The following is a 280,752-nucleotide window of genomic DNA, read 5'->3' as shown; positions in this document are numbered from 1 at the left end:
TCTTCCGCTTTTAACTGCCGCTGCAAGCTACACGCTCATGACATGACATGCCAACTCCCCGGGTTTTCTACGGGCAGAGCATTTTAAACGTCAATATTGCGTCAATCATGTTTATTTAATCCTGACTGGGATTAATATTTGATTAATTGTGCAGCCCTAGCCCTCTGGGCACCTCAGTGTTATCTGTCACTAACATAGCCATGAAAATAATATCACATTAATTTGAAGTAAGAGTTTTTTCCCTTCTGTAGATGCAGCGTCTCCTCTCAGTCAGAGGTCTGCAGGTTTTCCAGCAGAGGCTGTGGATTAGCTCGCTTTAAATACCTCTCAGACACGATGAGCCGTGCGATGCTGGACCTGTTACTGGCCTCTCTCCTCCTGTAGTTAAAAGGAAAAAATGCAGCTATATGTTTTAATAGGCTCAACGCGGCCTCAGGGAAATTGATGCGGCTTGTCAATTATAAAGATATATTATAGAGCGTGATCTGAGCGCTTCTCTTAACACCTCCTCTCCCTCTGCAGCAGCATGAGGAAGAGCATTAACTGCACGGTGATGTGGGCCCCGATTCCATGACACAGATTTGGACTCTCTGTCCGAGAGCTGAGCGCGGTGTGAGAGCAGGACGGGGTCCAGTGAGTGACAGACTGGAAAATGTGAAGAACGGCTCAGTGAGTGTTGGTGAGGAGCCAGGAGAGCCGGAGCAGAGCGAGGGGGAAAGCTGGCGTCAGCAGCCAGAAGAGAGGAGCGAGAGGAGGAGGAGATGTGCTCAGGGAAAGGAGTTGTAGCAACGTTCACATACAGGCAACCCCCCCTCCTCCCTCCTCCTCCATCCTCTCTCCACTACTCCCAGCCCCAGGGACAGTTTTCGTGACAACAAAACCTTTCCCCAGTGTTTCTGTGACAACAAAGCCTGAATCTCATGCATTTTGTAACAGCTGCTCAGGTATTACCTTTGGTAGCACATCAGGTGCACGTCACGGACTGTATTTTCCACTTAAAGTGTTTTCATGTCACTTTCCCCGTGTGACCACAGAGGTGTTAGTGTGAGGGAGCACACACATCAATAAACTCAGTGACACATTTGAAATAACCTCTCACTTTGTGGAAAGAAGCAGTTCTCGCTGTAGCTAGAAAAGGTGTATCCATATCCCTCAAACTCAAAGCCAAAATTTCACTCCTTTTTTATTGGTTGTTTTATTATTTAAATGCTGCTACAAGCACAGAGAAACACGTGAGGGTAACAACAATGTAAAAGAAACAACAACATTATTTTTGCCTTATAAAAGGCGTCTTGAAGTTCAATTCTACCTTGAAGCCACGCTGTTGATCTTCAAGAAATACACAATATATTGTAAGTTTAAAATGCCTTAGGCTGGGCTCAGACTACAGGAGTTTTGATAATATATACCTGATTGGTGAGAAATCTGGTTTTAGGCACTTGGTCGATACCCATGTTCAGCCCAGATTATCTGGTCGTGTGAGGGTTTTACAGATCTGATCTTTAACCTCAAAACAGTTCGCAGGCTCACTTTGGCTGTCTGGATAATGTCAAACATTTTTGATATTTTTGATTTAAAGATATAATCTTGAAGATCTCGGTTAAGTTCTATTTGGCGGCACCTTATTGCGATAAACTACAATTGCAGGATCACACCTCCCAGATATCCGACAGTGTTGCATGTGTGATGTCCACAGTTAGCTCCGGTTGTAACTCTTGATTTTCCTCGCTGACGGTCGCTTTCCTTTTCAGACTGTTTGCCTTCATCTGAGCGTCCAATTTGTTTCTTTTTCTTTGGATTATTTTTGAAGTTGTATCTGTAGTCATCCATCTTTTCTTTGTTTGTTTAGCCATAGTAGATTACTGTTTACTCGCAACGCTTGCAGAGACTGGAAAAGCAGCCGCTTAGCTCCGCCTACCCTCTCTGGCAGACCAACCACTGCTGGCTGATGGAAAACGCGTCACTAACTGGGCGCCTCTTTTTTCCACAAAAGTCGACAAAGACACCCAGTCTGTAATACTGCAAATGCAAAGGCTTTCATCAGTGGGCCATAGGCTCAATCACCATTGTGTTAACTAATTCGGCGATGGATCGTGACTTAACAGACATTTATTTAAATGAAAATCTTCGACATTACTTCTTTAAATCTGGATGATAATATGCGTACTTTCCAATGTGACCACAAGAGCTAATGTGAATTCAATCTACCAGGAGATATTGTAGTACAAAGCAGTGGTAGATATTCTAGCCCTGTGGCTAATGTAAGCAAGCATGCTACTGTTAACAGAGAACTAACAGGTACAATTCACCTTGAGTTCTTGCTGAAGAAAAGAGAACCTGCGTTGACAGAACCCTCCTTAAAACATTTCCTCATCCTGACGTGTTAAGCTGCCTGCTTTTGTTTTGATGTCATTGCAGTAAGTTATAGTCAAGGGCTGCACAGTGCCACAGTGATTAGCGCTGTCGCCTCACAGCTAGAAGGTTCCTAGTTCGAATCTCCGTTCGGACGATGTGATTTCTGTGTGGAGTTTGCATGTTCTCCCCGTGCATGTATGGGTTCCTTCCAGGTACTCCGGCTTCCTCCCACAGACCAAAGACATGCTCATTAGGTTCACTGATGACTCTAAATTGCCCGTAGGTGTGAATGTGAGTGTGTCTCTATGTGTCAGCCCTGTGATTGACTGGTGATCAGTCCAGGTGTAGCCCCACCGCTCATCAGCCTCCCGCGACCCTGAACAGGATAAGCGGTGCATATATAAAGGATGAATGGATGGATGGTTTTAGTCAGCTCTGTTTTGTTTACATCCGCTTCCTTGTGAGATCACACAAGATTTCGCGAGTTTGCTCTTCTAGCACACATATTGATATCTTACCAATACCAACCTTGAAGTGTTTGCATGTTTGATATTAGAGAAAAGAACATCTGAGAAATGTCTTCCTACGTGCGTGATGCTGCTTCTTTTTAAATCACTCAGGATTATAAAACTCCTGTACTCTCAGCTGGCCTTGGTTGACACATCTGATAAAATATCCACCAAAATGAGCTACAAAGCACCAGTTTCTCCCGGCAGCAGGCCTCTGAGGGCAGTTAAGGATGATATAATTTAATGTTTCATGTCCTTCTATTTAAAAAAGTGATTCAGACAGGCCTCACTTTACTTCAGAACCAAAGCCATCAGGATGGAGACCGGCATGGCCTCATATAGTGAACACGCTGCTGGAAGTTTCACCCCCAGCTGAGCTGTGAAGAGGCAGCCAGGCTCACCCTGAACCCACCTGGCCCTGCGTGACAGTGGGGTAAGAGTCACACTGCGAGGCCTGACGTGGCAATACATCACTCAGCTACAGCTCACCCGAGGGGACCACACTGGTGTCGGGCAAGGACATCTGGAGGACGTCGTGGGAGGGAGGACAGGGGAAGTGAGGGGAGAGCAGGAAAGATGGCTGCTGGAGGGCACAGAGGGTCAAACAGGAAGTGGCCACTTTTGCTTAGTTTCCTGTCAGGAAGAACATGAAGGGTCATAGTGAGAACATCAGCCTGGGTTTTTGGCTGAGGCAGGTATATATTTATATATATAGCAGTAAATTACAGCAGTGTGGGAGGCTGTGAGCAGAGCGTTAGGCTGAGTGCTTTGAATGAAACTTACCAAATTAGGTCCCAGGAGTCTTGTGTCGTTATGGCCTCTTCGCTTTCCTCTCAAAGTCCCTGATGAGCAACCTGCTGAAGATTGCAAATATTAGTTATTCCTGTTTATTTTTATAGTTGTTACCATCATTTCAACTTTTACTTTTACTTTTAAGGTTAACTGAAGAGGTGGGAATGCAGCAACATTTGAAATGAGCAAAAACAAGCTGTCAAATAATCGTGTAGGTTTTCCAACACCCAGGTTGATCAAACTGGTTTAGAAGAGACAACAAATAATATTAAAATTGGGTTTTTGTTTTGGAATAAGAGGCTGTCGGAAATAATGGCACGGCACCATTGTGACAATGTTGTTGTGTTGCTGTATTTCTGTAAGATTCTGTCAGATAAATTAGATCTATTTCTTTTTAGTACTCATTTTTCAGCAACTCTTTTTATATGTACTATAAACCTTTATTTTCTCAATCATCTTCCCCCTATTTCCTTATCAGGTCTTAGACACAGTGCAATGTTCATCTCAAATTTAGAACAGTTTTGGAAATTTTCCATGCCGTTTCTTGTTGTCTTGTACCAATGTCTGTCTAACGTTTAAAGCAAGCTAGCAGATATACTATCTAGCTCTCTTTTAAAGGGAAACTTTTCATAAAAAATAACTTATGTGGGAGTTAACTAGCTCTGTATGCTAGACTGAAAAGATGTTAGCTATAAAGGTCTTTGAGGGGAAACTCTGCATTAAAGATAACTGACATCCAAGACACTGACATCCACTGTTTACTAACCCTGTTTCGGGCGCTGTCACGACGTCAGACAGCGATGCAGCAGAAAAGAGACCGACGGGAAAAGAGACAATCAGCATCTAGAAGTAGGTCTTCCCAGGTCTGAAAAACCCACGTCAACGCACTCCTTTCGGTGGGTAAGGGTATAAGTTAGCTAGCTAAGATGTGAGCAGTAAACTAGTTAAGGTGGAAACACTTCATAAAGATGAGTAGCGTGGCGCTGATTTAGCTCAGCGGTTACATCAGCGACCATATGCAGAGGCTACAGTCCTTGATGCTGCGGCCCTGGGTTCAACTCCCGCCCTCACCGCTTTGCCGCGTGTCATCCTCCACTCTCTCTTTCTCTGTTTCCGACGCCATCCACTGTCCTCTCTCTCTAAATAGAGGCATAAAAGGCACAAAACAATTTCTATATATATATATAAAAATTTTTTAAAAAAGCCAACATGTATGCTAGCTAGCTAAGAGGTGAGCTGTAAAGTAGCTCTTTAAGGGGGGAAACTCTTCATGAAAAGTATGAGGATGATTTTTAATCATTTGCTTTGACTGCTGTTAATCATGAGCATTTAATCTTTACAGGGCTATCATTTTCAAATGTATTTATTGATTGGAAACTTGGATGCTTAGCTTTGACTGGATGGGAGACCCAAACTTTGGCTAGGTCTATGAATGCTAAGCAATTTTCAGTCCCCGCCTCACTTTAGCTGCACCGTAGAAATCTGATTGCCAAACACACATCTCTCCGAGCCCTCTGGACTGTTTATATGAAGTCTTTCAGCTGAGCACATTTCATCCATCAGACTCCATCAGAGCTCTCATCTCGTGAACAATTACCCGTACAAATGGGCTTTCAAAGAGACACACTGTTTATCTCTCCTCACCAAAGTTGAGACGTTTAAATTGATGCTTGGGAATAAAACATCTCCACATGTTCAAATATTTATGAAAGTTGTCTTAAACCAACCACTGAGCAAGTCTGCGCAGAGCTGTGTCACTATTGATCGTGGCCGAAAACAAGCAGCCGCGCTGAAAGTGTCGAAGCTAATGCGTCCCACATGAGCCGCAGTGAAAAAGGGTCCAGACCTGTGGCTCACCATCGCACAGCTTTCCTCTGCTACACTTAACGCGAGAAGAAAATGTCTTTCAGGAAATTAGTGAGTGTTTTATTTTGAAATCTGAAATATAAGAAATCACGCAAGCATGCTGTGAGCAGGCACGGATGCAACTGGCAAAGGAAGTTGTGCACGGCTGACTGACTGAAGACGTGAGAGACACAGGCAGCTGGCTCACTGAGCAGTCATCTGTGCGTGTGTGTGTGTGTGTGTGGTTCTCAGCCGCTCCAAATGAAATTAGCCATCAAGCCGAGTCCTTTAGCAGCAGTCTGCAGCAGAGGCTCAAGGTCGGACTCGCTGATTCTGCTGATGCATTTGATTCTCCGGAGCCAGCACCAGGCTGCAGGATGAGCGGAGACCGCTGCCCACCATCCCTGTACTCATTCCCAAACTCATTCATCCTCTACACACACTCCCATCCCTCCATTATCACCCCGGTCCTCCCTGGCAGGGGGATGTGCATTTACCCGTTAAATTAGGTGGGGGATGGAGGGGTTGGCGGTCTCTGCTGGCCGGAGAGCCTGGATACCCTCGCTGATGTGCAGCAGGGAGATGGATAGGCTAAGGTGTCCTGATTTCCCATGTGACTACAGTAATTGTGTTATAATGGAGGTGGGAGCGGAGTAGCCATCAGCAGAGGGGCAGAGGTGCAAAACTACCTTCCTGTCTCCACACAGAACAATAGATTGATATAGCAGGAGATTGTAGGTATGATATCTGTGATCCTGCAAGACGACACATGCAGCTGAAGGCACAGCCTGAGCTTCTTAAGCGATTTTATCAGCGTGTGCACCACAGCTTGTTACAATTTATGTTAGTATCACTCTTTAGCCCCTGACGCTACAGTTTGCAACCATGTTCCCTCAGGCAGGAAGTGAAGTGTTAGACCTCATCTCCTGCTGCTGGTCAGGTTGCTGTCTCAACACTCCTCAGCTGACTTGATGAGCTTGTAACTAAAGTAACATTAAAACTGCATCCTGCCTCAGGCTAATGTCACATGTGATTCTTCTATTGCACTTTACAAAATCATTCATTTACAAAGACAAACTTTTTCTATCACAGGTTAATAGATTAAAAGAAATGAAATGAAAGCCTTTGTGAAGCCGTACCGACAAAATCTTTACTCATTTAATAAGAATCCTCTCATTCAAAACAGCTTTTAAAATGAGAATGATTTTCTGTGGACAAATCGATCCACGGACTTGAATCTGCAGAGGTGTCAAAGCTGCAGAACGTGGACAATCTGACCTTCAAAGAACAATGCAAACATTCATTTTCTGTCTATTCCTTTGCACAGAAGGTTTTGTTCTCTGTCTTATGCCTGTCTGTCCGGCATATTGCACAGGATTTTGTTATAGAAATGCTTTAGCAGAGTGTTTGTCCTCATGTTCCTTCTCCTCTCTGTCCTTCCAGGGACCATGAGACCGGTGCAGAGGAACTTCTACGAGCCGTCGTCCGCCCCTGGGAAAGGCGTGGTCTGGGAATGGGAGAACGACAACGGCTCGTGGACGCCGTACGACATGGAGATCTGCGTCACCATCCAGAACGCCTACGAGAAGCAGCACCCCTGGCTGGATCTGACCTCTCTGGGCTTCTGCTACCTCATCGACTTCAACAGCATGTCTCAGACCAACCGGCAGAGTCAGCGCAAGCGGCGCCTGCGGAGACGCATGGACCTGGCCTACCCGCTCATCATGGGATCCATCCCCAAGTCGCAGTCCTGGCCGGTGGGAGCGAGCTCGGGTCAGCCCTGCTCCTGCCAGCAGTGCATCCTGGTCAACAGCACGAGAGCAGCCTCTAACGCTATCCTGGCCTCTCAGAGGCGTAAAGTCTATGGAGGGACAGCGGGCAACCCGGGCGGTCCAGGAACCCTCAGTGTGGTGCGGCAGAGCAACACCTTCGCTGGAACCTCCCTCTGGTCGCCGACATCCGCCTCCTCCGGCCCCAACAACAACAACATAAGTGCAGGAGGTGGGCACGCCAAAGCTGAACAGGTGCAGTTACCGCTCTCCTCTGCCAACTTCCCCTGTTCCCCCGTGATGCCGTCTCTCTCATCCGCCCATGGCCACCACGCTCTCACCATCAACGGACAGAACAACCTGAACCGGCCGGGCACGCAGCGCATTTCCATGGGCACGGCCAGAGGAGCCATCCCACCTGGGTAATGATGTTTGCAATCATGCATTCCCCTTATTTTGTAGTTCTGGAGCCTGCAGCAGCCATTTTTTTAATGCTCAGATTTAGCTAAATTTACAGTTCAGCTGCGGCACTGAAAGGATATAAAAAGCAAGGAGACAATCTCTGTTGCTGCTTGTCTGCTCCACAAAGCTTCATCCTGCATGTGTCTGCTGTATTGTGTCATCTTCTCTCCTCTCCCTCTGCTGATTTATGACTCCTCTTGTTAATGTGCTGATCAATGGATGTGCAGGAAAAAGCCTTGGGTCCTTCTGATACTTCTTTGCCCGAACCCCCGTCCTTTTTATATGTGTGTTTGCTATGGTTACTTCCCTGTAATAAGCTTATGTTGGCCCCAATAGGCGTGAAATACTGCAGCTCCTCTGATCATTCTGTTGCCTCTGCTTTGACCTCATTTGTTACAATCAGTACGATGTGGCCGTTGTGTCATGGGATGTGAAAAAATCTGACGTTGTGCGTGGAATATCCGGATCGCTGCGCGTGTGTGTGTGTCTTTGTTTTATGTGTATGGTGCGGCATGTGAAGCGGGCTCTGGTGTAGCTGTGGAAACCTATTTGCCACGGAGGCAGAGCTCCACTGGGGAAGAATGAATAATGGATCAAGGAAAAATGGGAGCTTCAGCAGAGCGCTGTGACCTCAGAGCGATTCAGCGAAAGGAGCCGAGGAAAAAGAAGTGTGCCTCGCGTTGTAACCGATACTTCAGCCCCCCTATCCTGCTTTCTTTTACTAAAATAAACCCTCTCCTGATCTAATTTGATTCCATTTTATTCTCTCTGCTCATGGGGAGAGACACACTTACTGCATTTTTGATTATTACCGTCCTTCACCCCGGCACTTTCACTTTCTGTGGCCTAATTCTGTGTCACTGACAGGAAACATGTCGGGCATGGAAGGCCGTGACCTTGTTTCAGATGTGTTTCTGTATAGAGAAATTCAGCGTAGGACGATGTTTCTTTAGTATTTTAAGAATTCAGTGAAAGCTCAGCTGCGCGTGGAGCTGTGGATGAACTGTAACTCTTTCACCTCGCAGCGCAAAAGGGTTTTTGCGGAGACAGAGAGAGCGAGAGCGAGAGAGAGGAAGAGACAGGGGGGTGAGGCGGAATGCGTCGGTTCCCAGGCGAGTGGCTTGACACACAGGATGAGTGTGGTTAACGTACACGCAGCAGGACATGAGAGCTCACAAACACAAACACACGCGCCCCAAACTGAAATGTGAACTCCCTCGTAAATTCCCACAAGCGTGCTGCAGACAGATAACAGAGGAACCCACACAGAAAGTCAAACATCAGATCTGTTTTTCACACACCCACACCCTAATATAACCGGTGCTGGGTGCACGGAAGGTATTTGGCACAGTGAGGCTTGTTTACATGAGTTTATGTTGCTGCTTTACGTTCACAAACACCCTCTCTAAGTTTATATTCATTCTGGTTTGATTCTTAAATACTTTTGATTTAAAAAAAATACACGAGCATATGATTGATTTCATCTTTGTGTGAGCTCTATATGTGTTTTTATGACCCGTGTATCACTGAAGATGAAGCCTGCAGTTTAAATATTGATCTTTTTGTCTGAAGAAACCGCATGTTGTCGGCTATAAATGGTGGTGGGGGGCTTGTGTTGCTTCACGTCTGTCTTATGTGCACATATATTAGAAGTGGCACCATCTGCTGGTTTGGTAAACACATCAGTTTATCTTATTACCGGATGACACGGCTCACTATATCACAACCTGCTGACATGTGACCTGCTGACATGTGACCAGCTGAAGACCTGCGGTTTGTCATGCAGGCTGCTGTAGATTTGTTTTTGAATATCGAGCTCACACATTATTCACACTGTTGCATGTGCCTGTGACAGGGAAACACTGTACTGTGTGTCGCCTGTTCTTTACCTTACTATTTGTTAGATAAGTAACAATTTGGCTGCAGCTTTGGATCATTTACATTAGCGATTTATCTGCAGGTTATTTTCTTGATCAGTTGGACAAAAAGTTTGGACTACAAAGTTCAGTTTACACAGATAAAATAGAGAAAGAAGGAAAACCTATAATTGTAGAAGCTAGAGCCACAGAGTGACTTTTCTGTTTAGAAAGGAAGCGTTAAAGTGATATTATACATTATAATAGCATTATCTAACACTTTACATCACCTCCCCTGCTAAATAGCATTTCTAAGCACGATATAAACATTTAGGTGGCATTCCAACCTATGAAATATCTCGATTAAAGCTCCTGTGAGGAGTTTTTATCTGGTTATGAAACAGACTGAAATTACATCTGTTGTCTCTATATGACCTACAAAAGCAAACCAGACCATCAGAGACAAGATTGATTATTTCTATATAGTTATTTTTAATGCCTGAAACTGCTGGCGGGGGGGTAGGTGTCAGAGGAAGCAGTTAACTGCACGCTGCTTTACATTTACCATTGTTAAAAAACACCACTTAAGCATGTCCAGGATAAAATCAGCAAAGAAATAAGAGGTACGGCTTTGTCCACAGGGGGCGCCAAAATCAACACAAACTGAAAGTTCCTCACAGCAGCTTTAACATTAAATGAAATGTGGGGCGCTGGTTTAGCTCGGTTGGTAGATCATATACGGAGGCGTCAGTCCTCAACGCACTGATTGCAGGTTCGACTCCCAGCCTGCCCATCATTTGGTGCGTGTCATCCCCGACTTTCTCCTCCCAACATTTCCTGTGTCTTTTCAGCTGTCCTATAAATAAAGGCAAAACATTTAAGTGGGCTGGTGCAGTGGTTAACACTGTTGCCTAGTTCAAGAAGGTTCCTAGTTCAAACCCCGGTTCGGACATAGTGAAGTTTGCATGTTTTCCCTGTGCATGCGTGGGTTCCCTCCGGGTACTGCGGCTTCCTCTTACAGTCCAAAGACATTCCGTTAGGTTCACTGGTGACTCTAAGTTGCCCGTAAGTGTGAGTGTGAGCCTGAAAGGTTGTGTGTCTCTCTGTGTCAATCCTGTGACTGACTGGTGATCAGTCCAGGGTGTACCCCGCCTCTTGCTCAATGACAGCTGGTATTGGCTCCGGCCCCCTTCGACCCTGAACAGGATAAGATATATATGGATATACATAATGGATGGATGGATAAACCAGAGTCTCTGGATGTAACATTTCTTGGGTTACATGGAGAAATAAGAATTAAATTATTCATCTGCTTAGAAGATAAAGAGATTTATGTGTAGAATTATTAGAGCAATAATCTTGTCTGTCCGTCAGACCGCTTCTTTTAGTGCCCTTTTTTTGATGCACATTTGTATTGAATTAAGTTAAGATCTGCTCTGCGTGTTTTCAGTCAGGATTATTTTACATGCATGGAGACAGTTTGAACATTAGAGGCAGAAAGAAGCCTGTGCGTGTTTTTGCGCACGCTGTCATTGGCTGTGTTTACGAGCTCCTTGTGTCTCAAACCGCTCGCCTCGGTTGTGACTGCAGGGCTCTGGAGTGTCGGGTGCAGAGATCATTATCCCTCAGTAGGCTGCTGCTCCGCTCCGCTCTGCCACTCGCCACCAGAGAAAAAATTAATATTGAAATTAATGAATAAATCATGACAGCTCATCTGGACCGAACTGATGCAGCTTGGAAATTCCTGATGTCGTTACTGCTTCTCCGGAAGGGCATTTCAGGTGCAGTTGTAACTCTCCCATCAGAGTAACAAGAGGTAGGATTTGCCTCTGCTTCCTGCTACACGCATCAATATGCAATTAAGCACTCCTGGAGTTCCTTCCCTGCAACCCCCCTCTCTCTGTCTTTATTGTGCATAATAAACAGATGAGGAGATATTAGACCTCCGTCAGCACTTTCCTAACTAGGCCTAATGTGGTCTCTCTGTGTGGGGAATCACATCGTTCTGAGTCTGATTAAGGCCTCGGGACAGGCTGGAGATCCTCTCAGGATGATAGTGAGCAGGAGACGGAGGAGGGAGAGTGACCCTCGTACCCTGATCTGACAGGGGGCCGTAATTAATGTGGTGTTAATGGGTCAGGTATGTAGGGGGCTGGATTTATCACTTAATTGCATTGGTTTGAGGTCACAAATGACAGCTTTAGGTGAAAGATGCCACCACAGGAAAATCCTCAGCAGTATTTTTTAACACACTTCTGTCCTCTAGTGAAGGTTTTTTCATGCAAAGACGGACAGAAGGGACAAAAGGAGTAAACACAGGACAGAAGGAAGAGAAAAATGACGCCCTGGAGCTGCAGTGTTGCGGTGGGAAGGCAAATGCTCGTGTTAACACTGATGCTGATTGTTCGGACGGTCTGAGCACGAGCCAACGCAGCCGAGGGATCATTGGATGCTCTCCGCATAGATTTTAACAGAAAACTGAGGTAATGACGATTGGAAAAGTGGTGTTTTTGGACAAAATGGATCAGAGAGAGGGGAAGAAATGAGGACGAAAAGTGAAGAGTTTAAGCCGGAGTTAAACCCCTAAAGTCATGTAGCATTAAGGATTGTCAGCAGAGTGTGAGGAGGTGTCTTAAACCTTGGGCGCTCGAGGCGCAGCCAGGACGGACAGGGTCAGTGCCTGCAGAGGTGCACATTTCTAGAATGACAAGGAAAGAGAAAAAGTTTAGCGTGCAGGATGGAGCAGCACACACACGCGCTGCAGGTTGACTGGCTGTTTAAGGGCCCAGTTATGTGCATGAACATTTTGCAGTGCACAGACAAGAAATGTCAAACCTTACTGAAATAATGAGGTACAGCTCAACGGAAAATTTCTTGCAAGATGTGGATCTATCTGTGTCTGTAGAAATCAACCGTAAACAGTTTAGATAAGTGTATTAGCTTGTTATGTAAAGTCGAGCAGATAATGATCAGTAGCTGCGGTTGGTTGTTCGGTGCTGATGGAGGAATCGCACAGCTGGTTCATGAACGTTGCATATTGAGCATGCTTTAAGCTCTTTGTCTGATAGAGAGATCTTTGCTAGAATTGTAAAGCAATAAAGATGAAAGCCGTTCAGAATGAATGGTATGTTATGGATCCTCGACAGATCCTCTGCACTGTGTGCTTAAAGGACTGTGTCGTTTGTGCAGAGCGTGCAGGCTGCGCACAATGAGATGGTGCTAAGGGCTCTTGTGTTGTTTCTCCTCCTAATGAAAATGATTTGTTTGATCACAGCGCTCTCTGTGAACAACCTAAATTACACATGCACTCATAAACCGAGGCATCTTGTTCATAGAGAGTTTTGATTAGATTTAGGCCTGAGTGCTTGTTTGAATTAAGGAGGAGCCCTTCCTCTGAGCAGCATCTTGTTTGTTTATATCGAGTATCAGATTCTGATTCACCAGATCACATTTGGCTTTTTTATTTTGTGTGAGTCATTTTTTTTGCCTTCATCGTTTTCCTTTCCTCTCTTAGTATAAAAATGAAGCCAAAATACCCCCAGAAGCGGGCGCTGCCATCTTGCACATTTGGAGCTAGAGTCTGCACAGTAGACTAACTAGACAGTAGACTTGAACTAACCAAAACACACATGTAACTTACTGAAAAAAACTGCAAAGATCCCTCATGTCGGCGTGTTTAACAGCAGAACAGCTTCTTGTGTTGGTCTTAGGTTAATGTTCACAGGTATGTAAACTTCAATGACTGTAGTGATTGTTTTAGGTACGTCTCCTCTTGCCGTTCCTCCTCTAATCTGCTAATCAGGAACTGATCGGCTGCAGGAGCTGTATTTGTCAACAGAGCTGTCAATCATCCTTTTTACAGCATCATTTAAAACTAAACAAAAAAATGAACACTTGGACGTAAATCAGCATGATAAGAACTAACTATACTGACAGAAACCATGTTTGATAAAAATGTATTTAGATTTTATAGTTTGACTCGTATCCAATCTGTTAACATGGAGGAGGCGGGCTTTATGACCTATACTGCAGCCAGTCAGCAGGGGGCGATAGAGATGTTAAGGCTTCACTTTTAGGTAGCTGTCATGTCGTCCATCTTTAAACAGTCTATGGTTGAACCAATGAGACGGATTCACCTGCAGCTCTCTGACTCAAACTGATGCTTTCACTGAGTGATGGTCAGCTGTGTGCTGTGAAGTATCCACTGGTTAGTCTTACTTACAGGCGCTGACTGCAGCAGATGAGTTCACCCCTGAATCCCCCGCTCGCTGTGGTTGAAGGTGTGAAAGCAGTCGCTGTAGTCTTTGATTGACAGTAGAAATTCTGCTGCATAAATTGCCTGTTGTGGTTTTACACCCCTGATTTCAACATCCTGACATAAGATGTTGATCACACCTGCAAGTTGCTGTACTTTATTTATTCTGACTTACATCAGTGTTACACACAGCATGGGTCTCGTGATGCTGGTTTCTGGTGTGCTATAGTGAGACAGAGTGTGTCTGAAGTCCCTCCCACTAATGCAGTAGGACACATCAGGCTGAGCCAGGCCGCGTGTCCCTTTTTGTTATTGCACTCAGCTTATTGAAGGGCTTCCCCTGGCACAGGATCAGAGGCTCTCGCTAATATCAAAGCAGGCTCTTGATGCGGATCTGTGAAACGCCTGCGAGCTGCAGGGCCGAAGAGTTGCACATCATTAAGGAGCAGAGAGATACAGAAGTACATATGCAGTTCTGTGTGTGTGTGTGGATTATGAACTGAGAGAACTAACCATTAGGTCCAGGGTAAAGCTGATGAACATGACTTGAGTGTCTTTCATACTTTGAACGTTTCTGCAGTGGTATCGCTGTATACAAACAGGTGCCTCTACCTTCATATAAAATGTGGTCAACGTGTCTACGACCAATCTCCCTAAGAGGTTTCATCCATTATATATTACAAGGATGCCCACACTTTACACAAGCAGCCAGTGAGTGACATTCAACCCAACTTCAAAGTCTAATCAAATCTAATCAAATTTTAAAATCAAATTTTATTTATAAAGTTATCTCACACTTTACAAAAAGAGCAGGTCTAAACTGTACTCTTTTTTTATATTATTTAGAGAGACCCAACATGACTCCACCATGAGCAGTACTTAGCAACATTTGGCAGCATTGGTAAGAAAAACTTCCTTTTAACAGGCAGAAACCTCGAGCAGAACCAGACTCATACTGAACAGCCATCTGCCTTGAGTCAGAGTTAAAGTCTGATCTAAGTTCTTCTGAAAATATTTACAGTTTGAATATGCTGGCAAATAACTTTTGGGCCTTTGGCCTTTTTTCGATAAGACAGTGAAGAGTGACAGGAAATATAGGAAAGAGAGAGTGTTACGCCCGTCTTCTTTGTAAAAAGCACAGAGGTGGAATGGTGGGGCGAAGTCGCTCCGCCTCTGAGCCGACATCGGAGGTAGTACCAGAGGTGAAACAGAGTCAGTGTAAACAGCGGAGCCGGCAGGGTTTCACTTCCGCAACGCCGAACTGCAATATAAAGTATAAACCCACACTGAAGCAGCTTTATACGCCAGCATCGCTCGCTCAATTTAAAATGGCAAAGGCGGCATGATGGTGGAGCTTTGTTACAGCGCTGAGGCGGAGCTGCAGTGTAAAAAGGGCTTGTAGATGGGCCGTGCCCTTTAGCTAAACCTGTGCCTCCATATGTTATGTTTTTAAATCATTCTTACTTAGGCCTTGAAACATCTCATCAGGCTGGTGCTAATGATATACTAGACTGAAGCAATGTAGGTTTCAAGATTCAAGATTCAAGATGTTTATTGTGAAATACTTAACCTGGGACGCTCTGATGAGAAAGGGTGAACATTAAAAATAGAGACATAATTAAAAAAATAATAAATAATACTATTAAGGAAGCAGTAACGAAACCGTAACAAAATAAAAGTAATAATAATAAGGACATTTTAGAAATATTTACAAGTATATATCGTACAAGTATGTCAGAGGACTATACATTCAAGAGAGAAGTATTGCACATTCTCGTGAGGGTATTGCACAGGTAGTTGACTGGTTGAAAAGGCTGATGGCCTGGTGGAAGAAGCTGTCCGTCAGTCTGCTGGTGTGTGCCTTCTGGGACCTGTCCCTCCCACCTGAGGGCAGCAGGGAGAGCAGGCTGTTGTGAGGGTGTGTTGTGTCCTTGATGACCCTCAGGGACTTCCTGGTTTCAAAACATTGAAGCTATTATCACCTTGTTAAGTTCAAGTGGCAGACATGTTAGCAATCAGTTGCTTATTTACATATCCAGCGGAAGTAATATACAATTTGATGTTTCCTGAGGTGCAGTATTCTCCTCCTTTAAGCTCTGTTTTGGTCTCCACCAGCTCTTAAGATGCTAATTGCTCTGCTTTGTTTTGACTCTGCTTTGTTTTTTGTTTTTTTTAGACTCAAAAATACTTTGTTACTTTGTTATTATTGATTGCTCTGGTAGTGTAAATAAACCAGACTTCTTCATCAAATGACTCAGTTAGGTTGATTATAGTTTCTTAAGTTTGCTGAGCCTTACTTTGATCCTAAAGAGAGGAAATAGTTTCCTTTGTGTGTGAAGCTTGTTGTATTAAGGCTCTGTCTCTCTGAAAGCAGACTCACAGGCTTTATGCTCATATTAAAGCCCGGAGCGCTTCTTTCCGCTCTGCTCCACAGATCTTGAAGAGTTCGCAAGTCAACTGTCTCTGTCGTCTGTGTTTGCCACGAACTCCAGCCTCTCCAAATGTCACCCTGAATCAGGCTCTGCTGCAGTGCTTTGTTCATGAGTCAAACTGTCTCATCCCATCGCATTTGTCTCCCTCTCCGCGGTGGAGCACATGTGACATTTTAACTTGAGTGTTTTTTATGGCATACAGAGCGGGACGAGCTGCTGCTTTGTGACCTAACAGGCAGGGAGGAACAATCGGGGACAATTTGCTAGAGGTCACAGGGTCGTTTAATTATTTGAAAAGCATAGATGTGGCTTTTTAAAAACAAAATAATTGACTGGCACGACATGAAGCACCTTAGCCACACAGAGGAGATGAGTGGTTCTAAATATCTGTTGCCTGTCGACCTCTCTGTCTCCTGATGGCCACTCGAGGTGGTAGTATGACCTTGAATGAATGTATGATTTTTATCTTTTAAGGGTTCCTGCTCTCCCCGTAAAGAACCTGACTGGATCTGGACCAGTGCACCCAGCACTAGCAGGTTAGACCACATTCAGTGTGTACAATCTGCTCTTATTGATCTTGAAAGACACAATCAGTTCTTATTTTCCACTCTTCTGTTTGTGTCTATGTCTGTGTGTGTTGTTCATTTGCATCAGGTATGACAGGTATCCTGATGTGCGCTGCAGGTCTGCCGGTGTGCCTGACCAGAGCCCCTAAACCCATCCTGCACCCACCCCCCATCAACAAGAGCGACATGAAGCCTGTGCCGGGGATCAACGGCATGCGCCGCAAAACCAAGAAGAAGCACCTGAGGAGAGGTAAAATAGAAGGAAGAAAGGAGGAGGAAATACTACCACTGTGTTTTTATAGTGTGTGAGTGAGTACTTCTGAATGCTCTGAGAAGAGGAACAGACAGGCCGCTGATAGTCAGCAGACTTTCTCTGTCCTGCCAAGCTTTCCAGGATGTTTCCCCATCAGCTGTCTGTAAATCTGTTGTTTAGCAGGCAAACAAAACCAAAGCTGTTTTATTCTGTTGTGTTCAAAGGGGCTGTAATTGTTTTTTAAATACCCCCCATTAAAGCTCCATAGGTATTACAATAAATCTAACCTCACCCATGGTAGCTGGTAATTAGTTAGGAAAGCATTCCTGTACCTGCTATAAAATGTAACGATGACTGCTGGTTCAGATTTATGAGCGAATGCAGCCGTGTTTCTGTAACATTATCGTATATGCTACATGCAGATTGACAGAGGCAGTTGAAAAGGAAGTAATTAACAAAGGGACTGTTGTGTGACCAGTGTGGGAGGGGATCAGCTGTTCAGTTGGACGGCGTTGGGTTTGAGCAAGCGTTGGTCGATGGAAGCCGCAGAAACTGTCGACCTCCCGAGGGAGTCTTTGTTGTAATTGATCAGTGAGGCTGCTGCGTTTCCATCACTGCACAGCGATTGTCCATTTCAACCCTTCAGAGCACTTTATGTTTCCTGTCTGTTGGTGCTATAATTCACCGGGAAGCGAGATGGGAAGATTTACTGCCAAGGATTGTAGTATGTAATAGGCATTAATAATACAGGAAGTGAAAATGTATTCAATTTGTAGGCTACACTAGCCATCCTAAGTGATTTCTACTGAAACCTAGAGCGTCTATGGGATCAGTCAAGAAGAATAAAAAACGAATAATGAATATATATTTAGGTTGTTTCAATGTAGCAGTTGTTTCATGGAAGTTATTCTGTTATTTCAACAACCTTAAAGGTATAATAAGTTGGATTTTTCCTTTAATTTTGTCAATGACACATTCAAACTGGACCTCTCCCGGACTCTTCGTCACCAGAAGCTCACTCTCACTCTCCCGTGCGAGAACACGCCCACCCTACCGAGCTAACACCGACAGCATCACGGTTTCCTTTGTGCTAGCTTACTAACCGCCAGTTACCATTGCGCTAGAACGCTAACTGCCGGTTATCTTTTGCGCTAGCATGCTAACTGTCGGTTAGCTTGTCCTACCCGGTTTGAGGCACCTACCTGTCCAAAAAAAAGAAGGCCAACTCTGCATCGCTCTTTTTCCAAAAAAGAAATCCTTATAAGTGATCGACCTTCTCGACTGTGTTCGCAGTGAAACTATGGATTCAGGAATAAGCAGTAGCCAAATGTGCCACCTGTGTGTGCTGTCTGCAGACGAAGCGTATATTCAGAGATACTGAAGAGCTGTGAGGGGAATGGAAATGTGTTTTTCTCTTGCAGGGAGATTTAGACTTGTCCTGCTCTGTTTCCTGTACGGAAAAAGGTCAGAGAGCCTTTTCATCCTGCTAATGAAGCCATCAACCAGCAGAGTCTCTATTTCTCCTCCTTTCTTTGTGTCCTCTCCTCCCTCCCTCGCTTCATAGCTCCACTGTCTTTCCTTACCTCTTCCGACCCTAACATTTTTATTTTTGCTCAGTCTGTCTCTTGTCACTGCTCACCCTCCTCTGTTCTCTGGCTGTCCCTCAAATGAACAAACAAAGGCTCGGGGGGAAAAAGAGGTTGCCTTTAAGCGTATTAGGGGTGTAAGCTGCGGGTGTGCTCTCAGCCATACTAGCCTGGTTGCACACGGGGATTATCAGAGAAAGCAGGGATGGCTGGTTATGTGTCAGTTTGAAGGTGACCTCCTCTTCAACATCAGAAACATAGATATACTCTTACATACTCGTTTACACGCAAACTCACTCTTTTAACAGGACGCCCAGGCCTGAGTGGTCACGAATCTGATGAAAGGTTGTCATCCATCAAGATCTAGCTGTTATTATCTGGTGTTCAATGACAAGCAAGAGATTTAAATAGTACCCCACTGATGTCAGTGTGATACAAGATATACCTGTATATATTCTTATCAGGTGTATAATACTGTTTATAAACACGGCTGTGTTAAATACTTGATTCTGATTGGTTAATTACGGCATTCCAAGGTCTGTTATTTCTCGATAACAGACCGTTGTTATGAAGAACAGACAGTTGCTAGGGATTCGGCTCTAATCACACAATCTGGAGTACAAACTGTTATCAGATCAATTCGCTGAAAGAATTTGACGTCCGTCTGTTTACAGGAGAAAAGAAGAGACGAGACAGCAGAGAGAGAGCAAGAAAGGTTAAAGGACGCAAAAACTGAAGGCTAGGACAGAGAGATCTACAAAACTGAAGATGCCTCATGAAGTAAACATTAATGATAACACAGGGTTACGCCCATTTTTTATGGCCTGGCTCTTTTCACTGAGGGAATCCTAACCTAGAAGCTAGCTGAGCACCTGGAAACAAGCTAGGCTAACATTAGCTCAGCATGCAGCCCTCCTGACATCCTGTGTCCGCCAAAAAGTTTCTTAAAAGCCCTGACTTTTAAAGTGAAAGTGCCTTATTTTCTTTTTTTTAACCTGTTTATTGTGTTAAATAAAAAAAATAAAAAACAGCTTTAAAATATGTGACGGGAAAACAAACGGTTTAACACTTGGTAGCTTAGCCTAACGCTACACTCTTTGCTAGCATCTCACATCTCTTTTTTTTCACATGATGATTAACCAGAAATCAGTTCCTGTTTTCCTCTCTGCAACAGTAGTTGCTAGTGGCAGCCATAATATATATTATTATTGATTAGGCTTGTTGGGGTGCTATTCATTTAATGCACTGGATTGCGCAACTGGTGTACTCGCTAATACATGATCCCTGTTTTTAGGTCGCATTGGAGACATTTCCAATACTCTGAATCGTAACAGCTCTACTTGCATGTGATATGTGGGTGTGAGGAAGTGGTAAGTTTTGTTTGATGGTCATTTAATCTCTTCTCTGCTCCTCTCTTATGAATCATCCCATGAAAAGGGAAAAACCCAGAGGACGTAGTGAGAAGATACACAGAGAAGATTAAAGTGGCGCCAGATGAGGTACGAAAATGACACAAAAGTTTCCTGCCCAAAAAATGCACTCGTTCTCCTAACCAAGTGTGAAAGTCTCATAGATACACATATAGAATGGCAGCTGAGGTATTTTTGTCGGCTATTCCAGGACTGTACCATCTGCATGGAGAGGCTGGTCATGTCATCCGGCTACGAAGGCGTCCTGCAGCACAAAGGCATCAAGCCAGAGCTGGTGGGCAAACTTGGCAAGTGTGGGCACATGTACCATCTGTTGTGCCTGGTGGCCATGTACAACAATGGCAATAAGGTGGGTAAAAGCTTGTGAGCCAGGCGCTGTTATGATGTCACTCAAGCTCAAATTATAAACTCACAACGTTTCACAGCTTGACTGTATTGCACGGCACTGGCAGATGATCAGGCTTTAATATTGTTGGACACAGATGGGATCTCATATAGTTTTATTAGATCAGTCAGATCTGTCCCGAGCACAATACTTGTTATAGATTCTGCTCAGTTCAGTTTACCTGCAGGAAATACAAATGTCCTGCTTGCTAATGCAGAAGATTCACATTGAAAGCAACATGTCGGATGAGAGGTGAAACATCTTCAAAAACCTTGGGATTAAGCTTTGAATTGGCAGCAATAGTTGGACTTATTGTGTCAAATCAATTTATCATTTCCTTTTAAAGGCTAGATCACATGAATATCAACGCTAGTAGTTTCAAGTCATATAGATAGTTGTGGTTTCACTAGTTAATGTTTTGAAACTTCTGCTTTCACCCCCTGTTGTGTGCATCAAAACATTAAAGACAACATTTGAAGGCATATATCAGCAGGTTTCCGAGAACAATATCTGTATTTCTCTAGATAATCATCAAACCACGCTGTAAACAGTTCTTTGGGATTCTTGTTTTTAGTGCAACATTCTGTAGAAAGGGACGAGGACACTTTGTTCAAACATGAAAAAAGAACATGTTGAGTTGATGTCTTTTACCTTAATTGTATTAAAACATTCAGTAGATAAAGAGCGACATTAGAAATAGTTATTGATTTGAGCGACCGGATGAATCTCCTCTTAATGCTCTGGTTTGGTCTCCACCAGCTCACAAGGAATTAGCCGCTAAATTTTACACTTGGTTAACTCAATAGTTTTTTGCTGGGTAATTAGCCTGCATTGGTTTATATTGATTTATTTCTTCAGAAAACAGCTGCATGAAATGAGGTTGATGAACCCAAGCATTGAATGTGTTAAAGCTCCTGTGAGGAACTTTCGTTTGTGTTGATTTTGGCGCCCCCTGTGGACAAAGCCGTACCTCTTATCTGTTTGCTGATTTGCCTGCATGCTGGTGGTGGTTTCTAACAAAAAATCTCATCCTGCTTTTAACAGTCATGTATCACTCACTTGCCCTGGAAAATGTGAACAAAGGCAGCGTGCAGTTAATCGCTTCATCTGACACCTACCCCCCTGCCAGCAGTTTCAGGCATTAAAAATAACTATATAGAAATAATCAATCTTGTCGCTGATGGTCTGGTTTGCTTTTGTAGGTCATACAGAGACATCAGAACTCATTTCAGCCTGTTTCATCACCAGCAATAAACTCCTCACAGGAGCTTTAGGAAAAGCAAAACAACTAAAAGTAGGAAAAACATTCTGTATATCTGCAGGGAGCTGCAGAACTAAAGAGATAGGTTACAATAATCTTTTGGTTCATCACATAGACTGTATATAAGTCGATCACTACCTGAGCAGACCCCTCATTGTTAACTACTGTATTATATATGGATTTGTGCTGCTTTGTTTACACGTTTGCTGGTAAATGCAGAATTTAGAGACAAATATCTGAAAATACTTTAAAAACTCAAAAAAAGTTGAAGTTGAAACAAGGCATTAGTAAAATGGGTGAACTAACCCTTTAAAGCAAAACAACATCAGGCAGTAAATGTGATCTCATGTGGTCTTATTGTTTCATTGATGTCAGATTATATTTATTAACTCTCAAACCAGGATGGCAGTCTTCAGTGTCCAACATGCAAAACCATCTATGGGGAGAAAACCGGCACGCAGCCTCCTGGGAAGATGGAGTACCACGTCATCCCCCACTGCCTGCCCGGCTACCCCGACTCCAAAACCATCCGCATTGTCTACGACATTCCTGCTGGGATCCAGGTCAGAGCCATAAACCTTCACTAAATCCACCATGCTGCTTTTGTGCCCTGATCCACTGTCTCTCCTCTGTAAATCCGTGCCCTTTCTACACCTGCTGCTTATCGGCTTATGTCTGACGGTTGGCTGTTTGTGCAGGACGGAGAGGTGTTGTAGCTGTGGAAGTCAAACAGGAAACACCTTTTTAAGGGATCACACTGTAGTTATATACGGAAAATGACAAATTATCATCTGTTAATTTGCTGTAATTAATCCGTGATCTAAAGTATACTATATCAAATAAAGTAATAGGTTTTAAACATTACAATAACTGGGCTTAATCCCTTGAATGTCAATGTACATTTCACATCTGCAGTGGAGAGGAGAGCTTGTTTTGTAGCCTGGCTTTGTGTCCGTGAGATGAGAAGGTCGCATATTTCATCCTGACTGCTGAGAGGAGCTTTAATAGAGTCAATAAACTGACCTTTTCCCACCAGAGGAGCCGGCTTAGAGTCCCGGGGGGACAGAGAACCGCGGGGGTCACCTGACCACTCAGGTCTGCACAGCAGCACGATTTCCAGGAACCATTTCTGTTGGTCCCCTGCTCTCTCTCTTTCTCCTCAGGCTGCTCAGTAATGGACTTATTAGACAAAGGAAAGAGGTAGTATATTAGTTACAGTCACCAAATGGGTGAGAATTAACTTGCCTGAGAGCATAACCGACAAAATTCAATATAAATTCACTATTTTTTCCTCTGCTTTGCACTGCTGTGTCGGTGGTCTATGTACATCCCAATGAAGAAAGAAGGAAAGACAGTCAATGAATAAAAATGTGACCTAATAGATGCAGGAAAGGCACTAAAGGGATTGTGCATAACGTGTCATGTCAAGGCAACTGTAACTACGTATATGTATTAATGAAAAAAGATAGGGGGTAATCTGACAAGGGTGCAGGAAAAGTTACAAGGTTGCAGATTAGGATTAAATCAGTCATGCACCAAAAGCAATTTTCTAAATATGACATTTCAAGAGATAGTTGGATATTTACAGGATCATATCTCTCAGATTATTCACACCAAGGGCCATTGTAAGCATCATAAACACTAAAGCTCGTCCTGCGGGTGCCGTTGACATTTGCTGCACAATTAAGTCGTAATTGGAAGAGAAGGAGTTGTAATGTTTGTTTTTGTTTTGACATTTTATCCAGACCAATGAACACCCGAACCCCGGGAAGAAGTTCAGTGCGAGAGGGTTTCCTCGACACTGCTACCTCCCCGACAACGAGAAAGGCAGGAAGGTAAATACAAAAGCTTTACAGGCAAAAGAAACTGTATGTATTCCAGAGGTTCTTTCCTCAGTGGGGACATTGTTTCTGCTCTTTCTTCTGTCTGTGCTTCTATTTTTTTACAACTTTATGGACATAACTAGTCCTGCAGGTGGTCTGTAAGTCTTTCTTCTTGCTATAGAGGAGTAATAATAACTTCCTTCTCCGACCTCTTCTGTCTCTCGAGGTCCTGAAGCTGCTCATCATGGCCTGGGACCGTCGCCTCATCTTCACCATCGGCACGTCCAGCACCACGGGCGAGTCGGACACAGTGGTGTGGAACGAGATTCACCACAAGACAGAATTCGGCTCCAACCTGACCGGCCACGGCTACCCCGACCCCAACTACCTGGACAACGTCATGACGGAGCTGTCGGCGCAGGGAGTCGGCGAGGACAACCTGAAGGACTGATGTCGTCCTGGTACACAGGAACCATAACTCATCATCCCTCGCTGTCTCACAGAGAAATGGGACTCTGCATGGCAGGCTCCAACATGCAGCTGACAACTCTTTACTCCCCACAAAGAATACACCCTGCAGAAGTGGCGGCATAAGAGGAAAGGAAGCAAAATAAACGACACGGTTATAATCAATTCTTTGATTTGTATGACCTAAGATCTCCCCCCTGCTGTCTCTTGATTCATACCTTGAGCATGTTGTGTTCATGCCAAATTTTCTCACAGGGAAAATTACGTCACAAGGTGAGAATTTGATCTTGATGTCGATAGCTTCAAACAGAAGCTGTTCCTCTGCACTTGGAGAAAAATATCGAGGGGCCCAAAACTATACAAAGGCATATTTATAAATGCTGAACTCCAGAATGCATGGCCCAGACTAACGCTGCATATTCAATGTTGGGCAAATTTCTGCGATAGGGTGAGGTGTCAATAGATCAGTTGTTGCTTGATATTGTGAAGAGAAATTTATGAGAATTTCAGCATTCTGGATGAATCCTAAATATTTCTTTCCCCCCTTTTTTCTCTTGAAATTAATACTTGTCCTGTATTAAGTGGTGAAACTTGTTTTTTGTGATTTCAAAGTGAGGATTTTGGGCCCTTTGGCGATGAGAATTAAATTGAATCAATGACAATTCCACCCCCGATACCTTAGGTCAGTCATTCCGTCAAAAGGAAGTGTGTTCTGTGGTGCATGAAGCAGATTTGAAGGAGCTATAAGGCTGCTGAAATATGTAGTGTTGGGTAATAAACGTATGTTGTACGGTTAACCTTGCAGACAGTCAAAGAGAGGAGGCGTGAAATAGATGAAACAGGCATCTTACCAGTCAGTTTGAGGCTTGTTACCAGTTGTTGTGACTTGAAAGGCTGAGGTTTGCCACGCTCCAAGGTTAAACTCATTTGTTTTGTTGACACACTGATGACGCTGACCTCTGTGAATATAAACCCTGCATTCATTTCCTCCCTGTTGGAGCGAACCCCCGGCATTGGCACGATCCATCATGCTGGCCATACATGAGCAGCGAGTGTGCGATCGCGTGCTCTGAGGCATTAATTTGCTGGCTCTTCTTGAGGAGAAAAGCTGAACACGGTCCTCACAGATGGACGTCCCTCCTTCAAACACCAACAGTTTGTCTCTGGAGACGCGTCTCGGGCAGCGCTCCTGCTCGCCTGCGATCTACAAGTCTCTTGTGAGCTTGTTTGCTGTAAGCAGAGCACAGAGCTCGGCTGCATGTATAGCGAGCAGTGAAGCATCTTATTCCCTGAGCTCAGAGTTGTAAGGGCCGATCCTGATGTATGGCCTCGCCCCTTCTTAACTTCTTAACATTCATCGGGCACTTAATTTAAGAATTTAATGAGTCCTATGCTGTTAGCTGGGAACCACTTTTTCGAACACTGTCCGGCTTTTCCCTCCTCAGATTTTATGCCTGTGAGCTGGAGATTTTCAAGGTCCTTGGTGAAGATCTTCGAGTTTCTTTACTCTGAGATAAAAGATTAACCCAGTGCTGCATAATTCTCTATAAATATATCTGATCAATTTTAATGAGGGGGGTGTGGATGTAACGTTTATGGTGTGGGCACCCAGCTGGGAGATTAATTTTGAAGAGAATCATAGTCTTCCATTGCACGCTGGTGCAACAGTTTTGTTTAATCGGTCGTTTTATTTCTAGAAAAATGTCTTAAATTGCAACTAAATCTGTCTTTTTTTAGTTGGTGTTTATAAACTGGCTTGCAGTGCTTTGAAAAATATAAATAATATACATTTGCAGACATGATATACCTTTAAATTCAAGCTCAATTTGAGTCGATGGTGTAAGTTTAATTTATTTTTATACTCTTCTATATAGAAAATATAAAAATATACAGACTGGCCCACATATCTATACACAGGCACATGTTAACATGAATACATAAAATCTGGCAAAGGTGAATTTGTCAGTATGTCAGGGACTGTTGAAATATGTACGACATGTTATGGACGTCTTATATTACAAGTAGTCTTAGCGTATGCTGCTGTCGTTACCTTAATGTAGAATCTGTGTAGTTGATCCCAGTGGGACTCCAATAAATACAGTAAATGTGTCTTTATTATCGGTGGGGGAGCTTTAACAGCATGAAGATGGCCGTCCCCCTCCACAAATGGGCAATTTCTCTTTTTCTACTTGACCAGAACATGGAAATGGATGCAGTCAGCAATTTTTGTTCAGTCTAAAGGTGAAAACAGTGCACGCCTGGGTTAATCACAAGCTACAAATGGTTCTTAGTGTTTGTTTTAGCCGACCGGAGCAACGGATTGAACACTTAAATACACTGAATACAATTTTTAAAAGCCCTTTAAACCTATTTTCTCAATCGTCCACTAATTATTTTCTTCTTGTTCTAGGTTTTACATGAACACACATTTCCTCCAAAAGTGAGCAGTAGAGCAGTTTTGGTTGTTTAATTGAGGTTTTTTTGTATTTTTGTTACCAATGCCTGTCAAACATCTAAGATAGTTAGCAATGTATAGAACTTGACTTAGACATTAGCTGTAAATGAGCTCAAGCTAGTAAAGATCTTTAAGAGGGAAACAATTAAGCCAGCTATCTATGTATGCTAGTTGGCTCAGAAGTTAGCTGTAAACTAGCTATTTGTAGGGTAAACTCTTCATAAGACATTAGCTGTGAACTAAAGGGTTAAACTCTTCATAACTATCGTTTAAGCTAGCTAGCAATTGTCTTTAATTGGTTTAGACGATAGCTGTGAACTAGCTTTTAAAGGGTTAAACTCCTCAGAAAAATTAACTAACGTTTAAGCTAGCAAGCAATGCTGGCTAGTTGGTTAAGACATAAGCTGTGAACTAGCTATTCAATTCTTCATATTAAACATTTCATAATTCTTCATAAGAATTATCTAGCTTCATGTTTAAGCTAGCTGGCCATGTATGCTAGTTGGCTCAGATGTTAGCTGAACTTTCAAGGGTTACACCAAATTAGAATGAACTATTAGCATCAATCATCCTCGTTGATTGCTGTTCGACTTTGAACCACTTTTATGAGTATTCGGTGTACTTTAACTTTCTGGCACCTGCACAGGCTAAAGCAAACAGCTAAAAGTATTTGTTAGCTCGGTTTTCACCCAGGTGTTAATAACAGTCTTTGTTTGGCTAGTTCCATCTCAAGCTTTCTCCTTCACAACCTTTTTGAGTCCCTTTATAATCCAGGACAGCAAGAGAGGATGCTTTCAATCTTTCAGGGAACTTTTTCCATGTTGAGTGAAGTTTCATTAACTAAAGAAATCCAAATGTTTGCTTCTTTGACTTTTCCTTTCCATGTGTCGGCCTTGTTGTATGAACGATGCAGGCCCTTTAGACTTTTCAGGTGTGTACAGACTTATATGGGAATGATTAATAAAACATGGTGTGGTATTTGTCTGATGAAGAAAGAGAGAGGTGGTGTTTATGCAATTTACTATTTTTAAGATATTATACATGAGTTATGTGTAGCAAGAAGGCTAACCTTTTTGTTTTGTTTTTTGGTTTATGACAATGGATGTTTTCTTTATGGGGTGCCTACCTCCAGGTTTCTAAACAAAGGGGTTGCAATCCGAGGATGTCCACATGCTATGTATTAGAAAACATATATTTTTGATGTCTTTTTTTGAATAATGATTGTCTATAAAAAATATTACATTGCTGTATTACTCTTATTATGATTCATTCCATAACATTTTCCATTTAACGAGAAGTGGGATAAAGAATGAAATCACTTTTCCTAACATATGAGGTATTTACAGTTGTACTCTCACATAGCGTCAGCTGCAAACTGTACTTCTCTCTCTCGAAATGATACCTTAACATTTTGTGTGGATATACTGTATGTTTGTATCTGTTTGTCAGTGCGCGTGTGGGTGAACGTGTGCTGAGTGTGCGTCACGTAAACAAATCTTAGGTTCATGTCCTTTAAAGATACAGTAATGTTCTCCTAGAGGTGCATGTTAACCAAACTGTGAGCAGGTTTATTGACAATGAATTGCTTTTTGCGTCTGAAAACATCATAGCTTCTTTAGAGATATCGCCCAGGTGTTCTGGTGATTTAGCACTGTGGTTTTGCATCTTTCTCCAGTTAGTTAGAAAGGTTTTTTCCTCTTTCAGGTTTGATTTACGGAGATGAGGAAAGAGGCAGCGTTTGGCTGCTCGCCTCACTCTTTTGACATGTAAAACATCTGAATGTTTTGCATTTTAAGTGCCCATTTTAATTGACATTTTCAAATCATGATTTCTGTGGTTTGATTTTAAGCAGTGTCTACATATTGCTATTTAAAATGGTTCACACAGAGAACATGAGATAAACTAAAAGCAAGACATAGAGACATTGATTAAACTATAAAGGGCTTCTTAATCTATCGGTCTTTATTGAATTGTGATGACCTTGTTGCATGTTTGTGTGTTTCTTGTGGAAAAATAAATGTGCCCTGGACAGGGGTAGTTTGTTTGACCTTTTGTCACCTTGGCTCTTCCTCATTTTTTCCCCCCACTCCCTGACATGTCCTCCTTCATTTAGCTGGACCATTTCCCTCTCCCCGGGCAGCTCTCTGCTCTCCAGCCTTGTTTGTGGATATAAATGAGCTTTTCTGGTGCTGTGGAGTGCAGCAGAAACAGTTCTCACCGGCAGTAAATTTACTTTATAGTCATTTTCTGTCACTGGCTTCGGTATGTCGGTGCTGTGGTAAAGAGATGTGGTCGGTGAATACTAAAGCAGGCTGTTCACCGAGGCCTGCGGGAGATCAGCTTCCCCTTCACCACACACTCCTCTTCCTCCCAGCTCTGACCCAGCAGCTCAGGGGTCAGCTTCCTCCCGGTTCTGGTGCCCAAACCCTCCTGCCCGGCCTCCTCTCATGTCTAATGAGAGATCCTGCAGGGAGACTCTTCTGCATCACTGCTCTCATTAGCATTTAAATAAGGCCGGAGGAGGAATGGTCGCAAACATTGTTTGTGTGAAATGATTTAACATTAGATTGTGACTCCTGTTGGATTGTAAAGTGTGTGGTTACGGTGGCTTGATTAAATATTCATTTGAACAAAGGGCCGGTGTGATAACCATGATACTGCGAGGCTGCTCTTGGATCTGACAGACACATAATGACATTTCCTGTTATACCATGAATGAATGATGTTATCGGCTCGCTGAGTCAAGCTTTAAAACTAACCAGCAGAAGAATGAACATGAGATTAAAATTAGGTCGTTAGTATTCAGAAATTCTCCTCACAATTTTAACCAAGTAAAGAAGAAGAGAACACAAATATGACAAAGGACTTATGAGCTGAAATAAGAGTTTACTTAATTATACAGTTGTGTTTAGTTCACAGTAACAATCCACCTGGAACAAACCTTCATGGTCTATTTGCAAAATAAAGTACAGGCAGAGTTTTTCTTTTTTTTTCTTCAAAATAAAAGCCCTCATTTAGGGAATATCAACTTGACAAGCGACATCTGATGTTTGTGTGATAAAGTGGCAAATAACTGAAACACATTTTGGAGCGCAGCAAACACCAAAACACTATAATTTAGCCCAATGATTGTCCTGTCTGCATTAGTGTCATAGTGTTACATCTACGGCAGGAGGAATGTTTACTCCACACATATAAATATCTTTATAGACAGTAGCTGTGCCAGATGAAACTCTAAACAGCTCCCGAGGCGGGCTGGCCTGCAGAGGCTATCACAGATCTGATCTCCATTACACTTCCCCATCGTCTCTGTTTAAGGGAAAGACAGAGAGCGTAACTCGATCTAGGGGAAATGGCTTTGCGACTGTTATTTGTACAGTCGCATATGAAATTGATCATGTGATTTGTGGTTTTCAAAATAAGAGTTTTAGGCATTTTTAGGAACGGTTTTGGCATCTTAAATATCCTGACACATGCAAGCCAAATGTAGTGGCACCAAATTTTAAGAAAATGTAAACTCAAAACATGTTTCTTCCTTCTCTTGTCTCATCTACAATAAAGATTTATTCATTATGCGTAATTTTAACAGATAAATATTACCCTTATGACTTTGGGAATGGCTACATCAAGTGTAAGAACATTTTAAACATGTGAAATACATCCAATCCGAACATTAAAGTTGACTGGCCATAGCACCAAACAAAAGCACATTGTTTTGTACTGAATAAAGGGACCAAAGCAACAGTTAAATAATACTCATTTTGCTCACTGTACAGGCAGCGTTACACTGTGGCATGTGCACCAGCTTGTCATAAACTCATGGTGGAATGAACTATAATGTTAATGTCACTGCTACATTGTGATAAATTGCTCAATAAAATACAAAACATTAATAAAAGCAATATCAAAACAACTTACGTTCAGGTACTGTACATTACACTACAACAAGCTTTTTGCATAAAAATGACCCGAGGTCCTGTACAGTATTTCAAAATATAAAAGCTTCTTTTCACATTTCACAACAAGTGGGTGCAGGCCATGCAGGGGATTGCTTGTTATCTAGATATAAAATATCAAGTCGGATCATGCTTCAGAAGTCCCTCGGCCCCCGTTATCGTCAAGTATCATAATCTCTCCCTGGCGCTGCTGAAGTCGGTGGCACTCAGCGAATACAAAAAGATTCAAAGTGGCAGAACTCCCTCTGCTCGTTACAGCGGGGAAATGTACTAAAAGGCTGGAGGAGGCTTCACCCTGTGGCCACTTCTTCCTCCCTGACAATCAAAAGAGTGAACGTCTTTTCTCACAGGATGCTGGGCGTTAGAGGATCCCAGTCTCTGTCTCCCGGTCGGGTCTAAGGATTCAGGATGACACTGGTGGTGTCCTCCTTTTCTCTGCGCTGGAAGGTGGTGTGAACCTGCTCCAGATCCGCGATCACCGCCAGCACCCGAGCAGCCGCGCTCTGCCCGGGCTTTATGAGCTGAACCTTGCACTCTGCGCCATCTATGAGACAGGAAATACACATTCATTTTAAACAAAAAATAGAAGTCATGGTGGTATTATGCACGTAAAAACAAATCTTCTCCCCTGGAAATTAGTTAGATAAAAATAGAATCAAAATACAGTAAATCAATTGCAAATCTAGAGTCCACATTCCTTAATTTTCTTTAATGAATCTAACACTTAGCTTCTTCTACATGTTCTTTTAAGTGAATTTTCTCTGTTGGTATCAGGATGTCGTTATGTTTTACCTGCTTGTAAAAGATCGAATTGAAAGTTCATCTCCTCTGCAATTAGATTGCTGAATGTACCTTAGGTTTTTAGGCCTATCTTAGAGAGTGTTTATCCTTTTATCAAGACTGATTTTTTAATCAGTTTATCAGTCTACCCAATATCAGTATTTATTTTAGATCTTATTTCACAATTTAACACTCATGCATCATTTATTGTTGTCTGTACGCCGCTGTTCTTATGTCTTTTATGTACAAGCTGCTCCAAACCAATTGCCCCTAGAGGAATTAATAAAGTCGTTTTAATTGAATTGAATAACACAAAGTAATACATATACAGAGGACAGTTAAAAGAAATTATGCTTCAATAGGAATCCACAGCCCTTAGGCCCCTCAACTGATTCATCCAGTCCTGGAAAAAAGAGAATATTTCATTGATTTATTTAGGCTTTTATGTCTTTGTGTAAAAAAAAAAAAAAAAAAATACAAAATGAGTTTGTAAAAAACCCATGAAATGTTTTAACAGTTGAATGTAAATGGCCTCTATTTCTTTGGAGGTGTGGATGTGACCCTGGGCTCCTCAACTGCATCAAACATTGGCACAATTTCTGGTCTTAATCTTAGAAGAGGCTCCAGAGGTTAGCTAGGCTACTAGCAACAACAATTCAATGAAAGGTAATTACATTTTATAACCCTGTAAAATTAAATAATAATAGTGTTTAGATGCTGTAGGGGGGCTGCACTGTGGTGCAGTGGTTAGCGCTGTTGCCTCACAGCTAGAAGGTTCCTGGTTTGGACGCAGTGGGCCTTTCTGTGTGGAGATTGCATGCTCTCCCCATGTATGTGTGGGTTTCCTCCAGGTACTCCAGCTCACACAGTCAGAAGACATGCTCATTAGGTGACTCTAAATTGCCTGTAGGTGTGAGTGTGAGTGTACCCTGCCTCTCGCCCAATGACAGCTGGGATAGACTCCAACCACCCGCTACCCTGAACAGGATAAGCTGTATAGATAATAGATGAATGGATGGATGGATGGATGGATGGATGGATGGATGCAGTAGGTGCTGCCTCACCTGGGCGAATGTCTGAGTTGATCTTTTCTTTATTGCTGGACGTCTGATCATCGTCTGGCAACTCCAGGTATTTTTTCCTGCAGAATAAGTCAGACATGTTAATCATATCATCACTGAGTATTCTCTATAGCTGCATTTTATTTTCTTCAGTGACAGTTAAATATCTGTTGGTGATGTCAAGCAGCAGCTGTAGAGTAGAGCATTCCTGTGTTGCAACAGAGACCTCTAGTGTCCAGTTAATGAACTGCATGCAGCCTGAGGCTGTTCACAGGCTGTTTCCTCCACTGACCTGAGTTTGTCCCTTCCCTGGAGAAGCTGCTTGTATATGGTCTGCGTCTCTACGTCGGGATCCAGCGGGTCACTCCAGTCACCCAGAGTCACAGCTGAGTGGGTCCTACTGCAGCCTGTAACTGAAAACCAGACTTTTATTGAACAGTGGTGCTCTACATATGGACCCCACACAGGTAACATCAGTCCATACATTTTTATGTAGGGTTTAACCTACATATAAAAACGACTATCACTAGAAATAAAATCAAGCGGTTACACAGACTCTAAATGTAATTGTTCAAAGAAAATCACATTATGATTCTCAGAGCTCGTTCTCCACTGGAGCAACAAAAACATGGCAGCTACAAATTGAGGGTTTAGTCATTAAATATGGATCGCCAGGAGCTCGCTCGCTCTTTGAAGCCAGCTACAAGTTAGTGGACCGGGATAATGTGAAGAAAATGCGAGACTGCAGGCTGATGGACAAAACTGCTTATGCTCTGAGATGCCGTTCATTCCTGACGATCCTTCAGGGGCGTTGTGTGTAAAAATTAACATATTTATTATTGTAAAACTGAGTTAATTTGTACATATAAACTAACAAACAGCCCTTAAGATAAGTTACACTCCATCCAAAGATTTATAAGCTGATGCAGCATCAGATAGTAAACGCAGGATTACCAGCTCGGTCGGCCTGCAGGCAGCAGGTCCACTTGCCGCTTCGATGAGCTCCTGGGTGGAAAGAGGGCAGCATGCGATCGTTGTAGATGCTGACTTTCCTGATCGCAGACAGCCACTGATTCAGCTCATTCACATTCTGATGAGACAAAAAAACACCACAAACCTCTAGTTATTGGTTGCTTAAAGTCATATAAAATTAAAGCAGGGTAAATTTTCTATCCAAAAGTAACCAACATAACCTTTTTACTGATAAAAGTCAAGTTTAAATCAACTCTCTGCCTGAAGTCAAAAGACTCTAAAGGAGGAAGATATATCAATTAAATGAAAAATAATATAATTCTATTACTTTTTTAATCATATTTAATATTTTAGTTGATCTTAACTCTTATATAAGAACATAGCAAAGTGTCAACAAAATAAGGAATCAAGGAAATAACGTGGTGGTGACTGGCAGGTGTCAGTACCAATGCACCTTGCACTGGATGTACATGGTGAGCAGCTGGCCGTCGTTGTCCTGGGTGATGACCTGCATTACGTTCTGCTGCTGGAAGGCATTTTCATCCACCCTCTCCACGGCACACACACGCTGAATGGGGATTGAGGAGCGCACCTGCAACGATTCAGCCACAATCCACATCTCCAATTAACACAAGTATGCACAGGCGGGTAGTGATGGATCATGTTTTCACCTCAGGCGGTTCCCGCTGAGGCTTAAGTAAAATAAAAGTGACACTGGATCACAGAGCAAATTAGCAGAGCAGCGTCTAATCCTGAAATATTTTGCACGCATTAGGCGAGGAGGAACTGCGTGAGGCAAGGAGGAAATGAAGATGAGATCAGCATGGCAGCAAAGGCCACTTTAAAGTGTAAATCAGCCACTTCCAGTGGGACCTCGCTTCCCTGAGACTGGAGTGCTCCGACATGGAGGAAAGGGGCCAGGACATTGTCTGCAATCTGATTTGCAATGTTAGCATGAATATCCACAGCCTTCAATTAGCCCTCGCCTTTATTCCACTCACACAAAGCCCAGACCGTCTCAAAGAGGGAGCTTTTAACCGGGCTGGGGAGAGAGCCGGCTCCCCTCTCGGCCTCCCTCTCTCTCTCGCTCAGTCTGCGGCTGGTGAATGAGAGGAGATCATTATCATGAGGTTAGGCACCGCATGGTAATAACACTAATGATGTTCTCACAAGGAGATCAACACAAATACAATAAAGCGAGCTGGGGATGACTAGAAGGTTTCCTCTTTTTATGAGGCGGGCTCATGAACGCCCTTCAAAGGGAACACACAGTGGCTAATTCATCATCAGCCGGCACGTCAGCTTCTAATAATGGATGAGTCACTTTCACATGACTTTGAAGCAAAGTTTACTCATCTATTTTAGGCTTGTAAGAGAATAAATACACATACGCATGGTGAACGTGACTTATTATTTTGATGCAGATGTCACAACAGAACGCAGTTTATACCCTGCATTTGCATGTTGTCTGAATGAAACCCCGACAGGGTGAGCAGAGGTTCCTCCGTGATAACAACCTGCTCACTTTACATTATCCCGCTTATTACACAGCTTTTAAGGTACAAAATCAAATATTTGCCACAAAATATTGATTTGGAAATTATTTTATTCATTTAAATTTTTATTATATTATTGTTTTCTGTTTAAAAACAGTCTGTTACACTCAAAGTGAGAGCTGCGTCCATAGCAATGGTTAACTCGAACCTTCCTAAAATGAGCTAAGCTAGCATTTTTTACTACCGGGAGTCGAGCCTGCGATCAGTGCGACGAGGACCGTAGCCTCTGTACACGGGGCGCCTGCTCTACCAACTGAGCTAAACAGCACCCCTATTGTGTTCTGTTTAATGTTAACTTCATGTCTCGTCTTCAGTTTTGTAGATCTCTCTGTTATAGCCTTCAGATTTTGCATCGTTTAACCTTTATTGTTTTCTCTTTGCTGTTTTGTCTCTTTTCTTTTTCCCTCTGTAAACAGACCAACGTCAAATTTACCGGACTTCTTTCAGCTCATTGATGTGATTACAGTTTGTCCTCTGGATTGTGTGATTAGAGCCGCATCCCTAGCAACAGTCTGTTCTTCATAGCAACGGTCTGTTATCGAGAAATAACAGACCTCGGAATCCCATAATTAACCAATTAGAATCAAGTATTTAACACAGCCGTGTAATAACTTCAACTCACCTGGCTTTGTTCTTTAAGTTAAAAGTTATATATATTTTTTATAACGTCCATGTTGAATCCGAGAATTAGTAAGAACAATACCTACAGTAGCTAAATAGCCAAATGCTAATGCAAATGCTAAATCTCGAATAGGTTGCTGGTTAGGAAAAAGGCTTTGTAAAGTATAAATAAAATAATATTTAACAGTGGAATATGAAGCTGTAGCCCACCTGTTCAGTACCAACCTGCCAGTCAGGGGTCTTGGCATAGGACAGGGTCTCACTGGTCAACCAGAAGTAGCGTTTCTTAAAGGCAAAGCGGGACAGCAGTTGTGGTCCCTCTGTTTTGTGTTTGTGGAGGAACCCCTCTTTAACTGTGACTGAGGGCATGAACACGGCCCGCTGTGGCACCTCAGACGCTGCAGGAGGAAGATGAGAGAGTTTTAGACAGAAAATGAAGAGAGACACTTTGTAAAGCACAAGTAAAGGCATATTCATCTGTCCAGACACAAGGTGGTGCTGTGACAATAAACAAAGTAGGGTTTTAATGTTAAAATACAGAGCAAGTCTTCATTTTTGGAACTTGCAGACATGCAGGATGCCTTCAAAGAGGCCTGACAAACGTCCAAGTCTGTCCAACAAACTGACGAGCATTAAATGTCAAACTGGCCTTTAAGAGAAAAGAGTGGGCGTGATGCAGAGGGAGGCTGAAACATGAGACATCAGAGGGGGAAGATGTTTCACAACAACAGCCTCACTCACACATGACGGCAAGAAAGCAGCCAAGACATGTTGGGTAACCACTTGTGGCAGGCGGTTTCTCACTCCAGCTCCCCGCCAGCTCATTAACCGTGTCATCGCGCTATTAATTTTTTAACCATCGCGCTGCACTATTGTTTTTTTTAATCCTGATATCAGCTGGGGCCTGCAGCGCTAGCAGCTGGCCTGTGGGTGATCAGCTCACAAGCGTGACCTCCTTTTCATTCCTTGATTACAAGTTTAGTGTTGTGTTCACTATAGTTGGCCTTACCGATGTCATGATCAATGTCGATCAGCTTGTCGAGGAAGTCTTTGACGGAGGCCACACTGCGGAGGATGATGGGATGAAGAGGCGCCATCCACTGCTCCTTCCCGTGACCCAGCTGAAGGCCCAAGTTCCCTACACTTTGTAACGCCTGGGGACCATAAAGACACAACATCAACTCACATCAAATCTCCACAAACCGACAGAACTCAGTGTGAGTGACTGCAAATCTCAAAGTCGGAGATCAAAAGGGTCCCTGAGGCCAAGCATGCTGGGAGGCCCTTTGTCCAGCCCACACCTGGCCCGGGGCGCGGAGGAAGTCCCTCGCACACCCCTCTCTGAAGCTTGGCTTTGAACCGCAGTCTGCTCGCAAAACACACACACATACACACACAGGTAAAAATAGCTTGTTCTCTTTCTCTGTAGAGGACCCATGGCAACAGCACTTCAGCACCATGGACAGCAACTACAGAAGCCACACGTGGGAGAGCGACGAGGTCTCACTTTTCTTCTGATATTTGACCATGAAGCCCCAGTTTTATATCATACCCATTTGAATTTGGATTATTCCCACTTGACGCAGGATGTTTAAGGCATTATGTGAGAACATATTGTTCAAAGCAAACAAACGCTCGTAATAATACACACTGTGGGGCGCTAGTTTAGCTCATCCGATAAAGCGTGCAACCCATGCGCAGAGGCAAAGTCCTTGACGCAGCAACCCTGGGCTCAACTTCCCTTAGCCCTTTGCTTGTATGTCATCCCCCACTCGCTCTTCCCATATTTCTGACTCTATCTGCTGTCCTGTCAATAAAGTCAAAGCCCAAAAAATAATCTTTACAAAACGTGTGTTTGATCTTGATTTGACACAAATTTCTCCTTTTTCTAATTCCAGGCTGTGGGACACTAACAGCTTTTTGAAGTGGATATAAATGGTGGATTATTAATGGAAAATGCTACATTTTTTTATAGCTTACCAGTTAAATTTCCAGGAAGCAGAGCCATCTCGGGGGGGAGCGAGGCCCTGTGTGAACTTGACGTGCAAGGCCCTGCTCACTGACATGCATACCCGCTAGCTTCACACACCTGACAAATGTATCCATCGTACCTCGCAGTGACTTATTAAATTCTTCCTTTTTAAAATTATTTTCCTTTTCTCAGCACCTGTCCCAACTCGTGTTTAAGAAATCTGTCATGCTCTCGTGCGGCCGACATTGTTTCCTCTTCTCCTTCTTCCTTGCTGTGAGCATCGAGATGGAGCACGCACTATGGAACAACGCAATATTGAAAATGAAAAATAAAAGAATAATTTGTGAGGTTAAATACTAGATATAGTAAAAAAAAATACAGGATGTAAAGCCAGGGTTGCCAGGGTTGCCAGGGTTGCCAGGTCTGCGGTCTTCCCGCAGAATTGGGCTACTTTTGTGTTGCTGCGGACCCTGTGCGAGGCCCTTTAGAGGCGTGAGGCCCCGTGGGGTTGCACACTTTGCACAGCTCATGCAACGGTTCTGCCAGGAAGTACACTAACTTATGACTTTTGTGTGGATATTGATGAATTTAGAGGATTGAGCCATTACCTAACAAGACGAAAAACGAAGGCTCAGTCTACAGTTATTGACCGTCACTGCATACAAAAGCATACAGTGCAAAAATTGTTGAATTCCTGCTTAATATTTATTAGTTTCACACTTGCAGATTAAAATCCCTCACTGTTCGTCGTCAGCATGCGGCCTTGCATCCAGTCCGTCCGCTTATAGACTGTTTGTTTTTATAGCCTCTGAGTGTGATGTCTGGACATGAATAAATTATGCACAGCGCTGTCTGTCTGTGTGTACGTCCGTGTTGTGTATCGTACCTTGGCTAATAGTAGCAGCGTTCTGCTTGTACGCGTGTCAGCGTGCTGATCCCTCAGCTGGAACAGTTTGGGTGTGAGGATTGCAGGAGCGAAAAAACGCAGGAAGAAGAATCCACTGATGGCCAGATACTTCACATCCTGTAGAAATGGAGTCAATGTGACAGCAGGGCAGTTATTTCTCTCGGGATAAAGAACGTAAGACAATATATAGCATATAAACAGTTTAATCTCAAATAAAGAGGCTCTGCAGATACATTAGAAAGGCGTTTCTTCATTGTGTTTTTTCCTCACACTGACCTCATTCTCAGGCTCTGCAAACTGCTCCTCCACTCTCTTGTGTAGCTGTTTGAAGGCCACTCTCATAACAGGAGGACACTGATCAACTGAGCCCACGATTGATTCAATGATGCTGGTTAAATAGCTGTGCAGCATCTCCACACTGCTGTCCCGCACCTCCGCCTCGGACACGGCACCCTTAAATGAAATCCGTCTTCAGAGGGAGAGAAAGACACAAATGAGTGAATCCCTGTTTCAGGAACATAAAGACGAAGCACCAGACTTCTTGTTTATAGATGTGGTGGAATAATGTTCCCACTTAATTTTCACAATTAAAATGGCTCTTATAAAAGCAGTAATGACCTCTCTGTCGTTGATAATGTGTAAGCGTGCTATCTCTGAGATTGGACGGATGAACACAGATATTGAGTGCTGATTTAACCTTGTCTGCAGAGATTTATAGACAAGCAGAGGAGGAAACAAATAAGGTGATGTCAGGCAGATCTACAGCAGACAAAGAGCGCGTTAGATCCCCGTCTCTCCTCCATGTCAGAGATAGACATCTCAGGGGGCTCATAGCAGTTTCCAGGCAACAGCCTCCCCCCCTTTTTACAGCCTTTTTTTCATTTTCTCACATTGATGTCTTCCTCTCTAGGGTGAAGTGTAGAGGAAGTCTCCTGTGGCAGCTTTTCCATTTGATCATTTTACCACATAGATTGCGAAGCACACACATGAAGCAACACCCCAAAATCCCCAGCGGCCATTGTTAGTCTATAACAACCGCCTGTTAAGCGGAATTGGACTATTTTTAGGGCAGAATATGATGACGGGTTTGTTTTACCTTGTGCGGTTCAGGTCGATCTTACACGGATCCAGCTCTATGTACTTCTTCTCATCAAATATGCGGTTGATGATCGGCTTCAGCACCTCATGCAGATACAGCATACCAACAGCCTGGCAGCAAACAAGACCATATGTTGAAGACATCTCATTTACATCTACGCTACAGGGTTTATTTCATGTATGCGTAAATGTGCAAGGAGTAAACACGGTGTGCTGTAGGAGGATGTTACTGACGCAGTGTACATCTAATAGAAACCGGGACTGTTCAGGAAAACAACCATAAAGTTGCACCAAAAGGGAAGAAATAATTAACCAAGATGAAGTGCTTTTTACTCAGAGAGGAGACAGAAAATCAATATCTAACAATGCTTGATGGTTATATATAAATAATATTACGTCAACGCACCTTCATGAACTGCTCCATGGCCTTGGAGGAGAGCGAGTTGGAGCGAAATAAAGTGTTTGGATCAGCTATGAGAGCAGAACGGAGACAGAGATAGATTAGGTTTTTAGTTAATAACTTAGCTCAACATATAATGCAATGTATTAAGTTAAAACAAGATTTTAGAGAAACATGCATATGATAAGTTTAATGAACAGAAAGAGAAGTGTCTAATGTTTGTGGAACTTTATCAATCCAGAAGGAAATCCTAGCGCCACATTGCGCCAAAATTACACTACAAAACAAATGTAATACAAAATAACCGCTCAAATATAAGAGAAATATGAAATATAAAATGTAGAATATAACATTTTAATTGTATGTACATGTATTAATTCTCCACCTCCTTTTCTTTCCATGTTGTTAAAACACAAGTCTCCACCAAACCTGCAGCACCACACCTGACCAAGCCACACCTCATCATTATAAAACAGAACCAGAATGTGAGTTGTTAATGGAGAGTTCATTCTTGTTTGTTGATATACCGTGTATTATTTTCAATATAACGGTTTTATATTTACTTTGCCAGAATAATCTCTTTGTATTAACCTTTGAAGAGAGTGAAATAACACAAGCGGAAGCATTAATTATGAATTTAAGAAACCTAATTTAGAAGGTGCCTTAACATTATTATCATTTAATCATCCTCATCCAAGAACTAACCTTCCACCTGTTAAAGAGGCGGTATTATGCTGTTTCACATTATAAGACATATATATAATGTTACAATGTTGGATGTCCAAACTAAACCTGGGTGAAGTTTCAGATCTGTAGGTCAAAGTATGTCGGAGTAATCCCCAGGCTTCTCAGCTCAGGCTGCAGGCTGCTGTGAACGCCAGGTTTCACACAGTTCTTTCTACACGCTGCACTTTGTGATGTCACAAAGGCTGTGTTCGAAATGGCATACTATACGAGCAGTACATACTGATTTGGTAGAAATGTAGTGTGTAATATGCAAACAAAAGCAACATTTACAGTACGCCAAAAATACCCGGATGTTGTACTGATTCGGAAAAAATCTTCAGAATGTATCGGATCTATCTACCTCATCTATTGTATCCCACAATGCAAAGCGCTGGAACGTCACATTGGCAGTTGAAACAGCAGCAGCTTCGAGCAGAGGGGCGCCCCCTGTAGCTAAAGCTAAAGACGGGGTGGTTTGCTTTTGGTGGGGTATTGTTTACTTCCACTTTCCAAAACCAGAAACTGAATGTGCACACAACATTAGTTGTTCGCTAAAAACGGCAGCAACAACATCATAGCCATTTATGCACTGTTACATGTATAATCGAGGCAAATTATTTAAAAAAGAAATGCCTAAATATAAACAAAAAAAAGATTAAACTTGTATTAAAAGCTCCCAATGAATGTAATGAAGCAACATTAAGTTCTCCCAGTGACCCTCATCAGGCTCGTAATCATGCTTGATTAAAGCTTTAAGATTGGATCATTGCTCCATTAAATGAATTGACATCTATTAATACAGAGGGGATCTTCAGTCTGTTTCTGCCTTTTGGTCTGGCTCCAGATTTTTTTTGGCCGTGCATGTTTTCTATTCTGTTTGATCTACTTTTATCCTGCAGGAATTGATCTGCTTTACAGACACGGAGCTCAGTGTCACAGCTAAAGACAGACTGACGTGGTTGCAACATCCCTTAAATCCTTCATGGTGCTGTTGCCTAAATATGGTGACAGAACTGGGTCAACAGGTAAAATGTTTTGCTTTAAAAATCAGGACGGTCGGGGGGAAATGCGGTGTTTTTTGCAGCTCAGTGGGTGCACTGTTACATTTTCCTTTTCTGTACCCCTGTGCCAAACTTTAATGTGTGTCTGTAAAGCAACCATCCACTCCTGATCAAGCAGTTACCGTTCAGATCATGTGGAGTTGCTATGGAAACGAAGGCACGATGCTTATTATCTCAAACTGCACCAACGGACCCCAAAGACCGGAGCACAACTCTGTGTGAATGAGCAATGTGGAGGCAAAAACATGACTAACACAGGCCACAGAGGAGCCAGAAAAAGACCGTTGGTGAGTAAATAATTGGCGTCGGGTTGGTAAATATAGAGCTGGATGATTTAAACTGCCCACACACCGAGCGTGAACGCTGCTCAGAGACCTTAATGTCAATTTAGTGTTAAATAGAAGCAGCGCTCAGAAGGTCTCTGGAGAGGGAGAAAAAAAAGCAAACTGGCAGGTCCCAAACTCTGACTAACAGAGACAAATTTAGGTCTTACGCACACTGTGTGTTACATATCCACAGATGTTGCATTACATTGTATTAATTGTGCAAACATTTTAATATTCTTCTCGATTTGACAAGAAAACATCATAAAAGAACACAGCAGTCATCAAACGGCTATTGAAACTCTAATTTCTGCTTTTTTGACATCACACGTGGTCATGGCTCTGACTCACTCACTCATGTGATATTTTGTATGATGTATGATGTCGTTCTTTTAATCTTACTGGTGTGGTTGACCTCCCGGGTGTTAAGGTAATCCAGGAACGGCACCACCAGGCCCTGTCCCAGGTAGATCTTCACCAGAGTCATTGCCACGTCCTGCCGGCTCTCCACAGTGGTCACCTCCTCCAGCATGGTCAGAGCACTGCTGTCCTCCACCTGAGGAGGAGAAGGAGAAGGTTGTCGCATGCCTCTGACACGGGGCAAAGAGTTTTACTGTTAATTTAAGGCTTATCTCTACGGGGACATGGATTTTAGGGATGGTAAGTGTTCTGGGTTCCGTTTGTAGTACACTTGTAGTCCGAGTAATATTAACCAATCAAGTATCAGCAGGCTGCGGCGTGTGCAGGAAAAACAGTCCATGTAGACAGCAAAAGCAGGCAGGCTTATCTGATGGTGATTTAGCTTCTTATTAATCTCTATTAACCGACATCTGCATGCTAACAGCTAACAATCCATTTTAGATCTAAAATTCAACTTGAGATAAATTCCCTCGACGCTGTGTCAGTAAAGCCGTTCAGCGTTCAGATTTCCCGACGTCCTCGAATGCATCAGAAATAATCGAGCCGACCTCCGTTCAACAAACGAGCGTTTTAAAAGTAGTTTTCTTCTCTTGAAGACAGACCTGACAAAGCTTCATTTTGACTTTTTGCAAATCTGCATCATGATGTTGAAATGTCGGCAAAGGTAAGACGTAAGTAAATCACAAGAAAAACGGTTTCAAGTGTTGACTGGAAGTTGTTCATCGCTAACCGCTTGCTACACGGCCAACATGTTCATAGGTGTCCCCAGAAGCTATATCGTCCTCAGACTGTAGCCGATGGGATCCGAGATTGACTTAAAGCTAACAACGAATAAATGAACCAGGTTGAGGCAGGATAACTGTGGATTTTGAGCAGAGAAAGACGGTCATTCCTTTACATGCAGAAGAATGAATTGTGACGTTGACCTCTGTAGGGGAGATGACCGACTCCACCAGAAGGTGAATGAGGGGCTGATAGTACACAGAGGGCAGGATACGATCCTCCACCAAGCGCACCTTCAGACGCAGAGCTCCCAGTTTCCCACTGACAACAGAGAAAAACACCACCGATTGTAAAAAAGAGATGTTCTGCACAACATGAGGTTAGAGAGATTAGTTTGTTTTGTATGTGAGAGTCTGTATGGCTTTGTTTACGAGTTATAATATCGTGTGTGCTGTTTTTGTGCGTTAGTTTGTTCGCAGGAAGTGTGTGAAATCCACAGGAAGTTTGATTTCACTATTTAGTACGATTGTATTTCATTTCTTTTGCAAATGATGTTTCACATTTTCTACATTCGTACAAAGTGAAATACATACTTACAATAACATCAAACCAATGGTAAAGAGTATGTAGATAATCTTTTGCAAGACAGTGGTGAAAATATGTTTCTAATAAGCGTGTTACTCTAACTCAGCAGTCTGCCCTCGTACAATAAAACCCTTTAAACTGTGAGTCATGTCCCACTGCACCTCTGAGAATCTCTTTACATTAACACCATCCTTCAGCGGTTCACCGCTCCCTCTTTGTTACTAAAATTATCTCCAGGAACAGATGCTGTCAGAGACCCGACACTACACCTGCACATGTTCATTTAAATGCATGACACAAACTACAGAGGGGAACAAATGCTTTCCTTGACTGCGTGTTAGAAGACAAGGTGCTGCAAGTTTGAGCTTTGATCAAATTTCAGGAGCAAAAATTTCTCAGTTTTACAAACACACAAACAAGCACACCCATAATCCTCACCCAGCATCAACCTCGTTGTTTCCCAAAGGCAGCAGACGAAACCAGCCCTCCAACTGAGGTGTTTTGTGCAGACAAGCAAAAGGGATTTCCACCTGAGGAAGGAAATAACAAATAAGGATACAATATCAGACAGGAAAAATGATTTTTGGGGTGGAAAATACAGTGATCAGAACATGAAATCAATGAAATATGCTTCCTCACCTTCCCCAAAAAGTCGTTCTTGCCCACCATGTCCCAGTCCCACACCTCCACGGTGACACTCCCCTCCGCACCCAGCTCCTCTGGATCCAGCTCCAGCTCCAGGGTCTCCCCCCAGTGAGGGAAACGGGTCTTCTTTATGATCTAAAACCCAGCAGGTTGGGGAGTTAGACCTTTTAAAGTAGATCTTTCTTCACTTAACACCTCGCCCTCTCAGCTCTTTCATATTTACAGTAACATAAAATAAAATTAGAGAAAATTGGACAATCAATAAATTAGGGTGGAAGAACGAGTAAATCTGGTTCCATTGAGGCCAAAACATACTGTGCATGCACGCACATCGAGCTCACCGAGGTCTCTGCACTGTGGTTGTTGAAAATAACTCTCGCAAATGGATCCGAGGTTCCAGAAATGTCTCTCGGAGCCAAATCTCTGCAGGAATCAGCAAATAAAAACACAACAGATCAATACACTCAAATGCTCAACAGGCTCCTTTAACCTCAGCAAATTAAACTAGTTGGTGAGAGGTGCAAGAGAAGACCGCAACACAACTGCTCTTGACTTGACCTTATTCTTTCAGGCTTAATTCACATGTATTGCAGCTTGTCTGACTAACACGGTGTCAGGACCTGATTGACATGCTCATTAGTGCCCTGGCAGAGAGGGAGAGAGAGGGAGTGAGGCTGCAGCCTGGGACGCACAGATGGGGCAGTGAGCGGTGTGATGGAGGCAGAATGAGTCAGGAGGGGAGCGTGGATGCCTGCGGGGTGATGGTGATAACATTTCAGCACAGGAACACTGAGAGCACTGCCAGGTCTCAGATACAGGAACTTAACTTCTGCCTGCTGACAAGGTTAATCTGCTTTCAACTACACAGAAGATACAGGATAGTTTCAGATTTTAGGCCATCTTTGTCCTCTGAAGGAGCTCTTTCTCCTCACATTTTGACACTTAATTCATGTTACCTGGCTTCAATGACTTGACACCTCAGGCTGATCTTCTCTGCGTCTTTCAGCAGCAGCAGACTCAGGTGGATCTCTCCCTGGACTTCTTCGTCAGGGTCGACCCTCGTCAGGTTCACCCAGCTATCCAGTCCTGAGCAAACCACACAGAGAGATACTTCTCATTAAAATAAGGATGCAAACAATATAAGTTTCTATTATTTGTTGGCTGTCGATCCTAGAATTGATAATAAATAGATCATTTCAGGCCCTATAGTAGCTCCACTATTGAAGCAAGTTGGATTTAAATAAATAGAGATACAGTCTGTCATAAATTAATTAAGGAAGAAAGTTTTAATCGCTCAATCAGTTTGTTAATTTTCAGGATTGGAAGTGTTTTCTTGACGTCCCCTTTTGGAAATGTTGGTACGTTTTGCTACTTTCTGGCATTGGTCTTATAAATTGATTATCTTGATGCACTGGAGCACATACAGCTCTGGAAAAATTTAGAGACCACTCCAAATACTCTCAAATCCGCATCTCTCTTCATGTCATGGCCGCCCCAATCCAGAGCTGAACCCCACTGAAAACCTCCTGAATGTGATCAAGAGGAAGATGGACGGTCACAAGACATCAAACAAAGCCGAGCTGCTTGAATTTTTGCTCCAAGAGTGGCCTGACGTCACCCCACAATAATGTGAAAGTCTTCCACGATGCATGAAAGCTGTAGTTAAAAACCAGGTTAGACCAAATATTGATTTGTGAACTGTTCTTAAGTTCAAACATTAGAAATCTGCAAATTTTCTTTGCATCATTCGAGATCTGAAAAACATCTTTATTGCATCTTTTGGTTTTCTTAACCAGTCGTCATTTTCTGCAAATAAAAACCTAAGTGAGAATATCTGATTTGCAAGTAGAGAGAAATGTTGTTTACAATAAAACAAAAGTTCAATTGACACAAACACAAACCTTTAAATAGTAGAACCAGAGAAAATATTCTTGTAGTGTACGTGAAAATAGCAGGTTTTGTTCTTAAAAGTCCATCATGCTGTTTAGTGTAACTCAAGCTAAAGAGTAAAACATAAACTACAGTGAAGTCCTTGAAAGTCTGATTGGATATTGTTCAGATTTGTGTCATGTCAAAGGTTTTCTTTTATCTTCTGAAACTTCAGACAGAAGCAGGGGTTCGATGTCAAAGCCCGACTGAGAGGAGACTCCCACGAGGGAGAAACTGACTCCACCGTGTAGCCATGAATCACACGAGGTCGTGATGCCAGGTGGCTCTCAGGAGAGAAGCATCAGTATGCAGCAAACTCACCCTGTAAACACTTTGAGCAATTGGACGAATCTACAAACATCATCACGACATACACTGTTTCAAATTCAGTGTGTCTGGCCAAGACGGTGAGGAAAGAGCCAAAGTTCAGGCTGAGACAAACACGACTAAATTCTTGAGCGTAAAAGCTTCTGTTGGACATTTAACGGTTTCCTTTAAAAAGATGGTGCGAATGCAAAATAGGAAAGCCATCATAGAACAACTGTATCAGGTGATTTCATTTACTTTAAGATATAATCTCAAAGATTTTCATTTAAATAAATGTCTGTTAAGTTTCTATCTATCGACGGATGAAGTAACACAATGGTGATTGAGCCTATGGCCCACTGATGAAAGCTTTTGCATTTGCAGTATATAGTGTTATTACAGACTGGGTGTCTGTGGCGACATTCATGGAAAAAATCACAAGCAGCGCCCAGTTAGTGACGCATTTTCCATCACCCAGCAGTGGTTGGTCTGCCAGAGAGGGTAGGCAGAGCTAAGCGGCTGATTTTCCAGTCTCTGCAAGTGCTGCGACTAAACAGTAATCTACTTCGGCTGAACAAACAAAGAAAAGATGGATGACTACAGATACAACTTCAAAAATAAGTGAAATTCCAAAGAAAAAGAAACAAATTCGACGCTCAGATGAAGGCAAACAGTCTAAAAAGGAAAGCGACCGTCAGCAAGGAAAATCAAGAGTTACAACCGGAGCCAACCGTGGACGTCTGGCCATCTGGGAAGTATCCGCAATTGCCTTTTATCGCCATTAGGTGCCCTCAAACAGAACGAAACTGAGAACTTTGGGATTATGTCTTTAAATACAAGCAAATCAAATCCAATTAGATCTTTAATTTTTTTCAGATTTTAGGATTTATTTTAAGACAACAGTCGAACCCGGTACTTATGAGGTTACCTGTTGTGTTGATTCATGGTCAATAATAAAGTGGACATAAACCGATCAGCTTTAACATTATGACCACTGACAGTGCTGGGTGTAGGGATGTGAGTGACTTTGATAAGGGCCAAAGTGTGATGGCTAGACGACTGGGTCAGACCATCTCCAAACCTGCCGCTCTTGTGGGGTGTTCCCGAGGAGGGAAGCTGGCCCGTCTGGTCTGAACCAACAGAAGAGCTACTGTAGCTCAGATTGATGAAAAAGTTGATGCTGCTTCTGATAGAAAGGTGTCAGAACACACAGTGGCTCACAGTTTGTTGGGTATGTGGGATGTGCTGGACAAACAAGCCTGATCCATGGAGGCTCCACCTCGCAATTTACAGGACTTAAAGGATCTGCTGCTGACATCTTGGTGCCAGATACCTCAGCACACCTTCAGAGGTCTAGAGGAGTCCATGCCTCGAGGGGTCAGGGCTTTTTTTGTGGCATAAAGGGGTCTTACACTATATTAGGCAGGTGGTCATAATGTTATGGCTGATGTATATTTTATGTAATTCTTGAAAAATATGTAATTTATTGGGAAAAAAAGTTATTGGCATTTTATTTAACTTGTTTTGAAGTAAAGAATATAAAAATATTACCTCATGGTTTTATAATTCCTGCAAGAAAGGGTTAAATGTGAGAGACAACACTAACAAAAATCTCTCAGTCTCCTCATTCAGACCTTTGACTGGGTCATGGGAAGCCCTGTGTGTTTAACCTCTGACCTTTGGTCCCAACCCTGTCCTGTTACAGTTGTTGAGTTTGTTCAGTCGTACCTTTGCCTTGAGATCCGATGGCATCTTTGCTCAGAGTTATCTTTCCAATAACATCATCGTGGCTGTAAGAGAGGTAAAAGATTATCAGATAGAAGCTATTGAAAATACGATCAAAGTGGTTTAAAGGAGGTGAAGATGAAGACAGACTGATGAGAGAGCTGTGGTCATGAGAAGAGAAAAACAACCTTTAATCACTCAATCTGTGCGACCATCTGTCCGGTGATGTTTGTTTATTCAAGCTCGGAGTTTTGATTCCCAAAACATTAAAACTGCACACGATGTTTTTCACACAAATACATCAATACAACTGTCACGTTAAGCAAACATTCATGGCTTAGAAGACTTTAAATCAACTGCCAAGCTCTGCCAGTTATGGCTGAATATGGAAACGTATTGAGACTGATTTGTTACCCGATCGTGTCCTCGTCCATGACATGAAAGGAGAGTGAATGAAACCCCATCGGGAGGTGCAGCGTGTACTCTTCGCCCCAGAAAGGATTAAGGTTCTTCCACACTGTGGCGGTCCTGAAAAGAGAGATTTAAGCAGAATTCAGACTGAAACATGCATGCAACATTTAAAACCAGTTTAGTGATGCAGGAGGCAGAAATCATGGTGAAGGTGGCAGCGGTAAAAGCCCTTATGTGAGGGAAGAGAGATCATGAGTCACATGCAAAAATGAGTAGGGTTTGGAAGCACTCCAAGGGATCCAAATCATGATTGACATTACAGAAAATTACATCAGCTGCTACAGAAAATAGGTTATTCTTTTTTCACTTTTATCTTTTCTTTAGTTTTTTGTGACATACAGGATAGTTTTACTTGTTGGGAAGGTTATAAGTATTCATTTAAAACAATCAGAGAATTCCCTCTGTCTCACAGCTTTGTGTCATATTCAATGTACTTAACAGACATTGCATCAACTCAAGGAATCATGTGGTAAAAAGATTAGAAACCACTGCTTTATATAAGGTTAAAATGTGTAGCTGAAATGCTCCAGATATTATTCAGTTAGCTTGCTGGGTTTATCACAGCTGTTACAACCAATAGAGTCCTATTATGAGGATGAGGAGGGCAGTCCATTGGACCTCAATACTTTTGATATCGATTGAAATTTGTCGAGAAATGTCACCGTGTAAAGATAGCACTGAATGCCTGGTCAGATTCATGTTCTGTATACTTATTCTTTAAACAGTAGCTTCTAATTTAAATCTATATTTGGCCAATTTTTGACCGTTTTATTTAGGTGTGTTCATGTGAGGCTGGTATGTTTAAAAAGATCTTTAAAAAGGAGGGGGGGGGGGGTCTATATAAGATTTTTAAAGAAATTCAAAGAGAGGTCTAGAAAAATGAAATGGTTTGGTATCAATATTAATCTTTAAACACTTTCGCAATAGGACCAAAACACCTCAAAGACCACCCTACACTAAGGACCGTTTTATAGCCCTGTACTGTTATTTCTAAGAGCGCACTGTACTCATGATTTACCACCATCTAGCAGCCACATCATCCATGAACATCACACTCGAGGAGTCAGTTGGCCAGCAACACTACAAGATAATTAGTGTGAGTGTGTGCAGTGAATCATTGTGCCGTTTTCCCTCATCACGCCAGATGGAACAATAGCCTCTGAATTTAACCCATGTTGTTTTTGTTAAAGACAGCAACAAAACTTTTTCTAAAAAAGTCTGGCCTCTTTTCAACTAGCACGACTTGGATCGATAGACTGCAGCTAATGAAAATAACTGTCTTTAATTGCAAACTTAAGTGGATGAAATCATATTTACTTTTGCGCTCTAACACCTCTGAACTGGTGTCCTCTGTTCCCTGCTTACACCAGGAGCTCCCTGCAATTATTGATGCAGCCTCTCCATGGTTACCTGTGGCTGTTTTAAAGGCCAGACCAGTATCAGGTTCTCTGTGTTGGAGGGGCCACGCTGTGGGCACCACCACAGTCATCATACACACTCCACCCTGGTTACATATGTGCAGAGCAGCAGTGTGCAAATATCTCAACTTTGATAAAGGATATTGAATAGGTCTGAAGCTGTAGCTCTTAACAAAAGCAGATCATTTTCATGCACGAATAAAAATGTAGCTCTTACATAATCAGAGAGAGAACTCACCTGGCCACAACTTCATTGTCAACTTTTACAATGCAGTATGGATCACTGGTTCCGGAGCTGAAGATGACAACAAAAAGATGACAGCATGAAACATAACAGAATAGTCTATTTGCCTGGTAATAGGTTAGATTAAGTGCCCGTTGTATTTTCATAAACTGATTCAGTAAATAGACCAAACTGCCTCACGTCCATTCAACTAATTTACAGGCGACAACGTACCAGAAATTGGCGTTTAAAATATACGTTAAACTTTGTCCTTACATCTTAAACCTAATAAGATGCTAATCAACAATGTTGAGGCTGCAGGCTATAGTCTGAGAGCTCCGGCTTGAGCACAGACGCACATGCCATTCAGGTATTACTTACACGTCTTTGGCCGGGAGGTTCCTGCCCTCGACAATTCTGAAATAAAGAGACGTGTTTCTGGCCATTTTCAGTCGAGTGAGCTATTAATCCACTTCTTCCTATGTTCCCATACGCGCTCTTATAAATAGTGCTCTTCCCCTCAGCAAGTGAGTTTTCTTCATTTCGTGGCACCTTCAGCGCGTGACGGCGTACAGCCCACCAGTAGCGCGCGACACAGGCGCGCATCCAGCCCAGTCAGTCCAGCAGGTTACACACTCTGAGCCACAGTGTGGGCAGCTGAGCTGTTGTTTGACGTTGTAAGTCTTAAATAGACTGTCTTTTTAACGAAATAAATGTATCATAGCAAATGTCCATTTCGAAATATACATGATATAATAAGCTGCATTTATATCCGAGTTTAATATCATTGGTTGTCTTTCGCAGACAATCTGTTTTGACTGGACGTTGATTCATTTTTTTGTGTGTTAGGCAGACATGCTAACCTTTGATTCCAGTAAATGTATGGTCATAACTGCTAAGTAAGTGGTCCTCATTAGCGTCTCTTCTTTGATACAATGCCTCACCTGGCGGACATATTGAAGTACTGCATGCATCATTGCAGACACATGAAGCACGCCATATTACAAAGGGAATCTGCTAGGAAAACATAATGTAGCGTAAGGTTCGCAGTCTTCTAGTCAAGTACTTAAGAGAAATCGGTATTATAGACATAATTTAATTGTTTGTTTTTATTATTTTATTTATTATTTATTTGTTCATTTGTTTATTTGGTTGGGTGGCTATTTATTTTATAGTTTCTTTCCTGCCAATCTACTCCTCTCCACTCCAGTCCAATAGGTGACGGTAATGCACCTTTCAGGTGGTTTGGAATAAGTATTCCCTGGCTCGAGTTCCATCAGAGCAGACGGCTGACAGATGGTGTTGTAGTCTTTACAACTGAGCTTGTCGCCCTCTTATGGGCGCTTTGGTGGTAGGACCAGTTGATGCAATTCTGTGTTCAGCCTCAGCTGCTGCCCTGGTTGGACTAAGGTGGGGAAGATCTAGGGCTAGGCCAGATCTGGTAGGGGAAATCATGATACAGATATAGGCTGGAGAAGCAGGGATGCAAGGTGGGATCCCTATGGGTCCCGGTCAATGACTGTATATATAAGGTTATATAGGTTATATAGGGTCTTTTTATACAGTCTATGGTACCGGCACTTGTAGGGATAGAGGGGAATGAGACAGCAGATAGAATGGCCAAAGCTGCTTTAATGCGGAAATATAATTAGAGAAGGAATTAAACAGTGGGAGGGGGAGGTAAAGGGTAGGCAGTTTTCCCCCATATTACCAAGGGTAAACAGACATAGTGTATAGTTAAATAGGGAAGATTATATCAAGGTGACTAGACGAAGACTGGGGCACGGTGGGCTTGTGAGTGAATTTAAAGAATGTGTTGGAGACTGATCAACATGTGCTTCAGTGCCAATTGTGTTAAAATCTCTGTTTGGGTAGAGCATGAATAAAAGCAAAATTGCGAGAGAAGTCATCCTTCATAGAACAGGCCTGTACTCAAGGATTTGGCCGTCGGGTGATGATAAAGAAGTAGTGTCTATTCCAACCAGACTGAGGCAGCAATGCGCTAAACGCGCCTAGTCTGCCATAAAATCACATAAAGGAGAAGGCGAAGAAGAAGATCATTACAGACAGGCATCACGGCGGGCAGCAACCTTGGGTCCTGGTGGAGTGAATGGAAGCTAATAAACAACAGAACAAACTCCGAGCGTATTAAACACTTTCTCTCTGTCAAATTGGTTTTGAAGCTTTAAAATCCGTTTTAGTAACTCGTCGAACATCCCTAGGTGCAAGATATTCTCCAATAAATAACATCATTATCTTGTTTTGGATAATTTAACCATAAAACAGTTAAATTAGCTAGCCCGCACTTAATGCTAACCTAGCTAAATGTGTTGACCAACGTCCTGTTGCATCTTTCCAGCTGAGGAGATGGATGGTTACCCCGGAGTCTTAGGCGGTGATTCAACAAAACAACAAGAAAGACATTACTACCTTTTATCTGAGCTGCAAACTTTAGTCAAAGATTTACCAAGGTAAAGAAACCTTCGTCACATAGCTCAGCGAACTGGTTATACCTACAAATATCTCAGTCATAGCTGTTTATGCTATTTATGACTGAATCTTTATCTATGTTTGTTTTGGGTTTAGTTCCTTCCAGCAGCGCCTGTCCTACAATACGCTGAGTGACCTGGCGCTAGCACTCATAGATGGGACGGTCTATGAGATTGTGCAGGGGCTCCTGGATATCCAGCATCTGACAGAGAAAAACCTTTACAACCAGAGGCAAAAGCTGCACTCTGAACACCAAGGTTGGTGCTATGCTTAGCAAGCATACGTGAAACGGGAGAAGCAAACTAATGCAGTATGTTACAAGAAGCAAGCACATATCTGTTATATTAATAATTGTTGAAATTAAAAAAAGAAGCTATACCAAATAGCAAAGCTGCTTCTTGAAACAGGCCTTCTGAGTGAGGTTGTAACTGCAATTGTCAGTGTGATACCTAAGTAATTATTTCTTTTGTGTGTAGCACTCAAACAAGATCTTCTACGGAAGCATAAAGAGGCTCTGCAGTCATGCAAGTCTCACAACCTCGCCATTCTAAAATCAAACCAACAAGCAGAGCTCGAGGTAAGGTACTGGATTTGATTACTATACTTGTACATGATTTGGTTGTTTCCTTACCCTTTTTGGTTTCTAATAGTTGTTTTGTTGTCAGGCTCTTGAAATCCGTGTGCGAGAGGAACAAAAAATGATGGATAAGAAGATTGTAGCAGAAATGGATCAGAAAGTGGTAGACCAGCAGAACACCCTGGAGAAGGCGGGAGTCCCTGGGTTTTACATCACCACTAATCCTCAGGTTAATGTCTGCACATACCTGTTCACTGTTGTTTAAATGCACACGGGTTGGGTAGCAAAGAAATGATGCATGTGATTCAGACTATTGTCCAGCAGATGGCGATGAATGTCCCAAATAATTACTCTTCAATCCTTGTGTGTCATTCCAGGAGCTGACAGTGCAGATGAACCTACTTGAATTGATCCTCAAGCTTCAACAGAAAGACTCACAATCTGGAATTGTGTGATGACGAGAAAATTGGGGAATGACAACAGATGACAGATGCTCACACTAGTTATTGTGAGATCCAACACGTGTTGGTCAGGGCTGTTCAGGAAAGGTTGATTACTTGTCGATATGAGTGGAATATTTACTATCTAAACCTGAAGGAGCTGGCTTGTCATTAGGTGTACCAGTAAAATGGTTCCTGTCCTGGAGGAGGGCAGAGGCAGGTTGTGGCGACAATGTTGTAACTCGCATAATTGCCATGGCACACCTTGTGTTCCTACAACACATATCAATATTTAGAGAGTATTGAGAGATCCGGCTCTTCTAGAAATTTAATATTTTTATGTAAGTGTGTTGCGTGAAGACACAGAGATGGCTGAAGCTGGATTTCATGTTGCCTCCTTCCTACTGTGAGATGTGCTCTTAATAAGAGCCGTTTGGTGCCTTTCAGAAGTCGGCACCAGTTTTTAGGGATCTGCTGATTTCAAACTTGTGAAATGGAAACGAGGTGTGAATGTGTCAGTTCCAGTGTTCTGACTCAGTTTTGGAGAAACTTGATTTTTTTATTAATTTATTTGAACAGTATTTAGATACATTTCTTACACCATGTTTTTGCTATTATTTTGTTTTTTTACTATAGCTACTTGATCTGTTCAGTTGCTTTGGTCGTGTTGGTACGGCAGACTTTTGAGCCAATCCCTCAACATTGGAATTGATATTTATAAAACGTCAGTGTTGGTCAATGCTTAATGTTCCATATAAATAAGCGACAACAAACATTTGAATAAATTATATGATATACAGTATGAACACAACCAGTATGGCGGCATTATTGAACAATAGTATGTCCTCATATGAATAGCTCATTAGAAAACAAATGTTTTGAAGTCACACAGAATTTTTGTCTTTGTGAACAATTAAAAAGATTTAAGTTCTGTTAACACTGAAGTAAATGTTAAGTTTTCTGTGTTTTTCACATTATTTCAATGTGAAGCTGCCACTGCTCAACACTCCCTGTAGAGCCAAATAAGACTCCCACCTGTAGCTTGATTGGACTACAAAGACTAAATCTGAACCGGAGAAGAATCTATGGGTAATGTGTGGTTTTATTTTCATAATTTGTGCGGCATCACCATATGAATGTATCTGTTCTTTTACCTGCCATTAAGCTTTGATCATTACCTCAAATGTTTTATATAGCCCCCCTTCTCCTTGTCAAACCAAGGCCTGGATGAATATTGTCATGCATGTGTTTTTCAGTCCTCTTGGACAATTTGTCTTTCCATCCTAGTTGTGCCATTAGAGGTCCAGAAAGCTGTTGCAGAGCCTCTGACAAGGTTCTACAATAAGTCCCATATCAAATCAATCTTCCTTACCATTGTTACTGACCAGTCTTTATGATCACTGATAAAGGCACCATGGTCAGTAATCTCTATTTACAGATTCCCCTGACAGTGTTTTATTAAGGTCCCCTGGTATAGAAACTGAAGGTGATCGAGCCTGTTGCCTTTTGATTGTTGACATGTTCTGTTTGTACTGTAAGTTCTTTTTATGACATGCGTTTGTCATTGTACTTAGGTCCAATTTAAAGATCTGTTAACTTTACTTGGGTACATACAGTATGTGCTACTTATAGACCTACTTCTACCTCACAGCATTTCAGAGGGAAATATTGCACTTTTCACTTTATTGCATTGATTGAACTACTATAGTCACTAGTTTCTTTGAATTTACAACCACAACAAAGAAACAGCTGATTAAATATGATGCCTTATATCCCACTATACACCACATTATACCCATTAGACACCACATACTCAGGTTTTTTCAGTTACAATGCAGTTTACATTGCTCTGGTTGAATTTGTGGACAGCAATGCTGGGATTTACATGGGGTCAGTTAAGTACCATTAAGAATGATATGTAAGCTGGCCCACAAAGGAACCAACAGGAGAGCCCCTTAAGGAAGACACAGTTGTTTGATATTAGTTGTTAGATATTTGGTTGATAATCTTAGGGGGACAATGACTTTAATAGATACTAAATGATACAAATACCGTTGGCTATTCTATGACAAATTTAAAGGCTTGTTATATTTCAATCCTGAAAACCCCCTCCTACTTGGATCCGAATAATCCCAATTTATCCATCTATCCCGATCATAAGAGTTTTGAACAACACATCCATTTATCCACATCAAAGTCAAAAATGTATAACGTGATCCAATTTAATAAGATTTCAATTTTAATTTTTTCTTTTGAACAATGCATGTTAAAGGTTTGATCCAGTCCGATCAGATTATTTCTGAAAAACTAATCCCTATTCTGCAGTAATAAGGGTGGGGTGCAGCGGGGAAGCCCTTTTATCAGGCGTAAAGAGCGTACTGTCTCTTTAAGAAACAGTCCAGGCAGTGCATGTCGGTTTTATTCCTCGGCGCACCTTCTGCTCCATCATCAGACGATGCGCCCCAGCAACTTCTAACACACCGGACCAGATGAGGCACTCTGAACAACAACGGTAAAACGATAATTTTGTTATTATTTTTTTCTACTATGACTTCTGATTTTCTTTCTGAGGTTGCAAAGGAAGCCCCGTAAGCACACCTGCCTCACATAATAAGAGTGCGATGTCGCGCTGCATATCCAGCTCATCCAGGAGAGAGACCTATAATAGCTTACTAACGATCCTCTTATGCGTCCGTTTCCATTTTGTCATAAATGATTAATTTGGCATTCAAACGACGATTAAGTTGGCAGCCTTTTCCATTCTCGGTCTGGTTTGTGGCCATGATTCTGAAGATAAATTAATTGTAAATGTGTCGTGCAGTTTACGGCAGTAGTTTTATTATTTCTAGAGGGATAAAGCGTTACGTAATTATAACGGGGGGAGGCATCCTGTTGTCGCCATATGCCGATCGAGGCCAGGAATAAGGACGTTGCACCGCCCGGACCAGGAAACACCACTGATGAAAAGCCTGGACGGAGCGTTGGCAGTGAAACACATTAAATACAAGCCTACAGCATCTACATCTTGTATCATTACTGTACTCAAAGCTTTTATTTTACACACGAGCGCACCGGATGATGACGTGGACTGGGGCTGTAGTGGGATAAGATTGCACAGTGCCACACATCAAGGTCTCGTTACGAAATATACACAATATAAAGACACTTAAACAGCCGAATGACTACATTTTAAAAAGCTGTTTATAGAATTAATTTGGGATAATTTTGATACGATTTAATGCAACATTTACTGCAAAAATGTCACTACTTTAGCCTGTAGCTTTTAATCAGATAGCAACAATTGGGTCTACTGTATAAGATAATTCAGGACATAAAAAACAGTTAATTATTATTTCCATTACATTGAGTATCATCAAAGCTTTGCAATATGCACTTTTATTTCTTCATGCTAAGCAAATTAAAGATAATTATAGATAAATGTTTGTGTAATTGTTGTGTAAACATTGTTTTTCCTACAAGACATCATCCTATGATTATAGAGGGAAATATTGGAAAACAATTAGGTGTCCATAATGGTTTAGTATTGATTGGTTAGTTGACATGTAGACTACCTATGTGTCTACAGCAAACACCATTCACTCAGGTACACCTTTGTCTTGCAGGTCAGCTTCATAGACAGCTAATGGATCCAGTGTGACCGTGACACCACCCTCCTGCCCAGCTGGCCCGTCATACTCTGTAACTATGGCAGCCTGTCCGAGAGGCTGCACCCCAGCGGTGCGCCTTTGTCAAAAACTGAATCGACTGAAGACTCTTGATGACGACATGATGGCCACGTCGCTGAAACGTTGCCTCTCCACCCTGGACCTGACTCTTTTGGGGGTTGGTGGCATGGTGGGCTCTGGGCTTTACGTCCTGACGGGAACAGTGGCTAAAGACATGGTCGGGCCTGCTGTCATCTTATCCTTCCTTTTCGCAGGGTTCGCTTCACTCCTGGCCGCCTTTTGTTATGCAGAGTTTGGAGCACGCATTCCCAAAACAGGATCTGCCTACATGTTTACCTACGTCTCTGTGGGAGAGATCTGGGCCTTTCTGATTGGTTGGAATGTGATTCTGGAGAACATGATTGGTGGAGCTGCTGTGGCACGTGCATGGAGCGGCTACCTGGACTCCATTTTTAACCACGCCATCCAGAACTTCACGGAGACTCACATTATGCAGTGGAACGTACCCTTCCTCGCCCATTACCCCGACGTCCTCGCAGCAGGGATCCTGATAGTCGCCTCCTTCTTCATTTCTTTTGGAGTTCAAGTGTCCTCTTACCTAAACCACATCTTCTCCACCATCAGCTTGGGTGTCATTGTTTTCATCCTGATCTTTGGCTTCATGCTGGCTGAACCGGTCAACTGGAGCCAGAAAGAAGGAGGTTTCGCACCTTTTGGTTTGTCAGGAATACTGGCAGGCTCGGCTACATGCTTCTACGCCTTTGTGGGCTTTGATGTGATCGCGTCCTCAAGTGAGGAGGCGAAAAACCCACAGAAAGCTGTTCCCATGGCCACCGCGATTTCACTCGGACTGGCAGCGACAGCCTACATCCTGGTGTCCACGGTGCTCACGCTGATGGTACCCTGGCACACATTGGACCCCAACTCAGCTCTGGCAGATGCTTTCTTCAGACGTGGTTACAGCTGGGCAGGGATTATTGTGGCAGTTGGATCCATCTGTGGTGAGTGTCAACCTTATATTAAGGCAGATGGGTGTTCAGCAATGAGTCTGGTTCTGCTCGAGGTTTCTGCCTGTTTATATGAAGTTTGTCCCTGCCTGTGTTGCCAAGTGGTGTTCATGGTGGATTAATGTTGGGTCGCTTTGAAAAAAATAACGGTGATTTTGTTGTGTGTGTCTCTCTTCCCTTTTCTAGCCATGAACACAGTGCTGCTCTGCAATCTCTTCTCCCTCCCTCGCATCGTGTACGCCATGGCTGAAGACGGGTTGTTCTTCACCATTTTTTCACGTGTCAACCCCATCACCAAAGTCCCTGTCATTGCTATCTTAGTATTTGGGTTCCTCATGGCCACCATGGCTCTCATCTTTGACCTGGAGGCCTTGGTCCAGTTCCTGTCCATTGGCACCCTCCTGGCGTACACCTTTGTGGCAGCGAGCGTCATCGTGCTGCGCTTCCAGCCTGACAAAACCAGCAGCAAGGGAACAGCTTCAACGTCTCCCAACCCTAATGCCGGGCCGTCCCCTGCACCGTCGGAGTCTCAGACCATAGCTGACGACAGCGGGGAGCTAAAGCAGTACGAGTCCTTCTCTGACAAACTCCAGCTGGTGGAGAGGCAGAACACCGGAGAGCAGCGTGGACCGGGACAGCTGAAGGCGTTCTGGGACCCGTACCTGGGCAAGCTGCTGGGGGACTGTGAGCCGGGCGAGGTGGTGGCCTTCTGCGTGCTGACTCTGATCGTCAGCTCCGTCTCGTTCTGTGCTGTGCTGGAGTTTGGACAAAAACAGCTGCAGCTGCCGCTCTGGAGTTTCACAATGCTGCTGGTGATTTTTAGCTTAGCTTATGTTGTTAGCATGGTGCTCATATGGATCCACGAACCACAGAGTGACAGCAAAACATTCCAGGTGAGCACCTTTATGCTTTTTACAACTATTGCATGTAGTTTGTGAAGAATGAAATGCTATTTAAATTGATACTTTTACTTAAAGCCACATATTAGTTTCATGAAAACACCTAAACTGTGACTGGTGTATGACTGAAGTTTTGCTCTTGTACAGGTACCTTTGGTTCCATTGACTCCAGGTGCCAGTATCCTCATCAATGTGTTCCTCATGATGAAGCTCAGCCCTCTGACCTGGGTTAGATTCACAGTCTGGATCGCTGTAGGTGAGAACAAACCAGAATTTGGAGGCTGAAAAAAGAAAACCCTGCAAAACAGTAATACTTTTTTCAAAGCCGAACCTGAACGAACAGATTTACTGTGAGCTCTTATGTTGCTTAGTTCATTTTATTTATTAAAGACTCCACAGCACACATGCTTTTAGATGTATTTAATCTCAAAGAGTGTGACATCATCACATTACACAAACATTTTCTGTTCCCTTACGAAAACGAGAAAGTCTTTCTATTTATCGGCAACCCTCTGAGGATGTAGGCAAGTAAATGCCATGTCAGTCAGTAAGGAAGGATTATTAGGGAAACATGATTAGCTTCGTTAGCTTAGGGCGTATCTTGACCGGTAAACCATTTAAACATGACTGTCAGGCTGCAACAAGTTAAGAAGATGCACACACACAGAGTATTACACTTGACAGGGCCTTAGGCAGCGCGCTCTCTCTCACAGAAAACCTTTCCCGAGAAAAAGTATTGGACCTTACCCTCCATAAAAAGTTCAAGTTAAATCCAAGCAATTACTACAGTATAACAACAGAGAGCTGTAGAGATGTAAAAAAAGTGCTGTATTTCATTGACTCTAGCAAATGAAAAGCATTCGACATATTGAAGCTTTCTGAAATACTGCATTGCTATAGGGAAGGCAGTATTGGCCTGACAGTTCATTGTTTAATGGGGCACCATTTTGCTGCAGAACTGTACAACAACAACAACAAAAACAATTTAATTTATAGCCAGGAACAGTTGTGTTAACTGCTAATTATCAAATGTTAATATGCTAGCAGGGTAACTATGGCTGTGAACATAATAACATGATATCCACTTAGCTTTAGCATGCTCAGGTTTCATTTGGCACCATGGACAATATAAAAAGAACAGAGATTAGAAATTAAAGCACATAGATTATTTATCTTTTATTTCCTGAGATTACCTGATAAATAATTAGATTATTGGATATATAAGACAAGCACAAACCTATTGAATGAAATTCTTCACACACAGGGTAGAATATATTGGCAGGAGCAGACATCGGTTGTTGTTATGTTATCCCGGGATGTGCTTCATCTCTCTGAGGCCTCTGTAATGGACAATATAAAAAGATGGTTGACATGACAGCTCCCTAAAAGTGAAGCCATATCATCTCTATCGCCCCCTGCTGACTGGCTGCAGTATAGGTCATAAAGCCCGCCTCCTCCATGTCAAACTATAAAATCAAAATACAGGCCAAATAAAATTTTCTCAAACATGGTTTCTGTCATTATAGTTAGTTCTTATCATGCTGATTTATGTCCAAGTGTTCATTTTTCTGACAAGTTTACTTTTAATTAGTTATCTGATAATGTAAAAAGGATGATTGACAGCTCTGTTGACAAATACGGCTCCTGCAGCCGATCTGTTCCGGATTAGCAGAGTGGAGGAGGATTGGCGAGAGAAGATGTAACTAAAACAATCACTACAGTCATTGAAGTTTCCGTATCTGTGAACGTCTGCTTCAGACCAACACAAGAAGCTGTTCTGCTGTTACATACGCCGACGTGCGGGATCTTTGCTGGTTAAGATGGCAGTGCCCGCCTCAGAGGTATTTTGGCTTCAAATAAGAACAATGAGAGTCGATGGAGACGCGTTGTCCATCACAAGCACTGTTTGGGATCACTGTCGTCCCTTAGTATTGTTGTCAACATGCCAAAAGATAAGTTCATTGTCCAGAGAAGTACCTAAAAAATGTACTATTAAAATAGTCTGTTTAGGGGTTTTATAACACAAATAGGCTGATGTTTATTTTGCCAATGGACAATAAAATGTTGAGCTATCAACATTTCACACAAACCAGATATTTGTACCCCACATTGAGGTACTTTTCTCACTTCTCACCTGTGTCCAGTGTACCCTGATTTCACATTTGAGTCCTTACAGTTTCAGGTGTTTCCTTCTGTCCCTTTCCCAGGTCTCATTGTGTATTTTGGCTACGGGATCTGGCACAGTAAGGAGGGCATGCGGGAGTTGCAGCCCAAAGACATGGCCGCCCGGTATGTGGTGCTGCCCAGCGGCAGCCTGGTAGAGACAGTGCAGTCGGTCCAGCCCGACGGACAGGTGGACTCCTCGGCCCACCACACCACGCCCCCCTCTGCCCCCCCTGCTGAGGAGTACGCAGGGAACAGATGATGTGTGACCAAACATAGTCATTACTACTGCCTGTAATCATCTGTTATCTCACAATCATACGCTGCCCGTTACTCTCTGTTTCTCACTCCCTTTACTCTGTGACCGGCCTGCCACAGTCTGTACTCATTTCTCTGCAGATGTTAGCACACCACAGGATGGGCTGCACGCTCTCTGTCTCGTTGTGAAGCATATTTGTATATCTTGTAATACTCGAATGTACAGTAGAGAGCTTTATTACTGTCCTGTAAACTCCCAGCATCAAAGTTGTGTTAACATCCTTTAAGACCAGCTCTTTTTCTCTGCAACACTGCAAGCTTGTCAGAGCCCATGTGGTTAGAGGTTATATTCGGTGCTTTCTTTGGGAAGTTTTTTTAAATATTCACACAGATCTGGAGCTGGAAAACCAACATTCATTACGACAAAGAAAAAGACAACCCAGTGCATCGTTTGACCACAGTCAGCATGTGTTTTTAGAGACTTTTGTGAGTTTACATTTTTGCCTTTTTCTCATATTTTTCTTCCTAGTATTAACAGTTTCTGTCAAATTATTTAAACCCATCTTCTAAGATGTTTATTTATTTTTCTATTAATACTATTTTGCTTTTGTACAGATCTCATTAGCATCTTTTCTCTTGCTACCACTGTTGTTTTTGTGTGTCATGGTGTCTGAGTTTTATATTTTATCCTCTATTAGTCTCCGTCAATAATTTGTGTTCACTTTCTTTTAAGTGGCTGAGCATCACTGCAGCGCTTCACTTAATCTTCTTAATCTCATCGCATGACCCCTTTCTTTTCTGAGTCACTGATTTTGCAGTATTTTCTCACGCCTGTTAAGTCCTGCGCTTTTACCCCTGTTGGTATGAGATTAGAAATTAAAGCACATAGATTATTTATCTTTTATTTCCTGAGATTACCTGACAAATAATTAGATTATTGGATATATTAGACAAGCACAGACCTATTGAATGAAATTCTTCACACACAGGGTAGAATATATTGGCAGGCTTGCAGACATCGGTTGTTGTTATGTTATCCCGGGATGTGCTTCATCTCTCTGAGGCCTCTGTAATCCCAGCAGATTTGCAGCAGACCCTGCCGCCAGTCTGCGGCCTGACCTAGATTAGAGAACAGCACACATGAGACCATTCCTACACTCATAAACAACAGCTTCAATAATCTGACAAGATGCTTTATTTTTATCACAAAGGTAAATGTACTTGAAAAGATCCCAATGAATTCTTTGTTTTTATTCATCTGAGTTTGTGTTTGCATGTTACATAAGAAACCAATGGCCTTAAACGTGTTGTTATAGATGCAGACTGAATTCCAAAGTTAAAGTTATCCTAGTTATTTATTTATCTGTCTGTTCGATGCAAACTCTTACACAGGACTTCATGCTTTCTATATATTGAACCAAAACACAGACGTGGAAGAGAACACATAGTAGGAGGCATTTTAACATATTTTAAAAGGAGTCAAGTCAAAAGAGGATTTTCTACAACTTTGCACACTGAAAACTACGTCTGGTAAATTTGTGTCACAGTTATGCTTTTGATGTCAGGGCAGGTGAACGATATGGATACTGTGGTGCTTTTTTTAAGCTGATTGTTTGCTCACCTCTCTCTTCTGTCTCGACGTGCCAGGAAGCACACTTTTCTTACTTCTGAATATTACTCTACTCTGTACTTGCACATTAAGTTATCAAATCATTCTGTTATATTGTACGTCTGTATAAAATGCAAAAGATGTGTTACATATAAAATAAATGTTTTGAAGCAGCATTTACAAAAATCTCAAATGTGGTGTTATCTGTACCCGTTACACCGATCACATCCTGCAAAATTCTGGTTACATTAGTCATGAAAATAGTTTGTGAACTGTTTCAGGACGTCTCATCCTTAACGTAGATTTAATTTGGAGAGTTGAAAAGGCGCTAGTCTGTGTTTAGTGAAGATGGTAGCGTAGCCACTACAATTAAGCCAGCTTTGGTTTTCTATTTATCCATCCATCCATTATCTATACCGCTTATCCTGTTCAGGGTCGCAGGGAGCTGGAGCCTATCCCAGCTGTCATTGGGCGAAGGTACTGGTTGCCAGTCAATCACAGGGCTGACACATAGAGACAGACAACATTTTGCACTCACACCCACACCTATGGGCAATTTAGAGACACCAATTAACCTTACAAGCATGTCTTTTGACTGTGGGAGGAAGCCGGAGACCAGGCCCAGAAAGGGCCCACCTTGCCCAAACCGGGCAAGCTGTGAGGCAACAGCGCTAACCACTGCACCACCGTGTTATTATTTATAATAACTATAACTATAACTATAATCATAATACATTTTATTTATATAGCGCTTTAAAAGGTACTCAAAGGCACCTTACATGAAATAAAGAACAGAAGCAACAATAGCAAAGACATTAAGAACATATCCAATGAAAAAAAACAAAGTACAGGACTAACAGTTAAATAAAATATGTATATAAAGGTAAGAGAAAGTTAAGAAGAAATAATAAGAGATCATTGATTAAAAGCAGATTTAAATAGGTGGGTTTTGAGTGCGGTTTTAAAGGACGGGAGTGAGGGAGAGTTTCTGAGGTGTTGGGGAGAGTGAGGTGTTAGGTTGCATTCACACACTTATCCTATTTATATTCCCTTTGATTGAACAGATTTTATACCTGTTTTTAAAACTGTAATAGATTCATTGTGACTGCGTAGTGTCACAGTCACTCCTCCGTGACATCTGTGTGCCTAAGTGTGCTTTTTTGTTTACAGAGATCGTAGTGTGAGTGAGGAGTGCTTGGTGTTTTTTTGGTTTTCCCTTCCCACTTGCCCTCTGTCTCTTTCACCCTCAGCACACCTGCTTTGGATCTCCTATCAGCACACCTGCCAGCCATCAAGCAATCACCACCTCCTAAAAGCACCCCGCACCGACAGGCAGTCCCTGCCGAATCATTGCGCAATACACATTTGTTTGCTTAGCTGCAGCTTTACCTGCAGCCTTACCTACACCTGTACTCCCTGTCTCCAGGACCCCCATCTTGCCAGCCTGCTCAGCCAACCACCTCCCGGATCAATCCATCTCGCCCAGGACCCCCACCAGCTACACCTTCATTATCCCCTGCAGGTGTTTCTAAATAAAACACCTTTTTGAAACCTCACCTGTGGTCAGTCTGCATCTGGGTTCAGCCTTAACTCGTCTATAGTCACTCATTTGCATTGATAGTATACAATATATATAACCCATATGAAACTTTCCTCAATGGGTTACAAAGACAATGCCATTAGAAATGACATGACATGCTCTTGACTGAACACATTACTTACATTAATTTCTTGCAACCAACATTAAGAAATATTTTAGTGTATAAACTTTTCATTTCGTCCAGGTAGGTTACAAAGATTTAAAGTTCTTTTTAATGGCACAGTACAATACTTTCACTCACTTTATCACACAACTTTAGAATAAAGAATTGACATGACTCATCTCATATTCAAAATCTGTTATTGTAAAATCAAGGCCGTATATTAATTTCTCTTGACTAACATTACTAAGAACTACCATTAAGCCCAGTGCAGATTTTAATCTTCACTGGCATCTGTGGCACTGGCTGAAAACGAGCTAACTTGATGAGACCACTGCATAGTTAACCCAATTTGGAGATTAACCCTCAGGTCAGGAGATGAAGTGACAGATCAGGTGTTCATTCAGGTCGTGTTGGTGAGAGATCAGGGTGTAATTGTCGAGTAATATCAATCAAGTGTTTGCAGAATGTTACTAGTTGAAGAACACAGATGAAACAAATGTGTTTGACTTAAACAGCTCTGATACAACAGAAGTCTCGTCCCCTCCTTATTGACTCAGATTACACAACCCAGCTCTTAGCATCTCAAATTACCTCTTAAAAACAACCCCATGATGTGTGTCAGATGACAAATGCCAAAACCCCCAATGATCTACAGCATGTGTGGTCCACATCTTGGTTGCACTATAGAGGATCCACGGACAGATTTTCCTGCAGGGTGTGAAACAAAAGGTCTCTAGTGATTCAGCAGAGCACGAATCCTGCTGCAAGCACTTGAGCTCCATGGAAACTCCCACTCCCCTCCCCTGTCAGATCGCACTTCGGCATCAACAAATCGGCATCTGTGTCATTGTTTGTGTGACATTCAAGGCTGTGAATGCCGCCCATTTACTCTGAACCAGGTGACTCATCTGCTGCAAAGGCTACCCATTCAGAAACATACAGGTATCTTATATCTGGAAACCTAATATGTCTTAAACATCAACGCCCTATTTCAATAGCTATAAAATAACAGTCTATATTTGTGCAGTAAGTTTATTTAATCAACTACACATCATGAAAGATGCAGTGCTAACATGGCTAATAGGCTACTAGCATAAGTGTACAAAATGTAAACATATAATTAGATTAACATTAGTCTTAGTCTGGTCTCCTTAGTCTCCTTTTCTGAGCAGCATTATTATGTAACTGTCTTTGTTTCAGTGCATTCACGGCTTCATTTTCTCCTCTGATTCGCGCTCCTGGAGTGAGCGAGGAGAAAGCTGCTGCGTGTTTTTGTGTGGCTTCTCGCAGCAGCAGTGGAGCCCGCGTTGAGGTGGAGGGTTTGAAGGTGGAGTTGCAGGGACGAGGGGGAGGCAGCAGCAGACGACAGATCCCTTGATGGAGCCGAGTCCAGACCACTTTCCCCGCATCTCCCCTCCCTCCCTCTGTTAGTGCATCCCAGCTGTGCTGCACTGTTGCTCTGTCTGTGGTACAAAAGAAAAATAAGGCATACTTGAAACAATGTGTGGTGATTAATTTTCTTATAGACTTATTTTAAAATTTAACTCACATTAAACTCATGTGCATTTCATGATTTTGATGATTTTCTGCTGGTGTCCATGCATGCCGGGGTGAGGCCTCCTGTTATTAAAAACAAACGTTTGAATACAGTTTCATTTAATCACAATAACAACCACAAAACAAACATGTAGCAGCTGAATTTACAAGTTTATTTTTACATTTTTCAACATTAGAAATATCCATGTCTTACCTTTGTGCCATTATTTTGCACCCTTTCGCTCAGTTTCATCAAGCTGGTGTGCAGGGTCGTGTTTTCCTTCTCCAGAACTTTTAAACGAATGTTATTTGCCTGTAATTGTTGCTCCATATCCAAAAGCACGTTTCCTGTACCTTAAAAACATGAAATGAACAACATTTACAGACATAATACACAACTATAGCACTCAAAAAGTAAAGAAAACAAACGCTTTATCCTTCCAAGTGATGCGTTTTGTTCTGTGTTTACTCTCTTGAAACTATAGCTGGTGCTCTATAGAGGAGTGCAAACATCACAGAGCCATACATTCAAGTTATTTCAGTTAGTGGTAGATCCAAGACAAACATATCTTATAGAAAAATATGAAATAATCTCCTACTCTGGGGTTGGCTCTGAGCCAGAGGGCTGAGCTCAGGGAAAGCCACCAACAGTCTCTCTCTCTCCTTTAAAGCTTGTACAAATTCCTCCAGCTCAGTCACACTCTTCTTCAGCTCGCCTACGTATCTTTCCAGTGTCTTCTTCTCATTCTGGAGCTCTAAACACAGGGTCTGTTCAGAAAAAAGCATCACAGCACGAGTTTAAAAGTGTTTATTATAGTATGCTAGATATTAAGATAGGGGTATATTGGTGTCAATACCTGCTGTTGAGCGAGCTGAGCCTGCACCTGTTCCATCTCCTCTGACATCTGTTGGAGCTGGTTGTGTAGGCCGATCTGTCTCTCCTCACTCTCTCCCAACTGCCTCTGTAGCTCCTCACACTCTTCGTCCAGAGCGTCAACTCTCTTTAGCAAGGATGTTTGCTTCACTTGCATTGACTGCAACACAACAACAAGAGCACCTGACTGAATCTGTCTGAACAACTGTTTCCTGACCGATTCAAAGGGGACACTGAAAACAACAAATGATCCAGTGTTTGTCATGACACTGACCTCTTGCTGACGACACGCACTCTGGTACTTGACGTTGTCTTTGTCGAGATGAAGTTGAGTCTCAGATATTTGCCTCTCTAACTGCTGGACCTTTTGCTGAAGTTTACAGCAGGCCTCTTCCTTTATGTGCAAGGTCCTCACTTGCTCCTGCAGCGCAATCTTTTCACACTCTACCACAAAATTAAAACATCTATCATGCAGGATATCCTATTACTTTAAGTGTGTAACTAAGACAAGTGCATTTTATTCTATTCTTCAAAATGTAAGTATCATAAGAAGAGTGGCATGTCCTTACCAAGTTCTTGCAGTGTCTCTTGCTGTTCTGCTACTTCCTCTTTCAGTCTGGAATTAGTCTCCTCCAAGCAAAGAGTTTCTGTTACAATAATATTAAACATAATAGTAAATGTGATCTCAATAAGTGTCAGACATATTTATTTGTTAATTTTCTGCACCTCTCTTGAGTTGTTGTTGCTCCTCTTGTAGCCTTTGCTCTGTTTCTTTCATAGATCTCTGTGCTTTCCGCAGTGAAAACTCCAGCTGGACTATATTTGCTTGGTGTTTTTCAATTTCTTGCATGAACTCTTTTTTATTTTTTTCCAACTGAGACCTGAATCTGTCCCGCTCTGTTTCTGCTTTGGACAGTCTATCAGTAAGAGGCTGCACTGTACCCCTCACATCCTGGAGATGTTTCGCCAGCCGGCGCATGTCCCTGAGCTGCTCATTGGCCCACTGAGCGACGTCTGCTGCTGTCATCTGCCCCGGCTCCAGGGTGTCCTCCACGGCTGCCAAGAGAGGCTGCAGAGACGAAGGCAGGCCCTCACTCTGAAACATTTCTACAAATGCATGTCCTGCTCGTCTCAAATTGGATTGCACTTGATGACATGCATCGCAGGGAACGAGGGACGATTCAACTGTCTGGCAGCTTACATTTTGGCTGTCGGCTTTAGGATAAAGTGGGGTGTTGTGGGTCGGACTGGAGGATACATGGTTAAAGGAGCTTGGTGAAGACCCAGCGGAAAGGCAATGTCTGCAAAAGTCACTCTTTGAGCTTGTTTGGTGGGAAACAGAAGATAGTGTCTCTTTCTCATCACGGTCGAATGTCGTTGCATTTGTCTGTTTTGTGATATCTTTGTAGGTACCCTAAGAGAAGAAAGAGAGCATAAAAAATAAATTAGATGTAGATGTCTCTGTTCATATTTTGGCACATTTTTATCTTCTTTTTGATCTCAACTTAAATAAAACAATATCCTACCTTAAGTTTGGCAAACTCAAGTAAATTACTCCAATAGTTTCTAACTACAAGACCAACTGACTGGCATCCTTTGTTTTGTTCTCTCCTGTGGCCACACCTTATTTGCTCAACGTAAGCATTGAAGCTTTGCAGAAGAAGCAGCAGTCTTGTTCAAGGAGAAGAGAGAGAATAAGTCCTTTTAGAGTCTTAACCAATTATTTTAAAAGTGATATAACGTTAGGCTTATATTACCTGTCAATCACCAGCTCCAATAACACAATGTGTGAGTGCTGGCTGAATGCATCATCCCCATCCGCAAAGTCGTACTGCTCCAGCAGAGCTACCATGTCCAGGTTACAGGAGAGTTTATCGGGGAACTTCCAAGAGGAAAAGCGGACCGGTCCGGTTCTGGAGAAGACGTCCAGAGTCGCCCCTTGAAGGTCGACGAGGTCTCTGCGGAGGCTCTCGATACAGTCCTGACGACCCAAGAACTGACTCATGTCTGACTAGTTAGCTTATATGTTTTTTCTCTCTGATAAAACAACGAGAGGGAAAAGATGAAGCTTGTTGGCCAAGCATCTCCTAGGCAACTTCCACATAGTACTACGAGTTCCACAATGCTTTGCGATGTATTTCCGGAAGTAATAAGCCTCCATTGGGTCAACGAGAGCGCGACGCAGTGAGTGTTCAACTTAAGTCAATTTAGCATTTTAGCTATTATATTGCTTTCATAACATATTGCGTGATGTATTAGGCTTATTTATAAAACTTAAACCTTTCGTGTTTATTGGGTATTTGCAGGTAACTTCCACGTTCACAGAGAAGACACAGCCATGCCGCCTGGGCCTGTTCAGATTGTTCAGCCGGAGCCCAACAACAAGGTGACGATACCGCTGCAAGTTAGCTTATGTTAGCATTAGCAGTTTTACGTTAGCTAACATACTGCCTCTTTGAATTGTCTCTGATGAAGAGTTTACATTTAAACTTACCTCGAAATTTCTCCATTATTGAGAACGTCTATTTTGTATATTTAAAATGGAGTCTGTCTAATAGGCTAATTGTTAGCTTTGAAGGTCCATTTATCCAAATAAGCAAACTCTACTACTTGATGATTTGAGATAGCTGCTGAGAGTTTTGTGACTATCTGGTCTAAGCTATGTGTTTGCTAATTGAATGGAACACCTTTCAGATCACAAAGGAGATATAGAAGTGGATATCACAATTTTTTTTTACCTTTGTATTTGTATTTATATATTTATTTGACATGGCCATTGCATATTAATAACACTTCTGAAAATATGCCATAGTTAGCCAGAAGGCTAATTTTCATCTGTAGTCCCCAGGCGCAAACATTTAAAAGCAATGAAAATATGCAGATACGAGCAATGCCTGCACTACAAAAGGTCAAGAAAGACAGCTATAAAGATACAACTAAGCAAAATAATGACAAAAAAGACATAAAACATCACCAGAACACCTCACTGTTCTAGCGTTCTGATTACTTATAAAACATGCTTTTAGTTTAGCGGAGAAGGAATGGTAGTTAACACAGTTTCTTATGTGTTGTGGCAAATTGTTCCAATCCTGAGAGGCTCTGACAGATAAAGATTGGCCAAAACTACTTTTAATCCATGAACCAGACCCCCAGATTTTGGCCGTCGTGCCACTTTGGAGCAATCATGTCTCATAGTGATTTTTGATAAAGGTCTATGTCCCTAGTGTTGGAAAATCAGTGTCTTTCGTGTGGTTTTATTGACGTGTCACCAACTTGTCAGACTGCACCTTTAGTAGGCCATAGCTCCCTGTGGGGATGGTTTCAGTCAAATCTGTGCATCGTTCACTGTAACCAGGACATTTATTTACAGAAAGGTATATTATTAATGGGATGGTGACAGGAAAAATTACAATCTGGAGCATATTACATCTTCAAAATAAAAGTAAACCCTTACACATGGCATAATATATTGAAGGTAGGAAGGGTTGTTTTGTTATTTTGGTGAACTGACATTTTAGTTACAGCTAAAGTGTTAGCAGTGTAAGCATATTTTGCAAATCTGTTTAAATATTGCATACAAACTAACAAACCTAAATTTGTCTACAGAACGATGGGCCAGTTGAAGAAACCCCAGCCACTAAACCCATCGTGGGTATCATATATCCACCTCCTGAGGTCCGAAACATAGTTGACAAAACAGCCAGCTTTGTTGCCAGGTAAGTTACTCCACATGTGTCAATTGTCATATTTTATTATACAGCTGTCATCTTTAGTGAATTTTTTGACAGTTGTTTTTTTGTGTAATTTCCCAGGAATGGGCCTGAGTTTGAAGCAAGAATCCGTCAGAATGAGATTAACAATCCAAAGTTTAATTTCCTCAACCCCAATGACCCCTACCATGCCTACTACCGTCACAAGGTCAATGAATTTAAGGAGGGCAAAGCACAGGAACCTTCTGCAGCAGTGCCGAAGGTTATGCAGCAGGCCATGCAGTCCCAACAGCTTCCTCAAAAAGTAAGACATTGCATTTCAGTGTGCTTTTACTTTTTCATTGCTTATATAAAGTGTATCTGTTCACAACAACTAATATTTTCTGTTTGTCAATAGGTGCAAGTGATTCAAGAGACAGTCGTCCCCAAAGAACCTCCTCCTGAGTTTGAGTTCATTGCAGATCCTCCATCCATCTCAGCGTTTGATCTGGATGTTGTCAAGCTCACTGCCCAGTTTGTGGCTCGCAATGGCCGCCAGTTTCTCACTCAGCTCATGCAAAAAGAACAGAGGAACTACCAGTTTGACTTTCTTCGGCCACAGCACAGCCTCTTCAACTACTTCACCAAACTGGTTGAGCAGTATACTAAGGTGACCTGACAAATTATGCCTCTGATATCATTGTAACTCTCTGAGTGGCTGGTGAAGCTAAACTGTATTTTGACCCTCTTTCTCAAACTGTAGATTCTGATCCCACCGAAAGGCCTGCTGAACAAACTGAAGAGAGAGGCGGAGAATCCAAGAGAGGTTATGGACCAGGTAATCCCTTTGAACTGTGACTGTTACTCAGAGTAAGCATTTAATAGCATGTTGCCCATTTTAATCAGCTGTTTTGCTTCACAACCATCAGGTTAGGTACCGTGTTGAGTGGGCAAAGTTTCAGGAGCGTGAGCGTAAGAAGGAGGAGGAGGAAAGAGAGAAAGAACGGGTGGCCTATGCCCAAATTGACTGGCATGACTTTGTAGTGGTAGAGACGGTGGATTTCCAGCCCAACGAACAAGGTAATAAAAGAACAATGTTTCAAATCTTTAAATCTTTAAATTCCAAAACGTATTTATCTTTATTGGCGTCTTTGTCTTTATAGGCCACTTCCCCCCACCCACCACACCAGAAGAGCTTGGAGCTCGAATCCTGATCCAGGAGCGCTATGAGAAGTATGGAGAGAGTGAAGAGGTGGAAATGGAGGTGGAGAGTGAGGATGATGATGATGACCGGGAGGATCGCAATGTAGGCCAGCCTTCACAACCTGATCAAGACACACAACTGCAGGACATGGATGAGGTAGGAGCTGAAGACGTAATCTTTTCGCCTCATAAACTGCTCCTTGACAAATTTTTTGATGTCTTATTTCCTTATTTAATCTAATTAAGTGCACAACCTTTGTATGATGAGCCTCTGCTTGAAAACAACTACAATAGTATGTGCTGGTAACATATCAATCTTCCCCTCCTACTTCAGGGATCTGATGATGATGATGATGGCATGAAGGCTCCACTGCCTCCAGATAACCCTATGCCACCCCCTCTGCCCCCAACTCCAGACCAAGTCATTATTCGCAAAGACTACGACCCCAAAGGTAACATATGGCTCTTTTAGATAAGGGAATAACAAATTCATAACTAGCCATTACAGTGTTTGTTAACTTCATGCTTTTTTTTCCTCACAGCCTCCAAGCCTCAGCCCTCCATCTCAGTTCCGGATGAGTACCTCATCTCACCAATTACTGGTGAGAAGATCCAAGCCAGTAAGATGCAGGAGCACATGCGTATCGGTCTGCTGGATCCGCGCTGGCTGGAGCAAAGAGACCGCAGCATCAGGGAGAGGCAGACTGAAGATGAGGTCTACGCCCCTGGTTTGGATATCGAGAGCAGCTTGAAGCAGCTGGCTGAGAGACGTACTGATATCTTTGGTGTGGAAGAGACAGCCATCGGTAAGAAGATCGGTGAAGAAGAAATCCAGAAGCCAGAGGAGAAGGTGAGTACAGTTATGGGTTCATATCACACAGATTTGGGGTTGAAAGAATTACCCGATTTGGGTGAAAAAGAGTCCTTACAGTTTTGGTCTTTATGTTACCAGGTTACTTGGGATGGCCATTCAGGAAGCATGGCTCGTACACAGCAGGCAGCACAGGCCAACATCACCCTGCAGGAGCAGATCGAAGCCATTCACAAGGCCAAAGGACTGGTGGGAGAGGACGATACAAAGGAGAAAATTGGCCCAAGCAAGCCCAGTGACATCCATCACCCACCTCCCATGCCCTCGTCTGCGTCCATTTTACCCAAACCCAATCCTCCAGTCTCAGTGCCTCGACCACCCTCCTCTGTGAGTTATTTAAACACTATTTTCTCTGCTTAAAGAATTAAATTGTGAATTTTTAGCAAATAACCCACTTATGTGTTCTTTGTATATAGCTGGTGCCTCCAGTGCGCACCACTCTCCTGTCTGCTGTACCTGTACTTCCAAGACCACCTGTGTCTCCTGTGGTGCGCCTTGGACCAGGACAAGTCATCACACAGATGCCTCCAATGATTCCTGCTCCCCGCATCAATGTGGTCCAAATGCCGCCAACAGCACCTCACATTATGGCTCCCAGACCACCTCCTATGGTTGTTCCAGCAGGTAAGATCAAAGTTTCTAAACACCTATCGCTGACTTTCAAAATAAATGTGCATTATCGAGGAAATAATACTTTTTGTATTGTGCTAATTTGGTAACTGACCCTTCCTCACACAGGCTTTCTTACAAATCATTTTTAACTCAAATAACTGCTTTTTCTTCCAGCATTTGTCCCCGCTCCTCCAGTCCCACAACCCCCGAGCTCTGCTCCTGCACCACCAGCCCACCCACCCCCACCTCATGATGATGAGCCAGTCAGCAAGAAGATGAAGACGGAGGACAACCTTATGCCAGAGGAGGAGTTCCTTCGTAGAAATAAGGTTTGTTTTTTCCTGATAGTTAATGACACAGTCTATGATCTGCATGAAGACAAAATCCAAAATACAGGAAAAATACAGAAAATCTTTAGCTGTAATAAATATTGCCAAATTCAACACCCTGGTTCATCCTACTGTGTTGGTATAAGCTGCTCCATCTTCACTTAAAAAATGTTTTGTTTTTTTTCCTCTCCAGGGTCCTGTGGCCGTTAAAGTACAGGTCCCCAACATGCAGGACAAGACTGAATGGAAGCTGAATGGCCAAGTGCTGAATTTTACTGTCCCACTCACAGATCAGGTATGCACACATTGGCTTATTGTGCTCTTCGTTTCAGTAAGTGCATGCCAGACCAAGTTCTAATGGATGGGAAAATGCAATGTCTCCATAGGTGTCTGTTATTAAAGTCAAAATCCATGAAGCTACGGGCATGCCAGCCGGAAAACAGAAGTTGCAGTATGAGGTAAGGTCCACATCTCAGGTTTCACTTAACCTTTCAGTCTGACTGATTACCTACTAATGTGTATTATTTGTTTGTTACAGGGTATTTTCATCAAGGATTCCAACTCCCTGGCGTATTACAACATGAATAATGGGTCCATCATTCACTTGGCGCTGAAGGAGAGAGGTGGAAGAAAGAAGTGAGCCATGCAGCAAGAAGGAAAAGATTTTGCCTATGGATGTTTCGTCACTCAATTCTGTCATGTTGTTTTAGTTAAATGACATTTTTTCAGAACTATATTCTGCTTATCGTACATTTTTGTAATTGACATGTTTTTTTCTTCAATGCTACTTTAAATGCTAAATGAATTATACAGTACATTGGATGGCAGGCATGACACACTACTGCTTCAGCTCTTAATTTGTTGATGATGATATAGAGTATTTGGTAAGCTGTAAGAAAAATGTAGAGCCCCATAATGATCATCCATTTAAATAAAGGAATAAAAAATATACCTGCTTTTGTTACTTCAAGGTAATGTGTAAGATTAAGGTCACAATGTATTAATCACACAACTCTATAATCCCACAAGGGGCCATTGGAATGGAGCAGCTTGCACATACAGACAACACATAAATTATAGATAACAGCTAAAATATTAATACTTATAAATATAAGTCTGACAAATCATCCTACAGAGCATTTAGTTCTCTGTTTGCAGAGTGGATGAATGATTTTGAATAGCGGTTAGTTTTACAATCCAGTATAAAATAACAATGCCCTGATGGCAACAAAAAATTCACTTTCAAGAAAAGGTCCAGAAGGAAGCCAAAATATTTGCAGCTTTCTGGAGGATTTGCTGGTTGCAAAAATAATCTCTTTTTACTCATGTGAGGCTGTGAAACCAGCAGATATAAGAAAAGCACAGGATATTCTCATAAAAGAAACTGGAATAATAATGTAATAATCACTGCATAAATTAATGCAGGCTTTATGCTCAGATGCACTCTCTACCGTATTTAGAAACCTGAGGATTAGGGTTTTAGACTAAACAACACAGTACATAGTTTGTCTCGTCTAAATTAGGGGTTTACTTGGATATCTGCCCTGTATTATACGATTTAGATTGATTGCAGTGCAGTAGAGACAAAGTGCAAGGAGTGCATATTTTCCAGACATAAGATGTACTTCCTAAGGCAGCCACTAGGGGTAACATTAAGACGGTAAATCCAGCCCAGGACCGCAGGCTGGGGCTGCTGGACGAGGCGAAATCTCAGCAGACTTGGGATGACAGGACAGCAAACCAGGACGCCGTTAGCTAAAAACATGACAAACTAGTCTGTTAACCAGCTCACATAGTTAGTGTATGGCTAACTATGAAAAACTAGCTGATAATGTAGCGTTGGTTGTTTGAGGTAGTGTGAATTTAGAAATAGTTTTGGGTAGTGTTGGCACGAGCAGGCTAACTTTACGATAGCAACCAGCCGTTAGCTAGCTAATGTTAAATCTGAATAAGCAGTCAAGTTAACCCAGTTAGCGTAACCAAGTTTGACGCTTCCTGACGCTCGTAACGTAACGTTTGTTAACATTTAAAGATATAGCCGTAGTTGGAAAGTTTAACTCACTTATAGAAATCATGGCGTCGATGCTATTTGATTCGACAACATATGAAGAGGAGCACTTTTGACTTTGGGCTGTCAACAAGCTCGCTGACGTTAGCTATCCTGGCTAGCCAGCTAGCTCTCTTGCTAAAATGGCCAGAATAGAAAACGGCCGTCAATCAGCGGACACAAGGAGCATCAGGACTGTTAGCAGCAGTCATATGGACGATGAAAGCTCATTGGGATCAGACTCTGAGATCAACGGCTTCACCAGCGAAAGACAAACCGATAAATATGGATTTATTGGAGGGGCGCAGCAGTGCTCGGAGGGACAGTAAGTTTGTTTCAACTCTACAGTGATTCATTGCCATTGACTGGAAGTCTGTGATGTCCCGACACTTCAACCTAAATCTATGGGCTGTACATTTTTAATTGCACTTCAGCTTAAGTTGAGAGCAGGGCTGGATAAGTTCAGCAGTTATTGTCGTTATGGTGACATATCACAAGTTTTGTTGGTGTTGTTGTCTTGGTGCTTCTGCAAAATAGAGCTCACAACCAGCTGCGTGGCACACTGAGTTTTTTATATGAACTGTTTGCCTCCCAAAATATTGAAAATAAAGAAACTACAGGCAAGCGGATGAAGAAGGAGAAGGATTCCTATCTTGTTGCATAATTCATTTATTTCTTAATGTAAATCGTTTTGTTACATATTCCTTGAGTTCTTCTGTGGAACTGGACGAATACTACACACTGTCTTGTTTGTATGTTTTCGTGTGAATTAATTTATTCATAGCCTTTGAGACAAGATACAGGGTTTTTTTTTCCCTAAGAAGGCTTTTCTGTCCTCTCTTTTGTAACTGGAGGCCTGGAGCCTTAATCACAGCTCTGAAAGTGGAAGGAGTGAGTGAAAGTTGTGCCAAGCACAGGCTGGCTGGGAGCTTCCTGTTTTCGGGAGTTTGGCAGACATTGAGCCAAAGATCTGGTGCCCCGTTACTACAGGGCCTCTTTTGGCCCCAAGTTTTATAGGTGGTCCCACACCCAGGGTTTAACTTGCACTGTTTGGCAGTGATTGAAAGGAACTCATCTCTAGAAGCTCAAGCTGGAGTAAAACATATTGTTGTACTGATCTCAAACGTATACCCGACAGCTTTTTATAAACTTAAAGAGGGTTGTCCCAATCTAAAAAAAACTCTTTGAAGAAGTTTGAGCCCTACAATTACAGGCTTGTGCTGATGAGAAAATTACATAGCTTTGTGAAGCACCATACCTCATTCGTAATGTAGGTTAGACGTACGTTTTCTTTTTACTTCTGGAGAATATTATTTGCAGTCCCTAATTTATCTTCCCTGTAAACGTTTTGAATTTGAATTACATCACAAGTCAGTCAAATCTCCACTGCAGCTCTTTGAGGTCCAACAGTCTTTACCATCAAAGGGCTGGATCAGTTTGTTTTATAGTCTCCTCAGAACAAAGTTAGTACTTGTTATTTTTGACTCTTTGCACAGTTTACTGACTGCATATAAGCAACACACGCAGATCTGATGGCTCACGTAAAAAGATTAACAGACTTTCTGAGGGTGTTTTTAATATACTACAGCCTGCTGCTATCAACTCCCTTTTTTATTCAATAATGAGATTTGTTTTGGACCAACCTTCAGGTATGGAGTCTTATATTTATTTACTCGCGTTGGCTCCAGCCCCTAACTTTGGTGGGAAAAGCACATTGTTGGTGGGCCAAATGTAACAGGCCAGCATGGGATATTTGGTGGCCACAGAGTTATTTATTGACATTAATTGCTTTTATATTGATTTAATGCAAATTATTAAATGTATCTTTCCCATCTCTTTTCTCTCCAGAACTCGTGATGTCCCCCCAGAGGTGCTCAGGCAGAGGGAGGTGAAGTGGCTGGACATGCTTGGCCACTGGGACAAGTGGATGATCAAGAGATTTGATAAGGTCAGAGTCAAGTACAAACTCAGCAACACAACAACTGGCTTGTTTGTTTGGTGCGAGTCATGGTGATAGCCCAGATGTGACACGGTTCAGTATTTTTCTGAAGCTGTTATCTCAGCATTACCACAGTTGTCTCCAGGCAGCAGTTTTTCAGTCCAGAGTAGTTTTGTACACGATCAGACAAGGCAAATGGCATTTCCCAAGTATTTGATTGCACAAGGAAAAGGCACATTGTTTGCAGCGCCACTTGTCTGACTGGTTCTGTGAACCGCTCTCAGCAATTCAGCAGAGAGCCGCAACTTCACCTCATTTCCATGAGTCAGCAGCAGGGCAGGACACGACCCATCCCTCTATCGGCCCATGCACCATGTGACAAATTGACAGTCTCAGATTCAGGGTGGGGCTGTATTTACTTCCTTTGAGAAAACCATGTAATAAAGGTGCTGCGGGTTAAAACTATAGCCGCTCTCAAATGCTAGACAGTCGTTATGGAGAAACAGTTGAGCTGCAAGCACTTTTCATTTTCCTGTTAAGAAGGCTCAAAGGTTTCTGATCCCTTGTTTTGCTTCTTTTTTTCACAATAACTGTTGCAGACATCATAATCTCACTGAGGAAGTCGGCCAGCTCTTTTTTAGAAAAACAAACAAAACAATCCAGAAATGTTAATGAAAATCAAACCAAACCATGCTAATGCAAATCAAACATAATCAGTGTCAGGGGCATATTGAAACGCTTGGATATCATTTGTATTTCGTTCAACCAAGTATTGTCAATAGTGGCTTTTCACATTGTACGAAAGATAATAGCCATGCCGCTTCTTTTACACTGTGCCTTGCTTATTACATACAAGATGTAGTTGTTCACAACTGTACAGTATGATACAGTTTGGGCCCATTAACGGCACCATTCCTCTAATATTCAGTGTCATTGCCGAGCCAAAAAAGGGTATTTTCTTGATTAACTGTCTCTGTAGAATTATATTGAATATATGAAATATATATCGTTATTTTTTTATTTTAGTGTGTAATTGAATATTGCTGTCAGTGTCCAAGTGTCTTTTTAAACTTCTGCAGTATGAAGGCGTACCTATCTTGGCTGTGAGGTCCCGACAGGGTAAAGATCTTATTGAGGACAAAAAAAGGATGTTGTTAAACCAAGTGTGTTATATTTGCTGATCTTAATAGTTTTTTGGCCAATGCTTTACATTGAAATTAGACTGTGCTGCACCACAGTTTAAATCATGACAAGTAAGTAAGGTTATGTAAAACTGAGGACTGAAGAAAACTATCACAAATAAGAATGTTGTTATGTGGTATGATGTAATCTTGGCTTGACACAGATGTTACAGGTCCCTTATTAAACAGTGTGCACTATGGGCAAACAATTAAAACATCTTAAGTTAGACTTGGTTTTACACAGCCAACAGATTAACTTGATATAGTGTTTAAAGCACAGGTGTTAGTAATAATGTTAATGACTTTTCTATTTAGGTGCCTCAGCCCTATCGTGATGTAATTATTAACACCTGTCATTTATCTACTTTGGCGTGTCAAGAAGCAACTAATCCTGTTAACTGAAGATCAGTGGTTCATTGAATTAAGTGTGTACATGTGGATGTTGTTATTTATTTTATCATATTATCTATTTAATTATATTTTATTCCTTAACTTGCACATTTGTTTAGACAATCTGAAAGAACTTTGTAGTAATTGTTGCCTACTGTGATATGACATAATGTCTTCTGTGGAAAAGGTCTGTGGCAGTGAGCTGCTCCTTTGTGGTCTGAGAAAAAGGAACAGATACCAAGTGGCCGGTCGAGTGTTTTCACCACTGACTGTACTGTACCAGCTTTGATAATGCCTTTCTTGGCTTGTGGCAAGCCTTTGACCTCTTGTTCCTTTTTATGTCCTGTTTTATTTGGTGATCTCTTTATCCTCTGTGGTTCAGGTGAGGCTGAGGTGCCAGAAGGGAATCCCTCCTGCCCTCAGAGGCCGCGCATGGCTCTACCTGTCAGGGGGGAAGATGAAGAAAGAGCAGAACCAGGGAAAGTTTCAGGCAAGGAGAATCTGCCTCTTTCACTTCCTCGTAAACTTTTTTTTTGCTCTGTTTTGCTCTCATTTCATTTTTGAGTTTCATCTGAAATTGTTACTGAAACTGTTGCCATGCCAACAGTGGTACTTTTTTGGTTGAAGACACAGATGTGGTTTTTACACAACACTGAAGACAGTTAAGGTTTAGATCACTATATTTAGAATGAAAAATCAAGTGACGTGTAAGAGCTAAAAATACAGCTTTATTTCCTATCTGGGATCTTAAAATTTGCCAGAAGTGTTTGTGTTAAGTGAATTTTTAAAATATTCACTGTCTTAATTACGATTTAATGCTTTAGTTTGGCTCTAAGGAATCTTACAGTCCTCTGTGTATTTTCTCAGGAGCTGGACAGCCAGCCCGGAGACCCTAAATGGATAGATGTGATTGAGAAAGACCTCCATCGACAGTTTCCTTTCCATGAGATGTTTGTGTCACGGGGAGGACACGGGTAAGCTGTCTGCCACGATCTGACATTAAACAGTGGAACTGATAACAAAGATAACTTGACCTTGTGACATTTGCATGTGTTTGTGTTTGATCGTCCACAGGCAGCAGGACCTGTTCCGCGTCCTTAAGGCCTACACTCTGTACAGACCAGAGGAGGGATACTGCCAGGCTCAGGCTCCCATTGCTGCTGTGTTGCTTATGCACATGCCTGCTGAGGTACGCCTTCCTCTCAACCACAAACACCAAATAAACTGCCTTGTTTGGTGTGAGTGTACTGTCACCATATGTTTGCAATACTGTGCTGGCTTTGTGGTTATAGTTTCTGGGCCAGTGCTAAAAGACAAAGCTCTGAAGCCTTGTTCTTATTTTCGCCTTTTAAGAGTAAAACCCACGTAAAAATAGAAATCAGACGGGCTCCTTTATTATATTTCCCAGCTCTGTGTTATTTTCTGACCTTGGACAAGTCTATTTATAAGCTGCACGGCACAGAAGCAGACTGTACTGATGATGTCATGTGGAGATAAATCCTTGAGCTGCTTCAGAAACGGAATAATAGATAAACTTTAAGAACATTATAGCAGCAGTAATGGTGACTGTATTAGGATATATATATAGATGCAGGTTTTCTTATTCATACCTGTGAGCTTTTAGTCAATGAAACTGATGTCTCTAGCCCTTTTTCTACACTGCCAGTTTAAGGTGGGTTTATGCCCCGTCTTCTATGTAAAACGCACAGAGGGGTAATGGTGGGGCAAAGTCTTTCTGCCTCTGAGTCTCCATCGGAGTAGTAACAGAGGCAAAACGGCAGTGTGAATGGCAGTTCAGGCCAGGTGGAACAGTGTCATGTATGTGAAGCTATTTGTGTACACTGTTCTGCTTTCGTGTGGTTCAATGAAAACGGGCCAGGCAGCATAATGGCGGAGCTTCGTTAACAGAAATCTATGAACTCTTCTATGAAAAGTTTATTGTGTTTTATTATTATTTCCAATAAGTTTAATCAGATGCTTTCTTTATTACAAGTCTTTATGCTCATTTCATCATAGCCTTTCTAGTTTGTTTGGTTTTTTTAATTGTCTACTAATCTGGGATCGATTTAAACTATGCTAAATGATATTTTAAGGAGAGGGTCCTCTGAAATATGGTTAATCATGCAATCAAACTGCATAATTTATAAATAAGAGCCATCATGAGGTAAAATAAACCAACTAGCATGTGATGCAAATTAGCATCTAAAGAGATTTAGCTGCTGCAAGCCTGTTTGTGTCCTGATGCGACCCATCTTACTGGTAGTGTTTACTTATTCGTTGTTACTTAGACAAAATAATGTTAAACACAAATAGACAAAAACAACACAAGAGACGAAAGTTTTTCTTTATTACCAAAGTCAACATTTCCGTTATTAACCTGCCCTCTTTGTGAACACACAGAAACGTCCTGTAAAATGAGCGCCTTCCTGACATCATCTGTGTGTGTTTCCACAGGATGCCTTCTGGGGGCTGGTCCAAATTTGTGAGAAGTATCTTCCTGGCTACTACAGCCCCGGGCTGGTGAGACTCAAAACACGTGCAAGCATGCATGATGACATCATCAGGTGTTGGAAATGAGAAAATTACTGCGTGCGACTCTGCTGTTCCAAGAACCACAATCCAGATGAACTAACTGGACTCAGATTGTTATTACAGTTAAACTGGAATGCATTGTTGTTGCTGCAGAGAGCACAGTGTGGCAAACTCAGTGATGAAACCAAGAGGGTGTTGACAGTCCTGTCAGATCATAATTAAACTTGGATTATTTACTCGCTTTGGATTACAACATGATTCATTTGAAACGGTCTATTTTTAATGACGAACATCGACTTGTGTATCAGGTTTCATCTCCTACAATACAGAGCACAATGGCTTTTGTTTCCTCTGTCAATGCTTCCTACCTGTGTGTCTTTCAGGAAGCCATACAGTTGGATGGAGAGATCCTGTTCGCTCTGCTGCGACGTGTCTCCCCGCTAGCCTTCCGCCATCTGGAGAAACACAAGATCGACCCCATCCTCTACATGACCGAATGGTTCATGTGTGCCTTCTCCAGGACGCTGCCTTGGGCCTCTGTGCTGCGTGTGTGGGACATGTTCCTCTGTGATGGTAACAATGTCTCGTAGCACTGTGGTACAGATATTGTAGATGAGCAGTATATTAGTTCTTTACACGGATACTTAACCACATGGCTCTCTCTCTCTCTCTCTCTCTCTCTCTCTCTCTCTCTCTCTCTCTCTCTCTCTCTCTCTCTCTCTCTCTCTCTCTCTCTCTCTCTAGGAGTGAAGATAATTTTCCGAGTGGGTCTGGTGCTGCTGAAGTGCATGCTGGGAACCCGGGAGAAGCTGAAGGCTTGCCAGGGCCAGTATGAGACCATGGAGATACTCAGGGCCATAGAGCCTCGATACATGCAGGAGGGCTACCTCGTACGAGAGGTATGTGCTCAGGGGACAGTCCTTTAACCAGAATGTGTGTTGAAAGTCACTCGTCGGCACGTATTAACCCTGCTTAAATCAACATGCATGATACTCTCGATCTTTACCAGCTTCAGAAGTTTTGTGAGTTTAATATACCCATGAAACCCATTACACATTGTGTTACTGTAGGCCTGTGTCATATAAGACAGGGCATGCTTTTATAGTTAAACCTAGTTTATCTTCATGATAGGTTTCCCTTTTTACAGCTCATAAAAACTACAACCCACATTTCATTGCAGGTTTTGCGATCGCTGATATTACTGTGCATTGGCTGTATGTGTTTAGTAGGTTTCAGTGCAATTTACACAAATAAAAGAAATCCTAAATGTACATTAAAGAGGTAATACTGATCATGCATTTTCTTGTTGTTGAATTGCAGGGAAATTCAACATAAAAACAAAACATTACTATCTCTTAAAGTAATCATTATTGGTGTCTGAGATATTATACAGTTGGAGTATATTCTTCTATATTTTGCCTTTTATATTCACCCATCTTTGTTCATATCTCCCTGGTGGTCATTTTAAGTGGTTGTAAGGACTCCATATACACAGACTGATAATAGGGTTCCCTTAAGACACAAACATTGTTTGTATATGACATGATATCACATTGGCTTAATCCTAATGTAGTGGAGTGTTATGTCACTCCTGCACAGTGGGTGTTGAGAAATGCAGCCGAGGAAACAGAAGAGACTTTGAGAATTAAATTGACATAGAGACCAATTGAGCCGAGAGCTGGCTGGTCAGTGTCTGCTGTCTGTGCCAAGCTTTGTGTGAGTCTCTGTCCAGACTAACAATACGGCCTCTCATATGAAGGGTTGTCCTGACACCAGCCCTGAGGCTCTTTGGCATTTACTGACAAAGATCACGATTTACACAATGGTAAAGCATGGAAGGAACATACTGTATTTTCCAAGGGCTGGTTTCTCTTTCCTCCACATTTCCTTTGAAAATGACCTACATGTTAATGACTCAGCTGTGACCTGTGATGTGTCTCTTCCTGTTGCAGATCTTAGAAGTACCAGTGACGGCACGAGATGTGGAAAGAGAGAATCACACCCAGCTGAAGCGTTGGAAGAAGAACCGCGGAGAGCTGAACTTCAAGTCACCCCCGAGGATGCACGGCGCTCGACTCATCATGCAGGCCGAGCCGCCCCGGCGCCAGGACCTGCAGCAGAACCCCACCATTGTGCTCGAGGTGCCGCAGCCTGAACCAAAGCTGAAGAAGGGCAAAGAGGAGAAGAAAAGCAAGAAGAAGATGAGCCTTAAGAAGTCCCAGACCATTGAGGAGATCCCTAATCCTTACTCTCTTCCCAATGACCCTCCGCCTCCACCCTCAGATCCACCAGCTCCGCCTCCAGTCAGCAGTGAGACCCCCGAGCTTGTGCCACAGACTGAAACAGAGCCCCTTCACCAGCAGCAAGTCCCTCCTATAGACCTTACCCCTGCCAAAGAATCTCCTCTCCAGCGCTCCACACACAGCCTTAGCAGCACAGACCAGGACACATACCTGTAGCTCTACACCACTGTGTTTGTGTGTGTGTGTGTTTGGATGAAGCACCAGCACTCTACAGCCAACGACCAACCAGCCTTGCCAAGGCCTCTGATTGGCCAGCTTCACTATTATTCTTTTGTTGGACTGTTTTGTATCCATTTATTCATTTTAGACACCATTTTGCCTAAGATATTATAAGTGTACACTGAAGCCTCATTGCTGAGTGTAAAACTACTCTGATGCTTACGCCATCATCTATCCTCTTGGTGCTTGATGCTCTTATTCCTACCATAAGTCTTATTATTCCGTTTGCACAGGAGACATGTTACTGAGTCATTGGGAGTAAAGTCACTTCTTCTGAGCGGCGTGGTTACATGTTTAAAATGGGAGGTTCCACAGCTTCGACTGTTTTCTGTATATTTCCACTCATTTTCAACACTATTGAGTTCCTCGTAAGTTATACTATGCAGCAGTGGGTGTAAACTCTCTGCTGGTTGATGTTTCATTCAGGGTTTAGTCCATTAGAGGGCAGCCTTGCAGAGTTACAGTCCCTGTTAGTAATTTTCATCACAGCAGGGAGGGGATTCCTTTAAGGATTTACTACGTTTGGGAGGTATTATAATTCTGAGATTGAGCTTTTACAGCTGGGAAACTTTTGCATTTCATGTTTTGTATCTTTAATCATCATCCTGAATCGATGGAATTAAGTCACACCGCATTATCATTTTTCTACAAGCACTATTTATTTAAAGATTTAATGATATGTTTGTGCACGTCCCGCTCGTGCACAAATGGTCGCATTTTTTCAGTGTACGTTGAATTGATGTGGTTTAACTCTGTATACTCAAATCTTCACTGTGCCAGCCACTTCCAGCCACTTTAAAGCAGAATTATTTCATGTTATTTTGGCAGCAGAGAGGAGAAAACTGGATGTCCCTCACTGAACGACACACATTGCCTTGTTAAAAGCTCATCAGTGGAAAAGCTGTCTCTTGCCAAATGCAAATCTGTGTCATATTTGTGATTCGTGTTTCCTGTGGACTCTGAGCGATTTACAAATCACCTAATGGTGCTGACCTCTGTCCTGTGATTGGTCAAATATCCAGTTGAAGCCAAGGAGATCCTGTAGTGTTTTCTTAAATATTTCGCTAGAATTTCCAAAGCAGATCAAGACAGTGGTGTTTTGTGATTACCTATGACCGCTACCTGTGATCAGGCTTATTCTGTTAGTAAAGCCAGCAGGGATCATGTGATTTCAAGGCCTTTTGGGATATTTGTAGCATTTCTCTCTTGAAAAAATGGCTAGTTTCTTTGGGAGATACGGAAACATGCAGGGGATGGTCGGCTTTTTCTATTGGACAATCTTCTCTGTTACAGTCCATGTCTGTTTTCTACCTTTCATCACAGTGACAAAAGGTAAAGGGAGTTCTGACAAGCATAAGCACACGTGTGTATATAATTAAATAAAAAACAGTCCCAGCTAAATAAACAAAGCATGTGTTGGTCAGTTATAAAAAGCGAAGGGGTTTAAACGAAACACATTTTCAAGCTGTCACTTACCTGTATGCAATAGTTTCCTAATCGCTTATACTACAAACTTCACATTTCGCTAATGTTATTTTTTAATTTAATGCGCATTGTGTAGATATGACATGTAAAATAACAATTTGTTTTGTAATGAAATCTATTTTTCAAACTATAATGCTATATTTTATTGAGCAGTTACAGAAACAGATCTCTAAATCAAGTGCCAGAATATTTTAGATCAACATTTGTAACACTAGAAAGAAAAAGTTAAAAGTAAAAATTAGGCAAATGAAATGTTTTGTTTCTCTAAAGACAGACTTGTATTATTGTACCGTTCACATTGGGGTTATAAAAGAGATTTTACAAGCATGGGGCAGATTGCATCATCATGAGTTTGAATTCTGCAAATAAATTTGTGTTTAAAGACTAAAACCTTTTTGTATGGCATTATTCATTGGTAACCACAATGTAGGTGAATGTTTTCGGACACATGGAGCTTTATATGCATTTACCCTGTTGTGTGCAGTGTCTTGTTTTCACCACCAGATGGAGATGCAGAGTCATCACTTTGAAGTGAAGCAGTGGTTTCTAAAGTGGGCACTTGTTTGGATCTGAAGCACTCTGGGGCATCTTAAAGGACCAAAGAGATCCCAAGCCTTTTTGTTTTTTTCATTTCTAAATATGTTAAAAATGTTAGGGTGGGTCAACAGTTACATTTGATTAAATGATTACTTACAAGACGTATTTATTTTCATACCAGGATTAAAAAAGGTCAAAAGTGGTGGGAAAATACCAACCCTGACCAACGGGAGCAGCAGGGTCTGTGTCTTGCCCAAGGACGCACTTGTGGACAAGATGGCATGCCAAACGTTTTACATCAATGTGATGATGTTAAAGTCACACATGGTCTTAGACACGTGTGTGCCACAAGAAAATCATTATTAAGGAGGGTCATGATTTAAAGGAATAGCTTTTCTTGCCATGAGTTAGATGAGAAGATTGACACAACTGTGTGCTTGTTTATATGTTACATACAAAGCTACAGCCAGCCCAGCAGCTGGTTAGCTTATCACAAGTAAAGACAAGTAAAACAAAAAAAATCACACCCTACATTTTAGTTTTCAATCAATATAAAATACAGGCATATGTTCTTGGCTATGTCTTCTGCCTTCTAGTCCACTTTTTAAGCTAGCTGTTACCCTCTGTTTCAAGTCTTTATGTTTAGCTAGCTAACTAGCTGCAGGTGTACAGCTACATATTTAGCCTACAGGTATGAGTATGGTATTAATCTTCTCCTATAATGCTCAGAAAAAAAGCTATTTAGGTCAATATCCAAATGTGTATTTTTTTCCTTGAAAAAGTTTGGGAACCCAAGGATTAGGTTGTGGGACAGCAGCGGTTTCCAAAGTGAGGTTGGATCAACAAAATGCAGTTGTTGGTTAAATTTCACAATCACTCATTGATGCTCCAAAGTAATTAATTTGTTTCCTCCACTGTGTAATTCTGCGCTGTTGAATCATTCACCTCACACAGAACTACATGGTACAAAATCTTATCAAATGGGAGTCCATGCTCTGGTGTGTATCTGCGTGGGTGTTCTGCAAATGAAGCTAAGAGTGTGAAGCCCCCGCAGGAGTGAATCCACTCCTGACACAAACATTTGACCTTTCTCCTCTCAGGCTTTCTCTTCAGTTTGAACAGCTCCCCCAAAAGAGGTCATTTCTGGTGTCCTTCTCGTTTAGACTAATAACAGGTTGTCATTCTTTTCTTAATTCACTGTTTGAACTGTCAAATGCCTCTTCTCTACACCTCGAGGTGTGGGATATGGGAAGTTTGTGCCTCTGGCCTGAAAGAGTTCAGTGCAAATTGCTACCTTGATGACCTCAATGAGACGGGCTAACTTATTTCTAATCGTCCAGCAAGGCGTGAGTAGCAGCTGTTGACCTCTGACCTTCAGAGGATCAGAGAGGTGCTTAAAAGATTCACGTTTTTACAGATGCTTTTTTTTTGTTCCATTTTTTTCCTATCAGACTAACCACAGATAGGCTACAAGTGTGTTTGATATGCTCCTACCATAGAAAGACTAATTCTACGTATATAGCTATCAATCATACTTAGCCACTGTGTCACTCTACAGAGGCCATTATGAACCATTATGGGATCTGTTGATGTTTGCCCACATGAGGCACAGCAACAGTTAACGGTCTAGGTCCCTGAGGAATGCATGCACCGTCACGCTTTCCCTCTTTGCATCGGACACCTGGCCCTCTTTCAGTGCCACCGTGCCATTTACATCTCAAAGGGGGACGACCAAGAAGGCTCTCTCTGTGCTCCCTTCCTTACTCCAGAAATGATCTGATTTATCTCTTCATCAACGGAAATATCTGCCTTTAGATGGCCAATCCCGCCTCTCTCATCCCCAGCTAAGAGAGCTAGGAGAGGCAGCAGTAAAAAGAGAGACTTGTGATCCTCCGTGTGATCCCAGACCCAACGGACCCGTGTCACAGTGCTTGATTCATGTGATGCGGGTGACTTTCGCTCTGCTCCCAGGCTCACTGTGTTAAGGCACTGGGGGGTATGAGCAGGGAGGGGATGGCGTAACGCAAAGCAAAGGCGCCTGTGTTCCTGAGGTATCCGATTCCCACGTTTGATGGAGCATGACAGGTTGGCTCAGGTCAAATTAAAAGGCTGCAGTAACAAATATGAGGGCAGACATTGTGATCGTCTGTGCAGGTGAACTTTCCGTGGCAGTGGGAATAAAAAGTTATTTATTGCGCCGAGGGAGAACATTAGTCTTGGTGGCATTAAGAGGGGGATCCCTGCGAGGGCCAGGGTGGATAATTGAATCATCCTTGTGTTGTTTCTGCAGCGCAGACCTCTTATGTTCATCTGCCAAAGGAAAAGCCTTTACTTATATCTATGTGTCTGTGGTCTGTCTTCTTCACATCAGACCTTTAAAGCTAATTATTTCTAAACTACCTTTTATTCTGCAGCAGTTATTTCCTGAATACTACTCTTTTCCTGCAGGTTACTGAAAACATGACAGCCCTCTTTCCAGACATATAAATATTCTCCATCCTGGCTCCTTCCGGCTATATCTGACCACCCCTAACAAAAACTTCTGAGTAACTGAAAGACAAACGAAAGGGACAATTTGTCATATTACATGGCAACACAACTTATTTTATAACCTATTACCTACAGTAAGAGAGCTAACATTAGCATTCAACCACTTCCTTGCCTGCATTTCCATTTGATAGTGCTACACTAAACAATAGGAGGAGTGTAAATTCCTAGTCAACACTAAAGTTAGCAACAAATTTACTCCTTCCCTATATTGTAGCTTCTTGGCAAGCTTTATTTTAAGCCTAGCCTACTTAGTAAGTAAGCTAATGTGCAACCATGAAGTAGCTAAAGGTAATGTTAGCTAAGAATTTACACCTTTCCTGTCTTACCATTGAACATAATCAGTATGTAATATTAGCCACTTCCGAGCTAATGTAAATGTTAGCATTGTGGATGACTGTGGTTTATCAGACTTTTAAAACTAATAAGTTCTAATTACCTTTTATTTCTGCAGCATGAGTAACTTGTATAGTCGTTCTTTATTGTCTTGCAGGTCCCCTGGCTCCTTCCGGTTTGTGTCTGACCACCCTAAACTCAGACTTCTAACTAAAAATTAGCATTCAACCACTTGCTTGCATTTCCTTTGATAGTGTTACACTGTACAATAGGAAAGGTGTAGGCCTAAATTCCTCTTATTGTCCTATTGTTGTTAGCAACAGATTCACTCCTATACTCTAGCTTCATGGCAAGCTTTATTTTTAGCTTAGCGTACTCAATAAGTAAGCTAATGTGCAACCATGAAGTAAGAAGTCATGTACCACAATCAGTAATATTAGCTTTTCAACACTTCCTAACTCATGTTAACGGTAGCATTATGGATGGCTGTGGTCTGTCTTCTTCACATCAGACATCAGATCAAACTAATCATTTCTAACAACCATTTATTTCTGCAGCATGTATGTGCTGATTATCTTGTCTATTTTCCTGCAAATGTTTCCAGTGGAATCATGACAGCTCTCTTTCCAGACATAGCTTTATATATATTCTCCATCCCCCGGCTCCTGTTGGTTATGTCTGACCACCCCAAACAAATACTTCTAATACTTCTAAAACTAAAAGAAATCGGGGAATATCTGGAGGGACAGCTGGCTATATCACAAGGTAACACATTTTATAACCCATTAGCTACAGTAAGACAACAGCTAACATTAGCATTCAACCACTGCCTTGCCTACATTTCCTTTTGATAGTGTTACACTGTACAATAGGAAAGGTGTAAATTCTTGCTTACGTTTGCAACGAATTCAACCTTTGTATATTAGCTGATTATTTTCTGCAGGTGAACAGAAACAAGGCAGCTCTCTTTCCAGACATAGCTTTATAAATATTCTCCATCCCCTGGCCCCTTCCAGCTATGTCTGACCACCCTAAACTAAGACTTCTGTTAAATAATGTTATAAATGCCTGCCAATGTTTTAAGTCTGGATCAGTGCCTGCAGGCTCAGCTTGTCCAACATGTGATATACAAGGCTCTGTGTACCTTGGAAATGTAGTTTTGGCACCTGTGCTGTTTCCACTGTATAATTTTTCTTCCATTTATGGTCTACTAATGGTTGTATAAACGGTTAATACGTAGTGGGTAAATTCAACATAGAAAAACAACCAAAAATTCTCATGGGTGCATTTAGAAAGGTACTTCAAATGTCAACACTGTTCTTATTCCAGCTTCTCCCAGTGGACACACCGCCCAACATTAGGGACCGTAGGAAAATTATTTGGGGGAAGGGGGTTGAGCCTTAGGACCTCAAATACCAAGAAAAGGAAATACCCTCTCTTTATCGACTCAAACCTGATTTAATGTTGAATATATTCATGTTGAAATTACTTTGCAGAGTTGGTTTTAAGAACAGTGTCACTTGAATGTCAAAATGATGGCAAAAATAACAAATAGTGCCTCCTGTTTTCTGCCCTCGCTTTCTATAGTTGAACCAAATGCTACTAAATGAACTGTTATTACCACTCTCGCTGAATAGCAGGGCACAGGCTGAGGGGCTTCAGCACTTTTCACTTCGAACAAAAGTTAGGTTGTGTTGAACATGCATGATATTATAGTTTAAATCTACAGGATATATTTAATTTGACCACAGTTCAGTTGTTATGCTAAATAAACTGATGGAAACTGTTTGCTAGTAAAAAGCGGCACAAGGAAGCGGATCCACATCTATAGCTGAAATTAAATATGGTCCTACAAGCTAAAATAGCGCCCTGATGGTATGATTGTTGTGAACATGGTGAACACAAAGGTATTTGATGCAACTCTTTTTTACAGTTTCTACTCTTTTTTTTCAGTCTATATCTCAATGAAATGATGAAATAAAGCACAAATGACAGGACATGTAAAATGTTTAATGGCTTCCTTTTAATTTTCATACAGTCCCTAAACAGACATTTTTAAATCATTTAGTGGTTTTAGGGTGTTCAAATCACTCAAAGCAACAAGGCTGTGTCTGTCAGCGAGGTTCAAACATGCGGGTGAACGGTTAAAAGGTAAGTGAGGCGTAGTAATTGTGTCTGTTAATCACCTGCCTGCTGCTACGCCCACAGGATATTTTAGCTCCAAAACGATGGGTGTGTGGGGGTTATGTGGGGGTAAGTGCTGCACACCTGCGTGGCCGTCATACTCCTTGAGGAGTTTTAGGCATTTCATTTAATCTCCATCAATTGTCCCCCCCCTGCACCCACACCCCTGACCTCTTAACCCCTCCACATCCCCTGGCTCAGGAGTGCCAGAGGCATGCACAATTACTGCTGTGAAGTCTTGTCAGGTAAATGAAGCATAAGGAGACGCTACATTTTTCCTGACACTCGTGAAGTCTGTTGTCCTGACTCAGTCTTCAGTCCCTGCTGGGTAATTAAACATGTCACAATCATTTTTTCATACCCTTGTGTTCTGAGTTGTTTTTGTCCAACACAAATTATCTCCATAATTAGGACAAGTGACCTTTTTAACATAGTGACCATTTTCCTCTGACGTCATGCTAAGGATGGGAAGCTGAAACGTTGATATTAAAAGGATAATTTGGTATTTCGTATCAACTTAGGAAATCTGACAAATCATTATCATTGTACTGCTTCTTTATTAATCACCAACTACACAACAAAAGATAGTAAAATCTGGAGGGACATCAGGCCATATTTCAAGGTAAAAAATTTTTTTTAAATAATTCATAGCCACTATTAGACAGCTAACAATACAATTTGCACTTAATTGCTTATATTTTGTTTGATAGTGCTACACTATATATAATATATATAATATATATATATATATATTTATATATATATAATAGTAAACGTGTCAATTCCTAGCCAATGGTAATGTTAGCTATTAATTCACCTCTTTCCTGTATTGTAGCTTATTGGCAAGCTTTATATTTAGCTTAGCCTAATAGTTTTTAAGCTAACGTGAAACCCTGCAGTTGCTAACAGTAATGTTAGCTAGGAAGGTCCTTTGTGGAACGGCAATATTAGCTTTTAGCCACTTCCTAGCTAGTGTTAATGCTAGCTAGTAAGTGGCTAAAACTTTAGCTAATGAGTCAAATATGATGATTAACATTAAAATATGACCCAATGATCCTTCCAATTTTCTCCATCCAAGTTGCTGATCAATCTAAAAGTAGTTTAAATAACAATTTGTCCATTTTCTCCACGTTTATAACTTTTGAGCTTCCTACCCCTGAGCATGATGTCAGAGGAAAATGGCCGCCGTGTGAATATGATAAATGAACCAAACTGAAGTTACTGGGCCCTGCTCACAGCTGGCTTATTATCACCTCTCTCCTCCGGCTCCTGTGCTCTGCTTTTTGGGTGGCACTGATAATCAGTAATTAACTGAGCCAGGTAGAGTATTAGCTGTTAAATAGCTCTCTCTGGGTGTTTGTTTACTTGTGTGCTGGCCTGCGGAGGCTCCTGGCCAGTGGGTGATGAGTTACAGACACAGATGGTGGGCATCAGCAGGCCGGCTGGGGGCAGATTAGCAGCCTCCCATGTCTGAGCAGCCCCGTCCCAGCCCGCTCCCACTCCCACTGAGCCCCAGAGGAGTGCCTGTCTGTAACTCTACTCGCTTTGGCAAGCCTCATGTGTTGATGGAGGCCGACCATGGGCTTATCTCGTCTCATTCCACCACCAGCGGGCCGAGCAGGCTCGGGGCTCCCAGAGAGAAGGGGCGGGGGTGTGTGTGGAGGGGTGTCTGGTGGGGATTTTCTGTGTGAAAACAGACTTGTTTTGAAAAGGTAATGCTGTTGCCTTTGTGGCACAGATTCAGTAATTAGAAGTAACTTTACACCACTAAATGGAGCCTTATCTAAATGCATACTCATTTGCACTTTTAAAGCATTGCAGCAAGGTGTTAAACCCCCTTTTTCTTAATTAACTGCTAAGCCTGTGTGACTTTTTATGATTAATAATCAAAGGCTCAGGCAGCTCTGTGTGCTCTCATGTGGGATGGCAGCTGCCACATGTGCCACCTCCATTGGGATGTATTGGTAATCCCCCCTTCCGCCGCATGAAAAATGCTTACAGTGCAGATTTTGCCATGATGCCATATGCATGTTGCACTGGACAGGAAGCACAGTTCAAACAGTCCAGGTCAAAGGTCAGCCAGATGCGATGTTGAGGGAGCAGGAGGGGGAAACTGGGCAGCCTGTAGGTTAGCGTTCGGGGGCCTGTTTATTTTATAAACACTGGGAGCAGATTAGTACTGGAGCCAGGCTCCCTCAGCCATATGGGGAGGATGTCCTCTGTGTTAGGAGGCTCTCAACAAACCATTGTGTTTATAGATGGAGACACACAGTCACTGGCATCATATCTGTTAATCACTAATAAGACATTATGTTGTTGCCAATGCACATGTGTAGACCAAGGATGCATGGTCTGCTCCACTTCCACTCTGGGCATAATGGAGTATTGAATGATTGTGTTTGTAGCGTCTCACAAGTTTTGAGTCATTAGTGGTGTTGGCACACGCGGGCCATCGTCACCGCTTAACTGGGAGGTAAAAACAGGAAATGGATGGACCCCCCCTGCCCCAACCTCAGAGCCAGTCTAATGAATCCTGCTTGAAGATGTTTTTTTGTGTGGCTCATCTCCTGAAGACTCACGGCCACTTCCTGCCATTGTTTGGGGTTTTTGTGAGATGCAGTAGCAGTAAAGTCTCTTTGATGACTCCAACTGTCATCGCTCTGCTGGACTGACGGGTCTCTCTCGACACTTGGGGATTTACGCAAACAGACTGCTTGAAGGCTTAAATGCTCTCATCCAAAACACCTTACTGTACGATGAACACGTGCGTTTAAGGAGTGAAGACCCAGAATCTGTTCAGATTTGATTAATGCAAACCCTCTGACCCACACATGACTTACAGTTAAATCCAAATAAAGACAACACATGGAAATGCTAAATTAAACATACCATTAAGAAGGTTTATCAACCTTCGGGCTGAGAAATGTTTTCCTGGCTGGCTGCTGAGAAATGCTCCCGACAGTGCTGCTGTCAGTCAGATTAACTATTTAACCGTGCCAGGACACTGCAGAGCTGCTGACAAGCCTGCTGCAGGGAGCCGTAAGTGTTCGTGTGGACATACTATACTGTAAAAGCAGCATCATTAAAACTTACATGTATTGTCTGTTGAGCCCCCACAGTTTTTTGATACAATAGATTTGGCAATGTTCACATTGCTTTGGTTGAGTTTGCAAAATACCAATTGGAACAGCAGAAGTTAGACTGCTCAACAATTTAGCCATTAGCCGACATTTAGCTAACAATTTCCACTATTCACTTAAAGCTAACGATTTAACGATTTAAACTGTCCGTTTGTTACTATTTTGACTTTGTATTAATTACATTTTGCTCCAACTAACTATTTATCTTTTATCATGACTTTAAGCTAACTGTTTCAACCATTTATCCACAACTTGAAGCTAAGTATTTCAACTTCTATCTTACTATTTCAACAGCTTTTAAGCACCCTGTATGAAATCTTAGCCAGCTTCTGATTACTGTTATTTTTAACTGTTTCGCCTTTTTATGCATCACACTAAGCTAACCATTGCATGCATTTATCTAACTTTAACTGTTTAGCTATGACTTTAAGCCAACTATTTCAAGTTTTTCCAATAAATTAAGCTACATCTCAACTTAATTTCTAGCTATCGAGTCCTAAACACAATGTCTGATGTCTATCTGTTACTGACTCATACCTACACTAAGGTATGTACTGTAAGTGTTGAAGTTGATAGCTCACTGGTTTTTATCTAAATAGTATTATCATACCAATTCATATTTGTTGTTTGTAATATCCTTCATACAAATATGTGAAATAAGAGCTTCCCGTATACCCCCCTTGCAAGATGGGATGGAGCCAATGTTTGATTTTAATGGTCAGTGTGATCATCTGAATCAGCTTTATTGGCAAAGTATGCAAACACATCTACATTGACTACAGTTTCATGTTCATGATAACAGACATTTCTGCAGATGATGGTAAATGGACTGTGCTTTTCTAGTCTTGCGACCACTCAAAGCACTTTTACACTACATGTCACCCATTCACACCTATTAACTCACTGATGGCAGAGACTGCTACGTAAACCCAGCTGTCAATCAGTGATCATTTACACGCCGATGGCACTGGGAGCACTTTAGGGTTTAATGTCTTGACCAAGGACACTTCGACATGTAGACTGAGGGAGCTGGGGATCGAACCACCAACTTTCTGATAATTGAGCCACAGCCGCCACACAGATGATTGTAAAGGTGATTTGATGCTCTGAAATTAACTGCGTTCTCTTCTCCACATATTTCCAAAAAATAAGTCATAGGTCAGAAAGGTCAGCAACTCCTGGAGTTGGTTATTGTCTTATTGCTTCTCCACAAAAACAATAATAAATATGTCACTTTTAAACACTCAAAATGCTCCTCTCAGGGGATTTTAATGTGAAGAGTATGCAGGGACTGATGCTGCATATAAGTCATGGAGCCACTCTTTTAAATTGAACCGTATATATTCCCAATCTACAGTTACAGTTTGTGTTATGGAGACCATATGAGGAGAAACCTGAGCGTTACACAGCAGGAACCACAAACCTGTGGCCAACAATTTTGATGTTCGGCTATATAAATGGGGCCCCTCTAAAGATCTGACCCTGGAGTCCAGCACTGGGAGGAAGACGGCACTTATGCTTTGGAGATACATGCACTAAAGAGTAGGTTTGTTTCCCATGGAAAGAGCTCGAGTTTGGCTTTTCTGTTATTTACAATGAGCTGTGGGGATGAAACAGCAGCTCACGTATCAGCACAGAGGGTGTTGTGTCTTCAGAGCTGCACGGACAAAGCCCCTTCATCTGCAGGCCGGGGTCTGATCAAGGAGGATCAGGGCACAGCGGTGGGACTTGTTAACACTGCTGTTACGGACCGCCGTCCGCAGGTCTCACTCGTAGCCAAAGGGCTGGATCTGCACGCAAAATATTGTTGGTTTATGTTGGATTAGGACTCACAGGGTTTGATTGTTGATTAATTCCGTTATGCCAGCTCGCTCTCTATGTGCATAAAGGCTGTAGGAGAGGGTTCAGCTGCAGGACAATACCCGACTCTTTAACCTCCTAATCCTAAATATGTGCAAAGGTCTTATAGATGCACGCTAAACGCAACACAGGCGTCTTTATGAAGCACAAAAAGGGTCAGTTAGAAGCTTTGTTAGAGAAGAATGAGGCTGAAAAGCAATGATTACAGGCTTTTACATTCAGTTAACCCTTGCATATATTCACTAAGTAGTTCTGTCTCCGATGTTGCGTTACAGCATTTATTTCCAATCAGTGAAACTTTTTGATGTTCCAATGTTTGATCCCTTTTTGATACAGTAATTTCTGACTTGATGGCATAGTTTACAGAAGTTTAATTTAAATTTAAATCACTTCATCAGTGACTTTTGAACTCTACTGTAATGAAAATAAACAGCCGCTACACAGGACCAAATATCTCGACTGTAACTGGAGTCAGTGAAGCCACATAAGAGCACATCTGGACCTTGAGCGTCTGCTGAGGTTCTGTTCATGCATTAATATGAACTCATTATGCCATATCATAAATCTTGCTGCGGCCATGATTGCATATGTGTGCTGTTGTCACCTAAAGTCAACCCCGGACCTACATCTGCTCCGGGCCTCAGATCATGATAGATGTAAGGGCATGATTGCTGCAGATGAGAGGAAAGCACTAATTCTTAATCAGAGAAACACGAGTGAGTCAGAGATGCTTTACTGAGTTTGCCCTTTTCATTTAACTGCAGTTTTAAAGAGCGCCATCGAGTGGATGCAGTGCATTGCTTTTATTAATTGGACTTGGGGTCAAATGTGATTGCCCTTCATCAAGATATAGAGTCCGTCATTTCTGCTATCTGATCCGTGCTTTTGAATGAACTACAAGGTTACGTGAGGAGACCAGCATTGAAAGAAGAAGGTGGACACATGAGGGATGGGGCCCTGAGAGAGAGAGGGTCAGGATGGCGTGCGGGCCTCGCCGGCCATGGAGATTAGAAGAGGAGAGAGCGAGCAGGCGCTGCCAGCGATAACAGAAGGAAAGATAATACAGAGGAAGGTGTTTCCTGTGAGTGTTCCCTCAGGAAAAGTCCTCCTCCATCCACTTCTATTGGGTTATTGTGGACGAGACGCAGGCTGAAGGCTCGGTCGCCATCTTGAACCGATTTGCTGTCGGCTTGTAAATCAAATAAAACTTTAATGACCTTGCTGTCAACATATGGGAGGGTGGTGCAGGCCATGTAAAGTACATACTGTACATACATTTGGACATGCAGGCATACACACACACGTACACACTTAAGCTCTCAGGATCCTATTGTGATCGCTATCCTGCACTTCAATCAAGACAAACAATGGTTTTGGCTCGTGCTGGCGACCTCACTGACTCAGATGGTTGCTGTCCCTCTCGTGATGCTATCAGCTATTGTCCTGATGTCCTGCTCCTCTCGATCTGAAGATAAACGCGCGTGTGATTCAACTCCGGCCTCTCCAGATGCCACAGGTGCTCTCAATTCCATCTTAAATTAGATGCTCAATCACGATACTTCCAGCGCCTGTGAACCCCCATCAGAGGGGGACGTCACCACCAATACTGTTTAAAGTTTCGTGCTGAAGAAAGCTTTGTTTGGCTCGGCCGTGTTTCCAAGCTGTTGGTTCCAGTTGAAAGAGCTGAGAGGAACCGTACATGCCCCAGCTGACTTTTAATCACACTCACCCAGGCACTGGCTCAGTCACAGAGAGTAGCAGGCCTGTAATTAGATGACAATGGGCCCCTCTCTGGTGCACATATTGATGGCTGACGGGTGGCCGCAGAGTTATTGATCAAAGACATAAGCACAGGAAGAGTATAGAGGGGGAACAGGGGTGGTATAGATGTTTGGCTGTGTGAACAACAGGTGACAGACATCTTACAGGCCTGAATGTTGCTCTGGACTGCTGCGAATAATTATATATTAGAGATAATTTACCACCCAAGGGAATATGCTGGAAGAATGAAGCCTATGGGAAAAGGTGCTTTGAGACAGCCGTTATTTACTAGCTTTAATGGAAGTGATTTCAAAGAGATAACCCTAACCAAAGTAGGCGGTAATACTGGATAGTGTGCCCTGAATTTATGATCATTTGAGCCCCATCTCATTTCATTTTGTTATTGACTGTCCTTTACTTTATGGCACATATTCTTGTTTGGCAGAGGGAGACAAAAGCAGGACTGTTGTCTGCTGTAATGTCATCAAATGATGTTAGCTGCATATAAGCAGTAGCTACTGTAGATGCTAACTTCTTAAAGTTTCAATCCAAGTTTAAAGAAATAATCTTGAAGATTTTCATGTAAATAAATGTCTGTTAAGTCAGTATCTATCGCCAAATGAGGTAACACAATGGTGATTGAGCCGATGGCCCACTGATGAAAGCCTTTGCATTTGCAGTATATAGTATTGTTATGTACTGGGTGTCTGTGGTGACATTCACAGAAAAAATCACAAGCGGCGCCCAGTTAGTGATGCGTTTTCCATCAGCCAGCAGTGGTTGGTCTGCCAGAGAGGGTAGGCGGAGCTAAGCGGCTGCTTTTCCGGTCTCTGCAAGTGTTGCGAGTAGACAGTAATCTGCTATGGCTGAACAAGCAAAGAAAAGATCGATGACTACAGATACAACTTCAACAATAAGTGAAAATCCAAAGAAAAAGAAACAAATTCGACGCTCAGATGAAGGCAAACAGTCTGAAAAGGAAAACGACCGTCAGCGAGGAAAATCAAGAGTTACAACCGTAACAAAGGGAGACAACCATGGTTGTCTGCATATGAGGGAAGCGTACCCCTATACTTACTGCTTATTGCTGTAAGCTGCCACTAGAGAGAACTGATATCTTTGAGGTTATACCTTTAAATAAGAGAACTTTCTTAAGATGCTGCATACATTTATTGGATACACGATAAAATGCTAACAAGGAATGGTTTTCGTTAGCTAGTCATAAGTATGCTTAGTAAACATGTGAGACTACGCTATATGTTTCCTAACATAGTTGTTTTGCTCGCATACCACAAGACAGAGGTGAGATTTATGCTCTGTTGGTTGTATTTTAGCTTTTTACCATTTGGGTAAATGACGAAAAGCCTTCAGAAAGAGGGCTAATGAGTTAGCTAACACAATGCTAAACAGTTTGGCAAGTTTTGCTAAGTGGTGTAAATGTCCCCAAATCTAATAAAGAGCTAGACCGAGCTGTTACGCTACCCCTCACTCTCTGGACTGGCTTCCACACAAATATGCAACTAGTAACTTCATGAAATAGTTACGGTTACTTACGGTTGCTTAGCTACAATTGGAAAATCACTTGTTTAGCAAACGGCCAAAGACCACTCAGTTTTCAGAGATGTATAAGCCGTGGTCACTATTAATAACTTGACTTCCTTCTTGCAAAAGATTAACTGCAGGGAGAAAAAAGTAATATTATTTAGCTCTATGTTATCTGATACTTGAATGGATTTACTAAATTGGCCACAGTTAAGTGTCCTTTAACGATTATAAATCCCACTTAGAGTTACATCAACATGAACTCTGGCCTGTCGAGCAGAATCTCATCAGTTACCGCTTGTCCCACAGTCATACATGGGCCAGAGCGTGTACGATACAGTAGCTCATTCAAGTATGAATAATCCCATGTTGGCTGCATGGATCCAGGGGCGACTGAAGCGCGCGTGTGTCAGAGATCCGTAACGAGACCTGGGACCCTGGTGGGATGGAAGCGGTCCAGCTGGGGCTCCACCTCGGTGCTCTGCATGCTTCAGATATCACTGTGATGTCATGGGAGAGGCTGCAAACCAGGAGGCCCTCCTCACCTCTGAGAGGAGGTGAAAATGTCACAGGTTGCAGATAGTTTGTGGGGGAGAAAAAGAAATATGCACTAAGGCTTTCTCTCTCTCCTGAACTGAAAGGATCCAGATAATTAAACTAATCTTTTTTGTATATTTCTGTGCTTTATGTCACATTCCTTGAGGATTTCCCGAGACAGCTGTGTGTAAATGATATCTCCACCTGTATTGCATCATATGACAGCTGATGCTGTGTTCCTTGGGTGTGTTTTTAGATACGTTGGAGAGCTCTCACGGTTAATAGTGTTATAATGAGTGCTTGTGTACAGCCTTATCCTGAAGACCAAGGGGCCCCTCAGGAAGTCATAAGAACCGGGAATCCGCTCGGTGTGACGACAGGAGCGGCCTTTTCCAGCCGCTCAAACTGCACTCTGCTGATTTCGTCTATGTTTGGAGCCTCACAGTGCAGAAGTGGCTTTTTCTCAAGGTCCAGGAAGAAGCTCCTCTGATTCACTTCATGACTAATCCGGTGTTTTTTTGGAGGAGTTTTTCCTGAGAGACAGACAACACAGAGATGCAGGTTCTCATGTGAAAGGCTTTGAAAATGTCCTTCCCTTTTGCCTAACTAATTTTGGGACATTAAAAAGCCCTCCCTTCCATTCACGTACTTCAACATGCAGAGCTTTCCATGTTGACACAATTATCCCCGGGTAATTCCCTTGCTTTGAAAAATACGTGTTGTTTTAGTTGCTGCTCTCTGTCTGCACGCTTCGTGCCTGTGGATAAAAGCCAGTGGTTTCTTTATATTTGCTGCTTTTATGTGGGAAAACCATTTTCTTAGATCGTCCAACCTTCAGCTCGGGTGTACTGGGACCATTACTCAGCCTTAATGTTATGTGTTTAGCTCATGAGTTGTATGACCCTATTAATGCACACTCATACACAAGTGGTCTCCTGCTTCCTCTTGTCCTTAAGGTATTTATACATCTAAAAGAACCATCAGCATCTAAATCTCTTACTTCTCTGTTGACACTTGGTATAGTAACGTTGTTCATTTTTTTCTGAATTTACTGGCATAACATTTTTTAAATCCTCTGGATATTTGGCCTGAAATAGTAAAATATATGACACCAAAGTTTTTAGTCTAAATTAAAGAAAGCTCATTTTGCAGTTATGACTATTTGTCAAGACTCTGACGGCGTGGCAGGTCAAGTTTTGATTGACATCTCCCCGACTCGGAACACAGCATTGGCGCATGTGATAATCTGCATGGTGCTTGTTTGCGTCATCTGAGTCAGAAATATTTCTGGGGTCACTAAATGATGAGTTACAAAGTGCTTTGCTATCAAGATTTGCTAGTTAGCACATGCAACCTTAGCTAAGAATCCAATGCTAAATGATGGCTGTGTAGCATTAGCTTGTTCCACTCTATTATGGAACTTAACTCCCCCTGTAGCTGCTCAACGCCAACTGCCAAAAATAGACCATCAGCAGCCCAAAATGAACTTGAGAAAAGGAAAGCTGAGGGCGACTCTTAACACCTGTAGCCGTCAATAAACACACATTAGGTCTTTTTACATCGCGGTTCTGCCTCAGCACCGTAACGAAGCTCTGCCGTCATGCAGCCTTTGCCATTTTACATTGGAACAAGCAATGCCGTCGTAAAGTCGCCCCAGTGTGTGTTTTTGCACAGCGTTCCGGCGTTGCTTGTAAACAAACAGCGCGTGCTTCAGATACACAAGGTGCAGTTGTGCCCTGCCGGCTCTGCTGTTTACACAGACACTGTTTCGCCTCTGTTACTACCTCCGATGCCGGCTCAGAGGCGGAACATTTTTCCCCACCTTTCCGCCTCCATGCGTTTTACATAGAAGACAAAACGTAACAGAGGAGTAATAACCCATAAAGCCTTGAACTGGCAGTGTAAACGGGGCTCTTGACATTGGCTCGAGGATGATGCTAACACTTTGACCTTAGGGAGAGTGGTAGTCTCCCTAAGGTCTCTAGGGTTAGTTGTACTCTGCACCTGAATGTCTCATACCAGCTTAAGTCTAGGTATCCCAGGTAAAATTCGCTATTATAATTATTATTGTTGTTCAATCTTCCTTAGACAATTTAGATTAAAGTGAAGAATGATATATGGTCGAACAAAAGAATGATTGATTCTTAAAAAAATACCTTCATGATCCATTATTTGAACAGTTGCAGATCGTTTTTTTGTCCATCTAATAATTGTGTCAACTTTAGTTGAAAGAGACATAATGCACCTCTCAGGTTTCTGTCCCGGCTGTTGAGTAATGAGACCCTCACCCTGCTGTGTCTCTCCTCTCTTCCTCTCTGTTGCTGCTCCCATTTTCTCCTTAGTAAAACAGGAAGAGGGTGTGTTTGGAGACTAGAGCCTGAGGAGTCGAGCCGTTCTCCTCTGACTGACCGTCGTCTTTGTGTGTGTGTGTGTGTGTGTGTGTATGCATGCCAGGATAATTGCTTTCAGGGAGCCCCTGAATGCCTTACCCTTGTTTCTTCAACTCTTCAGAGATCTGCAGTGTTTGCTTTGGGCATTGTGCCCCAAAGGCCCCAAAGGCAACATCTTAAGCCCTGTGTATGTGACATGCTTTATAAAACATGCCGCTGCATGTGGGCCCTGCACACATGACCGTCTTACTGCCTCACATGCAAAGTATGAGCAAATATCGGCTCTCAAACAGACATTTTTTTTGCTTGTTAGACATAATTTACCACGCTATAGTTTCATTCTTTGTGTGACGCTCAGCAGGGGCTCTTCCTCCGGTGTAACAGGGGTTTCTGGGATATGCAGGAATGTGAGCAGCATTGCAGGCAGGGCACCAGCCTGGTGAAGCCAGATCTGCTGGGGATTAGAAGTGAGCCGTGCCTCGCCCCGTTCCCCTCCCAGCAGGAGCTGTCATGTCAGCCGTGGCGTCCTGCCGCTGAGCCTCACTCCCATTGGGTGGAGGTCATGGGGCCAGCGTCAGGTCACACCGCTGGCTTCTGCTGCTCTCACTGAGCGTGCCTTCCTCTTACAGAGAGTTGGACAGCCAGCGTACATGCGATCTGACAACCCACGCCTGAGCAACAAAAGAGGAGAGGAAGGTTGAGGCTGAGTTCACAACACGTACAGTACTGCTCAATTGCATCAGTCTGGACCTTTAATTAAAGCCTGGAAAAGGTCGCTACATTTTGTGTTGTGATGCTGAGCTATTTAACTGGAACATTTAGTATTGGGAGTTGCTGCAAATTCCCACGGAGCAAGAATGTGCATCAGTGGTTTCATCACAGAAAATTAGCTTTAAATGACCTAGCTCGGTAGCTAATTACATGCTGGTGGTATTTTGTCTGATAAGATGTTCCTCTGCGAAAAGACCTCCCTCCTTTTCTGCCCCCGGGGTCCTGTTAGCTGAGGAATTTCGGTGGGTCTGTTGGGGAACAATCCAGGTCAGATAGACGATGAGATGGAATGAGAAATATATGGAAACTTATTTATACGCGGGAAGGAAGGAGAGGAATCAGTGTGCGAGATGAAGACATAACTGAGGTCTGCTGCACAGTGTTTTCTTGTAATATCAAACTGTTTTTGATTCTGCTCGCTCCACCCAAAGCAAATAAATCATTAACACATTTTTTGGCCCTTGTGTGTAATGTAATGCTTCATATCCAGCTGTACGGGGGCTGTGGTGAGAATAAATTGAGTTGATCTGCAGGGGCAGCTGTCTGAAACTTCAGAGGGTCTTAGTCATGACAGACAGCAGCTGGATGGCACAAAGGAAATCTCAGCGTCTGCCTCGGAGACTCTGTGTATCTGATCTAAAGAGGAGACTGCCCGGCGTAGCATCTCCTGAACAATAACAGCAGTGGTGGCCAGGCTATAAACGGAACGGTTCCCGTCCGGGCCAAGTGCTGCCTGCTCCTCCTCTAATATATCCACACTTACAATGTAATGCTGTAATCCTTCCTGTGAAATGCATCATGGAGACTATAAATCTTTCCAAGCCTGCCTCTTGTTTCCCCCTTTAGCAGTGCAGCTGGGAAGACCCCAGTTCCTCTTTCCCTTCTTCTTCTGCCAAAGCAGCAAAATGTGTTGTCCCTTTCTGCTGAGTCCAAGAAGCTAAGTCGCTCCAAAATACTGGGTCACTCTTTTGACCCATATTCCAACTGTTTCCCTCCCAGAAGGTAAACTCCAATCAAGAGGCTTGTTTATGCGCTGATAATCATGCAGATGGCAATTTACCAAAGATCAAAGCCCGATAAAATATATCCTTCCTACTTGGAGGATCAGAACTTTTAACCTTGCTAGCAGCACGGCTCTGGATATGGCCAAGCGGGTCGCTCACTCCTCTTCTGTTTTGTACAGACGTTCATGACCCAGAGAGGATGAAGGCCAACAACTTCAGTGGTCCTCTGACTTCTTCTGTAGTGCCACAAGCAGGTCACGGTTCTCACTTACCCTTCTTTGGTCCAGATTAAAATTTAAAACAACAATGTCATTGATTGCCAGGAAATTTGTAGTGACACTCATGGACTCCAGAGGATGAATGCCTGTGACTTAACTGATAACTTGACTTTACTTGAAGTGCTTGAAGTTATCCTGTGAAATATCTCCACATCTATGAATGAGTCCTGAGTTTGGAGTTATCCTGACTTTCCTTTATAAGGTCACTTCTTCTTCTTTGGTTTATGACGAAATACCTGAAAAACTTTTCCCATCAGTCTCAGTTGTACAGCTTCTGACTCCCTAACCCCCCACCTGCAAACATCAGCGTGTCAATATTGTCATTGTGAACATTGCCTTGTTAGCATTCTGATGTTCACGTCTCGATAAAAATGCAGCCTCACACCAATGCTAGAATGGCTACAGACCCTTAGGCCTTGATTCCACTGTATGGTACGACTCTACTCAACTTGACTCGACTCATCGTGATAGAGATTTGTGCAGAATGTAAAGAAGTGATGTTCCTGTCCTACCCGCTAGTGGTAAGAGGTACTATCTACAACTCAGGAGAGTTAAGCCGGAGATATACTTGCTTTTAACTACGCGTTTGCGTGTGCATGATGGCTGCCACATGTTCCCTGCATCTGTTTGGAGCGTCGACTGCGCAAATCCTCAAACGCTACATGTACGTGAGATGCAGTATGCACATGACCGGGAGGGGCAGTGTAGCAGCAGAGGGGATGTGACAAGGTCGACACAGCAGCAGGGACAACAATGGCAGAAGGTTCTTCAGACAAGCTGATAGACCAAGTCAGCTGATGTGTCATTGCCATTGCACAGCCACAAACATGCCAGTCAAAGTCCATTACGGGACCGTTCCGTCCGTGCACAGAGGAACATGTTGGAGAAACGGAGTCGGGGCAGTGCCGTCGATGTGGTCTGTCCACCGAACACACAGAAGCTGTCGCTTTTTCTGCTTTGACCTCAGAATTAACGTAATAGTAACGTCCTCGAGTGTCGACATGTCTGTTGTTTACATCCCGCACATACGGGATGTTGCATACAGCCTGAGCTCTCTGGTGTCCCCTCTAAATGTGTCCTCCAGTAACACGGGTAGTGCAAAGGCAAGTATGTGAACAATTACGTTCATGACGCAGCCGGTTGTGTACGCGAACGCAAGGTTAAAAAGCAAGTACATCTCCGGCCTTAAGCAGTACAACACAGCAGATAATAGGAATGAATCCTGTTTTTTTTAACATCTTCCCCTCACAAATTTTCCCTTGATTGATGTTTTGACACTGTTTCCTCCTTTTTTTATTGATCTTATTTTGACACTCCCTATAGGGTCAAAGGTCAAACCTGGGTAATGGAATCTATTGCCTGTAGTGATTGCAGCGCAGACCTGTTGACCTGGGCATTGTCTGCGTCAGCCTCAGGTTCAATAGCCTGACAGGTTGAGGTGACTCCGGTCAGTGGTGCTCTGTCACTTACTGCTCTCTGAGGAATGTTACATCCGTACCAATGCATGCCTGGAAGGGGCCCTTAAAAGCAACCGAGTCTTAAGTCAAAGTGTGGCATAAATTTAACTAAATTCCTTCTTCTGACGTGGTCCATTATGTTTTTGTAGCTGTTGTACAAAGGAATTTGTGTTGCAGCAAGTTTAATGGCACAGTCAGGTTGGAGCTTTGCTGCAGATAACCTCTGTCTGTATTATAAACTGTAATATCTGCTGATTTAGACAGTGTTGAAAGAATAAGCATGAAGGAAATGAATAAGGAAAACACTGCACTTTCTTTTGCAGACAAGCACAATTTATCACCTCCGGGAGTGAGGTTTCTTCAGTCCTGAGACGGCAGCGCTGATAATCGCCTGACCAGCTGACACGTTAACTGCTCCTTTGCTCACTTCCAAAGTGAAATCTTTCCTGTTTGTGTTTCGATGCTCCGAACTGATCTACCTTTGGGGTTTCTCCCTTTTTTTTTATCAATGGAACCTCCAGTGCCAACACAGGAGTAAAACGTTTCACTTTGATGCGAGGTCACGCTGCTTTTGACATACATCCACAAACAACATCCAACACAATGAACCGTAGCCTCAACACGGCTGCTCAGACTCCACAGTTCACATTTCTGCCTTCTACTTGACCATCTGACCACAGGAGAGTTCAACCTCCAGACCCTGTGTGGTTTCCTCTGCCGGGCCAGGGAGGATACTTCACTACCTCCTGTTTACTCTGTACTCTGGAGGCCAAAGAAAGTGATGGGGACTGAGGAGGAGCAGCAGGGGGCACACACAGCAGCCTGTTTTTAGACCGGAGTCATCCTGCTATTGTGGGTGCTTTACCCAAGAGTGGCATGAAGGTCCACAGAGGAAGAAACCAAGTGCACTGCAGCACAGAGCAATCAGCGCCTGCAGAACGGAGCCGATGAAGGATCTAGTCTGCAAAGGAGAAACAAAAGCCTCTCTGACCTCTGAGAGACTCGAGGCAGCCGCGCTATTTTGAAACATTCCCAGAAAGACGTTGTAGTGTAGTTAGCGAGTTCAGTGTTAAAATTAGAGTGTTGAAAATGCAGAAAAGAAGTTTAGATTAGAGTCACTTTGAGATAAATCAAATGACACATTTAAGAGAAATCTTGGCGGAGGTTTCTTCATTGTTTATTGTGTGCACTTACATCGGCTAAATTTGATTCAATAAGCACCAACTGATCGGTTTATCAGGCCGTGTTGTCTGTGGTGAAAGGCAGGGCGTGGTCCCCTCGTAGCCCTGTTTCTTCTGTATTAAAGACTGGTCTGGAGTGGGAGACAGATCGTACCAGTGCCCTCCTTTCAGCTCCGAGGAGGTCCGGCTGATGGATGGACTCTAATCAGCAGCAGACAGACCTGCCACAGGAAACATCTCCCCATCACGTTTACGGAAACCAGCCCCTTCTCCAGAGACCCACTGATAGCCACGGAGGGAGAGGGGGGAGGGAGACGAGAAACAATTGGATTCTCCCTTATTTTTCTGCAAAGGAAAATAAGGATACTGTCTTTCACTGAGCAGAACATGATTTACAGGCCTGCTGCCAACTGGCATCAGTGAACAAAACAGCAGCACAGAGCTTGATTACCTTTGACACAATTGCCAGGAACTTATTTTGGGAATACGTGACTTGTTTGTTTCCCACTGCACCCTGCGTAGGATTCATACAATGCAGAAAGTTTTACATTTTGAGAAATATCTGATGTGCTGTCATGCCAAGAATGAGGCAAGATTGATACCACTCTCATGCATGTTTTCTTAATGTGAAGCTTTGGCTAGCAGCCAGTTAGCTTAGCTTAGCACAAAGATTGGAAACAGGGGGCCTGGAGATACTCAAGTATCTCAAGTAAGCCCTTTTCCCACTGGTCAAAAAACCCACTAACACCCGCTAACACCCGGCTCTTTTGCTTAGTGGGAAAGGATACAATCGGCATTCAGACCCAGGTCAAATGACTCTGCAGTAGACCTGGGTAATTATCGCCTCGGCTCCAATTGGCATTGATGGGAACACAAAACCCAGGTCGACATGCTAATCTGCGCCCCCTTTCCAGTGCGATGCTATGCTCCGTCGGTAACCTCTGCGACTCCTTGTCATCTCAGCTACAAATTCCACCTGTCTCTGTCCGAGCAGTGCTCGAACATTGCTCCAAATTTGTCGCTGCCGAGTTTGATAAACAGACTGAATGAGCAATAGATACAATAAAGACCTAACCAAAGTAACATCTTCATTGTTTACTAACCCTGTTTCCGGCGTGTTTGTGACGTCAGGCAGTGATGCATCAGAAAAGAGACTGACAGGAGTATACTTCACTGGCAATGGGAAAAGAGACAATCGGCATCTATAAGCAGGTCTTCCCGGGTCTGAAAATCCCACAACAATGCACTTATTTCAGTGGGAAAGAGGTAGTGATCATTAGAGGTGCTGGGAAATGAGGGCTCACTGTAGACAGTAAGGCTAACTTTTTCTCCTATTTCTGTTATTTGTGCTAAGTTAAGCTAACTGCCTGCTAGCTATAATAACATATTGAGAGCTCATATATGAAAGTAGCTTCAGTTTTTTCTTCTAACTCTCAGCAAGTAAGCAAATAAAGTGTTTCCTGGACTAGTAAAGTTATCCTTTAAACCTGACAAAGGTAATGCGAGTATTAGCCCACACAAAGGTCCATCATGGATGCTCTTTTGAATTTAGCAGGCTAACAGGTTCTTATGCATTATGCAGAGAGGATGTTAAAGCTAAGATAAGGATCATAAAGAGGCTTTAATATGTTAAAGGAAGTTCCTCCACTATACATACACATGCAAAGTAATGCACAAGTCTTAGTTGTTAGAGATTTCCTGCCTTAATTTAAAACATGTTAGCTTGCTAGTGTCTCAAAATTATTACCTGAAAAACAGCTGAATGTGTAGCATGAGCTATTCTGTGCTCCCTAGGTAGAGTGAAGTGTATTTTTACTCTAAGCCCCCCCTCTTCATGTGTGTCTAAAGGAAGCATCTGTCAGATTGTGTGATGCACTTTGTGTCCTTGCCAAAGGGCTTTTCTACCTCTGACAGGTGAGGCTTCTCTCCTGCGAGACAAATCCCCCCAAAATCCCCCTCTGCATGTCGGGATGAGCAGGGCGATGAGTGGCCATTCGCTCTGCGTATGAATAGACCGATCAGTCTGCCATGTAGGAATGCTGAGAGCTGTTTGCCTTTTGGGCCCGTGAAAGCTTGTGGCTCCTTATTGTGGAAGCAGAGATTATCCCTGAAAAGAGCCTGGGTGTCCTGCGCTCTCTTCCCACCTCTCAAACTCTCTGACCTTGATCTTGCTGTCATGCAGCGTCCTGCCCTCTGCATGGACCCGTGCAGTCACACTTACACAGATGTGAGGGGGAGTCTCTTCCCTTTAATTATGTAGCTATCAGTGTGACCACATTTAAAGGTCTCCACTTTGTTGAGTCATCGTGACTCAATTTTGTAATTAGGTGGTTTGTTAAATCAGATACGACCTGTATTTTTTATATTTATCATTCAACACGTCATGTTTTGAGTCCATGGCTGTACAGGCTCGTCAATAGAAGGTAAGAGAGCAGGCTGAGGCTTGCCCTCTCAGCCTTAATCCTACAGGCCCTCAGGGTCGTACCCACCTCAACCATCTATTAAAAAACACTCAGTTTCCATGATACTCATAAACTGGTACATAAGTTCCTCCAGGTTCTACTCAATTTACAAATAAAAGACATCAAACTCCCCTTAAATGCAACATAATGTGTGATCTTTCTTGAAGAACCTGAAGTGCAAGGGTCATGCACAAGGACACTTGGTTGATGAAGTCGTACCACCCTAAACAAAGACCAACAAAGGCAGGAAGGGCAGGGTCGTTGAAGCCTTCACTGTAGCAACGATGGTGTGCATACACTGTCAGCGCATATGATGGGTAGCGCAGACTGTTTTTCCTGTTTGAGCGCTCCCTCTCAGAGGATTCGCCCTCACAGAGCAAAGACTCACTCGGGGCCTGCGGTTCAGTGTAAACACTCTCGAATCGTGCCTCTGATGTGGATATTAAGACTTCACAAATATAAACCTGTATATACACAGTAGTGGGAGGTAACTTAGTGGGTGGAGGCCAGTATCATTGTTCTTGGTAGCAAAAGAAGGAAGACACTGGTTTAAAACACAAAAGAGGGTCCTGGTTTTTAGCCATGCTGGCGGCAAGGATCTAAGCATGGAAATGAGTTAGTTTGTTGGTATGTTAATCACTTTGGTCCAGACTAAAATTTGTCAACAACTCTTGGATGGATTGATTGAAAATTTTGCAAAGACAATCATGGTCCCCTGAGGATACACCCTTAGGAGTTTGATGATCTATAGATGATTTTTTTTATCCAGCAAAACACTGGGGTTGACATCTTTGTTTCTTCGTAAAATATCTCAAGAACCACTGCATCCATTTTTATTAAATTGTTGCAATTTAGGTCGAACTTTCTCTGACCTCCTGGCGCAACGATAAACGTCACATTTTTATTCCCAACTCTTACAAACCTAAATAACCTCCAGCTATACTTTGTGTTTAGTGCTTATTAGCAAATGTTAGCATGCTTAAACACTAAACTCGGGCAGTGAATATGGTAAAGGTCACCTGCTTAACATTCCTATGCTAAAAATGTTATTGGGGCTATGTTAGCATGCTAGTGCATTTTACTCAAAGCACCACTGTGCCTTAAGGCAAGGGTATGCCCTTAAAAAACTTCAGCTTTACTCTCTGTTCAATGCTAACATTAATGTAGCAAATGTTAGCTAACACACTAAACTAAGGTGGTAAAAATGCTTATTCCCTTCTAAACATTAGCACGTATTGTTAGTATGTTAGCATGCTAATGTTTTGCATTTTATCTCGTCAATGTGCCTTTAGACAAATGTTAGCTTATACTGCACAACATGTTTTCTACTAAGTCAGATGGTAAGAAGTGTGAATACCTTTTAAATCAAGAGGGACAAGATGGATAGCGCTCCACTTACAAAAAGTAAAGGAAGTATGAGGAATGAAAAAGAGAACTCCTCACAGACGCTGTCATGCTAACTGCATTACCTCCCAACACCCGGATCAGTTTCTTCATGAAGTGGAAGATTTTCAGCTTCGGAAAGTGAAGTCTGTCATTTCAGGTGTTCAGTGATCCCAAAAGTGCTCAAGTTGAGTAAGTACAGTCTTACAGAGCTGCTAACGTGATTGTGACTCCTTCTATTGAGTGACAAGCAGCAGTTTTTGACACAAATAAAGTAAGAATGATCTTCTCCAGACAACAGTAAAACAAACTCAACAGCATCACTTCACTACTTTGTGACTGATCCTGGCTGTCACAGCTGGACAGAGATGATCGTATTTCGAGATGATTCTTCCAGATTGTTCAACAGTATTAAACCATATGGCAGCCATGCGTGCAACAAGTAGCTGCAAAGATTTGTGGGGAGGCATGAGATCAAAACATATTTCATATCCAGGTTAGCATTAGCCACAGCTATTACGCCTGTTCCTTACACTGCACTACTGATTCATGTGCAGTATCTGTGTTCGCACTTCATATCTGGAAGGTTGTCACGTGTGAGAGATGTTAAACTAAATGCTGAGTGTTTTTGTGGTGGTTAGCAGCAGATTAAAGCAGGGTGGAGGGTGTTGGGGAGTGGGGGATGTGGTCTGCAGCTGTCCGTCTCAGCCAAATCATAGCTGGATGAGTGTGGGGTACAAACATTTGGCTTCATAAGAGACTGTGCTGGAGGCCAACACATGCCGGCGTCATGGCCACCCTAACAGGAGCCCTTTGATGAACCGTGTTATGAGCCTTGTAGCTCAAAGGATTTGGCTGCATTAGGAGCGTGGATCCAAATTATGAACTTAAACAGCAATATCTTTCCTGCTTCTCCTACCTGTTTCTGCTAAAGTCAGAATAAGATGTTATACAAGGTTGTCTCTTCAGTGCATTAATAATGCAACAGGTCTTAATAAATCCCTCAGCTGTGTTTCCAAGCCTTCAATCCTTGAGTGAGATGAAGTGCAACAACATGTGCTGAGTGCAGACTATGTGGATCAACCCATTTTGGAGGCTGAAATAGTGCCGGGCTCTGTGCAAATATTTTCTTAGAGTCCCAGCTTCTTTCGGAGGCACTTAGCCGTCCTACGCGCGGCTCAGAAGAGGAGCGACACATGGCTTTGACATTGACTTTAGGCCTGTTTTGGGATCGTTAAAGACCAATTTGTCAGCATTCAACCCAAAGCAGACAGTGAGATGTGTTTTAAGGGGCCTCACATCTGGGCCTTTTGTGTTTTAACAGTGTCCCGCTTCCTCTTTTAGAAACCTGAAGTACGTGTATAATGGGAAGGCCACGTTCCACAGCCAGTTGGTCTCGTTTCATTAGCACGCCCTGGCTGCAGACTCCTAATCCTACCCTGAACACACGCCTTTCTTCTTCCTCCAGCCACATTTTATGATAATAATCATCAGTGGTAATGAGTTAATGTAATCATCAGCTGTCTGCAGAAGGGAAAAGCACATTATTATTGAGGGGAAGGCCTTGAGTTTAACATGCGCTGCACAGTAAGCAGAGATTGAGAGACAGGCGGGACGAGGCCAAGGTCTGCTCTGGCAATCAGTCACAGGGAGGGCAGCTTGATTAAAGGAAATGGACCGAGTGGAAACTTTGAATGTGTGTTTTCAGTTGTGTTTTCAGCCTGTCTGGGTGATAGCAACGACAAAACAGATGCTGAAACAATTAGGGCAAGTCAGAGGATGTTTTTACTCCAACTCTAACCCCCCCTGTGCCTCCTCTCGCCTTGTGATTGCACATCAAAGTTGTCGACAGAGTGTTAAAGTGGATTTTATTGTTTGACTCCTTAAAGCAGTTGTCAGTTTTTAAAGGAGCCAAGGCTTCTGGCTGCAGACAAACAGAGAGCACAGACAGCTTCAAAATAGAGCTGCGATGGCACGATGTCAGGTGGTGGGATTTACTGTGCTCGCAGTTTTAGATCCTTGAATTCTGGTGTGATTGTCAGATTCTCCTTCCTCATTTTAGTTTATGTACAAAAAACAACTTTCAGTTTTATGTTACTTTTGCTGATGAGCAGTGGGACCTAATGTACAAGGTTATTAGAGGATGATACAGTGAATTTCGCAACAATCTCTTAAACAGGTTGTTTTTAAGACAATTTTATCATCCGGTTTCTGCCGAAATGTTACAAAAATGTAACCGAATTTACAGAAAGAAGAAGAAAGAAATATAAATGAGATTTAACTCTCATTTTCATCAATGCAAATGTCAGTAGTGTCACTGCGATAAACTTGATGGTCAGTCTGGTGCACTTTAACCGTTACAGAAGAAGAGCAAGATCATGTCAAACAAACTATACTATGTATAAAATGTGACAGAAATACGGCAATTATGTTTGTTTTGTTTATTAATTGAGGAAAATGATCATCTCTTTATCACTTCAAACCTCTCGTCTTTGACTTTTCCTTCAAATTATATGTGAAAATTGAAAATGCACTAAAAAACAGCTTGATGGAAAGGCACCGTATAGTTGATTTAAAGTCACCAAACTAACCTCAGTTGCTCTTTATTTATTTTCAAACGTAGGCACGGATACAGACATGCACAAACAGGACTCTATGTACATGCATCAATGTAGAGACGTCAAAGTGAGGGGGCTGCACGTGGACATACAGTTGGGGGATTCGGTGCCTTGCTCAAGGACACCTCGACACTGACACCTCTCCAGCTACCAGCCCCACTTCCATGTTTTTGGTCAATACCGGGACTTGAACTGGTCACCCTCCAGTCCCCAAGCCAAGTCCCTACAGACTGAGCTACCGTCTAGCCGAGGCTACTGTCTACAGATTTGTGGTTTCGCCTCAGCGTCGTAACGAAGCTCCACCGTGATGCCACCTTTGCTTTTTTACATTGGACCAAGGGTTAGGGTTAACACCAGCATAAAGCCGCCCCAGTGTGTATTTTTACATTGGGTTCCGGGGTTACAGAAGAACATGTGCGAGAGGTATGAACAAACAGCACACACTTCTGTGTTTTACATAGAAGACGAAACCTAACCAGAGTGCATCACATTTTCAAAGACTGAATTTTATTTGTTATGAATTAAAAATTTCATTGATAAGAAGGATTTTGTTGTTGTTTGTTTTGTTTCATTTTAAAAGGTTGCTTTGTCTTACTTTATCCTGAAATATGCCTCCACCTGACCCTGTTGATAGCGCTGTGGTGTCAGCACCTCATGATAAGAGTAAAGGAAGCCGGGGAAGCACTGTCAGGGTGAATACACACACACACACACACTCACACACGCTCCCTATGGTGTGTTTGCTGTGCGTGGGGAGAGGCCCGCCCCCGTCTCAGAGGTGACTGATTTACAGTATGTTGCTGTCTGTCAAACAGCTGACAGATGGAGAAAACAGCGCAGCCTCCGCCACTCTGTCGCCTCTGCGAGATGCTCTGAAGTTTCAGCGGTGGCAGGAATGCTGAGCTGCTCTTTAAGTTTGATGGGAAGGTTAACAGCCACCATAAACGCGTAACAGTAGAGCATGTACATGTTATTGTTTTGTACCTGTGATGACCATTGAACCTGTTAAATATCCTTTAGCGAGCCTGAACCTGCATTTAGCAGCAGTTGGTTCTAAATCCAAACTGTAGCTACATGGTCAATAAACACAGCTGCTCAAATGTGACAGCACTTTTTAAAACTCTTAGAAAAACATGTCTGCTTCTGTGTGATGAAGTCGCAGTACTGGACATCATTGAGGCTGTAAATCTGAGATATAAATAGTCCAGATACTCCTGACGTGCTTGTGGTGTGGGGCACAAATTGCTTCTTATTTCAGCTGTTTTTATACAACAGTCTTTTAGACTTTCTTTGGCAAGGCTCCAGCTTTGGGCTGAACTTTCAGCACTTGTTTGACTGCACTAAACATCGAGCACATTTTTAGGCCTTAGAGTCATGTTGAGGGGAATTTGGGTGGAAAAAGTTAACAATTTAAGCCTAGTGATTATCCCCAATTTGAGTTTATGGTTTTGCTCACTAAGCATTTTCTTCGTCTGAGTCTCCCTCCTGGTTTCTCTCAGCGTCAGTGACAGCTCTTTCATTCCTGTGCTGAAGGAAATGAGAATATTACGCTCAAACGTTTATGAAACTGTGGATGAAAAGTCTGCAAAGCACCTGGTTTTCACATGGTGCTGCTGTTTGGGGTTTCACTTTGACTTCTCATAACAGGGACGGGCTTTAAGTTTCTGTGTCTCCAGTTAAAAGGAAAACAGGCGGGAGTCATACTGTCACACAGACTTATTGATTATGAGATCCAGACTTTTCCTTTCACTTCACTTCAGAATACGTTTCTTGGTTTAACAATTAAAAATAAGATTTCAGATTTAAAGAAACATCCAGAGAATCTCAAAAGCAGTTCAGCTAATTGATTTTGAATATCATATTTGCCCTTTTGTTGCAGTGAAGCAGTAAAACTCTTCTCTTATCAGAGTGTATAAAATGTGAGAGAGAGAGACTAATTTCCTCCTAATTGAGCCGCAGGGTTTTTGTTTTGTCAGGAGATTTCAGGCCAAATGGAGTCAGATTCCCGCAGATCTCCTGGGATGTCGGGAGGGCCGGGCTGGAGTCTAGCAGAGCCAGGAGATCCCAGCAGCCCCCCCTGACTCCCTAATCCCTGTCATTAACTCCTCTACACAGGGAGAACCGGCCGGCCCGCAAAACCCCTACCCTCTCATCAGCCCTGTCCTTTGTCCCCTTATTTCTTCCTCTCTTTCATTAGACTCATCTCCCGCTTCTTTATTTTCTCCCATGGTATTGTTTCCCACTTTTTCTGCTCCGTTTCCTTCCTGGTCTTCCCTGGGAGCGCAGGTGAAACGCTCACTTCAAATAACATGACAAGATACAAGAAATTATCATATCTTTTCTTATGAGCATCAGTATGACCTATTTTTTTTATAAAAACAATGGTGACAAAAATATTTATGTTATCATTCAATCAGGCCGTCTCTTAAATAAATATCTGACCTCAGGCTGCTATAAAACAAAAACGTGAGAGGTCTCAGTAGGAGAGGATAAACCGTCCCATTATAGCACATCCTGTGGTGCTCGCTGTTTTGTCCATTGACACACACACACACAGAGACACACACACAGTGTAGCGGGGAGAGAGGATGGATGCGGGGGTGGTCCAGGGTCCTGAGATAGTAGAGGGGAAACACCTTGTGACCCGGTTGTTCCTGAGCGAGCTACTGGAGTAGCGGAGACAACACGGATGGACGAAAAGACAGCTGTCTGCATCTGGGTCAATGAGTGCTGTTAGCTTGTTAGCTTACATTTAGCATCCTGATGACCTGCTTACATCCTTTTCTTCTTAAGAACATCTGCAAGAAAAAGGGTCTAAATAGACGAAGTTAAACTAAGAAAAGGCTCGTGTCACAATAAAAATCCTGTCCCTGTGTGTGTGTGTTTGTTATCTCTTGGCAGACGTGCAATAAGGAAGGTGGATAAGTTGTAAATAAACAGTTAGGAATTTGTTTCTCGTGGCATCAACAGTAATCAACATGCACACCCGGCTGTAGTTTGGCTCCGGCTCGGCCGTGTTTGGGTTTTGATACGGATGACAGGACAAACTGTTTCCCGGCACAGACGGCAGACAGGACAACGTTTTTTGCTCCATCTGAGACATCCAAGGAAAACTTTTGATGTACGCACATGTGCAGTTCAGTGACACTTAATACATGTTGAAACAAGTAAATCTGGATTGGTTTACCTTCTTACACAGCAGCATCAAACAGCTAACAATTTCCACAATGCAACTCAACTGCTGACAATTTGGTCAGAGGTTTTGGTGTGTCGCGCTTGACCCAAATGATGCTGACTCAAATGACATCACTTGAGGCAATTTATCACATTTTGCGCAACTGCCTCTGGAGCCACAGGGGGGCTTTGTAGAGCACTGCAAAAATACGTTCTTCTCTGGTTCTGTTTATAGGTTTGTGTTTGTGTAAAATGAGCTTGTGTATTTCTCCAAACTTCCAAATAAAATATTCTCATTTAGGTCTTTTATTTGCAGAAAATGACGACTGCTTAAGAGAACAAAAAGATGCAGAAAAGATCTCAGACCTCAAATAATGCAAAGAAAACAAATTCATGTTCATGTTTAAACAACAGAATGGTAATGTTTTAACTCAGGAAGAGTTCACAAATCAATATTTGGTGTTATAACTTGGATTAAAATACAGTGTTCATGCATGTAGACATTCACATTGCTGTTGGGTGACGTCAGGCCGCTCTTGGGGCAGAAATTGAAGCAGCTCGTCTTCGTTTGATGGCTTGTGACCATCCATCTTCCTCTTGATCACATTCAGGAGGTTTTCAATTTGGAGTGGTCTCTTATTTCTTTCTGGAGCTGTAATTATTTTTATTTTATGTATGTAGTCGTACTACACAGGATCTGTGTACAATCTCTAATGTGTAAAAATGATGGTGTTTGACTTTGTGTGAAAAGTTTGTGTCCAGAGTAGCTTTGAGACTGTTCAAAGAATAGTATAGTTTAACCCTAAGGGTTAGGGCAACAAAGCCTTTTCTAGGGACAGGTTAAGATGCATTTGACATGCATCAAAGTCATAACTTTAGCCGTTAGTGGCTGCTTGAAATATATTGCTTCTTTAATTATTGCATTATTTTAAAATGTACTTATAATGTAGTCGAAGTGAAAAATATTAATTCTAAGGAGGGCATCGATTTTCGAAGTAAAACATTTGGTTTAGCCCCTCTGCCCACCCCAGCTCTTTGTAAACGGTCCGTTAACCCAAGTAACTGCTCACATTTAAACCTGATCTGGGAAACATGATGAAATATAACTCTTACAACAGGTGCATTGCTCATTAAGAGAAAAGTGCTGAGATCGACAAAAATCAAACAATAGAGCGACCTTATCAGGGAAACGTTTCTTATGATCGGGCGGAGTCTCTGCTCAGTTCAACGCTGAGGTCAGGAGGCAGATGTGAGGGGAAGATAGCTGTTTGTGCTGCGGCTGAAATCCGGCTCGAGGGTTTAATTAGGCAAATACAGAACAACACAATGACCTCCGAAAGTTATATATGGGAGTTGTAATTTGCACTGTGAGAATGTATTTCATTTTTGTGTTTTATTGTGATGTTTTTAGTTTTTTATTGAACTAACTATGAAAGCACACAGAGGCAGAAGTAGGAGATACACAGCAGCCAGAGATCCTCAGATAACCTGCACTTTGACAAGATGCCCGGCCAATTAACAAACCCCTCAGCAGGAGCAGTGCCCTCGCACATCTGAGGGTGTGGCCCTGACACAGGAGTGCGACATCGTCTGACACAGCAGAGTCGGCACTTAGCAGGCCGACGCGAAAGATCCACGGCTGTGCTAACAGTTAGCTTTAAGATTTAACAAGCTGGAAACACAAATCAGAGTCCAGCATGAACTATTATGATCATCATCCCACTTAAATTGTGTTCAGCGGGGACAGTGTGCACCCAGGGATCTATCCTCTCCGTCAGATGACACCACAGTGTGACCCTTAACCCCCCTGTGGCCCTGGTCCCCGGGTGCCTCAGCAGGCATGATTTGTGGGGCCGGGGGTCTGCTGTATCAACCACAAATCAAAGAAAGAGGAGGGGGGATCTGTGTGCTGCCATCAATTTTTACACTTCAAACAAACCTCGGGTCACAGATTACACCTTCAGACACTTATCTTCGCTCTGAGCAGACTGGAGCTGACACACGTCCATTACAGATGTCGCCCAATGTCGCCCTTCAGTGGCTCTCTTAAAGAAAAAGACATATGTAAAAAAAAATATAATTGTTTTTAAGTGAAATGAAGCTACTGGTCAGAGTGAGACAGAAGCAGTTATATCACAGCAGAGGGGTCATTACAGCAGCAGATCAAAAGCAGTCACAGCTGCTGCAGGGACACATGTGTGGTCCAGGCCTGAGACAGAAAACTGACACAATGGAGCAAGGCCGCTTTGGTGATACGTCATATAAAGGATGCATAAAACAAAACAGAAGCATGCAAAAACGTAAGGTAAAATATCTATACTTTATGAAGACAGAAATAAAGAAAAGTAAGCCCTCACTCCCAGCTGATAATCATCCTCCCACCCCCGTTCACTGAGCTCAGGATCAGCAGCAGGACTTTATCTTGGCACCATTAAAGTCTGCGATTAACAAGTGAGGAGCTCCTCTGAAGATATCCAAGACGATGGTCTAATCTGACCATCTGTTTCTTATCTGCTCGCCTTTATTTTTTAAATTTACTAATTTATTTGTATAAGGGATAGCGGGCCTGCAAGCAGCAGGCGGCCAATCCTCTCCCTGGGGAATGAGGTGTAGGTGGGACCCACCTGGTGTCTGTGTGTGTTTGCTCTTCCAAAGTAGAGGATGAGGAATAAGCAGAATAATTTTACTATAACCCATTTGACTTTTTTTCTTTGAACTATTTTGACCTACATGTGCTAAGTTTTACTCAACTGTTGGGCTTTCATCAGGTAAGAAACCGGGCTCCAACTTTACATTAGACTCCCCTCACACTGGCTCCATGTGCAGTACAATCTGCAGGCACTCACTGCAGGCTGATACGCTGCGATCCAGAGAGTCCCTCCTTTCACCAAAGACATTTTTCAGAGCATAATCCACTGTGAAGCTTAATGCAATAACTCTCCGTTATCACCACTAGGAGGCCTGACTTGGACAGATTATTAAATCTAAACTAAATATGCTATAAATAATGTTTAGTCCTGTCTTTTGTTTCACTTCTTTCTCTGTGATGGACTGAATCTCATTGCAGGAGCTACATATCTGATGAGCCGAATTAATAATATGTCAAACGTTTCTTCTGCAGGTGGTTAAAATGTCCCTAATAACAATCTTTATCCTCATATTTGGTGTTTAAAATCCATAAAAAGCCCTTTCTAAACGTTTTGTTGTGTGTTTTATTGTTGGACAATCACTGTATGATTAGTAAGTAATAACTGCCAATTTATTTCCATGAGCTGTAATTTAAATAAAGAACGAAAATGACCCATACAACACTTTTAAACTTTAAAATAGCTAACATGGATCACCTTTCAGACATTTGACATCAAAATGTGTTATAATAATATAATATTTTGCACGTCTTGCCCTGTAAACTGCATGTCTACTCCTAAATGATGAAAACAGCAGGTTAATGAACATGTATTACTTCAGGTTCAATGAAAAGGATTTAGAAATACACACTGTTAGCTCTGCGATGGTGTCAATGTGAGGTTTCCTTTTGTTTTTGTAGCAAACCAGTGTGTTTGCTCGTCCTTTTCTGATGGAAATGAATCCGCAGACTTGAGAATTGAATTCACACATGCGCGGAGCTGCCCGCTGACTTTTAATCTAATCTTCAAACAGTTTGCAATTCACTGTCGATCTAATTACGTTTTCAGTTCAAGGAGACTCATTACACTCGTAGACTCATATTTCTGACGTGTTAAGCCTGCGACAGTGACTTTCTTTAATCGTCCATACGCGCTAAAGCGTGACTCGGACAGTTTGCACATTTAACGGCCGTTAAATCGTTAGTTTAATGTGACACACATGAGGAGTTGAAATGTGTCCAGACCTGTTCCGCGCATGAGCAGAAATCCACTTTGACTAACAAGGTCGCGTGTAAACTAATACGACAATAAAAAAGTTTTGTGTCGATTAAAGGATGATAATTTCACAGGAGAAGAGGAGAGTGAGACAGGGTGGTCCAACCAGACAGACAGGTCTGCTTCTGTTTATATGATGCCATTTATTCACCAGTAATGGACAAAAAGTGATTCAATCAACTGTAAGATTTTTATCTGTTTATTGCTATGTCTGTTGCTGTTTATTTGAGTTGTTATTGTTTGTATTAGTAGAAGTAGCAGCAGCAGTAACAGTAGTATTAGGCTAGCAGTAGCATTAAATGCAATAGAAGAAGTAAAGCAGGAGTAGCTACTAGAACTTGCTAATTTTTTCAGAATAAAATGAAATTACAAATGTGTTAAATTGCCTGATTGCCATTTTATAATAAGAAGAACTATACTTGCTTTAAAGCACTTTTTAAAAGTGCTTTTTGTAAAACAACAACAATAAAATAAACAAAACAAATAAAAAAATATGTCACATGAGGTGTGCAGGTGCAGCTAAACAGACACAAAAAACACTTGTGTGCTAAAGTAGTAGTAGTAAAAATATGATTTAGCCTACATAAATGGGTATTTTCAGATTTTATCGATGAAACTGATTTTGCTCGTTTTCTTTCTTCCAGCAGGCTGGTCCAGAGTTTTTGTTTTATTGATGCATGATTTTCCATACATTTCTAAAAGTTGGTCATTACTGTTTCAAAGTTTTAAAAAGCAAAACATTGGTAAGGAGGGTTTCACCTATGTAAAGGGGCTCCTCTTCCTACAGGCAGAGGGATGGGCTCCAGAAGAGGTGAGAGAGAGGAGGGGGTAGGAGGGAAGGGGGAGGAGGAGAGATGTTTTACTGAAAGGAGGAGGGAGAGGGGGGTCGTCCTGGGAGGGAACCAGGGGGGTGTGGAGGGCCGAGTTTAAAAAGGCAGACAGCGCCAACAGTCAGTCACTCTCACACAATCAGCCCTCTCCTCAGATTCCAAGCAGCAGTGAACTCAACCTGCAGCTCCTCTGACTTCTACTGAGAGTGACCTCAGGAGCTTTGGACCTGTACAGGACTCTAATTTTTGCTTCCTGAAAACAAAGGATTTTTAAAGATCTTTTCCTCTGCAGCATGGAGACCAACACTGGGGAATATCCTGATATGTACGACTATTATGACGACAATGAGACTGCCTGTGACTTCTCAGAGTGGGAGCCCTCTTACTCCCTCATCCCGGTCCTCTACATGCTCATCTTCATCCTGGGTCTGTCGGGTAATGGCGTGGTCATCTTCACCGTCTGGAGGTCCAAAGCCAAACGCCGGGCTGCAGACGTCTACATAGGTAACCTGGCCCTCGCTGACCTCACCTTCGTGATCACCCTTCCTCTGTGGGCGGTGTACACGGCGCTGGGCTACCACTGGCCCTTTGGTGTGGCTCTGTGTAAGATCAGCAGCTACGTGGTTCTGGTCAACATGTACGCCAGCGTGTTCTGCCTCACCTGCCTCAGCTTTGACCGCTACCTGGCCATCGTGCACTCTCTGTCCAGCACCAGGCTCCGCTCTCGGGGCACCATGCTGGCCTCCTTGGGTGCTATCTGGTTCCTGTCCGGCCTTCTGGCAATCCCCACTCTGCTCTTCCGTACCACCATGAACGACATAAACAACAGGACCACCTGCGCTATGGACTTCAGCTTGGTCACCATTAACCAGCGGCACGAGTCCCTCTGGATCGCCGGGCTCAGCCTCTCCTCCTCCGCCTTGGGTTTCCTCCTGCCTTTCTTGGCCATGACCATCTTCTACTGCTTCATCGGCTGCACCGTCACCCGCCATTTCAACAACCTGCGCAAGGAGGACCAGAAGAAGAAGCGTCTGCTGAAGATCATCACCACGCTGGTGGTTGTGTTTGCAATCTGCTGGACTCCCTTCCACGTCCTGAAGAGCATGGACGCCCTCTCCTACCTGAACCTGGGCCCGAGCTCCTGCGGCTTTGTGCGCTTCCTGCTGCTGGCTCACCCCTACGCCACCTGCCTGGCCTACATCAACAGCTGCCTCAACCCGTTCCTGTACGCCTTCTTTGACCTGCGCTTCCGCTCCCAGTGCCTGTGCCTGCTCAACCTGAAGAAGGCCATGCACGGCCAGATGAGCTCCATGTCGTCCACGCTCAGCGCCCAGACTCAGAAGTCGGAGATTCAGTCTCTGGCCACAAAGGTGTAGAGAGGCAAAGTTTGGGTGGAGTGAGGCTGCGGGCCGGTCTTAGCTCCAGCCACTGGAACACTTGTAAAAAAAGACTTCATGTGTCCGTTCTTCAAAGCTGGTAAGAAGACATGATGAACTTTGAATTGTCACTGCTCACAGTCACGAAATCCATCAAGAGGTGGACTCTGTAAAGTTTTCTGGACTTGAAGCTGGAGCCAGCCGGCTGAGCTCCATAGCTCCTTCGTTCCTCAAATTCTCAGAGAATAAACTTTATTTTTGTTTGTCCTGCTCTGCAAAAAAACTCTCATTTCTACCACACTGATGTCGGGAACTGTGACTCAATCTACACGCAACTCTGTTTACACTGGATGAAACATAAAGCTGTACAGTATTTTCATACCATAGCATTTTTTTTTCTTGTTCAGATGTATTGCTGTTTTGTTTTAGAAGCACTTGTTAAATAAAAATGTGTGAGCAAGGGAAATCCGACAGAGCAGAAGCAGCGTCCTCCTAAAAGCTTGTTGTTTGTGAAGGTGGAGGTCTGGGCTGCAGGAGGGAGGAGGAGGGGGGACGTAAGAGGAGAAAAGGTGTTGCAGCTTAATTATATAGTTTGCGGGGAGGAGACGGGGGGCAGACAGGCAGATGGCAGTTGACAAATGTTGTTGGGGAACAGGAACGGGGCGGGCGGGGTGGAGGGGTTTCATGGTGTAGTCACGGCACTAAAGGGGACAAAGAAACTGTAAATAAATGTTCTGATTTGATGCATATATGTTTTATTTTTTGACATCACTGTAACTAACTACTGTATTAAAGATGTGATCTATGAGTTACTGAGTGTGTGTGCAAGTTTTTAACAGCTCATTCAGACGGTGAAAAAGAGATAACATATTTACTCCAAAGGGGGTCTTTTGAAACCTCACCTGTAGTTTCACATCAGTTTCATTACACCATCCTGTTATCTCAGCGCTAAGTATCTCCTGAGGGTGGAAGCTTTGTTATGAATGCCTCGCATTTGGTTTACACCTTCAGACTAATAGATCTCTAATCTCTATTGATTCACGGCCAGTATCCAGACTGTAACCGGATTATGCAAAGCGACCGTCATCCTGAAAGTGTGTATTCGATACTCAGCTGTGAGTTCCATCAGACGTGGTACTTTAACTATTTGATGACACAGTCCTGTGGGATACAAACAAAGATTTTGCCCATTTGAAGGACTGTATTTATTGATCTTTTTTTGGGCCCAGCAGGTCACCGTAGATGGCTGTCACCAAAAGAGTTTGGCTCTGTTGGAGGTATCTGCCTGTTAGAGGAAGTTGATCGTGTGGCCAAATGCGTCTTAAATTGTTCGGTCAAGTCAGGTCTCTGGAACTAATATTACAAAGAGTACAGTATAGACCAAATAATAATAAAAAAAATCAATTAAAAGTCTTCTTGAAGTGTCTTCAGTTCACGTTAAACAATGTTATTTAGCGTCACAAAGCATCCATCAGAGGACTATCTATCTGCAGGAGGTAAAACCAACCAAAGCCCACAGGTTCCCTGAATAATAGGGTCATTACCAACAAGTGACTCTTCTGAGGGATCCTTTGATTTGACAGTAATGAGCTCTGTTGGACATAATCACCGTTTAGAGATGGCGGCGGCGGTGGAAGCAGGGAGGAGGGGGAAGTGGGGCTCTAATCCTGGCAGAAGTGAGGCCACCGAACAAGTCAATATTTGTCCCCGCTGACAAGAGATCGCAGTTAGAGCGGTTGGAGGGGTGCAGGGCGGGGCGGAGAGACAGAGAGAGGGAGGAGAGGGGAGGTGGGGGTCTGACTGCAGATGCTCCAACACACTGGGCAGAGGAGAAATAAGAGTAACTGCGGATGAGGTGAGGGAGGGAGAATCGCACATGCTGGAGTTCGCTTTGCATCATGTTTTAAAGTAACAACATGTGTGCGGCGGTAAGAATGTGACGCCACGTGATTCATCTTGTCTTCCTGTGTGAGAGATCATGTGTTACTTATTGTCCATACTGGTAAAAGTGGAGCCAACTTTGACAGAGGTGGAGCTGGAAATGGATCACAAGACGCTTCACGGTGATGTATGTGAAGGCCTGGAAATCAGAGTTGCCTAATCACACAGTTACTCTTCATATGGTTAAGTACAACGCCAAGTGGAAGGAGGCCATTCAAGTGCCATTAGTTCCTATATAAAGCACACATAACAAAGCTTTTACAGCATCATTAAACAATATAAGAGCTGTAACAAAAGCCCCCAGCGTCCATGTAAAGACAGTACATATGAGTCTGACAATAAGACAGTGGATTCAGGGTGGAGTCGATCATGCGTGCCGCACTGCTCACACTTGTTGTTGTTATTGAGATGAGCCGGCCTGACAGCTTGTCTGATGCTGTTAGCCGGCGAGTCCACGTCGCGCTAACTCACCCAGAATACCAGCTGAGCGAAGCACCGGGGGAACACGGGGGACACCGCCGACACACAAACAACAACTGTGTGTCCGAATGATCATAAATGTTGTTGTGTGTTCGTGTGTGGCCCGTGTGTGTGTGTGTGTGTGTGTGTGTGGACGGGATGTTTGGGTGTTGGCTTTACAGTGCTCGCAGAGTATTCTTAGAGGGAGTTCAACCATGTTAACCCACTCTGCTCTCATAGTTTCTACCCCATCAGGAGAGTAATAGAGCATGAATGTTTTTGGTTGTTATGACCAACAGCTGCCACCTCTTGTTAAAACCCTGCAGCTGTTTGCATGATTTACTTCACAAATACGACACACAACTACACAATAAATGAGGTACGGTGACCCTTTGGTTCTTCCTGATTTAAACTACACACATTAGATCTTTCTTGAATTATCATTTCTTGAGCTATGTGTCTGTTTTATTGCCCTTTATTTTGTGGACTATGTGTCAAATCTAAAGATCAAATAAGAATTAAAACAACCTTTTGAAAAAGATAATTAATTTTCCTTAAAGCTCCTGTGAGGAACTTTCATTTTAAGTTGAACCTGGTGACCCCTGTGGACCAAGCTGTACGTCTTATCTCTGTGCCTGTACATGTGAATAATGTTTTTAGTCGAAACGTTTCCCTCACTGTGAATCTTTTGACATGGAAAATGTAAACAAAAGCTGTGTCCCAATCCATGGGCTGCAGCCTTCGAAGGAGTCGGTCCACAGAGGATGCTCCATTCATGGCCTGCGTAGACCAAGAAAGCCAAACTGAAATGAGACGGTCTGGTCTACCCTTGCGTCACCAAAGGTCGCTTCTGTCGCCTAGCAACAGGTAGCTAACGGGCTAACTAGCTAGCTTAATTAATGTCACATAAGTTATTATTTTAAAGATAATTTGTTTCAAGGGCCCTTTCGTTTTCTTAAACATGTGTAACACTTGCGATTCGATTGAGTTGAAACCAAAAACTTTCACATTTTAAAGTGTATTTCTCAGCCGTTAAAAAAGTCGTTTGAACTGCCGCACAAAGCGGCCCTGGAAACGGAGGACGCATTTGTCAGCCACATCTGAAGGAGCCTTCGAAATGGGACAGACTTCGACACACTTCTGTGACGCAATCGGCCTTCAGATACGTCCTTCGAAGGCTGCAGCACCTGGATTGGGACACAGCTAAAGGCTGTTATGCTTGTTTGCTGTTAATCACTTCGTCTGACATTAAGAATAACTAAGTCAATCTAATTCCTGATGGCCTGGTTTGCTTTTGTAGCTCATATAGAGGCATCCATATTAATTTCAGTCTGTTTCATAACCAGATAAAAACTCCTCACAGTAGCTTTAAGTGTTCAAACCATTAAATACTAAAACAGAACAAACAATATGACTTTCTTTCCTGTCTCTTTTTGTTGCTACTGAAGATGTGAATCTGGTCACAGCTGCATCTTTAAAATAGACTTGATAATTTGCTTAAACAGCCGGGGACTGTAGTTTTAAGATAAGATTTCTCAATTTGGAATATAAAGTGGGGCTATTTTCACCTGCGTATGAATACATATATGGTGTTCTTGTATTAACAACAGCATGATGGTATGAATGGGTCTCACTAAAACATTTTCTGTTATAGTTGCGGTCAAAAATGGCAGATTTCACGTAAGTTTATTAAAAAAGTTGCACTGTGTTTTTTTGTGTGTAACACATAACACGTCTACTGTGAGTACAGCAAAAAAAAAGTAGGTTTTGTCAAAGCATGCAGTCTCTAGCGTGCGGCATTCGAAAGATATTAGAGATACAGTAAAAGATTCCCTCTGATGTTTATATAACATTGCACTCTTCAGGGGATCGATATTTGAATATCAAAGAAGACTTTAATGACTTTACACGTGCAGGGAAATAGGATGATTGGTCAAATTTGCAGAAAAGTAGATGCTGGTTGAATTTGTGTGAATTCACTGGAGCTCAACATTGCAACTTCCTGGAGCGACTGAAAAATAAAGTGCACTGTGTGTGTGTTTGTAACCGGGGAACCTCCATGTTAATTTGACTCCCACTTCAGCTCCTCTCCCACAAAATAAACACACAAAATGTATGTTAGCTTAATTTGCTAAGAATTGCTAACCATCTCTCCCATAGGGGAATTGTACAACAGGGCAGAAGGGAGGGGGCAGAGGGAATTAATAGAAAGTCCCAAAGAAGAAGAAATGAAAGCGGAGGGGCTCTGAACTACAACACATCTGGAGTTTGGAGGTTCCCCTTGTCAAATGTAAACTGGAACCAGTTAACAAATTGATAATAACAAAAATACAAAATTTCACTTCACTTTTCCTTTAATCTTTCTGGTAGCAGCGTCACTCTGCATCTTCAGACCAAACTCTGGTGAAACACATGAAAGCAGCAGACACAGGTGCCGCTCTGCCGTCAGCGCGAGCTGCCACACCCAAATGGTGCATCTGAACCAAAACACAACTGCTCGCCTCTCCTCAGATCTCCCTGCTGTTCATCCCACCCAGGCTGCAACAAATGCACCCTGTAATGTGTGTGTGTGTGTGTGTGTGTGTTCATACACACATGTAAACAGAGATCTGACACATTCCACAGGCTGTCAGCGCTACTTTCTCTGTTGCATTCATCCACCTGTTGCCAGACTATAACACACACGCACCACACACACACACACACACACACACACACACACAGACAGCATCAGCTTGGGGAAACGTATCACAAAGGATGCAGTTAGGGGAATATCTCTCCATACACTCCATCCATTAGTTGTTCTAATGCAGAGCAGGAGTAGCAAAAGGACCTTTAGGTGTCCCTTTCTCTGCCTGTTAGTCGTATCTGTAAATCTGGAGCTCAAACGGTCGACTGGAGCCCCAAAAAATCAGGAAAGAGGACTCGGTGGAGGGGGTGAGGGTGAGGTGTGGGCATTTGTTCCTATGTCTGAGTGTGTCTGAGTGTGTGTGTGGGCGGTTTGGTAGGTGGGCAAGAGCGTGTGTGGTACATTCAGTGTGTGTTCTTTACCTCTCCCCGTGTCTTGAATGATCTGTTATTTCTTTAAAGGCCCTGACAGCATATTTCTTTCTATTAGCAGTAATGTGGGTTGGACATGAAAACAATGTTTTTTGATAAAGTTTGGCTGTTTTGTTTTTTTCAATGGAGAGATTTTCATGTTTTTATGGGTTTTTTTTATGTGCCCCACTTGTTCCCCACTTGTTTGGAGGAGGCGTGGCCAAATTAGGAAATTGTGATGTCACATCATTGCGTTTGAATCAAAATGTAGTGACAGTTGTGGCCTTGCATGTGTATGTGACTGGCACTGTCACTCAGTTCTGGTGAAATCACACACACATACATTCATCAACAGTCATCGGTTAGCAGAATTTTTAAATGCTGCACTACAATTTTTGAGGTTTTTTCTGTGTTGAATTTATAACTCACTGAATATTCCTATAAAAAATACTTAATACAAGTTTTAATGGGCTTTAAAACGCAATTTGCACATGATGAAATCCGTCATGTGGGGACTCAAGAGACGCAGATAAGAACGGCAATACTACTCTCAAGTCTTTCTGTTCATTATCAAGATTTAGCAAGCACAGATTAGCTTAGCTTAGCTTAGCTAGACTGGTGCCTTCACATGTTATTGCCATGAAGTTTCTCAAGATTGTCAATGAGTGTCTATGGCTCCAGTATTTATTCACCGTATAATTTGCCGGGGAGTGTTTGCACTTTCTTTTGGGTTGATAAAATGATCTTAATGTAGACTGGGTAGGCTACATGTTCCTTTAACAAATCCCTTTTTTCTTTGGAAAGATAACCATACGTTAGCAAACAGGTGGGACTTTGTATGAAGGACGGTCTTTAAGCTCCAGATTGACAGCTTTGTGATGAGAAACTGTCCAGAGGATTAAGGTCTGCACTGTACAGATAATAACATAAAGTGTCTGAGTCTGGGGTCTGAGTTTGAGCCCAGGATCAGTCTAGACAGCCGAGACTCTGATCCACCAAAACAAGTCGGTCCCAATGTTTTGCACCTTAAAGCACTTCTTCTTTCTTGTTATTTTTTGTCTCGGTGATGTCGCCCCGCCTCTTAACGCCTTTACATTAGCTTTAATGTAATGAACTGTTAGCTTAAAGAGGAGCTAACATGCTACATTTGATCTTGATTGTTCATTACTCAGAAGTGATGGAGAAGCCTGATAACACTAAAAGATGCAGATGAAAGATTAATATATTAGCTGATAAGTTTACAAAGAGTTATTGATGACGTGATTAAGTAATTTTTAAGTAAAAAAAACAAAAATTATCTTGTTTGAGCCTCTTAAACGTAAATATTTTTCTGGTTTTCTTTGTCGTCTACTTCATGATAGTGAGCTGTCGGTCACACGAAGGATGTTATATTGGACTATAGGAAGCTGTGGTTGGGGGCGGCTGTGGCTCAGTGGTAGAGTAGGTCGTCTTTCAAAGTTGCCGGTTTGATTCCCACCTGCTGCAGCCTACATGTTGAAGCGTGCTTGGGCAAGACACTGAACCCCAAATTGCTCTCGAAGGCATAGCTATCAGTGTGTGACTGTGCGCTAATAGTTAGACCCTGATTAAAGACTGGCAGGCACTGCCATCAGTGTGTGAATGTGTGTGTGAAAGGGTGAATGTGACATGTAGTGTAAAAGAGCTTTGAGTGGTCTGAAGACTAGAAAAGTGCTTTATAAGAACAGAATATTTCACATTTTGTGCAGTAAATGATTCATGTAGAAAATAATCTGCAGATTATTTAATGGTGAAAATATTTGAGCTGTTATTGTATAAACAGTTTTTCCAGCATTCATGGGAACTTCTATCCTCGTATAATTTCCCCTGTACTTGAATCTGTGCTGATTTTAATCAATGAAATTTCCCACAGACTTTGGACTCCGAGCCAGATCCCCATGAATCTTATCAATAAGAAATAATGGGCCGTAACATGTCTAATCATGCCTCACAAAAGTGGCCACTCGAGCTCCTAATACACACCGTCACCTCCGTCTCTCTCCTGTGACGGCCCTTTACTGCTCAGGAATCACAATTGAGATCAGCCTGTCTCAGCGATCTGTCTGACCTGGAAGTGGCCTCTCTGTGATCGTTCGGGGCTCGGGAACAACGACAGCATTTACATGAGATCAGTGTGTTCATGGTAATGCTGTTATCTTCTGGGACATTTCAAGAGGTGATTAGGAAATCAAATGGATCTGTCCTCTAAACACCGCCCTCGCTGTCATTGTTATTCAGGGTCACGTCCGCTCCACCCATTACAGGTCCAACTACAGCTGATTGGGAGGATTTTAGTCTAAGTCTTAGCTTAGTAAATATAAGAGGATTTATAGTACACTGTAAAACAAGAGTTAAACTTCAAACATATGTGGCACGTATGCAAATAGAAGATGTATGTACACATTTAAGTTGGCAGTGACATCACATGGTACATGCCCCCTAAAGAAAAAATAATCTAATAATATAAACAAACTTTTATTTTTGTGTTGTGACTCTTTAATATCTATTGCTAAAGATAAGAATGATTTTCTCTTTTCAGCATGACTTTAAAATTCAACACCTATAAAATATTCAGTTCTATCGTCACCAATGACGACGCGTCTCCATCTACTTTCATTGTACAAAACTGAAGCCAATATACCTCTCGCCTTTCCTCCTCTACTCTGCTAATCTGGAACAGATCGGCTGCAGGAGCTGGATTTATGAGCTATACTGTAGCCAGTCAGCAGGGGGCGCTGGAGATATATTGGCTTCACTTTTAGGGAGCTGTCATGTCAGTTTTAAAAAAGATCTTCCAGGAATCCTTCTAAAAATAGTTCCCAGGCTCGCCCACAGAAATGTCTGGGCCCCTGAAAAGGTCAAGCGAAGGGCCCTAAAATAATTTATATTATTATACAAATGTATTTATATCAGTTTAAATCAATAAATGCGTGTACTATCTCGACATGCTCTCCCCGATATAAACACATGCTTACAAACTGATGTTGAGACGCTTCATCTTCCTGCTCAGAGGAAGACGTGGTAGTGGTGGTGCCTTCACTGGCGCTAACTACCTCCTGGTCAGTCATGCTCACTGTACGTTAGCCTCCTGGCTGAAGTTCGTCTCTTAAGCCTGGCTCGGAGCAGCCTTCTGGGCTGATCGAAGAAAGTCCTTGCTCCCTCTTTTTCCTCTCCTTTCCTTTTCTAGCATCTTCATTTTTGTGCAGATACTGGCATGGCAAGGATTCGAAAGACAGAACCTCTATCCATCTATCTATCTAGCTATTTATCTATCTATCTATCTATCTATCTATCTATCTATCTATCTATCTATCTATCTATCTGTGCTGCATGGTGCATATCAATGAGGCCTGTTGCTGCTGCTGTTGGTGGACATCGTTAGGCGAGAGATGCTGCTTCCGAGGACGCCGTGGTTTGGCCAGACCTGAATGTGCTGGGCTCTCGTCCCCTCCGGATGTGGTCGTTCGGGGCTCATCGTCCTCGACACACAAAGCTCCTCTTCACATCCTTCTCTATCCCGTCCATTGTGAAGGGCCCGCCTCGAGGCACACGGCTCCTGAGCCTGCTTCAGGGCTAAATGCATCTCCTGTCACTGGCTGCTCCCCGTGCCAGATCAGCTGCTGGACGCTCTCAGGTGCTCAGGTCTCCACGAAGGAAATACGAGAGGTAAATGACAAGGTTTGGATCACCTGAGGCCTCGAGAACAGGAAGTAAGAACGCTTTGGAAATTAATTCAGCCGGATGTAAGTTTTAAAATGTTGTTGATTTTTTTTTTACCCTTTGAGCATTTTGATTCGCACACTTTGCACGCAGCCTTCTTTGCCGAGTTACACATCTTCTCTCTCTGGAGCTGTTCAGCGTATCAGGAGTCCTCTGCTGTTTGGCCACTAGGGGGCAGCAGATTGCAGCGCTCAGTCAGACAGCTGGTTTCTAACTTCAAATTGGTGATATGTTGGATGAGACACTCGATACTGACCCATCACAAATGTGATATTTTACAATTTGCTCTACGTCAAGAGAAACATACATCCTCTTTTTAAATAAGCTCTACACAGGAGCAACATCTTGAATGAATGTAGTAAAGATAGTTTAGCCGTAGTTCATGTTGCAGCTACAACAGTTGTCAGTTATAAAACTGCTTCATTATGTCCACAAAGAAAGTGACACTGAACTATTATACATCCAGATGTGATTCTTGTGAGCAGATATGAATGAACTGCTGCCATCTGCTGGTCAGATTGCACACTTACCAAAGTCTTTTTCTCAGAGGTAAAGTGTATGGTGATTACTCCTGAGGTAAGGTTTTGAACTGGCCACATTTAAGCAGCAACTTTCAGTCCTTTTGTGCTATAATCCAAGTTGAGCTACAGAATCTTGTATCATCTACAATGTTACGGCTGTTTGCACTTCCTGTTCTGTGTGTCCCTTTTCCCCGTCTGTAGCTCTGCAGGTGATACTGATTGTTGACGATGTGCACCTGGCCTTGGAACAGTATTTAAAGTCATAATCTCAAAGAATTTCATTTAAATAAATGTCTGTTAAGTCTCTGTCTATCGCCGAATGAGGTAACACAATGGTGATTGAGCCGATGGCCCACTGATGAAAGCCTTTGCATTTGCAGTATATAGTATTATTACAGACCGGGTGTCTGTGGCGACTTTCATGGAAAAACTCACAAGCAACGCCCAGTTAGTGATGCGTTTTCCATCAGCCAGCAGTGGTTGGTCTGGCAGAGAGGGTAGGCGGAGCTAAGCAGCTGCTTTTTGGGTCTCGACAAGTGTTGTGAGTAAACAGTAATCTACTATGGCTGCACAAACAAAGAAAAGATGGATGACTACAGATACAACTTCAAAAATAAGTGAAAATCCAAAGAAAAAGAAGCAAATTCGATGCTCAGATGAAGCAAACAGTCTGAAAAGGAAAGCGACCGTCAGCGAGGAAAATGAAGAGTTACAACCGGAGCCAACCGTGGACATCACACATGCAACACAACACTGTCTGGATATCTGGGAAGTATGCTCCCACAATTACCGTTTAAGGTTGAGGTTTTTAGAGTGGGTACGGCTGCCTTGTTGCCTCTGTTAGTCTTTATTTAATGATTTGGTTCTTTATGTGTCATTAATACATCACATGGATTTTGAGTGTTCAAAGGTGTTTTATGTGTTTTTGTTGGGTTAGAATGTCTCATGTTGCCTTCTATATTACCCTCTGGTCACCAACAGGCCATTTTACAGCAGACTTTTTGACTTGTCATAGCAGGGACAGCACAGGTGTATGGAGTCAAATAAAGGTCAAAAAGATTTAGAGCTAGAGAGAGAAAGGGTCAGAATGTGTGCTTGTAACTTGAGGTTCACACATGCACATAGAAAATGTGTGTGTCTGTAACTCAGACTTTGTTGAAAATATTCAAAGTCCAAACACAAATAGTTTCTATAGTTACAAAAACTGTTTACACATTTGCAAATCTTTTCTGTGTGCACAAAATAATTCTACATCTGCAAAACGTATACAGTCACAAACAATGTTTTTTATGCTTTCACAAATTTAGATACTTGCATGCAAAAAAATTTCACATGCAAAACATGAAATACAATTTCAGGCTGTGAAATTACTTGTGAACATTATTTTGCAGTTTCAAAATCTTTTTGACCCTTATTTGACTCCATACAGGTGTTACTAATAACATTAACGAGGCTCTGTTTGATTCAAGCATCCTAGTCATGACAGTGTGAACGTGAGGCAGCATGCACAGAGACTGCAGGTACGTTTCCTTCCTGTCTTTACCTGCAACCAGTTTATGAAAAAATTATAGTAAATGGGAAATCTCTTACAAGATACTTTATTTTATTACCTTTATAGTTGCAACGTTTAATTTCTACAATAAGCTCGTAGCGTAGCTCAAATTGAAGCAACAATTATTAAAATCATCCAACTTTTCTTCATCTCACAGGTCAAATCAGTTTCCTGTCTTGGTTTTTGCCTGCAGAGTCTTCTTGCGCTGGTGCAGAGGGGGGCAGGTCGGGGGCAGCGGCCTGCGGCTCTGACCCGGCTTGTTTCCGGCTCTGGTGAGCACGGGATCTCTCAGCAGCAGTCGAGAACACTCGCCCTTCGAGGTGCTCAGAGTCTCTGATTTGGCTCGCGGGCAGATGATGACGGGGGCGCAGGTCTTGGGGATGATGGTGGTCATGGTGCGAGTGAGGACTCTTCCTCTCCTGGAGGACAGAGATGGAGCTGCTGATGGTTTCTGTTTCCTGTCTGGACCTCGGCTCTCGTGTTGCTCTTGGGGATGTGTCTGCTGTGGATTGTGAGGTTTAAGGCTCTGCATCTTACTCTCCAAGTCCTTCAGAGCCTGGTCAGTGTAGGCCTGCATCTCTTTACGCACCTGAGAAATCTGCACTGCAAACTCTTCTCTTAAGGCCTTTTCACTGACCTCAAGCTTCTCTTTAAATAGTGCACACAGCTCCTCCTCCTTTACACTCATCTCATGTTTACTCTCATCCTTCAAAGTCTCTGCTTGTTTCTTCTCCTCACTGCTGACGTCTCTGACCTCAGCTTCGCCGTTCACCTGTGCAATCTCCGTCTCCCTGTCCCTGACTCTCTGCACCAGCTCCAGTATGCTGCTCTTCGGGGCCTTCATGCCCACCTGAGATCTGATCCGCTCACGTACCTGTTGGAAAACAGTTTGCATTTTCGCCTGCTTCTCCTTCTCTGCAGCGACGCTGTCCTCCAAACACTCATTGTCCAGACTGACAGAGGAGACCTGCTCTTCTGCTGCAGCAGCGTCTTCTTTCTGCTGCTCCTGGTGTTCCCCGTTCACCAGGATTTGTGGATTTGTTTCAGAAGGAAAGTCGCTCATTTTCTCTGCTTGTCTTGACAGCTGGCTTGCTCCCTTCAACTGAGCTACTACGATTATGTGAGGATGGGTGTTGTGGGCGTTTGTCCTTAGAGGGGCTGAGTACCAGGGGATTTAATGCAGCGTGATGTGATAACGTAAAAAAAAACATTGTGTTGAGACACCAGACATGCAAGCTAAACCATTTTAAATATCAAATCTAGCAATATCTAATGTTTTCAGAGAGATTAGAGAACCTAGAATAGAGTCTGGAAACAACAGTCTGAGTGCATGACACTCTAACAGCACTTAAAATACATCCAACCTCCCATATCCCACTATTAAATTACCCAATAGTCTATATATGTAAAGCAGCTGATATTATATAATCCAGCACATTGTGTTCCTCAGTCTGTATGGGTGTAGTTGTCTCTCTTGACAACATCAAACCTCCAGGTGACAGTGTGAAAAACAAAGGTCTTCAGGGACGGTCGCAGAGGGAGCTCAGAGGGGCGGGCGTCAGATTCTCATTAGTGATCTGTTCCTGGAACGCAGAGCCGTAACACACACCTAACTGACCTGTGCACCTCGACAAGGCCGCTCATCAACATGTTTTCTTTGGAGGGTTTCAATAAATATGCAACAAAAATAGTGGTAACTGTAAGACGGCGCACAGAGTTGTGAGTAGCTGCTGAGGAATAAGTAATGAATGAGTTCCTGTACAGTAAAGGACATTATGGTAGCCTTGATAATGGTGATTAATAGTAGGTGATTATTCTCTTAGTAAACATATTAGACATAATAACTGTTTTCTGCATCATTAGTCATTCCTGATCCCAACAATAACAAGGGGTAACGACTCATTAATTACTCACTCAAAGTGCACTTCAGGGTAAAGTGATGAATCAGTCCCTCAGTGTGTCGAGTTAATCTGACCACTACTTATGAATGTTTGTTTTTTTTTGCAGTTTCTCTGCGAGTCTCAATTCATTTTGTTGTTTTCAGGACATTAAGATGTTTCGTAACAACGATTTGTGGGAATTTTGGTGATTAGAAGGTATTTTTGATTCATATTTTTTTTATCTAACTCTTGTTTCATTGATATTTTTTCTATTTCTGCCTTTGTTTATGCCTCCTCCTTATTTGTTCTACAGTTGCTGCATCACTAACCCTCTAGATTAATAAATGTTTTAAGATGTTATCTTAAAGATGTAAAGGCAGTTTGTGTTAGCAGTTACTTCCTTTCCACACAGCTCTGTGCTCAGTTATTAAACTTAACATACACTAACATTGTACCTACTTACACTGACATGAATGTAAATACCTTTATACACGTGGTTTGAATATCATGACTGAAAGATTCTCTCTGGTTTGTTATTAAGAAGCTAACGGGTGAGAAATCATTACCTTTAATGATAAAGTAGCACCTAGTCTGCTATCTTACTCATCATCTATCATCCACTATGTTTCCCTCAGTTCATCAGGAAGTACTAATTAATGTTTCATTGGGTCCTCGCTCATTGTTTCTCTATCATTCCTTAGTTACTACACAGAATTATGTGTGTTTGATTGTATCAAGATACAAGAGTAGCTCTGCATTAGATGGAGCTATTGAGGTCATCAGTCATCACTGCCCCCTAAGTAAAACCTAGTAAGGGATCACTCATCTGGTAAGGCAATTCTGATATTGAAGATAAGATAAGCTGTTATTGATCCCCCACAGGGGAAATGTACTCGTTACAGCAGCTCAAGAGACAGGCAAATTAAATAAAGTACTCAATGATAAAATTAGACAATAAGTACAGGTGGCAATAAAAGGATTGAAAAAAATCTGACGATATAAATAATAACAGTAACAAAAATAATAGTAATAAAATAAAATATACACACTGTAGAGTCTGACAGCAGTGGGTATGAAGGACCTGCGGTGGGTGTCTCAGTCTGCTGCTAAAGGAGCTGCTTAAGGTCTGAGAGGGGTTGTCCATCATAGATGTCAGCTCGGCTAACATCCTCCTCTCGCCCGCCTCCTCTATGGAGTCCAACAAAATTATTCCAAACATGACAATAATGATCCTTATGATTTGAGGCAAATAAAGCTGTGCTGTCTGTTCTCCTGCTGTGATTGTGTTTGGTGCTGCAGTGATGACTGTAAGAGCTGAGCCGCGTGTCATTCTGATCTTCAGACTGAAGCATACTCCAAGGACTTTTACAATCATTATTATGGTTTATTATAGAAGAATAAAAGAAGAGGAAGCGGTAGTTAACAGTAGGTAGATAGTAACTGCATGTGGTTTTCAGGCTGTAATACTGCAGCTGGAGTTGCACATGTATTTAATGACCTCTTAAGTGCAACTTCTGTGTCAATGTTTGGTTTGTTTTTTATATTTATTTAATATTTTATTCCAGTTATCATTTGCTATCCTAAAATATCTAACAAAATAAAATGTTTCAGTTTCATTCTGTTCATCTTTCACTGTTTTTCTGTCCTGCAAAACGTTTGTGCACAGAGTAAACCCTCTCAGCTGCACACTGGCACCAGCTGAAGCCCATTATTTTAACCTGCATTGTCCCAAAAACAGAGCATCAACACAGTTTCAGATGTACCCTCTTTACAGAGGTATCATTCAATGGTTTGGCACCCTTTCCCTCTAATTTAATTAGAATAATCGAAATGATTGGAATAATATCTGTGGATGAGGAGTGGGGCATTTTAAGGTTCACTCAGCTCAACCCCCGTGAGCCAATGAGAGTCCTGCATGAGTGAGCCTCCTCTCGACACTAAACACTAACATCTGGACCCTTTCTTCTTCTTTTTGTAGAAACGTGCAGCTGTAACTCTAAACCTGTGTGGACAAACACTTTCTCTGCAATCCTGCAGAAAATTTCTACTACATTTTTAATCAGAACTAAATCTAGTCATGTTGTATTATGAAGCACGAGCCCACGAAAAATAACTCACGTAGATTTTTTTATCTGCAAATTAAATTCAGCCTGCGTTTTAAGCAATTAAAATTCAGTGCAAATTTTTGACCAGCATCAAAATGACTTAAGGATGACGAGGTCAAATCTGACCTGTTGACATGTTTTCCTGAGTAATCATTGTATAACAGCAATACATCAATACTCCCCTCCCTCCTCCCCCTCCTCAGAAGTCTCCCCCTCTACGGTGGGAGTGGATTTAGTGAACGTCATTCTCAGCTTTTAAATTCAGAGTTTCTTCGTACGTTTCATTCTGACAGTCAGGCCAGGTCACCGGGAGCAAGATGGTGAGTTACCTTCTTCTTTTCATTTTTAAGGCTTCTATGAAATGAAATATTTTGTGTAAATTGCATTAAAATGTGTCATTGTTCTTTATGATTTACCTTTTTTGATTACAGACAACATACACAGACAAAGGTGAAAAGGTAGGTCACCTCCTCCTGTGTGTTGCACTAATGATTGTAGATTATTAAGTATAGTTTTAAAGCATTACACTAATACCAGGCTTTAAATCCTGCATCTGTTTTTGTGCATATTACAACAGCGTGATATCTTCCATCAGTGACTCTGTTATGAAGCTGTTATTCCCTCTTATCTTCAGCATGAGCAGGGCCGGTTCCTCTGCTTCGATCACTTAACCTTCTGGGTCGGAAATGCAAAACAGGTGAGTTAACTTTCTGTGTTTTTGGTGTTTTTGATATTTATCACTTTGTCATGTTTTCTCACAGATGGAGGGGTAGACTATTCACTCAGCAAGGCTATTGGTTCTCCTGAGGGGTGGAGGGGACACAGAGTGTGGAACCAACATAGACCACTAATGTGTGAATTTCACACAGCACAAACTGAGTCAGTTCTCACTGATCGCCAGGAGATGGCGCCATGAGAAAGTTTAAGGCACAGCCTTTTGCAATCAACAATAGACTTCTCCATTATTTTGTGCTGAGTAAGTTTTCTTTGTCTTCCTTAGGCGGCTTCGTATTACTGTAACAACCTGGGATTTGAGCCTTTGGCCTACCAGGGTCTGGAGACAGGAAGTCGAGATGTTGTGTCACATGCAGTCAAACAAGGCAAGGTAAAGAATCCTCCGTACCTGGAAGCACAACACGAATCAGAATGTGAGAAAAGATTTCCCTACAACAAAACAGAAATGACAAACACTGTTTAATGCAGGTTTGAATTTAGTTACATTTATTGACACGCTTTTTCTCATAATGTGCCGTTTTCTTATTAAGATTGTGCTTAAAATATGACCTGTTACGGACTCTAAATGTAGCTTTATATAGAGTGAATGTAATTATGTGTTTTTCACTTTGTATTTCACAGATCATCTACGTGTTCTCCTCCGCCCTCAATCCTGGAAACAAAGGTACAACACTGATCAGGAACACCACAATGAGAACTCATTGTGGTGAAACCTGAAGTATTTATGTTTTGTTTTAATTTACCCATCACAATTATACAAATTAGATAAGTGTGATCTTTTCAAGGTCTACCCAGACTGTTTGGAAAATCAATCTGTTAAACACTAGTTTGAGAGAATAAAAGAGGAGTTATAACCATGCAGGCCCCTCTGTCTTAAACGTTGTATTTGTATTATTTGTACTCACATATGATTATTTTATTCAGCAAAAAATTGTCACTTTGAACTTTACTTATTTTAATAACTTAAAAAGCTTGAGTTATTTTACCCGTATAACCAATAAAACAACAACAAAAAATAAAGAATAATGCAAAACATTCCTGATGAATCCTGCTGTGCTTTCTTCAAATCAACTCATAATGATCCCTTCTAGCGTGCAGAAGACTAAAGTACAGTTAAAAAATGATTTTTTTTTTAAAACTAAGCAGTTATTGGTATAGATTTGGCAACAGTCAAGTAGTATAATGACTTAGTGAGGCTAAAAACTTTTCTCGTCTTTTCTCAGAAATGGGAAATCATTTAGTCAAGCACGGGGACGGAGTGAAGGACGTTGCATTCACAGTGCAGGACTGTGACTTCCTTGTGCAGGTAAAATTATGATTTTAAGTAACATTTATGCAACTGGATTCATATTTCCACACACATAATGCATTTATCCTCCTTCACAGAAAGCCAGAGAGCGAGGGGCAGTGATCATAAAGGAGCCTCACACCGTGGAGGACAAGCATGGCAAAGTCAGGCTGGCTGTGCTTCAGACGGTAAGAGACGTCACTCAATCCTGTGAATATACAATGAAAAATTATAGACTGAATTTAATTGAGCAAATTCTGAAATATGCTAAAATTGTAACTTCCTTTTGTCTGGTGCAGTACGGAGACACCACACACACGTTTGTAGAGAGGACAGGATACAGCGGCTTGTTTCTGCCAGGCTTCCAGCCCCCTCTGTTCAAGAACCCGTTATTGTCTAAACTGTGAGTGTGCATGTTTAGAAGATCATTAAAAAAGGTGCAGATTACTACACGTGCATGCTTCATTCAGAATGAAGGCTTATGAATATTTGTACACGTCCATTCTTCTGTGCAGACCAAGTGGAAAACTGGACTTCATTGATCACGTTGTGGGAAACCAGCCGGATGACGAGATGGTTCCAGTGGTTGAATGGTACCTGCTCTTCACACCTTCTTTTTGTTTTGTGATGTGATGTGATGTGATGTCAAGAGACAGGAGGGATTAATGCGTGTCAAATTCTTACATAACTCTTTATTGGCATGAGTCTGGGATCACAATGACTTTGCGTTTTCTTAAGTGGGTCTCCACATCTGGATCTGGTTTTTAGGCCGTCACATAGGCATGAAGAGGCGGGGGGAGGGCAGCTCTCTAAATGAGCAAGCTCATTGGTTAATCCGGGAAGAGGGGTGTAACGCAGGCTTGAGGTTTGAGGATGTTTTAAGACCTCATGGAGCCGGCTCAAAACTCAAAACATAAATCATTTATGTTCAGCAGGCACCAGTTAAATTTGCTATTTACTTTAAGGATGCATTAACACCACAATGCTGTTCAAACTTACGTCTCTTTGTCTCTGCTTCATGATCCAAAAGGTATCAGAAAAACCTCCTGTTCCACCGCTTCTGGTCGGTGGATGACAAGCAGCTTCAGACAGACTTCAGTGCCCTGCGCTCCATCGTTGTTGCAAACTACGAGGAGACGGTGAAGATGCCCATCAACGAGCCTGCCATGGGGAAGAGAAAGTCTCAGATCCAGGCATGTTGTTTACACTTTAACAAGAGCAACTGACTTTTAGAAAAATGGTTAAATAACAGCTTTGCTTTACCCACATTCTCCCCTCACAGGAGTATGTGGAGTACTATGGAGGTCCAGGAGTGCAGCATATCGCCATGAACACATCAGATATCATCACTGCGGTATGTACATAAAACACTCTTAGCTTTGTGTGTGGATGCATCCTAAAAACAGCCACCATGACGCTCTAATGAATCTCTAATGTGCAGATTCGTAACCTGAAGGAGCGTGGGATGGAGTTCATGTGCGTGCCCGACACCTACTACGAGCAGCTGAGGGAGAACCTGAAGAACTCAAAGGTCAAAGTCTCCGAGGACCTGGACGTCCTGCAGGTCAGAGCTAAGATCATGTTTAGGATTTCTGCTCATAGCAGTTATATATATTTAACCAGATGCTTTATTATTTCTGGTCTAAAGACCAAGTTGTTCACATAAACTGCTGTAACAAGCCAACAAAACGACAGCCCTGCTTCTTGCTTCCAACTACCTAACAGAGAAAATAGGTTACACTATAATATGGTACACATAAGTAATGAACTAGTGAGCATTTAGCTAGTATAAAGGCATTTTGTTAGTCATTAAAAAGAAGTTATTAATGAATTATTCTGCCTGGCTTATTGATAGTAAGTAACGAAGCTGTAAATCAATTATCTTAACATGCTTTGCCAAGTATTGTGGAACTATCACCTTATCAGGCCCGTACAGAGCAAAGCATGTTAAGATCGTAATTTATATACAAATAATAATAAATAATAACTTGATATAGTACCTGTAGGAACAACAGTTTAAAAAGTGTTTTGACAACGATACAAGCAAGTCATAAAACCCAAAAGGCAACAGGAGAACCCACACAGCATGGCCAAAAGAGGAGAGAGGAGACAGAAAAGAAAGGTTAGAGCAATAAAAAGCAGTCAAAGAGAATAAATACAGCAGTAAGAAGTAGAAACAATAAATAGAGATAGAAGAAATATAAGCAATAAAAGAACTAAAAGAGATACAAGATAGGAAATAAAGCAACAAAATTAAATAAAGGCTATAAAAGCAACAAAAGAGATACAAGCAATAAAAGAGATCATGTTAAAAAGCAATAAAAAGGATACATAAATGAGAGCAATAGAAAAGATTAAAGCCCTAAAAAGATAAAAAGCCAATAAGAAGATGACATCATATAAAAGCCATAAAAGTGAGTTTTAAGAAGTGATTTAAAAGGATTTAAAACTCATTTAGTTAATGGCCTTGTAGTTGTAGAATAAAGTAAGTGCTTTATGATGGCTTATAAAAGGTACAAATATAAAGTCAATAGGGTTACTTAAATATAAAGTATTGCTGAAAATTATCACAACAGAAAATCACTATCTTGTGATCTTACTCGTATGCAGGAGCTGAAGATCTTGGTGGACTACGATGACAATGGCTACTTACTTCAGATCTTCACCAAGCCGGTTCAGGATCGGCCCACTGTGTTCCTGGAAGTCATCCAGAGACACAACCACCAGGTGAGGGCGCCACTGCACACACAGAAACTTAAACAAGAGGAAATACATAGTACATGATTAAATGTGACAATATGAACACAACTCAGCTTTGTGAAGGATTCAGTTTGTTGCCAACATAACAACTTAAATGCCTGATTTACTCACAGGGGTTTGGTGCAGGAAACTTCAAGTCTCTTTTTCAAGCCATCGAAGCCGACCAGCATGCGCGAGGAAACCTGACTGTCCTGACACCAAATGGAGTTTCAAAGAACTGTGTGTGATATGTGATCACAGTGTTGTTTTCAGATCTGGAGAAATTAATAACTTTCAATTTAATATGAGAAGAGTATTATACTAATAACATGCTCCACCAACGTGAGATACGCAATAAACAACGATGCACAAGCATGTTTATCAAAGCTGAAATGTTTTATTCTTTGTGACGTGCATGTTTTATTAACATTTATTTTATAAACATGTGTTACATGGAACTTCATCATAATGCTCATTAAAGATCATCTTAAGAGTTTGTATCAGTTGTTTAGAACATCACAATTTTCTTCTTATAAAACGTTGAAAAGAAAATCCACATTATTGTTAAAAGCTTGATTCAAGCCAAATACCATTAAAGCTCTCATAAATTAAAGCGTTTAACTGCACATTTTTGTTACCGTTTGGACAACAACAGACCCTGAAACAAAGGCTTCCGCATGATGTTATAAGGGTCCTTTTAGTCCCTTCATGTGCAAAGAGTTGTGGCCATGGTTACATAAACTGTAATGTAAAAGTATATGTGGTGTTTTTAATGTTTTACCAGAAATTGGTGATTTTGTTTAACAGTGTTAGCAGGTGGCACGTTATCATTCAAAGCCAGACGTCCGTCGATAAAGTTCCTTGTGTTTGGTCCGATTCCTCTCTATTACATCCTTCCTCACTGAGCAGAACCACCGCTCGTTCATCAGCTCCTGTTTGGCCTCCAGACACCTTTGAGTTGTATTAAAATGTCAATGTTTGACGTATCTTCAGTGTCTGTGTTTGTATTGTTCAGTACCTCCGGCCACTTTGGCTCTTGACAAAAAATCAGGACACTTTATTAGTTCAAGGAGCCGCGGCAGCTTTCTGCTCCACACAAACAGGGAATCTTTGTTTCCTCAATGGGGAACTTGTAGTCGTACGTGATCTCTTCGTTGACTCTGATCGGCTGCCGGGAGTAAATAACGATCTTCTTCTGGGACTCCACAGTGATGATCTTTGCATAGCAGTTAGGCTGCAAGACAAAATACACAGATGCAAAGAGAATAATTTATTTTGCGTTAAAGATTAAACAATTATTGATCTCCTTCAGAATCTCTTAAATCTCTCACTACACGACCAGCTCTCACTCACATTGCAGCTGTGGTTTATGAATCTGGCCAAGTTCCCATATTTAGTAGCATCGATAATCGTGTCCTGATCAACGCGGAACAAATAGCTGCTCCCGATGCCCTCCTCCTCATATCTCTGCTCCCTCATGTCAGCGATGACCTGAGGAGAAATACAACAGAAATCCTATTCATGAGACTCTTGTTTATCTCCGTCACCCTGCTCCCAGTCCTGGAAAGTACCTAAAACAACCAGAGGGTCCCAGAGTTCAGAGGAGATAATCAGGGGAAAAGCAGCTCGCTTAAAGGCTCATGAGAGATTCGTTATGAAGGGTGTGAACATTATGAACTTATTACAAAGCCATGTTATTAGTGTGTTTGTCTCACCTGTCTGATTATTTGGCCCACATACTCGATCACCATCTCATCTGCTGCTATGGGCTCCATCGCGAACAGGCCCCACTCATGGATGTGACTGCGGCTGAAACTAATCCTCTTCTTTCGGAACTAGTGTCAGGAGATATGAAGAGTCACGTGACAGAATGAGGCTTATGCTGTTTGTTAACACAGGCTCCAAAGGCACTAAATACTGCCATGACAGTTAACTTCTGTCAGGTAGCCTTTAATATACTGTGTAATACGAATTTGAAGTGAAGTCTGTACACCTGGACAGACTCATTATAACTATTGTATTAGTGTGGTAGCAGCAATCTCAGCAGCAATAGAATGACAGTCAAAATACATACACAACATTACGAATGAAAGTTTAGAAAATGTAGGAATATATTTAATGAAATCTTGATAATCCATAATCCACAGTCGTATCGTTGTCATTAAAGTGATGGAATAACTGAGGTTCCTGTGAGGTGGAAGGGGTGTGTTTTTCTGTATTGATGTAGGCCAGGTAAGCAGGAACTGTGACGCCTGTGAGTTTCACAGAATTCTGTCTTCCAAGATGACAATGTTAGCGAGTTTCATCATCAGTAATAGGGCTGGGCGATATGGCCAAAATCCGATATCACGATTTAGGATTTTTCATATCTGGATAACGATATCTATATCACGATATATCACACAAATAATTAGTCCATATGAAATAACCACATGGTAAAGCCTATTTTTGGATAATCCTGTGTGAATTCAATACTTGACAAATAAAAAGTACTGAGTTTCTGTTTTCACTTGTGCTGAGCCTGAGTCCGTCTCTGCACATTAATGTCCATGTTACAGCGCCTCCCTCTATGCTTTGCTCCAGGCTCCCTCCCACATGCAAGGATTAGAACGTATAGCGTTGTCAAAATGACGTAAAAATTGCGGAAAGCAGTGCAGTCGCTGGTTTTGTGACATCACGACAGAGACGAAAAAGAAGAACACATACGATAGAGATTTTCATATTGTTTTAACGATGTATATTGTCATATTGTGCAGCCCTAATCAGTAGAACCGTTATTCAGGTGTTTATTATCTCTTTGTTACTTTGGATTAATAATAATTATAATAATAATTAATAATTAATAATTTGTATCAAATTGTTTCGACCGAAGGAAACTCCTTACGACTTGCCTACTTAAACCTGACTTACCTTCAGCTGGTTGAACTTGACCAGGTCACTATCACAGCTGAAAGAGGACAGCAGGCGGCGCTGCTCAGACCTGAAGTCGGATCCAGCTCGCAGGGAGGTCAGCTGCTGGGCGGGGATGCACATTCCCTGCAGAAAAACAAGCTGACATTAAGCACAGATTGTTTGATACCAACTGGACGCTAAGATCATTAACATTAGCAGTTTTTGATACCTGAGTACTTGTTGATGGAAGCTCAGACGCCGGCTTCGTGTTGATGAGATATTTCATTTTATCTTTCCTGCTGATTTTGTAGAAACCTTCGCTGCGAGCAGAGCCGGTCCTGTGGGGCGGCAGCCAGGGTTTGTACTCCTCACTCGTCTCTGAGAGGGCTTCAGTCAGTGAGCAGCAGTCAAGGATGTCAGACACTGAATATCATATACAGTCCTGTGTATCAATCACAGTCCTGTGAAACTCATTATTTATATGTCAACAAATCCACATAATACTCTCTTCTCTTAATTTAAGATCTACAGTGTGTTTTAAAGGATATGAGGGTGAGGTGTCCACAGTGTGTCGCTGAGCCACCCACAGCCATTGTCCTGCTCTTGCAGCCTTTCATACGTGAACTGCAGCAGCTTTGCATCTTCCTCATCCAGGCCCTCCTTCCAAACCCGATGAAGTATCCTCCTCTCCTCACAGAGCGAACGCCACCTGTGAGGACGACTGTGAGAGGAGCGAGGACCACATATTCTGTTTATAGATTTTTGTCTTTGATGTTTCCTCCATCTCCTCTTTAACCTCCTCAGCTGCCTTCTCCTCAGTGAGGATCTCTCCGTCTCTCTCCTTTTCTCCTCATTCAGAAGTCCGGGCATATTCTCGAGTCCCTGCAGAGGCTTCATCCTCACAGAACTGCTCCATATGGCCCTCCCTTCAGCAGAGTCCGATGAGGAGTCAGAGGGAGAGGACACAGAGACGGGAGAGCCTCTGAGAGAATCACATAAAAGGGGCTGTGAGTTTGTCACCTGTGTTTTCCTCCTGTGGACTATAGCTCTCCGGGGCAGGATGATGTCTCTTCCTGGAGTCTTTGGGGCTGAGATGTATGGATTACAAGACAGGCAAGGCACAGGAGGAGGGCTGACGCGATTTAGGTACATTACCATGCTACTTCCTGACATGATTGTCTCTCTACCTTGTGTTGCCAGAGCTCTCCCAGAGCTCCAAACACATCTGTCCTCTCTACCAGGAGTTTTAGGCATTCCCTGATATGACAGATATGACGTCAGGTGATCAGAGGGATTGTGAATGAGCTCAGGGCCTGTTGGAGAGAGGGAGCGGACTTCTTCAGCAGATTCCTCACTCTCCAGTTCAGTTACTATCCCCCTGCCTGGTGTTTGTGGTCGTTCCGCCTCCTCCACAGCCGGGGATGTCGGTTTGCTTCTGATCAGAAGGTCGGGGTCACTGTCCACCAGGCAGCCCGTAGGAGTAAGAGGCCGCAAGGTTTCTAAGTTGAGTGGCTCCATCGTCCATTCAGGGCTCTCCATGTCTACATCCAGGTGAGGCTCCAGTGCTACACGGAAAAACAAGAAAATATTACACAATATAATAACTTTAATCCTCTGACTTTTCATCTAGCATCTAGCATGTAGGGTGCAAGGTTTTCTTGTGTATTTTATCCCCATTAGGAGCCAAAAATAGGGAAACTTCTGGCATCTAATGGACACATTTCGAACATCATCTCACATTATTTAAACTAATGCTTTTAATATTTCCATCTACTGCTATACAACATGCATGGCAGACAACCTGGAAGTCCTATAGGTGACAGGGGCCGTAGATGGTCCTGGCATTCGCTGGTTTGGAGCTCCATCATGGCATCCAAGACAGGACAGCAATTGAACTGGTTCTCCTCAGTTTCCTCAGTATGAAATGGAGCTGACCAGTCCTGCATTTCCAGCTCCAGCTGAGCACCAGGGGTCAGCGGGGCCGAGGGGGTAACAGGCGGCTCAAGCTCCATCGACTCCTCATCTGAAGATATGACTATGCAGTCGACCCTCCTGTCATCCTCCCTGTCCTCCTCCATGTCTTCATCATCAGGACCGATGTCAGAGCAGGAAGAGTCCTCAAAGCTCTCTGAGGAGAACGAGTCGGACGAGTCAAACTGTGACGAGTTATCGCTCTCCTCTGACGAGCTGCTCTCTGAAAAACTCTCTGTAATTACATGGAAACAGGAACATTTACTGTGATTATTCAACAGTGTTTAGTTTTGCAACTGTTTGACCTTTTAACTTACCACTATCCAACGACTGTTCTCCATCGCTGGTTTGACAGACGACAGCTTCTTCATCCTCTGTGAGCTTTTGTTCCTCAATTTCTTTAGATTGATTACTGTCATCATCATCATGATCCTCTCTGTCACTCTAATAAGAGAACAAGTTACTTTATGCACATAACTTAAACAGACATATTGATATTTTGTAAGAAATTCTGGAAAAGTCACATGAGGGAAATCAACTATTTTTAGCTGTCAAAACTCATCATGGCCAATTATGAGCAGCTAACGAAAAGGAAAATTACAAAGGCATGGCACCAAAATGTATTTCTGAACAAATATCACTGTTCATGCAATATCTCCCTATTTACCAGAATTTGAGGATCATCGTCATCTGGCACAACAGCCTCCACTCCGTCTGATATTGTTTCCTTCTCTTGCAGTGTGTTTTCTTCCTCTTTCCCGTAACCTGCATCATCTTCATCATCGCTGTCGAGCGCATGTGGTCTTGCGTGTCTCCGTTTGGCTCCCTCAGATGCAGGTCCACATATGTCACCCCTCTGTTTCACATCTAAAACCACATGGAAATAGAACAACACAGTGAATTGAGCTGCCGTCTGAAACAGACAGTTAAAAGTAAAAGAGGGTTTGTTGTATTAAAGCACTGACCTGCATTTTCATGATAAGATGACGAAGCATTTTCTGTTTTTTCAAATGCAGCAGGCTCATCGGCTCTTTTCCGTTTTACCTGCATAAGAATATTATTTTACATCACATTATGTCATTACTCAGAGATTAACCTCTATTTACAGATTCTACACAGAAATGTAGAATCCGTAGGCAGGGACGTTGATTTTAGGGACGGCAAATGTTCTGGTTTCCGTTTGTAGTACGCGTGTACTCCGAGTCATATCGACCAATCACGTATCAGCAGGCTGCAGCGTATGCAGGAAATACAGTCCGTGTGCAGAGCAAATGCAGGCAGAACGTAATCCGCCATAATGACATCCCAGCTCCCATCAGCGGCCGTCTGACAACGATGTAGCTTCTTATTAATCTCTATAGACAGACATCTGCATGTTAGAACCTAGAAATGGCAGCATTTATTTTGCTGACATATCTAGAGGGGCGAAATGTACTTCCCTTTTGAACTGAACACACGGTCGCTTCTCAAGCTGCTAACTGGACCCGCCCGATATGTTCACCTTTGTCCCCAGAGGCTATATCGTCTAAGATGACGGATGATTGGTTCCGAGATTGCTCAGAGATCAAATGCTACTTTGTATTACACTGAGCAGATTACTTACCTTGAAGGATGGCAGTGGAGGTTTTCTGCCCTGGCCCCTGATGTGACTGAGGGGATTTATTTGTTTGGTCTTCTCTTCTACACTCCCTGCTCCACTTTTCAAAGGAGAAACTTGGATCTTATGAATACAAACAAAAAAAAATAATTATCCTACTGGCTCCAAATCTGCATTGCCAATAGGGATACAAAATAATAATCATAACAATAATAAGATCTTACCTTTGTTTTCTTCTCTTGACATTCCCACCAGTCCTCAAACGCCTTGAAAGCAACCCCTTCAATCATTCTGCGTGTAATATCCTTCTTAATGATCGACTTCAGTTCATCCACGATGACTTCTAAAACTTTTTCTACAGTTACCTTGTGAGGATTTTCCCTCACAGGCAGGAAGTCTGGTGGTGGCACAAAGGGGTTAAACCTGGGGAAAGGTGGAGCCGGCCAGGGCGGTCGAGGGAAAGGAGGAATTGCCTTATCTAAAGGCTGCAAGGGTAAGGGGTATGTGACAGGAGGTGGAACAGAAGGAGGCATCATCAAAGGTGGAGGGGGTCTAAGAAAAGTTGGTGGAGGAGGTATAGAAGGAGGAGGTGGAAGACGGGGAGGAGGAATGAGGATACCAGCGTGATGGCCGGGAGGTGGGATCCAGCCTGGAGGCGGGATGGGGATGGTGCCATTTGGCAGGCGAGGAGGGACAGGAGGAATAGATGGAGGGAAGAGAGGAATGGGGAAAGAGAAAGGGGGGACTGGTGGATGGGAGCATCCAGGTCTAATGGCAGGAGGAGCTTGGAGTTGAGTGGTGCTATTGAGAGATGAGAAGGATGGTGTCTGAGGAAGAGAGGGGATCTCGTTTGTGGCTGTTGAAGCTCCAGACAGTCTGTCATTTGAGTGCTCCTCATCCTCATTTTCAAGATACTCCTGCACAGGAAAAAAAATCTGAATGACACTATAGTACTTTTACATGAATAACAACCTAATACTACTTTTTTTACTGTCATCTTGTTGGATGTAGAGAGCTAGAGGGCTTACCTGTGGGCACGATAGTGTTTGGAACCTTTCTGCAGCTTTTTGGTTATTTACTTGAGCCCTTTTTTCAAAATAAGTGACATCATAAGGAGTGGGAGACTCAGAGTTCCTCGTAAGAAAAGAAACAGCTTCAGCAGTTTCATCCTCTTCATTTTTATTGAGCCATGTCGCAGTGACATCCACTGAGTCCTTGTAGAAGCGCTGCTGGCTGGTTGTGAACGATCCACAAGGAGTCGGACTGTAATCGTGTGAGCCGTCTGACAAAGGGGAGGCCCTAGCTGAGCAGGGGGAAGCTGGGCTGTCCTCAGAGAGAGCATCCACCTCCAGAGTCTTCCTATCAAAGTATGAGGGTTGAGAGCTTTGGCTGTTTATCAGCAAACTTTCGATGCGGGAGTCCAAACTCTCTACCTCGGGCTGGGTGCTGCTAGAAGAGAAGTTAGCAGCAGGTGGAGATAAGTCTGTTATGAATGCATCGTCATTATCTGCTGTCTGCTGATCTGCTGTGAAATCAATGCTGAGGATGCTGAAAGAGTTACAGTTAAGATTTAAAGGCTTGGAGGTAGAGGTGAGCAAATCTCTGGACTCCTGACAGGGGGAAGCAGGCTCAAGGGAAGGCTCTGCATTTTGACCCCACAGTGTGAGCTGCTGCCTGCTGGCTTGTATCTGAGTAGAGAGCGGTGGGTGTTGTGTCTGTGGTTGCCAATGCTTCAAAATAAAGTTGACATCTGAGACTTCCCCAGATCCCCTGTGATACCTTGCAGGTTTCCGATGGCAGAGCTCTCGTCTTAAAGATTTGTGAACACTGTAGGTGGAGGGCTCCCCCTGGAGGACCGGAGTCGCCTGAAGACTGGAGTAGCAGGAGTCCTGGGAGAGAGGAGTGGCAGAGAAGCAGGGAGTGCGGGGGGTTCCCTGAGAAGGCGGTGTAAGCCCAAAGCTGCAGGGTGTATCCTGCCAAATACTGGAGTAGGCCGTGTCCAGAGAGAGGGGTGTGGCGACGCTGGTGGGGCTGGAGATACTCCCATGCCTCTGTGTGGCTGCGCTGCCCTGTAAGAGATGGATGATACAGAGAAAAAAGGTAAGAGGAGAGCATCCATGAATCCAGGGTATGAAAACAGAGAAATCCGAGTGTTTTATTTTGCTCTTTGCAGATGATATTGCTCTATATCTGTCCAACTTAAGCTGGTTTAAAATATTGAATTTTTTTCAATGTTAAAACCCATTATAACCAGCTTTAAAATGTTTACCAGCAAGCTGTCGATTAAGCTCTGAAGAGCTCCTTCACTGCTGCCCACTGGCAATGTCCAAGGAGTATAAAGGCCATGTAAGAGAAGCTGGAGGTATCGTGCCCTATTTTCTCCTGAGCAAGGACATAAGTCACAATTAAATTCAACAAACATTATACTTTGAGTACATAAAAATCCAAAGTATTCCAAAAAAAATCACTGTTACCTTTGGGATCAATCTCCACATGAATAATATTTCCCATCACTGAGGTCTGATGCAGGTGCTGAACAGCTTCTTTTGCAGCTCTCACTGTGTCAAAGACGACCTTTGCGAGCCCTAAATGCTTCTTGTTCTTCGGACTGTAAAATATTTCCACCTCTTCAACGTTCCCATGTTTGTTGCACATGTTAGTCAAGAACGCCTCCCTCACATTGTCATTCAACCTGGAGAAGGTGACTTCTTTGGGAGGAACGGGGCCAATATACCACTCATCAACCTGAAAGGACAAAGATAAACAACTGTTCTTATCACCTCTAGTGCTGTAATTTGATTATTCTGATGACTATAAAGACCAGTAGTAGAATGTAACTAAGCGTACTTACTTAAGTTTTGTAATTTAGTACGTTTAAGGTACTTGCATTTTACTGAAGTATTTAAGTACTAGAGAGACTAGTTAGTTTAGCAATTAAGATTCTGCATAAAAGACATGAAGTATTTTGATAACCGATGGTTCTTAAAAGTTTTCAAAAGTTACAATCATTTTTTTATTGTCCTTAATTGGAGTGAAATTAATAATTTGTGTTTTTACTTTTAGTCAGAGAAATAAATAAGCAAAGAGAAGGTTTCACATCGATAAATATTTGTCACGATTTTCTTAATATATCAAGACAATTATCAGCATACTGATCCATTATTAAAATTGTCTTTAGCTAGCTGCTTAAATGTATAAGGAGTATTATATGGGTCATTAAGTTGTATTAAATAACCTGTCACATAGGTCATTGTTCTGTTTAAAACTTATTTCTACTTATTCATATATTCCAGATTATACTTAGCCTTCAATCTTTATTTCATTATTTTTAATTAAATCAATATTTAATTATTACTTTTAATTGATCTTACATTTTAACCTATTTTGTATTTGAACAATTTAAAAAAAAAGGGAAGATTGAATATTGCAGCAGTAGGACTCTGGGTCCCAAGAGAAAAGAATTCTGGGAATTCTTAAAATGAAGGAAAATTATAACTAACGAGTTAATTAAAGAGAAAGTAGACTTAAGCTTAAACATATACTGTTGCATTGTTCTGACCACATTTGACTCTGGTTTAACTTCGCTCTCTTTGTACACTTAAACATTAAATCTTAAAAATCAAACTAATACAAGCCTACGATAAACATTAAATATTAAGCAATAGTGCAAATATGTATGAGGAGTGCAACGATGCTGAAATATATAATGTGATTTAGAAAAAAAATGAATTATGTAACAGATGGTTAAATTTACATGAGGTAGATAGTTTCCAGAACTTACAGTAAAAAAAACAGTGTGCATAGATGCGTGCCAGATATTTACATGAATAAAATGTGTATCCATATGGTGAGATGAATAATAGTCTTATTTACAGATGACAGGGTTTTTCAATACTGACTATTTTTTGCTTCATGTCATATTTCTTTAAATGCTCTTAATGTTTGTGATGGTCTGTTTTAACTGTGTAAAGCACTTTGAATTGATCTATGTACTGTATGAATGGGGCTTTATAAATAAACTTGCCTTGCTTTACATAGTTGTATTTAAATAACATTTTTTAACACAGGTTTTACATGTAATGGAGTATTTGTTTTCTGTTTTACAGTGTGGCGTTTGCAGGCTACTTTAATCTAATGAAATGACGATACTTCCGCCACCACTAATAAACATTACCTTATATTTAGGAACAGAAAGGTCAGTCTTGGTGCTTTTGCTCCACAGGCGGCAGATGCGGGGATCTCTGACTGTATCCACAGGAAACAGACCTAAGTCCTCCACCTGTTCAGGTAAACAACATCCATCACTGTAATGGAAACGTGCGTGCTTCTTCTGCGCGACTTAAGAGCAGGAAACTCTTCAGATGGCCAGTTACTTATGAAGAACAGACATTTTTTAAATACTCACGGGTATGTTAAAGTATTGTCCATCATAACGGTACACTTTGTACAGCCCTTTTGTCAATGCGGGATCAATAATCAACTTGCAGCTCGTCCAGTGCTGAGGCGGTGTCTCTCTCTCAGTACTTTGTGTGTCGCTTTCCATTACATTAGTCAAAACCTGGACATACAACAACATAAACACCGTACGCTGTCATTAATAACACGGTAAATGTAGCCGTTAGCTAGCTGACATTAGTGCTCCACTGGAGGTTAACACGCCCCGACAGGTGATGAAGAGCATCACCTGAAACGTTTTTCTCCTCTAAAATATACACGGCTGTGATATAAAACATGCCCAAAAGGTAAAGGTAAAGGTAATAAAATAGTTAAATCTTTCTCACCTGTACCAAAGTTTCATCCTCTGAAGGAGCAACATTGTGGAAAAGATGTTGTTATTTTCGGTGTCTTCGCAGTTGCTTCGCCCAGTTTGGAGAATGTATCCATCCGCCAGAAGACAGAGACGGAATATAGATCCTTGGGAGAGGCGGAAGAACACAAAATGTGGGATGAAGGTGAGTTAACAGGTAACAGGTGTGAGTTTTTCATACAGATTCAGAAGATTCTACGCACCGTAATATCATTTTTATATATAATTAACATCTTTTGTAACACATAAATTAAAAAGGGAATTTTGAAACAACGTACGCCTTCATGTATTATTACCTCATTATCCATGACATGTTCAAGCTCTGACGGCAGGCTAAATCTCTATCAAATGGTAACATTTATTTCTATAATTGTACATGTTGATTAAACGAATCTGTTCAAAAGTTTTAAACATTTGAAATGGAAGTGAAATAAAATGCTTTGATATTTTCTCAGTCAATTAATATAATAAGACAAGATAACATATCATAATTGATGAATAAAATAGCGTAGTTTCTGATTATTCAAATCACATGACATAGCAGATACAGTATATTTGGAGTGTGTGTTTATTAATAACTATCATATGAACCATAATTAAAAACTGTAATGTATTTTATATGTGATAGTTATAGTATATGTAAATAAACACAACGTAGCAGGATACATGGAGTATAATAGCATAGTATAAGAACATGAGGTAATATAGACAAATAGTGTATTATATTATTGCACATTAAAGTGGTGTAAAAGCAGTAATCCTTAAATATGCCAGATATTCAAAAGGAAGGTTGAGCAGCTGATTAATGGTGGGACTTTTTTGTAGGTGTGTTTCAAGGTATGAGTGTACAAGGAAGCTTTTCACAATTCCAAATGTGAGTGAGTTTACTCAGTCTACTTTCTACTCCTGCAGCCTCAGTTTCTGTTTACCTCTGGATTATCTCTTCAGTAAACACACTGCCAGGACCGGCGTACACTTGAAGCATCCTTCCTCATCAATCTTAGAAAACCTAAACATGACACAGAGAGGATCAGGAGGAGCAAACACAAAAAAACACCAGCCATCAAGAGGAATTCAAGCCTGTTACTGAAGAAGACAGGGCTGTGCAGAATTTTCTCAGTCTCAATCTTCTTCTAATCTCAAACCTAAACCCATTTTAATGTAAAAAGAAAGCAGAATACAGTGGTTTTAACTCAAATACACATCAGTAGGCAAGAAGGGACAAAAAAGTAATGATTTTCCTTCAGGAATATGTCCCAGCTTGTGTTTGACCTTAATGTCGTAAAGTCAAGCTATGGCTGAACCTCTGTGACGCAGCAGGTAAGGTCTAATCTTAACTCTCACTCTTTAGAAACCTCCTTGTTGAACAGGTAGCCCGGGTCTGTGGAAGGCGTGTTGTGTCATTCCTCAACACAATGAGGGAAATAATTACGCGCCCTTAACTCTTAACAGGACATGTTACAGGACAATACATCTGTATTTTATCTGGTTTTATTATTATTATGTTATGTTAGCGTTCAGAATTTTTACGCTATGACTCTATTGTTAAGAAATTAGCTCTCAAAGTATTAAAGAAAGTATTAAGAGGACAATAATCACCAGTGTAATTGCTCTTAATTAAAGTTGTGCTGATGTGCTACAATGTTTCTCAGGCCTTAATAATGTCTTTATAAATGTATATCTAAGTTGTGACCTCAGTGTTTCGGTCGGTGATGTACCTTTAACATTTATCTATTAATTGCTTTTAGACTTATTATTCAGTCTACTAATTAAATTACTAATTACTAACTGTTGGATATTTATTTTTTAATGTGTTCAGTATCTTTTAATGGTTTCATGAGATGCAACATTTCTGTGACAGGGAGCCTTGTTGGGTGCACAGCAGACTTAAAACAAGAGTCTGGATCAAGTAATGTGGTCATCAGGCCGGAATGACTTGCGATGCATTCAGGGACCTGAACAGGATTAGCCATGCTTTGTTACCTGTTTAAAGTTGGTGCTGCTTTTGACAAGCAATACTGTAATATCCCTTAATAAAACATTTTATGTACCTAGAGTGCTAAGCCAAATACAGGTAAAATGCACACTACCTACTCAGAACAGCAACAAATGAACGCTAATGGCCACAAGAGCATCAGTAAAAGTCAGCGACAAGGGAGTTGCATGCTTTGCAGTTATGCACGCTGACTCCAAGTGACTGAGAGTCGGCTAAACTCACCACTTCATGCTTGGACACATTTCCTGTGTGGTTTCCTTTTGACCTCTTAGATTACAAAACTTTGTCTTTCCCCCCCCTCTTTTTTTTCACATGGGACTCTTAAAAACACGAATGAATAAATAATACAGAACTCATAAATCCTCTCATGTGTTTTATTCTCAAACAGTAACACAAAAACATCCTGGTGACAAAGCTGCAGCTTTGTGAGCTGCCAACAATACACAAGCAAAACTCACAACACAGAATTTACTATAAAACCACTGAGACATATCACAAGCAGTGCAAACTCTCTATACACAGCAACAATCACTGGATTAAATAAATAAACCACAAATTGAACCAAACAAACATGCCTCTGTTTGCATCCATCTGTGTTTAAAGAAGGCACGGGTGGTTGTCCCTATGAGAGGCGTCCTATGACGAGTGTTGGCAGGAGACCTGAATAAAGCTTCACTTCATTCCTGGTAAAGGAACACAACAAACACTAAAACTATTTTACTAAAATATATGCAACTATTATGGCTCTGTATTCGCTACATACCACAGAGACAATCATCTGTTAAGGACAATTGGGAAGCTAATTTTGGGAGCTAATGTTCAACAGAAGCAATAACGTTACAATGACAGAATATGAAATGTGCGGGGGGGAGGGCATTTAAGACGAATAATATCGATATAATAAGCAGCGCATTACCTTCATATACAGTTTAATATAGATGAACTGTATTTTCCTTGAGGCCTACTTGACCAAACGTATACTTCCTCTCGTGTTGTGAAAGATGTAACATTCAGTGCACAGAGAATACAATGATGGGATATTATACATACATTTAAAAATGCTGTAATGACATCATCGCATGAGAGAATAACCGATGATAACAAATGTTGTTTCCTGATTTGAACTTAAGTTTTTTCGTACAGATGTTACAGTAAAGACCATTAAAACAGTAAAGACAACTGGACAGTGTGCCACAGGACAGAAAGAACTACATAATCCAAACTCAAACAATGTGTAATTTAAGAATGTGTCAGCATGCTGAAACTTGTAAACTACAAAAAGTACAAAAAATACAAACTTAAACACAACACTTCCAACACATGCATGCTTTGTAATTCCACGCTTAACAGTACTTCTTCAAAGCCAGTAACGATTGTATGCATTACAGAATAGTGGGATTGCAAAAGCAGTTCATCTTTTTTAAAACATGATTGATTTTATAAGAGGATGTCTTGAACACAGAGGACGCAACCAGGCTAAAAATGTGACGTATTAAAGGGTTCTTCCTTGCTATAAAAATATTTAATATATATTTAAGCTAAAAAAAGCTTCTTGAAAACTGTGCACACAAAAACTGTTGGATATCTCTTTTTTTAAACAATATTTTGCTGATATCTTCATTTTCCTTTGCATGGCAATTTTGGAGCTCTCCAAATATGAGGCCTTTAGCTACAAAGGTAAAATCTAAATTGTCCAGAAGACTTTAAAACATTAAATACGACCTAAACCAATAGGTATCTACACCACATTAAAATAACTGCCATTAAGTTCAATGAGGATGGATGCATATGTTCCATAATTTTGGTTTTAAAGCATGCATAAAGCGATTCTCATGATATAACAACCAGACAATTTACAGCTTGAACATGAACATCTGTAATGATTAAAAAGGCTTGGTTTTGCTCTATGCAAAGTCTAACTGAGAAAGCAACTGAATCCACTGTTGGAAAGTATGAAGACCACAGGTTGCTGTAGTGGTGGCAAGTCCAGTAGTATACCTCCAACAACAGAATAAACTTTGAGTTTTACAGCTTGAACAGACCAGTAGATTACAGATGGAAGAAGAAAGACATTTATCACGCTTCCTCCATTTAAACTAAGTTTGAAAAGACGCTCTGGCCTTGTTGAGACATATTCAGATTAGGTAGAGCACCTTTAACCTACTCACTGGCACTGTTTATATCTAATGTGGATTTTCCTCAGGTTAACAATCTGATGCAATTTTTTTAAATGTCTGTGACATGATGTGCCTTTACTCAAGGCACTGAAATATAAGTGCCTGAGAACAAAAGATTTACCTTCAAGTTAAAGGTAAAATTATTTCTTTAATAAAAAAAAAGTAAAAGTTTGTGAACATGCATCATTGAAAAGTGGTTTCAAAACTGTCGAACACTCGAAAGATAAAGCTTGCAATTCCAAAAGAAGCCTCTGAGCACAGTCCATACGCATAAAAAATAAAGCTTTTATAAGATATTTCACAATAAAAGCACTGCTCAATGTCCGCTGCAGTTGTGCGCTCACTGGCTCTAATCAGGGGAAATGCACAGCGTCCTTCAGGTCGTCGTTCTCGGCCCGGTGGTCCAGCTGGTTTTGGAGCCGGATGACCTGCTCCAGCTCCCGGATCTGCCGGTCCGTTTTGTGACTGACCAGCGTGCGGTAAAAGTGCACAGCGAACACGATGAAAACGATTCCAAACGGCACCATTATGCAGGTGGAGGCGATGGCGGCGGCCTCACCTGAACTTATCTTGCCATTGTCTTCTTCAGCGGTGGTTCTGAGCGGTAAGAACTTCACCCAGCAGAGCAGCATCACCTCTGTGAGGAAGAGGAGGGTGCCGATGACGGTGGAAAAGGCCCAGGCCAGCTCTATGTGGCGGTGCATGCGCTCATGGGGAGACTCGTTGACGGAGTTGAGGTTGTGGACGTTGCTGACGGCCTCGAGATTGGGGAGGATGCAGGTGCTGATCATGAGGGCGAAGAGGTGGACGGCAACCAGGATGGTGGTGCAGGCGCTGAAGGCTATCAGCAGCCCGGGAGGATACTTGTGATCCCGCTCTAGCTGCACCTCCACCATGGCAACCTGGAGAATCAGACGGGAAGAAAGTCAGTTTATATTTTTGTGTTTGTCAAGAAACTAGAAAGCTTTGGAATAATACTAAAAATACTACAAGTGTAGCAAACTGTTATATTACACTAGTGAAAATGTGCTCTTGTTATATATACATTGGATTATGCAATGAAAATATCCTCCCTGCCTGAAACCCTTTTAAACCAGGCTGCATCAGTAAGCAACTTGAATAATTAATAAATATTAAGATACAGGAATGATGCATTCACACTCAGCATTATTAACTATCAGACAGAGCTGTGAATACATGGGCCATGCATTCACATAGCTTGGCCAATCAGATGAAAAAAGATAGTTAGAAAAGGGGGCACTGGTTTAGCTCAGTGGGTAGAGCAGGCGGCCCACATACAGAGGCCACAGTCCTAGAGGCAGTGGCGGCAGGCTTGACTCCTGCCATCAGCCCCATGCTGCATCTCACTCCCCAATCTGTTCTCCCCATATTTCCTGTCTCTCTTCAGCTATCCTATCAAATACAAGCAAAATGGCCAAAAATAATCTTTAAAAAAAAGATAGTTGAAAAAGAACAGCACTTCTGCTATTTTGAGTTACTTTGGATTCAGGAGGGATGCCGTGTTAAAAACACAGATTGGTGTAAAACATGCTGAACAGCACTGAGATACAGGATCTGTAGTTATAGCTAATATACACACTTCAAAATATATCTTCATTGCAATATTTACCAATGTAATTGCACATTGTAGGTTTCCTTATATTGTTTAGGTCTCGACCAAGCACAATTGTCTTCACTTTGAACTACTATTACTGGATGTTCACTTTCCTGTCTTGTACTTTGTTGTGTGGCCTTTGCATGTAAATATTTCCCCCCCTCACCTCACATGAAAATCTAGGAGCAAAATTACTAATTTATTGACACATATACTTGATTTTGACACATGAATTGTAGGTAATGGTTACAGCCTTTGCAGTTTAACTAGTGTTTAGCTGCACATGTGAGAAGCTTTTGGGAATGCATCTTCAGTGCAGAGAAATTGAGAAATGTGCCAAAGCATTGGAGCAAAACATGAAATCAAATCCAATGTTACAATACAATTATACTTCTTTAACCTCAATATATAACAGCTTGTGGTCAGAGTTTAGGTGTTATTATTAAAATATATGTTGATGTGTCACTGCATTACGTTCATTTCATGTGAATAAAAAAAAAAAATAATAATAATAATAATAAAACGATATATTTAAGGTCTGAAATACAAAACAATGCCAATATTTATGCTGCTAATACAACAGTAAGCTGTAAGATAGAATATCAAACATGCAAACATGATCCAAATCTTTAAACATGAGCACAGAGTAAAAAGAACAACTAGCCTATAAACAATATGTAACATCTAACAATTGGAAATCAATTGATTCTATTGTAAATTGATGTCTTAATCAGTATGAAAGTTAAACACAAAACAAGGAAATAACATCTGTTGCTCGTGCTTGAGCACTGCGGGTCTAAACCGGGATTATAAAAAGGTGTGTTAATAATCCTAATTTACATAAACTTTTGATCCTTTGTTGTAGCACAGTTGCACAGTCAGACACATCCTGTGGAAAGTCACACTACTAAACGGACTACTGCTTCTTTTGTTACTGTGACCTTTACCGTACTGAGTTCATTACTCTGTCCTGACGGAGATAAGCGGTTATTAAATGTAAATAAAAGGTGCACAGGCGCTAGCATTAGGCCGGAAAAGTGTCAGGATCGACACAGTCCTTGTTCACAATAATCTGCGTCACATATGTATCAGCGGTCGGGCCTATAGTGAGTTTGCATTCATGCCGTAAACATGTGAAGAGGAAGCATTGGCGTCAAAGATTTGACTTACCATCGCGAATCCAGACAGCAGAGCTGAAGTCCGGCTGGTGGCTTTAAGTTTGGCTCGACTCAAGTAGAGTTTCCTCCACGACAGAGCCTGCATGGAGTGCTCGTTTAAACTCATTCCGAAAGTTGATCTAAATCAACACAGTTGTTTTTCTTATTAATAGTTAACCAAGTTAATAACCGGATGGATTCACAGGAAGTTACTCGGTGAAGTTTACAAATGAAAAGCGCAGGCAGGAGATTTAGTGCCTAACAATTCCGACATTTACTCAACACGAGCTACGGAAAGCTACCAAACTATGTCAAAACTTTTCTACAACAGCTGACTGGCTGTCAGAGTCTGTCAGGAAACACCACATACCCACAATCCAATGCTCTCAACCAGCGCTGTAGCAGGTCGCCTCCAGGTGGCGGAAGTGGACCATTATTCATGAAGCTGGTTTCCTGTCAGTTTACTGGTTTTCCTCTTAATACAGCCAGATGGTGCATCCACTTGTGTGCAGTGGTTAGTGGCTTGTCATTGCTGCACACAACAACTTGAGTATATCATTACATTTAAATGAATATGGTAACATTAAGTCGCATACAACGATGAAGCAAAAATATACAAGAATGTAAATTGAGTTTCGCAATGACCTTTATTTTAGACAGGAGGTTTTGTGGGCCTTCCTGTGTATATTCAAACTTCTGACCACTAAATAAAGTAACTGCTACTTAATCACACAAGTCAATACCAAAGAGCAATGCACACTTTACTACCTATGACTAAGCTATTTTGGACAGTTGGGATAATAAAGTAGGTTCTGCTGCCACAGTGGAGTGAGTAAACAGGGCACACCATGGCAGACCTCCACCCCCTGAGGGCAGAGAAAAACAGGAGGAGAATCACAAATTGGCAAACTCTGTTTACTGCACATTAAAAAAAGATATATAGGAAAAGAACACTTGTGATATTCCTCAATTAAGAACCATAAGAGGCACATAAAAGGGTGGAAGAATGTGTGCCATGAAATCCACCATAAGACAAAGAAATATAGGTTCTTATTGTGTAAGTCAGAACTTTAAAACAATGGATCTATAAATAAGGTGTTTGCTGATTGTGCTGGCAAAAAAGCACTCAACCAACAGTGTTGAGTACAAGGCTGAGATGCTTTTGGCTTCGGCCATATTAATGATGCCGTTTTAACCGTTCTTGTTTGATACAAATGGAGAAGAAGATACTTCAAAGCTTAGAAGTTATACTGTGGTATCTACTTTTCAAAGGCTGTGATGGTTTGGATCCATGGGCCAGTGGCCAGATAACATTTTGGAGCAAGATCCAGTTAAATATTAGTTTGCACTGCCACAGGATCAGGTTGATTATTTTTTAGTGATATCTTGCGTGGGAGCACTTTGAAATCTGATCTCACATCAATCAAGTCTATGTTTAAAGGAGACTGTTGAATCTGTCCCTTCAAGGTCAGATATTTTTATTTTAAGTATGATCTCTGGTGGAAATATATTTCCTGAAATATAGATCCTATGGGTCCCTTTGTGCAGGGTAACCTAAGCTGTATTAGGCCTACCAAAAAAAGAGGTAATATAATATAAAATATCATCATAATAAAATCCCTCAATTATACTTCAGCTTTAACAGCTTTCATTGTCATTCAAATGAATTCTGAACCAAAGAGTCATTCTTCATACTACCACTGGATGACGCCAAAAGTAAGACATGTTCAACCCCTAGTGGCTTTATGATAGTGATTCATTATTACATCATCCGTATTATATCACACAGTCCAGGAGTGACACATGTATTGTTTAATTGTCTCAGTTTACGAGCACATTGCATCTAGAAAAAGCAATAACTTTGAGGATAAAGAGCTGAATCTGTGTCTCCATTTTTTGGACAATGTGAGACTGGTAACTGTCTGTGTATCAATAGTAGGCTACTTAAATTTCAAAGGAACAATATCTACCATATTTAATATGTGTAAGCAATCAGTGATGAGGTCTGTTATTTATATCAGTAGACATTACTTAATCTCTTCTGTATTGGTATTCCACGGGTAAAACACCTGCTCAGGTGACTGACTTACTCAAAAAACATTGTACCTTTTTAGCCATTAAGCTAAATTATATAGAAAATGTGAATTATTACAGAAACCAAACTAATTACAGGTTGTTCAGCGATAAAACTCAAAATCGTGTGTCTGTAGTATCAGAATATTACGAACATATTAAACCGTTCAGGATTATGATGTAAAGAAATTCAAGTGAACAATTGAGGAATGTCACTCACTGACTCACTGGCACTACAAAAGCCACGAGAAGTAAGGACGGAAATGTGTAGGAGTGAAACATCTTGTGCTACTTGCTTATCTTTACTTCCTGTTAGCATTGATGCTGCTGTCAGGTCGCTCGTTAATTACCGTTGCAACGCCTGTTAAGTTTATGTTTCCTTTTTTTAACCTTACTACTCCACTACTCAGTGATTCAACTGATAAAGTGATATTTTATACATAAACAAGAAATATGTATTATTTCTGTAATTTGCCTTCACGTCTTTTCAGAAACTATTTTGAGTTCAAATCTCAATGCTGTGAATACATTGAATAGGCAGTAAGCCGGTGTTAACCCCGATTCCCCATGTTTCCTGAACGCATCATAATGAACATTGCCAGCAGCTGCCTGTTTCGGTGCGATGTGAAGGAGGGGGGAGTTAGCTGAGCTGGAGGAGTCTTGTTCAGCCATGTTAGTTTTCTCTGCTGTTCACAAACGATGAGAGAGAGGAGCCATGGCCTTGTCATTGAGCGGCGACGATGAGGAATATGATTCAGAGTCTGAACAGGTCAGAGCTCCTACTATTTTATTATGTAACCTCTATTTATGCGTGTGTAGTTTAGTGGCCAAGTGTGATGTCTGAAATAAAGGTTTTTGTGAGCGTAGTGCTGTATTTCTTCAGCTGCTTCAGGTTAACGTTGGGTTTTCACCCGCTCTTCTTCTCTGTATCTCGTCGAGTTAAAAGGAGGACGGAGACTTTTAAACCGTCCTCTACATTTAACCAGTTCATACAGACTAACGCTAGCTAAATGCTCTGTTCAAGTAGTTTAATAGACTCGGTCTGCTTATCAGTATTGATTCTCTGTTAGCCGTCCAAACACACCGTGTCCTCTCCACCTTGGACATCTTTCATGTAAGCTACAACTGACCCATTTTTACAGCCCATCTCTTTAATTTAAAGCACTTTCATCCAGTAATGTCACATAATAGTGGCTGCACCCAGAAACTCCACTAGTTTTAAGACAACTTCACGCTGGAGAAGCTGTGATTTACACATGTACACTAAACGTACCACATGTCCTCTGAGAAAACACTTTTGTCGTATAATTTCCTCTCACTTCCTGTAAATTTACTGAGCAGTCTGTTCCTTATAAGAAGACTTTTAAGAAGTATATTGTTGTTTTAAATTGTTGTTTAGGCAGGGACAGAGCTGAGGAGGGGGGATGGGGAGAGGGAACAATGAAGGGGCTCTACTTCTGTTGCTGGTAGTCCAGTTGGTCCCAAACTGGGGTCCAGTGACCCCTCAAACCCCCCCGGCTAAATTGTGTTTAGTATCGCAGTAGTGGTGATTTTAGTTCCTTTAGTTTTCTCTGGACAAAGTTTTGATTTGTTGCTTTCTAACAAGGCTTATGTGTTATTGCACAAGTCTCCATTAGACATATGAGAAGTGCTGACACAAGACCTCTTTGCTCTTACACAATGTTTATACCAACAACACCCACCAACAGCTCATAAGAGAGGCTATTTTGACCTCTTCTTTTATGACACATTGTTGTAAACAGAGGCGCACAATTATTATTTGTGTTAAGGACCACTGTACAATCGAAGAGCCTTGTGACTTTCTTCCTCCCACTGAAATCCACGCTGAGTCAGAAGACCGCGTTCAGAAGAATATAGGCCATGTTTTTGTTCACAGGCCTCAGTAGCCAATCCCAGATTCCTGACATATTACTGCACAGAGTTACAGTAAAGAAGGGTCAGCTGATGTCGACCGCTCTGATTTTTTTGTTGCCACATTTGATTTGTATCTATCAGAATAAAAAAGCAAGGTAAAAGTTAAAGACGTTCAAGGATTGGAAGATGTTGAATATGTTTTATGGTCAAAACTTTGCAGGGACACGTCATACGTTATACTTTATATCTATATTAGGAAAAATGTTGTGTCAGACAAGGTCAGTAAAATAAGAAAGCAGCTGAATTTTAAAATAAATGTGATGTTGACAGTCACAGCCACCCTGCAGCAGTGGCAAACCTTTGATGTCTCCATGTTTTCGCGCCAGTCAGACGGGTTTATAGAAATCTGTCTGATGGATTATTCCCTGTCTCGACTAAATTCTCCAGAAGCACAAAAAGAGAAAACAGATATTAATAGAATTACTAACATTTTTCTCTGTCATAGGGAACATATTCAGGACCTGTTCCTCTTCTTTGTCTCTGTTATATCATCGTTCAGAAAGCATGTTAGCTGGGAATGCCTTATTCTATTTGCGTCTGATTTTACCTGTTAGACCTGTCTACAGCACCATGGCATTGTTACATCAAATCAACATGTGATCAAATAAAGGCTATGTAGTAGTTAGCTTAGAATAATCTGGTAATAGATAAGCGTTCACAGCCTCGCACGTTATCATAACCTCCTCCTGTGAGCTTATTTTTATCCATCTCCTGTGGTCCTCTATTCAAACGTGTTGAAACTGTGATGCTCTCTGATTTGTCTTATTTCTCTGGTGCTTCACGGTTCTGCCATGGCAACAGAGAAGAGACTAAAAATACATGAGAGAAAATTGGCAAACGTGAGTTGAGGATCATAGATGCAAAGCTGTGGGTGTGTGATGAGTCTTTTACCCTCACAAACGTGTAAAATTAGTTAAATAACCATCTTGCATGTCTTTTACTCAGCCCTGTGAGTCACACAGAGAGTATGTGTGAACAGGAAGGTCAGCCTGTGGGGCAGGTTAAACATTGATTATATAAATGTGTGGGTTTGATCTGATAAACATAAATTATTTATTTTGATATAATTTCACTTTCTTTTTCTTAAATGAATCGTCAGCTGGTCTATTTTGAAAACACATGTATTATGATTTGTTTGTTCCTGCTTCTCAAATGTGATGATTTTCTGCTATTCTCTCTGCGATATGATCAATTTTGAGTTTTAGATTAAACAAAATGGGCTAATTAAAATTATAGGGGGCAATGTTTTTTCTTTTTACAATTTTCTTCTTCAATCTTTTTTTAGATGAAATTGCTTTTAAATTCTAAGAAAGTAACCTAAATTGTACACTCCTTTGCACAAAAGCATCATCAAAATGATTTAAGATAAAGGTAACAAACTGATCAATATACAGGCCTACTAACAGTAATTTGTGGAGCCCTACAAATGCCATTTGTTTCACTGTCAGCATGTTTGGTGTCCAATATTGAATTTAACTGTTATCATACTGTCTAAAACCGGTCGTCCATTTCCTTCACAAGACGTGTAGAGAAATGTAGCAAACCTGTTTGGTCTTGATTGTTTTTTTTCTAGCAGGCCAATCCCTGAAACCTGTGTACAAAAAAACAGAATAATGATAACTAGACTTTCTAGATTGGCTTGTAGCAGCAGGAAGAGCCTATTATGAGTCAAGCTAACAAATGAATCATCACTATATTGTGTTAATCAAACATGTCAGGCATGACTTTCTATCAGTCCTGATAGTACTGACAGGTTTGTGGCTTACAGGAGTAAACTTTCCACTTTCCAGTGTCAGTAAGTCTTTTTATTTTCTGGCCTTCGTCTGACTTCTCTCACTCTTTCTCCTCCAGCAGCGGGCAGCCAACCGGCCAAAGCCCAAGATGGGTACGACGTCGGCTGTTAAGCTGCCGTCCAACCGCAGCTCATCCGGAGCGCGGCGCAGGAGGACACGCTGCAGAAAGTGCGAAGCTTGCCTTCGGACTGAATGTGGCGAGTGTCACTTCTGCAAAGACATGAAGAAGTTTGGAGGGCCGGGGCGCATGAAGCAGTCCTGCATTATGAGGCAGTGCATTGCGGTAAGCTTGTCAGCATATTCAAAAGTTTAACAAATCATTCGTGCATGTTTTCTACTAATAAGAGACAGTTTCTCTCCTGAAAAAGCAAACAGATGCTGTACAATCTGCTTTATTGAATTGAATGTATTTATTCTTGCATGTTCTTGATATTTGTTTTTGTCCATGCAGCCGGTTCTGCCCCACACGGCGGTGTGTGTGGTGTGTAAAGAGGCAGGGAAAGAGGACACACTGGAGGAGGAGGAGGACAAGTTCAACTTCATGCTGATGGAGTGCTCCATCTGCAACGAGATCGTCCATCCAAACTGCCTCAAGGTAAAGAGATAAAGGGCTGGGAACAGCTGAAAAACTCCACCTCCATCAAGTCATTCTCTCGTTGACTCATATCTGTTAAAGTAAGAGTGCCAGGAATCCCAGGACGTCTGAACATAATGCGAGTGACTCAGACGCTTGGATTGTACTCACTGGAGTTAATTGGAGGTGGAATTTGCGTTGTTTATTTAACAATGAGCACACTCATCGTTCTGGAGATTTTATGGCTCATGTATGACATCATTATGTGTAAGGATTGGACTCCCACCAAACTCTCGAGCATTTAGGGATGAAGACATTCATGAATGAGTTTATTGCCTGAAAGGGATGCGAGCGCGTAGAGCCAAAAGTGTTCGTGAGTGAAAACCAAAACAGAATGTAAAGTAGCACACACCCTGTTTGTAATAGTGTCAAAAACATAGGAGATATTTGCTACAACAGGCTCGGTCAAACCAGTTTCTCAAACAAGCACTGTCTAGCTGTTTTGCATGCCACAGCAAAATTGTTTTATATCAGTCTTCCGTAAAACACAACAATCTAGACACTGATGGCACTTTGAAGTAGTGATTTAAGCTCCTCAAGTACGAGTCGTTATACCTACTTCCCTTTTCTATTTAATGCATGGAGCAAGAGTCTGCGTGGTAACCACAGCTGAGGTTAAACTTTGCTAACCTGCCAAACAGACAAATGTCACAAGTCACTTTCACTTCCTGTTTAGTTTGTGTAAAAAACACAAACGAAGAAGCTTCTTCTTGACGGCTAAGTTTCTTCTTGTTTCATCAGGTGTGCGACGCCTCAGGAGTGGTGAACGACGAGCTGCCGAACTGCTGGGAATGCCCCAAATGCAACCACGCTGGAAAGAGTGGAAAAGTGAGTACAAATATGTGTGAGTCAGAGGATTTAGATTATGGATAACACTTTACAATACTGGTGCGCTCATAAGCATTTAGTAATGCTTGATTCATGTATGACTTATGAGGAACTAAAACATACATAAATGATTACCACATCAGCAACAAATAAGGAGTCATGATAATTCACATATTGAGTAGTACATGAATTACTATGAATTTCATCTGTATTCATTGAGTAATTCCCTGTTAATATCCAGCAAGTAGGAACACAAATAAAGTAACTACAGCATTTCACAGTAAATCCTGCAAGAAGCCTGCATACCAGTCATGACCTGAGAAATAATTCAAAAATAAATGTTGTCATTGAAGGCCATCATTAGTTTGGCAGGAGATAAGTAAACAGTTCTTAAAATGAGAGACAGCATCTTCCAGGTTCAGGCTATTTATTTGTTGCTTCCCAAATAAAGGTACTGTAAAACAAAAATACAAAAAGAAAGACAACTGTTCACATTATCAAAGTAGCAAATGCATATTCAATCAACTGTACAGTGTAGCACATTGCTCAAAAAACTCCTCGTACAGCTAGCATAACTGCCGCATCCGTATATAAGGTCTTGACACTTCGTTAGCCTGATGCTAAAACATAATGGAAATAGCCAATAATGGGCTAGCAGAATTAGCATCGCGATCGCGGTAATTTTGACTTGACAAATGATCTATTTTACTTAACACACTTAACAACATGATATACACTTATATGTACAGGCATATATTTCATATACTCTGTGGAAACGAACTTTAAAGTGCTGATATGCTCATTTAGTCTGCTGCCCGGTCGCTTTCACGCTCCAGACTGACCCTACGGAAACCTGAGAGGGACGAACTTAATGACAAAATTAAGTTCTGAGGTCAACCTGGCTCAGGGGCTGAGCAGCACTATAATTAAAATTACCGCGATCACGATGCTAATTCTGCTAGCCCGTTATTGGCAATTTCATGTATTTGTTAGCATCAAGCCAATGTGTTTAGTGTTTACATATGGATGCAGCAGTTATGCTAGTTGTACAAGGAGTTATTTGAGCAGTGTGCTACACTGTATAGTTGAATGAATGCATGCGTTTCTTTGATAATGTGACATGTTATGTTTCTTTGTGTATTTTTGTTTTACAGTAACTTTTTTTGGGATGCAACAAATAAACAGCCTGAATCTGCAAGAGGCTCTCTCTAATTTGAAGAACTGTCTGCCTATCTTCTGCCAAACTTCTGCCAAAAGCCTTTTTCTTTCTTTGGTGAAGGCTTGTGTTTGGAAACCAACGTTAAATAAACAGCTTTTTTCTAACTAATTATGGTCATCAATGATAAGTTATTTTTTAATCATTTCTCAGGTCATGACTTGTACGCAGGCTTCTTACTCAGATTTACTATGAATTGCTGTAGTTACTTTATTTGTGTTCCTACTGGCTATTGTCCCAGAGTGAAATCAGAATCTGTTTAAATTTTTTATTGGCTAATGATTTACAAAGATATAATCATGTTATGACTTTTCTTGGTGAGGCACGATTATTAACTCACTATGAAGTACAGAGGGGAATCAGCCCATTGTGGTGATTAACTCATGAATATACAGTATTAATTAATACTAGATATTAACAGGGAATTAATCAATGAATAAAGACATAATTAGTAGTAATTCATGTATTACTCAAAATGAGAATCATCATGACTCTTTATTAGTTGCTGATGTGGCAATCATTAAAGCATGTCTGAGTTCCTCATAAGTCTTACATAAATGAATGCACATGAGTGCACCAGTAATGTAGTGTTACAGATTAGGTAACAGCTGACTAAGTGTGTGACGGAAGTGTTTTAACTTTGAAAACAATTACCGCCAAATATTCCTAAGAGTTTGGTATCACTTATAACTGTCGCTTTCAGTAATCAAGTGTCTATATTTGTATCATCTTGCTACTTCCTGTTCATACTTTTCTAGTTTGTGAAAGTCAGTCACATGTAACTGTGTGCCACAGAAGCAGGAAACCAGGGACACACTTCTTCTTTTGGTCACAGTGTTGAGCTTATTAAACATCAGGTACACTTATAGCGCAGTTGATTTTTCTGCTCACGATAGGCTAAAGGTATAAAGTTGTTTCGCAATTTTTGTCCCCTCTGGCATTGAAGCAAAAAAGGGGTCCCGGGTTCAAGTACGCCTCCAACCTCCCTGGCTCTCTGCTGAGGGAACAGAAGCCTATGAAGGAGGATGGGGATGTTTCTTCTTCAGCCAAAAGGAGACCAGACAGAGAGGAGACACCGAGGTACAGACCAGAGGAGTCTCTGCACAGACAGCCACCTCTGCTCTCCCCCTGCAACCTGCCCCGGTCCAGGCCTGAGGACAAACTGAGGAAAAAGAGGAAGCTGTTTGATGATGATGATGATGATGAGGATCTCGGTGTGAGGAAGAAGGTTTGTATCATTTTTAAGTGATCTTTTAGATGCAAGTGTTTTGGATTGACTCAGCATAATGTAAGTAATTGTCATATCTTTCTTTCTTGCAGGAAAGGTCAGACGATCCTTATTTTCCCAAATTTCTGCACCAAATCAAGAAAGAAGTAGAGGATGAAGACGCATACGAGGAGGAGAGTGGAGGAGGAAGGGAGCCACACTTCAGGAGTGGTGTAGAGAGGAGAGCTCGTTTTGGAGATGCTCAAGAAGAAAGAGAAGAGAAGGACTCCAAGATTGAACTGTTGACTCCCTGCATTAAAACTCCTGTTGGAGACAGCGACCAGTCTCTCTGCAGCTCTCCGCAGGCCGGCCCCAGCAGCGAGGGCGGAAGCGAGACCCAGGAAAAAGGGCCGCGTCCAAAAGCTCGCCGTAAGCGCCGTTTACCTAACAGAGAGCTGAGCCGAGAGCTGAGCAAAGCCCTGAATCAGGAGATCCAGAAGACAGAGGACTGCCTGGCCAACGAGAACCGCCAACCCCTGAAGGTGGAGCCAGAGTCAGAAAACGAGGAACCTAAGAGGTTGTTCCGCAACGGCAGCGAACTCGGGGATCAGAGGTCCCACCTCAAGGCCAAAGAGATGAACGGGACTCCCTGGGAGCTGCGCCACTTCTACCCAAGTCAGATCACTCCACTGGGCTTCAACAGGAGCACCCCGACCAACCGGCCGCCGCCCCCGCACTCCCCACCCAAGTGTGTCCAAATGGAGCGGCACGTCATCAGGCCCCCTCCGATAAGCCCGCCCCCCGACAGACTGCCACTAAAAGATGGTAAAACCCATGTTATACAGCGCGAGGTCTGGATGAAGATCTTTGGCTATCTCACCCACCAGGAGCTGTGTGTCTGCATGAGAGTTTGCAAGACGTGGAACAGATGGTAAGTGATCTGCACACACTTCAAACCGCATTATTACCTTTTATGTTTGACAGCGCAGGTCATGCAAAAGAACAAACTCAAATATTGCTGCACAGTATGCACAAATGATCCCTTGTTTAAGTGTTACGGAGCAATTACAGCCTGTGTTTTGATGTGTAGGCCTAACATGCATCACAAATCTCTCTCTTATGTCTAGGTGTTGTGATAAAAGACTTTGGACAAGGATCGATCTGAACCGCTGCACATCCATCACACCACTCATGCTAAGTGGGATTATCCGCAGACAGCCGCTTTCCCTCGACCTCAGTTGGACGAACATTTCCAAGAAGCAATTAAGCTGGCTCATTAATAGATTACCAGGTGACAATGACTGATTCCTGATCTGTGGACACCTGTAGTTTGTTTTGCTTGTTCTGCTTGGGTGTTATAAAGCGCTGCTCTGTTGTTCAGGTCTGCGAGTGTTGAAGTTATCTGGGTGTTCTTGGGCTGCTGTGTCTGCGCTATGCACCTCCAGCTGCCCTCTGTTGCGCACCCTGGACGTCCAGTGGGTGGAAGGACTCAAAGACGCACAGATGAGGGACCTACTCTCACCCCCCACAGACAACAGACCAGGTAACCCAAAGTACAAGCCCTCTCATTCATGGGGCTTATAGTCATCTCTTTATTGTCAAAATTGTGATGTTCTTTATGCGACCCACCGACAGGTCAACTGGATAACCGCTGCAAGCTGCGGAACGTGGAGGACCTGCGGCTGGCAGGGTTGGACATCACCGACACGTCTTTACGTCTCATCAGTCGGCAGATGCCTTTTCTGTCCAGTCTGGACCTGAGCTACTGCAACCACATCAACGACCAGTCAGTCAACCTGCTGACGGCAGCCGGGACCACAACCAGAGACTCGCTCACAGACATCAACCTGTCAGGTGAGAACTGCGAACAGTGTTGTTTTTATTACATTCTTAGTAATCCATTAAGTCGGCATCCGATGATGGGTAGGAACCATGAAAAATAAAACAATGAATACAATAAAGTTATTCGAAGGCAGGTTTTTCAGACCCGGGAAGACCCGCTAATAAAATGCCGATTGTCTCTTTTCCCATTGCCAGTGGAGTATACTCCTGTCGGCCTCTTTTCTGCTGCATCACCGTCTGACGTCACAAATGCGCCGGAGACAGGGTTAGTAAACAATAGTACGCACAGAACGTACATTATACTCTTTGGTAAGCAGCTCCCTCACCTCGCTGTCTTGCCGGTGTTGCTGCATCCTGCACTGAACAAAGAACAAATTTGCCGTTGTTGTTGTTGTTCTGTATTTACGCGACAGTGGGCAGAACTTCATTGCGTGTCATAGCATCGCGCCAGAGAGGGGGCGGAGATTAGCGAGTCGACCTGGGTTTTCTGTTCCCATCAATGTCAATCGAAGCCGAGGCAATAATTACCCGGGTCTACTGCAGAGTCATTTGACCCGGGTCTGAATGCTGATTGTAACATTTCCCATTAAGGAAAGAAGCTGTGTATTAGCCGGTGTTAGCGGGTTTCCTGACCAGTGGGAAAGGGGCTCAAGGTTCAGTATCAGCTCTATGTTGGAGGAAATGTGGGATAACTGGAGACCATTCACATGAATTCTGGGATTGTCCAGTAATGCTGATATAAAAGTGGAGATTGAAAAATATAATGAAAATTGTTATCCCAATGGATCCTCTGTTGTTCCTACTTGGAGAGCCACCCCTGCATGTAACGGACAAAGAGATATATTACACATACTTCTAATGATTGATAGGAAAATTATAACTGTAAATTGGAGGAGAGGGCATGCACCACGGCACACTCAATGGACCCAGAAAGTAAAACAAGTATACACAGTGGAATATACGACAGCAAAACTGCAAATGAAGATGGACACTTTTCTGCAAAGATGGAGTCCAGTTATGTTGTACTTGAATATTTACATTTTAGGATGTGTCCAAATGTAAATGCAAAAAAGGTAAAGTCATAAAAAAATCATAAAAATGACACCAAAATAATCTAGTAGGTATCGAGTACATTAAAGTAGGTGTGATTTTTAGAAACTAACATTCACAAAGGCCACTAAAAAATACCACATGGGAGGAAGAAGCAGCGTCATGAGTAACATCAGATTCCTTCGACCAAAGCAGGTTCTTAACTAAATACTAATTAAGTTCAGCCATTATTTTTGATCTTCTATCCCTGTGAGACTGTACTTAAATTGTTGCCACAGGTAACTAATTAACCTCTGCTCCCTCTTAGTCTTCCACCGAAATAGACAGGAAGAAAACGTACAAGGCTGTGTTTATTTATTCATGCTGATCACTCTTTATATAGACAATGTAAGCTGTACATTTGTCCACTAACATGCCTTCAGCCTGTGCATTCTCAAATAGTTAATGTGGGGACCGCAGACAAAGTGGATGGTGTATTTACGTCTTGATGCAGGGCAGGCGATGCATCAAGGCGATGCATTATTGATCCAGAACAGTAATCAATAGAACATACTGCAATTATAATAAATGATAAATTCCAAAAAGACGAGTTTATATTTAATGTTACCTCTCTTGAATTGAAGTTGTATCATTGTAAATAAGTTGCAAATGAGCCGGGAACTCGGGACAATTTCAGTGTATTGCGATCTTGTAGTTTTCTTGATGTTATGGGTCAGAAAAGAGGAGACAATTAAATGATTTTCCTCACAAATTCTGTTTTAAATATCAAGCTTATCACCGTTTATTTTTTTCTCTGTTCCTTTCAGTCTGTAACCGGGTCACGGACCATTCCCTAAACTTCTTCAAGCGCTGTGGAAGCATCTGTCAGATCGACCTTCGCTTCTGCAAACAGGTGACCAAGACAGGCTGCGAGAGGTTCATCGCAGAGATGTCTGTGAGCGTGCCGTTCAGACTCAAAGAGGACAAACTGCTGCAGAAGTCGAGCTAGTTCCCACATGAATCAAACTCATTGACTCTCTTTGCACTTAATGGATCAATTTTTTTCCTTTTCAAACTGGCCCTGTGGACACTTTCTGAATGGATGTCGTAGTACACAAACTGAAAGGAGAGACAGAGTTCTGGGTTGAGATCTCAGACGGACTCTGTTGGACAGTCACTGGACAGATAAAGAGGAAGCAGCATGCATGTACCTGCGTTGATATCGTACTTTTATAAAGACGTTCTTGTAATTGACTTTTTAGTTGTTTATTTTTATTCTTTAAATATTTGAAAACAGTATTTTTATACAAACATCATTTCATGAGTTTACAGTGTCTCACAGAGACTGTACGGCACTGTACTCTGTCTCAGTTTGCCTTCATACAACGTGTGCCAAAATTTGACATTAATAACCTAAACGGTCAAAAAATGTGACTAAATTATCATAAATACTTCCTGAATATTTAGAATGTATTTAAAGAAAGATAACAAATTTCAAATACCTGTTACACCCTCATATCTTCACTTACCTTAACACTTCAATGGATCGTTGTTTGATCCATTAACACTTTGATGGATCGTTGTTTGTTGTGCTTGTCTGGGTTTTCTCCAGCATTTCAACATTAATTTATTGACTTTCTTTTTTATTACAGTAAGTATTTATTCACTTTTTCAGCAACTTGACATGGATGTCCCAGAGCTGGGTCAAATACTGCTAAGAAATAATTTATCGGGATGGTTCCAGTTGGTGGGTTTAGCTCCTAAGAGCTAGTGACAGGAAGGTTCGACTGACACTTTACCTGACGCTGGCTTTCTATAATGAAAACAGATTTATATAACTATGTAATTAAGTGACAGAATTATGCAAATAACACATTTGCATATGTTTAAAATAACTCCATACAGTAGATGTTGTGTGTATTTTGGGGTGTGATGTGCTGTAATCTATCACCTCAGGTGAATGTGATAATGTTTATATTTGTAAATGCAAAAACTAAGTGCTAATATGCATTAAAATAATTTCATTTGTACCATTACTGTCATCACTTTTCATAATCTGAAGGAAATTAACCATTTGTTTTTTTATGAGAGTGATTCATGACCCTGGCAATATCAATCTGTCGGGGGGTCATTGGGCGAGAGGCGGGGTAAAACCTGGACTGATCGCCTGTCAATCACAGGGCTGACGCATAGAGACAGGCAACCATTAACGTTCAAATTCACACCTACGGGCAATTTTAGAGTCACCAGAGAACCTAACCAGCATGTCTTTGGACTGTGGGAGGAAGCTGGAGTACCCGGAGGGAACCCACGCATGCACGGGGAGAACATGCAAACTCAACACAGCAAGGCCCCCTACGTCCAAACCGGGACTCGAACTACACAACAGCGCTAACCACTGTACACCGTGCAGCCCACTGATATTCGGTCAGACACAAAAATCTCAACAGTTACTACACTGGTAGCTTTAGCATTCAGTACAGACATCAATGCTGCCCAGTGGAAGAAATGCTGATGTTGATGATCTAGTGACTTTAATCCCTCTAGTGCAACTGTGAGGTTATATGGTTTGTGTAAAATGTAAAGTAGTTGTAAAATACCACTACCGCTAGTGAAGGTTAAAGTTAACTTGTAACAAAGCGCCTTCATTAAGTCAGGTAAAGTTTTATTGTTTCCAGTACTATAATATCAAATGACTTTATCTCTAACAAACTGATATTCCAACAAGCCTTGGCTTTACTTTGTGTTAGCAAATATTAGCATGCTTAATATAGTTACCATGATAAACGCAATACCGGCTAAACTTCAGCATGTAAGCACTCTGATGTTAGCATTCGGGGCTCAAAGCCCTGACTTGGTATAGCCTCATAAACAATTTACCATGGATGTAAACTCTGTAGTTCCCTCTTTTTTAAAATTTAAATTTTTTTTCCTTTAAATTATTTTCTTACTTTACACATTTATTCTGAGGTTGGGAACCATTAAAAAAATATTTTTGCAAGATGGAAAATGTAAATCAGGGCAAGATTACCACCTACTGTAATACAACCACACATACTGAAGCTGCCCTGTGGAAAATATAACTAAGGCTACATCAAGGACACATTTACATTTAGATTATTTAAAAAACAATCTTTTGGTCTGTAAAATACCAAAGAAGATGCCTCCCGTTTTCCTGGCAAGTAGTGCGTTTTTTAAATTGTATTGTTTGTCAAAACCCCAAAGAATACAATAACACACATACAGTAGATTTTACCTGACCTGATCATGCCCTTACATGAAAAGTAAAACAAGTGAATGTTTTATTGCCTTTAACTCATATCTCAATTATTAAAAAGTGCTGATAAATTAATCGACTGATCATTTCCTCATTCCTTTAGCTCTATAGAGAGTACAAGGACGCTGCTTGTGATGCATGAGTGTACAAAAACAGACTTGAATTAAAATCTTTAATTACCAAAATAAAAAGTTTAACATTCCCAAATACAAAGACCAAACCTTGCACACAACAACACCCTCTTTAAAGGAAAAGTGCAACCTGCTCTGCTCCTGTTCATGATTGTTGGGGACTTCTTTCCGGTAATAGCAGCAATGTTGTTTGTGTGAGTATTGTTATTCTGAATGAGCAGGATCAGTGGAAAAGAAAACCAGGAACTTAAAGGTGGAGGAGATGAGGAACATCATAACCAGTGTCATTAAAGTTGTTGTCATGCTCTGGTTCAAGAGGGACAGGAAGTTCAAGCAGAATAATGCAGATTAAACACATTTCAAACCACCTGACAGGAAAACTTAACTCTGGAATTAGAAACTAACCCGATCATCAGGGACATTTTAATAATCTGATATTACACAATTTCAACCAAATGGAAAAAAATATAGATTATATACATCTCATATGGATCAATATATGCAAATTTACATTAGCAAGTCATTATTTCTATATACTTTCTATACCACAGGTGTCAGTAAACTTGTAGTTATATCTTTGAATAGTTAGTTCAATACATTACTCCTAAATGAGAATATCAATGAAAACGCATTAAGACACTTCATTCCACCCCCGACGATACACAAGCACGAAAACAAACACATTCAGAGTTTCACATCCACAGTTCAGCTGGAGATCAGGGAAGATGGTCGGATGAGTTAGCACCGGTTTTTGTTTTGTCTCCACTAAAGTGCCGAGACAGAGGTGAGAGCGGAGGTTAGCTATTGCTGTAATGACTTTGTATGACCATATTCATTGTAAAGCATCACAATAAGAGCTTCAGTAGCAAAATAAGTGAGTATAATAAAACTAATAAACTTCATCGTAAATCACCAAAATCAGGCGACTCAGCGATTTCTAATTAGCTTTTTTTTACTGACCTAAACAAAGTTAGTGGCCTTCATCAGATCATGTGCTACCTCAGCTTTCATTACTGGTCATAGTTTGCAGTGGATTGTGAGAAGTGGTGCATTAACACACAGTGTGAACAAAGTGCTTTCTGTAAAAATGTGCTGGAGAATCTACAGCCGCACACACAGGTGAGGGGAAAAAATGGGCAAGAAGCACAAGTGCATGACCCATTATTTGGCACCTAGTTCACTATCGCCCTCTCTCCTGTGGCGGGCATCAGTATGTGTTCGTCCTCAGTGTTACTAAGATATGTAGTCACTTGCAGCAGTAAAGAGAGGTGCTTTTAAGCTACAGTTTATAGGCAGATCTGAGGGTGAACAGTTGTGTTTAATAAGACTGTACGTGGCTGAGTGCCACACATTCTTCGCTTTGAAAAACTGTAATAGAAGCATAACAGACACTTCGGAATGAACGCAGATTAGAGATATGTCTCGTTGAGGAATGACTCACAGGAGGGTACGACAGCTCTGCTCACTGGTGAAACTGAAGAGTCAAATTCTTAAGAGAAAAAAAACACACTTCTCGTAATATTTCAATGTGCAAATAAAGTGAGAATTTAGGAAATACAAACAAGGAACATCCACAAAATAAGTCTTTAGTGGATTCAAAGGTTATGAGCTGCATGGTTGATTTAAGGTACAGTCTCAGTCTGAGCTGCGGTGCTGCAGTGGCGTATTAGGACTTAAAGACGTGCACGGCCCTCACGACATACTGCCTGCAGATCGGACACTCGTTCATCCTCTTGCCGCACTTGGTGCAGGTGACCATGTGACCGCACTCCAGGAGAACGCAGTCGATTGTGGCGTCCATGCAGATCCTGCAGAGGTTGTCGTCGTGGATCGTCAGCGGACCCTTCTCACCGTCTGCAGGAGGGAGAACCGGAGAAGTGATTTGATGTTAAGAACCTGCTTTTCAGAAATAAAGAGTGAAATATCATGCTGTGAGGAGGGGCAGGAGGGGCAGCAAAGTCCTCAGCAGCATAATAAATCCAGTGTGCCTTATCGCTGAGGTCATGCTCACAATCTCCTCAAAAATGTCAATGCCTGCAATGGCTGTGTCAAGATGTTTCCATGGCAACCACTCAGTCTTTATCACTGGAGGCACCCTGGTAAGTGAATGAATACACACCCTGACACACTGCAGGTCTCGGTATAATGAGCTTCTCACGTTGAACGCGTGAGTAGACGACAGAGGGAGATTGATCTTATGGTGGAACAGTGTTCGTGGAGCATGACAAACATAACTGAAATTCCATTCTGCAGTATGAAAAATGAACATCAACGAGACAACCAGAGAGAATCATTCCACAGGGGGGACCACATGTAGGGATTTTACCAAGAAATGAAAAAAGGTTCACGGTAAAAAAAAAATCAGATGTTTGACGATGTTTGTACGATGGAGCCACAGATGGAACACGTGACGAGCGATCTACGAGCCTTACCTCCGATGGCACCGTTGCAGATAGGAGGGGAAGGAGGGAAGGCCACCACTTTAGTGTGGGAGGAGCAAAGCAAGCAAGAGACGTTTCAGTACGATTCTCAATGAGAAAACTCTTTTAAGTCCTATTTCAAATCACTGTATGGAATTGGTAAAAAATGTAAATATAAAAGTATTGTGAAAAATGATTTCAAAATACTTTCTTGGGGCGCTGGTTTAGTTCAACTGGTAGAGCAGGCGGCCCGTGTATATAGGCTACAGTCCTCGAACCTGCAATCGATACACTCAGGTTCGACACTCACTGTCCTCTATAAAGGCAAAAGCCAAAATCTTAAATAAATAAAAAATACCTCTCAAGCTTTTAATGCAGCCCTATGAAGCTTACATCAGTTCATTGTTTGTTTATTAGAAGATCCTTCTATTAGAAGGCTATTCAGCCAATTCATTACATATTTCTGTTGAGCAATAAAATGATATTATTTTAAGAAGGTTTAACTCAGGCTGTACAAGCAGATGAGATTTAGCAGAGTCAAACTGTTAAATGCAACAGTGTGATCATAAAAACAATAACTTACTTCTCCTCTAAAATCAAAAAGGTGCATTAACACATGGCTTTAGAGATCTGACATAGATGCATACATAAAAAATGTAAATGTTCGGCCCTTGGCACCTCCAACAACAACAGGATGTGGTATTGAATACTGACGACTGACTGACAGCTTACCTGTGGTTACAGTACTGCTCACATTTTCCACTGCAAGACAAACATATATAAGTTAATAGCTGCTTGTTATAAAAGGCTTTATATGAAATAGCCTATACTCTGTGTTCAGTAGATCAATTCTGTAGTAAATGTGATACATTTGTACCTCAGTACGTCTAAAAACTGATAAATAAAAGCACACATTATTTACTCAGAGCGACAAAGTAAATACCCACTTGATTTCCTGTTCTCCTCCGTCTCTCTGTACAATCTGCTGACGCGCTCCACCAGCTCCCACTTCTCACAGCACCCTGAATAGTTGACAAAGTTCCTGGCCAGGATCTCCTTCAGCTGCCTGACAGACAGGCCCTCGATGTCCCTCAAACTGGAGAGGTCGGAGAGAGACGCTCTGGCCCGACGTCGCGTCTGGGGACTGACCTGAAAGGAGCAAGAATGAAGAAGTTGAGATCCCATAACAAACATGGTAGGCGTAACTTACTGTAATATCTAACTATTTAAAACTGCAGCTGACATTTCCCAGAATCCCGTGCTGCAGTTTATGGTAAGAATGTGCCAACACTTGATTTTTCACTTTTTGTAATTAAAAACCAAAATGAAAAAGGTTTTATTGCTAATTCTGTCCGACTTTAATTTGGAGTATATAGTGCACTGCAATCTGCAGGACAATGCATTTTCTGCAGCACAGCAGAAAGCCGCTCTAGAAAGCCTGATAAGCAAAATATTCTGTTGCAGAGTCTCTGGTCAATAAATTATGTTTCATTGTTTTCTCAGTCAGATCCAACCAAGAAAATCTGAGCATAAGAATCTCATTTGCAACCCTTGTATTGCCTTCCTTGCACAATGCTAAACGTATTTGCAGCACAAATACAAACAGCTGTGTCACATCGTATTTCTATTTATACTCCAGCATCCAGAGCAGAACTGAAATCTATAACTCAATACTTCACATCTGAATGATTTCACAGATCACCTCAGGAGTGTGATCGCTGGGGTCCAGGTTGAGGAGAGACACGGATGTGGCATCACCATCCTGCAACACAACAGCAATGATAACGAACATTAGTGTCGGGAACAGCCAGTTAACTGAGGATTAGGATTAGACACTGTTCATCCAGCCCATTGACGCCTCTGGAACAACAATGTCTCGTACATTCCAGTCATAGAAAAGCTTAGTACACCCTAAGCGGGCCAAGTACAAAGTATTTATAGTGGATCCTGGCTGCTTGGAGCTGAGGTCCCATTGCAGTGGCAGTTGTGTCACCTCTCTGCTTCTACCTGATCAGTTTCTTTTTAGTCATCTTACAAACTGTGGTAAATCCAGGATGAAAGGATGAACAATAAACCACACTTCATTCATTCTGTATTTGTTTAAGGTTAAATGTCAAGTGGTTCCCACAGACAATGTGTGGCCACTCAACAGTCGGCCTGAAGTGTTGACTTAATGTACTAAGATCTGCACAAATAACCTCGAGACCTAAGAAAAAAACACACGAGTGGACTCAGAAGTGTACGCTTTTTGCCTGCAGGCCACCATGACTGAAAATCCAAACTTGAACTTTTGAGGGGAATGTTTTTAAACTGCAAAATATGCTTAAGGACAAACAAGAAGGACCATGACATGGTTAGTTTAAAACCTCAGAGGCTAGTGAACATGTGTCTGTGCATCAGCAAATGATTACAATGATAATATGTGGCTTTGAGTCCTTACCTGGGTTGTATCAGAGCTATCACTCCTGCTGAGCCGCTCCTCCTGAGAGGCAACGAAAGTTGACAGCTCCGAGGCAGACTGCGTGGTAGAAGGGGTCGGCGTGTACAGGGAACGAGAGTGGAGGCTGCTCGTGTCCGGGTCCTCCTCTTCCTCGATGCCTCGGTGACAGAGCACCAAGTCCACCAGGTCTTCTTTTTCCCTGCAAGTATCGGTGGGGATGTTGCGGAGCAGCAAGTACTGGCGCAGGTCCCTGACTCGTAGGCGCATGAGCCGCGGCCGCTGGAAGGCTGTAGCCTTTAACAAATGACATGTGGCACAAATGCGCAGATTCTCCTGAAGCACGGAGCACAGAGAGCAGAAGCTCTTCTTGCAGTCGCAGCAAATATACTGCAGAAAGAGAGAGGAAAAAATAAATTGTGATTGAGCTTCTACCACGTGTTATGCCAAAACTTCCTCATAATATTACACTGCATTTGACATTAATATGGTACTAAATGTTTCTATTTAACCCTTATTTAAAAAGGTGGACATTAAATTATGATATGACATAAAATAAAAAACAAGGAAAATTGGAGAGACAACATTTAACAAATTACTGGAAAGCACATCACATGCATTTTTAACTCACATCTGCTCTACGTCTCCAGGCACAGAGATGGAGGCAGCACATTTCTTTTAATTGACAAACATCAAACAGTAATAAATGCAAGAGGTGGGATTTGACTGGCACTGAGAGCATGTGAAGCACAGGGTTCAGAAAGAATTAGACCCTGAGCCACACACGAACATGAGCACACAGTGAAGGTGACATTACAGAACAAGTATGCCGTCCATCTGTCTCTGCAACCAGCTAGAACAAAGTGTTTTCACAGGAAATTACAAGCCTCGGGTTGTAAATTCAATTAACTTTTTTTTTTTACCCCAAAAAACAAACTGTGGTTTCAGATCTTCAGAAAACAGTGGTCAGAAATGCTGTGATTATACAAGTGCTTCAAATTTCAACTTTTCTTTTGACCTATTTTGTAGTATTGACTGGAGAATTTTTTTTTATTTAAACATTTGGGTTTAATGATTTTATTGACTTAATAAATTTCACTTTTAATTCTATGTTCACTGGCCAAACGACATCAAAAATATGAAGACCCATGTAGACAAAAACATGCACCTTATCTACATGCCAAAGCTAGATGACTCTGTTTTCCACAGCCAACTTCAGCAGTTAATTAACACTCATGCCTAAAATATTAATCTCATATTTCCCTCTCTGCTGCTGCACGTGCACCTCCTCCTTCTCATTAAGTCAGTAGAGCAATTTGCATGAACTGTATCACACAAAACATCTAGATACCCACCTTCCTCCTGAAGACGGAGAAGGCCTGACCACAGGCCTTGCATACAAGACCAGGACTCCCTGAGGTGGTGGGTGGATATGTAGAGTATCCCGCACTTGGGGCAAATCTGAAGGGTCCAGCGCCGGCCCCAAACCCTGGCTGCTGGCCTCTGACAGCCCCAGTACCCATGACTTCATTCAGCAAACCACAGCATGAAGCCCACATAGACGAGGCCCCTGCCTGACAGTAACAAAACAACTACACATTAATTTTTTCAATACTTACTGTACACACATATACATACATGTACCAATTAACCATTAACCAATGAATAAATAAGAAAGTAAAAGTACAAACAAGTACACAAAATATAAACAAATAGTATGTTATGTATACATTTACGTAAATATTATATAAACATGTTTGTGTTATACACATAGCTTTATACATGTATTATGCTACAATATTTCAAATACTTCCAAATATTTGATCGTTTTGTTGCTATAACTTTGATGCTAGTTAGGCCAAATAAAGCGAATACAGTATATTGAACATAAATGAGTACGTCTCTAACAGCATCTTTTGCGTAAATGGTTGTCACAGAAACATAATCGAGTACTATTCTTTATATAGAGGCAACATATGGATGTTAATTATAGATACATTACGAGCACAAATTGCCCAGAGGGCTACTTTAACACAATAAAGCACAGACAGTGCAGACAGAACGAGCAGGCAGCTAAAACGGTCAAAACAGTGCTACAATAGCAATTTATTATACTCACAATATTTTAAAAAATGATGATCAGCTGACGTTCATGCAGCTAGAAAACAGAATACACATCTAAAGAAATCTCCTAAAACCTAAAAACATTCATGCTCGACATGTCTGTCATGTCGTTGTTTAGTGGCAGCTGTCAGAGTTACTGCCTATCCGACCGTTTTGACAATTAGCTTAGCACAGGATAGGTAACAAACCGTCAGCTACCCCGATACAGCGACAAGAAGCTTCATTAGCTTACATTAGCTAGCTACTGCTAGCAATTGTATATGCATAGCTAAAATAGGAACATAGGCACTGTACCTTCATTGCAGCTCCGGCTTAACTACTGTGAAAGAACAGGTCGACTGTGTAACCATTGCAATATGGAGCGTCACTTATTATGCTAAACTGCGTCTAGATGTGATGAGAGCAACGATCGAGCACCGAACGCTGCTACTTTGCCTGCTGCTGCTCCCATCTGCTTCTTCTTCTCCGTTTTGGTGCTGCGAGAGCATGAACTGTAACTACATTGTGTTGCTGCCCCCCTCCGGTCATCAGTACTGAGAGTGGTAAATTTACCTGACAGCCATTCAACCGTTTAGGTCGGTGAGGACATGTCCAATTTCGTGGTTATGCAAACTGAGTGAGACTTCCATTTTATAATTAAAGCCTTGAACACGTTGGTAATTTTGGGAAGTTATCTGACCTCGATATTGTAGCGTCCTGGCAGTACTTCAACGAGTTTCCTGACTAATGCTTATTTTCGGGAATAGACACATCCAAAATTAGGCGAAGTCTGCTATTACTTTACATTTTACATTTTTGCTGCTGACCATGTACTAAATGTTATATAATATGTTAAAAGTCTAGAGTTAATTCTGGGACTGTTTTGTTAATTCTCGACTCTGTATCTACAAGACTGACATTGAATTACAGCCTCATAAAACTAAAGTCCAATCCCATTGGATAGCACAATGTATAGCTACAATGCTATTGATAATTTATGGGATGAAGTCAATTTTATTAAAGTAGTGATAAAAAATGTTGATCTGTTTGAAAACTGCTTTTTCAAGGTGTAGCTTATGTTTTGTTGTCTACATGTTTATAAAGAGTTGAAAATGTAGATCGTTCAATTCTAACACCACAGAGTCAACAAATCCTCCAGTTTGTTAAAATAGTATTGAAAAGATTCAAGTAGAAAAGTTATTGAGCACTTTCCTGTTTTATTCTTCTTTTTTTCTTTGCATCATTGAATCATTTTTAATCTAGCCAGCCAACGGGTTCCACTGTGCACAACTGTGTTCTAACATCTCTTTGGGGGTCTTTATTGAATAGAAATTAAAAGAAAACACTGCAGCTAGTTTAGGTCCTGTATTCACAGTGTATCACAGAATATTTCTCTTTAACATTCTTGAAACCATTAAAAATATTTGTATTATGATTTTCCTTAAGATAACTTCAGAAGTTTTTTGTTTTGTTTTTCATTTGAGAAGATTTTTTTTAAAAAGGCTACAAAAACTACTTTTGTGTTTCCACTGTGTTATACCTAGGCCTTTGTGCAACTTCTCTAAGCGTACTGTTTGTGTTTTGTGCTGTGCTGAACTGTTCTTCTCTTCATTATGCAATATGAGATTTGAAAAGTGTTGACAGCTGACAGTAAGGTTATGCAATTTGTCATTTAAAATATATGATAAAGTTTGATAACAATGTTATGTAAGGTGTAATTTAAAAAGTTAACAGCTAATAACGGCACTTCCGGTCAAGCTCGCTCCCTCTCGCTGAGCGCGCCAATAACAAACGTCTCCCCCTGATGACGTTGACGTTGAACGACGCGTCACCGTGTTTTGAGTTTCGAGCGCGTCTACAATTCAGGAAAGAAAGTTCGGGCCCCTTTTGCAGGTCTAGCGATGGAAAAAAACGCTGGTGTCAGTTTAATGATCATGTATGAGGATGAGTCGGTGGATGTTCGTTACGGAAACGGAGCTCAGTTACAACTGTCGCCGTGTGGCTGTGAATTCATGCTGGTTAAACCCACAGACCTCTCCGGACACCCTCTGCAGCCCATTGAGAGAGTCCGACAGAGGACACGGTTCACCATCAGCACTTACAAGGTATGAACATTAATATAAGCATTGCCTCTTCACTAATACTTAGTCCCATTTTTTATCTAAACTGGGCCTGTAGACGGCAGTGGAAGAACTATGCAGATACACTAGAAAAGTAAATCCTCTGGTAGAGGACAGGTAGAAGTACTCATAATACAAAACAATATACTGTACAGTGTATCTCTGGATTCTGGATTAAGTGTTGTATTAATGATTAAGCATCAGTAATGTTGCTGCTGGTAAAGTTCATCTCCAATCCCATCTACCAAATATACTTTCTTTGTATCTTGAAACCACAGAAATCATATAAATGTAGTGGAGTAAAATTACTCAGGAGGTATAAAGCAGGCAGTTAACTACAACAGCAAGTGGGCCACATAGGATAATTACAGGGGGGTTGCGGGCCACATGCAATATTTTGTCCATAAATGGTTTCAAAAAGCTTCTGCATGTACAGTATAATGTTTATAGATTTCAAGAATAATAGGATAAACTAGTCTAATAACTAATATTCCTTTTCGATTGAATTATACATAAACAGTCAATATCTGGGTTTATTACTTTTTAGTGCAGAAAAAGAAGATAAATAGTTTTCCAAAATCAAGTTTATGTCCATATAGAGACATTCTGAAGCTGCGTGTTTGTAATACACACTTTGTCCTGCTACATTCAAACATATGATGTCATTTTACAGGAGTTTATGGTGGCTGCATTGGCATTCAGGAATAAACATGCAAGCAGACCATATCTGCCAGAGGAACTCATCCCTGCTGACCACAGGAAGGTATCAAGACCAATTTTCTAGCCCACTACTTATCTCCTTAAAAATTTTAAGGTGTTTTTGTGCAATTACATCTTTATTTTTTGAATTTCCTCTTTAGCCGTTTTTCAGCATTGACTCAGACGTGCGGTGGCCTGAGTGGTCTTCCTGTGATGCTGAGCTCGGACCTGGAGGTGAGACCATCGTAAGGTCTGAGGAGGGACGAGCTGTGTTGATGCTGGCGCCCTCAGGTGAAGAATTCTCTGTGGAGTTCACATGCAGCCTCAGTCAGACTCAAAATCAGCACAAGCAGGGTTTCAGAAGAGACGCAAGCTTTGGCAGTCAGCAAGTAAGCCATCTGATCTGTCAGAGCAGCAATGCTGAGACCAAAGAGGTTCATCAGGGAAGAGGAAGCAGAAGGAATGACTCTGTTAGATCAAGGTCATGCTCCCCTCGGATTACCAGCACAGCTCAGCCAAAGGTAATGCTTCTTAGTGATATCTCTGTACTTAAATCAAAGCTTTGATTAAATATTTCACTTCCGTTCTCAGCCAGAGGACATGTACCAATCCACTGCTGTGGTCCAGCATCACTCCTGCTCCGCACTCGACCCCGTCTGGTGCTACCCGCTCTCTCTGGCTCACCATCTCTGGACGGCTCGTCTCTCGAGGCCTGAAGATGTGGGAGCAGAAGGAGCCAGCGAGCCCAGACAAATGTCAGACAAATCCACTGTAGGGAGAAGAGAGTCTCAACTTCCTCAGGCCCTGCCTCTTACATGTCCATCACCTCACTGGCACAGGTTAAACAATCATCAGACTTGAGGAAATAACGGACATGTGGAGAACTATTTAACCATGTTTACTGACTAATTTAAGCTTCCCTTTCATGTTTTTAAGGTGGAAGATTAAAGACCCCCTGGCCAAAAAAGAACATTTAGATCAAGATCTTCCAACAGAGCTGGTAAAAGTGATGTGGTGTCAAGGAGTCACATACAGGTAGGTATTTTCATTGTTAACAAGGACTTTATAGTAGGGCTGCATGATATATCGTTTAACAATCGCAATTGCGATGTGCTCATCATGTGCAATATTCACATCGCAGGATGTGCGACAGTGAGGCAAATCAAGTGTAACACGTCAAGCTGCTATTTTTTTGTTGCTCAGTGTAAAACGAAAACTCGCCAGTTTCTCGTTTTCCATGACTGTCTGATATCACATTAGTGCAGCTTTTCCACCAGAGCACAGATCAAACTGACCGCTAAGCTGCAGAGTCGGTATGTCACCTGCCTGTAAACTGTAAACATGCACGCGACGCTGCTGCCATCTCTGTCACAGATCATGTTGGTGAGATGATTGAGGCAGACGCTCTATTAGGTAAGGTGTCTCATAAGTGAGTGCATTTCCATTATAAGCGGCACCTCGACCCAGTACTGGTTAATGCTGTGGCTACATAAACGGACCATTTACGGAGCGAACACGCTGCAGACTTATTACTTTAGCGGCTACACCTGCAGCGCACATACGGCATGAGGTTGTGTGTGCCAACAGGAAGCATGAGACATGAGCTTTCATTTCAAAAAGTTACAGTCACCACAAACATACATTTGAACATTGTTAGAAATGGTAAATGACACACCGTATAAATAACACACCGCAGCCCACAAGTCTGTGTATTTATTTAATAAAGAAACGTGTCTTAAAAGTCCCAAATAATAAAAATGTATGATTGTTAATTGTTTATATGATGTAACTGTGTGTTTAACTGTATGTCTCCTGCTTAGGATCCTTAGTGGGGCCATCTCAGTCGTAGAGGTTTCCCCGGGAGATGGCTCAGTCATCCGGTCTAATGGTGTCCTCAACACTTATTTTACCCATCACAAAACTGAGCTCCTGTCAGGGCGGGTAAATTTCAGTCTCTCATCATGTAACATTCATAAATTGGAAATACTTAAATTAGTTTTAGAACTAAAAACAGCATTAATCAGGCATCTTTGCATAAACACCTTGTGAACTGCTTGTGTCCGTCTCACAGGTGAAAGAGGTTACGTACCATCTGAACAACCTTCCACCTGACATACCAGGACAGCTGTATTCCATTAGCTCTGTTGTGAGTCGTGCAAGCAGGTTAGCCCCCGCTTTGTCCCGGTCTGATGGATTTGACAGCTTTATCCTATTGGTCTTGACCACCACGTTGATGTTTTGCAGGATCCTCACATGCTACAACGACGCCAAGCAATCACTGAAGCTCCCTTCCACACCCAGCTGCTTACAAGATGTCGAACAAGTAGACCCTGCTGATATTACAACTGTGACAACAGTATTTACACAGAATTCAAGCTTCTAAGTATTGTGTTTTGTTTTCAGGGCAGATGTTTTTCTAAACCAGGAGTGAATGAAGGAATTCTTTCCAATCCTGTGGCTGTTCAGCAGCTGGTGAATGTCACGCAGTCTGTAGAATGTCGGTGAGTGATATTTTACCGAATAATAAATACTGTGTTAACAGCTTGTATAAAATGTTGTATTTCCTTTCTTTTCATGTAGGTCAGATCTTGTGTCTGCAGAACTGGAGAAGATAAAACGATTCAACTGTATCCTTAAACACTGAGATGATGCCTTTACGGGCTGTGGAGATTAAAATGTATGATTGTTATAGTGTAGGTACATCCACTGTTGCTTCACTTAGATAATACTGAGTGTGATCTTTAACATCCTGTGTCCAGTTCTGCTGGAGAACAGCCACCTGCTAAGAAGTGAAATAAGACGTACAGACGTGGAAGAAAGCTCTGCAGAAGAGTTTACTCAGGAATCACTGAGTGAGAACTGCATCGCTGAAGCTCTTCAGAGGACATCCAAAGCCATACAGGACATTGATGCTCTTATATCTGCAGCCACACTGACATGAATGAGTCCCTGCAAGGAAGAAGAAGCCCCGACATGCGAGACTGACTGGACTACAGATACATAAAGCTGTTTTACTGATGTCCAAATTATTATGTTGATTCTCTGGAATGAGAAACTGTTGCTTATTTACTCTATCTTCATCATCCCACAGTACCTTCCTGTCAGGTTTAGCGATAATAACTTTGGTGCTAAATGACTTTAACACCTTAAAGTTTCCTCCGAACACTCAAACTGTGGTTACAATTGCAAGATGTGTCTGATAAAAATAAAGTATGTCAGTCTGTGCTTTCTACTATTTTGGGCTTATGAACTTGTCTGAACTTTGTTCTCTACTTAATAAGCTGTGTTCTTCAATTAACCCTAAACTTCAGCTGCAAATTGTGTATCAGGTAGTGCTGACAACCCATAAAAGACATAAACACAGTCGTATATATATTTCATTAAAGATCATTTCTTTGCGTTTGTCTTTATTGATAGGACAGTGGACAGAGTCGGAAATATGGGAAGAGAGTCGGGGTGACAGGCAACAATCGCTGCATCGAGGACTGAGCCTCTGTAAACAGGACTGCTGAGATAAGACAAGATCGGATAAGATAATCCTTAATGCACCAAAATGTTCTACTGAATGACGTCTTGGACCACTAACAACATTTTTTTAAAAGGCTTTGGATGGTTTGACCTCATTGAGTTTTGGGAAATAACATAATTAAACATAAAGGAGGAGATGACAATGAAGCAAATTTACTTTATATTTTTTAATAGGTTTTTACATTTTTTCAGAAATTACATAAGAATAGAAAATAGGTGGAAAGAAATGTTCCCATATCTTTGTACAGTGATTATTTCAAAATTATTTGTGAAAGTCTCCTATTCATCAACTTTTTTTTCTGGTGTTTTCTGATTTAATTTTTTATAATTTATTCGTACTTATTTTGTTCAATTTTTTCTGGTAGTATTCTTTGATGCTTTGTTATCAAAGCACTTTGTAAACTATTTGTTTTCAAAGGTGCTATATTAATAAAGTGATTATTATCATTATGCATGAGCTTTATATATTGCAAAAAGAAAACAGGGTTTATGTTATGTTACTTATATTTCTTGTTACATAATGTCTTTCTTCAGATTTTAATGTCTTTAATATGTAATGTGCTTTAAACAGTTTGTGTTTTTGGTTTACATGCTTCAGCAAGTGAGTATGACTTTAATCTCGCCTGATAAGAGTCATGTACTTCCTCTATAGGAGCAGTTTGTCTCTGGTCACACAGACTAACACAGCTCTTACATCAGGTGAGCCTTTAACTTTTTCTATAAGCAGTTGATGCTCGTTTGAACGCTTCATTCATACTTCTGACATCTTTAATGCTTCCATAAGTGTGCATGTAATGTTATTTTGTTTCTGTTTGTCACACTGTGACTTTTTTTATTGTTCTGTAGCATATGGCAAAATAAAAAGCTGAAGGCTATAGCAGAATGATTTTATTGATACATTTTTCTTGTTCAAAAGAAAATACATTTGAACATTCGGGACTCATGGATCGGCCCGACACAAGCTGCAGCTCTGTGACGGATGCTTCCCTTAAACTACATAGTGTGTCCTCTGTTCGAGCAAGAATAGCAGCCTTGGAGGGGAAACTATCTGGAGCTGCAAACACAGCCAGTCCTAAGCTTGGCGTTGGGAGAAAATTTGCAGCTGCTTTCACACAAAAAGTGAATCCATCATCAACCAGAACAAAATCCTCCAGACCTGCTGAAACACAGAGAGACACTGAGTCCTTTCAACTGAAAAACACAGCCATGAAAGCAAATTCTGCGGTTTCCAGCAAAACCAACGTCTCTCTTGTTTCATCCAAACTAGCATGGTTTAATTATAGGAGACCAGAGGCTAGTACCATCCTCAAACCAGAAACCAGTACATCAAAGGCACCATCCTTTCCCAGACTGCACCAGAGCACCAAACTATCTGTGGCACAGCAAAACAGCAGTACCAAAGTGCAAAGTTTGACTCGTTGTGGTTGTAAAGTGGGAAACACCATCTACTCTAAACCTCCTAAACTTCCAGAGAGAAATAAGCCTGACTTTGTCAGAACAAGCGTAACCCAAAATAAGGTCGAATTGGGGAGCAACAATCTCTTTGTTCCTGAGAGGAGGCTTCCTGACGTCTTATGTCTGAAGTGCCCTCCTCCTCCGAAGCCCAAGAGGCCTCCAAGTGTTGTGATTCATCGGTTTAGAAGGAATATGCAGCCTTTGAAAGATGGTGAGAAACTGTTACAAATTATATCTTTCCCACATATGGTTTAATTTTCTTCTTCTGATAAAGACTAAAATTAAATTGTGTGACAGGAGCTGGGATAAAGAAACCACATGCTGTAGCTCCTCCACCTCTGTGTTTGTGGCAACCATCCAAACATGCAGCTGGTTTGTAAGTGTGTCCATATTGTTAAAGTGCTCTATATGCAGATAACTAACTATGCATGTAAAGTATGTATAATGTCATTTGTTACAGATTCATCAAACAGATCTAGTGTGGATTTAAGCTTCAGTTGCATCACTTTACCTACCGCTATCACAGGAAGCTGCTGCAGTTTGCCAGATTCTCACTGATATCCACAGAAATTTAAAGATTTTCATTTCACACAGTTGCGAAAACAACCTGGGCGAGGATGACAGCTATGATGATATCGGCAACATTAACCCTCCACCACTTCCCAATAAAGGTTCTGTCTATTCATATATACACACAAACAAAATAAACCCATCATAATTTAAACAGTCAGTGTCTGAAATGTACCACAAACAAGCAAATAAACTCATGAGGTTCATGTTGCTGAATTACCCGTTGCTTTGTCTTCACAGATCATCCTTCAAAGAGGACAGAGGTAATCCATTTTTAAAATGTTTAATTTTAATGCACAAACAAATTTAGTACTAATATTTGAATATTACTATTTTTTACAATATTGTATATTATATTTGTACTCCTTATTTGTACTCCTCATCCATAACTAGATAAAAGGAGCTGCTCACATAATCAAGAGGGGGTCACTTTTTGTTTTAAAAGAAGAAATATCAGACCTGTCACTGGATCAAGGAGAGGTTGTCCACACTACAGGTAAGCCAGGTGGCCTTCAGTGGCTGGGCGGGAAAATGGAGGGCTCCTGAAAGAGGCAAACGACATTCAGTGCTGACTTATAGATACAAACTGTGGAGGAGAAATAAGAAAATTGTGAGATGAGGATACATGTTCACATAGTGCTCAAGCAGGCGTCTGTGCTGATACATGATCATGTCCTTTCAGTTATGAAGACTCAGTCTGTCTACGAGGAGCCAGGGTCTTTCAGTGACTCGGATGTTTATGATGACATTGGGACCCTAGCTGAGGTTTGCAGGTGCAAAATCATAATTCACAATATCAAAACCAGCATATTTTTTATTTTTAAATGTATGGTTTCTCTTACCTGCAGGTAAGAGGTTAATCCTGACACAAGGTTGTAGGCTACTTCTTGAATTTGTTTTGAATGGATTGATCACATTATGCACTTAAAGTAGATGTTTGTGATGGTATTATGCGGTATTAAGTCAGTCATAAATATGTGTAAATTCAATATTAAAAAAAATATTTCTATTCGCGCGGGTGATGTTCTACTGTTTGCAAAATGTAGATTGTGTTCGGGTGACATCTAGTGGTTAATATTATTATTGCAACAGCAAAAGCTGCTGCCATGTTGGTTTCACAGTTAAAATCTTAAAAATCTTCCAAACTTTTGTGAATTAATTCAATCGGACATTATACGTTTCTACAAATACTATCCTTTCAATATTATCAGTATGTGCTTTGTTGATGCTGAGTCAGAGACAACTCTCAGGTTTGCTTGAATCACACAACAATTCATCTTTATAATTTCTTCCCCCATCAGAGTTTTTCCTCAGGCACTAAGGACCCCAGATGGAGGTAAATGTGTTGGCATTTCTCCTAATATTTCTTAAACTCACAGTACATATAAACCACTGAGGGGGGCATGGCAATAAAACATATTTAAATGAATTGTCTCTGTGCCCACAGATGATGACATTTATGATGTTCCTGAGTCCCGGAGACCTCCACTTCCTATTGACAAGTGATTATATTAATGATTTATATTTCATCTACATAGTGTGACATATTTTGTCTTAATAGTTGCCAGACAGTGAAATTCTTGGGCATACTACAAATAGACAACTGCAATTAAATGCTGCACAATTTAATGTCTGCATATCTTATGTTTAACGATGTCTGATGATTACTTTATGCAGGTATGCCATTTATGTTGAAATCAGAGAAGGTATGTTCTGGTTACTTAAAATATTTGACACTTTTCATTTAGTTTTATAGTAAATGGTTCCTCTGCATGTAGAGATTTTACACAAAACAATTTAAACAACATTACATAATTTATTTCATTGCATGCATTCAGCTGGTGATTATTGTGTTCAAAAATAGTGAATGCAGGACTTAATGGAGTATTTTTTACACTGTGATATTTCTACTTGACTATGGAAAAGGAAGACAGTACAACCAAATATTCATTAGGATTCATTGTAAAAACAAATATTACAATTAAACATACTTTTAATTTTTTCTTTTTTCTACAGACTGTGTCTATGAAATCGACTAATCCACAGTAGTGGCCGTGTCATCAGAATCCCGGATGATTAAAAACCATACATCAGTATGCAGTGTGTTTGTACATTGTTGATGAATGCATCATGCCTAAACGTATCATTAGTGTTTAAATCTTTGTGTATTTTCTTCATCAAAGAACATGACACATGAAGATACATTAATATGTGCATTACATTATTTATAATTGATTGATGATTTTTTCAGTATAGTTTTGCAACCTGTTGTAAGTACAAGTATATCTGTACAATTACAAATCGTTTTAACATTCATTTGGTGTAGATTTTTTTATTGATCAATTTCTTGCATTTCTACGTGTTTTATTTATTATTAATAATCATTGACTTTTGTGACTATGACATTGACTTTATTTTGCAGTAATAAATCAATGAATTGTGGTTGTGTTGTGGTGAAGTTAATTTCACATCCTATTTGAGCTTTCTTTAAAATGATAATGTCCTATGTGATAAGAACAACCCCCTGATGAATAGCTCTCATTTTCATTTAGCATAATACTGTCTCCAGACCAGATTTATGATTGCGTCCCTGGAGACATTTAACTGATCTCAGGTCTGTAGGAGGTCTGCTGCGGCTATGTCGCGTCGTCCCCCGTTGTCTGTTTTCTCGCGAGAAGCCGCGAAGTTTCCGGTGTTGTGTATGTTCCTGGAAACATGGCGGCCAGCTTCCGCGGCCGTCCTATCCGGAGTCTTCGGATGCGAGGTAAGCATGAAAAACCTGATTCAGTGATACCTGTAAGAGCGTGATGTTGCAAAAATATATGTTCTGAGGCACGTGGTGACCTCAGCGTGATCCCTCTTCATGTCCGCGGTGTGTGTTTTTGACAGGTCGGAATGACAGCGGGGAGGAGAACGTACCGCTGGATCTGACCAGAGGTAAGCTTCATCACATCACCCTGAGAGCGATGATTGTTCAAAATGGATGAAGAGCTTTTCTGCAAACACTAGCCACATGAAGTGAAAACCTCGTTAGTCAGTGCACTTGTCCTGTCATCACTGTTGTCACTTCGTCAGTTTCCCCTTTCTCTAGCATCTTATAACATTGCTAGTATCATAATAACAGGCGGTAGCAAGCTAACTAACTAGCTGAGTTAGCGTTAGCTAGCTGCCACGGCTAACCAGCCATGACGACGCTCTGTTGTTTTGATTGGTGTGAGTGGGCAAGATAGCCTGTTATTTAGCCGACCAACCATAAGTGCTGTAGTCATGCATTGGTCATCTCTGGCTGTTTGAGAAATTGGGCTTCAAGGCTGTTAGCTAAGCAGCAGTCAGACAGCACAGGCTGCGCAGGGTGTATTTCACAGTGGCATACTGATGCACAGCTGCACAGGCTGCTCAGATTTACTCCTAAAGCAGCAATACAGTATATCAGTTTGTTAAAATGGAGCAGCGGCTCTCTCTCTCAGTATTTAGTGTAGCCCAGTCAACGGCTGGGTTTTTTGCAACCAGTTAGGGATGCACGATATTGGATTTTTTTTGCATATATTATGCCGATATGTTCCAACCCTTTTTGCCGATTGCTAATTTTGATACTGATATATTAGGCACATGTTTTTTTTCCTCCTAATTGCAGAAAACATCAAGTCTCCCCTGTAGTGGAATTGATATCATGCCTACTCTTATTGTAGTGGCCCACTGGCAGATGCAGAAATAACATAATACAGTGCTTTTTAAAATGTACACATTCACTGGGCAATATAAGAAAACGACTTAAACGTAGGTTATGTACAAAATGCCATATTTATTTGTATGTAAGATTTTCATTCAAATTAAAACTGTAATATTCGTTAAGCTTTCTTAGGGAATCATCGAGCATTGAGGTATAATTAAAGCATAAGGCGGAAAATATTGGCAGAAAAATGACATATCTGTTGATGCCGATATGTAGTTTTCAAGCCATAATTGGCAAATACCTTCAACGTGCCGATAATATCGTGCATCCCCACAACCAGGTAAATGTGGGATACTTTGCACTTGAAATGGCAGATGAATGCTGTATAAAGGCCCTCAATAATAATAATATAGTTTAGTATGTTTCTCACTTGGATGAAATACACTTTTTTCTCGTTTAGGTAGAAACAATTTAGTGCATGGAAAGCAGTATGCAATTTCCATTATTTTGAAAATCTCAATTGTGTTTTCATGTTTTGAACTTTTAAACATTGTATGCAGTTCATTAAGCGGTTGTATTTCTAGTTTCTGCAGCATTTGCCTTTCTCTTCAATCCTAGTATCTGAGCTGATTTCCATGCAATCTAAACTATTATTAAGGCACAGTTCTTGCCAAAGAATACTTTGTTTTAATACGCATCTGTATTTTTGTAAAGAAAATTAAGAGTAACACTAAGCACGTGAGTAATAGTTAAAAAGCTGAAGACCAAAAACACTTCCCTGCTCAGGTCATGCTTTCCCTGTCTGGGCCTTGTTTTGACTATACACACTAAAGTTGTCCACATAAACCAACTTCCTTCCTGCAACATATCAATTATGGTTCATCGAGTGATATTATGGCAATACGGTTTTATGCTTGTCTTAGTTACATTCTATTTCCCTTTCTTTGTCCTGCAGAACCGTCAGAAAACTTCCGTGAAATCCTACAAAATGTGGCCAAACCGCACGGAGTCAGTAACATGCGAAAATTGGGTCACCTGAACAACTTCATAAAGGTAAGGCTGTCAAGTTGTGATGCTTTTATGTCTTTAATTTAGACTCTGGTGAAGCTGTCGATATAAATATAGCCTTTCATGAAAGCTTGAGTCACTGTTGAGATATCTTTAAAGATAGACAAGCTGTGCCCCCCTTATCACCGCGGACCTCTCCTTGATCTTCCCCTCCTGGGTTTTGCTGCCACCAGGCCTCGCTGTGCCTGTCATTGTGACGCTGACAGTGAATGTAACAGGAGCTCTAGGGATGCAAAAGCACTCTTACCTAATGTGCATGAGGAACAGAATTCTGACTTTGAAAGCGGATATTTCTAATGATGCTAATGATGCAGACTTTAGTCTATTGTGCTTATTCTGCACATGCTAAAAGAGACCAGTCTTGTCTCAGACTTGCACAGTAAAGTTCATATAAAAAAGCAAAGATTTTCCAAAACATCCTTTACATCAGCATTTCTCATATCAGTGAATTAAACTAAATTATTTGTGCAGCTTAAACAAGTGATCATGGACAGAAGGAGGTTGAGACCAAGCTGATTAACTGTCTCGTGTCTCTCCATCTTATCAGTAGCTGTCAGGTGTGATGCACATATTTATCGTTTGAAGTTTAGTAGTTTTCTTTTGTTTTAGAGTCTCAGTGTGGACAGTTAAGTCTTCATAAACACTCTTTAAAACAAGTGCAGATGGCAGTCATTTTCACGTGTAAACAGTGGTTTAAGTGCTTTTCTTAATGCTGACACGGCCTGTGTCAGCTCTGTTATGGACCAGTGATCGCTCCAGGGTATTTTTCTGCTTTCCACCCAACAGATTCTTGCTTAGTCTCCAGCCTTCCTGTTATTTTTAACAGGAATAACAGGGTGATGAAAAGGAAAACATGACTTGCAAAATTGAAGGCAAAGAATGAAGGGAGAACTTGTTTGTTGTGTTTTGAGCAGCTTATTTTTGCTCACCATCACATCAGTAAGAAATGTTAAAGCCATTTTCACAGCTGTCACCACCCTGGCCAGTGGCTCCTGTTTTAAAGTTTGCTGATTTCTGCTGACCGGCCCGCTGCCAAGACCCGGACTGTCTGTCTGTCATGGACATGTTTTGACGCTGTGTTGGTGCCCGCGCAGCCAATTAGTGTCGTCCTTGTGCGGCTGGCACAGTAGCAGGCTGATTCTAATCCGTCCACCTAACTCTTTTGTTTACAATTGACAGAAGGGTAACAGCCATGACGTGTCTGTGTGTGTTTACCTCTGGTCGAGCACCATGCTTCTGATTCCTTATAAGGGTCCCAGGATTGTGAGGGTGACCTAATCCTCCCCACTAGAGATAGTCACATGCCCCCCTCTCCGTCTCCTCTCCCCTCATGCCTGCCCGGGCTCTGACATCACAGCTGGTTCAAAACAACCCCCCTACTCATCATGCCGCACCTCTGCCACCCTGCCATCATCTTACTAGTCTGCCCTGTGATTTAGGATAGAGATGGGGGATAACACCAAGTTTTAAAGAACACAAAAGTTACCAGGTTACACATGACTGTACTGGAGCACTGTTGACTTGTTAGTTGTGCTCGGCTGCCACAAATAGTGTTGTTCAAATGGCGATACAAGTTTGGGAAATGCCTCCAATACGGCCTAAAACATGGGATCAGGCAACGGCAATTGTGCCAGTCTGTGCACCAATGACTGTATATAAAGAGGGACGACACGTCTCCATCTGCTCTCATTGTACAAAATTGATGCCAAAATAGCCCCTGTGATAGGCGCTGCCATCTTGCAATGGTGACCTCACTTGGAGCGAGAGTTGTGCAGTAGAGATCGGCGGCTGGAGCCGCCGTAGCCACTTCCGCTAACCAAAACACACACACATAACTTACCGGAAAAATAGCAAAGATCCCGCACGTTGGCGTGTTTAACATCTTCTTTGTGTTGGTCTGAGGTTAACGTTCAAAGGTATGTAAACAAGTGATTGCTTTAGTTACGTTTCGCTGTTCCTCCTCTACTCTGCTAATCAGGAACAGATCGGCTGCAGGAGCCGTATTTGTCAAGAGATCTGTCAATCATCATTTTGACAGCATCAAATAACTAATTAAAAATAAACTTGTCAGAAAAATGAACACTTGGACGTAAATCAGCATAAGAACTAACTATAATGACAGAAATCATGTTTTAGATTAAAATGTATTTGCCGTGTATTTTGATTTAATAGTTTGACTCATGTCCCATCTGTTAACATGGAGGAGGCGGGCTTTAGGACCTATACTGCAGCCAGTCAGCAGGGGGCGCTAGAGAGGTTTTGGCTTCACTTTTAGGGAGCTGTCATGTCGTCCATCTTTTTATACAGTCTCTGCCATGCACCTACTTCATTGGAAGGCAATTCTCCGTCACTGCTCCATATCAGTAGCCTACATAACAAGCTTTGCTGTGCTGCCAGCAGAGATGATTCAGATCTTTGCTTCCACCATGGACGTATTTTGGCAACTAATGTTTAAGCAGCGAAGAAGAGTTGATTTCATGCAACTTATCATTTAACGTTGGCAGACAATAACCTTGTGGGGCTAGTGGAAATGTACTGTGATGAAATCATTTTCACATCAAATTGGTGTCATTTACAACGTCTGTCCAACACTTTTTAGCAGGTATGAGAGAGAGAGATTGTTATTTAATCCTAGATTTATGTATTTATGTTTTTACTTTTTTATGACAGATGTAAAAAGATTATAAAGATAGCTCTATGGCATCCATTCTCAGTATGTAGGAGTAGTAGGAGTAGTATACTGCTGTTTTTTTTGAGACAATCGCACTGGTATCGGGTTCCTACTCAATATTTGCGGTCTTCATTGGAGTTTAAAAAAGTAGCTGAACATCTCACCTACAAGGAAGTTTGTAGTTCTGAAATGTTAGCATCAGTGACCCATGAGCTCTTTGCTTTCTGTTTTAAATGAGTTTTAGTCTGTGCTGCTCTTAGCTTAGGTCTGCCACTCGACACAGACTATCACAGAGGACTTTGTATAATGAACAGCTTTTGTGTACAGTTTGAATCTTGTTTACACCAGCTCTGTGTGGGCCTCTCTTAATGATGGAGGGCCTGCTGTGAGGGAACTGTTAGCAGTGGCATTTCATGCTAAAAACAAGGTCAATAGCTTGGTCTGGTACTGTGCAGAAAACAGCAGCTGAAGTGTACAACAAGTAGTTCACTAACTGTTTACTTCCTCTTATCACCACAACACGTATACAAACAATAAATGGTAGACGTGACACATGCCTACACGCTCTGCTGTACCTGTGAATGTGTTGCCTTACAGTTTTGTAATTGCAACCTGTATCTACCAAAAGTGAAAGCAGAACATGATCCAGTCACGACTCACTGGAACAGACGAGTGGAAAAACACAACAAACACACCTGCATAGCTCCTGAAGGAAAGTGTTGTGCTGCATGTTAGTTTGACTAGTCGATTAGTTTGATACTTTTGGTGCCCTGAAGTTTTCCCTCATAAACACCTTCGATCCTTTATTAAAGGAGCAGCTCGTCCCTGGAAAAAGCCACTGTCAGTCAAAGCTGGTGTTCTCTGTAATCAATAGTAGCAATAACATTTGAAATTGGCGCCATAGGTGTGGAGAAAGTTGTACAAACAGCTCGCGGTTTCGCCCATTCTACATTCCTACAACACCCAGCGTGCATTGTGCCCCTCCCTCTGAAAGGAACGGCCCAGCGAGAGACGCTGGAGTGAAATACTACCGTTTTCACTGCAGGCAATGGCTCAGAGCGGTACAGTATCCCAAATACGCTGACAATATACTGATGGATCGTCTAAAAAATCTTCAGGTCTGCAGTCTACATTTCAAACCTGACGGTCTTGAACGAGACATGACATTGGAGGCGGGTGCCTAGATTGAGGAAGTGTAGTTTAGCAAGCTCCCTGGCCTCCACCAGATGACGCGTTTTACGTAGTCAGGTGAAGGCTTTCCAGGGCCCGTTGGAGAAGCAGATAGCGTCCTCCAAAGGCTTAGCTATCTGCTACCCATAATAGCATGATAGGAATGAGGTTGAAAATCAGCGAACTGGCCCTTTAAGTTTGTGCATTCTGTTTATGAGTTAATTAATGTCTTTTCTGTTCTGTCTCTGTGTTACAGCTTCTATGCAGCATTAGCCATCGCGAGGAAAACTTTGGGTACACATACGAAGAAATCATCATTTGGTAAGTGTTCAGCAACCAGGAGTCCCTTTTTAATGACGTGCTCTATTTCCAGTTCATCCGGGGTCTTCTTGAACATGAAATTGATGAGTTGGACTCTAATTGTTTCATGTTTTTAAATCTCTAGTTTGCGACTAGCTCTGCTAAATGAGGCTAAGGAAGTGCGCGCTGCAGGGTTGCGGTCGCTCCGCTACCTCATCAGAGACACCGTCGTGCTGCAGAAGGTCCTCAGACTGCAGGTGGACTATTTGATAGCAAGGTGAGACTCTGCTCTGACCGAACCTGTCAGCTGCAGCAGTGTCAGACTGACTGACTATGTTTTGTGTCTTAATTTGTTCAAAAGTTTTCTAGATCCTCTGAACTTTTACTCTTGATCCCTCCCGCTGACACATTTATATTTCTCATCCTGGCTTTGGTGAAAAGAAAAAGACTCGACTAATTATACCTGTGTGCTTGTTTAGATGCATTGACATCCAGCAGAGCAATGAGGGGGAGAGGACTCAGGCTCTCAGACTCGTACGAAAGGTAAGAAAACATATGTATCTTATTTCTAAGTCATATTCCTGCAGAGCTTCAGTGCTGAGCGTTGCTGCCACCACAAAGACAGTTTGGTGAGCAGCAGTGTCAGTGTGTGGACAGTTTGCAAGACTCTGCGGGCGAGGCTATTTATAGCTCTTTCTGTAGTTTACTGTAAACTCTCTTCACACATACACACTCACAGTCTAACACACATAGAGTCAGGGTCCGGTTTCAGCGGAGGACCATCAGCCATCCAGGCAGTAATACAATCCCTGTGTTCATGCCGTGACATACAGCCTGGCCTCTTATCAAAAAAACATTTGTGTTTACATTTTGATTATCGTGTGACCCTTTGAATATTATAACTCAGGTGTTTGTAATTCTAAAATGTATCACTCATAAAAACCTTGTAGTTATTTTTCCTCCTTTGTTTGTCTGAACTTGTTTTCATGACTCATGTTTTCCTCCTCTCCCTCCCTCTCTAGATTATCACTGTCAATGCGATGCTGTTCCCCACCTCCATTGCAAATTCTCTAATTGCTGTGGGCACTGATGGGCTCCAGGAGAGGGACCGCATGGTCCGCGCTGCCATCGCCATCGTATGTGAGCTTGGTGAGTACCTGGAGATTTAAGTCAGGATCAACATACCTTTAATAATAAAGAGTGTGTTTAGATATAAATAAGGATCTGAACACGTTTTGCTGCTGGTTTTTAGCCCTGAAGAACCCCGAGGTGGTGGCCAAACGCGGCGGCCTCAGCACCATCCTGAAGAGCGTCATCGACTGTCAACTGAGTCGCATCAACGAAGCTCTGATCACCACCGTCCTCCACCTACTCAACCATCCCCGTACCCGCCAGTATGTGCGCGTTGATGTCGAACTGGAGGTACACACACACACACAAACACGCGCACAAAGATATGAACTCAGGTGAGGCTGCTGTGTATAAATGAACCAGTGTGCAGAGACTCATTCCTGTCAGGATTAGCAGGTGTAGGCTGCTCGTCTCTTTCCCATGGAGCTTACAGTAATCGGTTACAGTGTTTCTCTAAAGCCTCATTGTCTGTAAACAGACACCCGGGACAGAAGCATCTCATCACCACCGTCATAATATCCCCACATGGATGTCATATGAGATCTAAAGCCACAGGATGTTTCATGGGGATATTTAAGAATACTTAACCCATGAGATGGGGTTTTTTTATATGATCCTGTTTAAATAGATCTTTAAAAAACTATAACAGCTCGAGCTTTCATTCTTTGTGAATGCAGAAGTTGGGACTTCCTGCATCATTATTCATTCATTACGTTACGTTACATGCGGTGGAAAACACAGTAAAAACGTTCAATGTGCCTGTAGGAGATCATTGTTTGCATACAAATTGCAACATAATACTAGCAAAACCTTTCAGAACCTTAAAGATAAACACATTTTAGGGATATCAAATTTGAAAATGCTCTTAAGAGATGACGGCACAATAAGAGGAAATACCAACATAGGCACTGCTTTTCTACGACAATTGAAACTACCAAAACAACTTTCCCCCTGAGCCCATCATGTTTCTACATTTAGAGTTGTTCTAGATTAATTTCAGTAATTTCATTAGTTATTAAGTTTTATTGACTTTTATAACCTTTTAGATTGTTCAGATAAATGAAGCATTTGAAGTTACTCAAAGAAGTGTCATCACTAGGGGTGGGAATCGCAGGGTAACTCACGATAAGCGATACGTGGCCCACAATAACGATAACATCAAGTAACTTTTTGTTGTTCAACTTAAAAGTGGGCTGTGTCTATAAACTGGTGCGACCAATATACGAGGATAACATGCAGTGAGGGATTTTATTGTCTTGCAGTATTTTACCCAGACGATGGCGCTATAATCTAGCTAAAGTTGTCAGTTGCGGTGACGTCACACCTCCGCATTAAACAGTTTCCGGGTCCGAGCCACTATAACGTCTCTTCTGTACAATATGCCACAGTGCTGTTTTGTGTTTTCCTCGCTTGATTGTTGCGAACGCTTCGTCACGGACATGCACCGTCATCCGCCACCCTCACAACAATCAACGTTACCGTAGGCTGTCAGCTACCGCTAGCTACAGCACCGGTAGCTAGCAGGATTGCAAACTCAACATGGTGAAAACAGATAGTAGGCTGTAATTTGTGTGTGTTTTTTAAATTAAAAAAAATTGATAAAGTGTTGAAATAACTTTTATACATGTTTTTATTAATAAATAGCTATAGGAAACCTTTTTTCCTTTGGGATACCCCCAAAAAGTGATTTATATTCCGGATTTTACAGTATATTGCAAGACAATCATATAATGATACATCAGGATATCTGATTAACTTATTCTTTGGCCAATTAATTTAACCCTCATGCATGTCATAAGCGTCACCGTGACGAGGTGAGTCAAAATCAGTGGGAGATCTGTTTATCGATATTTGGCGGGGCGGTCGATCGATAATTGTATTGCACGAGTCAGGACGACGATATATTGCCGCATCAATATTTTGTCCCAACCCTAGTCATCACATTATAGAGAATTACCAATATAGGCACTTACTGGTTCGTTTATACTGCAGCTTCAAAGGGTTCAATTACATTGTTAAGAAATAATCAAAGAGCTCTAAAGTCGGTTATGTTTTGTACTCATCCGTCTTCTGTTTGTGTCTTCTCCTCCAGCAAATCCTCGCACCTTTCACAGATTTTCACTACCGCCACAACGCAGACACGGCTGAAGGGCAACTCAAGTGAGTTTGTGTGTGCGTGTGTGCGTGTGTGCGTGTGTGCGTGTGTGCGTGTGCAGGATACAAAGTGTTGCTGTGTTACAGTAGAAACAAAGAGATTGGGTTCTGACATTTCCCTCTGTTTACCGTCTGCTGTGTTCCTCTATTGGTAGCACATTATGCAAAGAGGAGAGTTGAGGGTTTGTGTTTTGTGATATGAGCCTTGTTATCCGGGCTGCTTGACTCCAGCATGACTCGCCTGAGGATGTGACGCAGGCTGAAGTCATGATAATCCTTTAAGTCACTCTGAAAGATTTGCTTTTATATAAAAGATCTTTTATTGATTCTCTTTGATGTTTCCCTTTTGTGGTGAAGTTTTAGAGCTTTGTGCCTTTAAGATCTGAATGTTGACGTGTGTGTGGAACATGGTGTCCTGTTTTTAAACTGTGTGTGTTTTCTTGCTCACAGGGAGGACAGAGAGTCTCGTTTCTTGTCCAGTAGAATGGCCATCGTGGCAGCCTTTCGCTCCTGGTCTGGTAAGGACTTAGATGAAGTAAATAAAATACTTTTTTTTAAATCTTGTGCTCTACTTACTTATAAATGTCTCTTTTTTGTCTCTTTCTTTACTCAGGGATTATCAACCTATGCAAGGCTGGAAATTCTGGGATCCAGTCTTTAATTGGCTTACTTTGCATACCAAATATGGAAGTTAGGGTGAGTGTTGACTCAGCTGCAAACTAAGAAATATCTCGGGACAAGTGAGGAGGTTTATGGATGCAAAACTGATAAATTTTCCATCAGCCAGCAGTTGTTGGTCTGCCAGAGAGGGTAGGCGGAGCTAAGCGGCTGCTTTTCTGGTCTCTGCAAGTGTTGCGAGTAAACAGTAATCTACTATGGCTGAACAAACAAAGAAAAGATCGATGACTACAGATACAACTTCAACAATAAGTAAAAATCCAAAGAAAAAGAAACAAACTCGACGCTCAGATGAAGGCAAACAGTCTAAAGAGGAAAGCGACCGTCGAGGAAAATCAAGAGTTACAACAAAGGGACAAAGGGAGCCAACCGTGGACGTCTGGTTATCTGGGGCGTATGCGCCCGCAATTGCTTTTTAGCGCCAAAAGGTGCCGCCAAATAGAAACTGAGAACTTTAAGATTATAACTTTAAGTTAGCTATTAATTGATAATCCGACCATTTTGCAGCTTCATCGTTATGTAAGCACTTATTTTTATCTGCTTTAAGTCTTCCACTATGCTTCCTGTGCTTGCAATGACCCCTATTAACCTAGATTTTTTAATTAGAGCTTTTATTCGTTCAAAAAAAGAACATAAAAATAGGCAGAGTCTGAAGAATCAGGACACGGAGTGAGATCTATCTGATGGCAGCTCAAATCAGATATTATCACTCTGTTTGGTTCAGAGGAAAGAATAGGGCCTGTCCTAATGTAATGGGAGGATTGTGCTTCACATCCAAAATATTAAGATATCAGATTTTCCCCTTTAAGTGCATTCAAATGTAGCTTGTTCTCTATCAAATATGAGTGTGTCTGATGGCTCTAATGTAATTTGCCCTGCAGAAAGGCTTGTTGGAGGTGTTATATGAGATATTCAGGCTCCCTCTGCCCATCGTAACTCAAGACTTCATGGAAGGTCTTCTTAGTGTTGGTGAGTTAAGCATCTTTTGTATCTTCAGAATCCATTTTCCAAGTATCTTTTTACATCATAATTTGGGTGTTTTTTGTAATTGCAGTTAAGCTGTGTTGCCTTGTATGATTATGACATATTTGAAAGTTTAACACTTAAAGCTTTGGTGCTCTTAGAACCCAAATGTGTTCGTATTTTACACACTCGGTGTGAGCTGATCTTTGCTCCGCTCTTCCTCAGACGCGGCCAGGTTCCAGGACACCTGGAGGCTGTCTGATGGGTTTGTTGCTGCTGAGGCCAAAGTCATCCTACCACATCGGGCGCGCTCTAGGTGGGAGATAATGTGACAGAAATGAAATGGAATATGTATTGACTGCTGTTAATAATAGGTAACATAAGTCATGATATGAGTGATTTCTGTTTGCTCCTTCAGGCCGGATCTGATGGACAACTACCTGGCGTTTGTTCTCTCTGCCTTCATCACCAGTGGGCTGTTAGAGGTGAGACGTTAGCTCGCTTTTTTTTTTAGGTGTATGAACTTCATGACTCCTCTGATGTTACTATGTTACATGCAGACATTTGCTTTGCAATTGGTGCACAACAGTTGTTTTGAATGTTGCAATCAAACCACATCCTCCTCGCTGTCGTCACTACAGGGTCTTGTCGAGGTCGTGACCAGCAGCGACGATCAGCTTGCAGTCAGAGCCACCATCCTTTTGGGAGAACTTCTACACATGGTAATATCAGAATGTGGAAAGCATCTCTGAACTGTTTATTTATTGATAGTACTGTTTGAAGTTTAAAATCTACAAATTAAAGAGGAAAACGACCCTTAAGTGTTTGTGTTGTCCCTGCAAAATAAACATTACATAAGCCTGGAAGATTACAATTTTTATTGTAAATCCGTCTGCCTAATTACTGTGATTCTAACACTAATGCATCTTCTTTTTCCTCCACCTGCCCCTCTCCTGTTCAGGCAAACACCATCCTTCCTCATTCCCACAGTCACCACCTGCACTGCCTTCCCACTCTTATCAACATGGCAGCCTCCTTTGACATCCCACAGCAGAAAAGACTGTGAGTACACCCAGATATTCGTGTCTGTAGTCCCTCTTTCCCTCTTTTTTTAACAGTCGGCACTGCACAGAAAAGAACTATAAACATATTGAGAATGCATGTTAATCCCTTCATCTCGTCTGTATGTTTTGTTCCAGTCGGGCGAGTGCAGCCGTCAACAACCTGAAACGTTTCCACGAGAAGAAGAAGAAAGGTTCGAAGCCGCACAGTCTTTACCTGGACCACATCATCCGAAAGTCTGTGTCTTCACACAGCCGCAGAGAGTCACACTCACGAGCCCACAGAGACATCTATGTCATTAAGGTAAAGCAATCTTTTTATAGCCATTTTTTAATTGAGCTCCCCTGTGGCAAACTATGATGGTATTTTAAAGGAATGTATTTAGGGAAACTGCTTATTTGCCATGTTACACCTCAATTTGTATCAAATTAATCTTGTCGCAGTGAGTAAAAAGGGCTGTGGTGCTTTGAGGTTAGATAAGCACATGTATCGGAAAAGGGGAAACGGTTTGCTTTGATTACAAATATTAAAAAGGTTTTATTTACATGTAAGGTTTCGATAGACAGCTAGTGACAAGGAAACCCAACCCAGCTGTCGTTATTGAGCACTTGGCTTTAATATGTATACTAGCCGCTCCCTAAATCACGATGTGTCATTTCCTGTTTCTACATGTGTTAAATACACGTTACTATGTGAGTATGATGCAGCCTTCAAATCGTTAGAAGGGCCCCTTGATGAAGCTAGGCGAGCAGTTTCACTTTGCTTTAAACACAAAGGGGGGAGTTCACTGAAGGATTGTGTGGCTTTTGCGCCCGCAAAACCTGTGCCAATGACACAAAGAGACTCATTCTTCAAGCACACGCAGAGGGTTGAATGCACCCAAGGTGCGCTGCAGCGCAAACAGCGTCTCTGTGCTCCCATGCCGTTTGCGCATATTTAAATGACTCATGGCAGCCTCGTGGCAAAAAGCACTTAATTCAGAGACGCCAGCGCTAAGAGCACTGTGCAGTTAGAGAGAAAATATACCCCAGGCAGAGTCCTAGTGGTAACTGCAGCGCAATATTGTGTATTATGAGGGCTGTCACGCTGTGAGTTCACACTTTTGTGTGATCAAAACATTTATTTGTCTGTAAATACATCCTTTCAATAATACTGTATATCATCATTATTATCATAATCGGGACACCAGTCGATCCGGGGCTGTGCGAGGCTCAACCCTTTAACACGTGTGGAAACAGTCTGGAGCCGAGACAAGCAGCGATTGCGCGCTTGTGTGAAATGGTAATGAAAAATGAAGCTGCGTTACAGACAGTTAAACTAGTAAGCACCTGTCGAGTCTGGACTTTACAATAAACTGTTCAAAGAGCGGCCTCCCTGCTCATCTTTGATCTGTGGATGGAGTTGAGATCCGTCAGTGTGCGCTCAACTAATGAGAGCGCAGCACCGTGCAGCAGAGAGTGGAGGTGCAGACAGCTTCTCTACACAATCAGACGCAAAACAAGAGCAAGCTGCACGGATCTGCGAAACTTTACGGCCGTGTTTGCACTTGAATATCATCTTGCTTTGTGAATCGGGTCTTAATTTATGGAGCTACTGTCTTGCCGGAGCTCCCCTCTACGAGGTTGTAATTAACTGCAGTTTAAGAGCAGATGTGCTGTTTACTTATTTATTTAAATGAATGAATAAAAGGAAAAATTTGTTGCAAAGCTTTCATCAGAACTGCTTTACAATAATGGCTTCTTATTTTACATAAAACAAATGTTTGTTTGCTTGTGTTTCTCCTCATTGTGACGTTAATGTTTCCTGTGTTTGTGTTCAGGACACAGAAGAAGCACTGATGATGAACCTGAGAGACAGTCACATCCTCAACCACAAGCAGAACCTGGAGTGGAACTGGCTGCTTATTGCCACCATCCTAAAGGTCAGGATCTTCTCATGTAGCACCACAGACTCTCTTTCTGTCTTTTTGTTCTCCCTGTTTAAATGTTGATTTTCTCTCCCAGTGGCCAAACGTAAACCTCAGGAACAACAAAGATGAACAGATGCACAAGTAAGACTCTTTGATATCCCGGTGTTAAATAGTTTCACATACTTTTCTGATGTCTCTTTTTAATATTTCTTTGTTTTCTGTGTGCTGCAGGTTTGTACGGAGGCTGCTGTACTTTTATAAGCCCAGCAGTAAGTTGTATGCAGGGCTGGCGCTGGATCACCCAAAGGCCAGACAACTCACTGTGGTCGGCTGTCAGTTTGTGGAGTTCCTCATGGACTCAGATGAGGTTAGACAAGCCTGCACGCACCCACACAAACACACCTGCGTTACCTTTTGTCATTCTCTAACTCCCCTCTCTTGTTGCCCCTTTTTTCCCCCCAGGATGGTCAGGGTTACCTGGAGGACCTGGTGAAGGACATGGTGTCGTGGCTCTCCTTGTCCTCGGGCCTGAAACCTGAGCGCTGTCTGCAGAGTAACGGCCTGCTCACCACACTCAGCCAACACTACTTCCTCTTCCTGGGGACGCTCTCGGCACACCCACAGGGAGTCAAACTGCTGGAGAAATGTGGCCTGTTTCAGTGGTCAGTGTACACAAGACACAGCATTGATGAGCCTTTGTTTTGTAAGCTTTCATACATGTTTGTTCAGTGTTTCTGCCAACAACTCTTGTTTTGTGTGTTTCTGCAGCCTGCTGAATCTGTGCTCTGTGAAGAACCAGGACGCTGTGCTGAAACTTGCTGTTTCCACACTGGACTACAGCAGAGACGGCCTGGCCAGAGTGATCCTCTCGAAGATCCTCACTGCTGCTACTGATGTAAGACAACCACAAACAACACAGGGCATTATATACAAGAGTAAATTCTCCTGCCAGTAACATCCTAATGTTTCTCCAACAATTCTTCTTGTCTTGCTGAGCAGACGTGTAGGTTGTACGCCACCAAACACCTCCGTGTGCTGCTGCGTGCGAGCGTGGAGTTCTTCAGTAGCTGGGGCATGGAGCTGCTGGTCACACAGCTCCACGACCATAGCAAGGCCGTGTCCATGGAGGCGCTGGACATACTGGACGAGGCCTGCGAGGACAAGGTGATTGATGAAAGCTCATGCATCGTTTAGAGGAGAACTGAAGATTAGGATGCATAACATAGTGTTAATAGATGTGTTACAAGGCATTGAGTTGCTGACTGGTGTGTTGTATGTGCAGCCTTCCTGTGGTCTGACTCAACAGTGTGTTGTTCACAGGCAAATCTCCACGCTCTGATCCAGCTCAAACCAGCTCTGTCCCACCTGGGAGACAAGGGCCTCCTGCTGCTCCTCAGGTGGGTGTTAACCACATCAGCATTGTCACCAGACATCAGGGTTTCCCACACATAGACTTTACATGGGCGGGCCACCCAGGTATATTTGGCGACACATTTTAGCATTTTCTTTGTTTTCTTTCATTTTCTTTGACGCCACCCGCGATCGATTAAATAGCGGCACTGGGAAATCTAGCCCCTCCCCTAACGTTCTGATGTCGCAGGGAGGTTTCACCTTCTGGAAATCACACATGCTCGGCAAAGAAACGGAGAGAGCTGACGCACATGCGTGTCTTTCGTCGAAGACCCACAAACTGTGGATATTATTTAGGGCTGACCCGAAGCTTCAATTGTTGCCATGGTAATCGACGAGCAGATATAACACAGACCTGTTTCTCATGCTCTGTGCCTGACTACGTCTCCACATGCTGAGAATGACACGAGCAGGAGATGTAACCTGCGATCAGTTCGTCATAGTTTATAATAACGGGGAGGACATCACATCAGTCAGCGATCACCTGCTCCCTCCCTCCCTCTGTGCTCTCCCCCTCTCAGCGCTGCGAGTCTGCATCACAGCTTGTTGATGTTTTTTAAAGTCTAATGAAGGTGAATGAGGCTCCTTGTATATTCGCAGAGCCTAAGGCTGTAATATATATAATTAATCAGAGTACCCACCACCACAAGTATATTTCAGAGCAGTGGGAAACACTGGACATGAAAGTATATATGTGTTTGTTTATTTGTTAAAGCAGCATTAATGTGCTTCTTTGCTCTGTTTAGGTTCCTGTCCATTCCTAAAGGTTTCTCCTACCTCAACGAGAGGGGCTACGTCAGCAAACAGCTGGATAAATGGCAGAAGGTATCATCAGGATGAAAACATTCTTATCTGCAGACATTTTTATCATAGTTCTTTAGTTTAATTTGTACACTAAGTTGTGCTTATGAGTGCTCTTTGATTTCAGGAATACAACCTGAAGTATGTGGACCTGATAGAGGAGCAACTCAATGAAGCACTAACAACCTACCGCAAACCTGTTGATGGAGACAACTATGTCCGACGCAGCAACCAAAGGTGAGAAGCAGAGCTTTTCATCACCTGACGAGCCGCACGATAAACAAAAGAGCTTCTGCCTAACAACTGTGTTTGTGTCTCCAGGTTACAAAGACCAAATGTCTATCTTCCTGTGCACTTGTATGGTCAGCTGGTCCATGATAAGACGGGCTGCCACCTATTGGAGGCTCAGGTAACTGCTGTTATTTTTCTCCATGCTTGGCTCTGGGGAGCAGTGGGTTGTTTGGATGTTTTGGTCAGTGTTCCTGATGTCCCTCTCTTATCTCAGAGCGTGGTTCCTGACCTCAGCTACACGGTTCGCTCCCCGATGCTGGACACCTGGGAGGGCATTAAACAGCTGAAAGCTGCTCTCTGGGCCCTGGTCAGTGTCACCTGCCACCAGTTTATGTCTTCTCAATTATCTGTCACTGCAACAGTTAGGAGATGGCTCTGATTGCATTGTTTTCCTTGTAGGGCAACATCGGCTCTTCAAACTGGGGTCTGAATCTCCTGCAGGAGGAGAATGTCATTCCTGACATCCTGGCGTTGGCTCAGCACTGCGAGGTGCTCTCAGTCCGAGGGTAAGAGTGCCTCAGATTCTTAAAGGAATAGGTCACTTAAAACTGATGTTTATGTCTCAAAGTTGTTTTAATTTTCTCCAGCAAGAACACAGAAATTCTGTTCACTAACTCTCCTCTCCCCTCCTCAGGACATGTGTTTATGTGCTCGGTGTGATCTCCAAGACGAGGCAGGGCTGTGAGGTGCTGAAGCAGTACGGTTGGGATGCCGTCAGACACAGTCGCAGGACGCTGTGGCCTGTCACTCCAGAAGAGGTCGACGCACAGCTGACCTCTGAACTCTCCTCTGTACCGAGCACGCTCAGTCTGAACTCCGAATCCACCAGCTCACGCCACAACAGCGAGAGCGAGTCTCAGCCAAGTACGTGGACCTACTTTGTCTCTGCTTTATTACCGTTTGTGGGAAAAACTAGTTTTGTTTATGATGTGTAATTTTAGTAGTCTCAGATTTTGGCTCTTTGATCGTGTTCTTGATTCACTCTTTGTGCTCTCAGACATGTACATCCTGGACGATGACAAGTGTGACGTTCTTGACGGATCAGACGAGCCCTCTTTCTATCTACACTCCAAACCAGTCAAGGACCGCAGCCCCTTCACGATCCTGGCCTCCACACGCTTCGTTCGCACACGCTTCCTCAATTCCCTGTCCCTCCCCAGCAAGAAGCTGCGTTCCACCAGCGACCCCAAGACCCCGACAGGCTCTCGCACCCCAACTGAACTAAAGACAGGAAGTATGAGGCGGAACAGGACGGTGACGGAGCCCTCCATATACAGCCAGAACCAGGACGTCTTCACCCCTGTGTTCAACGGCAGAGGGATGCCGAAGAGTCCCACAGTCAGCCTGGAGACCTCCTTTGTTGGGACCAGAGGAGGCTCTGAGGAGCAGCTCGTGGATGGCAGGCTGGCAAGAGGAGGAGGCTCAGGCCTTGGACTCAGCAGTCTAGCAGGACACGGGACCGTGGAACATCCGAGCCGGGAGAGGGAGCAAAGCAGCCGAGAGCGTCTGGCAGGAGACGGTGGCTCCTCGTCTAGTGGAGGCAATGTGGGAGGGGGCGGGGGAGGCGGTGGAGGTACTCAGTTTAAAAGCCGCAGTCAGAGCTTTAACACGGACACCACGACCAGCGGCATCAGCTCCATGAGCTCCAGCCCCTCCAGGGAGACCGTTGGAAACCCCGAGCATCCCGAACCTGAACCGGACTCGTCTGACTGCGTGAGCCTCAACACAGTGGTGTCAGCCAAGACTGTCAAAACGCTCTCCTCCCTCACGCCCCAGGCTCAGACCAACCACATGTCCACGTCTAAGTCCTCCACCGTCTCTCTGGTACCGCCCGGCTCCTCGCACACGCTCCCCCGCCGAGCTCAGTCCCTCAAGTCTCCTTCAGTAACCACCATCAAGAGCCTGGCCGACTGCAGCTTCATGTACACCAGCCCGCGGGACGCGCTGGGCTACGCTACGCTGAAGAGGCTGCAGCAGCAGAGGATACACCCGTCTCTGTCTCACAGTGAAGCGCTGGCGTCACCTGCCAAAGACGTGCTGTTCACCGACACCATCACAATGAAGACCGGCAGCCTGGACTCCAGATTAACACCTCGCAGGTAAATCAGGAACATAAATCACACAGAAAACAGACACGATCGTAACAGAATGTATTTAAATTTCCAGTGTCTGCATTAATGTCTTTCCTCCTGTAAGAGAGGCTCAAAGCATGCCTCCATGTGTTACTGCTGCTGAAGCAGCTGCCTGGGGTAGTGTTTTTCTCTCTCCCTCTACTGTGGCAATGACAGATGTGAGTGTGTTTTTGTGCACCCTCTGCTACGTCTGTCAGGTTATCAGGTAGGAGGGGTACCTGTCCTGAACCCAGCGTCTTAAGTCCGTATCGCAGGCTGTCCAGAACGCTCGTACCGCGGTGGGTGGACCTACTCGGTGTCCCCCTAGTAGAGACGTAGCTTCTAGCTCTGATTCAGACACATAATATTCAGATGCTTTGACTTTAGTAGAAACTACAGCTCTGTGCTTTCAGTAGCCCCGTAGTGCGGGTTTCCCCCATGTAGATGGATGAGTTGGTGGTTGTTCCCTCCTCTTAGAGCTGTAACGCCCCTTGTATATGTTTTCACAGCACAAAGGTAGAGATGGGTGCTACAGTAAAGATGTGGATGTAAAGTTAAGTCTGGTATGAATTGATTGACCCAAAAAATGAATGCTGACCAGCTTTTACTGTTTCTTTGGCTTTTTATGAACTCCTGCCTCCATTTGAAGGTAATATTTCTGTGTGAACATACAAACGTCTGATCCCTGGGTGCTTTAGTGTGTTTAACATCTGCACCAGTAGCTACCTTGCCTCACTTTAAGGCAGTGATATCACACGTGTCCTCTGTAGCTGCTGCCCTGATAGCTTGTGATCCCAGCTTCCTCCTCGCTGTCTGCTCACTAAGTTTGTGTCTCTGTGCTTTTTATCCAACATTTTTTCACTTACTCCTCACATGCTCCTTATCTGTCCCAGTCTCTCCCCCCGGATCCTCTCACGCACCTCTCCTCTTGCCCTCCCTAGGTTCCTGAAGGCTCTGAGCTTCGCCTCTCTGGATAAAGAGGAACTACTCAGCCCCATCAACCAAAGCACTCTGCACCGCTGCTCCTCAGTGCGCTCGATGGTCTCCAGCGCCACCTACGGGTGTAACGACGACTACATTGGCCTGGCCCTGCCCATGGACATCAACGACATGTTCCACATCAGAGACTCCGCCTACTTTCAGCAGAGGGTCAGCCCGCCTTCTGAAGAGAGGAAGCGTTTCATGTTCGGCGATGGAGACGGTAAATACAGCTTCAAGCCTGATGAAATTAAACAAAAGAAAATTGAGAAGATAAATATTTCCCTTTTATTTTCCCCTGCGTAGGTGATCGCCCTGCTCTCCCCATACTGAAGCAACAGTTCAGTATCTCTGAGCTGATTGTGTGTCGAGGTGACGGACAGAACCACACGGTGGGCTCAGAGGAGACGGGCCTGCAGGATCACACTGACGAGAGCTGCCTCTACTGTGTAGGAGCCATCGTCCTCGGATACCCCACACAGCCGCAGATCAACAGCACACACCCTCGCACAGGTGAGACAACACACCTACACATACATTTACATGTACATGCTTTAAACTAAGAGCAGAATATAATCCTTTTTGTTTTTTTTCTGACAGACTATGTTGACTTCCCCTCATGGGGCGGGCAGAGCGGCCATCGTCTGGAGGTGATGCCTCAGTCTAAGTTCTCCGGGGTGTCGGGCTGCAGCGACGCTGCCGTGTCACAGGGCTCAATCTGTAGCACGCCCACACCTGGAGACATCGTCTTAGGTAAGACAACGAAGAAACCACAACCTGCAGTGTTGGTCATTTATGTTTCACAAAAAAAAGAAAAACTTGTTCTTTTATCTTTTATGGTTTCAACAATCAGTTTCAATCAATTAGTTCCTCAACAAATTCTACATTTTTTTCATATTTTAACTTTATTAAACTTAATTTCCTTGTTACTCGAAGGCTGGAATGTGTAAATGAACTACTGTACATCTAATATTTCTTCTAATAAGTCTTTGGCATAGTTGGTTCTTCACTTTTAGCCTTTTTTTTGGTATATTATTTATTTGTTATAACTTTATTTTACCAAAAAACTCAGGAGTATGCCAAGACACTAGACAATAAGTAGATGTCACAGAAAAACTATCTCAGATCTCAGACGGGAATAAATCGGGATTAAACCATCTTTGTGGCAGCTTGGTGCTGTGCCATCTCATCCCACCGCACTCGACTCAACCTTAAGGGTGCTTTTACACCTAAAGTCGAAATTCTTACAGTGTTGCATTTCGCACCAAGTTTGGTTTGTGTTCACACAGCAACTTTAACCAGAGGACCAAAAGTTTTGATGCACGGGGAAACTGCTCTCTGATTGGTCAGAATTTCCATCTGGGTAAACTCCCTGAAGTAAACAGAGAGAGAGAGCACACGCTTCTCAATCACACTGAACACGATCGTGGACTTAAGTGTTTTGTTGTCAGTTTTTTTGACTTTTAACCACATTGTTCCACAGTTTGATCAGCTCCATCCTCCTTTAGTTTTTCACTGAACAGTTTGAATACCTCCGTGTTCTTTTGTTTCCACAATCAGAAGTTTGGTCAGCCCATATTTCTATTTCCTCATCGCTCCTTTACTCATCCTGCTGCGTGGCTGTCTCTGCAAGTGTCAGCACCCGTTAACAACCCACAATGCACAGTGTTTTGGTTTGCTTCCTGTATTTGGTCCTACTTTAAGTCCGATTACGTTCTCACCTGAGTGGATCCGGACCGTGGTTCATTTGGAAATGGAACGAGTCCGGACTTTCGGAGTAAAGTCTGAAAGCCCAGACCAAAGCTGTCAGGTGTGAAAGCACCCTAAGTGAAGTAAACAACTTCATCAAACATATCGTTGGAGCAAATATTAGAATCATATCACAACAGAGTGATCAGCCATTGAAACCAAACTAAAAAGAACAAACCACAAAGAGAGAAAGATTAGGATGCAGCAGGGAAACAAAAAGTATTTGTTCAGAGGAACCTCTTGATCTGACATTTGTTATTGTGATTATAAAATATTTATTTGTGTCATTCAGGGGGTAAAGCGATATCAGAAGACGGCCCCGCCTCCCGGGTCCTACTGAGGAAGGAGGTGCTCCGACTCATCATCAACCTCAGCTCCTCTGTAGGAACCAAAGGCCACGAAACAGGACTTCTGACGTAAAGATCTCTCTCCTCTTTATTATACACACATTTTTGTGACTCATGTTCACTTGCAGAGCAATAAAAGTTTTTCCCCCCTGCAGGATAAAGGAGAAGTTTCCCTACGCGTTTGACGACATCTGCCTGTACTCCGAGGTCTCTCACCTCTTAGCTCACTGTATGTTCCGCCTGACCTCCAGACGTTTCATACAGGAACTCTTCCAGGACGTGCAATTCATGCCAGTAAGACATTATCGTACCAACGCTCCCCCTACACTTTATGCATCTTTATGTTTCCAAACATGACATCCCTCTCTCTTCTTTTTCAGATGTACGAGGAAGCAGAGGCAATCCTGACAAAGCTACCAAAACCTGTTGAAGAGGATGCTGACCCTCCTGCAGAATCCTGATCACCCTCTCCCCCCTTGTGTTTGTTCCCTGCACAGCCCCAGTCCTGCCCCCCTACAAACATGGACACAATGACTGAGAGAATAAAAGACATGGGTATGAGGATGGGGAGGCATGTGGCGTGTTTCTGTTGCTCAAAACAGAGAATTAGCCAAGGGAGAGAGGAGGAGGAGGAGGAGGAGGAGGTCGATGCTCGTCTTTTTTCTGAAACAAAAGGACTTCAATATCTGTAAACAAATTTAACCCGACACGCCTAATGCTGTTCTGACTTCTTTTTTTTAACAGTTTACAGTGAAAAGGGGGAGCAGTGTAACCAAATCCTGTTTTCAGATGGGTTGTCAAACTTGAGCAACACTCAATAATACATCAACTTAATGCTTAAGGACAAAGCTGGATCATTAAGACAAAGACTCGTGTTGTGTTTAAAGAAAAAAAAAGAAATAATTCTCTCCACATTTGATCTCTTTGCAGAGGTGGTGTTTTTTCTGTCATGAAATGAATAAGGCATGTTGTTGTGTCTACCCTGTGATTCCTCGGACCCTGCGTTCTTTTTCTCCTCCTGAAAACAAAAACACTACAAAGAGGGTCCTGCTGTTTTTCCAGATGTATCCAGAGCCTTCCTGGTTCACGCCCCGCCCGACCTGTGATCTGTGCTTCTGCTTCTCTTCTTCTCTTGCATCGCCACTTCCTACAACCTGTAGCCTCTCGTCAGCACAGACAGCCACTTCCTTTTCTATTTCTTGTATCTCAGACAATCAAACATCACTAGTATCGTATTTTCTAAAGCACTATATATGCCACCCTTACACAGAAGATGAGGAGAATAGCATGTGATTTAATGCTAGTTTATGCCATCATTTACTTGCTTAGGACCTTTTATGTCTTTCTTCTGCCATTGCATTATAAGTAACGCTTCTCAGGAGGTGGGTGGATCTCTGTAGAATAATTCATCACAGATTAAGCACCAATCCTGCAGCCACCCGACTCTTTGCCTTCTTACCTCTGTGCTTCACTCCCCCTGCATGTGCAACAAGCATGGCAAAAAGTTGTAACGTCACCTTTAACGTGTTTCTTGCTTGTTTTTTTAAAAGAAAAAAAAATAGGTTGCCATAACATGCTGCCATTACATTGTAGGAATATAAATACCCCTGAATCTGTCTCCACAATGCAATATCACTGTCTGTCATTGGCTGAGATGGAGGACGAGGAGGGAGGGAGGGGTACGAGGGAGTGCGATGACGAAAGGATTTGTAAAACTTCTCCAGGGAAACGGGGGGGTCTCCGTTTCCATTGGCTTGTTTTTGCTATAATGCTGCTACACAAATGGACTCATAGAGAGATGATTCATAGATCAGCTGAGTGATGTCAGATCCGATCTATTTATTATATGTCTGTACCATAGAGTGAGCTCAACCAGAGAAGAAAAAAAAAGTTATTTATATTTTTTCCTCGAGACTGTATTATAATTTAAAAAGTTTTTTTCTTTTTTTGCCTGAATCGTGGTTTCCCTTGTATAATGTGTACAGTATGTTTTTGGGGGCATTGATGACCTGAAGAAACATACAATCCTATCAAAGGGATGCATTGTTAATAAAAGAAAAAATCGAAATACCCAAAACGTTTGATACGCTGTGTTGTTGAATTATTCAGATTCAGCATTCAGATTGACAAAGTCCTCACATGGAACACACTGTTTAAAAGTTTTAAATGTTTTTCTTCTTTCCTTGCTGTTTAACATACATGAAAACTGTGTGATTCTGATACAAAGTGTTCATCAAAGTGTATCCATCCATCCATCATCTGTACCGCTTATCCTATTCAGGCTCGCGGGGGGGCTGGAGCCTATCCCAGCTGTCATTGGGCGAGAGGCGGGATACACTGGACTGATCATCAGTTAACCACAGGGCTGACGCACAGAGACAGACCACCTTTCACGCTCAAACACTCACACCTACGGGCAATTTAGAGTCACCAATTAACCTAACGAGCATGTCTTTGGTCTGTGGGAGGAAGCCGGAGGGAACGCATGCATATGAATGTGCAGACTCCACACAGAAAGGCCCCTTACATCTGAACTGGGGTTTGTATTAGGAACCTTCTACGGACCAAGCGTGGAAATTTGAACTGGTAGCTGGAGCTTATTTCCTGGACACTGTCGAGGTGCCCTTGAGCAAGGCATCGAATCTCCCAACTGCTCGCGGCGCATGTCCATGTGCAGCCCCCTCACTCTGACATCTCTCCATTAATGGATGTCCACTGGGTCCAGTGTGTGTGTAACATGTTGGTAATAACAGAGTGAAAAAATTGAATTAAGTATATCTTCAACCTTACACCACAAAAGACCATTTTAAAGTAGTCCTCCCAGCCGTCTGACCTACCAAATACTCTAGTCATTGAGTCTGTACCTGACTATTTATTCATGTTCTACTCAAGGCAGCCTCTAAATAAACATTTAGGCTTCTCATGACCAGCACAAACCTTTAATTACATTAAAGTATCAGCCGTTCATCCAGTTAAAAGGCTCGGTGCTGAGGGGATAAGAAGAAGTGGTTGTACAAATGTAGAGTGAGGACATCCTACCATAAATAATTTTTAAATAAATGAACATGCTGAAACACATTTAATGTATTTTTCTCTGATTGCACATTTTACAACAATGCCACCATACTGCTATTGGAGAAACAATAATATGTAATGCTGGAGTGTGTGTTCCTTTGAACAGTGCCAATGTGACGAGTTCACACATACAAAATAATTACATTCAATAAAAAACATACAAAATGACACTTTAAGAACATTTGTCGACTTCCTGTCCTGTCAGTGAAAATCGAATGGTTGAGAGAGGACGTCTTTGACGGTGACTCTCGTTGCAATGGACCACGCTGTCATTGCTCAGAAATAGTATTGCACAACTGTTGCTTCAGTCCCACTGGTCCACTTCTGATTGAGGTACATAGTTAAGTTAATGATTTCCATACAGACACAAATACATGACTCCTTGTTTGCTAACTTTGTCCATTGTGTGTCCATCCTTGCTCAGTTTGTTACAGAGGTATTCACTCTTTATAGCTTAATAAACAGTTTTCTCGCTGCCGCTCAGAAACGATCAATCCTCTCCTCTTTCACCTCCTGTTGGTGCTTTTGAAATTCTGATGGTTTGTCTGCATCTGTGGCGGTCTTTGTGTCTGGGTCCTGTTTTATCTCGTTCTCTTCATAGCTCATGTTTTCATAACCTTGTTTCAATGTGTTTCTCATCTCCAGCTCCTTGTTGGCCTGCTGCTTCTGCAACAGTACGGCTTTATTCATACCAGGACCTTAAAGAGAGAAACATGAAGATGTGAAAAAGTTTGCTTTTTGGTTCTTCAAACAAGTTGCATACATAATCAAGCACCTACAAAGAACATACCAAAGTAGCTGAGCAGCACAGGGAGGAAAATGAGTCCGTGAGCCAACCCCAGAAGAGTGATGACCAGATTTAACCGGAAGAAGAAGATCTGGATGAGCTGCGCTTTGGCAAACGCCAGCACCAGGATGCCTGGCAGGTTGGTCATAGCAACACCAGCAACAACCTGAAGGGTACAAAACAAACACATTTCACTCAAACAGCAAATCACTACATGTAGTACACCTTATGAGTGATTAACAATGTCTGCTTTAAACCGCCTTATAGCTACTCACCGCACTGCCCATGTTGGCTGTGGCCTCCTTGGCTCTTTCTACATGCGTGGGTTTAGTGCTGAGTGCAAACGATCTCGTCATATGAGACACAAACTCCACAGAGATGCCCACCGCCTGCAAACAACACAGACAATGTAAGTGTAAAGTAATAAATAACTCTAGCTATTAATAACATGCTATCATTTACAAGTTGAAAGCAGTGTTTCGGTTGAGGTTTGTCATACCGTGATTACATTTGTATTAATGATAATTATCACAGAAAGGTTTGACTAGAATTTAAGCTTCTCAAAAATGAGAGTCTGTTTAATAAATATACAAAAAAGGTATGTATCTATGACATATAATGGTGATAAAGTGGATTGTAAACAACTTTTATTGATGATTTCGAAGATCTCAGTTTCGTTCTCTTTAGCGACACCTATGGTGATAAACGACAGTTGCAGGAGCACACTTCCCAGATATCCAGACAGTGTTGCTTTCCCTTTTAGACTGTTTGCCTTCGTCTGCGCGCCAAATTTTTTTCTTTTTGAAGTTGTATCTGTAGTCATCGATCTTTTCTTTGTTTATTCAGCCATAGTAGATTACTGTTAACTCGCAACACTTGCAGAGAGCGGAAGAGCAGCCGCTTAGCTCCGCCTACCCTCTCTGGCAGACCAACCACTGTTGGGCGATGGAAATCGCGTCACTAACTGGGCGCCGCTTGGGATTCTTTCCGTGAAAGTCGCCACAGATACCAAGTCTGTAATACTGCAAAGGCTTTCATCAGTGGGCCAAAGGCTCAATCACCATTGTGTTACCTCAAGTGGCCATAGATAGTGACTTAACAGACATTTATTTAAATGGAAATCTTTGAGACTATCACTTTAACTATGTAAAGAAAGCCTGCTAAAGTATTAAATCGTAGAATAATTGCTATAGTAAATGGGATAAAAATTTAGCAATGGAGGCCAAAGTATACTCATTTTAATCCCCTGTGTGGCAAAGCTCTAAAATCACTGGATCCTACATTACCCATGATGCAGCTCAATAGTGTCTATCATTAAGCACTTATTATGTTAAACTTCACACATCCAGTTTGTAACACATGCTTTATGTTGTACATTTGAAGTCTCTAAACCCAAATTAAGATCACCTCAATGACCTCACTATCCTTCAAGAGCCACAGAACACATTACACAGCTGTCTTCACAGGATAGTAGTATGTTGTGGTAATCCTCATGATATTTGTATCTTGGTTTGTGTTCTCACCGTGACCAGGTTGATAAGAGCCACCGCGTTGTAATCGATGCTCCACAGTGTCATGACACCAACAGTATCCACGATGATCATGATGATGGTGATCAGGTTGAGCAGCCCGGAGCGCAGATCCATGCCCAGCAGCAGACAGCACACCACGAAGGTCGGCAGCAGACACAGGGAGATGTTAAAGAGTCCTTCAGGCACGATAGTCAGGTACTGCTCGTAAAATACACTCGTCACCCTGGAAGAGGAAGGGGAGATGAACTGGTCAGAAACTACAGAATGGATACATTTAATGGCATAAGAATGGAAAGGAAACATTCACAGAGATGTAGAGATGCAAGAATAGTTCTTATAGAGGGTTATAATAGGGATTAAGTTAAGGATTTAAGGGTACATACGTGTAAGGAAACACTTCAAAGTCAGGCGAGGTTCCTGGTATCCGCCTCATGCCCAAAGTGATGTTGTCAGCCAGCTCTCTGGACTTCAGCAGAGCAGCGGTGAACTCTTGAGAGTTGGTTAAAGGTGTGTGATAAGCCATGAACCGAGTTGCTGTGAACACAGAGGCACATAGGTCACAGTTGCATTCCTACTGAAAGAATATAAGATCTTTGAAAGATTTAAGATGATTTGAGATGACTTACCTATAATTTCTCCACTCTCGTCTTTCACCACAGCGGTGTCATACGCCCCAAGGCCACTGTTAAAAGAGACAATACGCTGTGAAACTGCTGCCTTCATGTCATATTTTTCTGTGCATGTACGGCTACAATACACACCCTTTGGGGCACTGCAGATCTGGCCTGTTACCCAGGAAGTCAGGGAGGAAGCGGTTGAATTGTTCTACAGTGGGCCTGAGGACGCCATCTGGAGGTGTAGCCATACACTTACGGCCACATAGGAAAGGAGATGCTTTCACACGAGAGAAAGGTACCGGTAGGTGTTAATAAAAGAAGAGTAATGTCTTTATTTACAGTTGTGTGTTAATTGGGAGTTTACTTACTTTCGCTTGCAGGACAGAACTGTCCAGCATTTGGACCGAGAGTGTAAAGACGACAACATTTGGATCCAGGGTTCAGCCAGTCGATGAAATCATCCACCCAGGAGTTAGCAGGAATAGCCATGTAGGATCTGCAGATGATATCATCATTGGGTTAAGGTAAGGCAGAAATAAAACTGTCTGTTTTAAAGAATAATTCTGCTGTTATTCCACGTTTACCTGTAATCATTGAAATTTACGGAGACTGTAAATCTTAAAAAACGCAATACTTTTTTGGCAAATGTCACTTCAACAGGATAAATATTGTCCCTGTAAATTTGTTTGGGACTATTTTGAGCAGTGGATTAACACACATTTAGTTTTCTAGCAAGTGTAGGACTGTCACAAAATATCACCAGCTAACTATAGGAGCTTTAGCCAAATCAGGCTTTGGCTACACAGACGATAGGCTAATTGTTTTTGTTGGGTTGTGTATAAATATAATATGTATATATATATATATATAATATGTATCAAAGCTGCCTTATCCTTTTTTGCAATAGTTATTCATACTGACTTTCTATCTTAAAATCACATGAGATTATTGATCTCATGTCTGTAAGATAAATTTATGAAGCTAAAGCTATTAGCTGGTTAGCTTAGTATAGCATAAAGACTACAAAAAGGGAGACCAAAGTAGCTGTACAGACATGAGAGTGGAAAAAGCAATAGCAAACACATTTCCCTAAATGTTAACCTATTACTTTAACATTTGACAGTGATTTTCAGATTACTTCAGAAGTTAGAAAAACACTATTTGAGCTAATTTAGCAAGCTAACCGGAGCAGCTTAACCCAACTGGTGAACAAACATTACTAACCCAGCATCATTGCTTTCACTTTCATATGATACTCTAGTGCTGTTTGTCAGTAAGCAATGATAACATCTTAAAGATGCTGATAAGGTAGCTCCATAATCTTATCTCAAGGAAACTAAAATGTGTTGTTTATAATGATCTTTTTATGTCATAGTGATCTTTTGGTAATATGATTATCTAAGTGTTGGTATGATTCACATGTTACCTGTTCGGTGGCAAATTGACACTATACAGTAGGATGCTTTACATAACAGGCAAAGATACCAGATTGTATTACTCCTCTTGTCTCTGAATTTGTTTGTTAATTCGAACAGTCAAGTCAAGCTAATTTTATCTAGCCAAAAGCCACAAATCACGAATTCGTCTTGTGGGGCTTAATAATCCGTACAACTCATGACAATCTATAAAATAGGAATTAGGGGTGTGTGTTGGGTGTTTACTCTCTGGCTGGCACGATCAGTAAGAGGCACCCTTTATCTGCTTGGTGGCTATCATGTAACTGAGTTTATTATTAACAGATCTAACGGCTGACGACTAGTGTGTGAGAGGTTGCTTCTATGATATCAGCAGGTTCAAGGATCTGGCAGAGAAAAATAATTATTTGAAGGACAAAGGAAGCCACATGTTGTAAAAACATAGTAAAACTACAACTTATCCAAAAGCCTGTATTTTCACAGTCCAGATCATTATAAATAAACAAACTTACAAGTGAGGGTAGTTGGCAGCGTACTGGATCTTCTGGGTTAGTGAGAACTGATCACAGCCGACGCTGGAGCAGACAGCATTCATGCCCTGCACACTGTTGAAGTTGAAGCCTTTTTTTGTCACAAAATAAACAGGGACTCCAACTTCAAAGTATTTGTACAGGTACTTGAAATAGTCCAGCATGTAAGAGCCCTGCACAGAGAACAGAATAATGTTTGTTAGCTAACATAGAAAGGGTTTGCAGGATTTTATTTTGAATTGTTTAAAGCAGCTCTTACTGACCTGAGGCATGGCCAGCTCCTGGTCCAGACCCACGGTCACATTAAGCATGAGGAATAAGGATCCACAGAGCATGAAGATGAAAACCAGCATCTGAGGAGAACACAGGACAAAATTAATTCAATAAATATCCAGTCATTGATAACATTGGATTTCACATTAAAGGCACACATGAGGTCATGGGTTGAGAATTACGTGATAATGTGGATTTTTCTTATGTTAAAGCTAAATGGTGGGTAGCTTTACCACTATGATTCTGGTGTAACGGTGCAGTAGGACAGGGGCGTAGTATTTCCTCATGAAGGGCAGCAGGAAGCCCTCGTTTGGCTTGTTTGTACGCTTTGTTGACACTGTTACACAGCAAAACAGTTCACAGCGGTTGCTGTCTTGGCGCCGGGCATCCAGGGATAGCAGAGCCACGAAGGCTGTCATCTGGAGGATGAAGTCCATGAGCACGGCCAGAGCAGCGTACAGAGCAAAGGACTTCACTGCTGGCATGGTGGACAGGGCGCCTTGGTAACAGAACAGACACAAGTAAAGATTAAGGCATTGTAGAGAAACTTGTTGGTCACAGAATTGCATTGATGGCAAATCTTTAAACATAAATGTGAAACCCGTTGCACAAAGACTAACAAGGATTTAAAAGTTCCTACCTAGAAAGAAGCAGATTGACTCAGAGAGACTGCACAGGAGCATGCTGGGAGCAACGTTTCCAAGGACACGACCAATCTGCTCCTCTCTCTTCTCTCCAGGCCTCCGCATATCTCTCTGCGAGGAAGAAAGAGTACAGTTAATTCTGATGTACAATGCACATAGCTGACAAAATATACTGTACTGTTATCATGCACACACCTGGTACTCCAGAACAAAGATGAAGATGTTGTCAGCTCCAACAGCAAGCACGAGGAAAGGCACGACCTGCAGGATGATCAGCGAGGAGGGGATACCGATCCAGGAGTAGAAGCCCATCGAGGCCAGGACTGAACAGCCGACCACCAGGATCCCACCCAGACCCACCAGAAACTTGGAGTCCACCTACAGGACACGGAGATAAGAATCCAGATTTACATTCAACTCAATGAACCTTTTTTTAAACCATATCTTCTGCTGAATCATGTCTTCTGTATTGTATAACTGGCCAATAAACCTATGTGCTCTGACATAGGAGATAAGCATTATACAGCTGACACAGCCACACTGAAGGCATATCTGCTTATCATATATGTGATAAGTTTCATAGACTATACTTCCTTGTTGGAGGCCTGTCAAATCTAACGCACATGTTGTATACCTCTAATATTAGTGAAAAAAGTTATGCTGGGAAACCTTAACAAGATTGCTTATCTAGAGTCACTCCTACAGCTCAGTAAGAATGTATTTAACTCGACAATGCTGGGAGCTAAAGGCTAACACCATGCTAACATGTTTAAAGCACCAATGTTGATACGCTGACAAGCTTTGGCAAGTAAAAAGTTTACCACAATCAGCTTCTTACTTAAGCATGGTAGCATGTCAGGAGATCAACAAAGTTATCAACATGAATGTCTGCGCCAAAGTTAATGACAATATATAACTGTTGACTAATGTGGACTAAAGTGATGGTCAAAAATGTTTAGTATTATAACCATGGTGGACAATGCTCAGCAAAATCTTACCAGTATTCGTTTCCATGAAGAGTACTCCCCCAGTGCCACAGCAATGTAAACAAAGATTACAGCATAGCTGATCATGAAGATGGGTATATCCTCTGCTGTCGTCCGATTTATCTCGTCCTCCAGAGACCTCTGGAAACCAGATAGAAAAGGGTTTAAGAGTAAGAATACTGAGGTGCTACAAGAAAAGAGGTGAACCCAACAGGATGCCTTCATGACAGCATGCTACCAGAGGTATGTTTTACTGTACCTCTGCCATGTATGCAAAGGTAAATTTGCAGGCAGGGTCTTTCTGGTAGTCCTGCACAATTTTAAGAAACTCTGTCTCCCACTGCATGGCCACTTTGAACTTGGGGTTGTTTCGAGCATAGTTGTTGAGGGAGAACGTCAGGATGAATGCCTCGGCATTGGTGAAGTCGTCATCTAAGGAAAGAAAGATGCGGTAAGTAAACTGAGTCTTTAGTTTATCGTACGGGTATTTTCTGTGTAAAAGGGGAACTGAAATTCACTCACTATCATAGCCTCCTACAGCCAGAAAGGAGAAGACTGGAGCTCCGTAATCAGCCATGCAGCTCATACCCAGATCAGTGATGTCCTTGAAGGACAGGGGAGAGCTTGAGAAAAAAAGGAGGAAGGGATGGTTAGCGCAAGGTTTCTGAGCAATTGCAGGTCAATCCCTGTTTTCAACAGGTGATTTGAAACTCCAATGGATGAATCCTTACTTGAGACAGTAGATTAAGTGATCCCTCCAGTCCACCTCTTTGGTCACTCCCAGCTCTGTCATGTTCACCTTAGCGTTAATGTTGTCCAGGCTGTTCTGGAAGTACTGTACCACGCTGTTGGTCGCACAGTCCGTCAGGGAGGGGTTGGATGGGTTTAGCGGTGCGTAACACACATCCTTCAGACTTGCTGTGCGGTTCAGCTCCTCCGACCAGAACTCAATGCTCTAAAAAAGGCATAGAAGAGGCAACAATGTGAAGAAGTAATATGGTAAACTTTTGTAAAAACAGTCAACTGTCATATTTGAGTCGTTCTCTTTACCTGAATTCGTTTCTGGAGCTGGAGCAGCTCAATGACGAGGTCTTTGGATACAAGCCCGCTGAAGTTCTGCGGTCCAAACAGCAAAGAGTCATAAATGTGGCCCTTTCTCCCCGGGGCTGTCAGGATCAGCTGGTTCGTCCTGAAGAACGGTTCAAAGTGTTCGTCGTGGAATGTTTTCTCCTGACGCGCACGGCTGGCGGGAGCAGACCACAGCTCGACTGGGTCGGTGGTGAGCTCTATGGACTTGAGGCCAGCAGCGAAAACAGCCACGACTACAGCTGACAACAGGAGCACCTTGAGGGAAGATAAATGTAAAAGTGAGACATACAGAATCATATTCAACAAGCTGAAAGCCTCTTTTTGAAGTACTTTGATGGTATTTACCGTGAGGGGATAAGAGGCCATAAGGGTACCCCAACGCTGGAACTGTAAGCTTAGGAAGGCTTGGGCCGCCAGGCTGTTCCTATCAGCAAACGTCACCTCTGACGGATCAACAATCTGCTGAGTCACATCATTACTGTTACGGTCCTTGCCTTTCCCCTTTTTCTTTTCTGTGTCCTCATACTTTGATTTCTTAGACCTCACCCAGAAAGTGACAGAGAGGTAGAGGAGGAAGAAAAATACCAAAAAACAAAGGAGGATTATGCAAATCACAAGGAAGCCATCTGTCCCCAACAGTCGGAAGGGACCAGGGGGCAGTGGAGGATCCGGCATCTTTGGGCATGACTCTTGGCAGTCCTGGCAGGAGCAGACCTGACCTCCGGATGGTGTGATCTCATTACACCTTAGAGCACGTCCACTGTAGGGAAACGCACCCTCTGGTAGTCCTGCAGTGTCTCCCTCTTTTATCAGGTTGAAGTCGATGTCCAGTGGAGCTAGGCCATTACTGGAGTCTCCTTGGAAGTCATACCAGTGCTGGGGGTTGCACAACTTGGCGCCATATCTACCACACATGGTGGCAATGGCGAAGCCCCCTGTGGCGGGGATTCTGACATTTTGACAAGATTTGAAGGAAGCATCTGCAAAAGTGGTGCTGAGGTATGCCTTGTAACCTACTACGGCCTCCCTTGTCTTGCCGAGGGACGTGACATTCATGACCTTTGTGACTTTGACTGTCTGGCTCTGGTTGGGGCTGCAGGTGTTGATGCAGTGCAGGTGGGCAAAGTTCTCTGCGCAGGATGGGCAGCGGACCAGAACAGCCTTGGACAGGGTCAGACTCATTTCCAGGGAGATCAGCTGGTTGATGGAGCAGCAGGCGTACGTGTTTTTCTCTCCCTGGTCCAAAATGGGACACACCTGCAGCAAGGACAGGTGCAATTTTAAAAAATGACACACCCACAGACAAGCTCACTTTTCATCTATTTAAACTTTTTAAATAACTAAAGATGGCCTAGGATGCGAGCTATACTACCCTGCCTTATTCAGTTTTCTGTCTCACTTCAAGCTGGATTTACAGACCTTCTTGAGTTTCTTGTAGTGCTCTCCTGTGAGGTGACGGGCACGGCTGTAGTTGAGACAGGGGACAATAGGAGGAAGGAGAGTTTCTCCTAGGGATGGGTTACGACCACACTCCTCGTAGAAAGCACAGAAGCCGGGCTCATGTTGGGCCTCTGACAGCATCTGCATGAAAGACACAGTTGTCAATGAATGATTACAGTAGAGGGAACCACATGATGTTGCAGGTAAGTGGACTTGTTACATTAGCATGTCCTTTTGATGTTAATATTGTTTTAGCCTCACCCTTGCATCTTTCTCCATACAGTATGTTTTCAAATAAAACTGATTAGGTTTGTCATTTTCACCATAGTAGATTTTACTACAGACATTACATTACTGTACTACACCACAATGTCTTAACAGCATCACAATGACCCTGGAGCTGCGCTGTGTCCTGCCATGTCAGCTTAAAACCACCTTGCAAGTTGCAATACAATAAAAAGGAGAGTGTTCAAAGTTTATCCACAATCCAACAACATCCAAAAACAAACTACAAATTGTAATTTATATTAAAGTTATTCCCAAATAATTCTTATTCAACATTGTATATATATATATCACTGGTAAAAAGAACCAATCAATTATCCATGTGGTCCTCACTGTTAGATCTTCCCCTGTTCATTTTTTCAAAATAAAGTGTTTTAAATATTTATTTATTTATATGATTGGGTTTTGTTTTGTTTTGTTCTGTGTCAAAATATTTTAGTCAAACATTGTTTAAGTTTTTTTTATAGATACCTTGACTTCAACTTGAGTCAAAAACTCACTCTTTGAATATTTATTTTAAAAATGTATTTCTTTATGAATGAGTTCATTCAGAGTATTTTTACCTCTCAAATTTCACTCTTGACCAAAAACAAACACAAAATAAACTTACTTGACCCTGAAATTGTAAAGTTTAACACTATTTACAATGAAGAATGACAACAGACATTCAAATAATCTTTTAAAGTCCCTAAACATGTTGAAGAGTCACTTCGGGAAAAGTCATCTTTTAAAAAAAATACCATTTTACAGTACATTATTAATACATTGACTATTATATTGTTGGGATGTATGCAATACAATTAAATAGGAATTACAAATTGTTCTGTGTGAAAATTATTTTGTGTTTGATTTGATTTTAATTCTGGCATTAAACACCTTCCATACCATTAAACTCAGAGCTACAGACGACATTTTATCTGAGGAGACGTTTATCTGAGTGACTCACTTTTCCGCATAAGGATACAAACATGTGAGGAGGCACCCTAATATGACTAATGATTTGACATTTATGGCACAAATGAATCTATAGTCCTTTTTGGATTAACCAACAACTGGATCCTTCATTAGTTTTATCAAAAAAATTACTTTTACATTTATTTGTTCCTTGAACCACAAAAGCATTTACATGCATTCTTCTACAGTCCTGGTCAGAAGTTTTGAATACTGGAGTGAGAGAATAAAGCAGTGTGAGCTCAGGCTGCTTACTGAAATAAACATTACAACACCATTATGTAAGTACAGGTTTCCTCAAAAAGAAAAGTCACAGGAACAACTTACCGCACAAGTCAGAAAAATGATCAGAGCTGCGACACGGCCCATGATTTCTGAGAGTTGTCAACAAGAGAAGAGTCAGTGTCCTCAGGTAAAGTAAAACAGAGTGTGTACAAATCACTGCTGCCCTTTTAGAAGATTCATTAGACAATGTTAGACAGTGAGATGATCTCTGTGGTTGTCATCTGTCTGCCCGTCTGTCTGTCTTGCAGTGTTAGGGCTGAGGGAAGGAGAAACATCCTGCCCTGTGTCACCACCACTCCTGTGATGTCACGCCTGTCTTATCTGGTCTGATGCGGCTGCTGGCCAATCGCACGTTTCCTGATCAATCCCTCTGTGTAATTATTAACGTGGGAGAGATTTTGATAGGGTTGCTGGGGAGATCCGAAGCAGAGAGAAACTACAGGAGAAACCAAAATAACAACCGCGCCCAGTCCTTCACCTGAGTCACACATTCTGACAGACACAACTTTGGGCAACTTTATTCTTTTAAATTAAAGACACAGCGATATGAAAAAATTCTTTACAATTGTTGTTATGAACATACAGAGAGCTATAGCAAGGTGGACTTGACCTTTAGACCATCTTTATGACACCAGCTGTCTGTACTATAAGGTGCAGAGAAGCCATATCAGTCCCTGATAGACTTTTCTATCACATTTTCTGTTGTATAAAGCCCAGTATAAACAGCTATAAGATTCCTGGATCACATCCAGCAATCTGAGATCTACTGTGTAATTAAGATTCTTTTTATCACCCATCAAGGTCAAAGCTGAGATAAAACCTTTAGCCAAGGCTGCGTTGTTGTGCCACAGGTCTTCACAGGTATCAGGGCGAAGAGCGTTTCTATTTACGATAAACAGAGATGGAAAAATGACAAGAAGAAATAGGGCAGATAGGGTGATGTTACTTTGTTCTTGCATACGCTGATAAGTCACGACAGAATTTTGTAACTTGGCCTGCGCACCAAAAAACTCGGAGACCAAAAGATAAAGCCATGAAATGTATCAGCATTTGTATCTATCCATCTACTGTTAAAGCACAAGTGAGTACTTAAACAGTGGCATTCAAGCTCTAAAATAATCAACATTCAAGGGATAATCTGAAGATTTTCATGTAAATAAATGTCTGTTAAGTCTCTATATATCGCCGAATTAGGTAAAACAATGGTGATTGAGCCCACTGATGAAAGCGTTTGCGTTTGCAGAATTACAGACTGGGTGTCTGGTGCGACTTTCACGGAAGAAATCAAAAGCAGTGCCCAGTTAGTGACGCGTTTTCCATCAGCCAGCAGTGGTTGGTCTGCCAGAGAGGGTAGGCGGAGCTAAGCGGCTGCTTTTCCGGTCTCTGCAAGTGTTGTGAGTAAACAGTAATCTACTATGGCTGAACAAACAAAGAAAGATCAATGACTACAGATACAACTTCAAAAATAAGTGAAAATCCAAAGAAAAACGCTCAGATGAAGCAAACAGTCTAAAAAGGAAAGCGACCGTCAGCGAGGAAAATCAAGAGTTACAACCGGAGCCAACCGTGGACGTCACGCATGTGACACTGTCTGGATATCTGGGAAGTGTGCTCCCGCAATTACTATTTATCGCAATAGGTGCCGCCAAAGGGAACAAAACTGACATCTTCGAGATTACAACTTTAACTTATCGTGGTTATAAATATGTACATTTGCACTTTACTGTTTGCACACTGTTACATTTACACTGTACCTTTAAGAGCATCTCTTTTTATCACTATTGTCTTCAACTTTTGTCCTTTTTTTTTTTTTTTTTTTACAGGTTTAACAAAGGGGTGGGGGGTAGTGAGAGTTGTTATATGTGACAGATGTGCCATGTTGTGTCTTTTAAGCAACAGGATAGCTGAATTTTGGCCTTCCATATTAAAAAATATATTAAACTGAAAGGCAACGATCTGGGTGAAGTCTCTGATGGACACCTCTTCTTAAAGAATGTGGTCCAGTCTTGCTTCTTTCATCCCAAACGGTCCTAAATAAGATAATTCCCGTCTTCTGTAATGCACTTCATACCGGTTTTAGTCAGAGCTCCCTGCACAGACTCCAACTGCCTCAGAACACTAGCTGCCCGTTTTATATCATGTTGATTTAAAGAATGTATTGATCACTTTTAAAGCTTTAAAAGGCCCCACATTATATAAAAGATCCTCTGACTATACATGTGCCTGGGCTCTCTCAGAGGCTTGTGACCATAAGAGGCTGTGCCTTTGCAGTCAGAGCCCCGAGACATCTTCAACTTCTTTTCAATCATGTCTTCTCTGTTTCATCGGAAGGCTTTTATGAGCTCTTAATTATCTGCTGTCTTTTTATCTGTCTATTTGTTTTGTTTTTACCTGCTTTCTTCTTAATTTTATTTTATTTTTGTGAAGCACTTTATAACCTTGTTAAGAAAAGTGCTTTATCAGTAAAAGATTTTTATCAACACTGTTTTCTCATCTGTGAATAAATCAATTTCTTAATTTTATATTCATCTCTTATCATAATTTAAGCGCGTTTATCATCTTTATATGACCTTGAGAGGTGCACAGTGTCCTGGAAATCATTTTTATGAGTGCCTATCCGTCCATATCAATGTGACTTCCTATTACACATTTATATTTATACAAACATCAGGAGACAAAACAATAAAAATATATTTTTAATGGGAAAAAAGCATCCCAAAAATCCAAAGGGTGTGTGCAGCTATTTTGGAACGGTTCGGGCTTAAACCTACATATCTGACGAATTAGTAAAACACTTACTAAGGAAATCCTAATAAGTCACCTGATTGCAAAATAAATGCAATCATATTGTTTAACAATTATATTGTTGTTTGTTTGTTTTTTTTCAACAAAAGTGTTCAAAAACATTCAAAAGAAACCTTTTCACAAAGCTGGTAAAATAACATCTACAAACATTTATATGCATTTAAACCAAGACTGTATAACAGATTTATATACAGTCATTGGTTTAAACATAAATACTACTGTCCCTTTACCTTTGACAATGTTATATTTCTTTATACTAGGTGTTTCTGTTTTATTTTGAAATTAAATCATCAACAGGAATTGAGTTTTAAATGCATCAATATTATCAGTTAATCTAAAATCACTTTGACATAAACTGATTTTACATTAAAGCAAATCCTGAGTTTAAAAAAGTAAACAAAGAAGGTTCATGAGAGCTGTTTCACAGACAGTTTCTTACTCCAGTATTTAAAGGGACAGTTTTAACATTTTATATGTATTTATTTAACAATTTTACGCTTTAACTGCACTGTATTTAATACACTGCTATAGTTAAAAATAAGGGGAATTCATATATCAGGTCCATCAAACTTGATGTTGTTGTTAGTTTAAACTGGGCAACGTTATAACTTACACAGGAAGGAAGAGGAACTACTTTTCAATAAGTGTGTTTTGTTCCATATATGTTAGTACCCACTGCTCATCATCCGTTTTTTTGTTATTAAACATATATTTTAATGGAGAGCTTTTTGGACTTTTTGATAAGAAGACTCAAAGAAATAAAGAGAGATAAAGACAGAATAAGATGCTGAATTCAAATTGATGTGCACTGTCCCCTTGACAAACTGTACAAAGGATCAATATAAATATGGATGTATGGTTTATTTCAAAGACAACAAATTCAATCATTAGACATCAGTTCTATACTAATGTTTCTAAAAAGGTCCTGACAGGTCAAAGTGCAGAAGACAAAAAATTAACACTGCATGCTCTGTTTTATAAGTCTGACGTGTTACCATGCAGGCTTTCAATTATTAAGCATTTTTACATCATTTTGTGTACAAAGAGTGTTAAAATATAATATACATTTCATTGCACGTTATGACAGTATCTTTCATAATGTTACTTTATGCACTCTGTCACTATCTTGCACAATACGGCACCACTGTACGGTTCGTCTATTACACTCATTGTTCACGTCTATATAATATTGCTGTTCTTATTCTATTATATTTAAGTTTATTGACGGTAGTAGTGCTGCTGTTTAACAGTCATTGTTTTTCACCAAAACACCAAATTCCTTATATAAATCTACTTGGCAATAAATCTGCTTCTGATATTCGGTGACAGATGATTGCTAAATAATTATCCTTTTTCATGTGAAAGCTCTCAGAAATCTTCCACAGAGATCTCTAAACCTCTCACTATCTCTCCTCAAAGCTCCAGTGTTTAAAAAGGTCCTATGTAGATGGTTTTTCTGTAAGACCTTGCCGATCTGACCTCCAGATAACGTCCACTTTCCCCTCTTTATGACGGCGCTCTTATCGGACAGTCTTTATGGAGCTCTTATTGTACTGGCTGGACGCTGGGTCGAGCTGGTTATCTCAGCTTTTTGGACTCGGATTACAGGTGAAGGGTAGTTCCCTTGAAAAAGGTCGTGGCTATCAGCTGAAAACTGTCTGAGAGGATATAAACCGTTTGCGTGATGGAGATATGAGGATCCCCGTGTATCTGCTTTTACATCAGATTGTCTCTTTTATCAGGGAGGGTGACGAGTCATCGAACAGCTGGACGACTTGACACTGAAGATGATCAGTCAGCTAATCTACTTAAAACCAATATGACACTAAATCCAACTTGTGATGTTCCTTAAAAAAAAACCCAAAAAACAATGAAATACTATGACAGTGATGACTCGTCTGGTACATGCACGCTGCAGGGACACAGTTTACTTCAGGCACATGCACACCGAGCCTCAGCTGTTAATAAAACTCCTTTATAGGTTTGAGGTTTATCACGTTAAAACATCAACAAGAAAAATGCTGACCGGTTTCAGACCACGCTGGGTCTTCTTCTGGGCGTGGTTTGGAAAAAGTTTTCAAACAGTAACAACATTACTTTAATGCAGGGCCGTGTCCAGACGGTTTTAACTGGGGTGGATGACTTATGCGGGGCGGTGTCTCCATTATTCATATCTACTTTAACAACTAACATTAATTTATCATAAAGTCATAAACATTCCTGTGTATAAACTTTTATTTAAAGTTTATAAAAAAAAAGGTCTTTATTCTATTTTCTGTTTGGGCCTGAGTATAATTCAATTAATTTGGCATATTACTTTTCGAGTTTTATTTTGAAGTCTTACATCTTCTGTCCTCTCACTTCCTGCCCGTATGTTTCTCCCGGTCCCTTGATTACCAGCACCTGTGCTCATTACACAGCTGCCCCTCAATTTGTCTTTATTCGTCCCCGTCTGTGCATCGCTCTCTAGCTTCTACATAGTTTTGTACGTTGTAAATTTGGATTTTTGCCAGTCCCCACGCTGGATTTCTTAACTCGTTTCAGACTGACTTTAAGTGAATGACTTTATGTTTTGACACTTAGCCTTTTTTTTTGCATCAAATTAAAAGGGAAGGGAAAGTGGTCAGATTAAAGTAGTTTGTGAATGAACACTTAAAAAGGTGAGGAAGAGAGTACAATAAAAGTATAGAAGTAAGATAAAACCATCCAGAAACGGGTAATCCAGGTAATCCAACATGTGATTTGCTTCTCACAAGAACATTGATATATGCGATCCATTAATTACAAAGCCTGTATCCAATTAGATTAATTTTTTCATCGCCTGACAGCACCAGAAATTACATTTAATAACCTTTTTTATTTTATGCGTCACCCATGCCTTTTACACATTCTGTCTGTTATCTGATATTGGAGCAAGGATTAATAACCTAAGTCTGTCCTTTTATGGAGCAGGCTTGTTTGTAAAAGAAGGAAGGAGGATGTTAGAAAATGTCCTTTAAGGACGGGTCATTTCTTAGGATGAACCGTGTGACTACATGTGCACCTAAAGTGCCTTTTTGGCCGTTGCAGGAGTCTGGAGTATTATTTTTGGATAATCATCTTCGACTTGTTGAGGACGAAAAGGCCCACAGTGCAACAGAGACGAAACATCTGTAGGTTTTATATTAAATAATGTTGTCATCTTAAGTCATCCCCTTTAAAAATGGTCAGGAAATTGATTGTTTCTTTAGAAAGTTTAATAGAACATTTGTCCTGTGACTGTAAAGAAGAAAATGTTGTCACTTAATCTACAGTACAATTTTTCTGACTCTGAAGGTCCTAAAATAGAGGCAAGCACAATCAGGGTCAGACCCCATGCTGGTCCCTTTTCACATGATGCAACTATTTGGATATTATGCAAGTCTGAACAGTTTCAGTCCACTTCGTTCATCACAGGCCTTGTTTACAAACCAGACTTTCTGTACCTGGTGTTTCTATTTGGGTTTCATCTTGACGGTTCTCTTGATGCAGGATTTCTTCATGAAACTCAAACACCAGAGTGACTGCTGACATGGCGCTGAGCTGTCCTGAAGTCAGTGTTTAAAAATGGTTTGTCTTTTGCTCGGCCGAGATTGATCAATTTAGACCTTTAAACTTTGCACTGCTTTCATTGTCTGACCCACCTGTGCATTGAGCGGGACAGAAAAATGAATCATGGCCTGAATCATACCAGCTTCATTTTACTTCCTCCTCAATCAATCTCAAATTGTTATATTGTTGTATACTGCAATAGTGTTCAATAAAGTTTGAAACAACTAAATGTTAACAAAAATATGTTTATCTGTAAGTGAAAGCATGAAGTTATTCACTGTTGTGGTTATTTATGGCACGCTTGTAGAGTTGTTTGTGTTTTTAATATTCACAAAGGATTTATTTAATGGCTTTTCTGATGATAGTTTGCAAAAATAAGTAATGTAATAAACACAATTACATACCTGACTGCACTCACGCAATGCTCACCTGCCTAAAAAAATGTATTAATTTCCTGGGGCGTGGGTCATCATTACAAGCCATTTTACTTTAAGACTTCTTGTTGCGAGAGCAGGAAAGGCACCGACCGGTAGCACTAATAGCTTTATTTATTGCTCTGCTCCACTGGCTCCCACAAGCCATAAATCTGCCACACATTAATATATCTCAACTATTAGAATTAATTGCACCTGTAATTTACATGCAACGAAATGTTACAAGATATAAATGAGGGGTAGTTTGCTATGCTCAGTGACAGTCGTTGACATAATAGCTGAGCTAAACCAAATATAATCAATGAGTCAGCAAATTGAATTTCGGTCATCAAAGCAGCAGGTATTAATAAGAATGTAGCTTAAATTGAATATTACTGATGTATGCTTATTAGATGAAGCTGTTTCAGCTACAGTATGTTACAACAGCTCACTCAGTTATGTTACATTTTGCACCTTTTCCTGCTTGAACCACTACAGATTATGTTGTTAATGTGACTGCTGCTGTGTATGGGGTTATTGATCCAACAGTGCCACGGTGGTAATTAAATCAATAGTCCAATCAGTGTCAGAAATCAAGTTTACAGCAGCGATTACACACTGAAGCACGCCCTGTGTGTGCATCATCATCACATAGATAAAACATGTTTTTCTGATCATGATGAAATGGTGACACCTGTGGCTCAAAGCTTTAAAGACAGTAAAAAAAACCTGAAATGTCAAACACATCTCTTAGGGAATCATGAATTTATTCCAGAAAAGTCAACATGTCCAGGACAAAAACATTATCTATCCCTATGAAAAACTACATTTCTGTGAGTAATAAAGTAAAACACATGGCTCATTTGGAAAGTTAGGACATCTTTGTACTAAAACGTAACTTGAAAGTACAAATAAAAAGTAGAAAAAAAATACATGCAACAGTTTTTTAAAGTTCATTAAGCAACCCTCACTACATGAACTTCAAAATACAGTGAGTATGAAAAAGGAGGAAATTTGACATGTGGTTCAAAATCTGCGTTGCTTGTTAGGTCCATAGTCTCCGGGTCCGGGGAGACCTCTGGGGAAGCCCCCCTGGCCTCCTCCTGGCATGTTGTTGTTTCCGGGCCCGGCCATCATCGGGGTGTTCTCCGCAGCCATGCCCGGAGTGCCAGCAGGACCCGAATTACCACCCAGAGAGTTTCTGTTCATGCCCATGTGCATCCTCATTTCTTGCTCCCTGTTTTCAGAGAAGTTGCCTCTGAAGCCCTCCTGCTGCCTCTTCATCATCTCCTCATTGCGCATCCTCATCTCCTCTTCTCTCCTCCGGCGTTCCTCCTCCTGCCGGATCTCAGCCTGTTTCCGCTTCTGCACCTCCTGACTGTGGAGCTCCTCCATCCTCCGCAACTCCTCCTGCCGCCTCAGCAGGTCCTGCCTCATCAGCATCACCTGATGCTCGTGCCTGGCCGCCTCCATCTCAGCCTCCAGCTTCTCCTGCGCCTCCTTCATGTTGCGGTCCACCATTTCGTACTGCTGCTTCTCCATCTCCATCAGGGCCTTCCAGCGCATGGCATACTCGTACTCGAAGGAGCCCGGCTGAGCAAACCGAGGTGGCTGCTCTCGTTCTTTGTGATACTGCTGGTTTTTGTTTATGAGCTTTTCTGAAAGCCCCTCCTCTTCATCAAGCTGTTCCATAGGCTCCACTGTAATGGGTCGAGGAAAAGCTGTGAGAAGATAGGCACCATCACCACACTTATCCAAAGCCTTTCTTGCAGCTGGCTTTGAAGTGTACTCCACTATTCCCTTCCCTGTGGGCCTCCCTCGGTCATCCACTATGACCACAGCTCTTTCTATCTGACCAAACACTGCAAAGGACTCTTCCAGCAGCTCGTTGGACACAAAATCAGGCAGATTTTTCACAGTTAGAGCAGCACCATGTGTTGCAAACCTCACCCTTATGGGCCTGCCTCTGAAGGGGGTATCATCAAGCTCGGCTCTGGCAATCTCAGCTATGATCCGGGTCTCCAGCCGGATGAAGCCGAAGCCTCTTTCCTTGTTGATAAAGATTTCATTGGCCTTGCCGTACTTAGCGAACATTTTCTCCAGATCCTCCTCTGTAACTCCGGTCGGCAGGTTTCCTACAAACAGCCTGCTGCGCTGGGTGAAGGTTTTCTCCCCCGGCTTCCTGAAGCTCTGCAGGTCCAGGGTTAAGGCCTCATTGGGGTTGGTCTGCTCGCTGGGATCCGGCTGCTGGCCGTTCGTGTTTGAACCTCCGGGTTTTTTCTGGTCTCCCGGGCGGTTGGGGCCATGGTTCTGCTGGGGGCCTCTGTTTCCTTGCATCTTTAAAAACAGAATTAATACCCGAGTCGACGAATCGCTCGATTCAAACACGCAAACTCTTAGCAGATAGTGGCGCACAAAGAGCTGCGAAAATGGCGAGCCTGCGTGCTGCCGCGACGCTATTATGACGTCAACTCAGTGCGACTCATGTATTGAATCCGTGTCGTAGTCTCCTTGCGACGGTGACAGAAAAACAAAACAAAACCAATGGACCGTTCTTTGCTTGATAAAACCAAATATATATACTGACGTCCTTGCATGTTAAGATGGATATAGGTCATTTTCATGAAGGAGTATGGCGCGTTATGTAGTGTTGTGGTTAAAGTTACGTATTATCATATTTTTCGTGCCCTATATGTTCTCGCGAGAATAAGTATTCGCCTTGAAAAAACTAGTGTTGAGCGGGTGATTTCGCGGGAACTGTTTCTGATGATTCCTGTCAAGGAATAAAACCTGTGGTATCTTAACGTATTTAATAGGGTTAAGCTGAAGCCAGACGTTCACTTCTGAAAGGTAAGGGCGTTTAATGTTACATTTACATTATATACACTGTTACATTAGCTCAGTAATCTAAAAAGGTCGGCATGTTTTGGAAGAGCTCAGCTCAGACAGCACTACTAGCTGTCATTAGCGCTTCGTTAGGCTAAAACATCTACTTTGCTAGCTTGTTGAAACTTCTCCTGTGGTCCTGCTTCAGGATAGCCATGTTCTCCAACTTGAGTGCCAAGAAGGAGGGCTCCTCTCTGCTCTCTCGCCCTGCCTCTGAGGAGCAGGGGCCGGTGTTTGAGAGGATGTCGCTGGCCTACAGTCCCTGCTCGGAGCGCTACAAAGTCGGGGAGAGGAGTTTCAATCGGCAATATGCTCATATTTACGCAGCACGACTAATGCAAATGAGGCCTTTGCTTTCAGAGAGAGCCCAGCAGAAGTGGGGTAAGTGTTCGACATATAAACATAAACTTGGGACTCTAAAGCATTTAAGTTATATTCCCTTGCATTTTCTAATCTGTTGATGTTTTTCTGTGTCCATCAGGATCAGATGTGCTTATCAGGAAGCTGTGTGATCTTCAGACAGGCGAGCAGTGTTGCATTGTGGGAACCTTGTTCAAGCGTATGGAATTGCAACCATCTATTCTAAGAGAGATCAGTGATGAGGTCTGCAGTCATGCTAAATTCACAAACTGACCCCCTGCATGACAGACAAAATACAATTAGGTGTCATGTCCAATGTCTCTTGTTTTTCTCTCTTCTTCAGCACAACCTGCTGCCTCAGCCGGCGCGAGCCAAATTCATCAGTGAAACAGACGAGCTGATTCTGGAGGATGAGCTACAGAGGATCAAACTGGAGGGCAAGATTGACAGAGACAAGTGTGTCACAGGTCAGGATTTCTTTTGAGGTTGTTGAGCACATTAGACACTGACAGACACGTCACATAGTGGCATTACCAAAATATTGTCCTTCTCTTGTCTCTTGCAACTCTTCTTTCTCTGTGTCTCTTCAGGTAGTGTTATTGCTATATATGGAGCGGAGAGGAATGATGGAAAGTTCACAGTGGAGGACTATTGCATGGCTGAGCTTCCTCCACAGACACCGAGACCTGCGCTCAGCTCTGACAGGTGAACATGCCCACAGATACGCTGTGTAAATCCCAGCCTTTTGTGATAATATGACTCTAATGGTGTTGTGTGTTATTATGCAGGTTTGTGCTCCTGGCCTCAGGACTTGGCCTTGGCAGTAGTCAGGCTGACAGCATGCTGGGGCTACAGCTGCTGGTTGACATGGTAACGGGTCAGCTTGGTGACCAGGGGGAGCAGAGCGGGGCAGCGACCATATCCAGGGTCCTGTTGGCTGGAAGTCTCCTGAGCCCAAGCACCCAGGACAAGGACGCATCAACAAAGGTATCTAAAACTATCTAAAGATTTCATTACATACAATTACATCCTTTAGTTGTTTTGTCTTTCAGAAAAAATGCAAAAGTAAATTCACTTCAAAAAACATTCAATACCTGTTTTACCCTCTCTGTATGTAAAGCCCAAGTACCTCACCAAGAAGACTCAGGCTGGCAGTGTGGAGGCGATGCGTCTGCTGGATGAGCTGCTGCTTCAGCTGGTGGTAAGTCTGCCTTCCCCCGTGTGCCTTTTTTTGTTTTATTTTGTGCAATATGACAATATGTGCCGTCAGCTGTCCGCTCTTGTATACTGACAGATTTAGTCATATTGTTTACGCTGTGGTGGCATCTCTTCCGTGTCTCAGGTTGTCTTATTGCTGTCTGATTCATGGATATAAAATTACATGGAGTGATGGAGGAATTCATCATTTTCACCCACTCTTACTGCAATTATATGCTGCCCATATGTTTTAGGTAGAAACATTTAACGCCTGGTAAAAAAGATTTCTCAATGCAACTGTAAGGAAAATCATTTTAAGATAAATAAAAGTGATCAAATAAATCTGATTGTCAGTGTCCTCTGTTTTTTTTAGTCCTCAGTTCCAGTCGATGTGATGCCAGGCCAGTATGACCCCACCAACTACACCCTCCCTCAGCAGCCTCTCCACCGCTGCATGTTCCCCTTGTCCTCAGTGTATCCCACACTACATTTATCCTCTAATCCACACCAAGCCAAAATTGATGGAGTGAGGTAAACAATACAGCCACGATATTTCATCATGCATTTAACTCCAAATCCCAAGCCAGTGTGCAGATGTTTACAGCGCTGTTCTTGTGTTTGTGATGCCACCAAAGTTTCCTTGGCACATCAGGCCAGAATGTCAGCGACATTCAGAGGTACAGCAGCAGAGACAGCCACCTGGAGATACTCGAGGAAACGCTACGGCTAAGGCACCTGGCCCCTACCGCACCGGATACTCTGGGTCAGTCTGACGAGTCGACACAGGAAAAAAAACACAAACTCTTTCGTCAAATATTGGTTATTCACTGTTTTCTTTACTTTTTGTGTTAGGTTGTTACCCATTTTACCAGAAAGACCCTTTCATCTTGGAAGAGTGCCCCAATGTTTACTTCAGTGGCAACGCCCCAACCTTTGATTCCAAGCTTATCAAAGGTCAGTTTAAGATTTAAAGAAACTTGCTGGATGGTCAATAGTCAATAGACAATTTGTTTTGGACACACTATTCCATTTAAACAGTTATCCTCCTCGCTAACATGCCACTATATTTCTTCTCCTCCTCTTCCTGTCAGGTCCTGATGGCCAGGAAGTCCTTTTGGTTACTATTCCAGAGTTCAGCAGCACCCAAACGGCATGCCTGGTCAATTTACGCACTCTTGAATGTGAGCCAGTCAGCTTCTCTGCCTTCTCTGCAGAAGAGGATGACGAGAGTGAGATGAACATCAGCCACTGAGGTATTATATCCTCAAAGTTCAACATGCAGACACTATCGGTATTTCTCCTGAACACAGACCGACCAAATCAACGTGAAAAGAAGTAAACTCCTTGTTACACTGATGCTCTTTGACATCATATAGGTCATTGAATTGCTGTTGACAAGATCAGTGTCCACAAAGGTGCTTAAACAGAGAAGACATGCGTTGTTTATGTACAAGTCTTTATTTTGAAAAATCACTGTGTTTGACGAAACTGACAGACGACTCTGACAAATGCTTTTTAAACCTTTAGTGACTGTTCATACTGTAAAAAATATGTCTACCCTGGATGAAGACAGTGTAAATAATTCAACTCTGGTGAAGTCAAAAAAGATGTTTTGTTAATGTGCATCTACAATAAAGAACTTTTGTGAAACAAAGTGTTTATTTTAAAAAAGACTGAATAACAGAAGAAGCAGAAATGCAGTGTGAACTTTCAAACCAAAGTATTGTAAATTTCTATGAGGAGACTTTGTCAAGTAATACACACACTATACAATCAGTGTAGTATTCTGTATGTTCCTAATCTCTATTTAAAGATTCTACATAAAAATGCATTTTTGGTTTCAGTTTGTAGTCCGAGTAGTATTGACCAATCATATTACGTCACAGTCCATGTGGTGAGCAAAAGCAGGCATAACGTAGGGGTCACCTTGACAACGATTCAGCGTCTTAATACCCTCTATAAACTGTCATCTGCTTGTAAATTCAGCTAACAATCTGCTCTTGATCTAAAATTCATCTTGAGATAAATTCCCGCGAGGCTGCGTTATGAAAGTCGTTCAGCGTTTAGATTTCCCGACTTCCTCGAATGCATCAGAAATTATCCGACCTCCGTTCAACGAGCATTTTAAAAGTAGTTTTCTTCTCCTCTTGAGGACAGACCTGACAAAGCTTCAATTTTACTTTTAGTAATTTGCATCATGATATTGAAATTTCTGCAAAGGTAAGACCCGCTAATTAAAGTCAGTCACAAGAAAAACTGTTTATTTTTCGGGTTCATACCACAGTAGTTAAACCTCCGTGTGATTATTTACAGTGAAACTGAGACTCACCAAAAACAGATGAACGGGCACTTCTCTGGGGTATTTAAATGAACCATAAAATGACATTCATTTTGCTGACAAATCTGGAGGGGCGAATTTGCCTAACTTTTGATCTGAACACACGGTTGCTTCTTAAACAATGCAGCGCACGGAAAAGGAAGTCTCGTTTATCGCCTAACGCTGGCTAAACCGAATACGCCCGACATGTTGTCCCCAGAGGGTATATCGTCGTCAAACTGTAGCTGATGGGTTCTGAGATTGGTACGTTCGCAATGCTTCATTTCGCCAGAACAGACTGACCAAATCAACTTAAATACACCCCTCGCTACACTGATGCTGTAGAGTATGATAAAGGTTTGCTGTTAATGTCTCAAATGTTCTAAAAAAGACAAGACAACCTTGTGTATGAACAAGCCTTTATTTAAAAAAATCACTCTTTTACCTCAGCTGTGTCTGAGGAAACATGACAGAACATCCTCTGACCCCTGACCTTTACTGACTGTTCATACTGTAAAAAAAAAAAAAGTGTGCACATGGATGAAGACAGTGTAAATAATTCAACTCTGGTGAAGTAAAAAAATGTTTTGTTAATGTTCATCTACAATAAAAAACTTTTCATGAAACAAAAAGCATTGATAAAAAAGAGACTGACAGAAAGGCAGAGATGCAGTGTGAACGGTCAAACTGAAGAACCATAAACTTCTATGAGGAGGAATTTTGTCAAGTAATAGATACACTATACAGTTAATATAGTTAATATTCTGTACATTCCCATTGCTGACATGTTGTACAAAGACAGGATACCTTTTTTATTTCTTTATGAGCCCGCTCAGAGTACAGCATGGCAATAGGAAGTACAGAAACGAGAGGACTGGTGCGTGTTTACTGAGCCGTGTGTGTAGTTTAATAGTCATCAATCTTGTACTCATAGTTATAATCCACGATGGAGTCCGTGAAACCGCCAGGCGTCGATGACTGATCCTCCCCTATGACCCACGAGTCGTACCAGGATGTGGTGGTCTCTGGCGTTGTGGGAATTGTGGTTGTGGGGGGTAACGTTGTCGTTGTCAATCTTAGTCGCATTAATCTCTGTCGACGAAGGCGGCGGAGACGAGCTATCCTGAGCCTCCTCTGCTGCTCGGTGCTGAGTCGTGAATTTGCTGATTGCCCGTTGTTGCCGCTCACCACACGCCTGTTTCCGTTTGTCACTGCAGGGTTCTGTATCCTGTTGTTGCTGTAGCTCAGTCGAATCGGCCTGTTTCCATGGAGGGCCATGATCTGCAGAGAAAGTTTGAGACAGTTATTAAGAACTAGACATGTATTGATGTTGTGGTCGGGTCAGGATGTCAGTGCCTCACCTGTTTGATTCGGTCCCAGTTGGATTTGGCCAAGTTGAAGCTGCAGGCGGTCGCTCCTGACTGGTAACCCACCACGCACAGTTTGGTCACAGGGGAGAAGCCCTCAGCTCGAGCTGTCACTCGATAGTCTCCTGGGTTCAGCAAACGCCAGAAGTCCCCTGTCGGTGCTACGGGGACACAGAGAGAAGAGATGTTTAGTTTAAAGCACAGAAGTGTTGAATGTTCCAAAACTATTGTTTCCTCTCAGTCCTTTCTTACTGATACCTTGACTTGAGTATTGGCTGATACCGAGAAGCCCTCTGATACCAGCAGGATTGATACAAATACATTATAATGGTGTAAAAACACTGACTGCTAAACATTCTTCACTAGAAGTGCGCTGTTGTTGTTTGTTACCATCACATGATAATTTACCTGTAAACTGTTACATTTTGGGGATGCTAATAATTTAGCTATTGAATTGGTGCCTTGACTGGTGTATCAGTGATACTTATCCCACATTTTAGGCTGTAATGGAGGAGGATACCAATACTTGAACAACTGTACCTTATTCTGTTTCAAAGCACACAAGTAAAACCATAGACTGCATATAGGAAGTAGATGTAGTCACAGCCGTGCCCTAAAGCTTACCCTGCTTTATCCCAGATTTTACTAATAATGGGATCAGGATTTACAAAGTGAACATCATACAGTTTTAATGAAGACTAATGGTTAATCGAGACCATGATATCAGTTGGAAAATGTCTACTGAGGTAATAAATCAAGTGAGAATTAGGGTGATCTTAAAGGGCCAGTTTGCTGATTTTCAACCTCAGTCCTATTATGTGGACTTAATGCCATGATGGTAGAAATAAAATGTAGTTTTGCTCTGTGCCTTTGGAGGACGCTATGCGCTTCTCCAATGGGCCCTGGAAAACCTCCACCGGACTACGTAAAACGCGTCATCTGGCGGAGGCCAGGGAGCTCGCTAAACTACACTTCCTCAATCTAGGACGCCCGCCTCCGATGTCATGTCTCGCTCAAAGTCGCCAGGTTTGAAATGTAGACTGCAGACCTGAAGATGTTTTATCTCATCGGTATATTCTCGTTGTATTTCGTATTCTGTACCGCTCTGACCCGTTGCCTGCAGCGGAAACAGTAGTATCTCAGCGTCTCACGCTGGGCCGCTCCTTTCAGAGAGAGGGCCGCAATGCATGCTTTGTGTTGTAGGAATGTAGAATGGGTGAAACCGCGAGCTGTTTGTACAACTTTCTCCACAGCTATGGCGCCAATTTCAAATATTATTGCTTCTATCGATTACAGAGAAAACCAGCTCTGACTGACGGTGGCTTTTTCCAGGGGCGAACTGCTCCTTTAACTTCTTTGGCAAACAGTAAATTGCCCCCTGTTGGCCATTAGAAAGCTTGCAGGTGTAAGGCACTTCACTCACTCCGTATATAAAGTTAACAAATAATGAGGGTCACTGAGCTGACCTGTAGTGACATCATGGTTGACCCCCTCTACAGACACGGTCGCGTTTGCAATTGGGTTCCCCTGCTCGTCCTTCACGATGCCCCTGATACCCCGATGCACCTAGACAGGGGAGGGGGAGAAACGCACAGAGTTAAACATGATCTCTTGTTATTATGATCGAGCACCATTTTAAAACGCCTCTGACTGACCTGCTCCATGAAGATGAGCATTGCTTCTCTGTTCTTCTCCCACTCACGTGCCAGCTCACTCTGATGAGGGAACTTGTCACATCCCAGGAATACGGACAGCTCAAAACAGTTGGTGTGCAGGTAGCTGAAATCATTCATACCTAAAGAGACAACACACATCAACCTCAGAGCCTGCACTGCACACATTGTCCACCAGGGTGTGTTATACACTCATGCACAAAGTACCTTCAAACACATGCAGTACGTGTTCTGGGCTGCACTTACTTCCTGTGATTGGCTTCCATTTGGCTCTGTTGACGATGCCGTGTGCCCCTCCAGACGTGTCCCCGTGGCAGGAGCCGTGGTAGCTGTGTGTCATGGTCAGGTGTGTGGAGGCGTAGGAGACAGCCAGCCACCTGAGGAGAGACTCGTCTGCTATCATTCGAGGCTCATCTACATGCTCGCCGTACTGGTAGCCGGCGCTTCTCCCTCTGTCGTCCTCTTCCTCCTCTCTGTGGCCATAACCTTGGTTGTAACTGGGGTCGTAGCCGTTGTCGTAGCCACGGTCGTATCCTCGATCATCACCTCGGTCGTACCCACGATCACCGCCCTGGTCGTACCCACGATCACCGCCCCGGTCGTACCCGCGATCATCACCTCGGCCGTACCCATGATCGTACCCACGGTCATAACCGTGGTCGTAGCCGTGGCCCCTCCACTCCTCCTCTGGCTCTGCATATCCTCTTCCTCTCCAGTCTTCCTCTGGCTCCTCTTGGTAGCCCCTTCCCCACTCTGACACATCAAAACCTTCTTCTTCATACCTGTGAGAAATTAGTAAAACATAGTGGTCACAGTGAGACAGCTATGAAGGTGAAAGGAGAGTAAACATTTAGAAAGAAAATAAGTGTTAAGCAACAAATCAACAACAGCAAACAGAGCGGTAAAAGGACAAAAATAGTCCTACTGTCTCTTCTTGCGGCTGTGAGGTCTCTGGCGCTCGGCGGGCTTGTTGAGACGTAAGCTGTCATAAGGATAGGCCACAATTGACTCCCCGCCCTGGAAGTTCGCACCCAGCACAAATGGATGGCTTTTCATCCAGGAGATTATGGCCCTGGTTTCCACAGCAATCTGGAACAAAAACAGGATCCAGATCACACAAATGGTGACACTAAAAACTTATACTTACCTTGTTTGCACAGTATGGCCTCAATTTTTCTTTACTGGGACCACAAACACCTTTAAGCGGTCGTTACATCAATTGTACGGTAACATCACTCAAATGAGGAGAGCTCAAAGCTTTTAAGGGAAAACTACAACATGAAACTTAAAGACTTCTTTCTTAATCATTGTGAGTAGACGGTTGTAAGAAACCCTAATACCCTCATCCTTACCGAGCTGTTGGACTCGTAGCTCTCGGGTATGGGTACATGGTGATTGGGCGTGAGTTTAGGCACCATGCCCTTATCCTCAGCGTCCCACAGGATACTGCTCAGATCAGGGAAGTTCTGGAAGATGTCGAAGCCGGCATCTGTGAAGTGTCCTGTCGTCCATCCGCTCAGCTCTGATCCCTGCGTGGGGGAATTTGGATAAACCACGCATGCAGCAAAGTCAGCACAGACATCAACAGCAGCTTGATGATTCACTGGAATTTCCTGTTTTTGTTAGTTTGAAAGTTAAGTAGAAACATGTTTTCTGAAAGATCAGGATCACTGACCGCTTCAAAAGCTTCCACCTGTCCATCAGGGTTGAGCGAGGGCACCAGGTGGATGCGTATTCCCTCCACCAGCCGCTGGACTCTGGGGTTTCTGTCTTTGTACTCTTTGCACAGGTACTGCATGAGAAGCAGGATCAACTCTCGACCCACCGCCTCGTTTCCGTGCAGACCTGCCGTGAAGCGAAACTCCGGCTCACCTGCAGAGACAAGCGGACAAGACTGTAACCGTGTGTCCCTGTTAACGGTAATCCACAGACTCCCACCTGGTGTTTATTCGGATTTACTGGAATCTTCTGTGGTGCCGTCTTGGCCCAACAGTCCTCAGATTTAAATTTCATTCACCATCTCAGTCTGTTGTCCAGAAAACGGCTGGTTTTGATTTTTTTGTAGGATAAAAAATGCTTTTAGGATGTTATTGTGGTGCATGATGAAAAAAATTGCAAAAGAAGCGATTTAACAACTTAAAAAAAAAATTAAGTTTGTCTGTTCTTATGAAACAACTTCCCACCTATTTCGTGCTCTGCCGGGTTGCCAGAGATGACCATGGCCATGATTTCCAGTCCCTTGGTGCTGCGGCCGAGACTGTAGATGCTGGTGATGTTGGGACACTCGTCATGCACTGACTTCATGAGCTGAATGTGTGAGACGGTGGAAACACCAGAGGGTAACTATTCAAACTGTCAATATGAGAAACTTTAACTATACAGCTGCTAAATATCCCTGCAGGTTATTAAGTAAACAACATGTCAGTCATTGCCACTGTAAAAGAAATAAAAATCAAAAAACCACGAGCTGTTTGTACAACTTTCTCCACAGCTATGGCGCCAATTTCAAATATTATTGCTTCTATCGATTACAGAGAAAACCAGCTTTGACTGATGGTGGCTTTTTCCATTGCTCCTTTAAGTTAGTATTAGTCTTTGTGAAGATATCTGAGGATTTCCTGTCAAATTCAATCAATGTGTACGTGAGGATACTCACCGCAACCATCTCTGTGTAGCTGTGATGTTTAAACTCCAAGTAATCCACTGGAGTCACTTCATTTTGCCTGTACTGTTCATCAACCAGACCTGTCAAACAAAAGTAAGCAAATATACATGATTGATTTTGTTTAAGTGTGCAGACATGTTTCAGTGTGTCTTGTGTCTGAGACTCACTAGGCAGGGGGCAGCCCAGCACCTCCAGCCTCATACACAGGGAGCCGTTCCAGCTCTGAGGGATGATGCGGATGTAGCGAGCCAGCACAGGCTCTGCCAGCTGGTTCATCACCGGCGTGTCTTTATCACTGTTTCCAAAGAACAGCTGGGTGAAAGAGGAGAGGAAGAAAAGTGAGTCAGGGAGACAGAGGTAGAAAACATTATTCACGCTGCCCAAGGAAGTGACATCACTGCAGGTGAACTCACCCAGTCGGCGTATCCATCGTGGATGGTGGTCCACTCTCTGCTGTCGTTGCTGAAAGCCAGGAAGTAGGACAGCACAAAGTCGCTCCTGGAACAAGAAAACACAATGCGGGCATATTAGGGGCTGGTTCACCGATTTTCAGCCTCAGTCCTATCGTGCTGTTATGGGGAGCTAATGCCATCATGGTAGGAAAAAAATGCAATTTGGCTCTGTGCCTCTGGAGGACGCTATCTTCTTCTCCAGTGGGCACTGGAAAACCTCTGCCAGACCATGCGTCATCTGGCGGAGGCCAGGGAGCTCGCTAAACTACACTTCCTCAGTCTAGGACGCCCGCTTCTGAAGTCATGTCTCGTTCAAAATCGTCAGGTTTGAAATGTAGACTGCAGACCTGAAGATTTTTTTGATGATTCACCGGTATATTCTTGTCTGACCCATTTCCTGCAGCGATCAATGTCCTTGATTGGAAAACGGTAGTATTTCACTCCAGCGTCTCTTGCTGGGCCGTTCCTTTCAAAGGGAGAGGTGCAATGCATGCTGGGTGTTGTAGGAATGTAGAATGGGTGAAAGCGCGAGCTTTTTGTACAACTTTCTCCACAGCTATGGCGCCAATTTGATATATGATTGCTTCTATCGATTACAGAGAACTCCAGCTTTGACTGACAGTGGCTTTGTCCAGGGGCTCCTTTAAATTTAGAAAAGGAAAATTGGAATGAAAAGTTTGTCTTGTGTGTTTGTGTCTTACTCAGTCGAGGAGTCTCGTCCTTGAGTTATGACCCCTGTGAACTCTGTCTCCTTGCGTGCATCGATCTCATACCAGTGGATCGCGTCCTCTGAGTTTGCACACCACGCTCCCCCTCTCATGCTGTCTTCATCCTCTGAGCCCTGCGAACCACAGAGGCCAGAACACATGCAGCTTGGTACCAATATATATTTAACATCTGTCTGATATCAGCTTATCAAACACGGACGTGCAAATGATGCAGAGACCATAATAACTGGAGACGTGTGGTCATGCATGATCTGGTGCTTTTTGTTTGGCTGTGTTTTATTGTCTGATAGTTTGTATCTTATTGTTCTGTTTTTGTTACTGCTGAGTTTGTGTTTTTACTGTCCGTTGTGTATTTGTTGTTAATTTTATGTATTTAAAAGGCCCATCTCGGGATGCTTTGCTATAAATGCTGTAGTGCACGGTTTCATACTTGTCCCTGCACAAACAAACATTCAATAAATATTGTTCCAAGCTTTTGAATAAAAATCCGCTGTGGCAGCAGAAACTGTGTTCGATTTATCAGCTGATTTTATGACTCAGCTGCTAAAAAGATTCTCAGACTGTAAAGTAAATAATTGGTAAAGCAGCTAATGGAAGCGACAGACGCAGCAATAACAGTATTTTCCAACATGTGTCTGGTAGCTGGTGTTTAATTCAGGGCCTGGCAGTTTGTAAGTGATAGCTGCAGCGTGTGTAAGACCACAGCAGCCGTGCTCTGATTGTTGTGTACCTGCATGTTGAGGCGCGCCCTCTGAGGTGCAAAATAATACTGAGACATGGAGGAGGCTGTGAGCTGGTCTGGCTCGATCTTATGCGACTCCATCCCCAGGGGCGGACACGCTGCCACGCACACAGAGGAAATCAAATGATATGTTAATCATATTAGCAAAGCTTGTGCAATGTTCTTCCAGATCTGAACGGACAGGCGACTCACTCTTCGGCTCTTTGAAGACACGTGGTCTGTTCCTGGCTCGCTCCTCAGCCTCCTTCAGCTTCTGCACTCTCTCTGGCAGAGGTCAGAAAAACAGACTTTAATGCAAAATAAATTGTGCTGAATATTTGTCTCTCTTCCTCTCTGCCCAGAAATGATCTAGGAACTCATCATTATTTTGCAAATGTAATGTGCCAAAGATCCCCAAGCGGACCTGGAAGGCTGGAGCGCGCAGAAAAACAACCCAGATGTTGTGATTTCCCTCCCAGCCTCTGATCAAACTCGTATCATCAAGACCCATAGAAGAAGAAGAAGCCGGCTGATCCCATCTATCACCATCATTATTCATTTTCTGACACACTGAACTGTGTGCCACTTTGACTCTCTGTGCTTTATTGCTGATGGTATGGCTGCCAGAAATCTTACAGACTGTAGGGATGTGAAACATCTTGTAAGCTTCCGCACACATGTATGAGTGGACAAACACATTAATGCACTCTGATGTGAGTAGATGCAGAGACACATCTGCTCGTGTGCCTCTGTGTCACAGATGATTCAAGCCTCAGAAAGCTGCACAGTATGCACAAAGCGATAAAGGCTTTCCCCTCGGCTTGCACCCGGATAGCAGTGAAGCGTCCACATAGGAAGTGCCCTCTTGACACTGGTCCTGACAGTGTTATATATCAGCGTCTCCAGGCTCGCCTTAACCACCAGCTAACCTCTCTACACACAGCCGACACGTGGGCGATGAAATTACAACATCCTCTGCCTGCTAATCCTTCGGCGTTGAATCTTTTCTTTATTATCACTCACACTAATCCTCTGCTTGCAGATCACTCTCAGCAGACCCCCCTCCCTCTCGCTCAAAGGAGATTTTTCTGCACTTTTCTGGATAATCTCCGTTTTGTTTTGAAATGCTGAACTCTTGTCCCTGTCGTGCAAGTTAAAGCAAGAACTCAAGTCCCGCCGAAATCACATCTGCATCATCTTATAGGAGAAATGTGATCCAGGGGAGTGAACACGTTAGCTCTTATCTGTCAGTACTTTTGAACTGAGGTCACAGGCCACGTTCTTCGCTTCGGCAGCTACAGGATTGTATGTAGTCTGACATGATCGTACAGAGCGGAGTTATGTAAGAAAAGAAGATCCATATGTGTGGGGGTTTTTTTTTTACCTTTCTCCAGTCTCTCTCTTTCTTTTGCTGCTCTCTCTCGCTCCCTATCCATCCATTTGTCGTCTGTCTCGTCTTCTTTCCTCCCTGTTGGAAACAATCATTTTATAGAAATACATAAAAATACACATGTGCAGGAGTGACTGTGTTTTTGCAGGCTATTAGGAACAATAAACTGTATAAATGTCAAAGAGGATCAGTTATAAATCTGAAAAGTTATCGACTTGTTGGCAGGAAGTCTCCCTGCATCTAATGGATCTAATATAAAACATTTGTGTGTGTGTGCTTGTACCGTACTCGTCGTATTCCTCATACCACGTGCCCTCATAGGGAGAAGTTGTTGTGGGCTCCTCTGTGTTAAAACAACAAACAAGTCAGGCGTCTCGTTCAATCACTCAGAGGCTACGTTAGAAGTCAGACTTTATGCGATTACATGGTTTCGACGTTTAACGAGTTCGTACAGCCTGTATTTATTCAACCACAGCCACTTTTCTCTATTTGGACGCCACCGTGACGCCCACCTTGTAATTCAGTTGTTAAATCTTTCATTTACAAGAATCAAAACAGAGTTGTGATCTGAAGACATGAAGGTTTTGTTGGCTCTGCGGAAACAAAGCGAACCCACCCACTGCTGCTTGAAAGTAGGGCAGCTGAGGCGCAATATAATGTGTAGAAATGCTCATGACATCTCTTCTGCTACCAGGAAGTAGTTAACTGCCTGATTGAAAACATTCATATTGATTGACGGGTGTTTATATGACAGCAGTTACCTGGTAGAGTCTCTACTTTGATATCAGGGCTGACCTCTTTACCATCAGGGAACGGGAGATTATCCGGCACCTCATCTGCAGGAGTGGAAAAATAAAACATAATAAAACTTTAAAAGGTCAAACAGAGCGATGATTTAAGTAACAGAGGAGGACTGAGAAACAGGAGAAAGTAACAGAGGAGGCTGGACGGGGTGAGTGTGAGTGAATCAGTGGAAATGTTGGAGGAAAAGAGGAACGGTTCGGTCTGCTGGAAACACACAGTAATGAGAACATGTCCGGTGCGGTCCGGTTGAGTGTGACAGCCACACGACAAACTGTTTCCAACATCTGATGCTCTGGAAAAAGCTAGTTCAGACAGTGCTGACTTCAGGTGGATGGAGGGCAGAGAAGATGGCAACAACCAGGAAAGTTTTCAGCATGAAGTCTGTTAAGTCACTGTCTATCGCTGAATGAGGTAACACAGTGGTGACTGAGCCGATGGCCCACTGATGAAAGCCTTTGCATTTGCAGTATATAGTATTATTATGGACTGGGTGTCTGTGACGACTTTCCCAGAAAAAAATCCCAAGCAGCGCCCAGTTAGTGACGCGTTTTCCATCACCCAGTAGTGGTTGGTCTGCCAGAGAGGGTAGGCAGAGCTAGGCGGCTGCTTTTCTGGTCTCTGCAAGTGTTGCGAGTAAACAGTAATCTACTATGGCTGAACAAACAAAGAAAAGATCGATGACTACAGATACAACTTCAAAAATAAGAGAAAATCCTAAGAAAAAGAAAGAAAGTCGACGCTCAGATGAAGCAAACAGTCTAAAGAGGAAAGCGACCGTCAGCGAGGAGTCTCAACCGGAGCCAACCGTGGACGTCACACATGCGACACTGTCTGGATATCTGTGAAGTGTGCTCCCGCAATTACGCCATAGGTGCCACCAAAGAGAACAAAACTGAGATCTTCGAGGTTACAACTTTAAAGTAGGGTCGGATAATGCAACCAAGTATGAATTATATCATTTTATCTGAACAGGGTAGAATAATATGTTGTGATAGTAAATGGATGTCAATGAATGTCCCTCTGTTGCCAAAGACACGAAGAATCTCAATAACATTCTTCTGCCAAATATTTAAAAAATCAAGATCACTATCTAATCCAACATTTTTAGTTGTAGCAACAAGCCAAGGAAGCCTTTTGCTCCTACAGCAGAGAGTTAGTCATGATGACTTAAAATCTTTAGCTGTGAATCATTTGCTTGGACAGAGTTCCTGCTTTTATGTTCTCGTGTTGATGTGCCAACTGATCCTTCTCGGAAAACACATCAAATCGAGTTATTTAGAAATATTGTAGTACGTCCTATCATTGTGTTCAGGGCTGGATTTCTGGGTTGGGTTAAAATCAACAGAAAGCCATCTTTTTTTTTTATAGTTAAGTTTCGTGTCTGTTTTTACAAGCGTCCCAGATGAGTCACATGGTGTTTTCTCTGATCAAATTGAAAACAAACGTATCCATGTTGGAGAGCTACTTTAACCACTTCCTGCATTCCATCGCTGAAACACATTTCAGCCACAGATTTCAGATCCGTGTTCGGCTGTAAAAAGCAGCACTGTCCTGAAACTGCTCATGAAAAATAACTGCAATTGGCAATCGAGTTAAACAACTCTTGTCATTATAGTCAGATTGCTGTGGGCTCAGCCTAATTTGTAATATTTGTCTTCTTTAAATCTTTTGAATTATACAAACAAAAAGTTGACAGAACTAACTGGCTGAAGTTTTCTTGGCTTCAATATGTTTGCAGTGATAGTTTGACACGTTATCCGGTCTTCCAGATCAACATAAATAAACTGTTGTCTCAAAAATATCAGACGCCCACTTTTGGTCAAGTTATGTTTGCACTCAAATCTTTTTCTTTGTTGTTGAATGAATCCCAGAGATCACTGCAACAATAAGTGCATATTTATAGTTTCATCTGTTTCATATTTCATAAACTGTCACCCCACAAACATCCTAAATTAAACAAAGCACAGTCAGACTTACATGTGGCATCCCAGTAATCGTTGTCGTCTGTCCCGGCCTTCCCATCAACCTCTGGTGCAGGGGGCGTAGGGTCCGGCTCTTTCCAGTAGCTGTCGTAGTTGTCAGTCGCTGGGCCGTACGGGTCTTTAGCGTCTGGTGTCCAGTAGTCGTAGGAATCAGGCGCTGGGGTGGACGGCTCTTTCTCTGCTGGTTTCCAGTAGTCGTAGGAATCAGGCGCCGGGGTGGACGGCTCTTTCTCTGCTGGTTTCCAGTAGTCATCGTAGATGTCTGTCACTGGAGCGCCGGGGTCTTCGTCCTCCGGCTTCCAGTAGTCGTACGGAGGATCTGTGCCCTCGGGCGGAGGCTTGGATGGCGTGGACCTGGCCTCCCAGTAGTCATCGTCCTCTGGTTTCCAGTACTCATTGTCTGACGGAGAAACAGAACACAGGCACAGATTACTTCTCAAGTTTATATTTAGAAAGACTTTTATTTTACAATGTTTTTGTTCTGAAATCAGTGCAATACAAACAAACCTCTAACAAACGCCTCCTTAGAAATAAAACACAGAAACTGTTATTGGAAGCAGAATGACTGACATGTTATTTAAATAGATAATGTTTACTGTGGCGGTGTGATTGCAGAAGGAATCTGGAGGGTCCAGAGCCAACTCATATGAAATGCCACAACTCCTGGGGGACTGTACATAACTCATACGGGGGGAGGGGAGGTCAAAAGAGGGGCAGGGTCATTTTTTCCCCTTTTTGCTGTGATAAGGTTACTGTTTTTTAGCTGAACAAAGAAGGCTCTTTATTTTTTATCACTTTGATTTTACAATATACAGACTTTCTTCATTTTCAACCCCAACCTCGAGTGACATCACTCAAGGCGAAGGCTCTCTGGAGCCACACAAATGTTTTATACTTTGATAACTATTTTCTCAGCAAACCCCAAGACTTGTAAACAGACTTAGATGTTTAAAAGGCAGAGTTAACCTTTAAAAGTTTTCTTATTTATCAATGTTAGAAAGAGTTGAACCAACAAGTAGATTGTTTTGAGATATTAGGAGGAGGATGTTTCCGTCTGTCAAAGGAAATAAATTATAATGATATGGAGGGTCTAAGTGTGTGTCACTCACCGACATCAGGATAGGGGTAGTCTGTGTACGCGTCAGGATAAGTGGGAGGTTCAGTCGGGAGCGCTGTAGGCAGCAGAGAGACACAAGGTCAACATCATTCATTCAAGTCCAAAGTCATTCGTGTACAAACTTGGCTGTCCGCTCCGCTCTGTCCTCACCTGTTGTGGTCGGTGGCAGGGTCGTGGTCGTCTGTCTGTCCTTCTTCTTTCCCTTCTTGTCTGTTTTGGGCTTTTTGGTGGCTTTGGGGTCCTTTGGTTCTTTGTTCTTCTTCTTGTCCTTCTTTTTCTTTTTGCCTTCCTCTGGTGCTCTCCTCACCCTGCCGGAAATACCTGGCAATAGTAGAGGAGGGAGGTGTTCCGAGACTCACTTTGAGCACGTTGCGCTCGTGATCAGAATAAATATACATGAATAAATTATCAGCTGTTTTTCCAACTTCTCTGCTACATGAGTCCCTGGACTTTAAATGAACCCTCTTCAGCTTTGGATTTTACATTTTTCAATTGATATACATTTTAAATATTCCAATCCTGAAACTGAGTACTGAAGTATAATCTAAAGCTTCTGTAGCCCTGGCTCTTATTTGTGTTTCTACCTTTTATGTGCAACGTGACAATTAAACAGTGCAATTATTTCTTCCTGCAGCGTCAAACGCAGCGCTGCCAGGGAAAAACCAGACAGATTCTTTTCAGTGGTTGCTTGAGGTCCATCAGTATTTCCCTCTGAGGTTGTCTGAAGTTCTGAGGCACTTTCATGGAAAACACTTCCCTCTCTTTCCATTAGTTGTGCTCCATTAACCACCAGTCAGTTTTAATGACAGAAAAACTGCCCAGACGCTCATAAATGCATCAGTATCACCTCAGCAACATGTTAACACTGAAGCATAAACCAATCAGTGAAACCATTTAAGAGCTACTCTGTTGATGTGTATGGATTACATCTGAAGCTCAGGTAGAAAGCCGTTCCTCCAGCGTGACTGTGCAGCAGAGTCAGCATTAATCATGCAGCTACGGACATGGTGGAAAAGGTCAGGGTCATAAAAATCTGCCTGCAAGATGCTCGACTCTTCTTCTCTTTCATGGAGCGAGCCAAAGAAATCCTGTTTACTCGCTGCTGTGGAGACGTAGCTATGAACAGGTGAGCACCTGGACTCTGTCAGGCCTGCTGGAGCTGTCAAAAACTGAATGCTTGTTTGTGTCTGTGTTTGCTCTTCCATGTCGTGTCAGAGCTCAGACTGTAACTTAACAGCTTGTGTGAGTTAAAATAAGGATTTTCTCCACTCACCTGTCTGTGCAGCCTCCTCTGTGTCTCTCTTCTCCTTTTTGCTGCTTTCCACTGCAAGTCCCTGCTCACTTTCTGGGTCATCCAGGGACTCTTCTCGCAGCCGATCCCCTGCCTGCCTCTCCACTTCAGAGAGTATCCCCCCAGCACTCTCCCCTCCTCTGGGGATCAGCAGGCAGCACAGGGCCAGCAGAGCCACAGACACAACCACAGTCTGGCTTTTCATACCTGCTGCTCGTCCAACTGCACAATCCTTTAGTTTCAGCCGTCCAAAGCTCGGTTCAACTTCTTCTCCCACCAGAAGAATTCCTTTTCACCCCCTTTCTTCCTTCTTCTTGCAATGTGATCCACACTTTTACTCCACCAGGGAAACTTGTGTCAAGCAGGCTCTGAGTGGGCTAGACGGAGATGGAGTGGGAGGGGGGTAGGGACAGGGAGGGAGGGGAGGGAGGTGGGTTATAGAGAGAGACACAGAGAGAGAGAGAGCAAAGCAGCAATCCAGTCAAATGAGTAGACTGGGTGCCTAATTGCCCTGCAGCTAAGGTCAGCTGAAAAAACAGCGTAAGGCCAGAGGATCCCCTTCACCTGGCCGACGAGTCAGAACAGGTGCAAGGCTCAGACAGGAGGTGGGGGAGGAGGAGCAGGAGGATGAGGGAGGGCAGGTGAGGCCTCAGACTACAGGGTTTGCACCTCCTGTGTTAGAGAAAGAAGTAACTTTTTTGGCCGTAGCTGCTGCTGAATTCCTCGGCGGAGAGCGTTCGCCCTGCAGACTATGCACAGAGCAGAGCAGCAGGAGAGAGGAGCGACTCCTAGGACACTGAATTCCACAACAAGAGGAGGAGGAGGAGGAGGAGGAGGAGGAGGAAGGGGCGACAGGGGGCGGATAAGAATATTGTGTGTGTGTGTGTGTGTTAACAAAACCAAACACTGCTAATCATCAGAGGGAGGATTTCAAAGAAAATGAAAACAAGCAGGAGTAAAGGATAGACTCTCTTTCAGTCCAGGACTTGTTTTAGTTGTGAAATCATCTTCCAGCTTTCCATCTTCACTCTGACGTACTCTGTCGTTCTTTCCTCAGAGTCCTGCTTTCTGGAGAATAAGTTATGGCAGGCACAGGGGGCCATGGAGGAGCACAAACACAGAGAGAGAGAGAGAGAGAGAGAGAGAGAGAGAGAGAGAGAGAGAACGCAGAATTGTTTCAGCAGATGACAGAATTATAACCTTTTAAGATTTGGTGTTTTCTTTGCCAACCCCCCATCCTCCTTCTCCTCCTCCACTGTTTGAAAAGCCTGTCAGGGCCTTCAAATGCCAGATGTAGTACATTTTGCCAGCAGTACAGACATGGTACACCTTCAAGTCCTCCCTGGCAATCTAGATTGAAGATGTTGATAGCCATCACTACGTTTTAAAAATCACAATTAAAATACAAAAGTAGGAAGTCAAACTGAATCAGAAAATATGGAGGATAAAATCTCCCTGTCACCTGCACTCTTCTGTGAGAGGAGGTGTATTATCCAGAGATGTCTGATGTTAAAGCAGAGTAATCAAAACATTGTGCAGCCCTATTAATTCAGATTTTTTTCTCTCTGGACTCTGAATAAGTTCCAAACTGAGCAGGTTTTCAAACAGACACACACAAGGCGATTGCAAACGCACACAACTGGTAAATACTTTCATTCTTACACCCTCAGCTGTATTTCAATATAACATTAAACACAACATAGACTGTGGAAGATTTGATTTTAAGAAACTGTATTGCAACATGTTATTAAATCAGTGCAGGATATGACTCAGGCTGCAAAGAATGCAGCAGATAATTCAGACTACAGTAAGGTCAAGCCAAGGCCTTTCAGCTGGCAAGGATACAGACTATCAGGGGAGCTCGCTGGAAATGACTTCTTCTTTTTCTTCCAAGCTCTTCCACAGAACAGACAGGAATCTGTACCAGCTCCTTCAGTTATAAAACCCACTGGAAGTAAAAATGGAAAAATATATGTGAATGACTTTAATTATGTTATTGTAAAACATGGATTAAAACTCAGAGCAGCTACTTTTTCTAGTAATTAAGTACTGTAGTGTTTCTGAATGTCACATGCAGGCAGTAGCTAGCAAAGTAGCTAGGTAGAATTAGGTATTTGTTTTGTATTTCCATTTCCATTTAATGACATTTGAACCTCTGCTTCACCACATTTCATTGGCAAATATTATACTTATTCTTCATCATTTACTTGACAGCTGTAGATACTTATTTTATTTTACATATGACTGACAATATCACACTATAAAAGTGAGCCTTCACTTTTGAAGATTAGCTTCTCTTTAACCAGCTAGTCTTCATTAAAACTGGACTATTTTACCTCTCAAATAATATATGACACACTCTTATTTTTAACAATGAAAAATGTTGGTCGGCGAAATAAAACACCCCCTTGCTAAAATCAATGCCCATTTTCCTATAACGTAGCCTTCTAGCTAGCTAGTGTGACTAGTAGCCTGCAGTGACTAGCAGCATTTTAGTTTATTCCAACATTTGGTGAAAAGAAGATAAAACAGGTCATTTGGAGATAATTAAAAATGCTGAAATAAAGTGTGAAAGAAGCTAAAGAACAGTCGTAGAGGCAAACTGACTCAGTAATGTCATAATAATATCCATCTAAATCTGTTAACGCTAGCTTGCTAGCATTAGCTTGCTAACATTTACCACAATTAGCTTCATAGCACCGAAAGCCTGAGCAATGGTGTTTTTTATAAAGCTAACATTTACACATTTAGTTCTTATTTCATTAAAGTTAAGTTACAAAGACTTACTTTAAGGAGTATTCAGGTTCTTTACTTGAGGAAAAAGCAACCACATACAAAAGTTCCTATCAGCAAAAGGGAAAGTAGGCCACTTAAAGTTAAATACCAAATCAAGACAAACAGATCTCTGTTATATATTTCTTAATGATGTTTATGATTGGATTATTGTTACACATGTGAGTAATATTTTACTGTTGTTAGTAGAGATTAAGCAAATTTTAAAAATGTTGGTGCATGCTATTTTATAATGTAATCATATTTTTGTTTGTTAAATCTTGATTTGTAAAGTAACAAATTTTATAACCTAATCAGTAATAAATCCAATTAAATATACTGACTTGTGCCACTCTACTTACACAATGAGTACTTCTAATACTTTTATTTTTGACATTAGAATTCGAATTATGTACAAATTTGAATTTGGTATAAACCTATTTTACATTTTTACAGCTTGGTTCTTCTACATTGTACACGCTAATGTGATGTTTAACCCACCCTCATCACTTACATGTAGTTTATGTGCAACACAGACAACAGAAGCCAGTACACTTTAGTTTTAATTATCTGACATCACTTTTATGTGTCTGTAAAATCCTATTGGGTAGGGTAGTATATTAAGTTTAGACTCTGAGCACACAGCCTTGAGCTGAGCGTCAGCATCTACGGAGCAGGAAACAATGACATCAGACAGAGAGAGAGGGAGAGAGTTGGGGGAGGGAAGGCGAGACAGAGTGAGAAAACTGCTGTATTCCAGCAGGCTCACTAGGTACAAATGGAAACAGACTTATATAACTCCATCCTGCTCTTTTCTGCTCTTTCTCACTGGGCATATGGACCCCTAAACACTCCAGCAGGATATCTAATACTTAACTGTTGTCTGTGTATTACATTATTAACCACTTAATGAGCTCCAGAGGGATATAATTGAAGTTGACTCTTGGATTTTTCCTTGCTCTCCACTGAATCCACGTGCACACTGAAGCATCCTGTTACGAGCACAGACAGCATCAGATATGTAAAATGGCTGTTGGAGCAGCGATTTTGATTCCGATTAGTGATAAAGGGTTGGCTGAAATAATTTTCCATCCTGTGTGTGCTGTGATTCAGCAGGTCCACCGCAGCCCAGTCATCTGGCTCTCTGGGACTGGAGCCACGAGTCTGATTGAGCACAGATGTAGAAACACGCAGATTCCTTCTGAGGCATCCTAACTTTATTGACCCAGAACACAAAATCCCCATTCTCTGATTACTCACAAATATTTCAACATTGTGCTGCAGCTGACCTGTGTTATAGCAACACAACTTAAGGGAAGCAGATTTACTACAATAATTTTAAGTGACGTCCAAGTTGTTTGTCTCCCCGATGAAAGATGAAGCGCAGAGTGAAAAGCTTTAAAGTGAGGCTGAGACGTTCAAGAGTGTCGCCACAGCATGCCAAAAGTTGTTCTCCGCCCTAATGATGAAGCATCGGAGAAACTTCTGAGGTTCCCCGAAAACTAAACAACCAAAGGGACAATAAATAAAGATTAGGTTTGGATTCCACAGACGTAAACTGAAACTGATGAAGACTAAACACTGACAAAAAGTTGGAAATGTATAGTAAGATGTAACTAAACAGACTTGAAGTTGCTGATTACATGATGTTTTGCAATAATACAATATATATTACACACTATAAATAATGCAGCACCTGTAGACTATACTATGCTCTGCTATAGCTTTGGTCCTTTTAGTTGCAGCTCTGTCAAAGTGTGCACTCTAGTGGCTGCATTGCAAACTACAGCAAAACTGAAGGCCGGATACAAACAAACATAGCTGTCAAAAATGTCAGATGCATACTTAAACCCTCGATATCTGAGAGAGCTTTTGGCGTGCACCATTTCCCCACAGTGCAAAGAAAAGGCTGAAAAATGTTAAACAAATGTGGATGAAACACGAGTTTTAGTTGTTTAGACAAACAGGAATGTAAAATCTTTGCCTGTTTTTTCTCTCCCTGATTCGCCTCTTCTAACTGCTGTTGGCTTTTTATATTTAGTATTTATTTTGGCTAATTCAGAGACTAAACCACACATCTGAAAAAAAACAGACAAATAATGATTAAATGACTAAAATAATAATTTGTTTTAGACCTAAAAAAGCCCTAATTTCCTGTTTGTACAATACAGTAATGTGTACAGTGATCTGTTCTATAACTGTGGAAATATATATACAGTATATATATATATATATATATCCATCTATACTGCTTATCCTGTTCAGGGTCGCAGGGGGGCTGGAGCCTCTCCCAGCTATCATTGGGCGAGAGGCGGGGTACACCCTGGACGGATCGCCAGTCAATCACAGGGCTGACACACAGAGACAGACAACCTTTCACGCTCACATTCACACCTATGGGTAATTTAGAGTCACCAATGAACCTAACGAGCATGTCTTTGGACTGTGGGAGGAAGCCGGAGACCCCGGAGTGAACCCACACGGGGAGAACATGCAAACTCCAAACAGAAAGGTCCCCCAACCAGGATAAGGAACCTTCTAGCTGTGAGTATATATGTATATTTGTACACAATTAATAAGCACAAAAATAATTCAATTCAGTTAAAAGTGACAAAAGATTACACAGAGAAGATCTTTTAGTTTTTAAACAGCATTTATTTAGCTTTTTCCATACAATACATTTAATGTACAACAGCACATACTGTATTCTGAAATTACTCTCAGTATAAAATAGGGCTTCTACAATCAAGGTACAGTCATAAAATGCTCTGAGGGACATGACGACGACGGCAACAGTAAAACACCTTCATATAAAGCGCAGGATCTTGAGAGAAGTGATTGTTTTTGACGAGCTGCTGCAGAACTTCACAGCACACCTCTCAGAGCATCCGACATCCTGCAAGAACCCGTTTTTGTGTTTTTTTCTCTTGGTTCTGGTTTCACAACTCAGGAGTTTCTAAATGATGATCAAACGCATAAGAATATGATCTAATACAACTGCAGAAAATATAACTTTTGGTCATATGAGAGGATAAATCAGGCCTTGTTTGGATACTGAATATATACCAAGGTCAAAGCATACACCGCATTATGACTGCTAATCAAGCCTATATCTTTACAATCATATATTGAACTGTTTGTCTGTGACTGTCGCTGTAAAGATCGGGTGGTTTCTGAGTGTTTTCCTGGACATCAAACACTTAAACACAGCAAAAGTATACTGTACTATCACCGAAGCCACAAGAAAACCAGCTTATTTCAAACATCAGCCAATTAAAGGTCGTTTTAAAAAGGACGTTTTTTATCTGCAGATGTGCATCAGAGCGCGTGTGGGCCTATATATTATCTATAAATGTGTCTTTAAATAGAATACACTTAACATTGACCAGCTTTTTGTGTTAGTTTGCTATTACATAGTGCTTCAGGTGTTGAATATACATTATATAACATGTCCAATTGGTATGAGAGAAGGCCTAGGTAGAAGGAAACATAAAAAGAGTCTGACTGAGAGGAGAGAAAGAAGAGATTTGTCTCAAGTCTTGAGGTAAGCAATGTGTTTCAGTATAATGCCCTACAGACAATCATACAGTTACAATCATTAATTCTCTATATACAAACTTCCTGATTTACATACACTGTACTGCTCCTCAGTTTAAAATTTAATAAAACTAAGCGTGAGATCATATCCGCGGTGCAATTGTTTTTAGAGCGAGGAGGGGGATCCACAAAGCTGTTTAATGAGGAGGGCGATGATGAACATTATGGCTATTGAAGATGGCCTGTTTCCTCTTGCATACGTCACACATACTATCAAATATCTACAACAGTGCAAATTTTCCTGTTCAATCAAAACACTCGCAAACGATTGGCTAAACTACATCAGCTCGTATTTGAAGTCACATGGTGGAGACCGGAGGTGAACTATCGGAGGAGATGCTTACATAGAAAATGAACATGCCTGCGTGTTTTTATGTTTGTATCCATTAGGCCTGCATGTTTTAGGGGTCACATCTACTCTGGTTACTGCCATACATGAATGGAGGAAGTCTAATGTGGCACGGTGGCTCAAATGAAAGAAAAAATAAGGAAGCGAGGACCAACCAGCACTTTTCCCCAACATGGCTCCACTGGATGTAGGCACCGTTTTCACTGTTACCTTCTTAGAAGACAAACTGAGCTCAATAACTTTTAAAGCCTATCCCACATCGATCCAAAACAAACGCCGCACCACCTTAAAGTGTGTCTACTGAAGGAGACTTAATGCAAATACGAAATAAATGTGCTATAGTAGTAACAGTTTGCGCACTCGTCGACACTACGGACTGTAACTGAGACGTGACATCAACAAGCTTTACGAAGAGGAGGAGGCTATAAGATGCTACAGTACTAGTGCTACCTGAACATGCTACAGATTGAGACTACGACGATGGGAGACGGTTTCACATTAGCACAGAGCAGGAACCAGCTTTGCTGAGGAGCTCTACCCATTCTGAAACCAGCTGTGTCCAGAACAAGCTGTGTGGTTTTTTAAAAAAGCAAACCAAAGAATGTGTTCCTTCAGGATAAATCTGGTCCTCAGAAATGCTATGTACCATTTTTAAAATGACTGAAGTACCGCTGTGCAGCTTGATGGATCAAGTACTTAGTAAAGCTGGCTTATTGTGTGCAGAGGAAAGCACCCCATCTGTAGTCAGTTCCTGTCATATAACACACACACACGCTCGCACACACACATTCGCTCGCACAAGCGCACAAACCCTGAAGTTAGGAACGATTTCTATCGTCACACAGCACTATCGTTTGATTATCATTGAGTAAGAGCTGGGATTGCATACTGTACCATACATCTCCTAGGAGAGGCACCCTTCATCAATATCAGCTCATTCAGTTCATTTCACGCACACGCACAAACACACTGGAATAAATTTTGAACTGGTCAAAGAAAATTACAATCACATGCTTTATAACGGAATGTAGAGAAAGCTCAGCCAGACCTTCGACCTCAGCCGGGACCAAACCGAACACACAGAAGCGTCTCCTCGGCTTTTACCGCGATACGGTCGAGACGTCAGAGGACGCTCTGGTGGAACAATGTTTAAAATCCTTCTCACCATCAGTTTCATAACACATTTCTGAAGTTCTTTAACACATAACTGTGAAGTTATGACAAACATCCCCTTCAGAAAAGACTAAAATATTCATTTTTAAATTATTTAAAATATATTCCCCCATATTAGGTGGGAGCTCTGGACCTAGTCTATCAGACCCCTATCAGACATCACTATTCACCAACAACTGGTTATACCTGCACACATCTGGACTGACAGTCCATTTTTCTTTCAGATGACGTATATTTCATTCACTCTAAGAGAGGATGCAGAGCGGTCGGACTTTAAAAGCAAGCTGCGTTAAAGTCCGCTTTGTAAGATTTTCAGAGCCTCCACTTCTGCTTCTCGCTCAGATATTCTGCATCTATCCGTCGCTCTCTACTCATGCTGAGAGAAAACCAGCCTCTGTCTCGTCGCCATGAAGTTAACAGAGTATTAAACAATATGTCTGATAACGCAGCCCTTAGCTTACATTATGAGCCGTTAGCGTGCTCATGTGATGGAGCTGTATCCTGGGAGCGCGATAAACACCAAGCCTTTGAAGAAGCCGCTCCATGCCATGCTACCCCCTCTGACAGAGAGATCCTGGGGACACTAGTGTGTGCGTTTTGGACTTCTAGGCAGATAGAGTTTAACCACAAGAATTTGGCAGCTATTGATTTGGCTACTAAATCCACAGAAAAGTGCAAACATTCACTTTCTTGCTGTTTTTGTGACATCTTGCGTTTTCAGCTCTTTTTATTTGATTGGTCTGCTTTTTCTGTTTAAAAAAAATAAATTAATCATTAATAAAAAAAAGAAAAGTCAAATAAAATTCTGAAAGACCCCTTAGCTTAATCTGATCAAAGTGCAGCACCCCAGCATCAGTGGAAGGAGTGGAAGTGTTTGAATGGGTTCAGAAAGCAGGTCCTGGATCAGGCTCTGCTGGGGTTCTAGCTCTCTGAGAGTAAGGACTCGCACATACTGTAATAGTTACTCACAAACAGGATAGCTCGCGCACACTCACACACATACACACATTCTCGCAAAAGTCTAGCTTAGATGAGTCTGGCCTCTCCCTCCATGTCTGGCGGTAGATCACACACTCCCGTGAAGTGCATCTCCTTTCCCTTGCTGCCCGTCCCAGCTCTGGCGCCTCGTTCCCCCAGGCTGGGAGAGGGCTGCTGGGCCTGGGGGTCTGGCGACGTCCCACGGGGGATTCCACCTGCCCGCCTCTCTTTCAGGAAGACCTCTAGTCGGCGCAGCATCTGCTTGGGGTTCTTTTTGGCAAACAGCTCCACTTCTGAAGGGTTAGAAAACACAGACACTGTGGAGATCATGCCGGGAGGACAATCTGTGTTTGAGTCTGTTTCTGTAGTCTGACTGTTGAGTTCAACGCACAGACGCATGATGCAGGTTTTAAAGGGAGAGTGCGACATTTCATGAAACTTTCTGGAGGGTTGGAATGGACAATGGACACATGTAACATGCTTTGTTGCTTTGCTAACCACCTTTTCTGCTAACCTAACAGAAACCACCTTCGAGGACTTCTAAGGCCCATCAACAGATTTTACTTTATCTCATCTGTTTTATGTGTAAAAATGACACCCCGGGTTATGTACAGGAGTCTTTTTTGGCCAGGTGCAGCTCCATGAATCCATTGTTTTTTTGTGTAGGTGGGTTTTGTTGGCTTTGTGTGCTTCAAACATAAAAAATACACAATTTTATTTACCTTTTAGTACAAAGCCAGAGTCAACAATGGTCTTCTGTTGGGTCCTCCACAGTTGGTACAGGTGCAGATACGTGGCAACGTAGAACTCATTCAGCACACCAACTACTTGCTGACGACGATTGCACTCCCTGGTTTGACCGGAGAGCGGTGTAAAAGTGAGAAGAGAAGAAACAGACTCATACAAACTCAAGAAAATACTTTAAAACAAACTGAGGATCAGTGACTCACTTGGACAGGGCCTCCTCTCTGAGTACTTGCAGAGCGATGCGGGTCATGTTGATTGACATCACACTGAATGGAAAGTTCTAAAACAAAGAAAAAACACAAGAAAATTTAAGTCCACGAGGAGTGCTTACTGACTACAAGAGCGAGTCCTGAAACATGCTCGTCTTTACAGACTTCACTGATCCCTGAGGGGAAATTCTCTTTCTCACTCTGGTTCCCTCTGCAGGGAGGACAGAGGCCAGGGTCAGCTACAAAGCAGCACGCCTGGAGAGGAAGGGGTTTCAGTTTCTCTCTGAACGATCAGTGAAATCTGAGTCCTGAACCAGTTGTCCAAAATGAACATGAACATAAATCACATCTCCAATAAATAAAACACAAGAATGCGTGCAAACGTTTGCTCTTGCATGACCTGGTGATACCTGTGTGGGGTGTTGTGATAACTTGTAGATGTCTCTGGCCAGCGGCAGAGTCTCTGGGTCCATCACAAAGTACAGAGTGTGCATCAGTCCCAGGAAACCAGTGCCACGTAGGTCAGTGGCTGGATCTGTACCTGCAGAACGGCAAACAAACCAACACACAAAGTCAAAAAAGATTTTCTGTCACTAAATAGTTATTACAGCATCAAACTGAGGCTTCAGAATCAGTTAGTTAAATTAATTAATGCATTTTTTTTTAAAGAAACCTTGAATAATGTAGAAATAAAATGTTTTAAATCGACATTTGCTGATAAATTATAAAATTTCTTTACATTTAAAGGCGATAACACTGTTGAAATGAATGAGCAGTAGTTCAGAACAAAGGTGTATTTAACACGAGCATCCACAGACCTGTATTTATAGAAAAGAGTGTAAAGAGGTCTTACCCTGAAAGCCGATATTTTCCCAGTGTGCCCCAAAGCGAGGGCAGTCCAGCCTGCTGCCGATCAGCCTCTTATAAATGGTCTGGAGGACACGCATGTGGACTGTTTGGCTGTTGTCCACATGGCCTGTAGAAAATAAAGACACACAGTAATAATCGAAAGTTAATATCAGTGGATTATTAGAAACACATTTACCCCAACAGGCCCGGCAAACACACACTCACACTGTGCGATGGCGAAGACCAGATCCCTCTCCTCCAGGAGTTCTCTGTGAAGCCGTGGAGGTCCGAAGAGGAAGTGTGTGATGGCCGCCAGACCGGTCCTGCGAATGGTCGGTTGGATGTTCTTCTACAGAGAGAGGTGGTGACAAAAATACAATAATTATACATACATGTACAAATCCAAAAGAAATCTGATCGTCTCATATTTTAATAGTTATTTCGTAATGACAACAATAAGAGAACTGCAATTTCCATGATGATTTGATTTGAGGATAATTGAAATCAAACATTCCTTACCAGCAAGTCCCCGAGGTCTGTGGTCTGAAAGTACTGCAGGGCTTCATTGAAGGAGATGATTGGGGTCGGGTTCGAGTCCTCAGTGAGAGCTGGAGGATATTACACAACAAAGTTAGAACAGAACTTGCACGCAAATGTTTAAAAAAAAAAGTGAAACCGTGAGATGCAGCTGACCTGGTTGGATGTTCTCCAGAGCCTCCCACTCCTCTCTGGCCTTTTCCAAATCCACATCTTCCTCTGTGGAGAGAAGTTAAAAAATTAAGGAGTCGCACACACAATGTAAGAGGATGAGTATCTACACAGCCAATGAGCTATGGTGCAAAAGCTGTCGCCCATCCAGTTCATTCTCTGTCATAAATCCTTCCTGTCTAACAGACCTGCATCATTTAGAGTGCCGCTGAGACCCTGCGCATCCTCCAAGCGTGCAACCTGCACTCCTGAGGGAGGTTTTACCTGCAACACTCGCCTGGTATCTAAGATACACTCACATATTCCTGTGGGAAGAGGATGTGAGACAAATGTGAGGCTGAATGAGAGTCTGTGTGTGTTACCTGCAGGCTTAGGCTCGTCCCCTCCAGCTGCCAGGGTCTGCAGGAGACCATTCTGCTTCAGTGCTGAAATCTGGACAATCACCAAACAATTAGATTGTTACATTCAAAGAGGGACACGTTGGCTGAAGTGAGAGGTTAACATTGAAATGTAATTACCGGCAGGGATCTGAGTGGTGCGCTGCCGTTGGTGTGATCTTTGACATTATGACTTATTATCAGTCCGTTCATGACCTGAGAAGACAGAAGTGTGGCGGTTTCAAAATAAGACTTGCCAGGAATAAAAAATTACAGTGAATCAATGAGAGGTTCATTTTAGCTGCACTCACTGGCTTATGGTTGGAGTGTCCATTGGTGATTTCCTCTAATGGTTTACATTCATGGGACAAACCATTCAGGCCCTAAAAGGAGGGCAGCAACACAGACAGATGCTTCAGACATGAATATAAAAACACTGCAGCTTCTTTTCAGATCACTGCATACGTCTTAATAATGTTTTTTTTTGTTAGTTCTGGCATCCCAGGAAATCAAAAACAAACTTAAAATTTAAGTTCAACAAGCCAAAGAAAACCTCAGAGTTGCTGAACATTTCACTTCTCCTCACTTGTTAGAAAGCTTCCTGTATTGGTGTTTGTGCGCATTAAGAATCAGGTATTTTAAGAGTGCACTTCCTGTGAGGATAACTCTCCCTGCCATGTTAGGTTGCATCCAGCCAAGCATGGGGACATACTTATCCGACTGTTTACAAAAGAAGCAAAACACGAGGCTAAAGGCCAGGGAGGAGAAGAAGTAATGTTACGGCTACAGAACCAAGCTGGGGATAAGGGAAATGCCCTGTCAGCTGCCACTATGGCAACATCCCAAGCGAGGCAGAGCAGAGATTACAGCTAAAGCAGAGGGAGAACGCTTGACCTAAGGCCTAAAGGTAAACACATGTGACAGAACTGCTTAAACAAATCAGCTCTTAATTGTTTAACATCGTAGCACAGAGTGAAACAGGAGGGAGAAAGTTATCATCAATATACCGAGACGGCGCCTTGTTCCATTTTGCTGAACAACACAGCGGGGGTTGCTTTGATTTAATGGTGTTACGTTGCTGTACACCAAAACACTGGAACGAGATTACCAATTACAAACTTAAAAGACCAAAGGTGAAATAGTTTTACCTCAGTGTGGGTTGTGACATCAATGTCTTCTTCCATTGCATATGAGTGTGTTGGCTGGCGAGCGTGTTCCTGATCCGGGCCTTTAAAGGCTTCTGTAGTCCTGGACTGAGATGGGCTGAGGAGCTGATGCAAGGACCACCATGGTGTCTGTAGTGCACATTTGTAGTGACTGCAAGTATCTATGCTTCTCTCCTTTCCTCCTCATATACATAGAGAAATCAGACTCCAGAGTCACCAGTACGATTTTGCAGAAGTGTCACTGTCACTGGTTGTACACACCATATTCTCTGTGTTCTATGTCTGGTGTTGTTTTGATGGCAGTCCAGGTTTATAGCGGCTCCAAAGTCAAACCTTGAGCATCTACACTAAGAGGAATGTGCAGGTATCAGTCTACAAGAGCTGACAGGAGGAAACAGCAATCCATCAACACACAAGTTTCCTGGAAACCTGCCTCCTTCCTCTCCTCCACAGATCTGCCCGGCCGGTGGGTTCACTCCTCAGCCCCATCAGAAGTGCACAGATGCTGGATAACGACATCACTTTTCAGGGCTGGGTTCTCCTCGCCCGAGACCTTTCATTACTTTGACACTGAAGACAGATCCAGTACAGTTGCAGTTTACTTTACTGGCACCAAAGCTGTGTTATGTCTTCAGTCTCACATGGAACAGAAGCACACGTCCAAAGTAAGAAGTGCAGGTGTCCAGTGAGTTGTGGGTCATGGAAATAGTCCTGTGGAGGTGCTGTCATATGCACACAATATCTGCAAACTAGAACAAATTGAATATTTAAGCTACACAGGTGATAAGCATTGTTCAATGAGCAAATTACACATAAAATGTTACTTACAATAACATGTTAATAAAATATGAGTTTAATTATGTTAAACTTCATAACAATTCAGCTACTAGCTGCACAAGACAAAATGATGTATTCTTGTCATGCATTTAACTATTAAGAAGAGGAGCAGACGGTATTAAGTATAAGTATTTAACTATACATTTAAAAGAGCAATACTTGACTTTAGCCATGCTACCTTAAAACTCTACTCAGTGGTATACTCAGGCTGTTTGAGGGGCAGGGGCAAAAAATAATAAAATGGGCACCAGTTGTATGCCATGGGGCACGAGTGTGCAGAAAGTTGTGACGCGAAACAGGGGCAACTAGGGACATCCTATACTATAGACACTACTATACTATACTATAGACTTCCCATGAGGGCACATTGTCTCACAGGTAGTAAGTGTGGATGAGGACACTTTCGCAGCATTTTTTTTAAACATGGGGGCTCCAAGGGGGGCAACTACCCCAACTGCCCCCCTCCTGAGTACACCACTGCTTCTACTGAACTACAAAACAGTTTCAACTCCAGGTCATCTATTTGACAGCGAAACTAGTTTTAAAATAGGATTTTACATACAAAAAATACAATGGGCTAATGCAGCTTTAGGATGCTTTAGATTAAAGTACCCACCAGTTTAAATATGTAGATAAAATATCGCTTCAATAAAATTTTGATTACATATTAATAACTCAACAATACAATTGTATAGGCGTAGTCTCACCACCAATGAGTACTTCTAATTTAAACCTTTCAATGCAGGACTTTTACTTGTAATAAAGTGTTTCCATAGAGCAGTTTTTGCTACTTTTACTGAATTAAATCACAGCTAGGTTAAAAAAAAAAAAGGTCTAAAATAAGAAAGTCAAAGTCATGCACAGTAGAGTACACCCACAGTTTTCTGACATAATCTCTAAATGTATCTAAAAAGTGAATCTTTATCAGGTGACAGTTGTTCCTGTAACACACCGCCTCTGACAGCTTCAGCAGCAGCTAGCCAACATTAGCAACCAACAAGCTAGCAGTATGTCAGCTAGCAGCCCCGCAGGCACAAAGACGCAGCTACAGCTGCTCCTCAAACCGACAATGCAACGTCCACGTCTACTGCATGCAACACAGGCGAAATTTACCGCAAACACCCAAACTATTTATGTCATAAATAAGAAGTGCAGTTAAATAGTTAAGACCAAGCCAACAGAAGAAAAGCCAGCTGTCAGGCTAACTAACGGGCTAGCAGTAGCTCTGTTGAACTGTAACGGGGATGGAGTCGGAGCCAAAACCCGACAGCTCCTCACGGATTCATTGTTTTTGTCATTTAGGCATATTTAAAACCCGTAAAAAACACTGCGTGCTACGGCCTGTCTGACAACATTATGCGATATAAAGCATTTCAAAAGTACCTCAGTTTCTGACTGTTTCTCCCTCCAATCTCAGCTTCCCTTCCCCCGTCCAGTGGCCACGGTAATTTCAAGTGCATCCTGGGAATTGTGGTTTCCTGTCAGACCCTAGTTTCATTACGTCATTGCACTCAGATATTGTAGGCTCAGAGAGCAGGGAGCCTGTGTGACCTCCTTTTCTATCTACATCTCCCACCAGCACAGATTCTTTTCTAAAAATACAATACAAAGTTTAATGTTTTCATCCGAACCAGATCATGAATAGAAGAATAATGAATAAGATATAAAGATTTTTTATTGACTTTGACAGCCTCTAAGAGTGCAAGAATGTGCCTACATTTCTCTCTGACTGATGTTTGGAATTGAATTTCAGTCAGGGACACATGGATGAATACTGGATGGAGAAAAAAACCAAATGTAATCAAGTCTGTCATCAGTGCCAGGGATTCAAAATGACTGCCAGATAGCTTGTTTTGTCTTCCTGGATAATTTTCCCTGTCCTAAGCCCGAATTTCTCCTCTCTTCACTTTAGACAAATAATGAAACAAGATCTCCAAGTGGCTGCAACCCTCCTCACATCTGCTTATGTTCAGATTTTTTAAGGGATTTCAACCAGATGTAAATTATTACCCACTGGAACATTCTGTCAAGGAGGACAAAATGTTTGTTTTGAATTACACAAGCCAGAGGTTGGAACAATTCAGCTGAAGTTTGTTTTATTTAGAGCGCACTGGAGTCAGGATCAACAAAACGGGGCATTTGTCTTAAAGGCCCGAATACTGAAAATGTTGGAAAAAGTTAAAACCACTACGGCTGATCGCTACTTCCTGTTTCACGTCGGAAACTTCCTTCAGGTCTTAGTGGTACAAAATAATAACATGATTCTGAGGTAGCTGGCGAGTCTCGTAAAGCCAACTTAATCAAGTGGAACAGAGAGTGAAAACTGCTCTACATCCAAGAAAATGTGCCGTTACGAAACCTTTTGGATCGATTAAAACGACACAAGATCGGAAAAATGTTACACAACTCTCAATGATGGTGGACAGATTTCCTGTTTGGGATGAAATCCATCGTGACTCGATGTTGGGGAATGTGCTGCTGGCTCCCACCAAACTGCTGGGCTCCTCACACGTCTGAGCGGCCAAACACCTGCTCGTTCTGGCAAACTGTCAGTCTAAAAACCCATCAAGGAGCAGGAAGACATTTTTTATGAACGAAATCTGTCAAGGCTTAAAAAAGAACCTGAAATGTATCTGTCTCCTTCTCAAAGCTGAATGGGAATTAAGGTGTAGTTCCCAAGATAAATTGTAGCTTTTCTCCTCAGTTTTCTGTTTTTCTTGGTTATTTTTTCTCACATGTGTCATTAATGAATCAAACATGACCAATGAAATATTTTACGAGCTTTTATTTTGGTTCTCATGCATCAGGATAAGACAGATTCTCCGAACTGCTTTTCTGCTTCTCCAACAGCACAATAAAATCACAAAGACATAAATATCATTGACGATCATCCATTAACTTGCAGCCATTGTAATGTAATTCATGTGCTCGACATCAATAAATAAAACACAGAAATAAAAGTGCAATTTCACAGCAGAGGGAGGGACAATTAATGAGGTGTTATCAGGAGGAAAACGTTGTTTTACTACTAAAACATGTCTTCAGAGGAGTGATGCGTTAGAAACAGTCAGATTACATACATTGTCAGTGCTAAAAAACACACTTTTGCCAGTTGAAACCAACATCTGTGCTCGGGATTTCCTACAATCATCTGATCTCCGTGATGCTCTCTGTGTTTTTTCAGCAGTAAGAAGCAGATTTGATTTTTAAATGAGCAGAGGTTCCTCGTCTGCCGCCGGTGAGCTCACAGCTCAGGAGGCGTCTTGTGTCAGCAGGCAGGAGCCATCTCCATAGAAATGTTGTTAGCCATCCTTTGCCTGAGGTGGTTGGCGAAGTCCACCTGCGTCTGAGAGAGCACTCTGTTTATGATCGTCTTTGGGATCCAGCCCTGCAGACAACACAGATACAGACAACGTAAGATTAGTAAACAGGGTCTTTAGATTCTGTTTTCTACACAGTATTACCTTTAAAGAGGGGGTATTATGCTGTTCCACATTTTAAGACATATAATGTTACAATGTTGGATGTCCATGCCAAACAGGGGTGAAGTTTTAAATCTGTAGGTCAAAGTATGTTCAGCTCAGTCTGCAGGCTGCTGAGAACGCCAGGTTTCACACAGTTTTTTCTACACGCTGCACTTTAAGTGCAGCCCCAGCAGGCTTCGGAGAGCTGGCCAATCAGAAGAAAGCGGGCTTGTAGGGGTGGGGTTTCTTAAAGGGACAGAGTCATTTCAGGCAGAGGCTGTATGAGGGCCTGCACAGAGCACCAGTGTGAGAAAAATTTGGATTTTTTTAAACTGTACATTATGCTAAGCTACTCCACAGGTATCACAGAGTCAAATATGAAACTTGAAATTAGCATAATAACTCCCTCTTTAAGGTTGTGCATATTTTCATTGGAAAACAGTGTGGATATTACTGTGGAGAATGAACGTCATATACCTTTAGATCTATATTTAACAACCAGGTGAACTTGGTCTTATTGGGGTCTTCAGCAGAGGGCTTCATCACTATACAGGTGGGCCCGTTCTCCGCTCTGAAAATGAAGGTATCATTATAAAACAGCAGTTAAAACAACATCAAGTTCTTGTAACGTTGAGGCCTGGGATGTCAGAACGCCTTTTATAAAACGTTTGCTCAATGTTACATAAAAACAAAGGTATAACATGCTGACTGCAACTTTCTGAAAATGTTTTCAGAGAACGTTCCAAACATTGCACATAACATTCTCAGAACGTTCTTAGAACAAAACATTTCTAGCTGGGTATCCATTGCATACAAATACTCCGGATTGATTGACTCTTTATATATAAATGCATGCACATGTCAGAACAAGTACATTATTTTTGACTCACCTGACCACGCCCCTCTGCTCGGGCATGTTCGGGTGCTGCGTGGACATTCCCGCCAGGAAGCAGGTGGATCCTCTGCGTTTGGCACAGCGGACGCTGACAAAGTCCCTCGGTCCCACCACATTGCCTGGCGTCTCTGAAGACACCTCGTGGGTCACCATCGTGTCCTGGCCGATCTTTTGAAGGATCTGTGGGACCACATTTTGAAATTCAGTCAGACATATTTGTTTTATGTTGACTTTTGCAGAAGAAGCAGAATCTTAAGTGATGCATGTTCATGCTGCTACGTCTCTTCTTACCTTGACCTGCTTGACGTTCGGGTTCCACTCCCCCATCTGCTCCATATTTCCCACCAGCTCCTGGTAAAGATTGTCAGGATGTTGCTCCAGCATTACTTCCAGCTTGAACACCTTCCCGATGTCAGGCAACATCTTACTCAGGACTTTGTCTCCATTTGCCTGTAAAAAAAACCCCACACAATTTCTAATCATACTCGTGAGACAAACCCTTTAATTGTCCATCAGAGGCAGTAGGAACTGCAGCCATTACTTCCGTTAAATATTGTTCTTGTGTGTGTCTTGTCTCTACACTCACAGCCACAGTCTCAACGGTCCAGCCGTCCTGCTCGCTGAGGATGCTGATGGCCTTCTGTAAAGCATCTTCGCCTTGTTTCACATATGACATCTCTGCCTCGCTGTAACCCTCCTCTTCAATCCTTGAACCTGGAGACGAGGAGCGCAGGAGGCAAAACAGTGATGAGCCGATTGAGCTATTAAATCAAGTCTGTTACTCCATTATTTCTCTCTGTGATCCCACTGAATAACTCACTCAGGAGGGAGCTTCGTCTGCGAACTTGGCTGATCCAGTTGCTTGGGCCCGGGCCTGAAAGTCTGCTCAGCTCATGATGAATGGCCACCATGGCGTTCTTCCTCAAACCTGGGAGGCAGAAAATACTGCATTTAAATCTATTAACAGCATGTGCAGCATATCAAGAGAGGAAATCACAAGAAAATCCAATAAGAAATCTTAGCTATGTTTAATAAGCCTCTATTCAGAACTCCATTAAGAAAATGTGCATTTTTGAGCATTGAGTTAAACAGGGGGAAAAGTAGGCCAAGGCAAGAGTGATATATGTGAGTTTAATCTCTCACTCACCTGTCATGTTCCTCATATGCCGGTAGGAGATGCCAGCGCACAGTTTGAAGGTTGCAGGCAGCATTTTTTCTGTAGCAGGAGTGTTGGCAGCTTAAAGAGAACTTAAAAAAAAGTGTAAAATCAAGTCAATTGCAAAGATTAAATCACTTGCTGAGGTGTAGATCTCCCTGGAAGACGTGTAAGAGCGACTGAGAGGACTTGTGTTTCTGTCTGTGGATGTTTGAAAGCATCTGTATATATAAGAGCTCTGCCCACAAGGCCGCCGGGCTATCGCCTCATAGATAAACACACACATCACCTCACTCATCCTACGGCCATGTTGCCAAGGTTGCCCGGCGAACACGACGAGCATGTCTCTCTTACAAACACTGTGTCAGATAACGTCCAGTGCCCGGGGCCCACTGCATTGCTCGCACACGCACACACCCACACTCAAACATAGTGTGCGACACAGGAGGGAGCAGCCTCTCTTCGATGATGACAGCGTCCATCAGAGAGGTCAGTGACTCATCCATCCCATCATGGTCAGAAAAATGAGGGCAAAAAAAAAATACTCTTGACTTATTCGTCCCTGTTTTGATTGATATGTAAGTATGATGAAGAAGTGTCATTAACACTTTGTGGAAATGATCAGACATTAAACCTGAAGTTCTGTTTGGGGTGACTAAAGAACACACAGGTTTAGCACTGTTCAGGGATTCCTCTTAAGTTCATGAGAATGGGTTATAAACATTATTGGGTGTCACATTTTAAACACAAAGGGAGAGGGCACAACAAGCAGACTTCAGACGTATTTATGATAACAAAAGGGAAAAAACAAAAGGCTTACAGTTCGAGAGTCCATCAGGAGCAGGTAAGAAATAAGAATCACCATAATCACAAGGTAATAATCACAAAATATCCACAAAGTCCAGAAAACAGAAAGGAACCATAGGAACAGCACCAGGAGTTAATCCACATAAGAAACATGGTGAGGTGTGATCAAATAAATTTGGCAAGAAACAGAAGAAGACAAAGATACACTGAAGGTAAAGGGTGAATCCCGGTTCGGACATAGGGGGCCTCTCTGTGTGTTCTCCCTGTGCATGCGTGGGTTCCCTCCGGGTACTCCGGCTTCCCCCAACAGTCCAAAGACATGCTCGTTAGGATTATTGGAGACACTAAATTACCCGTAGGTGTGAGTGTAAGCATTAAGGTTGTCTGTCTCTATGCGTCAGCCCTGTGATTGACCCACCTCTCGCCCAATGACAGCTGGGATAGGCTCCAGCACCCCCGCGACCCTGAACAGGATAAGATAGATAATAGATAATAATAGATATATACAATCATACAAAAGGCGGGAAAAGACAGAAACAGGAAGTACAGCTAAATACAACATAAAGGAAAGTGACAAACTAAAACAGGAAATGATAACTTAACACTGAAGTACATCAAGGGATGAAACATGACCACTTCAGGAAGTAGACTAACATGCTGTTCAAGTGACTCTTTGGCGAACCAAGGGAATATAGATGAGCTCCTGCAGTGTGTAGTGTAACAAACATGTAATATTTTCTTGTTTTAAAAACAATTTCATTTCAATAATGTGCGACTTTCAGTAAATTTGCAGGTTCAGTTGTGTCAAAGGGGGCCTAAAACTGGGCTTTAACAAAGTAAGAACATAAAGGATTATATGTATACTGGCGTTTAATAATTTGATATGGAAACTGAGTCACAGCAGCTGTTAGAAGTAAAATGTAATCCTGAGCTTATCATCACATGACCTTTTATTTTGAAGGAGCAGATGGGTCTTGCTCAATGTTATGTTCAAGGGCCTTTAGACTGGAAACATGACTTTTAAAGGACACGACAAACAGCTGAGTTTGTCATTAAGGAAAGAATATTCGAATAATGGCTATATGTTATCCTAATGCATAAAGACAGATGATATGGAAAACAGGGCTTTGCAGTGAAACGAAACCACTCAGTGAGGGTTTAATATTGTTCAGAAGCAGCCCTGTCAGATTTTCCGTGGCGGTCAGACTTGTCAAACACGTTACATTTCACAATACCGACATCCAAACATCAGCTTCACGGCTCTGATTGAGTCACACTCTGGTGTTTCCATAAGGTTCACTTCATCATCAAACATCCACCGTGATCTGTTAATAACATGTTTTATCAAGCCGCTCAC

The 280,752-nt window shown here is 42.2% G+C and overlaps 22 protein-coding genes across 26 annotated transcripts in view; 11 read left to right on the top strand and 11 right to left on the bottom strand.

Moving 5' to 3' along the window:
• The window catches only part of dtx1 (deltex 1, E3 ubiquitin ligase), a 52,376-nt gene extending 23,827 nt beyond the window's left edge, over positions 1–28,549 (top strand). Inside the window, exons 3-10 of the mRNA XM_069682588.1 lie at positions 6,945–7,692; positions 16,750–16,811; positions 16,930–17,091; positions 20,118–20,179; positions 20,301–20,459; positions 22,158–22,319; positions 23,502–23,591; positions 23,806–28,549. Coding sequence (XP_069538689.1) covers positions 6,945–7,692; positions 16,750–16,811; positions 16,930–17,091; positions 20,118–20,179; positions 20,301–20,459; positions 22,158–22,319; positions 23,502–23,591; positions 23,806–24,030 — 1,670 coding nt within the window. The 3' untranslated portion in view covers positions 24,031–28,549. The remainder of the gene's footprint in view (positions 1–6,944; positions 7,693–16,749; positions 16,812–16,929; positions 17,092–20,117; positions 20,180–20,300; positions 20,460–22,157; positions 22,320–23,501; positions 23,592–23,805) is intronic.
• Positions 28,550–29,379: 830 nt separating this feature from the next.
• LOC138610705 (rasGAP-activating-like protein 1) lies at positions 29,380–50,851 on the bottom strand. Of its 2 annotated transcripts, none has more exons than XM_069683507.1 (21): positions 50,762–50,851; positions 50,396–50,452; positions 48,683–48,796; positions 48,272–48,333; positions 45,265–45,394; positions 44,650–44,731; positions 44,303–44,443; positions 44,102–44,193; positions 43,282–43,399; positions 42,338–42,491; positions 39,832–39,896; positions 39,424–39,536; positions 38,604–38,796; positions 38,307–38,444; positions 36,458–36,602; positions 35,659–35,846; positions 33,726–33,863; positions 33,254–33,389; positions 32,592–32,712; positions 32,303–32,379; positions 29,380–31,002 (listed from the first exon to the last, which is right to left on the bottom strand). In XM_069683507.1, exons 1-21 carry the CDS (start codon positions 50,824–50,826, stop codon positions 30,854–30,856), a joined length of 2,478 nt encoding a protein of 825 aa, XP_069539608.1. In that variant the 5' UTR covers positions 50,827–50,851; the 3' UTR covers positions 29,380–30,853. The 2 variants fall into 2 exon arrangements, with proteins under 2 accessions (XP_069539608.1, XP_069539609.1); XM_069683508.1 differs by having other exon boundaries at positions 35,674–35,846.
• Positions 50,852–52,499: 1,648 nt separating this feature from the next.
• On the top strand, positions 52,500–54,082 carry dgcr6 (DiGeorge syndrome critical region gene 6). The gene is made up of 5 exons (XM_069683676.1): positions 52,500–52,851; positions 52,967–53,127; positions 53,347–53,447; positions 53,536–53,676; positions 53,825–54,082. The coding sequence occupies exons 1-5, from the start codon at positions 52,748–52,750 to the stop codon at positions 53,900–53,902; spliced, it is 585 nt and encodes a 194-aa protein (XP_069539777.1). The 5' UTR covers positions 52,500–52,747; the 3' UTR covers positions 53,903–54,082.
• A 2,277-nt stretch (positions 54,083–56,359) lies between these two features.
• On the top strand, positions 56,360–63,678 carry slc7a4 (solute carrier family 7 member 4). Its single transcript, XM_069683645.1, has 5 exons — positions 56,360–56,399; positions 57,511–58,574; positions 58,767–59,473; positions 59,627–59,735; positions 61,687–63,678. The coding sequence occupies exons 2-5, from the start codon at positions 57,593–57,595 to the stop codon at positions 61,902–61,904; spliced, it is 2,016 nt and encodes a 671-aa protein (XP_069539746.1). The 5' UTR covers positions 56,360–56,399; positions 57,511–57,592; the 3' UTR covers positions 61,905–63,678.
• LOC138610019 (coiled-coil domain-containing protein 157-like) lies at positions 62,934–68,727 on the bottom strand. Its single transcript, XM_069682720.1, has 5 exons — positions 68,565–68,727; positions 67,897–68,066; positions 67,606–67,782; positions 67,348–67,516; positions 62,934–63,019 (listed from the first exon to the last, which is right to left on the bottom strand). Exons 1-5 carry the CDS (start codon positions 68,725–68,727, stop codon positions 62,934–62,936), a joined length of 765 nt encoding a protein of 254 aa, XP_069538821.1.
• Positions 68,728–69,375: 648 nt separating this feature from the next.
• On the bottom strand, positions 69,376–69,627 carry ccdc157 (coiled-coil domain containing 157). Its single transcript, XM_069683646.1, has one exon. It carries the CDS (start codon positions 69,625–69,627, stop codon positions 69,376–69,378), a length of 252 nt encoding a protein of 83 aa, XP_069539747.1.
• A 141-nt stretch (positions 69,628–69,768) lies between these two features.
• On the top strand, positions 69,769–75,273 carry sf3a1 (splicing factor 3a, subunit 1). The gene is made up of 16 exons (XM_069682620.1): positions 69,769–69,806; positions 69,929–70,008; positions 71,229–71,338; positions 71,435–71,636; positions 71,730–71,981; positions 72,075–72,149; positions 72,241–72,391; positions 72,475–72,671; positions 72,849–72,966; positions 73,057–73,364; positions 73,467–73,712; positions 73,802–74,009; positions 74,172–74,326; positions 74,520–74,621; positions 74,713–74,784; positions 74,865–75,273. The coding sequence occupies exons 2-16, from the start codon at positions 69,961–69,963 to the stop codon at positions 74,964–74,966; spliced, it is 2,346 nt and encodes a 781-aa protein (XP_069538721.1). The 5' UTR covers positions 69,769–69,806; positions 69,929–69,960; the 3' UTR covers positions 74,967–75,273.
• Positions 75,274–76,053: 780 nt separating this feature from the next.
• On the top strand, positions 76,054–86,812 carry LOC138609932 (TBC1 domain family member 10A-like). Its single transcript, XM_069682621.1, has 9 exons — positions 76,054–76,698; positions 78,222–78,321; positions 80,266–80,373; positions 80,751–80,857; positions 80,958–81,072; positions 82,338–82,403; positions 82,799–82,988; positions 83,160–83,314; positions 84,368–86,812. The coding sequence occupies exons 1-9, from the start codon at positions 76,517–76,519 to the stop codon at positions 84,872–84,874; spliced, it is 1,530 nt and encodes a 509-aa protein (XP_069538722.1). The 5' UTR covers positions 76,054–76,516; the 3' UTR covers positions 84,875–86,812.
• Positions 86,813–122,464: 35,652 nt separating this feature from the next.
• Positions 122,465–124,489, top strand: aplnra (apelin receptor a). Its single transcript, XM_069683068.1, has one exon. The coding sequence runs from the start codon at positions 122,610–122,612 to the stop codon at positions 123,690–123,692; it is 1,083 nt and encodes a 360-aa protein (XP_069539169.1). The 5' UTR covers positions 122,465–122,609; the 3' UTR covers positions 123,693–124,489.
• Positions 124,490–139,224: 14,735 nt separating this feature from the next.
• Positions 139,225–144,625, top strand: LOC138610560 (4-hydroxyphenylpyruvate dioxygenase-like). Its single transcript, XM_069683332.1, has 14 exons — positions 139,225–139,247; positions 139,359–139,385; positions 139,562–139,624; positions 139,928–140,032; positions 140,284–140,326; positions 140,886–140,968; positions 141,049–141,138; positions 141,250–141,353; positions 141,466–141,543; positions 141,981–142,143; positions 142,233–142,304; positions 142,392–142,514; positions 143,561–143,677; positions 143,824–144,625. Exons 1-14 carry the CDS (start codon positions 139,245–139,247, stop codon positions 143,935–143,937), a joined length of 1,185 nt encoding a protein of 394 aa, XP_069539433.1. The 5' UTR covers positions 139,225–139,244; the 3' UTR covers positions 143,938–144,625.
• Positions 144,626–144,749: 124 nt separating this feature from the next.
• Positions 144,750–154,692, bottom strand: LOC138610018 (histone-lysine N-methyltransferase SETD1B-like). Its single transcript, XM_069682719.1, has 19 exons — positions 154,555–154,692; positions 154,324–154,428; positions 152,624–152,894; positions 152,401–152,531; positions 151,929–152,218; positions 151,229–151,697; positions 150,374–151,066; positions 149,220–149,465; positions 148,870–148,996; positions 148,383–148,787; positions 147,953–148,146; positions 147,769–147,838; positions 147,485–147,563; positions 147,130–147,290; positions 146,811–146,977; positions 146,600–146,725; positions 145,405–145,524; positions 145,043–145,180; positions 144,750–144,923 (listed from the first exon to the last, which is right to left on the bottom strand). The coding sequence occupies exons 1-19, from the start codon at positions 154,690–154,692 to the stop codon at positions 144,750–144,752; spliced, it is 4,104 nt and encodes a 1,367-aa protein (XP_069538820.1).
• A 2,626-nt stretch (positions 154,693–157,318) lies between these two features.
• Positions 157,319–162,229, bottom strand: LOC138610210 (calcium release-activated calcium channel protein 1-like). Its single transcript, XM_069682921.1, has 2 exons — positions 161,915–162,229; positions 157,319–160,031 (listed from the first exon to the last, which is right to left on the bottom strand). Exons 1-2 carry the CDS (start codon positions 162,026–162,028, stop codon positions 159,483–159,485), a joined length of 663 nt encoding a protein of 220 aa, XP_069539022.1. The 5' UTR covers positions 162,029–162,229; the 3' UTR covers positions 157,319–159,482.
• Positions 162,230–164,635: 2,406 nt separating this feature from the next.
• On the top strand, positions 164,636–176,488 carry kdm2ba (lysine (K)-specific demethylase 2Ba). Of its 3 annotated transcripts, XM_069683136.1 has the most exons (11): positions 164,636–164,743; positions 167,761–167,985; positions 168,154–168,297; positions 169,078–169,164; positions 171,327–171,608; positions 171,701–172,518; positions 172,715–172,878; positions 172,969–173,130; positions 173,223–173,441; positions 173,625–173,694; positions 175,286–175,374. In XM_069683136.1, exons 1-11 carry the CDS (start codon positions 164,690–164,692, stop codon positions 175,290–175,292), a joined length of 2,232 nt encoding a protein of 743 aa, XP_069539237.1. In that variant the 5' UTR covers positions 164,636–164,689; the 3' UTR covers positions 175,293–175,374. The 3 variants fall into 3 exon arrangements, with proteins under 3 accessions (XP_069539237.1, XP_069539236.1, XP_069539235.1); XM_069683135.1 differs by lacking the exon at positions 173,625–173,694 and having other exon boundaries at positions 167,764–167,985; positions 175,286–176,488; XM_069683134.1 differs by lacking the exon at positions 173,625–173,694 and having other exon boundaries at positions 175,286–176,488.
• A 1,384-nt stretch (positions 176,489–177,872) lies between these two features.
• rnf34a (ring finger protein 34a) lies at positions 177,873–185,293 on the bottom strand. Of its 2 annotated transcripts, XM_069683844.1 has the most exons (8): positions 185,142–185,293; positions 184,079–184,297; positions 182,727–183,113; positions 181,989–182,048; positions 181,234–181,435; positions 181,019–181,048; positions 180,299–180,346; positions 177,873–179,720 (listed from the first exon to the last, which is right to left on the bottom strand). In XM_069683844.1, the coding sequence occupies exons 1-8, from the start codon at positions 185,145–185,147 to the stop codon at positions 179,533–179,535; spliced, it is 1,140 nt and encodes a 379-aa protein (XP_069539945.1). In that variant the 5' UTR covers positions 185,148–185,293; the 3' UTR covers positions 177,873–179,532. The 2 variants fall into 2 exon arrangements, with proteins under 2 accessions (XP_069539945.1, XP_069539946.1); XM_069683845.1 differs by lacking the exon at positions 180,299–180,346.
• A 1,461-nt stretch (positions 185,294–186,754) lies between these two features.
• cunh5orf34 (chromosome unknown C5orf34 homolog) lies at positions 186,755–190,742 on the top strand. The gene is made up of 11 exons (XM_069683820.1): positions 186,755–186,931; positions 187,620–187,709; positions 187,807–188,166; positions 188,237–188,484; positions 188,582–188,680; positions 189,466–189,586; positions 189,717–189,808; positions 189,890–189,959; positions 190,049–190,146; positions 190,226–190,272; positions 190,405–190,742. The coding sequence occupies exons 1-11, from the start codon at positions 186,755–186,757 to the stop codon at positions 190,584–190,586; spliced, it is 1,584 nt and encodes a 527-aa protein (XP_069539921.1). The 3' UTR covers positions 190,587–190,742.
• A 5,156-nt stretch (positions 190,743–195,898) lies between these two features.
• Positions 195,899–219,731, top strand: LOC138609867 (rapamycin-insensitive companion of mTOR-like). The gene is made up of 37 exons (XM_069682539.1): positions 195,899–195,962; positions 196,088–196,135; positions 197,827–197,924; positions 202,037–202,101; positions 202,226–202,357; positions 202,560–202,623; positions 203,103–203,229; positions 203,333–203,502; positions 205,304–205,371; positions 205,816–205,883; positions 205,979–206,061; positions 206,925–207,012; positions 207,232–207,322; positions 207,425–207,491; positions 207,648–207,728; positions 207,968–208,068; positions 208,206–208,371; positions 209,888–209,989; positions 210,072–210,118; positions 210,209–210,344; positions 210,440–210,639; positions 210,746–210,872; positions 210,977–211,141; positions 211,298–211,374; positions 212,134–212,212; positions 212,316–212,425; positions 212,510–212,597; positions 212,694–212,786; positions 212,879–212,985; positions 213,114–213,343; positions 213,477–214,578; positions 215,532–215,791; positions 215,875–216,081; positions 216,169–216,321; positions 217,610–217,733; positions 217,820–217,958; positions 218,045–219,731. Exons 1-37 carry the CDS (start codon positions 195,914–195,916, stop codon positions 218,123–218,125), a joined length of 5,193 nt encoding a protein of 1,730 aa, XP_069538640.1. The 5' UTR covers positions 195,899–195,913; the 3' UTR covers positions 218,126–219,731.
• A 1,488-nt stretch (positions 219,732–221,219) lies between these two features.
• On the bottom strand, positions 221,220–231,657 carry npc1l1 (NPC1-like 1). The gene is made up of 21 exons (XM_069682718.1): positions 231,616–231,657; positions 230,032–230,193; positions 228,958–229,869; positions 228,574–228,867; positions 228,255–228,478; positions 228,046–228,146; positions 227,783–227,955; positions 227,536–227,664; positions 226,733–226,915; positions 226,534–226,648; positions 226,127–226,392; positions 225,884–225,973; positions 225,603–225,793; positions 224,044–224,171; positions 223,820–223,952; positions 223,685–223,740; positions 223,442–223,592; positions 223,050–223,281; positions 221,802–221,915; positions 221,530–221,692; positions 221,220–221,437 (listed from the first exon to the last, which is right to left on the bottom strand). Exons 1-21 carry the CDS (start codon positions 231,655–231,657, stop codon positions 221,220–221,222), a joined length of 4,077 nt encoding a protein of 1,358 aa, XP_069538819.1.
• Positions 231,658–239,107: 7,450 nt separating this feature from the next.
• Positions 239,108–240,798, bottom strand: nono (non-POU domain containing, octamer-binding). The gene has a single exon (XM_069683034.1). It carries the CDS (start codon positions 240,696–240,698, stop codon positions 239,388–239,390), a length of 1,311 nt encoding a protein of 436 aa, XP_069539135.1. The 5' UTR covers positions 240,699–240,798; the 3' UTR covers positions 239,108–239,387.
• Positions 240,799–240,935: 137 nt separating this feature from the next.
• Positions 240,936–244,495, top strand: pold2 (polymerase (DNA directed), delta 2, regulatory subunit). The gene is made up of 11 exons (XM_069683284.1): positions 240,936–241,211; positions 241,396–241,628; positions 241,729–241,850; positions 241,951–242,074; positions 242,198–242,312; positions 242,396–242,594; positions 242,728–242,808; positions 243,178–243,335; positions 243,440–243,567; positions 243,657–243,758; positions 243,896–244,495. Exons 2-11 carry the CDS (start codon positions 241,403–241,405, stop codon positions 244,054–244,056), a joined length of 1,416 nt encoding a protein of 471 aa, XP_069539385.1. The 5' UTR covers positions 240,936–241,211; positions 241,396–241,402; the 3' UTR covers positions 244,057–244,495.
• A 1,028-nt stretch (positions 244,496–245,523) lies between these two features.
• Positions 245,524–259,698, bottom strand: aebp1b (AE binding protein 1b). The gene is made up of 22 exons (XM_069682847.1): positions 259,294–259,698; positions 258,171–258,341; positions 258,013–258,075; positions 256,899–257,303; positions 254,879–254,953; positions 254,401–254,460; positions 254,112–254,195; positions 252,941–253,012; positions 252,737–252,846; positions 251,980–252,119; positions 251,240–251,324; positions 250,994–251,138; positions 250,818–250,906; positions 250,345–250,468; positions 249,837–250,033; positions 249,514–249,690; positions 249,087–249,250; positions 248,408–248,943; positions 248,144–248,283; positions 247,955–248,054; positions 246,483–246,649; positions 245,524–246,402 (listed from the first exon to the last, which is right to left on the bottom strand). The coding sequence occupies exons 1-22, from the start codon at positions 259,514–259,516 to the stop codon at positions 246,028–246,030; spliced, it is 3,702 nt and encodes a 1,233-aa protein (XP_069538948.1). The 5' UTR covers positions 259,517–259,698; the 3' UTR covers positions 245,524–246,027.
• A 5,041-nt stretch (positions 259,699–264,739) lies between these two features.
• elmod3 (ELMO/CED-12 domain containing 3) lies at positions 264,740–274,509 on the bottom strand. Its single transcript, XM_069683722.1, has 13 exons — positions 274,457–274,509; positions 272,219–272,985; positions 271,382–271,453; positions 271,212–271,286; positions 271,056–271,125; positions 270,679–270,741; positions 270,505–270,593; positions 270,211–270,334; positions 269,990–270,112; positions 269,547–269,677; positions 269,131–269,207; positions 268,903–269,030; positions 264,740–268,473 (listed from the first exon to the last, which is right to left on the bottom strand). The coding sequence occupies exons 2-13, from the start codon at positions 272,252–272,254 to the stop codon at positions 268,229–268,231; spliced, it is 1,233 nt and encodes a 410-aa protein (XP_069539823.1). The 5' UTR covers positions 272,255–272,985; positions 274,457–274,509; the 3' UTR covers positions 264,740–268,228.
• Positions 274,510–276,341: 1,832 nt separating this feature from the next.
• star (steroidogenic acute regulatory protein) lies at positions 276,342–278,643 on the bottom strand. Its single transcript, XM_069682870.1, has 7 exons — positions 278,580–278,643; positions 278,253–278,360; positions 278,019–278,146; positions 277,724–277,882; positions 277,428–277,612; positions 277,015–277,108; positions 276,342–276,461 (listed from the first exon to the last, which is right to left on the bottom strand). Exons 1-7 carry the CDS (start codon positions 278,641–278,643, stop codon positions 276,342–276,344), a joined length of 858 nt encoding a protein of 285 aa, XP_069538971.1.
• Positions 278,644–280,752: the final 2,109 nt, after the last annotated feature.

Source organism: Semicossyphus pulcher, unplaced genomic scaffold (assembly GCF_022749685.1).
Source record: "Semicossyphus pulcher isolate SPU_LCO1_2020_fin unplaced genomic scaffold, fSemPul1.0.p SCAF_6, whole genome shotgun sequence".
NCBI classification, from domain to species: Eukaryota; Metazoa; Chordata; class Actinopteri; order Labriformes; family Labridae; genus Semicossyphus; species Semicossyphus pulcher.
This window is presented reverse-complemented; position numbering and strand designations above follow the sequence as displayed.

What these genes read in the sequence shown, in the direction of transcription:
- LOC138610705 (XM_069683507.1), bottom strand. Translation starts at nt 50,826, where the DNA reads ATGGCCAGAAACACGTCTCTTTATTTCAGAATTGTCGAGGGCAGGAAC. An exon ending in CGCTGCTACTATTAGCCAAG is followed by an intron (nt 36,603 to 38,306) that starts GTACGATACACA and finishes TATGGTCCCCAG; the next exon opens with GCGTTACAAAGTGTAGGGAA. An exon ending in CGACATTGATCATGACATCG is followed by an intron (nt 35,847 to 36,457) that starts GTAAGGCCAACT and finishes TTCCTCCTGCAG; the next exon opens with CGTCTGAGGTGCCACAGCGG.
- dgcr6 (XM_069683676.1), top strand. Translation starts at nt 52,748, where the DNA reads ATGGATGGTTACCCCGGAGTCTTAGGCGGTGATTCAACAAAACAACAA. An exon ending in ACCAACAAGCAGAGCTCGAG is followed by an intron (nt 53,448 to 53,535) that starts GTAAGGTACTGG and finishes TTTTGTTGTCAG; the next exon opens with GCTCTTGAAATCCGTGTGCG. An exon ending in ACATCACCACTAATCCTCAG is followed by an intron (nt 53,677 to 53,824) that starts GTTAATGTCTGC and finishes GTGTCATTCCAG; the next exon opens with GAGCTGACAGTGCAGATGAA.
- slc7a4 (XM_069683645.1), top strand. Translation starts at nt 57,593, where the DNA reads ATGGCAGCCTGTCCGAGAGGCTGCACCCCAGCGGTGCGCCTTTGTCAA. An exon ending in GGCAGTTGGATCCATCTGTG is followed by an intron (nt 58,575 to 58,766) that starts GTGAGTGTCAAC and finishes TCCCTTTTCTAG; the next exon opens with CCATGAACACAGTGCTGCTC. An exon ending in GTGACAGCAAAACATTCCAG is followed by an intron (nt 59,474 to 59,626) that starts GTGAGCACCTTT and finishes GCTCTTGTACAG; the next exon opens with GTACCTTTGGTTCCATTGAC.
- LOC138610019 (XM_069682720.1), bottom strand. Translation starts at nt 68,727, where the DNA reads ATGTTTCAGAGTGAGGGCCTGCCTTCGTCTCTGCAGCCTCTCTTGGCA. An exon ending in ACATCTCCAGGATGTGAGGG is followed by an intron (nt 68,067 to 68,564) that starts GTACAGTGCAGC and finishes ATTTTGTGGTAG; the next exon opens with AGTGTGAAAAGATTGCGCTG. An exon ending in CTCAGCTCGCTCAACAGCAG is followed by an intron (nt 67,517 to 67,605) that starts GTATTGACACCA and finishes TTTTCTGAACAG; the next exon opens with ACCCTGTGTTTAGAGCTCCA.
- ccdc157 (XM_069683646.1), bottom strand. Translation starts at nt 69,627, where the DNA reads ATGAGTCAGTTCTTGGGTCGTCAGGACTGTATCGAGAGCCTCCGCAGA.
- sf3a1 (XM_069682620.1), top strand. Translation starts at nt 69,961, where the DNA reads ATGCCGCCTGGGCCTGTTCAGATTGTTCAGCCGGAGCCCAACAACAAG. An exon ending in TCCTATGGTTGTTCCAGCAG is followed by an intron (nt 74,010 to 74,171) that starts GTAAGATCAAAG and finishes TTTTTCTTCCAG; the next exon opens with CATTTGTCCCCGCTCCTCCA. An exon ending in AGTTCCTTCGTAGAAATAAG is followed by an intron (nt 74,327 to 74,519) that starts GTTTGTTTTTTC and finishes TTTCCTCTCCAG; the next exon opens with GGTCCTGTGGCCGTTAAAGT.
- LOC138609932 (XM_069682621.1), top strand. Translation starts at nt 76,517, where the DNA reads ATGGCCAGAATAGAAAACGGCCGTCAATCAGCGGACACAAGGAGCATC. An exon ending in CAGCAGTGCTCGGAGGGACA is followed by an intron (nt 76,699 to 78,221) that starts GTAAGTTTGTTT and finishes TTTTCTCTCCAG; the next exon opens with AACTCGTGATGTCCCCCCAG. An exon ending in GGACATGTTCCTCTGTGATG is followed by an intron (nt 82,989 to 83,159) that starts GTAACAATGTCT and finishes CTCTCTCTCTAG; the next exon opens with GAGTGAAGATAATTTTCCGA.
- aplnra (XM_069683068.1), top strand. Translation starts at nt 122,610, where the DNA reads ATGGAGACCAACACTGGGGAATATCCTGATATGTACGACTATTATGAC.
- LOC138610560 (XM_069683332.1), top strand. An exon ending in GGGTCGGAAATGCAAAACAG is followed by an intron (nt 139,625 to 139,927) that starts GTGAGTTAACTT and finishes TGTCTTCCTTAG; the next exon opens with GCGGCTTCGTATTACTGTAA. An exon ending in CATCAGATATCATCACTGCG is followed by an intron (nt 142,305 to 142,391) that starts GTATGTACATAA and finishes TCTAATGTGCAG; the next exon opens with ATTCGTAACCTGAAGGAGCG.
- LOC138610018 (XM_069682719.1), bottom strand. Translation starts at nt 154,692, where the DNA reads ATGGAAAGCGACACACAAAGTACTGAGAGAGAGACACCGCCTCAGCAC. An exon ending in TGCCATCGGAAACCTGCAAG is followed by an intron (nt 151,698 to 151,928) that starts GTATCACAGGGG and finishes TAACTCTTTCAG; the next exon opens with CATCCTCAGCATTGATTTCA. An exon ending in ACGATGATCCTCAAATTCTG is followed by an intron (nt 148,997 to 149,219) that starts GTAAATAGGGAG and finishes TTCTCTTATTAG; the next exon opens with AGTGACAGAGAGGATCATGA.
- LOC138610210 (XM_069682921.1), bottom strand. Translation starts at nt 162,028, where the DNA reads ATGAGTTTAAACGAGCACTCCATGCAGGCTCTGTCGTGGAGGAAACTC. An exon ending in TGCTGTCTGGATTCGCGATG is followed by an intron (nt 160,032 to 161,914) that starts GTAAGTCAAATC and finishes CTGATTCTCCAG; the next exon opens with GTTGCCATGGTGGAGGTGCA.
- kdm2ba (XM_069683134.1), top strand. Translation starts at nt 164,690, where the DNA reads ATGGCCTTGTCATTGAGCGGCGACGATGAGGAATATGATTCAGAGTCT. An exon ending in TCCATCCAAACTGCCTCAAG is followed by an intron (nt 168,298 to 169,077) that starts GTAAAGAGATAA and finishes TTGTTTCATCAG; the next exon opens with GTGTGCGACGCCTCAGGAGT. An exon ending in TGCAAGACGTGGAACAGATG is followed by an intron (nt 172,519 to 172,714) that starts GTAAGTGATCTG and finishes TCTTATGTCTAG; the next exon opens with GTGTTGTGATAAAAGACTTT.
- rnf34a (XM_069683844.1), bottom strand. An exon ending in ATAGCTCTGATACAACCCAG is followed by an intron (nt 182,049 to 182,726) that starts GTAAGGACTCAA and finishes GTTGTGTTGCAG; the next exon opens with GATGGTGATGCCACATCCGT. An exon ending in GGAGGAGAACAGGAAATCAA is followed by an intron (nt 181,049 to 181,233) that starts GTGGGTATTTAC and finishes TTTGTCTTGCAG; the next exon opens with TGGAAAATGTGAGCAGTACT.
- cunh5orf34 (XM_069683820.1), top strand. Translation starts at nt 186,755, where the DNA reads ATGATCATGTATGAGGATGAGTCGGTGGATGTTCGTTACGGAAACGGA. An exon ending in CTGAGCTCCTGTCAGGGCGG is followed by an intron (nt 189,587 to 189,716) that starts GTAAATTTCAGT and finishes TCCGTCTCACAG; the next exon opens with GTGAAAGAGGTTACGTACCA. An exon ending in CACCCAGCTGCTTACAAGAT is followed by an intron (nt 189,960 to 190,048) that starts GTCGAACAAGTA and finishes TTTTGTTTTCAG; the next exon opens with GGCAGATGTTTTTCTAAACC.
- LOC138609867 (XM_069682539.1), top strand. Translation starts at nt 195,914, where the DNA reads ATGGCGGCCAGCTTCCGCGGCCGTCCTATCCGGAGTCTTCGGATGCGA. An exon ending in TGGGAGAACTTCTACACATG is followed by an intron (nt 207,729 to 207,967) that starts GTAATATCAGAA and finishes TCTCCTGTTCAG; the next exon opens with GCAAACACCATCCTTCCTCA. An exon ending in CGAGAGCGAGTCTCAGCCAA is followed by an intron (nt 213,344 to 213,476) that starts GTACGTGGACCT and finishes TTGTGCTCTCAG; the next exon opens with ACATGTACATCCTGGACGAT.
- npc1l1 (XM_069682718.1), bottom strand. Translation starts at nt 231,657, where the DNA reads ATGGGCCGTGTCGCAGCTCTGATCATTTTTCTGACTTGTGCG. An exon ending in GGCTGTAGGAGGCTATGATA is followed by an intron (nt 227,956 to 228,045) that starts GTGAGTGAATTT and finishes TTCTTTCCTTAG; the next exon opens with ATGACGACTTCACCAATGCC. An exon ending in CAGCCAACATGGGCAGTGCG is followed by an intron (nt 221,693 to 221,801) that starts GTGAGTAGCTAT and finishes TGTACCCTTCAG; the next exon opens with GTTGTTGCTGGTGTTGCTAT.
- nono (XM_069683034.1), bottom strand. Translation starts at nt 240,698, where the DNA reads ATGCAAGGAAACAGAGGCCCCCAGCAGAACCATGGCCCCAACCGCCCG.
- pold2 (XM_069683284.1), top strand. Translation starts at nt 241,403, where the DNA reads ATGTTCTCCAACTTGAGTGCCAAGAAGGAGGGCTCCTCTCTGCTCTCT. An exon ending in AGCTGCTGCTTCAGCTGGTG is followed by an intron (nt 242,809 to 243,177) that starts GTAAGTCTGCCT and finishes TGTTTTTTTTAG; the next exon opens with TCCTCAGTTCCAGTCGATGT. An exon ending in TGATTCCAAGCTTATCAAAG is followed by an intron (nt 243,759 to 243,895) that starts GTCAGTTTAAGA and finishes TCTTCCTGTCAG; the next exon opens with GTCCTGATGGCCAGGAAGTC.
- aebp1b (XM_069682847.1), bottom strand. Translation starts at nt 259,516, where the DNA reads ATGAAAAGCCAGACTGTGGTTGTGTCTGTGGCTCTGCTGGCCCTGTGC. An exon ending in CCTGCCACCGACCACAACAG is followed by an intron (nt 258,076 to 258,170) that starts GTGAGGACAGAG and finishes TGCTGCCTACAG; the next exon opens with CGCTCCCGACTGAACCTCCC. An exon ending in GCTGGGCTGCCCCCTGCCTA is followed by an intron (nt 250,907 to 250,993) that starts GTGAGTCTCAGA and finishes TTTGTTTGACAG; the next exon opens with GTCTGGTTGATGAACAGTAC.
- elmod3 (XM_069683722.1), bottom strand. Translation starts at nt 272,254, where the DNA reads ATGGAAGAAGACATTGATGTCACAACCCACACTGAG. An exon ending in CACCACTCAGATCCCTGCCG is followed by an intron (nt 271,126 to 271,211) that starts GTAATTACATTT and finishes GTGATTGTCCAG; the next exon opens with ATTTCAGCACTGAAGCAGAA. An exon ending in TATCACAACACCCCACACAG is followed by an intron (nt 269,208 to 269,546) that starts GTATCACCAGGT and finishes TCTTTGTTTTAG; the next exon opens with AACTTTCCATTCAGTGTGAT.
- star (XM_069682870.1), bottom strand. Translation starts at nt 278,643, where the DNA reads ATGCTGCCTGCAACCTTCAAACTGTGCGCTGGCATCTCCTACCGGCAT. An exon ending in GCATATGAGGAACATGACAG is followed by an intron (nt 278,361 to 278,579) that starts GTGAGTGAGAGA and finishes TCTGCCTCCCAG; the next exon opens with GTTTGAGGAAGAACGCCATG. An exon ending in GGACCGTTGAGACTGTGGCT is followed by an intron (nt 277,883 to 278,018) that starts GTGAGTGTAGAG and finishes TTTTTTTTACAG; the next exon opens with GCAAATGGAGACAAAGTCCT.